We start from the raw sequence: 288,358 nt of genomic DNA, 5'->3' as shown, positions 1-288,358 counted from the left end.
AATCCCCCGTGTGGAGTCCAGACACTGGTGGTGCTGGTGGCTGATGAGGCTGATTGAATGATGAGTTGATGAAGCTGATGAATCTGTGGAGATGGGGAAGTGGAGGGTTGCATAACAGCAGCATGAATGTACTGAAGGTAGAGAGACAATTATATTTAAAAAGAGACAGCAGCAAGGTGATAGGCTAACGATGTCCTTGTTGTTGTGCTATTGGATAAAGGAGACCAGCTGATCTATACAGCTGATGATTGACAGCCCTAAACAATGAGAGCAAGGAAATAATGAGTGATGTGAGTAGTGATTGTCAGATGTATGAGAAATAAACTACGGGTTTAGGCATGAAAGAGTATAATCTTCCTGACTGAACTTACGCTAGAGCTTCATCTGGTGGAGGTTAACAACCATGAGGCTGTGATTCTAGTTTTATTGCCAAAAAAATCCCCTCCAGTGTTTCATTTATTCATTCATTTATTCATTTGTGTTTTTGGCTGAGTTAGATCAGAGACTCTCCAGTTAAAACAGATCCTCATGGCTGGAAGTGATGTGCCATGAATGTTGTACGTTAACGTTAGATCCAATGCTTTTATGTGAACTGAGCACTGTCAGACTCTGTTTAAAAAATGGTTTTTAAATGCTATATTTTTTCTTAGCAACTGGTCATATGGTGACTATGGCGGCCATTTGTCCTTGTGTGCTCTAATTTTGTTTTAATGAAAACTCAACTCCTGGCATTTGCTCCTGGTGTTCTCCACCACTGGTTTGGAAGAAGGCAGTAACAGGAGAAACAGGAGAACCAGCTTCGAGCTGACTTATTGTGGATCTGATTAATGCCAGCGTGAAGAATGCTTCATGTGGATTTCAAAGAGTGACTGATAAATCTGTGGAAAAGTAAGCCACAGCAGTCCGCCTAGAGGACACACACTCCCCAGACACTGAGCTCTGTTCAAAAGAACAGACTTCTGGGGACACACTGTATATAGGGAGGGTTCCTTTATAATATATGTGTTCATTAGCTGTAGCTCTGCTTTCATCAGGGAAGTAAACTGAATGTGTCTTTGTAGCAACATAAGATACTCTGCCTCGAACATATTCCTATTAAGTTGTCTATCATAACTATTATTCATCCAGACAAGCTGTCTAAGAGCAAATTCTTATTTATTTATTTCCTGTAGTAACTGCCGCAGGGAATGGTAGTCGAGGGACAGGGAGAGGTTCCACACACACACACACACACACACACACTCACACACACACGGGCTGATTTGACAGGTGAAGAACAGTACATTTTCCGCACTGGTGACGCTGCAGCTACAGGGCTGTATGCAGCAAACCGCTCACAAATATCAGAGGTAACAAGGTTTGACTTTGGTTGCATACATTACAGATTGTGTTCTCTTGTTTCAGGGAATGTGTGGAGAAAACCATTTTCCGGGTACATTCTCATACTTCTCTATTGAAGCTTGGCTTTGTGACCTCTCTGATACTTTCCCGCCTCACTTCACATTGTCACAGTTGTGTCTGTATTCTCAGCTGAGACAAATCATTAAGTCTGCTGTCCATCACGGTTAAATGCCCATGAATCTGAGTGAAATAATAGAAACAAGATGCTCCTCATGTGTTTAAGTTGTCTTCAGTATCAAAGTACTCAAGTGATCCGTGTCTGTACATCCAAACATGAACTGCTTACAGCTAATAATATATATAGCAAAAACAACACAATTATTCTATTTATTACCATTAATAAACATGTGACTATCACTTTGCTGTTGTTTCAGAATTATGGACAACGCTGTTGCTGCGTGTGTGTGTGTGTGTGTGTGGGGTTGTAAATAGAACTTTCTGGCCTATCATCATCTCCACTAACGGGACAGTCAACAGGAGAGAGGGACAGAGAGGGACGGGGGTGGGGGTTGGGAGGCATGGTGATGTTTTCATGCACATTAAGGAGATTGATTGAAAGCACACATTTCATTCAACAGTAATATTGATGGTATGATTTTTATACCAAAATAGGACCTATATCACGATCTATTGGGAGAAACCAAGCAGTTCTAAGTAAAATCAGCCATTCAGCATCCCCATATAACCCCAACGGAAGGATTCTTTGTTCCATAACCACATTTACTTGATGGTTCGACTGTGAGATAGAATCAGGCTCCTTATATTTAATTGTGAATAGTCAATTATAGTCAACTATTCCGGGTCACCCCTTGGCCATATTCAACAAGTGATTACCAGAGTTGCACATCTCTATAGAGACCCCCAAAACATAGTCTAACTTCAGCCAATGGTTGGCAGTGTAGTGGACAATGGTCTTCCAATCTGCACAATCACAAATCACCACAATACCTAACAGAACTGTTTAAGTCCCGGATGGTTGCATAAGGCCAGCACCAAAAGCTTTGGAGAGGTTGGATTCACATCACCTGGAAATCCTGCAGCTAAAAATGCTGTGTTCAAGAGTGCTGTGTGCAGTATCATGGTGCCACCACCTGAAATGAGATTTACAAACTAACAAACTGGTCTCCAGAAAAGCAGAAACAACTAGAAAAAGAGTGAAACCTAAACAACTTTTTACTTTGTTCCATTAACGAGTAAATGTAATTTGTTACTTCTTCCTACAAATTGACTTGCATCTTATTTTTTGCTGATCTTTAACATGTTTGTACTTTAGTGAATTAAAAAGTACAACATTCCCCCTGAAATGTAGTGGAGTAGAAAGTAGAATTGCACTTCAGTACAATACTTGAGAAAATGTACTTAATTACTTTCTACCAGTGATTAATACCATACTCTCCCAAAAAAAGAGTGCGACCATATCATGTGCTGGTGTAACCAACTGAGAAAATGGAAAAAGTAAGTTTATTTCATTTATTTATTTAAAAGGGACCATGTACAGTTAAAACATAAATGTCACTATTCGATGCACTGTACCAGATTGTAGCTTAAGCTAATTTGCATCTGCAGTCCCTTGGCAGGTCAAACAAGGACAAGACGATAACACAGTAAAAAGAAAAGACATAATACAAAGATATACCATAAAAAACATACAAGACACTCAATACAACACTACACACAAATAACATAAAAAAATAATGTTTGTCAATAAAATCAAGTCAGAAAGTGTGTGCAGTGTTTGGATTTAAAAGTGCTAATAGAGCTGCAGCTCCTCACACTTTCAGGCAGGGTGTTCCACTGATGTGTTGCTTTTACAGAGAAGGCAGATTGTCCAAAAGTAGTGCGGCGAAATGGTATTTTACAGTCTCGTGTAGAGGATATTCTTGATGATCGAATGGAAGTTACTGAGCGAGTGTATACAAAGTCACGGAGTGGAGGAGGGGCCAAACCATTTAAAAGTCTATAGACCAGGCACACATTTGAGAACAATCTAAAATTGTCAAAGCTCAGTAGATTGTGCTTCTTCAATACCCTACAATGGTGAAAGTTCAACGGCCTTTTGTCCAGGATTTTTATTGTTTGCTTATATAATGACTCGAGAGGTCTTATGGCCGTTTCACCAGCCTGCCCCCAACATGTAATGCAGTAGGACATATGGGAAAGCATCATGGCATGCATGAATATCTTGGCTGCATTTAGAGAGAGACAGTTTCTGATGCGTCTACAACTTGCTAGGTTGTATTTTATGGTTTTAACCATTTTCTTTACATGTTTCTTAAATGTCAAATTTGATCTATTATCACACCAAGATATTTAAAATCAGTGACTATTTCAAGCCTTTCTCCGTCGATGAGAATGTCAGCATCAGGAGGTTGTCTGATGGTTTTGGAAACAAACATCATTGATCGAGCCAGTGTGTGATCCTTTCCAACGCAAGTGTTAGCTTGGCAGCTGCTAACTCAGCTGTTTTTGCATGTGTATATACAACAGTGTTATCCGCATACATTTGCAGTTCTACGTCATGACACTGTTGCAGGAGATCATTAATATATAGACTAAATAACAGGGGAGCTAACACTGACCCTTGTGGAACACCCATTGTGCATTTCATGTTGCTGGACAGTGCGTCACCAATTTGAACACATTGCTTCCTATTTGATAGATATGAAGACATCCATGCCAGCGCTCTAGGTGAAAAGTTGAATGTAGAGAGTTTCGATATTAACACGTCGTGATTGACTATCAAAAGCTTTGCGTAGATTTAAAAATACAGCACCAACTACTCCTCCTTTATTGAGCAGTGATTTAATTTGCTCTATTAAGTGCAAGGTAGCAGCTTCTGTGGAATGATTTGTTCTAAAGCCAAACTGCATATGATGTAGACCACAAGTGCTTGTGTTAAGAAAAGTTGTAAGTTGTTCAATGACAACTTTCTCTGCAATCTTTGACAATACTGGCAGTATACTTATCGGTCTATAGTTACTGGCTTCAAGGCGGTCTCCAGATTTAAAAATAGGTGTGACAATGGCACATTTCCAGTCGTGCCATTGTGGAACAAGCTGTGTTTAAAAGACAAGTTAATTAAATGAGCAATGGGGGGAGTTAAAATATCATTGTGAGATTTCACAAACATGCTATCAAATTGAAAAGCATTTCTGCAATTGGAGTTTTTTAAGGAGCTTATGATTTTGTTCACTTGTATGTTGTTAGTCTGTAACACCTTGAAAACCTGGCCTGTAGCATCCGTAGGAACGATGTCCAATTTCCTTTTTGTAAACTTTTTTCCTAGCTCATATACAGACTCGAGAAAAAAATGATTAAAGACAGAAGCAACCGCAAGATGATCATCAATTAATTCACCTTGTACTTTGAGTTTAAAATCTCCTAAAAATGTTGGGTCCCTCCTTGTGAGATTATCGATATTTTTCAAGATCAATTTGCTGTTGCCTTTTGCCTCATTCAAAATATTGAGATAAAAGCGAGATTTAGCCAATCTTAGCTCTTAGCTATCTTAGTCTGGAGCTCTGGTTATTTCTTTTCTTTCTGTGACATTGATACGTCACTTCTTTCCAATATGGTGGAGCCCTAGTGGGCGACTCACACTACCGCCGAGCTGTTGGTAGTGCCACCATCTACTCTACACCTTACAACACAAAGCACATACACACACTTTAAATAGGCAGCCAGACAGTCCCATATTTCATGAAAATACACACACACACACGCACACACACACTCTCTCTCAAACATACAGACATATAATTCACCGATACTCACTGCCTATTTTTCATTGAGAATAATAGTTTCTATTGAGAAATGTGAAACTTTACTTCACACACACACACACACACTCTGTGCTGCCTGTTATCAGGTCTTAGGCAGCCTGTGAATCAGTGTGTGTGCTTGCAGGCTTGGCAGAGCGACCCACAGAATCTGTCTCTGCGGTATTCTGTTATCTCGCCAAGCTGGAAATTGGCATAAATCTCACCTAAAATGTATTCTAACTTTTCACTTTGTGATACCAGTTTCATCTTTCACTCCTTCAGCTGGTCTTAAGTTATCCCCAACACAAACTCCCACTTTATCAGCTGCTAATGTCTCTCACACAGACCTCTGTGTCGTTCAGCTGGCAGGGATCTCAAGAACACCTTGTGAAGAAGAAATGAAAGTCTCTTCAGCAACATTGTCTTTACAATGTTGCTGAAGAGACTTTCATTTCTTCTTATAACCTATGTTGAGGTTGAATAAGGGTCTCTGCATAGATCTTTTGCCGGTTGTTCACAAGATGCAAAGGCAATAATGTAGTTCAATTTAATTCCATTCTAATTTATTTGTTTAGCCCAAAATCACAAATTTGTCTCAGAGGTCTTTAGAATCTGTAGCTCATACGACATCCTCTGTCCTTGGAACCTTGCATCGGAAAAGGAAAAAGAAACATAAGAAAAACATACAGATACTGCTCAGACCTCCTGAAACATTGAAGTCCACGGTAGCACTGTAAAGTAATGAAATAATAACAGGTACTTTTAAAGTACAGTACTTAAGTAAACACTTCCCACCACTCATGTCTCTCTAGAGGAAAAAAAACAATCATTTCAATACAAAACCAGTTGCCAAACCAGGCAAAAGAGGGTTAGACTACTTAATAAAGTGCGAAAAATGTTGCTTTACATCAGCTCACTTCTACTGACATATGATGAAGAGAATATAACACATCTAATACACTACACAACTTAATACACACTTATGAATGATTCAGAGCCTTTAATCCAGGGGTGTCCAAACTATGGCCCGCTGGCCAATTGCGGTCCATTTTTAATTGTCCCGCAGCAAATTCTAAAATCATAATGGAATATGGCCCACACTTGAAACTTGCGCTTGACTGTATTGTACTTCTTAGTTTCACCACTAGGTGGAGTTACTGTGTTGAACAAGGCAGCTTCTCCACAAAATAAGAGCAATCAAAGAAATGTTTTGCCACGGATGATGATACCAGTGCTACACTGGTGCCGAGCGACAACAGAAAGTCAAGCAAATGGCAGCTAGCCAGCTCGCTCAACAACAGTATTTTTTCCGTACTAACAAAACACAAGAAAAAGCTACAATAGCAGCTACGAGGTAGGTCAACTCATCGTCCGCCACAGGAAACCTCTCTTTCTCAGATGGAGCCTCACTAAAGTCCCAGGTATAATGTCCCCGGAAAAAATTCAGGAATTCAACAAAGTAAGCATGTCCAGAAACACAGTTGTGTGGTGAATCAAAGACTCGTCAGCTAACCTAAAACATCAAGTGGCAGATAAAGCTTGTGCTTTTGATTTTGACTCCATTGCATGTGATGAGAGCACAGATGCCACAGACACCGCACAGCTTTTTTGCGGGGAGTTGACGATCATTTTTGCATTACGGAGGAGCTGCTTGATCTTAGGAGTCTAAAGAGCACAACAACGGGTAAGGACACGTTTGAAGCTGTGTGGAGTTATAACAAATAGGCTCCAGCTATGAAAGGCGAGCGCAAAGGAATGGCCTCCATGGCGTGCGCCAAGGTGCAAGAGAGCAGAGGTGAGGCTGTTAAAATGCACCGTATCATCCAGCAAGAAGCCCTCTGTGCTAACACAGTCCAGCTTGGCGATGTGATGAACACTGTTGAGAAAACTGTCAACATAATTCGAGCACGAGGGCACAACTACGCAACTTCAATGTTGCGCACTTCCCCACGCAGTCCGAAGTCAAATGTGCTTTTCCAAAGGCCAACCTTTCTGCTAAAAAGGGGAAATATGTGTCCGCGATAACGTCTCTCATGACAGAACTCAGTCAGCGATTTCAATATTTTTCTCTCATTGAGAAAGACACCGAGCTGTTCTCGACTCCCTTCTTCTTGAATGATGAGTCTGTTCGGCTCAACATACATACAGTATGTGAGCAAACATTTTCTCTGTTAAATCTGCACAAAAGCACATTGCTCACTTTAACACACTAGGGGTGAGGCGATATATCGGACCTCTATGAGTGGCCCAGCCCTTGGTATATTGTTCTGTATGTGGCCCTCAGTGAAAAAAGTTTGGACACCCCTGTTTTAATCACATTCTCAGTCTTCATTCAGTGAATGGTGCAGTCCATCATTATACAGGAGAATGTCATGAGATGACATGCAGTTAAAGGTTCCCACCTTTGAGCTTAGATTCTCTCCAGAATATGTGCAGATCTTAACATTTTGGTCATGAAACCATGATCAGCTACAAATGTTCTTTTACATTCTTCGTTGTCTTGAGAATATTACAGCAATCGGCTGTTCTTAGTGGCTGTTGTCCCTCTCTGATATGAAGTGTGCTTGTGTGTGAGAAGGAAAGGGATCAATAAAGGAAACACAATTGGAGGCTGGCTAGCAGAGGAGCTCGCCTTGAGTTGGCCTCAGCAGCCAGCCCAAATAGTTTTCATCAAGTCCTTCGTCAAAGAAGTTGTGTTTTATGAGGTTGGTCCACAGAGGAAGCTAATGTGGAGGCAGTCTGCTTAACGAGGCTCAGAAAGACAAGGTAACAGGTGTAGGCTCGCTCTCAACAGAGTCGACCAATTCCCATAAAACACGAGCACTCAATACAGCTGGGCCTCTCGGTTACTTCATAAGCCCCGCCCACCAGCAGACTGTTTTCAGTGTCTTTTTGAATGCTTTTGTGTGCAACAGTGAAAGTATTGCATTGACTTTGTTGAAACCTGTTGCCTATGTCCTTTATAAAAAAATTAATAATAATAGTACCACACTATCGTGCTGGAGAAAGCAACATTTCTGACAAAGACTGATACATTTGACTTCTCTGACTACATACATGCCATGTTTATTCTATCAATTTTAAAGTGTATGATTCAACTTTTTCCCATGGTCTAGTGTAAAAAAAAGTGAACAGATATTGCAATAATCGTAATATTGAATCATAATGCTCGTAGAATTGAAATACTCTAAAAATATCAACACATAAAGAATCTGCACCCAAGTTGTGAAAGTATCCAATCAGGAGATAATCTCTGTCCCAGCCTTCGTGAACATGATTGAGAACTGCTGTTTCCTCACAATATACTGACTCTACATAGACTCATATATATATATATATATATATATATATATATATATAGTATAGTATAGTATATATACATATATGTCACATGTGTAACTCATAACTGCAGTACTAAAAGGCAAAGCTTCAAACATAACAAACTACGTATTATTAATCAGCCACACAGGATCATTACACACCTGTTCAATAAAATGTTTAGTTTGGCTTGACTAAACAAAAACTGTATGAATTATGACTTATATGTCATTGGTTAGCTTGTTTTGTTTTAATTACTCCAACATCCCTATAGATGTTTGTATGTTTGCAAAAATATCTACACAATTTGTTTGTGGATAAGCATAAATAATTCTACATGGAGAATAAAGAACTGTGTCAAATCCATTGCTAAATGTAGTATTATTATTATTATTTTCTAGCTTTTTACTGTGATCTATATGGAAACTCTTATAAATATATGTTTTGAGGATTACATGACATTCTGCTGTAGTTATTTTGGATGACAAGAGGAATTGATATCATCAACATGTGTATGTGAGGGTTTAATGACTCAAACACTGACAGCATCCATGTTTACAGCTTTACATGAGAGGAAACAGATGAAGCAACAGCCACATGCTAAGCAAGCTCAGTGTATAAGAAGAGAGAAAAGAGACACACACACACACACACACAGATCCTGGAGAGTGTAGAGTTAGTGGCATCTCTACAACCACTACATTGATTTTCATGTCAGCTGGTAAAATATCCTGCAGCATTACTCTTCTGCCTGTCCTCTGCCTGAAACAGGCCGCTCTGTCACAGCTGCTTCCTGTCGGGCCCAGTTTACACATCTGACACCTTTCAGGTACAGAATGAAACAGATCATTTTTGACAATATTTGGTCATAATGGTTGAGACTATATTACAAAACTTGCAGAAGTATATATATATAAACTTCTAATTCAAGTCAAATGCCTTGATGTAAATGTGAGTGTACCAGCGATCGTCACAGTGCTGGAACCAAAACACAGACTAGACAGCAGATTGTGCAGTAAGGGATTTAATAATGAATGACTCACATTCAGAAAGTCCAAAAATAGGAAGGACCAATAGGCAGCACATAAACTAATCAGCCCACATACACAGGTGGGCAGACACAAGGGCGGGATGAAATCTGATTGGTAAACAAAGGGAACAAAGCAAGTCTTTTTCTCCGTGTGAGGCGCCTCAAATGTTAACGTGTAGTCCCTTATAATGGAACTCTGTCGCCTGTTGTTTGGGCAGTTGTGAACTCAGTCCTCGTAGACCATGCAGCTCTCACAAGCGGTTTCAGATTCTTGTTTCCTCGACGACCCTCGAGCAGTTCGAGTGCAGTGAGAACATAATTTGAACCTTTTGCAGGAAGTGAACCCAAAGGCAGGCTTCCTGTGGGGACTGTAGTTCACATGGACACAGGTAAGGACAGGTCAACATGAGTACAGAGGACTGACTGGATGAGAACAGACAGAATATGCTGACTGAAGTTGATCAAGTCATTGGAGATGACCTGGAGTCAGAAGGCTTGGTGTGCTCAGTAGATCAGTGCAGAGTAAAAAAAAACCCGTCCTCCCTGATAATTACGTTATGTGGTCCACTTTAATCAGAGCCCTGTGAAACCCAACCAGACTGAATATGAACACATTTCACTGTGACTTGGACGAGCCGAATGGACTATGTCTTTGGAAAGCGCCCTGAGCGCCACTTCTCCCGGTTTCAGGTTATAACACTTTTATAAGCACTATGCTCATTTGATCAGACTGCTCAATGCCTGTGTGCCAGTCACTGAGTCTGATGTTTAGCTTATTTTACCTACATATTAATTGATCAATATCATATGTTTTATGTATTTCATTACGTTTTGTGTATTTGATCATAGCAACAGTCAAGTTATTTTAGACCAGTAAGAATATCAATATTTGAGAGAGTTATCAGTTTTTTGGGAATTTTGAAAACGGCTCTCTTCTCTGCTGCTGTGAGTTGTCAATGCAATATATGAAATGATGCGACCCTCTTCCACCCCCTTCATCGCATCCAGTCATCCCATCATTGGATGTTCACCACCACCACCAGTGTTTAGACTCCAGGGGGAATCTTCTTGATCTAATTACAAGCTATATTCAAGCTTAAACAGATCAATGAGCAAGAGAAAAAAACGTTCATCACAGTCAAATCGACAGTGTCAATGTAACACTTAAAGAGTACATTTTAACACTAAGTCAGTGAACATATGGTCCCTATCTACAGAGTGTTAAAGTGACACTGGACATAGTGTTACATTTTCAGAGTCAATTTAACTCTGGTTAGAGTTCATATTTTACACTACACTGAGGAGTGTTACTCAAATCAAAATGAACTCTAATTAAGTTACTCTTCATGAGTGTTAGACCTACTTGACACTAAGTGTTGATCAAATCCTGCCAGTGTTCAAAAATATTTCCTCTTGTATTTCCTCCCTTAGTGTAATTCTTACCCAACACCTTATTTTTAATTGACTCCTTTTTAACTCTTCAACCGAACACTTTTAAGAGTTTTGCATTTTCTGTCCAGCTAACACTTGTTTGAAAAATGTTTGCAGGGGGAAAAACAACAAACACCATTATATCATATCTTAATAACAATTTATTAAAAATAAAAACATTTAGTTTGCATACAATTTTTCATTATCAGTTTTGAGACGCAAGTGTAACTCCCATTTGTGCTACATTGTGCACTTTCAGTTTCAAAGATGAAAAAAATAAAAAATAAATCTCAACAATGTCTGTAAACACTGAACAATGTGTGTTTCCAGTGCATTTAGAGGATACACACATCCGATTACAACTCAAGCCATTTTCACATTAGAACAAACTTCGCTATCATCAAAAATCGAGCAAGCAATTCAAACAACAATGGAATTGGCCACTGAAAGAGTTCTGACTATCTGCTGCCTCCAGACATTGTACTGCTGCTGGGAAAACTGGGAAAAACTAAATTCATATGGTTGTCATTTTTTATTTGAAATACTAATTCTGTAACAATATGTTATATCAAATTTGACTGCAGTTAGATTTAATATTGGATTTTTGATTTTCTTCAGGTGGAATCTTTTTAATGTCATTAGGAGCACTGAGAGGAGGCAGAGGAACCTGACTGTCAGCCTCATGGATGAGACAGGATGTAGTGACAGTTTGATCGAATATGAAAAAGTTGATTTTATTAAAGTTACCAGTTGTAGCTTTAATAGCATGATGGGAGGGACTAGAATGGAAAAGAAATGTACCAGCGTTACACTGATATCAAGTAGAAATGATTGTATTAATGCTGCTGTGTGTGCAGTAGTGAATCTGGGGTTAAAGCAGGATGCTCCTCTCCCAGGATCAGAGCGCTCTGATTGGGCGAGAATGACTCACAGACATGTTTCCTAATCAGCTGACAGGCTACATCAGTGCTGTGTGTGTATACAAGCATATGTAGTCATGCCAATATGTGCACATGTCTCCTGCCACCTAAAATGTGAGTGTATATGTGAGTGCGTCTGGCCGTGTGCATGAGTGATCGCCCCTCAGGGCCAGCAGAGTATTGAGGCCAGTTGAAACAGGACGACATCAGAGATATGCAGATCACATACACCAGCAAGGCACTCTCTCTTCTCTTTCTAACATTTGAATTTCATGACAACCTTCATGGAAAGATTTCTTCCTGGTTGTGCCCAGCTCTCCCTCTTCATTATAAATACATGATGGTCGACTGGTGAACTGCACTGCTGGATATATATATGTGTGTATATATATATATGGAACCAGTCCCACGCTTATAGAACATGTTCTCACATGTCAGCTATGTATTTTTGAGAAAAACATCTTTTATCCACATATAACCACAGCAGCACGGTAGCGTTCACGTCTCAGTCAGACATGTTTGTGTTGTTATTCTGTGGGCTAATAAGCCATTCTACATGGTAATTGATGTGTTTTCATTAGTATTGAATTGAAGACATTCATACACTATAATTCTTTCAAAGCTTTTGCATACTCCAGTGATAATGTTCTGCTGTATGATTGCTAGCGTTGTGCAGCTGTGGTGCCCTCCTGCATAGACAAACTGAACACATTTACTGACGATGGAAGTACGGATGTTTACGTTATGTGAGATGACAGTATTTGGGAAAATTAAGACACAACACTCTACAATTAGAGCTTGAAGACTGGGTGCTGTATCCTTTATGATACAAAAGAAAAGATTAGGTCAGCACTGACCCTTTATGTATATATCATTGACACACAACAGTGTTTGGAAAAATCAATACCAAAAGTCTAAAACGTTTTTCTCCAAAATGGGAGGTACCGAGGGTCAGGGCTCGAGATTAACGGCTTCAGGAAGGCAGAACATTTCCCTATCAATGCTACATCAATGCCACATCAATGCTACATCAATGCTACATCAATGCTATATGCTACATCAATGCTACATCAATGCCACATCAATGCTACATCAATGCCATATCAATGCTACATCAATGCTACATCAATGCTATATGCTACATCAATGCTACATTGTGAAGTACAAATCTGGGAGGAGAGCTAGCTAATCTGTTAGCTGTTAGCCACCAGTGGGCAGAATATATCTGCTTGGCTAAATAACAGAGCAAATGTCAAAAGAGGTTCCAAGGAGTTACATTGTGACAAGTTCAAGCTCAATTCAGTAAACATGTGTATACGTTATTATGAGTGCTCAATTGTAACGTTGAGCATTAGGGATTAATAATAAATAAAGGAATGTGTGTTGAAGTTTTTTTCTTTATCTTAACCATGATATTGAATGGGGTATGGAGAATCCTGGGACTTCACTGCACTGAGTTCACGGCCCCAGGAGTAAGTCCTGTGAGTGCTGTAAGTCCGACCCAGCTGGAGCCGCTTCTCTTTCTCTTTGCGAGCCAAACTTGAGCCTTTGTGGAGGAATATGGTGGGCATGCTGCCACAGTCAAGGAAATAATAATTGTAGTATAGATACATTTGAGTGGAACATCGTGGTGACGTAAACAAGGTCGATCTGTTCCGACTGAAAGCCTTCAGTCAGTCGGGACTTCCTCCAGCATCTCGTCCTGTTTCTGCTGTTTCACCTTGAAACTCTTCAGGTTCATCAATCCAGCCACTCACACTGATAATCGTCATGTTGGCACCTTGCCTGATATGCACGAGGCCTTAAAGCAACAATCCCCCATCTCCAAAAACAAAGTCTCAAAGACACTACAGGAGGTTCACAGGGAATCAAGCCTGTCACTCTTCTGACCGACGAAAAAGATTCCTAAAATGTTCCTATGAAATGATTATGCAACAGAGAGTTGCTCGTTGCCATTGTTGTCGTTGTGTGTGTGTGTGCGTGTGTGTGTGTGTGTGCAGGTGAGAGAGAGAGAGAGATTTACAGACAGAATCCTCTCCTTGCAATGCTCACTCGCCCTCTGTGAGCCTCAACCTGTGTGTGTGTGTGTGTGTCTGAAGCTTTGTGGGCACTTGGATGTTCACATCTTTTGGTGTGTGTGTGAGAGAGAGAGAGAGAGATACAGGAGAACTGAGACCAGGTCTGAATGATAATGAGCTGTGAGGTGTTGGGCTCTACCTTACACACACACACACACACACACACACACAGAGTGACAAAGCTGCATTATCCTTTCCTTCCTCTTTTGCATTTCTTCTTCATCCCTCGTCTGTTGTCTTCTTTCTCTTTCCCTCTTGTTTTTTTAGATTTGCTCTTATCGTTTCTGTCTCGGAGCGCAGCCCTTTCTTATCTTCAGTCAAGCATGAAACACACACAAACACACACACACATTTATATAGTATAAACACATGCATACATTTCTCTTGGATGCACACACTGCTCACCATGTTTGTGTGTGTGCGTGCGTGCGTGTGCGTGTGTGTGCGCATGTTCTCCTGTCAGATTGGCCTACTCTACATTTGCTGTGTGCCCAAACCAGATACTGTACACAGTCCACCTCTCTCTGTCATTCAGTCCTTATCTCTGCCTCTACTTACAGTTTTTATTTGTCTGTGTGTGTGTGTGTGTGTGGTGGTGGTGGTGGTGTGGGGGGGGGGGGGGGGGGGGGGGTAGAATAGGAGTGAAGGGGGGGATAAAGATGGAGACAGAAAGAAAGGAGGAAGGAGAGGAAAGAGGTAGCCAGCGGGGCAGGATGGATATTTGTGTGTTTGTGTGTGTGTGTTTGTGTGTGTGTGTGTGTGTGTGTGTGTGTGTGTGCGGTGGGAGTGTGAGGAAGTGCAGCCAAGTGTAAAGAAATAATCTTGACAAAGCCTGGAAATGCTGCAGCTCAGCAGTGGCCAGAGCCAACACACAGCTCCACTGTTTGTATCTCAGTGGCTTAATGAATGTGCTCGGCATAGTTTGATTTCTTAGTTCTTATCAGATAACAACAAAGAATAACGTTAATCGTCATGTTTTATCCACCGTGCTCTCAAACTTGCTCGCTTGTGCTTCAGCTGATAAACTTTGATGCTACCAGCAGCCATTTTCTCTAGACTGTCCGACCTAGTGAGACGGCTCAAGTTTCAAGTTCAGGCTCAGACCTCATCTAAATACAACACAGGTGTACCAACGTGGTTGAAAAACAGTTGTTAAACAGAAAAATAGAAGGCTCAGTTCTTACCTACTCCCATCATCGGCTCCGGCATTTTTTTAACTTGCTCTGGGCAAGCGGGATCCTCATTGTTGAGCGCTGCCTTGTGTTGAATTATAAACCACAATGCCAGGAAGACATCTTCTCCTGAGTCAGACCTAGATATTTTCACAAAAAAGTTCAGAAATTTGCCCCAAAATGTCAAAAGGCATGGGTGAGCTCAAAGCTATTGTACAAGTTGTTGTATGTGTACTTACAGAAGTTAACTTGTCTAGTTATCTGTAAACAAGAAAACACATATTGTGTATCCCTGAGGTCTAACAAACACTGCCTGCAGTTCTTCTTTGCAAATCTGATTTTTTAAAACATCTCAAATTGTGCATTATTGATATCCTTTTTCACCAGGTCGCTGCCTCGGTTGGCACGATGCTGCGTTTCTTCACCTTTTTTCCACCTGTTCAGCCGCATAACGTGACTCCAATGGCAGGAATGTGCACTGTATTGACCAGATGCTTGGAAGCATACAAACAATACCTCCAAAAGCACCGCTCCATAGCAACAAAGACAAAGAAAATGTTTATTTTAACAAACAATTGACTCTTTTGATCTGCTGAAAAATAGAAATGTATGATTTTTGATCTTGTAAACATTGCATCATTTAAATGTGCCCTGTTTACAGTAGTATCTAACAATTGATTGGACATTGCTTTCCCTTTTTTTTCGTTGAATACAATGTCAAATCGCACCTGCACTACTTCCAATAGTGGAATGGAGAATGAGATATGTGTCAGTGTGAGTGTGTATGTGCATCAGTGTGTGTGTATGTGCGTCATGTGTGAGAGTGTATGTGCATCAGTGTGAGTGTGTATGTGCATCAGTGTGAGTGTGTATGTGCATCAGTGTGAGTGTGTATGTGCATCAGTGTGAGTGTGTTTTTGCGTCATGTGTGAGAGTGTATGTGCATCAGTGTGAGTGTGTATGTGCATCAGTGTGAGTGTGTATGTGCATCAGTGTGAGTGTGTATGTGCATCAGTGTGAGTGTGTATGTGCATCAGTGTGAGTGTGTATGTGCATCAGTGTGAGTGTGTATGTGTGTCATGTGTGAGAGTGTATGTGCATCAGTGTGAGTGTGTATGTGCATCAGTGTGAGAGTGTATGTGCATCAGTGTGAGTGTGTATGTGCATCAGTGTGAGTGTGTATGTGCATCAGTGTGAGTGTGTATGTGCATCAGTGTGAGTGTGTATGTGCATCAGTGTGAGTGTGTATGTGCATCAGTGTGAGTGTGTATGTGCATCAGTGTGAGTGTGTATGTGCATCAGTGTGAGTGTGTATGTGCATCAGTGTGAGTGTGTATGTGCATCAGTGTGCACTCCTCACATTAAGTGACAGGACTGCTCTGACTGTCACTCTTCATTTCACTCTTTAATTAGACTCATGCAAGTTACACACTAAAGAAATATAGACTGACTTATTTTAAGCCTAAAAATTCCATATTTCCATGGTAACAATCAGTAATATCGTCTAACCAGTGTTTCCATGGTAACAATCAGTGACACCAGTGACCGACGGCACCAAATGACACAAAAAGCAATGGCATGGAAGTCATGGCTCATAATTGGTTTGTTAACAACGTTGTGCAGCCAGTGTTGAGAAGGTAAAGAGTTTTAAAGAGAGCAGTTTAACAGATACAATTATACAGCAGATTCTTCCTCACCTCTCCTTCCTATTGTCATAACTTCTCGCCCCTTTCCCCCCTTCCATTTCTCCTCTTCTTTTTCTTGATTACACCTGTCATCTTTCTTTCTCCTCTTATTTCTTACATTTCCTACCCTGACATTTTCACATTTTGTCTGCTCCACTGTCCTCAGTTTGTCAGGATGACCAGACGTTGTCGTGGTTGACCTCTTACCAAGATAGGTAGGTGTGTTTGGTTTTTGTACCTTCCCACTATCCCCGTGTAATCCCTGTGTAAAACAAATATACCGTAGTGAGGAGATGGTCAGTCGTTTACCCAGAGTAACTATCCTGAGTCAACACATCCTCTCTCCCAACTGGTCAAATACAGACGCTTTGTAGGTCAGTTATCCTACACTCCAAACTATGACGCTCCCTCTAGTCCGTGTGGACGTGTCTGGGACAACATGTCAGTATTCACGCCAAAATCTGCATGAGCAGAGGCATATCCACAAAAACAGGACTATTAATTTGCAACTTGTATTTGAGACATGGCATTGTTTTTCCAGTTTTAATGAACTATATTTTATAATGTTTTATAGGAAGATGCCCCTGTTGTAATATGCTGTTGATGCAAACTCAACACTCTCTACATGTTTACCTGTATCATATAGACTTGTTCACAGTTCCACGTGTCCCAGTTGATTTCCTGTTGCAGTGGGTCATTACATCACTGAACTCACATTGGTGCCAAGATGGTAATATTGTAATAGAGCATCTTTGTTGTCAATTACTAACCAACTATCAAACTGTTAATGATATTTCCTAATATTCAGGAGGGCTATTGTTAGTCATCTCTCTCGATTGTGTTTCCTCATATTATCTGGAGGTGGCGCTCATCCCCAAACTGCAAGGCGTTAGCATACAGGCACGTCTCTGACTGACCATACCATTGTGTCAGGGATGACGTGTCAGTATTCACAGGAACTTTGGGTTGAAGCAACGAAAGCACTTAGTCAGGTTTAGGAAAGAAAAATGGTTCAGACGTTTACCCTTGACTGACTCACGTGACTCACAGGACTAATGAAACAACTTGACGAAGTTGACCTGGTTTTACTCGGGACATGAACAGCGGTCTCATTGCTGAAAGTCCTGTTGGTGGGTGTACATTGGTTAGGTGAAAGGCCGCTTCGTCTAGTACAGACACTAAAGGGTGGGTCAATATCAAACACAGAGGGGCACTGACCAAGCGTGGGTATCTGACGAGTTGCTAGTGAGAACGGGTTGGCTGATTCAGACTGATGAGTTAACAGAAGTACCCCACTCCGCTACAGGTTGACATTTTGAGTTCTCTTTGTGAAACTGTCCCCAAATGTTATAGACTGGGTTTGAAACTAAGTCGTTCGTACAAAGTGTTGTCCAACCACGTTTGCACCTGTTTGAAATGTGTTTTCCGTCTGAAGTCTGTTTGTAGTCTGAGCTGTACTGACGTATGAGCAGGCTTCGGTTGCATCCAGGTGAACAGTGTGTGCAGAGCAGAAGAGGAAGAACACATTGCACTCTGGGAACCCACCAGCTATCGTCTGACGATGATTTAGCGTCTTATTGGTTTAAAGTGGTTACTTGAGGAACAATCCGGTCGTAGACGTCGTCGCTCAATTCCAACTTCAGTCACATCTGAAGTTGCTAATCGAACTGCAACAATAACTGGTGCACAGATATCTGCTGCACCAGAACCCGAGAAATAGATCCTCTTGTCCACTGAGGCTTATCCGTCAGACTGATAGCAGATTGGTTCAGAGATTACATGAAAAGTGACAGAAGTAGCTGTGGGACGTGGCTGTGGTTTGCAGATTTGCAAAAATTGCTGACACAGCCTCCCCAATAGACCTTTTTAACAGCAGACATTTTGAATCGTCAGAGCAGGAAAAGCACAGGTGAGACTGATCACAGTAACAATGGCTCAATTCCATTAAGTCTCTCACTAAGCTATTAAAGTGAGCAAGCATGCACGATGCCAGGGGCCTCCACGAAGTGGAATGCTGCCATCATTAAAGATGTTAAATACACCTGTACATTAAGATCTGTTTTAATGTGGGAAAGAGGTGGGATGGAGGTTCAGGTGCTGTGAACAAGCTCACCAGGAAGACGTAGTATGCAATGCAAAGAACAGGTACTTGAATGGGGAGAAATCCGACTAGTCGGTATGGAGCACCGGCCCAGTTCAAGCACTGATCCAGAGTCTGCTGTCAAACCACCACCCATGTGTAAAAGAAGGAGCTACCACAGAGTGGTTCAAACTGGCTGCAGGCTGCACAGTGGAAATGAACAACAGAGTCCACGAAGTAGCGCTGGAGAGAGAGTGAGAGACAGAGAGAGAGAGCCTGGAGAGGAGAGAGCGAGAGGGGGGATGATGATCTTTCTCATAGAGGAAGGAGAGATGAGGGGAATGACAGAGCAAGCAACGTGATTAGATGTTTGTAGACGGAGAGAGGAGGGAAGAGAGAGAGAAAATGATGTGCTGTTATGTGAGAGCACATCACACTAAATAGGCCTCAGAAAAATACTAAGCTTCTGTGTGTGTGTGTGTGTGTGTGTGTGATGGGCATGTAGGACAGAAATGCCTGTCCTCTTTTTTTACCCTCACACGCTCGTCTCCCTCTTGTTATTTCCTGTCTCTTCAGCTTCTCCTTCTCTTTTTGTGCTCTTCCTCACCTCTCCCTCTTATTGTCGTAACTACTCGCCCCTTTCCCTCCTTCCATTTCTCCTCTACTTTTTCTTGATTACACCTGTCATCATTCATTCTCCTCTTATTTCCTACATTTTCTACCCTGACATTTTCACATTTTGTCTGCTCTCCTGTCCTCAGTGTGTCAGGATGACCAGACGTTGTGGTTGTGGTAGGTAGTGTTTGGTTTTTGTACCTTCCCACTATCCCTGTGTTAAGATTATTCTGAAGTAATCAGATCATACCACAGGCAAAATCAAACAAATATACAGCAGTGAGGAGATGGTCAGTCGTTTGGTTTACCCAGAGCAGTGGTCGGCTCTTCAGCCCCTCTGCTGCGGCTCCCTGAGTCTACATCCACACTCATACGTTTTCACACTAAGCGATCTCCGTCCACACGGCGTTTCAGCATCGTTTTCAAAATGATCTCCGTCCAGACTAACACGCCTGAAAATGAATATCACGTGACATACACTGGGCATGATGGTCGATGTAAACAGGAAGTAGATTGGTTGGTGATAAAGTAGTCTTTAATAATGAAAGGTCGCGCTTGATACTTAAGTAAATCTTCCTCTATGAACTCAAACAGACACATTTCGTGGAAAGTTTTTTTTTCAGACTGAGTTACAGCGCTGTCTCTCTCTCTCACATCACATGTACTTTAAAATGAACACTTACACATAAAAGTTTACTAGATAATGGATCAATAAATGAGGTCAACACACATCTCTCACTCGTAGCTCTGCTGGTGACTGAAGTCTCTGTCGTTCTGGAGAGTAACCAATGTGTAGCTCCTTTATAGTGTATATGTGTGGACTTCACAATAGTTAAGAAACAATAATAAGAAAAGGAAAGTCCTCCGTTTTGTGTCCGTCCTCCTAAAATCCGTTAACCGTGACTTCAGAAGGCCGCTCCGTAGGGCTGGTAACACCGCTGGACACGCCGCCAAAATAACAAATGTTTTAATAGTTTGTCAACTAAAATGTGCGTCACATCCTATTACGTCGCTGTCAAGCGCCTTTCCCTGCAGATGGCTAATTATGATTTTCAGACCCCCGCCCTCGGTAAACTATTGTAAGATATTATGTTGAGCACGTTAAGAGCTCTCTAGGAAGCAGAGTTCCTGTGTCTGTGTTTGGTGCTTTTATTGTGGAGGATGAGACGGAAAGAGAAAAAGAGGTTCAGGTGAAGTGTGGGAGAAGTGAATAAAGTTGCTGCCGTCTTGGCGCAGATTACGGAGCCCCGTGTTTATTATTTTATTATCATTATAAAGTACAGGCGCAACATTAACCCTCTACTACACTATCAATGGATAAAAGTCACAGAGGAAAACAGAGAGTAGAATTCTGCGTGGACGTATTCATTTGCTTTCACTGCCAACGATGCTGGCTTACCTGTATGCTTGAAATGTTGCGAGAAATTAGCAAACAACAAAACATGTAATGTTGAAAGACGCTTCCAGAACAAACACACAGCATTTGCTGAAAGGTATCACGATGGAGATGAGCGATGAAGAGCGATTCCTCAACTGCTGCAGCAAACTCTCCTCTTCATCAGAGTTTGATATTGTTAGAACACGTAAAATAGCAATAACATGTGAAGAATTGTTTTTATACTTGTTCTATAATTTCATATATAGGCCTACAACAAACTATATACAAAAACAGGACTCAACTCAACAATCAGCACTTACAAAAAAATATCGTTGATTAATTTGCAACTTGTATTTGAGACATGGCATTGTTTTTCCAATATCATTTTCAATAGAAACATGGATTGTTTCAGGGTTTTTTTCATTCATTTGGTCTTCTTCTGTTCCCCCAAGTTAATCTATTTTGCCAATATGGTAAAAAAAAGAAAACTCTTGAAATGAGTAGTTCAGATGCAGAGATTGGTGGCAGACAGCGGCTCAGGTCACACAGAAAGTAGTGCTCTGATGTTGGACGTTACATTGATACATTTGAATGCAGATCTCAATGTTTTGATTAACATTCTACTTTTCAGGATAGTGTTCACTGCTTTATCTACGGTGGTCCTCATTCATTCATGAGTTGCCTGCTGCTGTATTCATTGATTGATCATGGCATTTATTCATTGATTTGTGTGTTGGGTAGAAGTATTAGAGTCACTGTTGACGAGCCAGGAACCTGCGTCACCTCTCGATTATTTTGGTGACTCTGACGTGGCACTAGCTACACATTCATGTCTTCACGCTACATCAGTCTTTCACATTATCTTTTGGTTACAATGGTTCTTATTTTCATTGTGAAACATTCAAATTGTATTTCTTTTAACGGGACTTTTGCCAACTACCAACTTGGTGTCATATTTTGTATTAGCATTTATTGACAACTTACAGTAGTTAAGAGACTGTAGTGATAATGTATTAGCTCTGGTATTGTTTGTAGGAAGTTTGAGCGTAAGGTGAATGTATCATTACTGGGATGCAAACTACATGACTTCAAACCTAAAATACTACAAGCCATTTACAAACATGTTAGTGACAGCAATGTTTGCTTGCATGTCTACTGAAGACTATCTAAATTGTCAATTAATTGTCAATAACTGCACAAAAAACAAAGGGAGTCATTCAATGGCAAACTTTCTTTCTCTCTCCAGAGGTCTTTCCCACCACTCGCTGGTCCTCTTCACAGTGTGTCAGCCTGCATGTGTGTGTGAACGCTCATGTACATAATCGTTCCACTCGGCTGTTTCTCCTAAACTAGACAAACACAGATAAGACCTGAAACAAACACACACTCGGTTCAGTGCGCCGGAGGCTTGTGCGTCTATTTCTCTCTTCCTCCAGAACCCTTGATGTGTTTTCTTGTCCTCTCTCTTTCATCCCTTCTTCTATCCATCATTCCCCGCTTTTTTACGTTAACTCTGCTGTCTCCAACCCTCTCATCCAGCTCTTCTCTCCTTATCATCCTCCTCTCCCTCCCTTCCTCCACCCCTTACCTCCCTTGTTTTCTCCTTTCTCACTTGCTTTAATCTGTAACCTTCATCACCACACAGCTCTCTTTCTGTACTGTTCACTTTTTAATCTTTCTAGTGAAAGACTAATTGAAAAAACAAGACAGTGGGAGAAACCATGGGAGGGGAAAATCGAAAGTATGTGCAGTAGTATACGTTTTATATTCCATATACAGAGAGAAACAACTGAAAGATATACAAAAAAAGCTTCTGGCATAAGTCAAAACGTCTGGTGTCAGTGTGGAGGAAGGAGATGGAGGTGAAGTGTGACAAAAGACAAGAGCAGATTAACTGGGAGGAAGATAGATGAAGAGATCAAAAAGAGGAAAGGAGAGAGAGGAGCCGAGACAAATGGAGAGAGGATCAGAGTCATTGTGTTCAGTAAAGCAAACCAAGCATTAAACCTGCAGTGAGGGGGAGAGAGGGAGAGAGGGAGAGAATGAGAGGAGGAGGAGATGAGTCACAGGACCCGAGTGTTCCTGAAAGTACCTTTAGAACAGTAATTTGGTCCTAGCCCAGTAAGTGATATAGACCAGCATGGCAATGGGTTTTGAAGTTGGCGGGGCATCCAGTTTTGGATGATGTCATACAGTGTTCCCCACAGGATTGAGGAAGGCTGTGGTGGGTGTACCTTGTGCTCCCCCAGAAGACATTCTTCAAGTTAAATGCCTCAATCTGGTGTTCTTTGAGAGCAAAACTGAGAGGCTAGCTCTATGAACCACGTTGTGCTCTAGTAAACAATTTAACCATAAGCACGTACAGTGTATATGAATGGTGATGACACAAAGCCTGTAAACAAGACAGGGCCCGTGTCAGGACAGGTCGTGGGTTTGTCACAGGCGCTGACACACTGAGGACTGTCCACACCGGTTGACAGTCTTTCAGTCTGAGATCAACGGATGGATCATCTAGACCAGGGGTGTCAAACATACGGCCCGCGGGCCGGATCCGGCCCGCCACGTCATTTTATGTGGCCCGCGAATCCGCCAGCAAAAAAAAAAAATGTAAAAGTCGGACAATTTACAAATATCCGTTGTATCGCGCACGGCGGAGCTCCTCCCCGATCCGCACGCGCCGCGCACACCTCCACCAGCGTATGTGGCAGCAGCAGCAGCAGCAGCAGCCACCCTCCCCGCCGACGAAGAAGTAGCAGCACCACCCCCCCCCCCCCCCCGACAACCGGCCCTTTGGGGGCAACCATGATGCTGATGTGGCCCCAGAGCGACAATGAGTTTGACACCCCTGATCTAGACCATGTTAGGACAGGTGTTACTCTGGCTATATTATTGAGACGATAAAAGGCTTATGCTTCACAGCAACAGGTAGAACATATCATCTGAGTCCTCATCAGAATCAGAAGCGTTTATTGCCATGGTATGTTGCACATACTAGGAATTTGACATGACGGGAGGTGCGTAACATTTAACAATCAACACAGTGCAGAGTAGAAACATTTTAAAATGTACAGTAAAATATCAAATAAAGTGAAATGCCCTTCAAAATACAAAGAACAAAACATCTCAACACCTTCACATGGCTTTGCCTAAGGCTGGGTATTGTTTAAAAAATTGCAATACCAGTACAAATACCAGTACTTTTAAAGTGATACCTGTGCTAAGTGAGCACGTCATTACCCGTCATGTGAGCTGAAGCTGTGTGTGTGTGTTCCACTGGCTACCTCATTGCCGGTCTGCACCGCGCTCGTACGGTATTAGTGCTGATACCGTTATTATGGAGCTTGCACCCACCCTCCAGTTCCCCCCTCAGGTTAACCCTGTTAGCCACATGTCAGCCATGTTCCTGCTAGAAATGGCATAATGTCGGAATGGGTGGAGTCCATACCTGATATGGGTGGGGCTCAAAAAGGAAGGGTTTTTTTTAAGACTAAAATTGTTAGGGCCTTGCTGATGTAGTTAAACTAAGGAGTAAGACCATAAAAATGATTTCATCCAAACCAAACCTTAATCATAGTGGTGGCAGATTTGGGTTTAGAATGACATCCTGTCCATGTGGGCGCCAGATCAGAAAGCGCTTAGGAAGGTGACAAACCAACATGGAGGGCATTTTGGAAATTTTTTGGAAATTTTGTCGTGTGTTTTCAAAGATTTACAGCACCAAAAGGAAGCAGCGGGTTTAGAGAGAGAAGTCAGAAGTATTAAGAGATTAAGAACTCTATACGTAGAACAGCAGCAGTCGTAACCCTTTCACTTCCTCATTGGTGGCTGGTATTGTGGTGGAAGAGATACAACTCCAGTGGGGACAATCATGAATGCTCCTGCTTTTGTAAACCATGACGGCTTTACCTCCTCCTGCAGTGATCATGAAGGTTGTGTTTTTCATTGATGAGGCCTTCATCCTGACTCTCTGCCTCCTGCTATGTATGTAAGGCAGAGCTGAACCTGGACATTTAGCTATGCACTGTAGGTGATCTGAAAGTCATCCACCGACGGGCCATCCAACTCGCTGTATGTGGTCTGTGTGTGCGTGCGTGTGTGTGTGTGTGTGTGTGTGTGTGTGTGACTGCATGGATTGCCCTGTGTGGGTGTTGGCAGAGAGCAGACCACACATGGTGTATAAGTGTAATTGTAACAGGCATGTAAAAGAGAGAAAGAAGAATGTCAAAAGCAATGAAGACCATGAGTGAGGGATGACGGAAAAGTCAAAGAGACCCAAACAGAGAAAGCGAATGATGAGCAGAGACAGAGACAGATGGAAAAGAACCAGGCTGAGGGAACAGGGTGAGATGGAGGGATAAGGGGAGATGAGACATGACAGTAAGAGACGGGACAGTGGAGAGGTGGAGGGGCAGTTTGCTGTCTCTAATATTAGTCATGAGTTAAGATAGTTGCTGCTCAGACTCAAACGTCTGGCCATTAATCATCACAGATGGAAGTCTAGGGAATCAAATGATTATCATTTCTAAAGTATTACAATGAATTCTGAAATATAACCGGTATTCTAATAATGGAAGAAGGCCGTGAACATTGAGTGGAAAGAGTAAATTCAGAACGATGTATATATATTACAAGTCATGTCATAATCACAGATCTGCTGATTGTTTTCACAGAAATACATATTGTTTTCATTCAATAATTAATTCTAATAACTTCTACTTCTCTGTTTCCTTGTTCAGTCATAAGTTGCTGCCAATGAAACTCAAACAGAAAAAAAATGTTTCACATTAAAAGCCAACTAATGGGAGTGATTATGTCCTTTGAGAAATTAGATTGAGTTTGATGGAATATACTGTATGCTGCGCAAATGATTGTGAACATGAAAGCAGTTCAACAGCAAATAAAAACATGAGCAGGTCAGAAAACAACAAATACATGTTTTACTGAAAAGTGATTCAATTAATGAAAAAAGAAAAATCTGACCGAAAAGTTTGAAATAAAGGCCCGGCCCTCTGTACCGAGGTTAATAAAGGCCCAAGCAAACATTTGAGAAGTTACAGTTACCTTGACGTCTTCGTCTTGAAAGCCAGTATGAACAGGAGGAATGATTACAGCAAACACAGCCTGTGTCAGTGTTCATGTGGGCACCTGACCAAGGTTTGAAGACCGGCCGGGCTTCACTGCATGAGTGAGTAGTTCATGATGGTGGTGTCTGCCCTTCTTTCTCCTTTCAGTTCACCTTTCATCATGACCACAATGGTTCATTTCCTTTCATTATAAATCAGTCATTTATATTTATCTGAGACAGAAATAGCTTTCAGAGGATGTGTGCTGATTTGTAAATAATCCACAATAAAAGCTGGTACTAATTCATGGAGCCGTGCAAGTCACTGCATCTTCCACAATATTGTCCTGCTTCAGAATAAAAGCCTTGTGTTGACAATTAAAGGGATTTTGTTCACAGAAAGACGCTAGAGGTCTTTATTTAAAAAGAGAAAACAATAGGAAGTGTTTTCTCCCTTTGACATGTTCTGTAGATACAGACATTGAAACTCTAGTAATGTTGCTGGTATGATGTCAATATACTGTCAATATTTCACTGTCAATGTTTGCTGTGAACCGACAAATAGAGGCGATCTGAAATCTCTCAAAGATGAGCTGACACATGTAATTAGATTCATATTAATTAGACAATAGCACTTGAGATGAGTAATCCATAAGAAAAAATAGTTTAAAATAGCATTTTTATATTGTTTAATTTGTTAAATGAAAGCAGTCCTTCTCACATGTGGCTTTGACTTACAACTGAACATTTAGGCCACTCCATAGAAAACACAGAGATATTATGGTGTATGGCCATTCCGCGTAAACATGCAGAGATACGTCCACAAAGCCCCACTGACCCCCTTCTGTTGCTCTACATGCAGAACACGCTACCTCCTGCATTGACACAAATATAAACCTGCAGGTAAATCATGCAGAATCATCCAATATGGACGTCATTCTATTGGATACTGGGCGAGAAATGACATGTGGTCTCTTGCACCAGCTGCCCAGGGGCCCCCTAAACTAAAGGGACCTGCCAAGATGTCCACGTTGGCCCCTTCTCCACTTTCATCCTGCAGTGCGAATGCAGTATGAGATTGGTTGACAAGAAAAAATACAATAATATCAAAGCCTTTAAATCCTGTATTCACACTCACATTGCACGTGTTTAGCGCTTTGTGACATGTAAAACACTTCCTTTGATCATTTATTATGCAACACAGGGATGCAGTGATAGTCCAGTTATGCTACAAAATAAATTGGATTTGAACGTGTGTAACTTATAATCACATTATAATGCATTATAACTGTGATTTTAATGCATTCTAAAAATATGAAATTGTATTAACACTATGGGACTTATAGTACACTACAATCCTGGCAAATGAAATGTCAATGAATGAGCAGCAATAATGAAGTATTATGAGACTTATGGTATAAAGAGAGTGCTACTGTGATTCTATAGAAACTGGCAGAGAGCAGCTTATTTGCATTTTGTTTGACAGAAAACAGGTTCTTGTCTGCCGTCCATGGAGTCTAATGTATTGTATTAGTTTTCCGCTGTTGTGTCATTTATCAGTTTATCTCTGCAGGAACGCCATAAAAACACACTCCTCCATATTTATGAAAATCATCAAAAAATCACCACATTCATTTCATATCTTCAGTTGTCACCAAGACAGCGGGGCTGCGGTTGCATTCTGACTTGTTTGATTGGACATCATGACAGCGGAGAGGTTTGATGAGAACTGGGACAGAAGTTGCTGAGAAAATTGGTGTTTTTTTTCTGGTGCATCAGTCGTCCCTCTCCCTCTCTTTTCTTCTCTATCTTTCCCTGCAGCGCTAATAGCGCCGGATTATCCGTAGTGAAGATGAAAAGGGTTTCATTTCCCTCTGAGCTTCCTCTGTGTGTGTGTGTGTGTGTGTGTGTGTGTGTGTGTGTGTGTGTGTGTGTGTGTGTGTGTGTGTGTGTGTTAGGAAGGGTTATTGTGGTACATTGTTGTAGATGAAAATAGCAGCCAGACAAAGTGAGTAATTATCTGCTCGCTCTCTCTCTCTGTCTTGCTGTCTGTCTGGTTTCTATCTCTCTTCATCTTCTTATTTCCCTCTCATGTCTCTCTTCCTTTTTTATATATTTTTCTGTCTCACCTACGTTGTCCCTTCTCTCTTTTTTCAGACACACGCGACGCATTTAGCAGTCTCATTTGAAAACTGTTAACATGTCAAAATGACGTGCTGTCAAACGAAGGAAGAAGTCCATCCACACTAAACGTCCTGGACTTTACTTCTTCTTTGTCCTCTTTCGGCTGGCAAACTGCAAAACTGTGCCTCTTAGCCAACATTTGATAAGGAATTGGAACGGATACGAGGATAGTTGTTCCCACACACATCTTGATGACAGGCATTCATCACGCGTGCAGTAATTCCAAGAGATGGTCAGTGAAGAAGCAGCTATACTGCTTACCTAGCACTTTTTGAGACAGAGACAAACCTGGTCCTAAACACAAAGCTGTTGCCCTTTCTGGGTTCTGTTTCTTTTGCCAGTGAAACGACTGGGTAAATATTGGGTATCTCTTCTGTCTTTTAATAGAATAAAGATGATAAAAAAGAGATGATCCTTGGGGACTGCATAGTTCTCTGAAATGAATCAGTTTTATTAATTCAAACACATTGACCTTACACACAGTTCCCACCTTATGAGGTCCATCCAGCTAAAACTAATCCAGACTGATTCAACAGTCCTGCAATAAATCCTCCCTCATGAAGTTTGTAATGTATTTTGTTTGTTTCTCTTTTAGAGTTTGCCGTTTGTGGCTAGGATTTCATCAGACCATCTCACAGAGTACAACATGCATTGATCACTGTCATGGTCAGTGTGTAGGGGCCCTTAGTGCCGACATCCTTTCTTTATCTTTTGGTTATTGCTTGCTTGCTTGTCTCTCACTTATTTTCTCACTTTGTTTCTCACTCTGTCAATACCTTTGTCTCTCGCTGGGGCTGCTGTCTGTATTCAGACAGGCTGAGGCTGTGCTTGACCTTTCACGTGTTCTTCTGCAGATAGGTGTTAATGGGATTCCCCATTCTCCTCAGTGATCAGTCGGCCTCAGAAAATCCCACAGACTCACCCATACACGTGACTTCACCCACTGATTTGTGTACTACTGTTTCCAGGACTGTTGGCCGTCGCATCTTGTTTTTTGTACCATGTGACCATAATTGGACAAAAGGGGGGAGCTGGGGAAGAGCAGGGCCTGGCGGGGCCAAGTACCTTTAGAAGCTAACGCTTCACCCGTGATTAAGTTTAGCTGCGTTTTTAATTGGGATGCTAATTTTGGCTAGTGGAAAACAAAGGCTTGTTTGTAATGTAGTAACTGAATTAAATTAACAGCCAACTCCTTAAAGTGTCTTTAGTTCAACCGAACACTGAACAACCGCTTAATAACGAATCTGCCCTTCTTTGCATGACCTGCACTGCAGCATTGTTCTTGACAAAAAAACGATCTATAGTTTTCTTCACTTAGCAAAAGCAGAGTGTTTTTAGGTTGTGACTGTGCTAAAGTAGAAGTACAGGGCGGTTTCACCAGTGGTGGGCCGTCAGGGCCAGCAAGGCCTTCTCTGCTGACCTAATTGTTGATTGTTGATTGTCATAGTCTTCAACCAATCAGATCTTTAGTTTGACAGTTGGGCGTATTCTTTGACATGCCAGAGCTTTCTATCTGGCCTACAAGTACGTCAGCATTAACGTGCGGCGTGATTGGTCAGTGGGCTAGCGTGACTGTTGTGAAACTAGCTAGCAGAACTTTGTAGTAGTATGAATTCAAGTTTAAAGAAATGTAAGACGTTTTTACGTGACATTACATTGTTTGCGCTTTGGCATGTTGGGCGGTGACAATGCCAATATCTGCTGCCTCTGTGGAGCGGACATTTTCAGCCCTCAAACGCATTCAAAAGTATTCAAGAAATACAACTGAGGAGGCTCGACTGTCTTCACTGGCGTTACTGTACAACTGTAACCGTGGTATTGAACTCTTTATTAACAAAGAAAGGAGGATGGACTTTATCTTGAAATAGTGAACTGCAGCTTTGGTAAGTGAACTGCTTTTGTTTTTACATCTCCAGTAGTGTTGCTACTGTGTTAATTTGTCTATGGTGTCATTTTTATGATATGGTTAATATTGTTCCCTCTGATGTGAATAATATTTGATTTGTGCTCTTGAGCGTGTTATTTGGGTTTTATGTTATTCTACCTGCTTTGTTGTCATATGAATATATGTGACTGGTTCTTGTGAGTTTGTTCTTGTTATTGTGTTAATTACATTAATTGATGATGAAGCATCCCCTCATGCTGGCGTCATAATGAGGTTATTAGGAGGTGGTTCAACTGTAGTAGGACAGCACTGAAGGCCCAGGTATAACATACACGGCCCGCCACTGGGTTTCACACATACACACATGCATTACTATGCTACACACACACTGACCTGTGTGTCTGTGTGTTACGTAGCCAGTAGTCTGGTATTGGCAGACCTATCTCCAGAAAGACACTTTGTGAGGCCACAGCGTGCGGACTGAGATGCATCTGTAGAATCCTATTGGAATCACATTTCATACCACCTGCAAATGTGGTTTGGATCCAATTTGTAATATCTGAACGCATCATAACTCAATCGTGTTGATTTCAACATGGATGTCTTGTTGCCATAAAAGTTGACCTCTGTGTAAATAGTCTTTTGTCTTGTGAAATGCTGTTGCAGAGAATTCCTGTATTTTTATTGGTAACCAGTTCCTAAACAAAGCCTCATCTTCTACTCCTCTTCATAAACAGAAGCACTTTTTCTTCTTCAGTATTACACTGATAGCATCCCCATCGTCCTAATGGCCTCATCAGTCATCATAACAGTCTCCCGTCTGCTCCTTATCATCGGCTAACGATTAGCTAACTTCCCCTCCGGCTGTTTTCATTGATTAACCTGAACGACCATTAGCTTTTAATTAAAGGCATATTTCCAGTGGCAGTTAACACTAGTGGTTGGCATTTTGAAATGGTTAGAGACTTTTGTACATTTACAATTCTTTCACATGTGTTTGATGAGTGTTCTCTCAACTCTGTTGAATCATGTGCTAAATAATAATGCTGCAACACAAATACTGTCTGGTTATACAATTATTAAATTAAGAAGTAATTAACTAATCTAGCTTTAAAGCAAATAATCTGGACTCAAGGACGCTGTGTTGAATTTGGTGCAATTTGGACACGAGAAACATTTAAAATGAATAAACAAGCGACCGCGCTCTGTGCAGCAGCAGGGGGCGGGGCTTGTCGTGGACCAAAGGGATGTTGAAGTGGAGACTTTGGCCTGGTGGTGGTGCTAAAGGAAAATAAAAGGTTTATTATTATCATGACTCAGCATCTTATAGTTATGAGATCCATAACCATATGATGATGATGACTTTGTATCTTATAGTTACAAGAAAATATCTCATAATAAAGGAGATCTGTGTCTCAGAACTGAAACCGTCTCATCCTTGATCTTGTAATTATCACATCCAAATCTTGTAATTACGTATGGTTACATATCGAGAGATTTGTGTCTCGCACTTGAGAGATGTCGTAATAATAGAATCTGTAACCATAGAAACAAGACTGTCTTCCCAAGAACAACGACAACATCAGTCATTTCAGAAAATGCCCCAAAAGTGACAAAGCCTTTTAGCAGCTGTAGTATTAAGGTGACGTTGTCATGGGGATGAAGTCTGCATGGGGAGGGGCTTAAACACCCGAGAGGCTGCTGCTTCTTTCACGTTACTAAAACAACCAACTACATCACTTCTTATGGCTCGATTACATAGTCCAATGATATAACAAGCGCTGTCAAAATACGAAAGATAAGCTCTGCAACAGACTTCAAGCAAAGTTTGACATGATATTAATTATTACAAGAGCTACTTCAAACATCGTCATTACTAACGATGAGCTTGACGTGATCAGCCAGCTCAGCGATCAGACGACCTGTCAATGATGTCTCAGGGGGCACGGGAACACAGCCTTACACCTCTTACAGGGATTGGGTGGGTGGGATGACGAAGCTACTTCACTCTTCTTCACTTCACATCCATACAGTTACACTCATCTGGTAGAGACGTGTGGTACACTGGTGAAATCTTTCTTGCGTTCTGTCGGAGCCCCTCCCCTGTCTTATTTCCAAAGCTAAAGGTTACTATTTTACAGAAAGTCTGCTGTGGAAGCTGGTCATTTTCTTTTGTACATCACAGGAAGGAACTCAAGCAGGAAGTGTATTTAAATCGCTGCCGTCATAGGATAACAACACACTGAAGGCCCATCATCTTAGAAAGGCCAGTCATTGCTTTAGTGCTGGGAGAAGGGACATGGAGTGTGAAATGTTACATTACATATTACAAAAGGCTGATTTGTACCATAAAACCATTCAACTTTAAAGATGTTTATTACAGTGAAATAATAAATGTGTGCAATGTTAAGTTGTTTTTCTTTCTTCTTCTTTTTAACAGGAGGGCATCACTGTGAGGGACAGCAAAATAAAGGCAGGTGACCTGGTTGCACATTACAAATAGCTTGTTTACTGTATATTTACAGTATATTACCTCTACACTGTGTTTGTGTATTCCCATAACAATCTATTTAATATTCCCATACCACGTCTGGAGTTCTGTCAGAATGAACTCCGGGGATTTACAGCTGCTAGTTGTTTTCTGAAGCTTCAAATGTTTTGCACATTACAGAAACAAATGATGAATGTATGGGAGAAACATGCTTCCTTTTTAAATCAGCCAATGCAAAACAAAGTCTAGCTATATCAATAAAAATAATGAGTTGTAACTCAGTCTAAAACAACAGTTGTTCAGTAAATCCTCCCTTGATGGAGGCTCTGATGTTCAGTTTGTGTCAGAATAGTTTGAAGCAACGTATCCTCATACAACGGTTTGTATCTCTCAATAAAAGTTACTGATACAATTTTTTTTTAATTTTCCTACAAAAGTCCAGCAACACGTGTCCGTTTCTGCTCGTTACATGAATACAGTCTTTTCAAAATACAGAGGACACAACTAAGTTAGGTTTAGACAACAAAATAACTACGGAAGTGCCGTTACTGAAGTACACAAGTCACATGACCAATAAACCCGCCCACCTCCCCTCCTTTCCTGTGTGGGCTGTTGTGGTCTTTAAACTTCCTCGTTCATAATTAAGTGGATAACATATAAAATGAGTGGGATATCTATGACTTACAGCGCATTATTTTCTTTGGTATGAACACTGGATGAGACCAGCCCGTTTAGAGACGCGTAGTTTGTGGTGCTTTAGACCTACTTTCAGAGCAGGCTTATACAACCGGGCTCGGATGGGAGATTATGGCATATTTTTTGCGGCTCGAGAGGTTCCATGTTCGGCTGTTGTCTTGATAAATCAGTGTAACATACATTTCCACTGCATGATTCCATCAGTTCAGCAACAGCCTTGTCACCAATCTACTGCCCTCGCTTTCTCTTTGAACAGAAATAGTGTTTTCCATCACTTATTAATTCCAGTCGCTTCACAGTTTTTATCACAGTCAATGAAACTCAACACTTCCTGCTCAGATTTCTAACAAAAAGCCTTCTTACTGTCCACACAATCCATATTTACAGGACGGCTTTTATTGGAAAAGTCTGCGTCATTTTCAGAGTCTTTTGCTTTCGTCATCAGGTCACTTTTTTACTGGAGTTATGTGAAGTTGAATTATTATTATTATAAGTGACCTTTGGAGGAGCCGGTAGGTTGACGTTGTTGTCTTTGGACAGATCCAGTCTTTATGCTGAGTAAAATATATTCAAAAATATTCACAGGCATTTAATATATTGGAAGCTGCAAGGCTGAAGTCGTAGAGCAGCCTCTTTCCTGCGCCTGGATCCTAATGAGTTTATCTATAATCCGCTTTCATTGCTATATTCACCAAGTGGTGTTTAATTGGTGGGACAAGTTGCCCTGAGGTTGCAGCTGCAGGAGGAGGGTTTTGATGTAGACATTCCTATTGATGTGAGCGATGATAGTTCCTCCTGCAGAGGATCTGAAGTCTGCTGGGAGAGACTGGCTGTCTGCACTGATATGCACGCACACACACGCACACACACACACACACACACACACACATGTAAATGCACACACACACACACACACACACACACATGCAAACACACACGGTAAACAGTAAACAGGATGCACCCTGTGGTAAGTTCAATTTAACCATCCGTAAAAGCAGGGCAGTTTCTTAGTGTTTATGGAGAGTTTTAATAGACTCCTAATTAACTTACTGAATATTAGACTTTTAGTGTGTGTGTGTGTGTGTGTGTGTGTGTGTGCCTTTCCTTGCAGTGTAGATGTACCTCAGAATTACATTTATGGGCCCTCTCCCCCTAAGGGGGGGGCGTTTGGAGGCCGATGTCTTCACGCATTAGGCACCGCCTCTTGTGCCCGGCTGCAAGCCTGTAATTCGTGCATGAATGGGACCACTTCAATTTTTACTCACACACTCAAAAAATGGTCACATATACAGTCTGGAGCCCTGACCTCATTTGCCCTTTGACCTCATTCTTTTCTTCCAACCTACTTCTCACTTTCTCTTTGTACAATCCTCCAGTCTTCTGTTTCATCCCTTTTCCTTACATCATCCCTTTCTCGCCTCCTTCTGTCCTTTCTTACACTCCATGATTCAGCTTGATGACTGCACTTTTGTTTGAATTAAAGGAATCTTGAGGTTTCACCTTATTCTCATCTCTATTGCTCTGTAGTGAGTAATGCGTCCCCGTGGAGACAAATGTCCCTCAAGTCATGGTTTAGTCATGGTTATGGCTTTACTTTAAAGATCTCTGCTGGAGTTTCTAAGGCTGAGCAGACCAACAATAGCACTGTGTTGGGGTTTTACTACAGGTACTGACTCCATGAGTTTGAAGGCTTATCAGACAGCACTGCTTATAATACTGGGGCAGTAATGTAGAGACAATCATTACAATCTTACCAGTTGCAAATCACTAGGCGTGTCCTCACTGAGAATTTGCATTGGTTAACTTTTATCTATTGGCGACTGATCGTCGAAACGTGTCTGTTTTTTCTTGCTCATTGATCTGTTTGATCATCTATGTATCTATAGAACATTAGTAAAAACAACTAAATCGCTTAGCTGTCATTTGAGAATAATGGACAGTGCTGTTTGTTGTGTGTGTGTGTGTGTGTGTGTGTGTGTGTGTGTGTGTGGTACTTAAACGATGTGGAAGTCAATAGAGACACGGTTTCTTATCCTGCTGCTTTTGGATCTTAATCATTGTAGCTTTCCACAGGCAGAAGGACAGAACAGGGAAGAGAAGGGACAGTCAGCTGGAGAGAGACAAAGCTACAAACAGCTGATTCTATGTGATGTTGTATGCTATGTGAGTGCTCTGATTAATAAAGGAAGCCTTTTCTTTGATTTAGAAATAGCCAATGTGGTTATTTACGTATGAACCTTTGTTCCATCTCCACGTTTTCCCGTCACTGCGACTGTTCAACTGTGAGATTGGCAGTTGAATCAGACTCCGTAGATCGAATGGTTGACTATTCGGGAGCACCCCTACAAATCATTTTTGGAAAATGAATGTGTTATGGTTATGGTTAAGGTTTGGTTCACTCTGTGATGAAATGACTCATGGGGGAAGGAGAAGGAATTATACGGGAGAGTCTTCTTTTCTTCACCGTACCTTTGACGTTATTTCCCTGCTACCATCTTTTAGTTTCCCTCCAGTAATTCCCTCATCTCTTTAATCCTTTACATGACATTCATTTGGCCGACGCTTATCCTAAGCAATTTACAATAAGTGTGCAGCATAACTATCCTTCCATTATATTTTTCATGTTGTTCCCATTGACTTTCTTCTGTCAATGTCTCTTCTCTGTCTGGATTTCTCTTGTCAAATTCTCGATCTGTTCCTCTCTCATGTACCTTCTGCTTCATACCGCCGTGTCTTGCTGACATTTAATCAGACTGATATTTTGCTGCCCTTAATATTTCAGCCATATTTATGATGAAGACTGTTTCCATCTGTCAGGAAAATCTCTCAGCATGAATATTTTCCCTCCTGATGGAAAATGAAAGAGGCTGGCCTTGTGCTGAGAAACGCCGCCCCGCGACCTGAAACTGTCACAGGTTTGATCCTCTTAAGACACTCCATCCTGCCAGGAGTGTTGTTGAGCAAAAACACAGGCCAGGCTATCATTTCTGGCTCATCATCTCATTCTTATCTCCCAAACTAGCAAGTTGCCATGAGAGTTTGAAAACGGCATGTTGTTGAGTTCTAATGAGTTCTTTAGTCATGGATGAAACATGCTACTGTACTGCCTATTATTTAAAAAGGACCACCCAGTTGATATGACACTTACAATTTATTAACATGCAACATACAATACAATAGAATGTAATCGATCATTATTGTCCCACCATGAGCACATTTGTATTTGGCCCCATTTGGATGAGATTACCATCACAGAGGAGGTGCTTCATACATCTTCAGTTTACTTCAGTATCAAAGATCTCTAGTGAATAGATCACAAACAGATACTGCTCATAGCTAATTCAGCATACTTTGACTAGCAATATGTAAACCAAAACCATTATGTGCCATAGACAAGAGGCTCAAAGAGAATATCAGCAGCTACCTGTCGCTGACATTACAACAGGCCATTTGGTGAACTTGTATTTGGTCTTGTTCTGCTGATGGCTTATTGGTTCACAAATAGGCCTTCATGTTAACATGCTCCCATGTGTATAAGCAAAGTCATTTTTGACTCTATTTTGATACAGAAGTCATATAAGTAGAATAACAAGCAGCTCTTCCCATGTAACAAAATCTCAGAGATCTACTTTAAAATAGAAGGCGGTCGCTCTGGACAGGATTTAAATCACAGGCCAGTTCAGAAAAACAGCAGATAATTGCAGCTGTCGTTATTACCGGGTGGGGGTGAAACATGACCCACATACATGCTCTGAAAAGGATTCAAATCAATGACCAGCACAGCTGACGTTACCACACGTCCCCAGAGAAATACAGCTTTAATCTCACTACAACAATAACAACAACACATTAAACACTAAGTTGTTCTTCACAGATGCAGACTTCATAGATTACTGTAGAAACAGAAAAGTTGCGAGTATGAATGGCTTTCCAAAGCATTATACCATTAATGAAGCTATTAGTGACATCATACAAACCAACCCTGTCTCTAAATGTTCTCATATGTTCCCATTAAACTAAAATGCTTTTTCAAAATCATTTCTGATGACACAGCCGTCCACTCCAACCTCCCTGGGCGACATCGATTAGACACATAAATGTGATGAATCAAGGAGGTTCCCTCAAAACTTAATTGACAGTTTCGATGCAGTTTTGCAGACCAGGCTGTACGAACCCTTTACAAATGTAAAAGTGGTACTAAAAAAATGGATGAATACATTTAGGTTTAATGAAAAATGTAATATTCATTGTGAACAAAACTAAAGTTGTTTAAACATTGAGGTCAAAAGTCCTTTGTTGATCCATATCAGTTGTGATGCAGAAAAGGTAGAATAGTATCTGCCATCTTCAATAACAATCTTAACATGCGGAGCAAATTATTATCATTATTAGTAGGATTATTATTATTATTGCTTGGTTGCATGGGTCGTGTTTACTTGTGTGAGTGAGTGAGTGTGAGCCCAGTCATAGCCCATCATGGCTGCATGCTTAAGGACCTGTTATGGTTGAAACACCTTTTATTGCCTGTTATAGCCGGTAACAGTTTGTGGGGTGTTTGGCTGGTCGCTAACAGCTAACGGAACTCCCAGCACACACACTGCTGTGCCGCTCCACCACTCAGCCACTACGTGTTTTTGAGCATAAATGAAGTGTTTTAGGACGCTTTACATCCCATTAGTGTCTAGGTATTTGGTCATAAATTGATAGTTTTATTAAATTGATCACAATTCATCCTGAGGGGAACATGAATGGGTTTACCATATTTCAAGGCACTTGTTGAGACATTTCAGACTTCAAGCCACTCCACTTGTAATTTGTGAAGCATGGTTCATTTATTACATCCAGGAGGGCGTTTAAAGTGACTTACTAGACAATTGGACATTCAAAACATAATAAATAAAGATATGCGCAGCATATATTGTTATTAAGCAGCTTTGTAGGTGTTTTAACTTTTGCACAAGTTCCTTTTTAACACAGGAGACGTTGTATGAGCAGCACGTTAGCAAAGCAGCGGCTTCAGTCCTCTGCCGCGGTCTACACACGATGCATTCAGGAGCAGTATACTGAGTGTGTGAGTCACCTGTGTTTTGGTAGCACTCAGAAGTTGTCAGAAAATATGTTATCTGAAAATATATACCTATTTCACACATAAATAGCTCTATAGATATATATATTTATATATTTTTCCCTCCTATTTCTGTCAGAAAAACTAAAATGCCAGAAATTTAGAATTATAGTATATATTATAGTGTTTTGTGTAAGTGTGTTTTTGCTTGCAGGTGTGTAAATGCATTGTTCTCAGTGGGGCTTACAATGTCGTCTGATTCACTGCAGTATGTTGACAGCCGTCTCACCAGCACACACACACACACCTGAGCACATTTTCATGGAAACAGAACTTCACAAATGCTGCACATTACGAAACAAACCACACAAACACAACAACACAGTGAGGACTGTACACAGCCAAGTGAAATACTGCAATAGGGCTGATTGTGTGCGTGTGTGTGTGTGTGTGTGTGTGCATTTCAAAGGCAGACTGTCATTTGACTTTGAAGCCTGTGCAGATGACTCACACAAACAAACACTAGGTGTAATGGGTCGTCACGATAGAGCTGACGGGGTCAATGACAAGTGACAAGTCAAATCTCTCACTGTCTGCTTTTCCTCCTCTCTGTTGGCTTCCCTCCTGTCTGATCAAATTGGACTCTGCTGAGTGTGTGTGTGTGTGTGTGTGTGTGTGTGTGTGTGTGCTCCTGTGGGTCTTATGAGAGGCAGAACAGAACAGAGAGATATTTTGACCTTGAAGAAAGAAGAGAGGAAGTAAGCTTTGTTAATTGCTGGCTGAAATAAATTGTCCCTGTCTGAAAGAAAACATCGATCTACCAACTGCTGGTTATTCAGATCTCAGGCAGGTAAGAGTCATAGTATTCCTGAAGAGGGAGCAGAGATAGTGTTGCTTTTCGTATCGCACCATGATGCAACATTGCTTTGCTCTCGGTTGTTTTAGCTCCACTCATCGGTATATCAGTATAACAATGTACTCACACAATTCTGAGAGATCTCGAAAACATGACGACTTCAGGTAACTTCCCATATAATTACTTATTAAGATTAAAACAAGATTCTTTAAAAATGGTCACATATGGCCTGACTTGCATATTTTTTATTTTAAAGCACTCCAATTTATCTAAAAAATGTTGAACAGACATTTACACATACCTGCAGTATCTTTTGATGGGAGTCTGATGCTGGAGGTGGTAGGGTAGCGCATCCACATCAGGGGTTAGATAAAAAGAGCACCTGATTGGGCTAAATAAAGAACACACTTATTTGTGATTAGCTGCTTTGTGGGCAAAGAGAGAAAGTGAGAGAAATCATCTTGAAATGTCAACAAACTGGATGGTTGTTGAGCATATTCCTATGTGAGTAGCAAAGCCATGTTGAGTGGCCTGTGCCTGTGTGCACTGAGGTGCTGTTGTGCGCATGCGCAGAATAAAACGGTCAGAGTGTGAGTTCCCAGACCAAAGAGACGATGGTCATCTGTTCTTTTTCTCCCGTGAGTGCTAGCTACTAGGAGCTACTAGCTAACCACTTTGGTGACTGTAATAACGAAGATAGCTGCAGGAATGTCTAACGCTACAGGTTATGGGCCCAGTCAATCAGGCCAAAGGTGGTTCAGACTTTTATTCGACGGTGATGAGAAAAATTACGAGCTCTGGGAAACAAGGTTCCTCACGCACATGGAGTTACGTCGTCTCAGAGAAGTTATCTCGGAAGACCCGGAGATCGCTGAGGATGACGAAGAAGCTCTCGCGGAAGACGGGGAAAAGAACGGTGAGGCATATGCAGAACTAGTGCAATGTCTGGACAACAAGAGCTTGTCATTGGTAATGAGGGACGCGAAACGTGACGGAAGAAAAGCACTGAATATTCTTCGCGAGCACTATGCCGGAAAGGACAAACCCCGCGTTGTGAGTTTGTATTGTGAACTTTCCGCGCTCCATAAGGCCAGCAATGAAACGGTCATGGACTATATTATTCGAGCAGAGACTATATTCACGTCATTGAGAAGAGCAGAGGAGCATATTAGTGATGGGCTTCAGATGGCTATGGTAGTAAAAGGACTACCTGATTCATACAAGCCATTCATTGTGTACATCACTCAGACAAGTGACACTGTAACGTTCGGCGAGTTTAAAACAAAACTGCGAAGTTACGAGAGTACTGAAAAATATGGTAAAAGTGACGTGAGTGCTGAAGAAGACAACGTGATGAAGACTAGCGGGGCAACGAGGTCCCGAGGAAGAGGAAGAGGGAAGAAAATGGACCTGGCTGATGTCGAGTGTTACACGTGCGGTAAAAAGGGACGCATGGCCAGGGCATGTCCTCACGGTTACCAGGTGAGAAGAGAGGAACGAAAATGGGAAACACCACAGCGAGGAAGGGGACGCGGCCGAGGACAAGGCCGTGACCATGTAAAGAAAGCTGATGGAGAGACAGAGGCAGAGCATACATCCTTCTGTTTCAGGATGAATGATTGTCCTGCACAAAGAGGAAACAAAAAGGGTCTCATGGTCGATTGCGGCGCCACAACACACATGATCAACGACGCCACAAAGTTCAAAACAGTTGACAAGAGCTTCAGACCCGAGGACCACATGATCGAGCTCGCTGACGGATCCAAGGTGAGCGGGATGGCAAAGATGAGGGGAGACGCCGAAGTCTACTTGCTGGACAGCGAGGGACGACAGGTGAAAACGAGGCTCAAGCAAGCGCTCTACATCCCATCGTTTCCACAAAACATCTTTTCAGTCAAAGCAGCGACAGCCAACGGAGCTGAGGTCCGCTTCAAGGACGGTAATGACTGGCTGGTTCACAAGGATGGTACCATATTCAAAATGGACGTGTATGGTAGGTTGTATTACCTTAGCACTGTAGAGGATGAAAATGTTGATGAAGTGTATGGTTGTCATGACATTCAAACGTGGCATAGGATTCTTGGTCATTGTAATTTTGATGATGTTGCAAAATTAGAAAAGGTGGTTGAAGGGATGTCTATAAAAGGGAAACATGACAAGTCCAACCAAAACTGTGAAATATGCACACAGGGCAAGTTTACACAAAGCAGAAACAGACAGGCAGACGCTAAAGCTACAACCGTATTAGAGCTAGTACACACAGACCTATGCGGTCCGATAGAACCAGCAGATAAAGATGGATACAGATATGCAATAGCATTTACTGATGATTTCAGTGGAATGATTTTTCCATACTTTATTAAAGCAAAGAGTGACACGACAAAAGCTACAGAAAAATTCATAGCAGATGTAGCTCCATATGGAAAGATAAAGTGCATAAGGTCTGATAACGGAACAGAGTTTACCGGGCAGGAGTTCCAGTCTTTACTTAGGAGTAACTTGATAAGGCATGAGAAGAGTGCATCCTACTCACCTCATCAGAATGGAACTGCCGAAAGAGGTTGGAGAACCTTATTCGAGATGTCTCGATGCATGCTATTGGAGAGTAACCTCCCAAAGCAATTATGGACATATGCTGTACAGACAGCAGCTCAAATCCGCAACAGGTGCTACAGTAAGCGGCTAGAGCAGACACCTTACCGTGTTTTCACAGGAAAAACACCTAACCTATCTAACATGAAGATATTTGGTTCTGAATGCTACGTATATCAGCAGGATAAGAAAAAGCTGGATTCTAGATGCAAAAAGGGGATCCTTGTAGGCTATGACAAATATAGTCCAGCATATAATGTTTTATTATCCCGAGACAGGAAAAGTCCTCAAACATAGGCTGGTGAAATTCCTCACCAAAGGTAGCGCAGATAGCCAGACTCAGACAGATTGTTACATGGGGGAAGATATTGAGAAAAGAGGTACACCACCGAAGATAGTCAACCAGGGTCAGGGACAGCCTAAGGAGAGTAAAGAGTCAAATGTTGAGGAGACTGCTGAGGCAGGTCCGACCCAGACAGATAGTACTGTAGGTGCTGTTGTGCGCTTCCGCAGAATAAAAACGGTCAGAGTGTGAGTTCCCAGACCAAAGAGACGATGGTCGTCTGTTCTTTTTCTCCCGTGAGTGCTAGCTACTAGGAGCTACTAGCTAACCACTTTGGTGACTGTAATAACGAAGATAGCAGGAATGTCTAACGCTACAATGGTAGAAGAAAGCAAGCTTACAGCTGTAACTGGGGGAACTGAAGAAAGTGTTTGGGAACCACTGGTCTATAATCATGACAGGGGGGAAACTGTGAAGGCAGTCCATCAGGCAAACAAATCCAAAGGGGCAGGCTGGAAATCCAGAAGTCTAAAATCAGGCAGAAGGTCGGACATGCAGATACAGGTTCCAGGAATCAGTTCGAAAACAAATTTGACGGTTTGGCAGGGGATGAATGGAAGTGGTCTGGTAAATGAACTGAAGGAATGAGATGGGGTGAGTGAGAAAGTTCAAGTGACTGCAGAGCAGATGAGGGAAGTAGGACAATGTGTGTAGATGAGTGTGTCACTCAGGTGATGGGGAGAGGAGTCCATGGGCTTCTGGTGGATGGAAGGCAAATAGCAGTGGAGGAGCCTGGAGAATAGGGAATGGAGCTGGAGAGGAGAGACAGAGAGAGACTGTGACATTTTGTAATTGTAGTCCCGAGGCTCAGCCAAGGAGTAGACAATCTTTCTGTAACCTCTTGATGACAGTTGGATTTATCAACCAGCGACTTCCAGCGTGCACTTGCTGGTTTGCAGCTGACTGGGGAGCAATGGATGAGCGTTACCAACTCAAAGTCAAAGGCAATGTGACTTTGACTGAAAACCGGCTTGCCTTGGAGGGTTTGGATGTTACTTGCGGATAGAGATTGGTAGAAAGATGCCAAAGTATCAGTACTATCAAGATATGTCTTGTTTTGACTATCAATATTAACATCAATAGGGCAAAAAGCCAAGAGTGTGACTCTACATCACATTCTGCATAGATGAAGTGATCACCTCATTAGTTCAAAGGCAACGTGTTTAGTTGTAGTAAGAGTATCAAAAATGTTCCATCCAATACTTCACTTCATTTCTGTGTGGGACAAAGTGTCAGAGCAAAGGACCAACCGACATGGTCAATGAGCTCTTGGTAGTTGCAGAACAACTGAGATTTTGGAAACAAGCTTCCTTCATAGGAGATCTGGCTCAAACTTGGGGACATTGTGAGGGATGCAGATGTTTGTCCGAAGCTTTGAGTAGAACCGCTGCTCCGTTGCATTAAAAGGAACCAGTTGAGGTGCTTTGGGGTTTTGATTAGGATGCCTCCTTGACTCATTTCCCCTGGAGGTTTTCAAGGTATGTCCAACTGGAGGGAAAACCCAGAGAAGACTCACAACATACTGGAAGTATTATATTTTCCATTTTGCCTGGGAATGCTTGAGGATCCCCCAAAGAGTGTTTGGTGTTGTGGCAAGGATGAAGGACTTCTGGGCTACTCCAATTAGTCGGCTGCCACTATGGCCAAGACACAAATGTAAGTGGTAAAAACGGAAGATATTCAGACATTTCTACTTCCTTCTTTTTGGGCGAAAAATGTAACTTCCTTTGCAGAATGTATGGGTTGCGGGACCATTGCAGTAGTCCCTTTCTCTTTCTCCTTTTCATTTTCCCTGTCACGGTTGGGCGTTGTGTGTGTGTGTGTGTGTGTGTGTGTGTGTGGATGTGTGTCTCTCTCTCCTGATCATGCTCATCATCTCCACCTGTGCCCAATCACCTGCCCCTGGTTTTTCCCTCTGCCAACCCCACTCATTTCTACTCACCTGCCGGCAATCCGCTCATCACCCATCACCTACTTATACTCCCCTGCTGGCCCTTTTCCAGTTGCCGGATTATCCCTTGTTCCCTTTCCTCCTCGTGGACTCTTCGCATCTCCAGTGATTATTCCCTCGTGGCGATCCTCTGCGTCCCACGGTTTGTGACCAAGCCCTTTTGTGATTTTGCCTTTTATTTTAATTTTGGACTTTTTGCCGCTCCTGGTTGGAGTTGTTTTTGTTTTCTGTTTTTCTGTATGCTTAAGTGCCCAGTAAAGAGCCTTGCATTTCACCTAACCTTGTGTCCTGTGTCTAAGTCCGCGCCTGAGTCTCTGCTCCACACGGTAAACTGCAAACCGTCACAGTATAATCCGGCCATGAAGGATTCAGCAGACCACCGTTTGGAGTGGTATGAACAGTATATGGGAAACCGCCTTGTCCAGAAGGCGAACCGGGACGTGTTGGACTCAGCGGACCAACGTTTTGAGCGCTTTTCCGCTGAGTGGTATGAACAGTTTGCGGGCCTTGGGAGGGCCTCGGAGTGTCTAGAAGGCAAATCGTGACCAGATGGGCTGCCCTTTCAACCCTCGTAGACGCAGCGATTTCCCGTTTCCGCTGGGCAGCAGCTAACTCCAGCTCCCCGTGTCCTGTCGGCGGTCCGCCTCCGAGCAGCAGCGGCCGCCGCCGCCGCCTCCGAGCAGCAGCGACCTCATCTTCTTTCACTTCATCATCAGCTCAGTTGTTGTTCATTCAGCTCACTTTTCTTTCACCTTTCTCTTCATATATTCTCATTTTCTTCAGCTTAAATTTCCTCTCTCTTCCATGCACTCTGCTTTGCAGAGTTTAAACACCATTGGGGAAACGCTCCAACATCCATCGACAAAACTTTCAATGACGTTTTAACTCCACATGTATCCTACAGAGTCTGCTCAGTTATAATTAGGCAGGGACTCCCAACAAACATATGGAGGCACAGAGCAATTTACACCACACTGACTGCTCAGGAAGCCATGCAGATGTCTGCTATGGAAGGTTGGCTGTTTAAATTAGGTGAAGAGGAAGGTGCTTGGAAGAAACATTAAAGGTTTTGTGAATGCAAGTACAGCTTATAGTTGTGAAAGTGAGGTCCAGGGACATTTTCTCCAGAAACGCTTTTTTTTTATGCCTCGGTTGTCTGTCCGTCGGTACATCGCATTCTCGTAAAGCCGATATTTCAGGAAATCCTGAAGGGAATTTCTTCAAATTTGGCACAAACATCCCCTTGGACTCAAAGATGAACTGATTAGATTTTGGAGGTCAAAGGTCAATGTTATTGTAACCTCACAAGGCACATTTTGACCATAACTCAATATTTCACATGGTAATTATGACCATTTCACACAAATGTCTAATATGATAAAGGAATTCATTTTTTTGGACAGACATGGATGTAAATTGACACATCTGCCAACACATCCATCCTGCTAAACAGACATATTCTATATATTAATTTAAAGTTTAACTGTACTACTGTCAAAAACCAGTGATGTTAGTTGCTGTCCACTTGACAGATTATCAAGTAAAACCCACATAATAAAACTTTACGGTGTACTCAAGTTAACAGGTCATTTTCTAACTATGACAATTTCATGGAAAATGAAGTGAAGACATTTTGGTCAGAGATGGATGTAATCTGATGCTGTCCAAAGGAAATGAGGTATTCTCAAATTGCGAGAAAACTGATTCAGAAATCTTCAGGAACTAGCTAGAATGAAAATATGTGGAGGTAATTGGGCTCAACCTTTTTCCTGGTGTAGGTTCATATCAGTAGTCATCAAAACAGCTGCTGTCATCATCGTTGCTAATGAGTAGCTTTCTTTCTGCAGCCTACTTCTATTGATTAAACAAAAGAGGTCAGTGTTAATTGAATCAGCTGTATTTATACTGTTGAAGGCAGCTGCTGCTGTGTCCCACAGGCACAGCATGTGTTGTAATTGAGAGTATTGATTTTATGTGGACCGATGGTGTTTTTAGATAAGGTACATCCACGACACTGGGGAGATATGAAGACACATTAAAGCTACCGAGCAAACACACGCACTTTACACTGTCCACTGGTGTAATGCTGAGCCTTTCCTGAGCTGGATGTGGTGATGAGTGAAGGGAGGGGGGGGTGTACATTTCACACACACACACATACAAAGCCAGCAACATGTGGTAATTTCCACTCATTACATGCATACAGTCATTTCAAAATAAACATTTGTCTTCACAGGGAGCAACTCAATTCGGTTTAGGCAACAAAACAACTTAGTTAGGTTTAGGAAAAGATCGTGGTTTGAGTTCAGATAACTACAGAAGCGCTGTTACTGAGGTACGCAAGGTACGCGACAAATAAATCAAATATTTGCTGTTTTTATACTTCCTTGTTCAGTAATACATGGATAACATACAAAATGATTTTTGGGGATATCTACGAATTACCGCGCATTCTTTTTTGTAGGTATAGCTACGGACACTGGATGAGACCAGCCTGTCACATGACATCTGTTGCACTTGTGTACATCCTGGTGGGAGGGCTCTGCTGCTCTCACTGAGGTTTCTTTCTTTTTGCTGATAAAGGTTTTTTTTGGAGGAGTTTTTCCTGTTCTGATGTGAGGGTCTAGGGACAGAGGATGTTGTATGTGTACAGATTGTAAAGCCCTCTGGGGCAAAGTTGTGAGTTTGTAATCATTTGGATAAATTCTGACTTTTTGATAGTACAATGTTTGAAAGAGTTACTTTTTTGATGAGACCAGGACCACAACTGTATACAAGAGCAGTAAGCATTTATTGTCATGTCATTCCCATTTTGTGCACAAAAAACGTGTTTTGTTAGTAATGATTCAGCTGTCTTGAATATTTTTGGGATTAGCAGCCGGAGAAATTTAAACTAGAAATAGGTAAATTGGGTAAAATTGAACCGCTGTGGCTGTAGCTAAAATATTGTTCTTCAATACCTACTGCCAATACGAAAATACTAATCAATCAGCTAAAAATACAAGGTAGGTATTAGGTTTATACATAATATGTACATTTGTCTTGTAAAATCTTGCTCCAGTACCACTGGCCAGTGCATATATAACTTCTTTTGTTAAGTATTAAAAAATTCAAAAAAGATTCCTTCTAAATTAAGCTGCTGTTCGTGTTTGAAATGGTAGACAGAATATTAACATTTTACTGAAAGAGAGATAATATAAAATCTGGACACGACGAATGTTGAGCTGTTAATGTTATGTTTGATTGTGTCAAGACTGATTTGTATTTTAAATCGTTTAATCACTGGTTTGATGTCTCCAAAAAAAAGTCATGAGTCAACTAACCCCATACATGTTATACCCGTTCAGTATAATGTACATCTCATGTACATTATACTGACTCATGTCACGTGTTAACAGCAGACAAGCTGCCGTCATCAGAAAGACCATGACCCTGGCTTCTCCTGGTAACATGTCGGTCTACAGCGGACTGACGTGTACCAACCCATCTTGATCTGATCTTGATCTGAGCTTGACTGGTGGATGTGCTGTACTTGAGTGTAGCAATATCTCATGTGCATTCTCATAAGCACAAACACTTCATCTTTATCTGAGCGTTAGTGTGAATTCCCAGCAGGCAGTTGGGTCTGTGAAGGGCTCCTGGCAGGGAAGATGAGACACTGTGACCTTTCACCAGCCATGGCCTCTGGGAGTTAGATAAAGGTGCTCTCTGGAGTTTTACATGCTTCACAACATTGACATTTGTGTATCTTGCTGCTGCTCCCCAGGCAGTTTTTGGCTTTATGGAAAGAAATGATTTCTTATCACATCAGCAATAAATGCAGAGAGGGTGTTTACAACCTATACTAATGAAAATGGTATTCAGTAAAAAAAACAAACGTGTACTTTGAGAAGAATGAAAAGATCACCAACATGAATGTGGACTCATTAGAGATGTGGTGGACATCAGAATCAGAATCAGCTTTATTGGCCATGTACGCTTACGCATACAAGGAATTTGACTCAGTTTTTTCGTTGCTCTTTACGTACATACACAGAATTTACAATAAACAGGAAAGATGTAAGAATAAACATTTAACGACTATGTACGATATAAATATATATTCAAAAGTGTGTATATACTGTATAAATTGAACATAACTCTATGCAACAATGCAACAACAGTGTCAATGGAATTAAGGTAATAGTGCAAACAGAGATAATAGTGCAGTATGTCTGATTAAGTGTTCATCAGAGTGACGGCCAGCAGAAACAAGCTGTTCCTGTGTCTGGTGGTTTTGGCGTACAGAGCTCTCTAGCGCCTACCAGAGGGGAGGAGTTGGAACAGCTTGTGTCCAGGGTGTGGAGGGTCTGCAGTGATCTTTCCTGATGGTGTCGATGTTGGAGGTCCACTTCAGGTCCTGGGAGATTGTGGATCCCAGAAACCTGAAGGTCTCCACAGCAGACACAGTGTTGTTGAGTATGTTCAGTGTTGGGGGGGCTCCTCCTGAAGTCCACTGTCATCTCCACAGTTTTGAGCTTGTTCAGCTCCAGGTTGTTCTGACCACACCAGAGGACCAGCTGTTCAACCTCCCGTCTGTACGCAGACTCGTCACCGTCCCTGATGAGGCCGATGACCGTCGTGTCGTCTGCGAACTTCAGGAGTTTAACAGACGGGTCCTCTGAGGTGCAGTCGTTGGTCTAGAGGGAGAAGAGCAGTAAGGAGAGCACACACCCTTGGGGGGGCGCCAGTACTGATAGGCTGTGACTGAAGGCTCATAAGTTTGATCCATGCAAAAGCAAATGTTCCTCTGACTGACCCCTCTGATGAACTGTGCAGTGGTGTATTTCGGAGGAATGTGAGACTAACTAATTCCTTAACATGCTTTGCAGAATATGGTGATTAAAGCCTTAATCCTGCAGAGAGGATTAGTTGAATCTTGTAAGCAATCCTGTTTGCAAACCTAATGTGTCCCCTCTTGCTCCGCAGGTCAGAGGTCAGTGAAGGCAGTGGTACCAGTGGGTGGAGATGATGTCCATGCAAAGTAAGTGCTCTGTCACCACGGCAGCCAGCTCTTTTCTGTCTGCTGATGTCTGCTGTTTACATCTCCAGCACATAAACACAGTCACAAATGTAAAACGTTCAATGTTCATTTACTCCCAAACTGCCCACTGTGTTAAGTGAAGGTGATAGTGATTGGTTGAGCGGCCCATCTTTTGGCTGACTGAGGGTGTTGATGCTGCGGCACCTGATTGATCCTCACACAACTCTGATAAACAATAACGAGTTTGAAAGTAGAAATCCTCATGACCCTACAGACACCATATGGTTTCTTTGGCACTCATTTGCATCGGCAGTTTTCTGACAGTTTGTCATTTTTGTGTGGTTTAAGTAGATATAGCTATTTTACAGACATATCTGGTTTTGACGCCCCATAATATTCTTACTGAATGTCCTAGTACCCTGACAAACATTAGAAAAATACATAAACAGTGTAGAAGGCTGCTCAACTTTAGTGTTGTCCTCACTATACTTGAAACAGGAGGTGTTCAGCCTTGAGGCTATTGTATTTAAAAGCCGACCAGGTAGCTACGAGCATAATATATCTAATCAAAAGTAAAATACAAAAACAAACAGCAAGCAAAAAAAAGGTGTGTTTTTGCCTTTGGTTCAATATCATTACTATTAGTCACATTTCTATTACTATGACTGTTACTTTTACTGCTTTTATTATCATCAACACTCTATTATATCCACTACTGCTGTTATTATTAGTGGCCATTGTCTAATATTATTTCTGGTATTATTAATGTTTCAGCTGCTATTACTACTCATTATATGTGTCATTTTGGTCATATGAATTGACTGTGTTGTATTGTTATGATGTCGTTCATTCTGTACTGTGCCTGCAGTGAGCGAGGCGGACAGCGTGGTGAAGGTGGCAGAATGGCAGCAGACCTACTACGCCTCAGACTCTGGAATCCAATCAGGAGCCACCACAGTCCTGGACGACGAGAGCAGCACTGAGTACAGCGGCTGTAAGAAGTACATTGGTAGCACTGCAACCAGTACAACCACTGTCCCTGCTACTGCCACCACTGTGGGAGGAGGGAACACAGCGGCTGGTGGACTAGAGAGCCCCACAGGTGAGACTTTATACAGTACTTTATCTGAGAGAGGACAATAATCATTTGGTTTATTTGATTTGATTTGATCATTTCTTCTTTCTTCTCTCCCTTTATCTTTGGTTCTTTTGCTAGCACAGAGTTTCATCATCACATTCTTCCTCTCTGTTCATCATCAGATGCGTAGTCTGTATTGTTGTGCATCTATGTTGCTCTTTCTTCTGTATTCATGGCTCAAGTTTTTTGCTAGAATAAATGAACTGTTTTGACATCATATGTTGTCGACACTATAAGTCCATTTGCCTGTACATTAATGTTTTATTATTTTTGTTCATCAATCTGTCTGACAGACGATTTCCCAGACACAACACAAATGGATTTGTATGAATATATTCATTTGATCCAGTGTTTATTTAAGATGTGTTTGAAATATTGATCATTATCTAACATAGTGAACACCTTTAGCTTGTTGTGAGTAAATGCAGGTAAGATTACTTGTTTTGCTCCATCAGAAGAAGCAATTTTTCTGACATTCATCTGTCTTTAATATAACACCAACTTCCACGGTGTGAGATAATCTATCACAGTAAATAGGAAGAAACGTTGTTCTATCCTCATTCACTCGGTTACACTCTGCTTCTCACCAATCACCTGACACTCATGGGAAGAAATAAAAAAGTCTCCTGTAGGAAATAAGCCCTGACAAACACGTTGCCTTACAAATGAACTCTCCCACTTGGGCTGTTAGTTGAGACAGCTGGCTGTTTCAGGCTCAGTTGACACAGTGGTGCTGGCACTTTCAAAGCAAATGCATATGCAAAATACAAATATATTATGCATGGTGTAGATAAAAAAACGTCAACTGAATGTAAACCGTAATATGTGGGCTGTAAAAGCTATGGGCCATAATTGTCACATCTTAGGTCAGGGGTGGGCAATTATTTTTTCCAAGGGGCCACATGAGAAACAGGGACTGTTATTCCACCTCTTTATATAAAGCAGTACATTTTATGGTTTTGATAAGCTGCGAGTGGTAAGAGTGAATATTATGATCAGTGGTGGAATGTAACTAAGTCTATTTGCTTAAGTGCTGTACTTAAGTACAAATTCAAGGTACTTTACTTGAGTATTTCCATTTTATTCAACTTTGTACTTCCACTCCACTACATCTCAGAGGGAAATATTGTACTTTTTACTCCACTACATTTGTCTGGCAGCTTTAGTTACTAGTTACTTTGACCATTATCATTTTTCAAACCATTCCTAACTACCCAAACTGAACAACAGAGTACAAAGGAGTTCAAATGAGCTCCACCTTAAAGATCTGCAGTAGGAATAATGATCCAAACAAATGCAAATGTAATATTCATATATAATTAATGATAATTAAAACACTGACAGGGATCATGATTCTGCAAAATTAGTACTTTTATTACTATTGTTTGTAGTCCAATTACCTCATTTTCTGTTTTTCCATTCGGTGGAGAACTCTAGTCTGTGTTGGGCTTGAACGAGTGCTCTGAAGTCAGGTTGAATGTGTGAGGTGAGATGTGAAGCTGACAGGTGATCGTCAGAGAGAGAGAGGATCTGGATCTGGATTTGTTAAACTTCATCAAGGAGAATGTTTGTTCACATGTGTAGGGAGATCCAAAGAGAACCACCATCTTCTGAGCATGTTGCTTTAGCAGCAGCTAGCACAGCCTCAGATGTCCGTGCTGCTCTGCATCAGTTAAGTTTTAGTATTTCTCGTGCGTTTCGTCTCGTAATGGAGATTGAAATTGTAATCCTTAAACACTATGATCTGTTCTCCACAAACTAAGCACAACTTTACCTTTGACTTCAGTAAATAAATACTTAGAAGTCCATGTTTTGTTAAAAACTCTACACTCTGTGTCAATCTTTCTTTTTTTAACATAGGCTGACATTTTTTAAGGGGTTAACAGCTAACTCACATCTCCTGTAAACTCAGTTCACCAACACATTGCTGTGACGCTGCTGCTCGCACACATTCACCAACGTACTAACGTACGTGAAATGAGAAAGAAACAGCAACAGTCTCCTTCAAAATAAAAGCAAAGCAGCTGTATTCCATGCATGATGTACACTTATTTCAATTTTATTCCTAATCTCCCATTGACGTCCCACCCAGATCTGTCTTAGGTGGTACTTTCCTTCCCTAGTAAACTGCCACAATGGTGGAAACGTTAAGATGTTGTAAGCTATAAGCACAGACGGAGCCCTCTAATGGACTGTATGGGTAATACTCTCCTCCAACCAAGAGCATTACTTTAGCATAGCCTAAGTGAGTGCCGTGTCGGTGAGCAAACAGATCCACTTCTGCTTACCCGGTAATGTCGATCAACGCCATAAACGTTAAACACTGCAGCTGTTCCAGACTGCGGCATCCATCTGTGATCCAACAGAGGGGCCCGCGGCCTGCATATGTCAGGCATAATCCCCAGAAACTCTACTTGTAAATGTAAATGGACTGTTTCTAGTCTTTCCGACCACTCAAAGCGCTTTCACACTACTTGTCATCATCCACCCATTCACGCACTGATGGAAGGGGCTACCATGCCACCTGCCTATCAGACTATCACATTCACACACCGAAGGCACACAGCTGCGGATCGAACCGCCGATCCTCTGATTGAAGCACGACCCTGCTCTCCACTTAGCCACAGTCGCCCCAACTTGTTGGTGTTCCTGTTGAACATGAACCCCAACTTAATTAGTTGTAAGATCAACTGGGCTGTGTGGAACATGACCCATTCTCTAGATTTAGCCATGACGATGAGGTCTTAGAGATAAAAGAAGACTCTCATGACTTACTCTCACAGCTGCTGGAGCACACATCTGCAGAAGGTGCGGGGGGCCAGGGCGTAGCCGAACAAAAGTCTGTGTACTCGCAGGCTCCTGTTTTGAAGCCACCTCGATCTGAAAGTATGAACCTTTAAGTAGACAGTGGTGAACCAATCACCCAGCTGAACCAGTTATTGTAACTGCTTGATGGTTAACATTCAGAACATCTTGCAGGCAATGCAATGGTTTTAGAATGCAAAGATCCAATGCGGGTCTGAACAATCCGACAAAACTTGATGTCTGCAGACAGCCTGTTTCTGTAGCAATTCTGCCGAGGGGTAATCCATCCACTTCTGATGCCCTTGAACGTAGCAGGAATGCTGTAGAGCTAGAGAAAATAACCCAATCTCAGATTCCTGTCCATCCATACAATTAACACTCAGTCGCGTCACCACTTTTCCTAAAACTATGTCAGAGGGTAAGGGAAGAGCTTTGGGACAGCAGGTAAAACGCTGCAATATACTGGCTCAGACCTCAGAGCCGCCAGACATTCTATAAATAGAAGGATAGCTCACGAGAGACCGACATGGGTAAATCAAAGCTGGAGAAGAGATATCTCAACACACAATAGGTTCGAAAGCTGTAGCAAACATCACGGTGGTGTGTGACAGCCACATGTGCAAAGTGTCCACCCCAGGGGCGCGTTGCCCTCCCTGTGCTCAGCTCAATCCATTCATCTCAGGGTCTCACTGTCACACAGCTAAGGAGGTATTGGCTGTCTGACCAGCCGTCTTACTATGGAAGCAGGTGGGCCGAGAGGCCATCTTCGAGAAAGGGAATGCCAGGATGTCTCCTTGCGACCCTGCACCCTGAGGAAGTCCATAGCGGGGCTATCGTCTTCAGTGGCTGCTGCCAAGATGCTTGACACTGCCAGATGTCTGGTAGAGGGGGCAAAACTAAAGCCGCTTGGGCTGGGTGAGTCGGGGTTTAAAAAGCATGGTGGAGACAGCTCACTGCCCTGGGTGGAAGCGGGATGGGGGTCATTGGTAGCCCAACACACCCCACTGCAGTAGTCATCACAAGATGGAAGTCGAGGTGAAGTGATGGTGGTGGTGAGCTTCTGCGGGAGGCTTATGTACCGGACACTGGTGAGATATTGTCAGCATCATCGCCGCCATCCCGACCCCATTCTCTCAGCAGGGATGACCAGAGGCAACATTGAGGAGGTTCTTGAAGCGGTGACAATGAGAAAATAAGATAATGGGAAAAATATTGTTATAAATTATAATACATGTAGTGTATTTAAGAAAAAGTATTAAATTATAAAATAGCTATAGCTTTGTGATTCTGTTTAAGCCAGCAGAGAAGGCCTTGCTGGCCCTGACGGCCCACCACTGAACAAACGCCAGTCTGAACAGGTGTGTCTTGAGCTGATTCTGGAAAGAATTCACGGAATCAGTGAAACTTAGCGAAGGCAGAGCATTCCACAGCCTTGGTGCTACTGCCTCAAAGGCTCGGTCACCACGGGTCTTAAGGCGAGTGTGTTGGACAGACAGATAACCTAACATGTTCGATCTGAGAGCGCGGGCGGGTGAATATGGGTGAAGTAGTTCAGTCACATATGTAGGAGCCTGACCGTGTTGTGCTCTGTAAGTGAGGGTGAGAATTTAATTAAAGTGGATCCTAAATGCTACAGGGAGCCAGTGAAGAGATCGGACTATGGGGGTGATGTGAGACCGTCTGTTTGTCCTAGTGACAAAGCTAAAGAAGCTAAAGAACGGTAGCTAACATTAGCAGAACTGAATAATGTGTAAACAGCTGTTGGATTTATCGAGACGTTGCGAAGGAGAGCGAGAGCTGAGGGCTTAAACACAACTGGCAGAAGTTTAAATATACAGCAATTAGTCGCTTGCAATGAAGACTGTCACACAATTAACTGGGTTTAGCTGGAGCTGCGAAAATATGCTATCAGAAAAAACCAGATACGCTGGCAACTGGAAGTGAGACAATACGCTTACGGTAGCACGTCAGTTGATGGTCAATGGTCATTTTGTATTACTTAAACAGAGAAACAATTATGTGTTATGCATACTGCCACATTAGTGATATTTCGAGGGAGAAGCAGTTTTTTATATGTTAATACATTATTCAAGTGTCACTTCTTAAATATTACTTGGGACAATTCTATTAAAAAGTGCTGTAGTAAGTAGTCATTTACTTAGATTATAGATACACTCCAGTAACACATTCACTCTTTTAGTGACTGCTGAGAGAAATGCTGAATGAGAGATTGCGCTAGGGGAACAGAAGCTATTAAACTCCCTCATATGATCAAACCCAGAGGACAATAGAGAGCAAACATGCATGTTGGGAAAACCATAATGTGAAGTTGGTATTGGGTCTTGCTCACACCGGCATTATCATGTGATGATATTGTATGTTTTTGAAGAGATTTCCTTTTGGTGGTCTTTATTTTGAAAGTGTATCGAGATGATCTGAAACCAATTGCTGCCTGGTGTAACTTAATATGTTAAGCCTGTAGAAAATATAACACTTGAGAAGTATAAGCTCCTTATAGTTAATGTGCTTAAAGCTGCATTATGGTGGTCCAGTCATATCTACACACTGCCAATATACGGCAACCATAAAAAAGATCATGTTTATCCTGTTTTACATGCAATTAATGAGCATTTCCATGTCAGTGCTGCATTATGTTACACTCTGCTTCCAGTCGATTACCTGACACACAAAGAAAATAATGCGTCAACCTAAAAGATAATCTCACAACAATATATGATGTTTTGGACTGAATTATCACCTTTTTTCCTTTGTGTTTGAAATGTCTTTGTTCGCCAGCAGGACCGTTTATTCCAAGCTGTGCTTGACACTTTAAAAATATGTATTTATAAATTGCCTCCTCAATCACCAAATGTCCTTTCTCAGCTCTCCGTTTTGTTTTTTAAAGCTTTCACTATCAAGCTGCAACACATTAACTTGATGTTTGGAATGGGGAACTTTTACTGAAGCTATTAGGCACTAAATCAAGTACATTTTACATGCATGCAAACGGATTGTGATACATATAGACCAGATGTAAAATAAAATGATGGTGCGTTTTATAAGAATTCAATTATAGATATTCTAATAGAACTTGTCTTAATAGAACCACACCAGTAATTTTGCACATGTCAACCCTTTTATCCCTTTTATCGATACTTTAGTGTTTTAAATGTTTAAATGAATTTTTACTATTAATTATCTTGTTATTGCAGTTTGTGTTCCATTTCATTCCAGAGGTGTTGGGCGGGGTTGACCTCAGGCATCTTGCAGGACAGTAAAAAGGCTTTTTATACCCTAGTACGGAACAACAGGTTTACTTTTTCTTGGAGTGAAGATGCAGGTTCTGTCCCAACAAACATGTTTTATCTGGCCAACCACACCATTTTCTATGCAATACTGTTCAGTTTGTAGTACTATTAGAAATTGTGCTGTAAGGAAAAGGAATATTTCTCCTCACATGGGAACTGAACAGATTCCCATACAAGTTTACAAATTGGTTGCTCTGAATTTTGATTCAGATTTAAGTCCCGGTGGGATTATCCATCATATCAAGGCTTTGCTGTGCCTCTTATCCGTCATTGTTGAATCCAACATACTTGCTGGTGAGGCAACATACTACATTTCCACCACTGCCATCATGGAGGATCTTCCAATCCCTTAAATGCACCTCTAGGAAACACCATTGTATCCTTAGCGGAATTTTATTCAGCATGAAAGAGGCACAGCTGCTGACGTCAAATTATTATATCAATAAGTACATTCTCTTGCATTCAGCACACATTTTCTGTATTTCATGTTGTCATGTTGATTGGCAATGCAGTTGTGACACACGTCATATTTCATTGACATCTCTCTCAAATTAAGGCCCGACAACAATGTCTCGTTTTTTCTCTAGGAAAGGAATTGAGGACACATGTTGAAAAGCACCCTGTTTGCTTCTCTTCTTAGACACTTTGTAGTCATTGTTTCCCCCTGAACAACCTGTTGCTCAACGTCATTAAAAGCAGGACAGAAGGGCTTTACAGCGGGTGATTAACACTGCCGAAAACATCCTTGGTACCAATCTACAGAGCTACCTGCGAGGGGTACAAAGAATACTAAAAGACAAAACCCACCCCAGCCACAGCATGTTCACTGTGCTGCAATCTGGCAAGAGATACAGAAGTATCAGCTGCCGAACCGCCAGACTTCAGAACGGCTACTTTTCTATTCATCCTCCACCCTCCATATATAATATAGTTTGTTTATGTAGCAAAATGGGAATGCAAACTGAATTTCGTTGCGCAAGCCTGTTATTAAAAGTGATCCGCCTTTAGAATACAACATGTTGCTTCATATGGATTCAGTGTTTTAGAAAGCTTTGTTTCCCCCATCACTAATTCAGAAAGCTTTGTTTCTTTTCAACGGAACAGTCTTGATGAAATAAAGAAGGGTTATCAAAGGCACCGGATATAGTAAAAGAAAATGTAAATGACATATTTCTTCTTTTTGCATAAAGAATAAAGTCTATAAGATTCAGACCGAACATGTTCACCTTATTTGGTTTCAGAGAGGATCTGATAGGGGTAACAATGTTCTGGGGTGGAGTCTGTATGTATCTCGTGAGTTCGCTATCTGCTCGAGCTCTCTTATGTTTGGACGCAGAGGTGGTTGTCCGTGACTTCAGCAGGTGGTAGCATCTCTTTGATGAGTGCTTATGTTTGTCTCCTCCGTGTCATCGGTGTGATTCACATTATATCTACGGTCCAGCAAGCAGGCATTTGCCAAAAGTTTGTGCTCGGCAGCAAGGTTGTACTTTTCCTCCAGAATGCTGCACATCTTTCACTTGATGTTTGATGTCCAGGTTGTCTCCTGGTCATGATTGTTTCAGAACATCCCCTGGCAGGATTTTCAGGACCAGCTTGACCTATACACGGTGACATGATTTTCATCAACAGCAGATCTGTAAACTCCGCTGCGGGTTCCACGGCCAAGTTCACAGTTTCAAGGACAGAGATGTCCTTGAAGCTAGGAAAAGTCTAAAAGTCATTGAGGTTACAGGCTGCAACATTTGTTTTGTCAGGTTAGGCCTATATTGATGAATCTGAATGCAGCCTAAAAAGGGATGTCAGGCATGACTACAAAATATCTCTAATGATGATAGAACCTGAGGCTCAACAGGAAATAACATTTTACCACCCAGTTGGTGTACACAATAATCATCCTCAGGTTCAACAGCAGATGGTTCTATTCTGCTCAGTTAATCTTGGCAATTATCTCACTGCTTCATTTTGTAAATCATAAATATATGAATGCATACTTATCACCCTAATTAACTACATCAAGTTCTGCATTCAAAAGGTTCAAATACTGTTTGGAACTCACATCAGGTGAGTGATTAGTGGGTTTCCAGAAGAAGGTTCCTCAAATATCTATTTTGAAATGAAACTGAAAAAGTGTTACCAACAATAGCAGCATGGCAATGTATGTAGGCTTAACTACCTCCACACAAATTAAATGGATTGCCATTGAATTCCAATATATTCTAAGAATGGTGGTGATCCTCGGATTTTTGTGCTACCCTCGGGTTAACATTTTTGGTTCAGAGTGAAGTATCTCTCCAACTATTGGATGGATAACCATGAAAACGTATAGACATTCATGTTCCCCTCAGGATGACTTTGGTAACCTCCCAAGTTTCAGTTGTCCAATACTTGGTTTATAACCAAATACATAAACAAATAATGGCTTTCAGATAAGCCTCAGCTGTACTTTATGTGTATTGCTAATCAGCAAATGTCACTATGCTAAAGCAATGAACTCAGTATATTTGCATGTTATGCTGAGTGTATATTATGTAGCATGCTGACATTAGCACTTAGCTCAAAGCCGCAGGTTTACCGAGCTGCTAACATGGTGCTGCTTGAAGTGACCCTACTGATCAGTCACCTTCTATTAACCAAGGATGGATTGTAACCAGGGTCTCCAACAAGGGGCTCGCTTAGGGGCTTATTTGTACACACACACACACACACACACACACACACACACACACACACACACACACACACACACACACACACACAAACTGGCGGCCTCATGTTCTTTCTCTATCTCCCTTTGACAGATATAGACAATCAGTACTCACTAACCCGGGCTCAGCGTGTCAGGGCCGCCATGTTCCCAGAGACTCTGGTGGAGGGGGAGGAGGCCATGCCCGTCCAATCAGATCCTTCACAGCAGAGCAACGTACAACGTCTGGCTGAACCCTCCCAGCTGCTAAAGACGGCTATAGTTCACCTGATAAACTACCAGGACGACGCAGAGCTGGCCACCAGGGCGGTACCAGAGCTCACCAAGCTGCTGGCGGACGAAGATCCGGTATGTTGCTGTCAAACTGAATAATTGAAAATTCACTAAATGAGCTTTCAGACACACTCACATTCTATTTTCTCTACTCTCTAGATTGTGGTGAACAAGGCGGCCATGATAGTTAATCAGCTGACCCGTAAAGAGGCCAGTCGCCGGGTGCTGGTGCAATCTCCAACAATGGTGGGAGCCGTGGTGCGCGCCATGACGGCGGCAGTTGACATGGAGACAGCCCGTTGTGCGGCCAGCGTGCTGCACAGCCTGTCACACCAAAAGGAGGGCCTGTTGGCGATATTCAAGTCTGGAGGAATACCAGCCCTGGTCCGCATGCTAAGGTAGAAATACGTACGATCTGAACATGCTGTTATTAAATTGAAAATAGATGATCATGTCCTTGGGAGTATAAATATGTCTCAGTAAACGATCTGTCATGAAGAGGAGCAAGTGGATCCAAACGCAGAAAATTCCTCCATTATTGTTATTTAAAAGCTTTTATTTTGAAGCAGCCAAATCAGGAAATTGTATTCATTCATCAGCAGTAAGGTAACAGGGCTCAGATAGCAGGTCTGAGCTGGGCTCCAGCCCTGCTTTTCCCCCTCTCTTCTCTTTGCTGTCCTCAGGAGGGAAACTCCCATGTGGGTGGAAGATGATGGCGATCTTTGTTTGAGAAATTCCTATTCCAATGCGGGCAACATCTCTTTTCGGGGTATACAAACTTGATAGTGTGTGTCTTAGATTTTAAGCACCAAATGCAGACCTTTCCAACCCCCAAGCAGGGCTGCAGAGTTAATCTCTTACACTGAGGCTTAACAGAGGAGGATACTTCACACTCATAATTGATTTGGATAATTCAGAAGTTAAATGAAAGAAAAGTGAATAAAGAATCAGAACTAACAGAGCTTCACAGAGAGCAGCCCGTTTGGTGTGTGACTTCCATTCATGCCATCAATATTCAGCATGTCTCTTTCCGTCCCTCTTCACTTCTGCCTGATTCTACACACTCTCACACACCAGTTAGGTACTGGACAGTAATCTAGTTAGACACAGGCAATAGGCATTATTATCAGATATTTCCTATTTTTCCATATCTGCTCTTTTCTTCCCTCATTTTGTTAACTGTCTTTGAATGTATTTCTACATGTCTGATGCTTAATACATTCTCTTTCATATCTAATTTGTATATACAGTATACACAAGTGCAAACCATCCATCCATATCATTTTAGAGTAAGGCTTCCAAAGAGCAGCCAATAACAGCACTAAGCACAAACATCTATGAAAATTGCATTCCAACCATCCGTCATTATCTTGTTCAGGGTTGCGGGGGGGCTGGAACCGATCCCAGCTCATCCAAAGGCAGAGCTCATCCTGGAAAGATCGCCAGATTATCACAGGGCTAAATAGAGAGAACCAATCACACTCACATTCACACCTACGAGCAATTTAGAGACATCAATTGGGGAAGAGGAAGACGGAGGACCCCAAGAGAACCTGTCACGGGGAGAACAACTCCAAGGATTGAACCTTGGCCTCTTGCTGTGAGGTGACAGTGCTACCACGCCACCGAGCAGAGCCCTAAATGCAATCCATACAACATATTAATACAGCACATACACAAACAAACCAACCCTGTCTCCTACAAAATGATGTTCTCAATCAGCTACACGTTAAGACAGGATTTAAAAGCAGTAACAGTATCACCGCATCACATCCACAGCAGGGATCTGGGAGTCCAAAAAAATAAATAAAATAAAATGCTTTTTTGTAAATTCTATCAGTGTTGTCATCAAAGGTCAGCTCCTCACCGTGGATGGTACTGCTGGAATGCAGTCACAGACTCCCCTTTAGTTATGGTAGGAGGATGAGAAAAAAGTGTCCTGCGAAAGTCAATCATCATATATTCTTCCTCTATAAACTCAAAAAGACAGATTTCGTGGAAAGAAAAACAAGTTCTATTTTTCTTAGTTACAAGGCAGCAGGTCTTGCTCTATCTCTCTCACACACATCACATCTACTTCAAAATGAACACTTTCAAATCAAAGTTATCTAGATTATTAACTCACGTCTGTTCTCACTCGTAGCGCTGCTGGTGACTGAAGTCTCTGTCGTACTGGAGAGCAGTTGTGCTTTTGTTCATTTACAGTGTCTTTGTGAACTTCACAATAGTTGTGCGGAACAAAACAAGCATTAATAAGAAAAGCAGCAAACTGTGACTTCAGACCTTAGGTCTGATAATGCCGCTGGACCCGCCGCTCACTAATCGCTCCAATAACAGCTTGCCCCCTGTCGGCAGTAGTAGCATTATAAAATGTAGAATTTAATTTAATTCAGAGAATCAGAGAATTCAAGTCATTACAATTCAACCTCATCGGAACATGAATGTCTGGCTCAAATGTCATGGCAGTCAATCAAATAGATCTTCTAACAGATATTTCAGTCTGGACCCACCAAAGAGTGGAGGACTGAACATCTACAGATGTCCTACTGAAATAAAACAGCATTGCATTAGCTATAGCTAAAACACGATTTGTACATTAACCCTATTAATCAAATCACACCCCTTTCTCTCAGAGTCTTTTGACTTGCCTTGCTGTAGTGAAAATGCCCAATGCCTGTAAGTAAAGGAAGTGTTAACTGAGCAAAAACAGCCAAGGGTTCAAAGGGTTAAAAGACTGGAATGTTTTCTTAATTGGATAAATTACAGGTATAATATATTTCTGACATTTCCAAGTTCTCAAACAGAGCTCTCTCTCTCTCTCTCTCTCTCTCTCTCTCTCTCACTCTCTCTCTCTCTCTCACTCTCTCACTCTCTGTCTCACTCACTCACTCACTCACTCACTCACTCACTGCCTTCTCAACTGCTCAATGATGGAGGGCGGTGTTGTGAGCAAGCATACAGAAGCCTTTTCACTTCATGTCCTACAAACCTGTGTAAAATGATATATTGGTGGCTGATATATCTCAGTAAAAGGTCAAAGATTACTTAATACCCCTTGAAATGAATGAATCTCATGAAATCTCTAAATCTTCTAAATTTCTTCTGTCTTCCTCTGTTTCCTAATGCAGTTCACCAGTAGAATCAGTCTTATTTTATGCCATCACAACCCTCCACAACCTGCTGCTGCACCAAGAGGGGGCCAAGATGGCGGTGCGTCTTGCTGATGGCCTGCAGAGGATGGTTCCCTTACTGAAAAAGAGTAACCCCAAGTTTCTGGCCATCACCACTGATTGTCTGCAGCTCCTGTCCTACGGCAACCAGGAGAGCAAGGTGAGGAGAGGACCATAACATTGGAGGTGATCCCATTTTTGTCCACTTGTTTATTACATAATTACACCTCCTACTTCCTGTTTCTTCTCAGCTGATCATCCTAGCCAATGGGGGCCCAGAGGGTCTGGTGTTCATCACGAGGAACTATAACTATGAGAAGCTGCTGTGGACCACCAGTCGTGTTCTCAAAGTGCTGTCTGTCTGTCCTAGTAACAAGCCAGCAATAGTAGAGGCTGGTATGTCTACATCACCAACCCGTTACCCTTACTCACGCTAGACGGGTACCTAGAGCGTCATAGTTTGAACCTTAGGGCCACATACCAAGCGATGTTTATATACATCTGTTTATATCTGTGTCCAGGTGGTATGCAGGCTTTGGGCCAACATCTTACAGGTTCTAGTCAACGTCTTATCCAGAACTGTCTGTGGACGCTCCGCAATCTGTCAGATGCTGCAACCAAACAGGTACGTATATATTGAATATATAATAATATATATATATATTACTGCTACTACTTCTTCTTTACGGATGGCTGTTGCTCAGAGGTAGAGAGGGACGTCTTCCAATCTGAAGATCAAAGGTTGACCATTTGAGCTAGTTTATTGACACCTGGTTTCTTTCAAAAGAATCAGAGGAAGACACAACTTATGAATTTGTCAACTTATAGTAACAGCAAAAGTCCATTTTTATTTAGCGTGGAGAGCATGACAGGACATTATGTAAACTGAGAGGGTTTCTTTGGCTGCGAGGAATATAGTAGTCTCAAGCAGACACAAGTTTGTATTTGTACAAAAAGTACCTTCTTGATCTTAGATACCCAGTAGTAATGAATACGGCTAGAAAGGCCCAGTCCACCTTCCTCACAAGCTCTATGGAGAATATACTTTTAATCCTTGGCACCTTGTTTCCCAATTTAATGAGGTTATACATGGGTTAACTGAATTAAAATGACTTGGATAAGAACACTGGCAAGCACCGAAACACGTTTAGTCATCTTCATTGATTGTATTCTCCCAGCTATAGTAACAGGTAGAGAACACCATCTCTCAAAATAAGCCTTCTCATTTATTATTAATGGGAAAGCATTTGCTTTTTCGGAGGTAAAAAGGAAAGAGGTCGTCGACACGTAGAGAAACACAGTGTTCCATGCCCACTCTCCAAATGCTTTGGATATCAAGGTTGAGTTAAGTGCAATTGACAGAGGCTCAATTGTAATTGTGAAACAAAGCAGGGAAAGTGGACAGCCTTGGTGAGCAGGATATGTTAACTAGAAGTAATTAGACAGGGAATAATTTGTCTGTATACTGGGTGAATAAACCGCCAAAAAAAGTTGGAAAAGAGAGAAAACCATTTTTTTTGCATCGATGATTGTATGTTGCAGTTTTTTGTCATGAAGAAAAGAAAAAAAAAGAAAAGCAACGATTGCACCGCACTCTTGCACTTTCTCCACCAGACTTTTCACCTGCTTCTCCCAGTCTTATGATTCAGCAGAGAATCTAGCAGCTGGCTGGTTTGACAGTTTAGAGCAAACGGAGAGCGGAACGGCAGCCGACTCTGGAGAGCTGGTCAGCAGGGAAGGAGCTGCTCTGGTGCCCGTCTCATTCACTATTTAATGATGGTGACGTCATGATATAAAGAATTTGACAGAATTGATATTGGTCACTTTTATTGTCGTATACGTACCAAAAATGCATAAATATGATAATGTTCAGCCCGGTGACACCGTTAATAGAGATCCAAAACATTCTGGTTCCTAAGACAGAGTGGAAATGCATGTCAGAGCAAATGCCTCATTACTTCAAAGTTCAGGTTATGTGCCCCCTGTGGACAAAAAGCAGTAGCGTTTCCATGAACACCACAGCCTCGCTGCCATACTCCCTTTGGAAAACCTCTCAATTTACTGCAGCAGGGTTCTCACAGTCTGTCCCACTCAGTCCTGGTTCTGGTTCTCCCGTGCCTCCCTTCCCCTCCAGCAGGAATACAGCCTGAGCTTTCAGCAGCGTGGAATCTTCACTGGCCTAGCAAAGTACATAGACATTACAAGACAAAACATAAATCCTTCTGTAGCACATTAGAATTGTGCTGAATTCTAAACGTTTTTACATAACAGCTCTAAGACAGAGCACTAAATGCATATGGCATTTTACACTGGATATATGAGCCTCGTGGGTGTCACTGCATCTCTAGACAGAACAACATTGCAGTTGAGTTTCAGTCTGCATACATATTTTTTTCAGCGCAACATTGATGACAACAGAGCAGCTAATATTGGTAGCGAGAGCAACACGCTAACAGACTGCAGAGCTCCATCTCTTTGCTCTGAGAACACAGTGTCTGTACTGTGTAAGCTCCGCCTCCGGTAAAACACAGAGATCAGAGCAGAGAAACAGACAGTAAATGACAGCAAAACGCAGTAAACACTTGCACTAAAACTGAAATGAAGCCAAACTCCAGATTATGCTCTGTCATACACATCCACATTGCAATGCATCTTTGAATCAAGAAACTCCCACTCTAGTAGTGTGAGTTCCAGGTGCTGAAGCTGCTGGAACCACTGCTGCCCCGCTGCAGCCTCTCTCCGGCCGCCTTCTCGCCAAAGTTGACATACAGGTCATTCTGGCGAAAGATCCTCCCGACCACCACCTCGTCTTTGGCCCGGTCCCATCTTGATCAGTGGGGACCGGCGGAGCACTGAGGCGAAGCCCTGAGGCGAAGCCCTGAGGCGAAGCCCTGAGGCGAAGCCCTGCTCCTGGCGGGAGGAGGAGCCACTGCCGGCGGGTGCGGAGCTTTCCAACTGCAGGCCGAAGGCAACAGCAAAACCCAGGTCTGTCTACGAAGGACTGGCTGCTGCAGGGGCCCTGCTGGATTCTGAGCTGAAGGAGAACCTGGTGAACCTGAACCTGCAAATCGTTTTGCCTGATGTCAGGGGGAATCAGAACCAATGGCAGGCATTAAGAACTATATTGAAATGACCAATCTTCTCGCTGATGGTCTCGTTTACATATGTAGCTTCGTGTAGCGGCATCAGCACTCCAACACTGCAGTGAGGCTATCACTGATTTGTTCTCTCTCTGTCTGTTTGCTCCCCTGGTCTCTCTGAATAGGATGGATTAGATGGTCTGCTGCAGATATTGGTCACCCAGCTGGGCTCAGATGATGTCAACATGTTGACATGCGCAACTGGCATCCTGTCCAACCTCACCTGTAATAACTCACGCAACAAGGTAAGCATTGAGCAATGGAAAGTTTCTGCTCTATGTGACCAAACCAAACCATTGGTTATAGTCTGCTGCCATAACAGCTTTCACTCTTCTGTCAATCCTGAGTGATACCTAGTCTCACAATCTCACAACCTCATTTTTCAAAATCAGTTCAGATCTTAATTTGTCCCCCACAGTGCAGTCATCAGTATGAGATACTAGATCAAGGTTTTTACTTTCTATGACATGATTGTGAGATTTAATAATAAGGCCACTCACACAACAATCACGCACCAACAACGCCCTACAACAGAATCCACACAACACACTCATCTCTCTGTCTTTAACCTGAAGCTCACACTCTGACCGACACTAACCGACACACAGACCTTGGCTCTGCCTCTTCTCGTCGCAGATTGCTTGATCTGAGCTACCCGTGTTATAATTCTTTATTAGTTTTGTATTTTCAGTCCATACATCTCAATTTGAATATCGAGAAGAAAAAAAGCACCACTGCTCGTGGTGTTTTAGGTCTCTTTCACAACTGCAGTCCTGCATTTGGCCTGGACTGAGGAAAAAATATCCACCATTGCCTTTTATTGATGATTAATAATAATGAATGTGTTGATAAAGCTCCAGTCCAGTTTGGACAGGTAACTAATTAATTGTACAGTTTAGGTTGATTCATCCTGCATCATCAGTACCATACAGGTGCATGGAAGACAATCTAATTCTGACAGCAGGTCCACAGTGAGCTCATGTTTCATACATGACAGACAAAGAAGACGAGATGTCTTGTGCTGTAATAAATATAATTAAAATTGTGTGGTGGCAACATCTTTCTTTACTTTACTGTCTGCACCAACAGCTTTCAGACCGGCCCAGACAAAGTGCACTAACCAGACAAAGTCCCCAGAGTTAAGGTCTTTGCACACCGGGGCTGTGACCAATACACTACACTAAAATGTGAAATGACGTATATTCTGCCTGAAGGTAAGGTAAGAACGGAAGGAGTGGATCTGGTCTGTGCTGCCTTTGTCAACGTTGTAAGCTATGGTTGTAAGGAGTAATAAAGTTTGCCGTCTCGGTTTGGACTACATGTGTCGTTGTGTAAAATGACAAAAGCAGCAGTTCCACAAAATAAAAGTGCCCCTGATGTGTAAAGGCATTTCATCTGAACCAAAACGTTTAGGTGAAACTAGCCTTAGCCCTGTTTGACTCCCATGGACTTTATCAACACAACATTTTTTTTACATTATAAACTAATTTATGAACGTATATTTATGCATGATGCATACAAAGTCCTGAATTAGAGGTTCTGAGTGCCATGCAGAGCTTTAAAGCCGGTCACAAGTTGAAGTCTTCCTGCGTCTTCTTGTCAGCTCATTAAAAATGTGTTTTTGCTCCAGTGTTTAGTTACACTCTTCATCTCACGCAAACTGCGGTTTGCACTCCGATATTTACAATTGTCTCGTTGCTTTCAAGCCTGGACTCATTAACGCTCACACAGTCTGTACATCTCATTAATTTATCGTTCCGCTCCATCTTTTAAATGACGCCGTAGGGCACACCTGCATTCTAGATGAGCTATTCTATTCTATTGTCTTCTACCTGAAATCCCTCAGACTCTGGTGACTCAGTATGGCGGAGTGGAAGCGCTGATCCACGCCGTGCTTCGTGCCGGGGAAAAGGAGGATGTTGCTGAGCCGGCAGTCTGCGCCCTGCGTCACCTCACCTCTCGCCACCAGGATGCCGAGCTGGCCCAGAATGCTGTGCGGCTGCACTACGGTATCCCAGCTGTCGCCAAGTTGCTGGGGCAGCCGCACTACTGGCCTGTCGTGAAGGTGAATGGAGGCAGTGGTTTGTATACTATTGACATGCAATGGAAGCGTTATTATGAATCACACTGCTCTTCTTGACAAAACTGCGTAGCTGGTTGAGGCAGAGATGATTGGTTAAGGTTCGGTATTAACCTCGAGAAGTTAGGGTCAGGACAGCCCATTGGTCAGGGCATAGGACCTGAACAAATCAGGTTACCAGTACCTCTCTCTCCTCTGGCCAGTCCTAGCGCTTCAATGCTGCACAGGACGGGTTTCGCTGAGAGGAGCAGTTGGTTTCATAATAATGCACAAATGGAACGAGTAATAGGCATTTGATACTCGCACATTGCAGATTAGAATGTTTAATTTAGTGTCGCAGCCATGACAGTGAGCTAGCGTCCACAGCACCAGGGCTCTGGCCCACTGAAATGGAACAGAGCCATAATTAATCAATACCACCTGTGTTTTCCCTGCAATAACTTGCTGCCGTGAAATGTGCCTATTGAAACAGCCTCAGTGGGACAGGATGAAAGACGATGAAAGTAAAGTGAAGGGGAACGCAGTAAAGGACGTTAATGGCATTGATGGTGTTTATATGTCAGCTAGTCTGAAGGCAGATGATGATACAGACAGCACTTCAGTTGTACCACTGCTGCACTGAGACTAAAGTACAAGACACACACACACACACACACACGTATATAGAATAAACAGCCAGAGCAGCACCCACAAACAAGCAAACGCAGACACTATGACACACATTTCCCATCATGCTTCACTTCCAAACACTTCGGCTGTGACAACACCTGCTGGTGTGCAGTGTCCCTTGAGAGACAGAGAAAGAGGGAGAGAGACACTGAGAGCTCCAGAGACAAAAGCTGCTTGTTTAGTTTCACACAGAGACTGAGCGTCACTTAGAAAGCAAGAGAGAGAAAAGACTGAAAGCTAAATTAACAAAGCCTACGGTCGAAATCATGCAAGCAAGTGTTGGAGGACATGACTAACATACTGACAATACAGCTAATTCTAGAACCTTACTATGGAGAGTGCCAATAGCATCATTAGAGATACTAATTATAGACTGTTAACATTTGCCAACATTTTTATTATTACATTTACATTATAATAACTGAATGAATGTTTCTTCGGCTGTCAGACGCATCAGATATGCTTCATTATCAATCAATACAGCTGTCTACACTGACCATGTACCAGCTCACATTATCTTGTTAAAAAAAATAGAAGTGTCCCTACCTTTGCCTGTTTAGTTTTCTCCACTTTTCCTTTTTCAGTATGCCAAATACAAAATGTGGATTTTAAGAGAATAAAGAGAGGTGTTGGTCAGTATGCCAGTTGCTGTAAATCCTTGTGGGTCGTAAAATGTTTTCTTGGAGCTAGATCAAATGATTGATGTGTAATTGATAAGTTATCAATTACACATCAATCAATCATCAATAACCTAATTTTCATACAAGTAATATGCATACCCCCCCCCCGTTCCTTGTGGGTGTCAGTGCCTGCTTGGTTGTTGCTGTTTGGCTTTGCCTCTAGGTATGATCGATCCATCTCCACTTCCTCCTCTTCAGCTCTGCTTCTATTGGTGCATTCCCACAGGTTGACGTTGATTGTGTTTGGTCAGTAGTTTCCTAGAAGGCATCATAGACAGTGATTGGTAAATGACTGCAGCTTGTTGATGATGTTAATGGTGGTCTTCTGAGTTTTTGATCCATACAGCAGCATTGGTCTTAACGTTGGAGTTGAGTGAAATATCTTTGGATTTCCAGTTTAAAATGTTAAATGCTGTTTTTGCTTTCCCAGTTTTTGCCTTTACATCTTCCTCTGCTGCTCCATCCACAGCTATAACACTTCTTAGGTAAGTGAATTCAGTGACCTCTTCAAGTGTCTGATTCTCAATGGTTATAGGATTACTGCTTTTGCTGTTGATCCACATGCTTTTGGTTTTTTGATCCATTTATTTTGAGCCCAAGTCTAACAGCTGAGACGTGTTCTGCATCTGTGGATGGGTATGTGAGGGTAGTGTGATGTCATCAGCAATGGTGAGTTCTTCGTCTGTCAAGCTCCACTATATGCCGGTCTGATTATTGTTGGTGGTTTGGTTCATGATCCAGTCGATACATAAGAGGAAGAGGAAAGGAGAGAGTGAGCACTTCAACCTTTTCTTGTGCTCATCCCTGGTGGAGCACTTGGCACCGCATCCCCTGATAGGTGTTCTTGATGATGCTGATGTATTTTGGGGGGGGGGAAACCATAGTGTGCCATGAATTTCCATAGCAACTCATGGCCTATGCTATGAAAAGCCTTTTCAAAATCAATGTAATTAACATGGAGGATGGATCCATTCTTTGTATTGCTCAACGATGATCTTGAGGGTAGTAATTTGGTCTCTGCATGATCTTCCATGGCTGAAGCCTGTCTGGTTTTCCCTCAGTTTTCTATCCACTCGCTTCACAGTCTTTCCAAGATAATGTGATTGAACACTACCTGGTGTTGACAGCAAAATGAACCCTCGGTAGTTATTCCAATCCCTGAGTTCTTTCTTGATTATGATAGCAATGAGTTGTCTCCCCAGTCCGTTGGTATGTTTCCTTCCATGAAAATATTTTTGATCAGCTGGTATAACATGGTGGTTGAAGTTTAAACCTTCTTCACTTCAGATCTGGTTTGGTGGGTCACAGATGATCTCAAGCATGGAAGTGGCTGGTGGGATCGCTACCATCTGAACAGGTCTTTTGAGGAGCTCTCGAAAGTCCACCTTTGATGTTCTTCTCATTAGACAAAGTTGTCCCTGTACATCACTGATCTTTGTGTACAAAGGCAGAAGCCTTTTAGATTATGAAGCAGCAAACAAGGAGGTGAAGAAAAGTGACAACCGTAACAAAGGGAAATACATTGAGGACTTGGCACAACAAGCTGAAGAAGCAGCTAGGAACAACAACTTGAAGGAACTCTACCTAACCACCAACAACTAGCTTTCAAATTTAGACGGACAAACACACAGATCCATGAGTTCAGGGATTGAAGCAATTGAAAGCCTGGGCTATGTTGTCATACTGCCTGACACTCAGCCGGTAGCATCTTTTCCAGAGTGTCATCTGAGTGCAGAGTGAAATTGTTCTTGCAGCTAATTCAGGCCCCAGTCATTTTCTCCTATAGATGACTCCTCCACACAGTCTCTGGACACACACGCACACACACACACACACACACACAGATCTGCACGCAACCAGACTTGCTTTTATAGTCTGAATTTATTCCAGTTGCATTAAAACGCTTCACTATGTGTGTGTATATGTGTGTGTGTGTGTGTGTGTGTGTGTGTGTGTGTGTGTGTGTGTGTGTGTGTCTCAATTGCAGAACTGCTGATCCATAAGACACTAAAAGTCTCTTCACTCTAAGTCTAACATGACTCAAAATTTGGCATTCAGATGTACAAATTAAACTTTCACACTTCATCTGCTCTGTGCACCGCTGCCCCCTGCTGGGTCAGTCTGGCAGGAAAAGCCACATGTTGTGTGGGGGGAGTTGTGCTCTGATGCTGACAAGCATTTTGTCTGAACAAAACGCCATGACAAGACCAAAGCCAAGAGCCCATTTGACCATATATGCATACATGTTCACTAGTGTGTATGTGGTGCGTCTCGGCCATCCTGCTCTAATGTGTGCGCTTTAAACTTGGGGAACTTTGACCAGTATACTTTGTGAGCACAACAATGGCTGAAGGCTACTCCTTGTGCTGCAATTGAAGATGGATTCTAGACGTGTGACCATACAATAACAAATCATTCATAATGAAGGGATGAATCCTAAAGACTTTTCATCTTGGGCCAATATGAGCATCTTTGGTTTTGAGTGAAATATATTACCAACTGTCAGGAGGGTTGCTATGAAATTCAAGATCACCAGAGGATGAAATTGAATCACTTTGCTGATCTTTTCTTCTTCTTGCATCATCATCAGGACAAAATAAGAATACACCCAATGTTTTGATTTGTTATGCCTGCTGATGAACCTGCTAAACATCAGTATGTTAGCATGCTGATTAATTCATCATTGAGCTCAAATCCCAGTTGTGTAGTACAACCTCACAGCGCTGCTAGTCGGGCTGAAGACTGTTAGTCCTGTTCCATTATAATTTGAATATGACCTTATTGACCTCTACTACAAAGTCTGTGGCTCTCAGACCCAAGCTCACTGGTTTCTTCTCAAGGCATACATTTTGAAAACCACTCCACAAATATTTAGTTTCATTTAAAAAAAGGCTCAGTGATTTCCTTTAAAAGCTGTCCACTGTAGTTCTTTTCATCAAATGTTACTCAAACATGAGGAAATAGAGCATTTTGGGGGACAACATTCTGCAGTCCAAATCCAGATTTGTTCCTTCATTACCATGAACACAGTGCGGCTCACTCATGTGCTTTTAATTGTTTTTGGACAACAATGGTGCTGGATGGCTCAGAGAAAGAAGATATATCAGGCGTGAACACACAAACAATACTCGTTAGTACGTGTTGGTGTGGGTCAGAATGCATCATTTTAAAAAATGACAAAACAATTGTACTAGCACTCATACTTTTACATCTGTGCCCATCTCTCTCTCTGTCACTCCTTGTAGAGTGAAATGGGCTCTTTCCATTTTGTCCATCTCTCACTTGCACGAGCACACTCACACACACACACACACACACACACACACACACACACACACACACACACACACACACACACACTTGCTCTCGTCTCTCAGTCGGACAGCTCTGCCAACTCAGTCAGATTATATTAATGAAGTGTTGGAGTTTAATGATGTGGAATAGAGAAATGGACCGTGTGACTTCATAAGGACGCTTTACAGATCTGGAGTTGGTGAGAGGCAGAGAGAGAGAGGGAGGAAGAGAAGCAATGAGGGTCAAGTTGTGCTACTTCTAATTGTTTAAAATGATTTGATATCATGATACTAAACCGTTGTGTTCTCTCTGTCTATTTGTCTTTGATGTAGATGAAGGTTTTGTTCAGATGCCAAAATTATACTTCTCTAATAGACCAACAGATTGATGTAACGGCACCACCATTACTGCAGTAGCAGAGTACAGCTGAACACATTTACATTGACAGTGCGAGATGTTTGACTTTTAATGTTTTTATACCTTCACTTGAATAGAAATTAAATTGACTATATTTTGACATATTTTGTTGCAAAACCAGTTCAGAAGTCAAATTATTTTCATACATTACAGCATTTTTGCAAGATTAAAAGTGAGTGATCGGTGTATATTTTAAAACAGTTATTAAATAATTGATTCCCTCTTCCATGCTGCCTGTTACTGCTGTAAAAACCATCTGCAGGCCCAGTTCACCATCTGTGCTGCTCATGGAGAAATTACAATGACTCATTGCACACAAAGTAGCTGCTCCACTGGAACCCTGCAAGAAGGTGCGGCTCCACCATTCAGTTACTGTCGGTCCTTGAGACACATATACCTGACACTGAACAGCTAGGCTGTGGTACAAAACCCTGTTACTCTTGCAATGTCCCCACAGGCCTGGCCCCCTGGTACCAGCCAGGTCAGGTCTGAGGGCTTGTTTGCATCCACCTACAACCTGACTTATCTTATTCACTTACTTGACTTTGAGAAATGTACATATGTATGATATAGCTGGCAGTCGGACCAGCTGTCTCCTCAGCACTGAGCGAGAGGACCGTCCAACAATCCTTTTCATCTCATCCCTGTGGTTTGCTTTGATATGATGCAGTTTGCAGAAGTTCATTTGGAGACATCACATGTATACAGTTGCCTTTCAAGCTGACCCAAATACATCCTGGAGCGTCCTGTTGAGAGCGATTTCTGACCTCCGTCCTCTCAGGCTACAGTTGGTCTGATCCGGAACCTGGCGCTGTGCCCGGCCAATCAGGCGCCACTGAGGGAGGCGGGTGCCATCCCACGATTGGTCAACCTCCTGCTGAAGGCTCACCAGGACACACAGAGACATGCCTCCTCCGCACAGCAGACATACCAGGTCTGGACCATACACACACACACACACAGAAGCGATGTGTGCCTGAACATGTATTGTACTAATGGAAAGCACTCAGGATGTCCTCACACACAGCTTAAACAGCGGATCAATCGTGTCTTTGTCTTAATCAGCCGCTCAGTAATGGGCTTCAGTGTGTGCTTTAACCTTAAACACAGTTCTGCCTGGTGTGTCATTAGCAACCACAGCTGGTACAGCAGTCAGCAGTGGTTTGATTGAATGAATACAAGCTTTGACACCTCTCTGCTTCTGTCTCTGTTCCCAGGATGGTGTTCGTATGGAGGAAATAGTAGAGGGCTGCACGGGAGCACTTCACATTTTGGCCAGAGACCCCATGAACAGAGGAGAGATTGCCAGCATGCAGACCATACCACTGTTTGTACAGGTATACTCTCATCAGGCTGCACAAACTACAGAAACAGACAACATCATATCAGCATCATAAACCTGATTGGTTCAATTGTATTCTTTCATGTTTGTCCTTAACAGTTTGCAGTGGATACTGACAGTTGTTTGAGGGATAGAGAAGGAGACAGAAAGCTCCCATTGGTGGAAATCAATCTGGCTTGAAAACATTCATCAGATTCCAGACCTGAGATTTGTGATGGATTAGAAGACAATCAATAAGCAAAGTTGATGAAGAAGATGATGAATGTTTGCATTGACATGTCTGAACAATGATCCCAAATCAGCCAAACACTTTACGCCGTCAATTTAAATAAATACATATAAATACAATTATAATAGTTGGTTATATTGGGCAAATATTCTGCAATGTTTGAAATGTTTACACTACAGATATAACCTCTTCACACCACCATTAACCCGTCACTGTTCAGACTCTACTACTGTTGCCAGAGCTGCAGCGGGTTGCCAGATTGCCGTGTATTCCCCATATCTTGCATTTTCATTTTCATAAAAAAAAAAAAGTTTTTGCAGAAAACACACAAACCTGGCATGCAGGTCTTACCAACAGCACTGTGTGGAGTTTAAAGGACAAGATCATTTGAGATCAGTAAGAACTATTCAGCAGCACTTTGATGTTATTAAGGACATGACGATCCCGTCTGTTATTTTAAAGACAATGAAGCAGCTGATCAACAGCACCCTTACTGAGGAAAATAAAATAATGACAGCTAGACAATATTGCACAGCCACACCTATAGACATATTAAAGTCTCCATGTAGGTTCATCTGTGAAGTGAGAACACACCGGCCATACAAATCCAAACTTAAGTGGAAGTACCAAATGTTTTGACAGAAAACTAACTTTGTGTGTGTGTGTGTCCAGCTGCTCTACTCGTACGTAGAGAACGTGAAGCGAGTATCAGCGGGCGTCCTGTGTGAGCTGGCCCTGGACAAACAGTCTGCAGAGCTCATCGATGCAGAGGGAGCCTCAGCACCGCTCATGGAGCTGCTGCACTCCAACAACGAGGGAATAGGTGAGTCTCTCTCCTCTCCTGCTTCACAGGCTCAATGTGCTGCTCTATGCAAAGCTAGTTAAGACTAATGCATGTTTATATCTGCTGTAATATAACTGTAATGGATGGAGTTAACCTTTTCTAAAACACTGAGTGTGTTTCCACTAACCTGTCCAATGGAGACAGACTTAGCAAACACATCATGACCTTCATGAAGCAGGTGACTTAAACCTCCATCGGAGCGTTTGCTCCACTGGAGAGACTAAAAGAAGAGGCAGTGTTAAGAAGGCTTTAAATAATTAGATTGTGATCGCTGTGGAGCATTGGTAAGGATTCACATGGACCTGGTTTACTGACTCTTTATTACAAATGACGCTCTAGCATCAGTCCAGTCAGGAGGACTATCCTCTTGTATGCTTAGGCTGTACTTTATTTCTATCTGCAGAAATCTGAAGAAAAAAGATTCCGTTTGCAAATTCACGGAGGAAGTTCATATTTATGCGTTGGGTGAAATGAGTGCTTTAGTGCATCAGAGAGGACGGATGAGTGCCTGGCCTTTTCCTGTTAATCAGTTTATAAATGACTGTGTTGTTGCCGTCTCTCCAGCCACCTACGCCGCAGCAGTGCTTTTCCGAATTTCGGAGGACAAGAGTTCAGACTACAGGAAGAGAGTGTCAGTGGAGCTCACACACTCACTCTTCAAACACGACCCTGCTGCCTGGGAGATGGTAAGAACCTGTGTGTGGATGAAGAGATGCTGTCATGACACAAAGGTTTAATCAACGCCAACCAGAGAACACACTGCTAAGAATTACATTTGGTTTACATTAGTAAACTATTTATTAACAGTTTAGTGTTACACACATTCTAATATTTTATATTATATGTTAATGATTACCAAATGAGCTGTAAAACTTCAAGAAATCTTTTTGCAAAACATCTTTCCACATTATATATGGACCATAAAATTAACTATTAACAAAGTATTATGGATCCAAATAATGTTTATAAATGATTAACAGTATTTATTAACCATTCAACAAATGATTAGAATCATTGGTTGCAACTTGAAAATAGCCAAACAAATAATATTTAAACAGTTTACAAACCAATTATTAACATCATTAAAGTCATCATCAAGACATTTTCTTAATTGAATTTGATAATTAATAAATATAATTTAATTACTGTTTTTTAACAGTAAAATAATGATGATGTCTGATTTACCATCAATTTTGCATCGGTCATTATGAAGTTTGATGTTTCATGTTTGGTCTAAATATTATAATAATTATAATTATTTGTCTATGATTCAGCATTTTCAAAGCTATAAACTGTCTTTGATTTCACTTTTTCATCCACTGGTGTTTTACGATGTGAGCAATTAGAATTCATTGGACTGATGTTGGCGAAGAATTGTTTTCTATTCTATTTGGTCAGTAGAATTGGTTGGCAAGGTTGGCCTGTGTGTGTCTGTGTGTGTTGCGTATAGGTGTGTGTGTTTTGTGTGTGTGTGTGTGTGTGTGTGTGTCTGTGTGTGTCTCCACCTCCTAAATACTTTATTGACCCGTCTGCTTTAGACACAAACAGCGGTGTAAAAAAACATTGATTATTTTGTGCATCTCTGTCTCTATCTGTTCCTCTCCAGGCCCACACTGCAGTTCCTTTGGAGCACACATACCTAGCTGATGGTAAGTGCTTTGAGTTACATGGAAATACAAATACACATATTTCATATTTAAGTGATTGTTTTAGGATCATAGGACATACATGACTGGTGTGGTGCAATCCTTTCTCCGTCCCTCCACATCAAGTAACACGGCTTGGTCAGTGCTGTGTGGTGTTGACAGCAACGCTCATATACACACACACACACCCCCCGCCACTACGGTCAGAGCAACGGATGGAGTATGTCGTATATCGACAGAAGGTGAGAGAGGTGGATGGGTCAACCATCACAGGACTTTGGTTCAGGAGACCGCTGTTTGTGTCTCGTGCGAATCCTAAAGTAAAGTTGACATTTTGACAAGTTTTTATTCATTCAAGTTAAAGTCAACCACGCTCTTTTCTTCAACCTAACAAAGCAGTTTTGATGCCTAAACCTTCGTGTGAACACAGAAGTCTATTTTGAATTATTTAGAAATCTTACTGAAGGACTTCAAAATGACGCCTCATGGTAACAAAGATGGCGACTGCCAGTGACTCCTCTCACAATGCTCGTCATTGGATTTGCAGCAAAAGCAGCATGCAACAGTACAAGAACAGGCCTTTCCACAGGGATACGGAGCGGCCAGCCAAAAAGTAGCCAGCACATTTAAATCATCTACACTGATCTCAATTATTGCATTAATGAGTTTGCCTGCCTGGTATATAGCTAATAATATATAAAACTATGCCTCTCCTTGACTGATCAGAACTTCCGTCAATAATTCCTAGACTGTATTTATCATTTATGATGTATTTATTGACATCCTCACTCCCTTTTCTTCTCTATTGATATACTCCACACATATAGGCAGCTATGCTTTAAGAGTGAACATCCACTTTGTGACATCCAAAGGAGAAAATGAGAGGAAAACCAAAAATGTAAAGCAAGGATAAATGCTCATTTTCTATTTTAAAAACATGATTTGGGGCGTCTGACATTGCTTTGTATAATTTGAAAGTGTAAAATGAAAGTGTGAGGCTCCTTTCCTCATATGACCTAGGCCTGTTACTTTGTTACTGTACCTTACAACCTTTCCTGTTGTAGTGTGATTGAAATGTGTCTTAGAGATGCCTCTGCTGTAAAAAGCCCAATTTAAATAAAGATAAATGTTCATTAAGTCCATAAATGTCGGCGTGGTGCAGCAGCTGCCACCAGAGTTCTCTGAAGTAGACGTCTAATGAGGACAGTCAATGTAAAACTCAATGTGTTTGTCATCGATGATGTGGCTGAAGATGACTCTCTCTACTCAGCAGCACACAACGTCTCAGTGGAGGACATATAGAGGGGGGGGGGGGGGGGGGGGCTGATAGCAACTTGTGAATCTAAACTATTTTATTAAAGCAAAAGTGTAATAAAGCTGCCAACTTGAATGAGTGGTCACCATGTTTTATACAGGTACGGAAAAAAAAAAGAAACAAATTCACTGTGCCCTTTGGTCTACCACGTGAGGTCAAACACTGTACTCACCAAAGTGATGCTGATATTGGAGAACACAGAAACACTGCAACTGATACAAATCCAGTGGGGCAAGAAACAACAGCCGGGCAGTCTTACATTTCATATGTGTGACGAGAAACTGAACGTGAGCACAACTAAAATGTGGTCTTGGTCTTGTTGTACGTCAAACACCCACAGCTCACCTGCAGATTGACATTACAGTCACCGTGCTCCTCAGGAATGTAACATGTTCAACATGGGTAAGCACAGACTCAAAACAACACAGTGATTTGGTCCCATCATGCCACATTCCCACTCCATTTGGATAGTACCTGGTCCTTATGTTTGAGGCTCCAAGTGAACTGAGCCAAGAAGGTGGAGTCAAAACACTGCAGACCACTGATTGGTCAGAGAGAATCGTCACTGGCACGACACTGGACATCCTGCACAAACCTGTCATGTGTAGATAGCTAAGCTACTGTCACCAGCAACCGCAATTCTTTTTTTCACTTGACCAAGTTTTTTTTATAAATGGCTTCCAGCAAAACTCCATCACACACAGTCGACAGAGAGGCGTTCCTCTGTGTGGTGGCCGATGAAAGGATTCAGTGAGTGTTGTGCTGAAGATGATGTCACGGTAGTTTCACGCTGCATCGCTACGACGATCAGCTGAGAATCCTGTTTCCACGAGGAGGCAAAGAAAAACAGGAGCTTTTACCAAAGAGTGAGTCGAGCAGAGCGGCAGCAGTGGAAGTGAGGCATTTGTGTTGTGCATCAAACACCTCAAGGCTTCACAATAGGTGGAGAGAGCCCCAAACAAACCACGCTGGCTCATTAGACAGGAGTCCCAGGGGGACACTGAGCGGTCCGCTCAGCAGCAGACAACAAACACAACAACACTATGTTAAAATAGATCTGGACATCGACATGCACAACAATCCCCTGCTCACATACAGGGAGATAATATTAGTATTCTTGTCATCTACCTCCTCAACAGCAGGGCAGAACACACACACACACACACACACACACACACACACACGTCATGAGGCAATCATGCAGGTAGGCTCCCTGCTGTTGACAGAATAGACGTGGGCCATGAAGTTGTGTGCGTGTGTGTGTGTCTGTGTGCGCGTGTGTGTGTGTGTGCGTGTGTGTGTGTGTGTGTGTGTGTGTGTGTGTGCGTGTGTGTGTGTGTGTGTGTGTGTGTGTGTGTGTGAGAGACAGAGAGAAAGCCATTATGGAATAGAAGCAGGAGGGATGGATGGTTAGCTGTACTGAAAGAAAGAGAGAAATCAACATTAGAAGAATGTCTATTTTGCCATTCCTCCCACTGCGTCTTTCATTTCACAATGTTACTGACAGTGTTGTCACCAGTGTCCATTCAGACTGCAGCTCATCACTTGCTAGTACAGGTCTTAACTCTACTGGGAGGTATGTGTCTGAAACTCTGGACAGGATCAGGATCATAGCCGTGGAAAACTTCAGAGAGACAACAGCAACACTGGCAGCAGCATCACTAACCACCAATAAATGAGAAAATGGTGTATTTGAATATTTCTGCTTCCTGGGGTCCCTAAACAGTGTTGAGTTGCATACATTGGGTACGACTGGAGGGCTGAGACTCTTCAATGAGCTTAACTGTGTTCATGTGTTGTTCATATACTTGTATCATAATGTTTTAAGCCCTTTTACATTCTAAACTTGTAACATTTGAATAGGTGCCTAAAACAAAACACAATGTGTATTACAGGTTTATGACTATAGAGCAACGTGTTGCCACATATTTGAGAAAATTCAATGTGGAAGTAGCAAATATCAATGTGACATCTGCATCAGGACCAATAGCAGCAGATTTGAATGGATAGGCACACATAAAGCAGAATGGGACATTGTCTTTACTGCGATTTATCGTCTCATCTTCATATCATCTCAATCATTTAACTTTACAAAACTCATATTTTGAACCAGGACCATCAGAAGCCTGTGAAAAATACAGTGTGTCAGATGAGGCAGGCAACAGCTTTTATTTTGATGTCAGATACATATCTAATCAATATTTAGGTAAATGTATTATCCAATCAGACTCAGTATCAGCAGAATATTAAAGGACTCAGATCGGATCGGATTGAGACGTCCGTAGTATTTACTTCATGTTTAAACTACTAAATATATGCTTGTGTGTACTGACTGTACAGCAGGATACATCAACAATGTGTTATATCAAAACAATGCAATAGCTCCAATGAAGAAAGTGACACAATACATTGCATTGATATTTATAGCAGGCTATAAATCACCAACCCCAATTCAAAACCTGTATTAGGTAAAAAAGCAGAAAACATACTGGAGGTCTGTGCAGGAGGAAGTGAGGGGTAAGGAGAGACAGAGGGATAGAGGAGAGGAGAGGAAGAAGACAGGGAAGGAGAGGAGGAGATACTGAAAAAGGATGCAAGCACGGAGAAAAGAACAGAGAGGAAGGAGAAGGAACAAACGCCCCATCACTAAATGGTTCTTCTCTCATTTCCTCTGTGTAAAATCCCTCCATCTATAATTAATGCATAATCCTGTGTGTGTGTGTGTGTGTGTGTGTGTGTGTGTGTGTGTGTGTGTGTGTGTGTGTGTGTGTGTGTGTGTGTGTGTGTGTGTGTGTGTGTGTGTGTGTGTGTGCATGATTGAATTGAATACCCTCGTATTGGTCCTATTTAAAGCTGGTGTTCCTCTTTCCAGACGCTTAAACCACCACACACACACACACACACACACACACACACACACAGCTGTCAGTAGTTGTAGGGGGAGGCCAGTTGAAGGTGCTGGTTGCATAGTGTCGTTGTCGGAGCCAAATGAACTCATTTATTCAGTATTCTAATGTGTCTGAGTTACACCTTATGAAAACCTCCATTCGTGCTCCACTCATTCATCCTTCGGCCGATGATTTTTACATCTTGTGTTTAAGTGCCTCCAGAATTCTACACAATGAAGGCAATAATTAGGGTTCACCAGTAGGCAACTTATGGTCCTGAAAAGTGAAGTCAATGCTGAAGTGCCTTAAACCTGGCATCAGGTTAGGGTTATCTACATTTATAATAACAAGCACGGACTCAGAAAACCTTCATTAAATGAGAAGATACTCAGTATTTTGTATTTGTCACAGCTGGTGATGTCCTGCAGGCCCCTCCACACTGAGTCCTTTTATAGAGTAGCTGCTCTTCGCTCCTCTGATCTCCTTTGTGTTCACTTGCACCATCTTTTATGTCATAACTTAACTAAGCTCACTGTAAACATGTAAACATTTCATCCTGTGCAGCATCAGGATCATTTAGCAGAGAACACCTCTGTTATCCTATATCTTAATAATACTTCAACTCACTGTATTGATGGTTCAGTCTGCAGCAGTCAACACCATCACAGTTACAAGCACATTTCTGTTATAAGAAACCAGGTGGTGACACAGACAATTCCCATCTCCTGTGAATGCAGCGTTTTTAGGGAGTGAAAGATTTAGTTGCGGCACATATCACATCTTCATCACATTCATTTTTAATAAAACATGGAAGATATGCATGTCACCAGGATGTTCTGGGACGTGCATTGTAAAATCGGTTTGTCTGATCAGTCTGTGCTCTCCTGCGTCTGTGTTTCAGAGTTAGATGGCTGTTACCCCCCCTATGGCTACACTGACCTGCCTCTGGACAGCATGCCACTGGATCCTGACCTCCACGAGCCCTACATTCCTGACATGACCTATGACCCAAGACAGGCCTACCCTGAACCACTCTAACAGGTAAACACACACACACACACACACACACACTTACAGCACTGTGTTGGAATTTTGACTTTTAGAAGTTTTCACTTCTTTTTTGTGAAAGATGTATGTCAAATGTTGCACTTTTGACAAGTTTCCTGCCAAACCAACTTTATTCTTAAGAATCCCCTGTGATATCATATAATAATACAAATACTACTAATAAAAATACTATTACTACTGCTACTACTTCTAGAATACTATAAATAATATTTATAATACCGGTGACGATAATAAAAATAAAAATAATATATATGATAACAATAACGATAATATTAATAATGTATATTTATACTTGTCAAATACGATAATATACTAAATCAAGTGAACACAGTGACATTTTTAGATTTGAACACATTATAATTAGGTTTTTGTCAGTGCAGGCTCATAGAACAGGTTTATGAGAGGTAAGAATAAGAATATAACACCATGTTACCATGTCATTTTGTCACTTTATCACTGTTGTGGTTTCTCAGTGAGTCACCCACTAGAATTTGTGTGCTGATACTGTTCATTCAAAGTTGTGTATGTTTCTGGATCTATAATGTTATTTTATGTGTGCATCATATGAACACGAACAATCTGCAGACATCCAAGAATGATCCAGTGACCTGACAGTTGCCCTCTACACCCCATCTTCTTGTTTTGGGCTCGGCGCTGCAGTCCCCTGTTTTTCATTCAGACATAAAGGCTCTGTGAAGCGCTCTTGGTCTGGCCATTCATTGGGGCCACTTTGGCTTGGGAGCCTTTACCAGGAGCCCTTCCCCCTCCATCACAGCTCCCAGGGTCCACAGGGACACGAACCCCTCCACCATTAAGGTGCTGAGTGAAAAAACATGTCAGTGCTCATTAGAATAACACAATGTTGGTCAACACAATGTAGTAATTGTTTGCTGCTGTGAGAAGCAGCTTCTGGAAATGGGCAGCAGTATAGTTTATCTCCATGTGTGTCACTATGTTCAGACTATATTGATGTCAAGCCTCTGTTCAGAAAAGCCTCTTCCGCTCTGACAGACTGACTGCTGGGAAGTCACAAGCATTTAGCTGACAGAACACAAAACAACCATGTGGCCTGACGTGACCCATGTGTGACATCGACCGCTCTGTGTGAACTCCCCTGCAGAGGTTAAATGTCTGTGGCTCCCCAAGACACATGAAATATGTTCTTTATGAAAGGTGAATTGTTCTCAAGAAATCTACAGCAAAGCCGCCTTTCACCCAGCACGTTAAAATGTCCTCACATTTTATATTTATATGAATCATTTTGAATCCAGTTGAAGTTGAAGATCATGCTTTAAGAATATTTGCTGTTTTTTTGTTGCAGGATGAGACAGAGATGCTGAAAAAAAAACCAGAGAATGAGCAAATCACAGGAAAAGAGACTGGAGGAATGGATGGAGGAAGAAAGATTGGAGTTTTTAATCACAAAGGGAACCAGCCCTTTCCAATGGGTGGGAGGAAATCCCATTTGGCAATCATGAACTATCAAAAGAGGTTGCTTATTAAAAAGAGATTTATTGTTGCTGTAAATGAAATATGTAACTTTGTTATAATGTTTTCTGTGGGGGTGCGGTGTCTGAAGTTTTGAGGCATTGTTACACAGGTAACTTTTTGAAGCAATGAAAATAGACAAGAATGCATCACATTAACAGTTTAAGGACGTACGGCAAGCAGGAAGGGCTCCATCAAAGTCAGCTGATAATCCTGATCACATGTTTTATCATTTCATCTGTAAAGGATGTATTAGTTAGAGAGCATTTGAATTTACTAAAATGTTACGACATTAAAGTTAAAGTATGATGTCATTGATGCAATGGCAATTTTAGTTTTGATATTCAGAGATTTGTTTCCCCACATGTGGGTACCTCATTGGAAACACCCACATTAGAGTGTAAGACGTTCCTTTACATTAACTTAACTATAACTCCTAGTTCAACCAAAACTTTACTGACATCACAGAAACATTCACTACTAAATGATGAACCACTCGAAGATCCTTTCTTGCAAAAACACGCACGTTTGACAGGAATAGATTTTGCATTGGCATCACTGATCACCATTGCTATCAAATGCTACCCGTGTAACCTCTAGCTGCTGTCTTTTAGATGTCTCCTCTGTGTATTTGAACAGTACACATGTCCCAGGGTGTCCATGTGTGTTTTTTGCATGGTAGTATTGTGTACTCATTGAAATATTCGTCACCTTTACATACTGAGAAAAAAAAGACATCCAGGTTTTACAAGTCAATTTAGATTGCACCGGCCATTTGGAGGATGAGGAACTGGACTACAAATCCCACCATGTCCCAGCCTCACTTTCACCGAGTGAGAATTCTGTTCAAATGTCCACAGGAAATGGACTACAAATCCCTTTGGCATCTTTGGGATCGGACTACGAATCCCGTGATTTCCCAGCCATACCCAGTCGGACTCACACGTCTCCAGTGGAAATGGACCACAGCCCTCTAATCAGCTTGTGCACACCGATGTGGATACCACGGAGTACACTGCAGAGTACATTTACAACAGTACTTACACATACAGTAATGGAAAATTACTTTTGTACTCGGGTGGGTTGAACATAGAAATGTGTTGATGACTGTATGTCCCTGTCAGTAGAGGGGGGGGGGGGGGCTAGCTCTAATAAAAGATAAAGAAACTTGCTGCTGCTGTCAGGTTGAATTAAATATGCTTTTTTTTCTACCTAACCATCACATCATAATACGGTCTACATGGTCAGCATGCCGGTTGCTGCGGTTGGAATGTGGACATCGCGCTCTTTGCACCGTGTTTGTACAGCACCCAGCTGCTGCACCATCAACAGCAGCCTGAGCCCGAAGCGTCAAGAAAGCACAACTACAATGACTTGTCAATTGCTTAGAGGCAATGTAGCAGAACTATACTGATCACCATTACATGTTCTTATTTTCAACTGTTTTGGTACACATGTATTCTGCTCGCATAGTAGACCATCCTAATCTGTGGAAGCATTACGTTTGTCAAAATCAAATGAAAAATTGTAAATGTAATCATTTTCACGATGAAAAACAAGATATCAAAGACAGAAAGCCAAATAAATGAAATTCTTCCACAGTAAGTGGACATTGGCCTTTAGCTGAGGACATTGTTTCTTCTGTTTAAGAGAACATATCGAGGAACGTGGCAACGTCACTAAACTATACTGTTGGTTCAATGGGGTCAGAAACATGAATGACTCATCATCTGGCTGCTCATGTTTGTTGCCCCATTGGACTTCACTTTAGTGTTGTTGCTGTATTACCAGATCTTAGCAACTACTTTCAATAGAACTGATTGCCAGAGCAACTTGAATTAAAGTGAATGTCGCCTTTCACCGCTGTCATAGAGCCATGTGCTGTAGAGAATGGGACGGTGTTGGGCCTGTCACAGCAGAGCGTTGGGCTCAGACTGTTGTTAACCCGTTTAGCCTGGAACTCTCACTCAGTTAATTAGTTAAAGTGTTGGATACAGACAACAGCTTACTAAATCCACTCCAGGGTCATCCTCTAATCACCTATAAGCTTGTTAAAGCCACTTTTCACTGCAGGAGCTTTTAGTTCTAGGTTGTTGCTCATATTTGTACTCACAAACCAGAATATTTCAGATGAATGTTATTAACATGTTATACAACACACCTACAGGTCTGTAGGTGTGTTGTATGTGAAATAACTTGAAAGCGTTTTGGTTTACAGGCACTGTGACTGCTTGATTAGTCACAGTCAACAGCACTACAGCCAACCCCTAAAAATAGCTGAACTTGAGTTAAGTGTCACCTCATGATCCACAGAGACCGTCCAGAAAGAGACGCTATGCTACGATTCACAATCAGGGAGGTAGCAGATACACATTCTGACTTCTGGTTCTTGATTTCAGGGTATACAATTTGACACGAGGTATGGACCGAATATCCATCTGACATTTGAAGTTTTCCTGACCAACAACACGAAGAAAGTGACTTTGTCGATCCATGACGAAGAGAGGAACGCAGTCTGGAAGCGTCTCGTATCACTGGAAGGTAAAGACTATCAGACACCCAGTGATGGACGAGAGTAGAACAGATGTGTGCGGCTCTCGTGAACATTCAGGGAGCTCCACATCTCATATCATTCTTTATTTAGGCTGCAGTCTTTATGCTCCGTATATCTAGAACAAAATGCAGGACAGCTGCAACTCTCTTCTGTCAAATGAAGGCTGAAGACTTTCCTGTTTATTAAACACTGTGCTGTAACTTTAATTAGTGTATTTTATACCCGTTTTATGCTATTTTAGCTTGATTTTATTTTGGCTCTTTAATGTATTCAAATGTATTTTTATAATGTCTATTTTGCATTTTGGGCTTTTGATGTTTTATGTGAAGTGCTTTGAATTCTTGCTGAAATGAGCTCAATGAATGAACTTGCCTTGCCTTACATGTACGGGTGCAACGGATCATAAAGCTCACGGTTCAGATCGGAGTCACGGATCTGATCAGTGCAACAGAAGAAAGGAGCAAATATAACGTTTAGAGATCCCTGATCACATTTATCTGCTGCTGATTACCGATCATAGATGATCCATGTTGGCAGATAGGTTTTTGTTGTGTTGTTTTGTTTTGTTATAGCAGCTGGTCTACAAGACTCCACCGTCCAAATACATCTATTCAACCGCTCTGAAGTCAGAGTAAACATTAACATGTTTCAATTTGATCCTTTCACACAATTCAAATGATTAGGAAATACAGACTACATTTGAACACATCACGAACACATCATCATTCTACCTGAACAGAGCCTGAAGGCATCATAATGTAACTGAATGGAACCTCCGTACGTTAGCCGTTAGCGGTGCGGCTAACGTTACTAGCTCTCCTCATTTCAATTTCAACATGGATTTGTTGTTTACATGTAACATTACCAGAGAACATAAAGCATAAATGCTGATGTCCTGATTGTATATTTCTACAGATTGACAATGGTCCTTTACACCACTACTGACATGGAACACGACTGGGAACAATAATATATATATTAGTGCTCGGCAACGATTACAATTTTTAATCTCATAATTTTTTTGCGATTATCAATAATGAATTCAAAAGTAGTGTATTGAGCACTTTTATTTTAAAAGTACTGCTACATGAACTAAAGTGCAATAACATTTGGTTTGCAAACACTTTAAATTCTCTAAAAGCGTTATGTTTTCAGTCGACTGTGGTCTGTCTCGTTTAGAGGTCAATGTAATATGTGGGCTCACGTTTAGTAGTGTTGTTTAGCTAATTTAGAGAAACAAATCAATTGTCATAAACATTTCTAACATATCATTCTTGTTCTGATTGATTTTCAAAGCAATACATGCATTCAGTGTGTCTTTGCAGAGATTTGTCTTCAGCTGGTTCTTGTGTACCATCTTGTGGACATAGAAGTACATCACATGGACTTGCAAGTTGTCCATAGATTAGACATCCGGTTGTCTCACTGAAGCCTTTGAAGTTAAATGTATCAGCTGACTCACTTTGAATACACACAGACGGCCAGGACTGCAGACCAGACTTAGTTTAGATAGAGTTGTAGAGTTGGCATAGTGATCCGAGGGCGGTCCTACAGGAAAGATCATGGAGTGTCTGGATTAGTACAGACCATGTGGTAGCATGGTCCAGCTCTGACCAGGGTCCACAGACTCTCATCAATGGTTTTAGATGTTCTTCATGTTCAGGCTGGTTTTGAAGCTATAGTCCAAAATATGGATTCATAATGCTGTCATTTAGTATTTTGGTCATTACTGCTCACAGTGGCATAACTCACATCCATAACTCACATCCATAACTCACATCTACAGCCCAGTTTATCTTGTTCTCCTTTTTGTCATGTTTTTTTTCTCATCTATTAAACGTGTGAAAACCCCTCTTAGCACATCATTAACTAGCGTTAGCACTTCTATGCTACAATAGTTACTGAAGGTCTATTGAAGGTAAACATATTCAGATTTTGCTTTTGAATGATTGTAACAGTGAATAAAGACCGACCCGGCTTTACAGAAGCAGTGTTGCTCTTTAACTGTATTGTCTTCTATCTTGACCATCAGGTGATGTTGTGGTTCACTTTTACACTGTGATCTGTAGCTTTTGCTTTTTAGCTGTTTTCCCTGCTGAGTCAGTTTGACATGAGAGGATTCAAAGATTCAAGGATAATGTATGTTAGTATGCAACAAAGGGATGCACAAAAAACATGCAGTTGTAGCCCATTAGCTAGACAAAAAGAAGAAAAATAGTAGTGCATTCCTGTAGTGCATTTATGAACTTATATCAGGAGGAACGACGTCCTTGATATTTCCTTCTCACGCTTATTGACGACCCTTCTGTCTGCTGCTCTCTGAAATCCCTTCATTGCTGTTTATTCAGTGAGTGTAGTTAGTGACAGTGTGGGCTCCATGCTAGCTCTGACAGCAACAGTGGCTAAAAACAAAGGGAAGGATCAATTGTGGCAACATTGTCACGATTAGGCTTTGCCTCTGTGTTCTGTGTGTCTGTGTCACTCCACTCTACCTGTCAGTCACTCCCTCAGCCTAATTCCCTTCACCTGCCTCTGATCACTAATCAAGCACTTCCCCCTCATCAGCACAACTCTTCTCACCTGTTCTCCCCTCTACTTAAACTCCTGCCCCTCAGTCACTCCTTGCCTGATCCTTGTAATGTCTACCCGCCCGTTCGGCTTGTCCTGTTCCCGGTTTTCCCAGTCTCTCTTCCCTGTCTCATTCCTGCTGGATTTCCCCCCCTCGTCTCTTGTGTGTTCTGTGGATTCACTGCCGAGTCCTGTAAAGTCTGCTGTGGATTATTTTGTTCATTAAATTACCTTTTTCATGCTACTCTGCCTGGTCTGCGTTTGAGTCCTCCATCATGCCCCGTGACAAAAATATGGAATTAGTCAATCAGAATCAGCCTCTGGGTACCATGAAAATGTCCTAACAATATACTCTGCAGTGTTCAATATGTTTCTGATAAACAGATGCATGTCTATAGTCTATAGTCCTCACTTTAGATGGGGTCACACAAAATACTTAACTAATGACTAGTAACTACCTGAATTAATCATGAATTGCAGTATTAAAAAGCATTTATATAGCATATATTAACATAGACCCTAATCAGCATATCTAAACCATAAATGCATGAAAAATAATAACACTGGGTGCATGATTGGTAATACTCTGTTCAACCATATTATGTATGCTGATGATCTGGTGATTTTTAGTCTTCAGCAGCTCCTCACTATGTGCACTGTGTACGGTGTGGAACATGACATCAAATACAACACCAGTAAGAGTATCTTGATCTGTAGAACCAAAGAGGACAAATATCTTGGTCATGACCGATGATGAAGACATTTCTAGGCAATGTCGTAGGATGTCTGCACAAGCAAACTCTCTCACGTTAGTCTGGTCTGTGTACAGATGGAGTGAAGATGTCTCTGTTCAGAGCATATTGTACACCACTCCACTCACACACTTGTGGTCAAACTACAATAAAACAGCCTTACAGAGACTTCAAGTAGCTCATAATGTTGCCATGAGAATATTACTAAAGAGACGGAGGTGGAGTATTGCCAGTGAAATGTTCTGCAGGAGTCAATACTTTCCAAACTGTTTTAAGAAATCTTATGTATGAATTCATTTGTCGGCTTAATGACTCTGATAATGTCATGGTCTTGGTTTTAACCACCATAAGGTTCAGTAGCACACGCTACCAGTCTGTGGAGACGTTGGTACAGCTGTCTCTTTGTGCGGCATTGCTCGGCTGATGTACTTGTATTGTATGTAATGTTATGTATTTGTCTTATGTGGACCCTGAGTCTGAAATAAAGTTTGTTTGATTGATTGAATGATGTACATCTAAATAAGTTCTTAATCAATTACTTACACTTTATAAATGATGTTATTAATCATCTCCAACTCCTTAATTGGTTTGTAATATATATAATACAAATGGGGAATCCATCATTTATAAAGTATGAAAACACAATCATGAAACATACAATAGACGAGATTATTAATCGAGAATAAAACATTTATGACTGTTGTTATGAATTGCATACTAATAAGTGTTAATGTAGGAACAATGCTTTATAAATGATGAATTAAGTGTTCACTCACAAATAACTAATGCTTCACAGTTTGTAGTTATTATAAAGTGTACCGATTGTTTTTAGTAACAATGTATATTATTATTAAAGACATATTTTAGTTTAATTGTCCCACCATATCTGTTCTGCTTGATTGATCAGCTGGCTGATGGCTGATTCAGACAGCGTGTTTAGAATGGACTTTTTCCAGACGGTGACTGTGGCCGGTCTTGCTCTGCCGTGTAGCAATTGCTGCTCGCTTTGAAACAACCTGATCACCACAGCGTTGCACATTGCACTGTTGTACATTATAGTCGAGTGTGTACAAGTACACCACACACCCAACTGGGATGATGGGTGTGGTCAGAGAGTGTTTAACGTCTAGATTATCAGGAGGACAAGCCACAGTGCTTCAGTTTGTTACGTGTTGGCTTGAACATGTTTGCTGGTTTTACAATATGTTCACCCCTGGAAGAACCTGAAGGGGACCAGATGCCCAGACGTCAGTCAGCCGCTGAACGTCAGCCTTCAGTGTGACTACAAGGGACTACATTATTAAGATAATTAAGAAGCCTGAATCTCTAAAGCCAGACGGTGAAAGTTAGCGTTTTACCATATAGTTCAATATATGTCACATCTAAATGAATGATGGAAGTGATTTGATATAAAAATGCAACCCTCACATTTGATAGTTTACGGTGCAATAACGTACATAGGAGTTTAATTTACATATACAATCAATATTCTGTATCAATTATAAGTAGTGCATTGTGATGATTTTGTGATATTGCAAATGAAGTTCAGTTCATGCCAATAGATTGTCATCCAGCAGAAGAAGGTGAGTGAACAGAACCAGCTGAAACTCCTGCTGCACTCTAATTAGCTTCACCTTCTCCTCCAAGCAGTTACATCATCAACTGTTGTTCAAGTACCACTCAAACACACACTCATATGTAGTGTACCAAAAAAAGAGCAGCAAATGATAATGTCATGGTGGTAAAGACACAGTCGTTTAGTTTAGTTTAGTTTATTAATGAAATAACAATTAGTAATGCGGTTTTCTTTCAAGAGTTGCCAAACTTAAGGTCTGACTAATGGATCTGATGTTAGCAATACAGGACCAGAATCACAGATATTGATACAATACTTTATATAACTATAAGCGGCTTAGGCATTTGTACTTCCTTGTCGCTTTCCACTGTTGATTACTTAAAGCTGCTACAAGAAACTTTCATTTTGGAGGTTCATGGACAAAAGTGTTTCAGAGCCCCAAACATTTGTTTCTGGTTCTCCTGTGCCCCCCTGCCCTCCTAGAGGCCCAGTAATACGTCTCCACCAGCGTGGTGTCGGCTCCCAGCGTGGACTAATGGAGCAGCGAGGAGAGGCTCTGGAGGAGGAGGAGACACTGCTGCTGGGCGCTGAGCTCTCCTCCCCCCCAAAGGGCTCTGTCTGCAGGTCCAAGGCTGCAGAGAAGCCGGATCTGGGTCTGTCCACAGTGGACCGGTCTCTGCTGGAGGATCTGGGTCTGTCCACGGTGGACCGGTCTCTACTGAGACCGACCCAGTGGCTCCGATGACGAGCATTAAGAATAACTATAGAAATAGACCATCTTCTCTCTGATGGTTTACTGATGGAGGTCTGATAGAGGATCAGGATTAAACAGACTGTTTCACAACCAGTTCAAAGTTCCTCACTGTCACTTTAATCGCATGTATTTTAAAACACAGGACCGCTTTTGAAGGCAAATAACAAAAATGTTGTATTATTGTAAGTTGAATGTGCAAACATGAAAATTAAACAAAGTACAAACATTTATTTGTGGAGAACAATAATTGTTTCAAAACGTTTTGTGCAACATGCCCGTTTCGTTCGGCCTCATGTGTGGGCCGGAGTAACTGGACGTGTGCTGCGGTGTGTTGTTTGAATGCACACAACGCGACACCAGCAGTGAGAAGCAAAGAGTGCAACAGACGCCTCTACTCCTTGATGAAATACTAATGCCTGTTGAGGACGGAAACGTATCCCCTTCTGACGCTAGAATCGAGGTGTCCACAGTATTGATATTTCCGCCCACCTCTACTGACTAACCTTCAGATGTGTCGCCAGTTTGAACCCAGAAAGAAAGATATTTGCATACAACTTTGCGCATTCATGAATCTTACAAATCTAAAATTGTTAGTCCAAAACAAGAGGATGGTTCCTAACAGGGGTGCAGTGGATGCACAGTATAGATACTTTGGCTATGAAGGATGCTTGCTTCTCAGGAACCCGTAAGGACTCTATCCAACTCCAAGTCATTTAGTTGGAAATATTGAGGTACATCTTCCTCCCTGTGCTGGGCCAACCTAAATCCTGTTGAGAATGCAGGAACTCATATCAGTAGAGACCGGACCAAACTATGTGTGTGTAAACCATATGGTACAAACAATGAGGCCACTAGGCTGCTAGCGTAATGCTGCGGTTCACACCAAACACGATTCGCGCCGCGTTAATCGCGCCGCCGGTCTCGCCGGGGGACTATTTGTGTTCATTCGCGTGAATCGGTGAATCGCGCTGGACACGCCGGTGAGGGAGCGCGGCTTATCGCCCTGATAGCCGTTCAACTGTCCGCCGTCAACTGTGGAAAAAATAACCTCTATTTCTGCTTAGTATGTGTTGTGGAAGTCCCAGATATCACGGGGAACCAAACGCCGTCATGTCTGGTTCATAACATAGTCCGGAGGAGCTCCGTGGATTTCATCGAACTGTATTCACTGTGTCTAGCGAGCCACACGTCGGCTGTTTACTACAGCTGTATGAACACAACATAAACTGATTTGGCTATGATTTAACGGCAATAAACCAACAAAAAGGAACTCCGAAATAACATTTATACACATAGTTTGGTCCGGTCTCTACTGATATGAGGTATCGTAGAGCTCTGGGTGAACACAGACGGCTACAATATGTATTTCCTGATTCAACACAGCTGACAGTCTCGTGGGGAGGGGTGGGGGAAGCTGCGCTCATGTGATTGGTTGAAAATGAGGCTGACATCTGATTGGCTACAGACAGGTCTATGTTGAAAAAAACGCATTTGTGAATCCAGCGACGGCAGAGGAGTCTCAAAAATCCGTAAATGAATGTGAAGCGATTTGCAAATAAATGCAGTGTGATCCACAAATAAATACATACAAATCCACAAACAAATACTTACAAATGCAGAAATATATTTGTGATTTCTTTTTTACATTTATATAAATCATAATTTATTTATTTGTGCATTGGAATGTATTTGTGAATTGTTCTGCGTGCATTTGTAAATCGAATATATTTGTAAATCCTTCTGTCTGCATTTGTAAATCGATTATATTTGCGAATTGTTCTGTGCGCTTTTGTGAATCTTTCTGTTTGCATTTGCGAGTCTTTCTGTGTGCATTTGCAATTATTGAGACTGATCTGACCCCATAGAGCACTGCTCCTCCAAGACCCGTTTGAGAGCAGAAGTTTCGCGGAGATTCTGCAGTTAAAGAGCTGATCCCAGATCAGCCTGACCTCACAATCAGACAGCAGACTAGCGGGAAAGGGAAGCAGAACATGAAGCTTCTCTACTAGCTGCACCAGACAGGTTTGGCTAGCTCAGGGGTCGGCAACCTTTACTATCCAAAGAGCCATTTTGCCCTATTTTCCACCAAATAAAATGTTTCTGGAGCCGCAAAAGCTATTTGATGTCAAATTTCTCGCCACATATCAAGCATTCAGGTAAGCCAGCATCGTTGGCAGTGAAAGCAAATTAATACGTCCACGCAGAATTAAACTCTATTTTCCTCCGTGACTTTTCTTCTTTTGGATTTATCCATCGATAGTTTACCAAGGGTGGAGGTCTGCAAATGATCAATGACTTACAAGAAAATGCACGTTACAATGTAAGATGCAAGTGGTGGATTGCGTAGCGCGGCCGTTTTTGAATCTATTACTATTTTGCTGGACAGGTTCGAATCCAGGTTGATGCGATCTTTCCATAAATATATTTTCTTCAATGTATTTCTTTATACGTGGCTGTGATGTAGTGCTCACTTATACAATCGTAATCAACACAATATATATGAGATGTGGCTTTTAGATCTCCAGCAATATGTTTGTGAATGTCATGCTAACAACTTATTTAGCTCCCAGTGAGCATTTTTCCGTTGAAAAGACGTTGAAAAGACGTCTACGCCCACCGTTGAAAAGACGTTCAGAATTGGTTCAAAAGTGAAAGTTTTTTCGCCGACTATTCATAGACGGTGATTGAACGTTCACGCGTAGACCAGATTTCAACGGGATTTGCAATACTACAATTTTTCGTCCTCTACATTGTGCTAATAATAGTATATCCTCATTTTAGATGCTCACTAAGGAACCACATCCACATTTATCAGTTGAAAGCCAGTATCGCAAATCCCGTTGAAATCTGGTCTAAACCTGAACGTTTAAACAACGACTATATATAGTCGTCTAAAAAACGTTCACTTTTAACCGTGTTTTAAATGCCAAAATGCATACAGTACTTCTGGGTATAGGATGACAACTAGACAACCCACAGCACATTACAAGTTACATACTTATGTAACAGAGTTAATGATTCCACTTGCCATCACTGGCCATTTTGCCAGTTACTGTATTATTTAAGTTATTACTAATCCATATCATTTCGTATTATTTCCTCTATTTCTGTAAATATAATTTATGACTTATCATTAGTTTCCACGGAGACAAGTGTGTTGTTTCACATTAGCGCCCTCTGCTGGCCGCCGGCAGACTTTAGTGGTGCGCCCTACTTTGCTTATTCACTCTGAAGAGAGATGTCTCCGTGGTAGGTTGATCTGTGACAAGCTCCGTTGTGATATCTGTATAAGTCCCTTTTTGTTTGTAGAACTGTTTTAATTTATAATTTTTAGAGCAAATGCTTTTATACTGATAAGTTTATTCAGCATTTTATTTAGTTACATGTTACTGTTAGTAACATGCTAACAGCTAGCTAAGCATTGTTTCTTTACTTGGCAGTTCCCGGAGTTTGTGAGCACGAGGTCGGCTGTGAGACACATATACATCTGTTTGTTACCAGGTATTTGGAATTGAAATGTCTTTTTATTTATATGTATATCCACTCTGAAGAGAGATGTCTCCGTGTTCCCGGAGTTTGTGAGCACGAGGTCGGCTGTGAGACACATATATACATCTGTTTGTTACCAGGTCTGACGAATAAACGACTGCTTGGAGAACAAGAAACACAACGTGTGGCTGAATAAAACACAACGCAAATAGAGAGAGTACACAACTGCTACACTTAGTCATAATACATTAACATTTTTCACTTAAAAGGACAACACAATGCTTTTGATGCATTTAGATTTATTAACAAACAATGCATGAACAATATAACACAAAGTATTTTTATTAAGCAAAATGAAATGGAACAATATAACAATAACATGAATTACATTTATTAAATAAAAGCACAATAAAATGGAACAAAAATATAACAAAAATAAAGCTAAATAATCATAATATATTAACATTTGGATCTATTAATGAACAATATAAAAATAACAAGAATTATATTTATTAAATAAAAGCACAATAACATATTAAAGCTGAACAACTATGGAAATAAAACTATTTTCTGCTGAAATCAGCTAGCTCCCAGCTCCCAGTGTGGAGCTAGCAGTGTGGAGGGTAAACATAACGTTTTTTTTTCTTCAAAAGCCACCCTCACCGGACCTCCCAGGAGCCCGTTTGAGATGGTCTGCCATGGCTCTGTCAACTGCTGACTCTGTGGCACTTTGGTCGGACCGTATGACAGCCTCTATAAAATTAGGAGAATAGCATTATTGAATATAGTAGATCATGAAATGAGAGACTTTGACTGTACAACCATTCATTAAATGTATTTTGCATATTAGAACATATATTACCTTTAACAACGGCGTAGACTTCAGTTTCCCTGAAGGCCCTCTTTTTCTTCTGACCACCTCCTTTCATGTTGAAAGTGGCCATTCATTTGTTTGTGAAAAGTCTGTGAATAAGAAAACGCATAGTGTCACTTAAGCAGTTTCAACTGTCAGTAATGCTCACCTGTTTAGAATGGCTCCATGATGTCCACGCCATATACATTTTATTTCCACTTCTTTAGTTGTCAGATATTACCGTGTTGGTATGACGTTCATACCTGTCCATGATTTTATTTGTGGCATCTTTGATATTCTTCCCCCTCACTTTGGCCAGCAGATGAACCTGTTTAAAAATAAAGGCGTACAATCTATTGCTCTGTGCTCTTAGAAACCGACTTCAGTTTTTTCATAAATGTTTAAAGCTTAAAAAGAAATTATCTTTAAAAATCTTTTCTTTTTTTACCAACAATGCCCGCTGCTCAGCATTTTGCAGCTTGCCCTCCAGCTCATCCAGCTCCTCGTTGTTTCTTAATGTTGGCACCTGTCTCTCAAGTCCTTTGTTCTCTACCCCTCTCCCAATTCTTTTCACTTCCTCAATGAGGTCCACCAATTTTCCCAGCACCACCCTCTGGAATTCTTTAAAAAAAAACATTGCATGGTCATTGATGTAGCTATTATAGACAAATCCCTCAGTCTAAAAGCTATTACTTACTTGCTGTGGACATCGGAAACAGACTTTTCTTGTTGCCTGGCGAAATTGATGGACAGATGGAAAAGGAATGTTATGATACTGTGTTGAACATATCAGTGAAGTATTTTGTTGAGTCATACGAAGTTGAAAGTCAAAGAAATTAGGAGATACTTTCAGGTCTTTATTACAGGGCAGAATGTAGTACTTTGTTAGTCGTTAAGCCTCACCTCTTTGTGTTTGTGTCTGCGGACTTCTGTGCCAATGGTCTGACAGTGCTGGCCTCTAGGTGAGTGCGTACAGAACCTAACAAGAGTAAAATCATGATACATTAGCATGAACGGTGTGGAATGTCAACGAAAAATGTTATTAACTTCAGAAAAAGACAGTGTGTAGAACACCCCTCGAGTGCAGACATGGACAAGTCCTCTCGTAGAGATGTGTTGGAACCCTCATTAACAACTGTGTCGGATTCCACGTGTGCAAAAGATCCCTCCTGTCCACCATCAGTTGTGTTGGAAGTAGCTAAAGCATCAATTTTGGCTTTTCGTACCCTCCATTCTTTCAAATAATTGTAATCCATTATTGTTTGAGCAGACGTTTAATTACTGTAATGTAAAATGTAGTTGTGTTAGATTCAGCTTGTGCGGAGAATTGACAAATTCAAGTACATTTCATGTAGACAACTTACGTTGTCCATGTTGTCCATGTGGGTGTTTGACAGGGAAGATGCCTGTAAATAAAAATATTGTTACAATTAGTACATTGTTAGGTAGAATTACATTACCAAATAAATATAATTGGAATGAGTTACAGTTACCGAGAAAAATACATGCAATTAACTAACAGTTTCTTATCAAAATGTTGGTGATTACAAAGGGGTTACACCCAAATTGACTTTTGTTAAAAGGCTTAGGCTAGAATATATGTAGAAAAGATCAATCATTATAGTAGCCCTTTATAATTTTAAATCAAGTTATATTGAAGAACTTTAATACAAGTTGGATAGTATTAAATGTTGATCAGTGTTGTGAGGTTTACACTGCCTATTTATGGTGCTCTTTTAAAAACTTTTCAGCATTATTGTCCAGTTAAAAAAAGTTATACAAAAAATAATGAGAATGTACTCACATGTAATAAGTAACGTGTCATTAATAAAGTAAATACAGCTTACTTATTACACTATTAACAAGATAAATATGACTAGCTATTACATTTATAGAGTAACATTCTCAACATTGTGCATTACACTGTATTATACTGTACATTTTTTGCTGTTTAGCATGCAGCAACATACAATGTTTTGGCCGTATTGGTTGCAAAACAGGCCTTGTTGTTTACTCCCCCATCCAATCTGTAATTAGCCCCTCGCGTTCTGCAGTGTATTTCCGATGCGAAATGGGCTTTAAAAGTACTTTATAGGTAACGACAGTCCACGAAGCCAAATGCATTAGTAACACCAAACATACACATACTGTACATTAAAGTCTGGGAGACTATTTAAGTTTACTTTTTACGTTTAATTTGTATCGTCGCTGCAGCACGTGCTAAGTTGGCATGCTAACGTTACAAGCTAGCACAAGCTAGCATGCCAGAACGAGCAGCCCATCCAGTATCGTGTGGGCAGCATAAAGTGAAAGAAATGGTTATAATTTAAGGTTTAAAATAGTCAATGTACTTACAAAGTATGTGGAGCGTTAAGCCTTGGGTTTAGTAGCCCGTTTCTCGATGCTCTGGAGCCGCAACGTGTCTGCTGCTGTTCGTCTCTGGCGGTGCAGTCGAAGCTCCAGACTGTGGCGTAGAGGACTTGCGCATGCGCGTTACAGCTGTAAGCAAACTGTCTGATTTAAAAGTAATGTATTTAACGGACCAGATGATGATGTCCTGGGAGCTTCTTGTTGACAGCACAGAGTCTATAGTTCCATATTATCCAGACGTTTTATATGAAACATTAAATGCGTTGAAATCGCGTCTTCGTATAGACCACATATCAACGGCCAGCATAATATCATTTTGGAGAAATAAGTTTAAAGTAACCAAAATCGCGTCTCTTTCAACCTACAACTGAACACACCATCAATATTTTAAAAGAAATTGGTGTTTTGTGACACGTTGATATTGTAACCGTAATTTAGCCGGTTGAAATGAGGGTGAAAATAGGTCTAAGACGTTCAGACCCGATTTCACCACGATTTAAACCAAATATCAACGTTGAAATCCGGGTTAGTGCTCACTGGGGCTTTTTAAAACAACGGGGACAGATCCAGCACGGACAGTTAGGGAGTGAGGGATGAGGAGGTAAGGAAACATGAGAACAGCAATGTAGGGAGTGAGGGATGAGATGGTAAGGAAACATGAGAACACCAGGGTAGGGAGTGAGGGATAAGGAGGTAAGGAGACAGACACCTCACAGACTGCCTCAGACTGGCTGTCTGTGCTTATGAGCCGAACTACAAGGCACTCACAGACGGTGTTCAGTCACAGCATCACACTTGAGTCACATGACTTCTGATGGCATTGTGATGGGACACAGAGCTGAACTGCACTTACATTAGTTGCACTGACTGAGAATTGTTGTCAGTGTTGTGTTGTAACATCAGTTGATAAATACAACAGTTAATATTGGTAGTTCATCCAGCCTGCTCATTGCAAATGTGTTTTTTCTTATTCATATTGTGTGCGGTTAACAAATAATTTCCTTTTTATGTTGCACTGAAATGAAGTCATTTAGTGTGTTCTTGGTCACATCAATTTGAAAGCTGGACCAAAGTGTTTGATTTCATTCAATTACAATTAGGCCAAATTAAAAGGCTCAAGTTGTAAGTACAGTCTGGACAGTCTTTTTCTCTCAACGCCTCAATAAGTAGATCTTGCCGGTCACCAAGGCAGAGGTCAGGGATCTTGGGCTTAAAAGGGTTGGTGACCACTGCTGTAGAGGATTGACTCTCTCGTTGACTGGACTTGTGTGATATGAGAAACTAACGTGTCATGCCCGGGCAACTCAACTCAAGCCTCAGGCAACTCCAGCAACTCAAGCCTCAGGCAACTCAGCCCAGTTGCCCAGGCAGCTCAGCCCGGGCAACTCTACTCAAGCCTCAGGCAACTCAAGCCTCAAGCAAGTCAAGCAACTCAAGCCTCAGGCAACTCCAGCAAGTCAAGCAACTCAAGCCTCAGGCAACTCAGCCCAGGCAATGCAACTCAACTCAAGCCCGGGCAACCCAACTCATGCCCGGGCAACTCAACTCAAGCCCGGGCAACTCAACTCATGCCCGGGCAACTCAACTCATGCCTCAGGCAACTCAAGCCTCAGGCAACTCAGCCCAGGCAATGCAAACGAGCTGAGGGCCCCTATCAAAGCAACCTGGGCTTCCATAACACCTCAGCAGTGCCACAGTCACATCGTCTCCGTGCCACGCTGCATTGATGCAGTAATTCCTGCAAAAGGAGCCCCGACCAAGTTATGAGTGCATACTGTCCATGGACCTACTTTTCAGTAGGGCAACATTTCTGTATCAGAAATCGTTTTTTAAATTGGTCTTATGTAATATTCAAATGTTCTGAGATACTAAAGTTTAGGTTTTAATTAGCTGTAAGCTATAAACATCGAAATTAAAAAAATAAACACTTGGAATATATCACCTTGTGTGTAATGAATCTACATAATATACAAGTTTATCTTTTTGAATTGAATTACTGAAATAAATTAACTTTTCGATGATATTTTAATTCATTGAGATGCACCTGTAATTGAGTGACTTAAGAAAAAAATGTTTTTTTACAGTGGTTTCCCACACGTAGGCTAATTCGAATCAAATAAATAATCCAAATTAAGTTGACTGTATTGGCTTTTCTGAATGAATATATGCAGCATAAATACATATCTTTGGTGTTTTGGTGAATGTAAAGTAGAAGTGCTGGTATCTTTTAAATTGTGATTTAAACTACACTGAAGCTGATCATTAAGCAAACAAAGTTACAAATGTGTTAAAAATGGTGTTTTAGGTCCTGGTTAATAAGGTGCTGATTGGCTAATAAACAATAATGACAAACAGGTGACAATCATCCCTAACAGGCGTATGAATATCTTTAATAGTAAACATTTTTCACTGGTAATTATTTAGCTGTCATTTAATAATAAACAGACAGTTGTAAACTACTTTAACATCTTTTCTTTCTAAATGTGAATCACTGATATAGCTTGAAGTGGGCCGGTACTTTCCAGAACGCAGTACCACTTGTACATTTTACTCTTTGGCACAAAGTGACTTTTTACTTGAGCACAGACACTTGTCACTAGGTGTCGGTGCTCCTTTCTGCCCTCTACATATCAGGTTCTCTGGATGATTCAAGATCAAACGTTGAAGCAACAGTGTTTTATTGTGAACCTCAACATTATTTTATTATTTAGTTTTCTGAATCTTTTAAATTAAACAATTATGGTACAAATTTCATCAGAATAATTAAATGTTTAGATGAAGGATGTTAATTCCAGCTGCGTGCGCGTTGAAATCATGACGAGAAAACGACTGTGCACCTGTAATTGAAGCCGCTCCTTGTCAAGTGGATTGATAGTGCCTGGTCACATAATGTCCCCAAAGTGAAACTCTGCCACTGCAGCGTGGGCAGCACTTCCAGACGAACGATGCCCCCCCCCCCCCCCCCCTTGAAAATACTTTGGCCAAGTGGAACAAGTGTCCATTTAGAGAGCAGCTGCAAAACTCTGAGCTGCTCTGCTTTTGTTCACTGAGCAAAAATACTGATGTACTTAGTAACTCCCATTACTGCAGTCCTGTCACATAGAATGTATCTTTGTAAAAGTAAAAGACAATATAAGATTACAGTCGGTAAAGAATGCTGACAAATCACAGAAAGTAATGAGTGGTCTTGTCTCTAAACAAATGCCAGCATTTACAGATTTATATTTAATTTGGCATGAATGCTGACGATGGAATATTTATCCCCTCATATAGACTACACACATTTTAATAAAAAATATATTTTAGATGTAACTTATCCCTAATGTCTGTTTACCAACTTAGAGAGCTGAAACTTATTTTAAAAATAGATTCTTCATAGTTTAAGCAAAACGTTCTTATTGTACCTTCGAACATGACAAAATACTGCTTTTCTCTGTTTTTATATAATTGTAAAATGGAATATCTTGATGGTATGTTGTTAATGTATAACACATTCACTTTTATTAAATCTAGACAGAGTGTTAGCATTTAAAATATATGTTTACTATCTGGAGCCTATTCTCAAGCGTCAGATAGCTTCTCAGGGTCTCCCATTTCACATGTCTCCTATATGTCTTATGATAGTACTTGTATTTGGTTTTGATAGGGGGTCCTGGAGGGATCCTCCGCTTGGCAAATTAAGTATTTGAATGCTGTTAAATGTTGATCCTCCAGATAGTCTGCATCTTGTCCAAAGTATCCAGGCGTGTCTTCGTCCCTTGTACCTAAAAGTACAACTTTGCCTCCTCGTCCGTCCTTCACAACATCGTTGCGGTGGGAGCCGGTTTCTGTGACGGTCTGGGCTTCGGAGACAACACGAAGGCAGCAGTGATCCGGTTAGGCCTGATGGAGATGATTGCATTCGCCCGCATTTTCTGCACTGCCGGCCCCGTGTCCTCTGCAACCTTTCTGGAGAGCTGCGGCATGGCCGACCTCATCACAACCTGCTACGGCGGCCGCAACCGCAAAGTAGCAGAGGCCTTTGTGAAGACGAGGAAGGTGAGCGCTTAGATTAGAGCAAATGCATTTACCGCTTTTTGGAAAATTAAATGTTTTTTTAATATTGTCTAGAGCAGGGGTCTCAAACTCATCTTCACTCTGGGCCACATCAGCATCACGGTCGCCCTCAAAGGGCCGGTTGTAAATGTCAGACTGTGTAAATGTAACTACTCCTAACATATTGGTAAATAACTGTCTCTGCATTTGATTATTGTTTATTCAAGTGTTAAAATATTGTACATGCAGTTGTATAAATGTAAAAATATATTTAAGCACATTTCTGTTATTATAACTTAAATCCTTTTAATTTAGGGTTAATAAACCCACATTACTCTATCAAAGATCAAACTTTTAAAGAAAATATCAAACACAAGTTATTACAATAACTTTGTTCAAAGCTTAAAATCCTTTCAAGGGTGCATTTGCACAATCCATGTGAGGTATTTCATGTGTTGTAAAGCCACGTTTAAAGTCGTCTTCAATGTGCTCACAATACATTTATATGTCAAATGTAGAGTGACCAGCCAAAGAGCTGCTTCTATGACTGTGTGTTTAAGTATCTCATAACTTTGACTTTCTATCATAATTATGACTTTCTATCTCAGAATTTCGACTATGGGGATATTTATATTCTCAAGTCTAACTTTACATTTTTTTTTTTTTATTTAACTTTTTTTAAACTTTTTTTTTTTTTTTTTGCTGGCGGATTCGTGGGCCACATAGAATGACGTGGTGGGCCCACAGGCCTTGAGTTTGAGACCCTTGAGAGTCAAAGTTAGACAAAGACAGACTACAAAAGCAAAAGAGGACAAAAGCAAACTACAAGGTTAGACTGATGGGTAGAAGAGTCAAAAACAGGTTTTTAGAAACAGTCAGATTCAGCAGTCAAAGTCAAATAAATAGATAAAATAAATATTTAAAATTAGTAGTAAAAGAGCACACCACACTTCTGTAGGTGCGTGACCATTGTGAACACACTAAACAAGCTAAGAAGGAAAACTCTTTAAGCCAAAATCGAGGTATTGCGTGATACTTAACCTGACTGAAATGTTGGAGTTGAAAGCTCAGTGTTTGTAATGAGCCACTGGATGGAGCTACAACACAAACGGGGCCAACCAGCAGCATTAGCACCGGCTCTGAATGCCTCTACAGCCTGAAGGCATGAACATGAGTGAAGGATGTAGCACAGTGTGAACATGACATCATAACCTGAAGATGGACCAAATGATGACACATCTCTATCACAGGCTGTAAATTCCTCAGGAGGTTTATTCAATTCCATTTTCTAATAACTTCCTTCGAAGTGTCTTGGACTGAAATGTGTAATGTATTACTATTTATATAGAAAGTGGAGGCAAACCTCTGGGTTATTTGCATTTGGTTGTTTTCAGTTTAGTAGATAGATTTTGAAAGAGCTTCTTCATGTCAACTCAAGTAAATGTCCCTTTATTAACGTTATGGTCCCAAGTATGTCGAATGTAAATGTTGGGCACGTTCATGTGACCCTCTGTGAAAAGACTGAGACTCATGAGTCCCCTCTTCACTGTCCGATAAAGAAGACCAGATACCAAAATGAAAGAATTGTTTCAGTTAATGGGTTAATGGTGATTTCCCGTCATGAAAGACTGAAGGCACTTTGAAAGCTATCTCCACACTGCCAGGAATACAACTCTGGGGATTACATGTTGAAAGCTGTATTTAGTGATTGTACTGGTGGCCTGCATGGAGACACATAAACAGATTGAGTCTAACAATACTGGAATCAGCTGATGAAGAACCTACAATGTGAAGGTATTTCATTGTAGAATGAAAACTTACCCCAGGTTGCTAAAGCAAAGAAAACAAAGCACATCACTAATGCTAGAAATGAATTATAATTGATTAATTACATTTCCTTAAAGCATCTCATATTGGCATTATAATGTCTGTTGACGATAGCGCCCCCTGGTGGTTATGTTAGGGTAAACGCTCGGGCACACAGGGAGCATCTGGGCATCACAAAGGTTGATAAAAGTGCCATAGTGTAATATTACGCACCGGTTTGTGTTGTCTGTGAGCCAATCAACTTGATGTAAAATAGTCTGAAAAGAGTCAAAATAAGAAAGATGAACAGTCATAAAACATTCCAGGATATATATATTAAGGTGTAGTATATACTCAAATGACCCCTGTCTGCAGGTGGTTACTATCAATTATTTATTACGATTATTATTATTTGATAAATATCTGTCACCTCTTTCCGTGTTTAGGTATGAGGAAGCAGTACTCGTCATAACACCGGCTTTCCACGCTGCCGTTGGTGAAGAGCTTTGCTTCACAGAGCTGTGCTGCAGGCACCTGCTGCTGACGGGCTCCAGCACATCAAACATGTTTTGAATTCTCCATATTGGGGCTGAAGCCATAATTCCCATCATCCCCGCTTGAAAGATTTATGACACAAATGGCATTGGGCCTCACAGTCATGCCGGGGCTTGACTCCAGTAGACGGTACACTGACGTATACAGTACCTGTAGTAACATCCAAGTCATACCAAGCAGAGTAAATAGTGTTACACACACAAAAATACCTGTATACATTTGAAAGCTATTTATGACTCACGGTAATTATCTAATCCTACGAAAGGACAACGATTTAGGGCTTTTGTAAACAAATTTCAATATGTTTTAAAGGAAATTCAATCGTTTTAAGGCCTTATGTATCTGAGAAGTATTAGTTGCTGTTAGTCAATGCTTGTTTTAACCCTACATATGCACTAAAACATATCTTTACTCTGGTCACTACAGTAGTTTTCTGCTGCCGCCTCACTTGAGTTAGTAGTTAGTAGTAAGAGTTCAAGTTGAAAGATATGTCAGAAGTTATGATATTGACATGACATTTTTAGCGTTTTGCTTGGTGTAGCTTTGTTTTTTTTAACACTCAATCAATGGCTGAAGGAGGAGAAACGGATTTGGGAGTTAATGGCAATGCCTTTCTGGAGAATCTGTGGGACTGCAGAGCATTTCATTTCCCCACACACTCACACACACACAGATTATGCTGTGTATTGTGTAAACGCATAAAAAGCTATAATAAAGTTGCAAAATGAATAAGCAGTTTGAATGATATCACATGACCTGCTATACATTAATTATTGATCACCTGTTTCTAAGCTAGCGAGACATAATGACCATCTGTAATGTCAACCCTTTATCACCTTTAACATTAATATTGTTCATCTTTCTGCCTGAACCCCCGGCTACAGTTTTCGAATGACACTAATCAAATTCTGTCGCAGAGTAATTCTTCTCTTTGCTTCAGTTAGAAAGCAGGGATGACATGCAGACTTCACTTGATCCCAAAGTACTTCACTGCCAACGAGGTGACATGATGAATAACGGGCGGAGTCCCTCCTTCGTTTGTCTGACGCTGTACTGCAGGTTGAAAAAGCATTTGCTCAATAAATAGATCCACATTTATTTCTGAAACGCATCTGAAATAGCCTAACCCTGATGTTTGAAGAAGACAAAACATATAAGGACAAAGTGATTCACACAGCCTCATGTGAAATGTAAAACATGTGAAATGTAGTGTGACCCCAAAACTAAATCAGTGAATTTCTGTTACAACCTCAGACATTTAAGATCTTAACATCATCACATACTTAAATACACAGTGAAGAAAGCTTTATTAAACAAAAACAGAAAGAAGAAAAGAAGAAAAATGAATTCATAAAAAAAGAAACATTCTTTGCAAAGATACTGAGGACCTCAAATCCAGTCCTCAGCGGTACCCACAGCTCTGTAGGTACAGCGGCTCGATGGGTTTACAAGACTAGTTCAAACAGGAGAGACAAGTCAGATGAAGAACAGATCATTAATTATAACGGATGATGTGTGATGATAAAGTCTTTGGCGCTTGGACTCTATAGGGAGATTTGTGATGGAGGGCGTCTGCCCTGAGCAGCAGCAAGATAAATCCCCAAAAAAGAAAAAACGAACAACATTTCCCCCAAAACAATGTTTAATTACCAAGCAGGGAATGAAACTGGTTACAAATGTCCGATGAAGATGACATAAGCCGCTAACAGAAGAAGCATAACAAGGAGCATGACAGGAATTTGAGGTAAAGAGAATCAACGACTTGAATGAATAGACAGGAACAAAACACTGACCAGGCCGGCACTCACCAGAGCATCTACGGGTTCTTGAGCTTAGCCTGCAATGGCTTGAGGACAGCAATGCTCTGCTCAATGTATAGGCTTTAGCCAGCAATGGCTAATGGTCAGCAGCGACCTGAATAGCAACAGTTTGAGCGTGCTGGATTAACAGGCATGAAACGATATAGATTTGGCTCAGTGGTAAGTCTCCGTTACATTCCACATCTAATGAATCATACGTCACTCATAGAACATTGAATGGATTTAACCAGAAGAGGTCAGCAGCGACCTGAGAATTAGCAATGCGATGCATCCGACCCACTTGGATATACGACGTCCATGACGTCACTTATTAGAGACCATGATTGTGAGCAATTGCAGATGCAGTGAAAATATAGCAGTTAACCTCTTCAACATGATGAGAATACAGGAATGTGAACCACTTGTGATCAAACAGAATGGATAGGGCGCTAATTACAAGGTGCTATGATACAACACCTCTCACCCGAAATCACATATCAGACAATATGTTTATTACAACATGATGAAAATGAATGGCAGAATGCACATAAATAGCTATTAGTGAAATACAATGAATATAAGTAATTGGCAAGATAGATGAATATGTAGTAATAGTAGAATACCTGGATGTAAAGAATTAGTTGAATAGGTGAATATTAGTAATTAGCTGAATTACATATTAATCAGATCTGATGAGTTATCTATGAATGGAAATAAAAAACAAATAAAAAGGAAACAGTGAACAGCAAAATAGACGCCACCACCAGTTATATGCATGTATTGAGAATGTGGGCAGATAATAGCAGATTATGAAAACAGTAGCGGTAACAAAAGCTCCGACACATGTCTTACGAGGGATTTAAGGCAAACTTAAAGCGGTATGGGCAGAGCATGAACAATCATTGTATCTACTGTATAGAGCAAGTTAAGACGGAACTCGTTATGGACCTGCAGTGAGATTCCCCCACGATGCTGCTGCTGCTATTAATGTGAGACCACATGTCAGAATAAAGTTACAAGCATGTGAGGTCACAAGAACTATGATGCAATGACTCGGGTTACGATGTGTCAAAATACAATATATGTAAATAACCTTTATTTAACTAGGGAGACAGAGATGTAGGCCTAGTCAAGACAGGGTCACATAGCAGCATCCAACACAGGACAGGACTACAGTATGTGGACACATTAGACCATGATGCATACCCACTTAGTATGACAGATAGGAGGAATTGACAGAAAGCTTATTATAGGTATCTAAAAGCACACAGTGAATAACAAATGAATGAATAAGTAGAATACATCACCAGGAGGCCATCCTGCAATAGAATCACACCGCTACAACGCTAATCAGTGGGCTGTGCTAATCACCCATTCACCACTTCTTATCACCTACTCCAGGTGATCCTACTGTACACCTGAGAATATTCATGACTGCAGCTATTGTGACAACATTACTGTGACAAATCTGACTTCAGACAGACAAGCAACTGGAAAAGTACTAAAGACCGCTTCTGTGGTAGTTCATACAGAAGAAGAACATTTATTCCATCATTTCACACAAGGTGAAACCAATACCAAGGCGACTGGAGCCAAGATATAAATAAGTATATTATTTTAAAAAAAAGCTTTGATGATCTGAATGATTGTGACCAGAAAGACATGACTGTAATGTGGAAAGACAGAAAAGCAGGTTATCAGAGAGGACAGTGAGCGCAAAGTAACTGTGAATCAAAAACTCCACCACAACTTCTATGCATATGTGACAGAATCAGAGCGAGGCACCTTTACGGAGCGAGCGCTTTCACCGCCATGTGAGAAAGAAGAGTGGATCCATCCAAATGGGATTGGACAGAGAGAAACTCCCAGACCCTAGAGGAGCGAACATTCATTTCTTCCCTGGTTGACCTGCGTAATCGACTCGTGCCAGCGGAGGAGAGAAGCTGAGGGGCAAGAACCTGCTCTCTCCTGTGGGATGATGTGGTATTCCAATCACTCTGCTGCAGTCACAGCATCCCAGGATGTCAGAACTATTTCTGCCTCCATAGTCCCCCCCCTCCTAAAGCAAAGGAGTGTTTCTCTGCGTGGAGGTGGAAGGTGATGAGCACCATCCACATGACCAGAAGCTCGTACTGGACGCCATGAATGCGGAAGCGTGGAGACACTTCTCCTGGAGACTGGGTTGGATTAAACATTCCAGAAGATTCTTCCCAAGATGCATTTCAAGAGAAGTCATAAGATGTGGTGTTGGTACTGTATCCTGCTGCCTCATTAGACTGCACATGTTGTTGATGTTTCTGGATTTTCAGGAAGTTAGTTTTTGTTTCAACTTTTTATTTTGCAAGTACATTACTAAGTGCAAGGATATAAAAAAAATAAGGATATTGAAGCAAATGATTCTTGTTATATATACTTTAGCACAGTCAATACAGTGAACAGGTTCTTATTCTTATTCTATGATGAAATACTGATTTATGTGGAAGTTCATAATGGATGTGATGCTCCCTGTTGTTCCTGTTTTTTAAGTCAGTGTGTTACGGGGGACATTGTTTCCTCTCTGAGTGGGAATTGTTGTCCGTGTTTTGGTAGAACGAGCTGATTTTGAGACACGTATGAAGTGTTTTGGATGCATGTTGGTAATGCAGACTGTAAGAGTTTTGGAAAAAGTGGCTTCAGTATTGACCGATGCTTGTTGCTAATTGCAAACAACTGTAAATGATCCGCTAGATTAAAAGGTTTGTACCGAAGCCCTGAGAGGCAAGTGAGAAGAGAGAAACTGGTGATCCCTGTTCTAAATGCTTGTATAAGCTGTAATATGCCTTTTGGCCACAAGAGGCCGACATGGACCACACTGTTGCACTATGTGGCATGTTTCATCATTACATGAACACACACTGCAGTTCATTTGGACTATTATGGATCACATTTAGAGCATGTATTGTATTAATGAGCAGCTGAAAACACAACACTATTCTCACCTGTGTGAGTAGCGTTTGCTGAAAACTACGATGACCAGCTGTTTTAGAAAGTTACTGACCGTTTTTAGAAAAGAAACTATATATTTGTAAGTTGTTTGTCATTATTTATGTTGCCAGAAGGAACCAATGGGCCGAGAGCCACAGACAGTCAGGAAGTACTGAGAGACGGACACACAGCAATAAGAAGACATAAAACACACAGTACAGTAGAGCAACAACACAACGCTCAGACCAAATGCAATGTGGCTCGAACAGACGAGAACTTCTTGAGAAAACCAAACTTTATTGATGGTTATTGATTAGTGGAAGAACCATAGTGCATGCACATACAATGACTGAGTAGGAAGCCTTGTTTTGAACCACAACACCTACTGGAAGCAGAGCTTGTATAAAGTAGTTCGGAGTCACACATTCAGCATAGTGAGGACTACGAGTCGTCCCGTTTCTGAGCCCAGCAGCCCCGATGCTCTTACTGGTGCCTTTGTCTATAATGTAATGCATCTGAGAGGTTTTCCTATCTAATCTTGTTATAAATACAAAAAGGGAGATATGTAACAACACCACTAATTGGGAATAGTTGTAAACAGAATGTGGCACAGGAAGCGGGCCGTCGGCTAGCTTGCAATGCAGCCGTAGCAGAGCTCCTGTTGACCATGTAGTGCTTTTCAAATACACTGCAGATTTATACCATTCACTTCTATTTACATCATACTGTAGATTAGCCTGTTTATTTCTCATATTCATTTAGTATTATAATATTCAAACAGTTCATTTTCAAGAGTAAAGTTTGAGTTCTAGGAAATAACAGAAATGATAACACGTTAAGAAGAACATGAGAGGAAAGAGAACCAGAAAGGTTGATATACGTCTCAGGTTTATCTGCAGACAAGTTACATGTGCAAAAGGGTCCAGCTGACCGAAAGAAACACATCAAATCAAAGGATGAGAGTATGTACATTGTGATTACATTATTTGTAAAGAGTTAATACAAATCAGAACAATGGATAGAAAATAGAAAGCTCGCCCTAACAACTGATCTACTCTGCTAAGTCTAACACATCGTACCATTGTGTATTTCATATGAGAGCACATCTTCACCGCACAGTTGAATTATTATACATTGTTGGATTATTACAGCGTACTTTACCTTCCTTCAATTTCAAGAGTGAAAGAAAAACAAAATAAGTGAATACTAAATGAACAAAGAGATAAAATAGACACAGGGGCTTTGACCACTGCTATACATATATATATATACATATAAATATATATATGTATATATATGCATATATATATATTTGTTTTTTCTTTATAGCTCCTGTATATAAAAATCATCAATTGTACCAATGAATATATTGGAAGTTTATATAAAAAGATGACGTCGGTACAGAAGAGGACATTTAACCTTCACATTCAACGTCATTACATTTTGACCTTCTTCGTGACTTTTCCTTCACAATTTTTCAAATTCATCCGATTCGTCTCAACACATCTCTGTTCTTACTCACTTGACCCTCATTTTTTTTAAATATCACAGCATGTGGGCTAAGCAATTAAATGGTTGAGCGGTTCCGGTTGCTATGGCAATTCTTTTTTCTCATGTCATAATTTGTATCCGTGTAGAATCCGCACTGTACACATAAACACCTCAGATACGTCCATCAGAACCTTTGGCTTGGAAGAGATGTGAGATATGAGCAGATTACTCAGTCAGGACAGGGCTGACCCTCCCTAAAGAGGGAGCTGAGCTACACCTGGACATCTGTGGAAGCTGAGAGCAGCTGTCACTGCTAAGAACTTGTGTTTTCCTTTTCATTACCTTATGACAAAGCAGAAATGCCCTTATTAGAGACTATAGAAACATCAAACAATGTTGTTATTATGAAACACATCATTCACCAAAGGAGACAAAAAACTGTGCAGAGCTCATCGTGTGGTTCTGACTTAGTATCTCATGATCATCAGAGGTTTACCGCGTCATCATGAGTAGTTATTGTTAGCCTGTATGTCATTATGAGTAGTTATTGTTAGCCTGTATGTCATCATGAGTAGTTATTGTTAGCCTGTATGTCATCATGAGTAGTTATTGTTAGCCTGTATGTCATTATGAGTAGTTATTGTTAGCCTGTATGTCATTATGAGTAGTTATTGTTAGCCTGTATGTCATCATGAGTAGTTATTGTTAGCCTGTATGTCATCATGAGTAGTTATTGTTAGCCTGTATGTCATTATGAGTAGTTATTGTTAGCCTGTATGTCATTATGAGTAGTTATTGTTAGCCTGTATGTCATCATGAGTAGTTATTGTTAGCCTGTATGTCATCATGAGTAGTTATTGTTAGCCTGTATGTCATCATGAGTAGTTATTGTTAGCCTGTATGTCATTATGAGTAGTTATTGTTAGCCTGTATGTCATCATGAGTAGTTATTGTTAGCCTGTATGTCATCATGAGTAGTTATTGTTAGCCTGTATGTCATCATGAGTAGTTATTGTTAGCCTGTATGACATCATGAGTAGTTATTGTTAGCCTGTATGTCATCATGAGTAGTTATTGTTAGCCTGTATGACATCATGAGTAGTTATTGTTAGCCTGTATGTCATCATGAGTAGTTATTGTTAGCCTGTATGACATCATGAGTAGTTATTGTTAGCCTGTCTAATCAATCATGTGCTGATGATGTGGGTTAAAGGATAGCTGGACTCTACCTCCTCATGTTTCTGTGTCTCAGTGACCGATGAGGACATCACTTCATGGACCAGGTCCAGCATTGAGGGAGACTGTGATGTCATCTCATCCTCACCGTCCATGTACGTCCAGCAAAAGAGCTTGTTGTCGCCACTGACGGCTCACATAGCTGTTGGACGTGTCTGATAATATTGTGGCAATAAAAGCTTTTTCTTGATCCAGCTTTTTATTCCGTCTCGTTCTGAAATCAGCTAAATATTCAGCCATGACTTGAACATCTTTTAGATAACAATAAGCTGTACTTTCTGTACTCCAACACAACAAACCGTGACAACACCTCCTCTCTCACGTTCCCACCGTTGTCTCCTGGGCAACAAGTCACATGACACAATAACAAAACAGGAAGAGTTGAATTATTTCCACAATGTTTCTAAGAACTGTGTGAGCCGTCAGTGGCAACAACGAGCTCTTTTGCTGGACGTACATGGACGGTGAGGATGAGATGACATCACAGTCTCCCTCAATGCTGGACCTGGTCCATGAAGTGATGTCCTCATCGGTCACTGAGACACAGAAACATGAGGAGGTAGAGTCCAGGTTGAACGTACCTTTTATGAAGGTTTTTATATCATGTTAACGGCTATGTTTTGGTGTTGAGTGTAATATCTGTTCGGTGAGATGTTAAGGAGGAACATCTGTGATGCTGCGTCAGTCAAAACACGACCTGTGGCTGGGATCATTGGATTGCACTGCTATAGAAACCGCTTGGGTCCAAGTTCAGTCGTTGTCAGCTGCTGATCCTAAATTCCCACCAAATCAGATGGACTGCTCATAGCTACATGTGCAGCATGTATTTTCAGTCTAAAGCTCATGCACATGCTAATCTGATTGGGCCCAGACGTTGAAGTTTGGTGGATGATGATTATATTTGACATATGTTAGAGATGGGATTTGGTAATTATGAGATAGAAAGTCAAACTTACATGGAGATGTTCTTTCTTTTTCAATGTAATGCAATGTTGAAAGTTACAAAACAAGCCTCCTCATGTAGCATTAAATGATATTGGGCTACAATACATGCAGTTTTCATGACTATGGAGACACTACATGGGATTTTGTCTCTTAAAAGAATAATTATCTTGGTTTGGCAAAATAAATCTGAGTAAATGACAGAAAGGTTGCAGCCACAAGTAAACGACGTGTTCTCATGGTAGATCTCAAGATGATGGACTTCATAATAGCAACAATGGCTGTTCTCAGCTTCTTTTGCTCGCAAAGGTTCAGAGAAGAACTTTTGGTCTATGTCCATGTTTTCAAAAGGCTCCTTGACTTCCTCAAAAGATTGCATTGCTAAACTGACAGAGGAGGTGCCAAAGAAAGCTGACACAAGTAACACAACACTTGACTAGCATAGTCACCATAACACTCTTACAAACAGAACAACCCAATGTGTGACTATGACCTATGTTACATAGTTGGAGTTTTATACAAGCCCTAACAACTTGAATCTGATAAATGTGTCATTTTTGTCCTAGTCAGCGCTCTAGCAGCTCTCTAATAATAGTACCATGGACAAAACTACAGCTGATAATCTAGGTTGAAATCTTTAGAAATTAAAAAACCACAATATCAAAATACACAGCACAAAATATCTGAGGTATAAGAGGAAAAATATCAGCTGTCATTTTATTCTTTTTTTTGTACTTCTCACTTAGGAGAAGCTGAAATGATGCACAAACTGCATGTATTGCATTACCCAGGCCTCCGTAACTCGTTCTCCCTGTAAGGGTTAGGGTTCATTCACTCACACACTCGCGCTCACACACACTTTCTTTCCGTCCTGTTGGAAGGTTGAGTATACGTTGGAGGTGTCGCTAATAGGGTGCGAAGCGGCTGTAGCCTCCCCGGTATATACTAGCCTGGAGAGAGGACAGCACTAGCCCCACGTCGTCCGCATGGCTCCGAGTTTTCGCATCTGTCAGCGGAGTGAACGCGTTCTGAAACAGACACACACACGCACGGACAAACACAGTGGTTCACCCGCACACACACACACAGGCACAACACACACAGGAGAGGAATGCACAAACACATTTTCATAGAAACACACACACAAACAAACACACACACACACACACACACACACACACAAGCCCTCATTAGCCTCTTTAGTCCTGCACACACTACAACTAGCGTTTCAACATTACATTACCGTTATTCCAGTGCAAACCCATGGGGGGGGGGGATGAAAAGACCAATGACCGGAGCAACCGTCATGCAGCAAGCACAGCGAGACGCTTCATGCCAGGGGTGCATGCCAACTGCTATGTGAAAGAAATCCAGTCAATACAACTGTGAACAAGTGCAGTAAAAGATCAAAGAAATCAAGTCTAAAGGTGATTTGAAGCAGAATGGGAACCAGGAGGGGCTTAATCTTGATGATGGATCGTGCTGGTTTTCACTGGGTGGAGGTGATGGAGATGTTGAGGCAGTTGCAGTATTTAGCAGCAGTCATTTTAGATGTATTAGGAAATGTGATTCATTTCTGTGAAATTCAGTTGAAAGAGAATGTTGAAAACAGTTCCCGCTGTATGTGTCCAGATGAAATTGCATTTATGAATCTCTTTACAAAGCTGTTCATCAGAGAAGGAGTGATGTTCTAACTGGCCAGACATTCTCAGTGATAGATGCTCCTACTTTTACAATGAATCCTGTGCGAATCGGCTCGTCTCTAATGTGTCAGGTAAAAGTTCCACCTCAAATTACCGACCATATGTCCTCAAAACTCAGAAGGTATGTGATAATATCAGTGCCTTGCAGGGGGAAAAGTATATTGAAGTTCTTGCCATTACTTCTACCTCAACCTTCATCACTTCATGTTGTTCTCCTTCATTCATCCCGAAACACACACGTTTTAACACCATATGGTGTAGAAGGACATTAGAAACACTTCATGCTAATTATTTTTCAAAAGGTGTTCATGAGTTTAAGTCGTAACTTGGAAACAACATGGATGAATGCCTCATCCCACAATGCTAACAAATAAACGGATCACATTACCTCCTTATCCGAGCGAACTAACTGTATGTTACTGACCTAATGTGTCAGCAGATGTGTTTTCTTGTTGAAATGTGAAAATCACGATGGTTCTTGTATGGAGGTTCTGGCAGGCAGCTGCTGTCTTCCTGGCACTGCGTACCAGCACTGGATCTTGCAGTGGTACGGAGTACCGGACCGTACGGGCCGTACTTTAACCCCTGCCACCGAGACAATCAGCACAATGGGGATTTTGGGTCATGTTTATTGTTTTCTCCGTGACTTATTTTCTGTAAAGAAGGAGGGTTCGCTGGCAGTAATCAATGGAAGTTATGACATCATTTTGGTTGCAGATTCCCAAGGCTCATCTTGCTCCGCAGCATGGAGGGACGTTTGCATGGGCACCAGAGGAAACGGTCTTTGTGAATATTATAAGACAAGTAGGCTGACATAACATAATGATATTTCTAATGCTACATATAAATATTTTGTGGTATGATATGTTTAATATGTTACTCTAGTCTTAAACGGGGGTAATGAATGAATGGCAGTTTAGCTGCCTAGAGCACAATCACGACTGTTCTGTTCCTACATCCTTTGATTTGCGACCATCCCGGATTTCCAAGCAGTTTCGCAATCACCTGCCACAATCTATCTTTCAATTCCGCATCTATGTATTCTTTCATTTTTCATCGAAAAGTGCTTTGTGCTGGGAGAGGAATGAAGTGAATCAGTTTATCAGATGTTAACGTGGCTCTGTGTGGTCAAAACAAGTCTCAACAAGACAAATGCAAAGAAACACAAAAACTCACAAACACAACCTGTCTGCTTCCAGACAGGGTGTTGATTTGGTGGTTATTTGTAGGATTAGTGGAACTAGATATCAACTGAGGGTGACTAGACCACTCAGCGGGCAGTGGCATTCAGACGAAACATCCCATCATGCTAGTTGGGACAGCTGAGTGTCTGCTCTTTGCATGGGTGAGGGTTGGATTCAGGGGCAGCTGAAAGGTGCATTAGTTCAAAGAATGGTGTCAGAAAGTTTTCATACCGGATGGGTCGGATAATTAGTGGCTATTTGTAAGACTAATGGAAGAAGAAAAACAAAACAAAGTACATCCCAAATGAGTATATTAATATACAGTATATATTCCTTAATTGCATCCAGGTTTGCCTCCCTCTTTTCTCTGCATCGTAGTCTCTATTTCTACGCATAGCAACACGTTTTTTTTATTTTACAATTATATGCATTTATTGATATTCTGTTTGTAAATAAAATGATTCATGAACAATGATTTTACTAGAATATCTTATAATGTGTAGAAATAATATATTAACCCAAATGTAGGTAAAGCGGAGAATAAGTCTTCCATTAAACGACATTTCTACCCAACGTACACGGATCCTCAGCCTCACATGTAACTGAATGGAAATGATGATATATAACTAAAATGTTTTTTTTGTTATATATCATCTCTCCTCTTCTCCCTAACAAAATGAAGAGAAACAGATTATTAAGAGAGAATATATGAAGAAGGTTGTGTATGCTTCTTTTGTTGAAATTGGAACATCCTTCAATGGAGCTAACTGGAACTATTTCCAGGACAAACAAGGAGCAGGAAGCAATTGGAATTGGGAAAATGTAATATTTCAGGACCTAATGATAGCTCAAATATCATTTAACAATAGTAATGGGCTTGAAAAGAAAAGGGAACCCAATTTGCGGTATGTTTAATATTGATATGCTAGCGATGTAGCCATACATAAAAACATAACTTATATATCTTTATTTGTCACACAACTTGCGTACTTCAGTAACGGCACTCCTGTGGTTATTTGAACCCAAACCACGATATTTTCCTAAACCTAACTAAGTTGTTTTGTTGCCTAAACTGAACTACGGCTTTTGTAGGAAAACATAAGAAAATGAGGAGGAACATTTTGTAAGATATTATACAAGAATGAGGAATATTAGGTGTAGCATCTTCGCTAAAGTCATTGGTGTATTGTATGGACACTTTAAACCTTATTTGAAGCCAAAACACAATGAGCGGTTCTGTTTGCCAGTAACTTTAAACAATCTTTCCCTCCAGTCCACTCAGCTTTCCTCACTTCTTTTCTGCTTCACCTCTTCCAGGAGGCCGCTGCTTCACGAGGGATTTAATTATCAAAATGACTAATTATTTCATTACCAGGGAGTGCAGGGTGAGGTGGTATCCACCAAATTAGAAATATAATAACTAACATGGACTGGGCTGCCAAAGCATGAAGGCATTCATCACCTTTTACAGGCGGGATTAATGTGTCATTTGGACAGCCGTTAGCAGCACAGACAATTCAATTAAGTTTAAGTGAGGAGATGTCAGCGCTGCAGAAAAGCTTATGCACAGCAACTGAAGAAGAGAATGGGGTGGGAGAGGGGGGGGGGGGGGGGCAGTATGGAGGCAACGAAGTGTGTGTGGAGATTGTGGAGTGCAGTTGGTGGAATTAAATATATAGCCAACAATGCAATTGTATATGTACGGATATGAACCAATGGACTAGAGAAGGCCTATTGATTGGACACACAGACACACAGTCAGCTCTGGTCTGCTCTGCCTTTTGTCAAAAACATCCGAACGGCAGACAAATCTTAATGACTTCTAATTACTTGATCTTTAATGCTGGCTGTTGGCATGTTTGGTGAGCTAAGGTACTACAACCCTGCACGTGATGAAAGTCAACTTCTTATGGGCTTGATTGGCACAGCTGTTGAAGGATAGGTTTAGATTTGTTCAAGTCCGTCTCAATACAAGGGCATCATTTCCACTGTCCCCCTAACGTCCCCCTCCTCACTCACCTTACAATAAAAACCTCTCTGAGCATGTCCTCTTACTGTCTAGCTGCCAGAAGGAGGATCTGAGTTGCTAAAAGTTTTGATTCACTCACCTGAGTCAACTTCAGTTAATATTGTACACATATCGCAGTGGGGAGTGGTGTGGTGAGGACTTAGCAGATATTTCGGCCTGGCTTTAGCCTTTCAGGCTACAAAAAAAGCTACCTCAGCGTATTTGTAAAGGTTGTCAGGGCTGTATGCTGCGCAAAAGGAGTATCTGCAGACACTATTCATGGCCCAAAATGCACTGACCACTTTGTCTCTCATGTGCGATCTTTCCTACAGTAAATTTTCTCCTAAAAAGAGGGTGGAATTGATCATCAGTCAGAGACCAAAGCACAGAGCTACAAATGGGTGTACCGGCCAGACGGCAAAGGGCCAACGGGTTATTCATTTTCGGAAGAGTGGAGGAGATTCTCACTCCCAACTTGTCAAATACCGCAGCTTGCTTGTTGGCCCTACACTTTAAAACTATGACGCTCTGCTGTCAGTTCTGGACGTGTCAGGGACTGCGTGTTATATCTGTTATCGATAACTTGAAAATGTTTGGATTTGTGGGTTGGGGGTTTGATAAACAGATTCATGACTGGAGGATTCCATGCAATTTTATTGATCCCCGCTCTTAAGGACGGATTAACTTAACGAGCCTTCCGGGCACAGGCCAAGGGGTTACTACCTGTTGGAAAGTCAGGGAGCTCAGTTGAAAGCACTGACTGCAGTGCTTCTCCAAGTGTCAGGATACCACAAAGAGAGTTGGAAAACACCGTCTGTTAGTCAGATCTCAGTTTCAGAAGTGGCGATGTAAATTCCATCCCGGTCGTGGAGCAGTGGATCAGCTCTTTACTTACAAGGCTACTGGAGGGGAGTTTGCCTAGTCCGGTCTGAGCTCATAGTGCTCTGTAGCCTTGAAGAAGGCCATGTCTCCCAGAGTTCTTTGGAAGTATGGGGTGCCAGTACCATTGCTACGTGGTTTGTATAACACTGTGACGATATTCTCTGCATAGATTGTACAATTTCAGTTTGAGATTGGATCTCTGCTTTTTTTCCAGATAATATAGTTGTGATGGCTTCGTCAGTCGTCAGTCTTGGAGTCTTGTTCACGTGTGAGGGTAAGATGGAACACAATTAATGCAGACGCTGTACCACACTGCTGTTCAGTTTGAAGGTGAACCTTTCAATTTACCAGCCAATCCAAATCTCACCTATTGTAATTATAAGAACACAGATACAAGGCAAACTCATTTTCCTTGAAGAGGTCAAACCCCAACACTTGAATTATATGGAATAACTTAATTGCTTAATGGTGCAACATAGCGGACTCTAAGTTAGAGTCCGCTATGTTGCACCATTATGTTTCTACAGAAGCCCAGAATGGACGTACCAAACACTGACTCTAGAGAGACTTTCACGTTGTTACGTAGTCTGAAGGCCATTGTAGTTCTCCAACACGCTTGGTACGGGAGGAGTGGGGAGTTCAGTTGGTGGCAATCTGCAGCCTGACCACTAGATGCCACCAAATCCTACATACAGGTGCTTTAAGACCTACAATATCCTACTAGAGTCAAGCATCAAGCAGTACTGTATCAAGGTTAATTTAGTTCTAAAAATGTGTTGTTTACCTTGGCATATGCAACAGTTTGTATATCTTGGGAAAAGTAATTCCTAATTTTTCTATGAAAGTCAGCACGTGTGCATTTCCGCCCATTACATGCATCTTTTCAAAATAAACTCTGTCTTCACAGGAAACTACTCAGTGTAGGCAACAAAGCTATATGGTTATAGTTTTAGAAAATAATCATGAAATATTTAGGTTTAGGCAACAAAACTAAATAACTACGGAAGTGCTGAAAATATATTACGTAAACTACGTGAGAAATAAATCAACGTTGACTTCACATCGAGAACGACCTGCAGTCTCCTGGCTGAAGGATGCTGCCCTGTGTGGCCTTTTGCATAAAATGGATGCAAGCTAACTTTATGAAACTCAACAACCACAAATCTGAAATCCTCATCATTGGCCCCAAATCACTAAACAAATCCCACCACAACTTCTCCCTCTGCATCGATGGCACCACTGGTCCTGCTTCCACACATTTCCGTAATCTTGGTATCATTTTTGATCAAACTCTCTCCTTTGAACGTCATGTCAGTCACATCACAAAAAAACGGCTTCTTTCATCTCAAAAACACCGCCCGTCCACGCCCCTCCCTCTCCTCCTCAGCCACTCAAACATTCATCCACGCCTTCATCCCCTCTCGACTGGACTACTGCAACAGCATCCTGTACGGTTCATCCACCAAAATCATCACCAAACTACAAGACATCCAGAACTCAGCTGCCCGTCTGCTCTCCCACTCCACCAGAGACCACATCACCCCAGTCCTTCAGAACCTCCACTGGCTCCCCATACAGCAAAGAATCCAGTTCAAGTTCTCCTCATCACATACAAAGCCCTTCATAACCTCGCCCCTTCATACCTTTAGACCTCCTGCATCGACACGCTCCCAACCGCAACCTCAGATCCGCCAACGCCAACCTCCTTACCCCCCCTACTCTTTTAAATTGTATGATATCTAAGAATTATGGCCAATATTTGGCTAAGGCCACAAAAACCTTATCAGGCTTATGTTGACGATACAACCCTGCACGTGAAACACCAAATGCAATGATTGGTCAGTTAGTCTCACTCCACTCACGCCTGTGCACCAGGTGCAGCTCTAAACAATGTAAATACAAGCAGGTGACGTGCAAGACATGTAAGCTTCATTTGAAAGTGTATTTTGGAGAAACATTGTATTTCATAATGTGGGATAATGCACGATGTGAAGAGGACCAGAGATGGAACAAATATGCGTTGCAGGCACGATAGTCTTACCATGGCACCAACGCTGTATGTGGCTGCTGGAGTGAGTGTGTGGTTGTAGGGGTCGGCAGCATATACCCGTCCGTAACTGTAGAAATACATGAGATAGTAAAGGATGGTTAACTAAAATTCCGTCTTGGCAGTCTAGCACAGACTTAAAATGAGTTCACATTAGTTATGTCTTGTTTATTTACTAATTATCTGGGATATACATATAAATATAAAGGCTGGTTACACTTTATTTGTACAGATACATGTAATTATTGAACTATCGCACCGACAAAAAGTCACTAGGATTTATGATTATTAAAATCATAATGACGATCAAAGTCACTGAGAATTAGCACATACTGTACATCTGCAGCTCTAAGCTTTATATGTACAGTATATATTTGATCTCATTGTTCTGCACATTGAGACTCATTGATAATTACACATGATAATTATACCTCCCAGTACAAAAGTGGTGGTTTTGCTATTCTTCATATGGAAGTCCATGTCGATTGTGAAAAGTAAGAAAACAACATCAGAAATACAAACCTGGAAATTAATGAAAAGTTTGGAAGAGTCCCAGTTAGATAAGTGAAATTTCTAACAACCTGAAATAAGGGGATAGTGACCCATCCTAAATGAAACATATGACTGCATTCCCCCTTTATTTGTAACTTTTTTATTTGTTTGCGTCATTGCTAACCCAAAAAAGGAACACAGACAAAAAACAGGTTCAGACAATATCGGTGGATCATTTCAGAGGTAGAGGGTAAATGTTGCTAACAGTTTAGCCTTCTACTAAAGCTAGCAGGAGGCTAGCACATGGCAATTAGCAACAATTTATCTCCATATGTAAAAGGTTTCGCCGATATTGTAGCTAGTTCGAGCCCGAAATCACAGTGTGACATCTCAAAGAGCTTTTCAAAGAATAAGGAAGGGTAATTCTATGTTACGTCATCGGAATTAAAAAAAACAATCAGGATGATGTTTGTAATGAATGACTAGTACTAGTACAGGTTACTGTATGAAGGATGGTGTTAAATGAATGACTAGTACTAGTACTGGTTTACGTATGAAGGACAATGTATGAAATGAATGACTAGTACTAGTACTGGTTTACGTATGAAGGATAATGTATGAAATGAATGACTAGTACTAGTACTGGTTACTGTGTGAAGGCTGATGTTTGTAATGAACGATAGTACTAGTACTATCCACTTTACTTGTTACAGGTTACTGTATGAAGGATGGTGTTAAATGAATGACTAGTACTAGTACTGGTTTACGTATGAAGGACAATGTATGAAATGAATGACTAGTACTAGTACTGGTTACTGTGTGAAGGCTGATGTTTGTAATGAACGATAGTACTAGTACTATCCACTTTACTTGTTACAGGTTACTGTATGAAGGATGGTGTTAAATGAATGACTAGTACTAGTACTGGTTTACGTATGAAGGATAATGTATGAAATGAATGACTAGTACTAGTACTGGTTACTGTATGAAGGATGATGTTAAATGAATGACTAGTACTAGTACTGGTTTACGTATGAAGGATAATGTATGAAATGAATGACTAGTACTAGTACTGGTTACTGTGTGAAGGCTGATGTTTGTAATGAACGATAGTACTAGTACTATCCACTTTACTTGTTACAGGTTACTGTATGAAGGATGGTGTTAAATGAATGACTAGTACTAGTACTGGTTTACGTATGAAGGACAATGTATGAAATGAATGACTAGTACTAGTACTGGTTACTGTATGAAGGATGATGTTAAATGAATGACTAGTACTAGTACAGGTTACTGTGTGAAGGCTGTTGTTTGTAATGAACGATAGTACTAGTACTATCCACTTTACTTGTTACTGGTTACTGAATGAAGGATGATGTGTTCATATATAATATTCACATATAATATTGTAAAATGTAGTTCATGGCATGAAACCGTATCAATACATACATCACCTTTTTATTTAAATTGTGTGCTTTCATCAGGGAAAAAATGTGATTGGAGGTGACAACATGGTGTGATGATGGAGGTCCTATAGTATCACAATGCATAAAAGCTAGGTGTGGTCACAATTACAACAGACAAGACCATTATGAATTTAAAAAAAGACATCTGGGGAGAATGAATGTCCTCAGAATTTTATGCCACAATTAGCCATTTTGCTTATGAGTTTCAAGAAATAGGTAATAGGAAATTCCACCTATCATCAAACATGTGAATGGTTCACCCTCTGGGGAACATGAACATATTAGGTAATTCTTATGGCAATCTGCAAGTTAAGATGTGATATTTCCTCTGTGTACATATATTCTCTTTGGCCTGATAGTGGAAGAAAGCCCAGGAAATCATTCAAATAATCCTTTTAGAACATTTTCCAACGCTAACTCCATGGCAGTCTGGGCAGTTGTTGTGGACATAATGTGGACCAGAGCTTTGAGCGAACCAACATTTGACTTGTCATTTTGTGTCCACCTCATTTGTACAGACCCAGACAATTTAGTAATCCCGAGGGTTGTGATTCAGTCTGAGGAACAGTCAGAGGAGTAGAGCTCACACGATGCAGAGAAAGAATTAAAAACAACAGAGCATGACGAAAGTAGACCAAATAAATAAAACAATACAAGAATAGAGGATCAATGAATGTTATACTTTTAGAAAGATAGAGAGAAGCAGTGTTTATTCTAAGTGAGCAGCCATGCTTTAGCCAACCAGTCCTCCCCCTTTTCCCTTCCTCCCCTCTGTGTAGTAGTGCAGTCATGATAAGGGCCAATCAGGGGCCAGAGCCTGTGCCCATAATTGAACTGATTTGCATAGCGACCCAGTGGTTGAAGCGATTAGAAGTTAATCCCGATTAGTTTTGGACATTGCTATTCACCATGCAGCCCCCCCAACACTCACACTCAGCCCAGCACTGCATTTGACCTATCTTATCTCACAGCACAGAGCCCTAACCCATCAGCAGTGTGTGTGTGTGTGTGTGTGTGTGTGTGTGTGTGTGTGTGTGTGTGTGTGTGTGAGTGTGTGTGTGACAGTGTGAATTTGAGAGAGTGTGTGGTAAGCTGCAAGTACAACACAAATTCAAATGCAATTTGAGTCAAATGCATTTTTTAAATGACCCTGAGGTGAGAAGATAAACCTGGAAACAACATTTTCAACAGGTCTACAAAATGGTTGGGAGCCTGTTCAAATGCACAAGGTGTTCCAATTGAGTGAAGAAAGAAATGTTTCAAAAATGTACACAGTTATGCAACTATAATATTAACTGATGACCTAAAACTGCATTTTTCTTGGCCATTTTGCTGAATAATAAACTATATGCTTTTATTCTGAAGGAATTTCTTCTTCCTGAAACGAGAGGATCTTCCATTTCTTAGCAGTTCTGAGGGACTGAACTTAGGCACAATGATGCTTTGAGCCCACATGCTCGCCATGACAATGTTAGCACGCTGATGTTGTACAGGGATAATGTTTACCATGTTCATCATCTACTACTATCTAATTTGATAATTTGCACAAAAGTACAGCTGAGGCTAATGGGTCATTTAATCCAGTTCTCATTCCCACGGCATCAAATACACGGTCTTTGTCACGCCCCTCGGCCTCTGATACAGACGCTCAAAGCATCCTTTAGTGTCTGTACAGACACATCACGCTTTCAACTAACTCCAATGTAAATCCATCCATGTAGCGATCGACTACCAGGTTAATTCAACATAGACAACTGATTACAGGCGATGCTGACCTTGTTGTCTTTACTTGCAGCTGTTGTGCTGTTAAAGTCTGCATTATTACAGAGGAAGCAGCTGTTATTGGAGCGATTAGTGAGCAGCGTGTCCAGCGGTGTTATCAGACCTACGGAGCGGACGTCTGAAGTCACGGTTAGCGGCTTTAGGGAGGGTGATGGACACAAAACGGAGGACTTTCCTGTCCTTATTAATGCTTATCTTGTTCTGCACAAATATTGTGAAGTCTGCAGATAAAATGTAAAGGAACAAAAGCAGTAAATGCTCTCCAGTAGGACAGAGACTTCAGACACCAGCAGACAATGAAACTGAGGAAACGAGTGAGAGACGTGTGCTGACCACATTTATGGATCATAATCTAGTAAACGTGTATGTGTAAGTGTTGATTTTAAAGTAAATTTGATGTGAGAGAGATATAGAGCAAGACCTGCAGCGCTGTAACTAACGTTAAGTCTGAAAAATTAAACTTCTAAAACTTTCCACGAAATGTGTCTGTTTGAGTTCACAGAGGATCAAACACGACCTTTCATTATTAAAGACTACTTTATTTTATTGTCGTATTTTGTTTATCTAAGCAACCAATCTACTTCCTGTTTACATCGACCATCATGCCCAGTGTACGGGAATAGTCACGTGATATTCATTTTCAGGCGTTTTAGTCTGGACGGAGATCATTTCGAAAACGATGCTGAAACGCTGTGTGGACGGAGATCGTTTTAGTTTTAAAACGAAGTTTAACTCCCTTAAACTGGATGAGTTTTATGCTTCACGAAGTGAAGTTAAGTTTCCAAACATTAGGAGGATGGCACAGAGGATGCTGGTGTTGTTTGACTCTACCTATGTGTGTGAGCAGACGTTCAGCGTGATGAACATCAACAAATCACGTCACAGATCCCAGTTAACTGATGAAAATGGTGGATTGCGCTCTCTGGGTTGGGAGGGAGTCACTGCCCCAAGCGAGGGAGTTCAAATATGTCAGCTTTTGATTTACCAGTTCATCTACATTCCGACCCTTTAGGTAATGAGATCGCGGATGCAAGCAGCCGAAATGAGCTTTCTTCGTAGGGTGGCTGGGCTCAGCCTTAGAGATGGGGTGAGGAGCCAAGACATCCAAAGGGAGATCGGAGGCCACTGATCCTTTGCATCGAAAGGGGCCAGCTGAAGTGGTTTGGGCGTCTGATCAGGATGCGTCCTGGACGCCTCCCTTTCAAAGTTTTCCAGGCACTTCCAACTGGTAGGAGGCCCTAGGATAGACCCAAAACCGGCTGAAGAGATTACATATCTCGTCTGGGAACGCCTCAGGGTTCCCCAGCAGGAGTTGGAAAGCATTGCTGGGGTGAGGGACGCCTGGAACAACCTCCTAAGCCTGTTGCCCCCGTGACCCGGCCATGGATAAACAGAAGCTAATGGATGGATCAACGCTAATGTGCTAACACACACAGACTGTTCCCTCACTGTTGCTGCCGTTTAAAGTGTGAAGAATAAAGATAATCCCAAAGCTCTCCTCCTGCCAGTAAACAATTCCAAAATCTCCGGCTCACATCGTTGCTGTCAAACTTTAAAAAAATGTTTTCCTCTCTGCTGCTGTCAGTTGTCATTTCAGCTTAAATCAGATGCGACCCTCCTCCACCCCAGTCACCTCCAGTCAGCATCACAGTCAAGCTCATTCATCAGCTGATTGCAGCAACTCCCTTCACCACCACCACCAGCACCAGTGACTGGACTCCAGGGGGATTCTGCCTTATCTGACCTCAGAATCACTACCCCTCTGTTATCCTACTTCAGACTTTGCACTGTTCAAACTCTATGCATGTGTAATGAATTATTGTTCAATTATAATGAAGTCTCTCCTGATGGAAGTGACCTTATTACAAAAACAGAAGAAAAAAAATTGAAATATAGTATTTTAAGCAACTTTCATTTTTTGCTGATTTTGGCAGTCCCTTTGGACCAAAGTGGTAGTTTTTCAGAGCACCAGAATCCAAAACAAAAAAATGTACTGCAGCAGGGGACTGACAGTTTGCTCCATGCAGTCCTGGTTCTGGTTTTTTCATGCCTCCCTTCCCTCCAGCGGGCCTGGGTCTCCTTCATTTCAATGAAGCCGGCGTCGCCGATGACAAGCTTTTAGAATAATTATATAGAAATAACCAATCTTCTCGCTGATGGTCTCGTTTAATGATGTAGGTCATATAGAGGCATCAAATTCATTTGAGAATGTTTCATAACCAGTTAAACGTCCCTCACAGTAACTTTAATTTCAGGGTACTGGAAAGTCTCTGTTCTAGTTAAGGGCCAATAAGTCTGTGCTCGACCATTTGCATGTGTCTAGTAATTTGTGAATGCTCACAATGTGCTTGCATGAGCATATCTGCATGCATCTGAGTGACTGCATTGCATGTGTATTGGTTTGTACATCACATGAGCCAGACTGGGTCTAGTCTAGGCCAGAAAGCAGCTGTTGGTGCTTCCCATCTGTGACCCTTGTTGCATGAACATGACCAACATGGTGCCAGTGTGGCCCCACACAGATGGGTACATCAGAGCCACACAGCTACACAAGCAAGCCCTCAATGCCACACCATACCTGGGTGGAACATCAGAACAGTGCTGAGGGCCTCTTTAAAGCTCCATTAATTGATTGTTTTGCTACTTGGGGGCGGCAGAATCTGATTTATTAGCAACTTCTAAAATAATCGGCTCCACAGGCTAAACAGCTCTGCAGAGCTATTTAGCCTCTTTTAAGGTTTGTGAGCAACTTCATACAATGATCATCACATGCTCATTGATTGATGGTCAGAGGTGAGCTCTGCTGCAGCTGTTAACCCCAACCTAACTTCAGGAAATGCCTCTCTAGTTATTGCTTATTACTTAGTATTCTTCATGTCATTTAGATTGATGTCCTTATAATTGTGTGACATAAACGGCGTTAAGAAGAGACGATCGGTGGTATAACCTTGTTTTATGCCCATGCATCAGTTTTCCATGTCTCTTCTGAATACAAGTAGTGAGGCAGTGGAATAAATCTTCTCCACTTCTAATCTTGGCTCCTCTTTAAGCCTGCCTTGGCTAATAAAGCCAGTGTCATCCCTTATAAGCATGATAGCTTATTTTCAAGTGAAACTACTATGTACCTCCTTCGTCTGCTAACATATTAGCTGCTCTATTGTCTAGAGCCCCAGCCCTCTCTGTAATCATTTTACATCACGCCTCCTGAATCAGATGGATGGTATTTCTGCCATCCCAGATTATTAATTCTAACCAAGCCTGCAAAAAAAAACTGAAGTGAGGCAGAAGATGAATAATGAATGTTCTCTGCAATTATAAACTCAAATTTCACACCAGTGCTTACTAATTTAACACAAATTATTCATTGTGTTATGAATAAATCTATTCTTAGTAAATTGGGGCGGGACATATGGGAGATAAACCACTATTTCAACCCCAGGCCCTTTCCAAATGTTCATGGAGCATATCTTCACAACCACATGTCTCTATGTGTTCATTCATCTTTTATACGGTGAAGGCTCAGAGAAAGGAAATCCTGCAGTGCAATCCAAAGGAACGGTATCAAACTATGTGAGGATTCTAAACTTCGTTTTCTTGGAGAGTTTCTCAGGGATTGATACAATGATTCGACTCCATGGTCTCCATGAGTTTTGAGCCAGTGGTGCTGTTGCACTTGGTACTACTATTATGAGGTGGAACTGCTGTAACTGTACAGATACATGTGAACGGCTCCCTAAATAACCAGTGTTTGTACCTAACCCCATGACCAAAAAAGTATAGACCCTTATGATGCAGACCTTTGTTTGATAGTGAGGCGTAGCTAAAGAGCCTGCAGCTAGTTATAGTTGTCTTTTCTTGAGATTAAGATCTATTTCACAACTCGTTGGGATTTTAAAACTCCCGTCCCAGCTTTGTGAACCCCTTTTGTTGCCTAGCTATGTAAACAGCAGGAATTCTGGGACCCCGGATCAATATGTCATCAATCATCATATTGCAAATCAAGACCTGCTTGTTATATCTTACTGTTTTATGTTATTGTCTGTATATTTTGTTACACATATGGTCATCTAAAGGCACGGTCACACATGCGCAAATGCAGGTGAAAGCTCATCGACTGGCGAGGCTATATTCACGTTCATGTTCACTAAAGTTGAACTCCATGCTAACTTGCTCCTCCACCGAAGGTCCTGCACCTCTATGGAAACAGCACCTCTCCTGTTTACCGCCTGCACTTTAGTCCAAGTTTCTTGGAGATTTTGTCACGTGACTGTTGGTCTCAGCTGATTTCCTGTCAATCATGGATTCAGTTGTGCTGAGGATCTCAGGATTTATTGTTTTTCTCAAGATCTGGATCAAGCAAACAGTTTATTTTGGGATGAATTTGAAATTACTAGTAGAATAAAGTGATTTTTATGAAAAAAAGAAATCACTGTTTTAAGCTTTGATTTGGTTGCTTTTCATGACAGAAGCGTTCGTCACACATGATGTGTTCAAGGACAATTGGAGAGTTGAAAACCTGACAGTAATGTCTGTTTTCACAGCTTCTTGCTATGATATCTCTGGTTTGATGTCTCTGTTGTATAAATGTAATTAAACTAGTTTTTAAATAACGTTTTGCTGTGGCTCGGATGTAGTTGACTTCATTTATTTGTGAAGTGTTTCTCGGACTTTTCCTTTTCTGAGTTTTTGATTTAACTTTTAATTTAAATAAATAAGTTGCATTCCAAAGGTAACTGCTGTGCAACTAGAGCCAGTGTAGCCTTGTTTAAATTAAACTATAGTGTTCCCATTTATGAGGGATGATACCTTGAATTTAAAACATAATAATAATGAGTATTCCTATATCTTACCTGTCACTGTATGCAGCAGCTGTGGCAGCAGTAGGCTGGGCATATCTGTAGGCAGCGTAACCACCCTGGAAACACACACACACACACACACACATACCAAAATACAAAGAAGATTAAGAATTGAGTTTTGAATATTCTTCTGTATAACAGTTCTCTTTTGTACTGGCACACTTTGACACTGACACAATGAGACAGACATATACAAAAACCTTTAAGGTGCAGTTGGAAACTTAGTCCATTAAACAATCTGTGAAACAATCAGGTTCCTCTGCCTCCTCTCAGAGCTCCTAATGACATTAGAAAGATTCCACCTGAAGAAAAACAACCAATCAGAGCTGAGGAGTCTCTAAGGCAGCTGCGTAACGTTACTTTTTCTTTCACATGGGACATGAGCGTGCGAAACCTGACTTCCTCCTTTGCTCCCGCCATAACTACGGCCATGTACAGCGTCATAGTTTAACAGAGGCCCACTGACCAGGTTGGGAGGGACAATGTGCGTTTCTGTGTCCTTATGCTGTCTATGTGTCGATTAATCGATGAATTTGCCGTACACTAAACTTTCTCTGCCACCACAGGTAAGACTTCAAGAATAGCAACATCTGTTTATTGTTTCCATCCAGCTCTTTTGTGTTGTGGTGGAGTTTTGGTCTTGTTTTACTTGTTGTTTTATTGAGATATTGGCTGTTATATTACAGCTGTTGGCTGTAAAAAGAACATGGCTGAGAACTCCTGCCTTAATTTATCATAAAACAAAAGCAATGTTTCTCTCTTCAGGGCTCGGTGACAACTCCAGCACCTCTCACATCATTTCCCCTTCCACCCTTCTGTGCCCTACATCTGAGACCGTGTGTCTGTCCTGACATGAACAATGGATTATGACCACTACCAACTGAGGAGGCGAGTAAGTGACACTTAGTGTGTGTTGATGGGCCGTGGCAGAAAGATGAACAGGTTGGCCTGTGTTAGTCACCAGCCACTGTGGACTGTCATCCTGACTGAGTGACTAATGGCAACCCTACAGCTCTGTATGCAGGCAATAGTTGGTGTGTGTGTGTGTGTGTGTGTGTGTGTGTGTGTGTGTGTGTGTGTGTGTGTGTGCCACACACATAATCTCACAGAGTGGACATTTCAATCCATCACAATTGCTGATTCACTGAAGGAAGACGGGCCAGTGAGGTCTGTCCATTTGCTACTCAAATGATGGAGTCTTTCTTTAAGTCCGATGTGAAATCATCGGGAATGCTTCAGACAGACCAAACTGCACCTCCCACGTTGTGAAAGTGAAAATGAAAGTTAACACTGTGGATTGAAAAAAATACACTTCGTGCAAGAAAACTACTTGCTTAGCTTTAGAAAAGATACACATTTATGTAAGAAAAGAACAGTAAAATAAGAGTTAAACTATTGGATTCTTGTATTCTTATCTGTGAATATATATTTTTGTTGATATATATTTGTTTAACATTTTTTTAAGGGGTTAACAGCTAACTCACATCTCCCTAAACTCAGTTCACCAACACATTGCTGTGACGCTGCTGCTCGCACACATTCACCAACGTACTAACGTATGGAAATTGAGAAAAAAAACAGCAACAGCCTCCTTCAAAATAAAACCAAAGCAGTTGTATTCCGTGCATGATGTACACTTATTTACGTTTTATTCCTAATTTCCCATGATTTACACTTTGCTATTTTTTACCATCGCTGTTAAACCACCATCAAGAAAACGTAAGACTTCCTGCAGACGTTTCTCCTTATGCATGAAACATATTTGAGTTTGTATTCTCCAAGGAGCAGGAATTAGAAATAAAAGTCTGTCAGCAATGTAAGCTTGTTTCAGACTATTACAGAATTTGCGGTGTTTCTATTTTCCAATGCTGTGAACCTCTCTGGAATGGCTGAGCTCTTCTTCTCTCTTATTTATCTTATCTACCACATTGTCAGCAAACAGAAGCACAGGGTCAGGGCTCTGGACCTCTTTGCTAATGAATATTAAATGTTCTGACTGCAGCATGGCAGTCAGTCCTTGTGGCAGGGGCATGGGGCTAATGGGTGGGCAGGGAGCTATCTAAGGACCTCCTCCTCTCACACACACACACACACACACACACACACACACACACACACACTAACTATGTCTGTGCTTGTGCTTCTATTGTTCAAGATGTTCACAGCTTTGGCGCTGCAGAATAAGGCTAAAATATTGTCACACACCATAAAAATACATCTTTACAACACATTCATTGAACAGAATACACACTTGTATTTACAGTCACCATGATTAAATCTATTTATCTAAAGATTCACACAGTCTGTGGTTTCTTGCCAGCTGTCCTTTCTGTATTTGTCAGTTTAAACTGTTACTTTCATCCTGAATTATGTGTGTGACTTCTTCGTACTTATCTAACATAATAGTTTTCTCTTTGTTTGTAAAATATGCCGCTCAGCTAACAGCACACTGGTCCATGTTTGTGAAGGCCCTCACAGACCCTGGTTGATTTAACAAGTTGATAACCAGCTTCTTAGAAGTGCTTAGCAGGAACGTGGTTGTCAGGGTTAGTTAAGCTAGATGCCCTAACGATACCCGGGGTGTGTTGAGTTGTCTTTGTAGGACCCTGGAGACAGGAGCAGGTTAATTTTAAGGACCAGCTTTAGACCCAATGATTTGGTTATAAGTTTCATGTTCAGGTTATTTTATTTGTAGCCGTAGGTAGACTTGGTTTGCAGTAGAAGGTGAGGCCTCGCCTTTTATAATAAAACTTGGCCATTATATTTTGGTCTGAAATATCAAACCTTATGCATAAAGTGACAAAAATGATGCTTCAGAGAAGGCTTTGTTTATTAGTTGTGGTTCTAAAATTAGTCATAATGGGAAAATAAATACTAGTGTGAAAATAAACTGATTGTAGCTGTGAAGCAATTCAACTGTGTTGCTATTTTGTCAAAGCGAGTTCAAAGGTTGTTTTAATTTGTTTCTTAAATGTCTGTAAATGATCCTAAAACTAATCCTATCCATTTCATGTATGCAGTAATATTAAATTATTATATTTATTTATTATATACCAGTAATTCAGTGCACGATCAACATGAGAGAGGATTTGGCACATTGAAAATGGAGTCTGAACATTTTCTCTCGTTCTATTCATTTAATAATCAAGAATTGATTCTGAATCAAATCAAGGCACCAAAAATCAATATCAAATCAAATTGTGAGATTCCTACAGAAGATATTTTTGCACTTTTAAAGTCTCATCATGTTCTCCCTTTGTTGGTAGCTGCACCCGTAGAAACAGCTTGGTTTGACTCTTGGTCAGAGTGCAGTTGTGCCTTGCTCACAGAGCCTGTAGCTGTTCGTCGTCTCGTTCCTCGGGCCATGATCTGAAGTGCAGGCTAAGTCCAGCTAGCTGCTCCCCAGCTGAAGGTGAAGCCATGTATGTATGGAGGGTTGGAGGCTTGCATGTGTGCATGTGTGCAGCAACAGGGCAGAAACCAGGGAGGTGGCAGTGTAGCATGCAATGTCATACCAGTAAATAATACTTACATAAATATCTGCACCATAAAATCCATCCTGGTAAACAACACTGCAGAGGATGCAAACACAAACAAACAGACAAACAAACACACAATAAAACAAAAACATCCAATATTAGTGCATGTTGACATGCAGGCGCTGGACTACCAACCAACCTCCATCTCCACAATCAGTCCAAAAACAACCCAAAATAAAGACATCGGAGGGAAACAGCAGGCAGCCCTCTCTGCTCTCTAATGGCTGGGTAAGGAGGCTGGGAAGGTCCAAAAACATTCTCTCACAAGGGTTCACTGATATTATACAATAAGTTCCAATCAGCAGCATCACATTTGTCCTGATGTTTGTATCTAAACATTGATATAAAGATTTTTTTCTAGCACGATCACAACTGCATGCAAGGCACTGGAGAGGAATAGCAAAACAAATATTTCTACATACCAATTTATATTTCACCTTACATCTTTATAACTCATCTACAAAAGCATTTGGCTTTCATGTATTTGTTAACACTGTATTTAGTCCATTTAGTTAAGTTAGTTTAACTGCTAGTTTAAAATACGTCTAGTCCATTTTGCTTATGATATGTACATTTTTCAGGGATTATATATTAAAGTACATCAAGAGTACAGACCTTTTTTAATGCAGAATACGCAAAGCTTGAACTAGTGTTATTGAGTCTGTTATTGAGTTTGGGACAATTGGGACAACAGTGTTTTTTGCTGACATCAGCAGTTCATCTGGGACCTGTAGGCTGTTCTCATACACTCTTCAGAGCTTTACCTACAAAAGCCATGAAATCAATTTGTAAGTAATCCAAATAATTGTGAGCCATCCAGGTGACGTAGCAAAGTTTGCAAAGTAAGGAGGTTGTGGTGAACGGGTGGGTCTAAAAACACAGGACTTTGATCCAGGAGACCGCTGAACGTTAATAAACGTTAACATTGACTTATTTCTGACGGTAATTCTGTACTTAGGTAACGCCACTTCTGAGTTATTTTAACCAAATTGTTGACTTATTTATTATTGGGGTTATGAGGGTTACTTTAAAAGTATTTCGATATAATTACTTGTTACCTATAATATAGAAATAAATCATTAATCATAAAAGTAATGTCGTCTGATTACCTTTCGTTACTTTTGGATGAGCTCAATAGAGTACTGCATGTATCACATATTTTCTATTCATTAGATTTTGGATTATTATAGAACATAATCTCTTTGGCAAACAAACATTTATGATACTTACACGTTTTGTTCTGTAATATATTCTTCACAAAGGAATAACAACAAACTATTTTTTAATATGTCTAATTTATACACTTGATAGCAAACCCCCTTTTTTAAGACACTTAAAAGCTTAAATCCACTAGAGGGGTGTTTACTGACGTATTTTATTTTGTAGAACAAAACTTTGAAGTTTCTTCAGCTTGTGTTAAAAACAGACCTTATTCAGACATCTAAACAAAAGCACGTTAACAAATCCACAGATTTCGAGACAAGGGGTTTTAGTTTTTTCTGGGTTTTAGGACTCATTCCTTCAGCACCCTCCAACAAAAACCTTGCAAATATAGACAAATGCTTCTTTATTATTTTGTATATAAAGCAGTCAACAGCACAGGGCAAGTTGAACTTGGAGCAGCAGCAGTACCAATATAAACTATATGATGTATGTCATATTTTATGATGTCATCACTCTTTAAAAGGAAAAAATATGATTTTGTGTTATTGTGGTTATATAAATATTAGAGCTGTGAAAAATAACGCGTTAACACGTTATGATTAAATTACAGGATTAATTAGTTGTTTTTTTTTAACGCATTTAGCGTATGCCAGAATGAGCTTCCAATATACCCACAATTGACCGTTCGCCCCCTTAGTTACTGTTGCTACGTCGACAAAACTCCAAGGACTGTCAACCCAAAAGCATGGCGAGGACGGGGACCAGCGCTACATCTGTCAGTGTCAGTGATACTTTTTGGAGTAATATCTCCGCGATATTCTCCGGATCAAGGCAAAAGGGACTGCAATATGCAGTGGAAGGATATATCCAAAACATTAAGATCACGAAGGTGACACAACAATAATCGAAGCAAAAGCATACAGGTCTCAATCCAAACATCTCTAATGCAGTCAGACGTTAGCTGCTATCCAAACAAACACATGTAACAGACTGTCTCATGTTTGTCCTTTCTGGTGTTGAAGATATGTCCCATCAGCGTTGCCGTAGAGAGGGGGCAATTCCCGCCTCTAGGAAAAGGGGCGTAAACGTAAACGGGAAGACGTTATCGTTTCACCGTAGCACTACCAGCCTAAAGTACCATCTCTACGAGACGCATGTGTTGGTCGGTGAGGGGAGTTTAAGTGGAATGCGCCAAACCACCCTCACTGAACAACGTAGTTCCCTCACTAAGTCTGCCTGTGACAAATTGACTAGCACAGTTGCCAAATGGATTGCAAAAAGCTGTAGACCGATTAATATTGTTGAGGACGAGGGGAAGTTTTGCAAGTGGTAACGGGGGACTCGAGCATCAAAGCACCGCAAAGACGCACAATAATGACAAAAATCGGTAATATGTGATTAATCATGATTAATCGACAGAAACCTGTGATTAATTTGATTAAAATTTGTAATCATTTCACAGCCCTAATAAATATAATATATGGCGTCACTAGATTGCTGTTAGACTGCACTGTTAATAAAGGGGCAGGCCTCCCCCATTGTGTTTTTGACCGCAGTGTAAATTGTGTTTTTGAAAAGCTAACAAATATGGATTGAAGCAGAATATTTTGGTAGATAAAGAAAATGTATCATTTTCAATAGATGTTGACTTTTGGACTGAGACATTTACAGAGACGAGGAGCCGCATCGCTTACTGTGAGAAAGAGAAAGAGAAGATGGAAGTTGGACTTTGCATTCAATGTTTTTGAAAGTTATTAATAATAACAATTTCACCATCAACATTACAAATGTAGTTTGAACCATTTGGTACAGATGTACAAATTCCCCAGTTTGTCCAGTGTGTTTGTGCGGTACAAGGCATTTCAGACAGTTCTCTCATTTCTTATGAACTGTCTTTTCACACTGGGATGCCTGACAAAGTTATCCTCTTCAGAATCCTCACTTCAACTCCACAAAGTCTTTTGTTCGACCCTTCTTGTCACCTCGCCTTGAAGGCTGCTATACAAGATGCATCAGGATCTTAATCATTCACACAGTTACATCACACACTCACACCAGAGTAATTTGGGATTCAGTATCTTGCCCGAGGAGACTTTAAATTCACACTTCGACATTGAACCACCGATCTTCCGATTAGTGGATGACCCACTCTACCTCCTGAGCCGATTAAATCCCTATGACATCAACAGTGTAGTTCTCTAAGACTTGCCCCATTCCACCAGACCCAGAGAAGATATTCACTGTTACTTTGTTTAACAGGCCGCTTGGTTACGCTCCATCACAGTTATGAACATCCCCATGCCCTCAAGTGTTGTTCTTGAGAAGCTGCAGCATTTATTCATGGAGAAACTGAAACCTACAGTGGACATTTACTACCACTGAATACGTTTTCAGTTTCCCTGAATAAGGAACTGAATCTGGACTGGAGTCGCATGCTAGGAGGAAAATCGGCCCAGGAAGCGGCAAACATCTTGGAGCAAGTATAATGGAAACAGTTGCGAGGCATACCCCATCTAGAACAACTAAGCTTAATATAACTAAGACAAAAGCTCCATGGATGAACTACAATGCACTTCGAAAAGCCTGAAGGAAATACCATGCATGGATACGTTACTTAAACACGAAAGACGGTCAACACTACCAAGAATACATTCGAGCACGGAACAAGGCCACCCATCCCACTAGAACGGCCAGAAAAGACTTTGAAACAAAACTCGCAAAAGAAGCCCGCTCTAACAACAAAGCTTTTTGGAGCTACATCAACAGCAGGAGAGCCACCAGGCTCAATATTGCAAACCTCCGCAATACAGACGGACAATTCATTAGCGACGACATGGGCAAGGCCGAAATCCTAAATCAGCAGTATGCAAATACATTCACATTCGAGAATGTGACCGCCATTCCTCAACCTGACCCAAAACTACTACACTCCAAGCTTAATCTTTCCATCACACAGGAATTGGTTCTGAAGAAGCTGCGCTCACTTCGACCTGACAAATCAGCAGGCCCAGACCAGATCCATCCCCAGGTCCTGAACGGGCTGGCAGATACCATAGCTCTCCCACTAAGCATTATATACAGTTACCGGGAAGCTCTCAAACTGGACTGAAGTAACTAGCGGTGTCCCACAGGGTTACGTCCTGGGCCCGCTGTTCACCCTCTTCGTCAATGACATTCCCAGTCTCCTCAGCAACTTCATATCCATGTTTGCCGACGATACAAAAATCTACAAAGCCATATTGGACGCCCACAAAACTCAATACACAAGTCTTCAAACTGATCTAGATCTACTCCAGGCCTGGTCAGTTCTGATGCAAATGCACTTCCACCCCGAGAAATGCAAAGTCTTGCACCTCGGACACAACAACCCCATTCTGACCTACACAATGATCAGTGCAGACGGAGTTACACATACCCTCATATCAACAGAAGCAGAGAAAGATCTTGGTGTAGTGATCGACCATAAACTGAGCTTCCAAAAAAACACATTCAAACTCAAGTGAGCAAGGCCAACCGCACACTGGGTGCCATCAAACACACCTTCAAAGCGATGGACAAGACATAATTTTTACACCTCTACAAGGGACTCGTCTGCCCTCATATGGAGTACGCTTCAGTCATATGGTCACCTAAATTCAAACGGGAGAAGGATGCAATTGAACAAGTCCAGCGCCGGGCCACGAGACTGGTACAAGGCACTTCCGATAAGTCCTACCCAGAGTGACTAGTACACCTAGGCCTACCCACACTGGAATACCGCCGACAACAAACAGACATAATCCATTGCTTTAAAATCCTACAGGGCTACAACAGCGTTACATGCAACGGACCATGCTCCACTTGCGGAAATTCCATGCTACGGCCATCACTATCAACCACAACCCGAGGCCACAGTCAGAAACTACAAATACAACATCAAACTGGCATCAGGACACATTTGTTCACAGCCAGAATCAGCATGGCATGGAATACCTTAAAGAAGGACACAGTCGACAGCCCTTCCTTAAATACATTTAAGTCTAGGCTAGTAGCAGATTGGAAGCAGCATCCTCACTTACACTATTACACCTTCTCCTACTCAACGCTGAATCCCCGACTCCCACGTATAGTCTAACAGATATTCAATCGTGACTCATCTTGAAGAGGATCGATTTAAAAACTTGGCACCGGTCTCATTACCCTAATCGGTATACCTATTGACCATACTAAAGATTGGACTAAAGATTGGAACCTTGACTTAGGTGGTACCAAGAAGTTTCCAGGTACTATCCACAACTTTTGCTCATGGAAAAAGAAAATAACCGTTCTAACATGTAATGAAGTGAAGTGAACTGAACCGGTCTGCTTATATCAGGCATGTCCAAAGTCCGGCCCGCGGGCCAATCACGGCCCGAGGTCAGATTTTATACGGCCCGCGCCTTCTGTCTTAAAATGCATTATTTATGGCCCGCCAGCACAGTCAAAACGGAATGAATAAATCATACAAATTCAACATGCAATTCCTCTTTTCACCTCATGGTGGCAGCACCACTCTGTAACTGTCTGGCTTTTTTTAATTGTCTCTGACCCTTCAACTGTCATGGCTACGGCAAGTAAAATAAGGAAAGTCGATACCGAGGGCCGCCGCTTTCATATTTTTTCACCGAAAACCGAAACAACTGTGTCTGCCTTGTTTGTCATGAGACTGTTGCCTTGTTTAAATGATAGAATGTAAAGAGACACTACGAGAAAAAACATGCTAATACTTCAACAAGCTATCAGAGAGCGACCGTGCTAGAAAAGCGAAGCAACTCCAAGATAACTTGGCCACACAGCAGCGGTCTTTTTCGCGGGCCCACGAGTCAAATGCATACCTGCAAACTTGTTGCTTTTCAGCGAAATTAGCCGTTTTGAATGAAAATATATCATCCACGTGATCCGTGATAGATGTTTTCTCTTTAGGGGGGGGGTCATCTGGCCAGCCAGCGTTTCTCAGATTGGATTGAGACGAGGAAAAAAGGTGATGACGTGATCTTCGCAATAAAACATCTTTGACGTGTCGAGTCTTGGCCAATCAGCGTTAAGATGTCTACACCGTCTTTCCCTCCGTTACAGTTCAGACTTGCTCGGTTAAGGATAACGTCCACTGCATGCGGAGCTTTGTTTGTTAACATTCGTCATTATCGCGATTTAGGAGGAAAAAAAACGTAACGTGATGAAACATGCCCGGTTCAGTTCACGCGGTCACTCGTTAACGTTAAACCGGAACACCGGCGGATCTGCTGGCAGGTTGTTTTTTTTAACTCAAAGTAGAATGAGGATGATTTCGTGGTGACAATAACTTTTAAGACCACGATGATGAGGTCCAGATACTGATGAGATGATGAGGTCAAAGAGCTTCAGGGAGAGGACGCTGTTTGTGTAGCGCAGCTTGATGCAGGGCTGAGATGTGAAGGAGCTGGGCCTGGATAAAGGTGGAGCTGGGCCTGGATAAAGGTGGAGGTCTACTCTAAACAGACGTGAGTACAGCTTCCTGCTGTCGCAGTGTTTTAGAAATATTGATAAGGCAGGGTATGCTAAATGCTGCCTCTGCTTACAAGGAGATGAACTACAGTAACAAGGGCTCACGTGCCCTCTCATCACACTCCCAGACACTGTTCACTGTGATGACCACAGCCAGGGTACTTCCGGTCCCAACAGGGCCCTGAAGTAATGATGGAGAGGGTTAAGGTGCCTGTATCTTCATTTCAGCGGGTTGCTAATGCAGAGGTGTGTATAGATCACAGCTATTACTTTACTCTTCATTCTAATTTAAATAATTGAACTGGATTGAATATATTGAGCATATTATTTGCAAAATAGAAGATAGGCCACAATTCTAACAGCTTTACAGTAACAGTGGAAGTTAATACAGTAACGGGGTTCAATGAAAACTAATCACTTTATTTGTACAGTCGATGGTTCTCGCTACTCTTGCTATCTTTGTTTTTAAATGACAAACTTTTGAAAATAAGACCTCGTTCTCAATGGATTTTGTCTACATAAAAGGTTAATAATAATAATAGATTGAAAAAAACTATCCAGCAGTTCAACCAGAGCTGAAATACTGATTAATAACTGAATAATACATTTGTTTTTTGCTTAAAGTAAATGTCTTATCACTTAATTTTCTTCTCAGAGTACACCAGAATGCTACATTTTAAAGATCATATTTAAAATAAAATTATCCTTGCTGTGTCATTGAAAATATAATTATTAAATAATAGTGTATGTATAGGCAACTTGTATTGTTTAAAATAATGTCAGCAGGGACTGTTGGCCCTTGGGCATCTTCACATTATCAAATCTGGCCCTCTTTGAAAAAAGTTTGGACACCCCTGGCTTATATCATTGTGTGTGTTTCTCTATTATTGTCTCCTGATCTGCAGAATCCCTTGTCTAATAATATGAAATCACTGGATGACCATTAGTGCTGAGATTAAACACCTCCCTCTATGTGCACTGTATGCAAGTTTGTGCGTGTGTGTGAGAGAGAAAGCATTCCTCATCGAGCCTCTAATAAAAAGAGCAGGACGCTGCTGTCAGCACTGCATTATGAAAGAGTTCCATTTAACAAGAAGAGCTCCTCAGAGGAACAAGCTTCCCAATTCACCAACCAATAGTCTGCTTTCACTCGTTTGTGCTATCTCTGATAATCAATAACTTCTCAAATGTCAAGGAGGCCCAGAGAGCAGGTTCACTAATTAAAATGTATTGTGTGGAACTGCAGCACAGCTTATAGACTGTCATGTCAGGCCGCCTTAAAGACATGAAGGAACAGTTAATGAACACACACACACAGCACACTAGGTTTCCTTGCAGTGTCACAGCTCTTCGCCACTCGAGACAGTTTTAATAAAAATACATCACGGTCTACATTAATAATTCATCATTCGCCTGCCACTGGGGCAATTAAGCGGTGCTGCAGCGCTAATGAAAGTACAATCTGTAGCACATATCTCTTCATCAAGACCCTGCTCGATTGTTCACCCAAACACCTATCGTCCTCATTCTATGTGACGTTTCCTCACAGTGAGAGTGTTGTTGTGGGTGAAGGTATTATTTATACCCTCCAACAGAAAACCTTTTTCAGAAGCACCTGCACATCTGCTTTAATCTACCTGTGTTGGAAGGAGGGTGTTTTCTATTGGGTTATTTCCATTTCATAAAGCAATAAATAATTGACCATGTGTTCTCAGATAGCAGCCCTCTACTGGCTAGAGAAGCCTTTATTTGAAGCAGGACACATTAGAGACAGGCCTTTATTTCCAGTTAACCCCTGTTTTACGAGAAACGTTTATATTTTACGAAGAAGCTGCTCTTGTTTTAATTTGCTGTTGATTCTGTTTGATGTTAATACAAACTTAACTGTTACTCCATGTTGCCTTTAATTCAGTATAATCAGGCAACAACCTTAGCTTCTTATAAGTAAAGCCAATGTGGAGGTGCCTTAAACATGAACTAACTATATTTAAAAGTGCAGAAGAATAGGGGGATAAATATCCAACTGAATGTACTTCTTCAATTTGCACATTTAAAAAACTAAAACTAAACTAAATATTGTAAAAAAGGTTTTTATTTACGCTCGGCTGAGGTGGAAAAAATGGTATATTGATAAAACAAAATGTGACAAAGTGCAATGGAAGCAGATTTTATGAATTAATAAGTTATAATTAATTAATAATGTTAAATATCACTGAAGCTGAGAGCTGAGAACATGAGTTGTGCTTGGAGCGATGATGAGACCTTATCCTTCCTCACATTATTACATAAAACCAACAGAAATGTCATATTTTCATTATGTTCCATAAATGGAGGTTTGACTGGAGCTCTTTTAAGTAAGTCTTTCTGTTGTGCCCTCTCTTTCAAAAATGGTTTAATAGCACCTGTTTATCTCCATGAACCGAATATTTAGAATAGTGCCTGGAAATTCACATTATATCACGTTTATTTGAGCAATTTTATGAAAATCGGCATTACAATTGAATTTGTAAATCTGTTCCCATCCTTAAATAGACTCTCAGCCAGCCTCCTTAGTGTCCATTTGCTTGCAGTCATAAAGAGCAAAATGAATAAAAAAAGAACCAACAGAATAAATCAAATCAGATCTGACTGCCCACAATACACAGCTATGCATGGCTTGTCTCCAGAGCATTCCGCCATGGAGGATCAGCCAGAGCTGCAGCTTGGGCTGGAAGATGCTTATTGTACTTTGCTTTCTTCTTTATTTATTTTTTGGGGGCAACTGGGTAAATCCCGAAAGTGGTCACAAAGTGGAAGATCTCCCACCATGAAAACAGCCTCTCTCAATGCCACCACAGTGCAAGGCCAAATTGACAATAATGTGCCACGAGTCTGTGCAGAGGCACATGTCTTGAAGCATGCCAGTTGGCTGATTTAGCATGCTGTGGAAGTGGGGGAGTGTGTTATCGCTGTGAGGCGAGGCTGAAATGCACTGCTCCACTGACTCTGAGCTCAGAGATTCAGGACTTGCCATTGGATAAAGGAACAAGAGAAGGAGAGGCCAAAGAGGAAGAAATGACAAGAGGACAAGAGCAATAAAGAATGCTCACCCTCCGTAAGCTGGGATGTGTGGAGGCGGGGCAGCTGCCCTGAATGTGTTGTATACTGTCCGTCCTCGACCTCTTAGGTGGGCTCCTCTGTATGCTGCTGCTGCACTGGCTGTTGGGTAGGGAAAACCTGGTACTGGAGACATAGAACAGAAAAATGATTCACACCTTACCTGATCCATAAAAAGAACACACAATTTCCTTGTAAGGCAGGTTGTTTCAGTCGGTGCATGGTGGAACATGAATAGCTGTACACCTGCAGCGTTGAATTTGAATCTGAATTATGGACAAAAAGTGTTTAGTTTAAAGAGAGTGGCAGTGGAGTGGAGCTATTGCAGTGGTATTGTTATTAACTTATCATTAATCTTAATTGAGGCCGACTGACTCAAAGCTTAATTTGAGAGCTGGGGTGAGTGAAGGTTGAGAAGGAGATCCTGGTGCCATATTCAACCCTAATTATACATCTCTTCAAAAAGGAGATCTAATAAAATGCTAATAGAAACAGTGAATCATTCATGGACCTGATGAAAAATGGAAGGTTTGAGCCAAAGGATAAGAGTTTGTCAAAGAGAGACAAGGAGAGGAGTGAGGCTGGTAATTGTTCCTATTCATCTTCTGTCACCTTGATTCTAGGAGCGAGTGGCCTGGCTACTCTGAAAGTCACATTGATGACTGTTCCAACGCTGCTCCACTCTGCTGTTCATATGGCCTAAATGAAAAGGAGTGGTATATGAAAATACAGAACAACTACTCATAATAACTTAAGAATACTGAGCAATACTGCTGAACTCATTGACAATGTAAACAAATGACTAATCTGTCTGCTACATCAGCAGCAGGGACAGCGCCATGGATTCATCAGTACACAGCACGGTGAGGCGACTGCTATTACAGAGCCATGGACCGGCTCATTCTAACTGGCACACCCCTCAGTCAGATAAAGGATCAATGAGTCAGGCAGACTAGACTAGACTAGACCCTTCTAAATGCCAACTGACTACAGCAATGCATGTTGTAAAAAAACAACTCCAAGTCATGCTTTCAGTCTGATTGTACAAGTTGCTTCCTGGCGCTTTACAGCAGCCCACTGCTCCTAATGCTTGGGATGGATTAAATTCTTAGCTCGAATTTCACGTATGCACCTGTATGACCAAGTTTTAGTCAAGTCGCAAGGCTTCATTGGCAAATTGCAAGTCAATGTATGCTGGGTTTGTACTTCTTCCTTAAGCTATCTCCTATCATTCCTCACACAACTACTTTCCTCTCTTTTCACATGCAGTAGTACACCTTGAATGCCGTTGAGAGACTGAATGTGTGCACAATCATCAGCATTATGGTTCATTGCATGCCTCCTCTGTGTCGCCTTCAAATGTGTCTGTTCAGAACTTCAGACATGCTCGGACTTCACTTCACATCTGGATACTGAGACCGTTAAAATGACCTCTTTCTCAGAAGAAAAGTATTGTGAGGTTAATGATCTTCTAACTTCGACACTAGAAACCACTGTTCACATCCCGTCTCAGCCCAAGTTAGTTCTTCCAACTGTAACTAGAACATCATTTCAATACTAGAATTGGTTTTTAATTTACTACCAATTTTCAACTCCCAAATGTGGGCAAAACCATGACTGTGTGCAAAATCCCACACTAACATGCTATCTAGTACGCTAAAACGGTATGTGAGAGTTTTAGTATGTCTGTAACGTTAGTATGCACCCAATAGTACGATAAATGCATACTATTTCCACTGAAATGTTACAGTAGGCAAACAGTGGAAACTAGGTAATACATAAATATCCCACAATGCAATGTGGTAGTGAGGACAACGTTCAAAACAGGAAGTGGCAGACAGCTCTGTAACATAAAATTAGTTCAGACTTTAGGACTCTCACAAATTATTGTTTGGTCACATGAGATTTCCAACTGGCAAGTAGGCTCTCAGGAAGGGACATGGTAATAACCGCTTAGTGCGTCAGAAAAGAAAATACATATAACCACTGGTGGGCCATCAGGGCCAGCAAAGCCTTATCTGCTGGCCTAAACAGAATCACAAAGTTATAGCTACTTTATAATTTAATCATTTTTCATAAATCCACTACATGTATTCTATTTATTTGACTGTCTTCCTCAGTTGCTCTGCTTCCAGTGCAGCTTGTTTTAAGTAGATTTTATCCAATCAGATTTCACCTCTATGTCTCTAAGTAAGAAGAGAGGCCCGAGGCCTGCTAGGAAGCCTTTGCAGTTTAAGTAAATGGGGACGATATTGTTGATTGTCATAGTCTTCAACCAATCAGATTTTTAGTTTGACATGTTGGGCGTATTCTTTGACGTGTCAAATCTGTATAGGTGGCCTACAAGTACATCAGCATCAACATGCGGCTGGCTCAGCATTAACGTGCGGCGTGATTGGTCAGTGGGCTAGCGTGACTGTTTTGACGCTGAAGCTAGCTAGCAGAAGTTAGTAGTTAGTAGTAAGAGTTCAAGTTGAAAGATATGTAAGAAGTTATGACATTGACATGACATTTTTAGCGTTTTGCTAGGTGTAGCTTTGTTTTTTTAACACTCAATGGCTGAAGGAGGAGGAGAAACGGATTTGGGAGTTACTGGCAATGCCTTTCTGGAGAAGGACATTTCCAGAAAAGCTGGACATCGTAAGAAAGGGTCGGCCAACGTTGACCGACTGGTTCTTGTGAATTTCTTCTTGTCATTGTGTTAATTACATTGATTTTGACTATATGCATTGTCCGTTAGCATCCTGTCATGCGCGTACTCATGTATCTGTTTTCTTTTACAGAGCAAGAATTATGGTCTGGAGAAATGGGGATTGTGTGGCGATTGCTTTAGCCCCGTTTGAATCAGTAGGGAACAGCTAAACGCTACGGGGAGAGTTTGTAGCGTGTTCTGTGACGTTGGGTGGGTTGCCAGTTAGAGCACAGTGGCTCCACCGAAACAACATTATATTTCCCACAATTTAAGCTTTTCCAAATGCACTAGTATTATTCAAATGTGTTGTTCGGTAAGCCTCGTACCGAACGGACCTAATACGAATACGTGTATTGCTACACCCCTAGAACCAAATAATAACCGTAGCTGTGGCGTCATAATGAGGTTATTAGGAGGTGGTTCAACTGTATTAGGACAGCACTGAAGGCCCAGGTATAAAATGCAGGTCCTCCACTGCCTACCACTGTTTATTCACAGAACACGTTGAGTATGTAGTGCATAGTATGCTATTTGCGAGGCAGCCCATGTATTTCTAGACTGAGTTGAGCAGTGGTAGTATTAAGAGTTAGCATAGCCACTGTATCATATCCCATTCCTCTCGAGCACTTTTAAATGTCTGCATCCTGAGAGGCAGACCCTTTTCAGGAGGAAGGTTCATAAAAGTTAGCAAACAAAATCTGACTTTTCTTTTTTTTGTCTGGGAAGGTTGACAAAGAGCTTTGCTGTTGTAATTTGGTGGGTCCTCAACACTGCTTCTCCTCTGCTATCAACACATCCCAACCAATTAACCAACAGGTCCTGGCCTCCATCCTGAATGGCTGCAATCATAACCTATTAATATAACATAATAGCACAAACGATTCAGGAGAAAAGCTTGTACACTCATCAAACATGTGCACATCCATACAAACACACACAGACACACACAGACACATACCCCAATGGCATTTTGGGAATTGGAAAGGTGAAACAAAGGTAAATCAATACAAAGACATTTTGTAATTAAAAGAATGTGGGGGTGAATTAGGCAAACGACAGTCTGGAGGAATAGAAAATATTGATTTTAATTTACAAAATATATTTCACACCTTTTAATGTCCTTGCAGAAATGGACAAATTGATTTCCTTCTCTCTTGTCCTTTGCTTTCCTTCACTCCTCCTCTCCTCTGCCACACTCTTTTATCTGTCTCTCTTCCCCTTATCTCAAAACCCAGGTATTTTTCACCTTAATGGCCGTGGTTAATGACAGGGTGGGGGTGGGCAGTGTGTAAGGTTTGGGGGAGGTGAATGCAGGGATAGTCAAGATTGAAGATGGCATCTGGGTGGCAGTGTGGGTTGCAGAATGTGCGTTTGTTTTGCAGCAGCAATGACAGTCTGTTGTTGCGTTTGTGCGAGTCAGCATAGTTCTCAAGCTATAAACACTCTTTTACTGGCTGCATGTTGCATGGAAGGAAAACAGAGGAGGGAGAGGTGACAAAGGTTAAAATGAAGGGAGTGAGGGCTGGGAGGCGAGGGAGGCAAGGGAGAAAATGAAGATGTCGAAGAAACTGAGGAAAAAAATAAATGAGGAGGAGGAAGATAACGACAAAGGAGATGGTGACAGATGGAGAAGGGCATGTCCTCCTACCTGCATAGAATTCTGGGCTGTAGACAGCGCTGACCACTGGATTTAACTTCCAGCCTGAAACAAAGACAGACAGCAAGAAAGAGAAATAGACAGAGAGGAAGAGACAGAACACGGAGCAGTGGTTTAGTGTGCTTAGTTTATATGAACCTGTAGGTTCTGACTGAACTTTAATCAACCTGGGAATGTATTTACATATTTAGAACACAGTCAGTCACATCAAGATTGAGGCAAAAGATTAAACCGTTTTACTTTTGAGTTCACATCTCCTTGACATGTCAGTTGACTTCTTATATTGTCTGGTACAAACACATTGAGTTACTGTAGCTCATTTTCAATTGCTGATTTGTTTGCCTGGATTACATTTTTTAAAGACGTAACAACAAAACATATCTGGATCATTTCCCCTGGCAGCACAGAATGTTCATTTTGAATATATCATAACATAACATAACATATAAGTCGAGGCATCTCAAAGCTCTTGGTTGACGGGGTACAAAGTATGAAATGAAATGAAGTAGCCTATGACCACAAGGCTATGTGGGACTGGAGATCCAAGCACAAGCCCTAGGAGCAGTGTGTAGGATTAAGGGAGATTCATTTGCAGAAATCAAACATAATTCATAACTATGTTTTCATCAGTGTATCATCACCTAAAAACTAAGAATCGTCGGGTTTTCCTTACCTTAGAATGAGCCGTTTATATCTACATATGGAGTGGGTCATGTTGCACCGCCATGTTTCTACAGCAGCTGAGAACGGACAAACTACAAACGGGCTCTAGAGAGAGAGCCTTTGACGTTTTTACGTTAACTGAAGGCCACCGTTGTTTTCCGACAAGCTTGGAAAGGGAGGAGTGAGCGGAGGGGTATTCAGTTGGATGAAATACAATGTGCAACTCACCATTAGATGCCACTAAATCTGAAACACTGCTCCTTTAATCTGCATTCTCTCTCTTCCATCAGGGGGCGACTCCTCATTGTATAGAAGTCTATGAGAAAATGACTCTACTTCTCTCTTGATTTATTACCTCAGTAAACATTGTAAACATGAGTTTATGGTCTCAATCTCTAGTTTCAAGTCTTCTTCAATACAGCATGATGTTCATTTAGTAAATGATGGTCCATTTAGAGTCAAATAGACCATAAAGCAGGGGACGCTTTAGGGCGGGGCTACACGGTGATTGACAGGTCTCAACCATAGCATTGGAGTTGACCGTGTTTTTGTCTTACAACGGCTTACAACCCTTTCACAGTGTGTTTTCACTTCATGAAAGTTAATTGTAACATTTTGGTCGCTTACATGCAGCGTTCAGTTATACTCAGCTCATCCCCCTCGTGTGATGGTAAATGGTAAATGAGCTGGCGTTTGTAAAGCCCCTTTTAGTCTTCCAACCACTCAAAGCGCTGTACACCTCATGTCATTCACCCACAAACACACATTCATACACTGATGGTAGTGTAACACCTCGTCAAGTTACCTGAGCTATGTTTTCCTTGTTTTCATGTCATGTCATTTTGGGGTTTCCTGTTTTATTTTGTCATTCACCTCTCTCCCTCTGGTTTCAGATAACTTCACTTCTTGCCGTTGTGTTTCCCGCCGGTGTGATTACCTTCCCCTGTTCCCAATTACCCCTCCTCTTCCCTAGAGTATTTAGTCTGTGTGCTCCCTTTGTCTGTGCCAATTCGTCTTCGTACTTCTGTGTCTAGCGTTCCAGCATGTTCTCCTTGGGATCTGATCCCTGACTGCATTTTGCCTCGCCCAGAGATGGGCAGTATTCCTATTACTTGTATTTGAAATACATATTTCAATTACTTTTGAGTATTTTGTAATTTGTATTTGATAGGGCCGATTAAAAATCGAACGTAATTTGTAACAAAATACTTTAGAGTGGAGTAATTTTGTATTTAAAATACTCAAAATACTTTCTCCAAGTTCAACGGATTGTCTGTCAAGGTAAATATTTTATCTGAGTGTGACAGATGTCAACTAGCTTGGTGTATAATTTATGCTGGGTCTGGCTACATAGCCTATTGTATTTACATGCTGATGGTTATAATAACAAGCTAGTGATCAATGCTAACATGCTAATGACGCTAGCATGCTGTCTAGGCTAGTGCATAGTCAGTGTTTAGCAAGTTAACTTATCAGTCGAGTAGCTAGCTATAGGAAGAGGGAGATTGGGAGCTTGTATGTCATATGTGATGAATATGTTCTTGTTGATACAAAACAAAGTTTATGGGCTGTTAAGTCCCATTAATCAAAATATATATATATATATATATATATATATATACATTAATCAATATATATATATACATTAATCAATCAAGTTGTTGTCTTTTTATAGCTTTGCTTAGTTACACTGACATTCCGTGACTGTTCTTCCTTTTTGTTCGGTTCACCAGAGCTTTGTGTACATTATAGCCCAAACCTGAATGCTCTGCTATACCAAATTGTGAGAAAACGGAAAATCCAGAAAAAAAGTATTTCCTATATTTTAAATACAAAATACATGTATTTTGTTACATTTTCTGGCACCAGTATTTTGTATTTTGTTGTAATACATTTATTTGGGGGTATTTTGTATTTTTTATCAAAATACATTTTTATGTATTTTTGCCCATCTCTGGCCTCGCCCCTATTTTGGATTTGTTTGCCAGAACTGACTGCTTGCCTGTGTACCGAACCTCTATTAAGTAGATACTGTGTTTTTTGGAAGTGTCCTGTCTTGAGTTGTGCTTTTGAGTCCTTGCTTCAGTGGTGAGTTTGGCCTTAACAGGCAGGGGCAACCTGACTGAGCTCATTCACATTCACACCCACTCATACACTAATAGCACAACAATCAGGAGCAATTTGGGGTTCAGTGTCTTGCCCAAGGACACTTCGGCATGGAATAGGTGCCAATATTCCGATGGGAAGACACCCTGCTCTACCACCGAGCCACAGCCGCACTGGTTTGTCACTTCTGGTTCCAAAAAAACAAGATGCTCACAGCCAAAGGCAAAGATAGCGATGGCCAAGTCGCCAATCTCAAGGCCTCACATCCGTGGTCCTCAAACCCATGGGTCACGTCACGGTGACTACGTCCACTTCTGATATACAGTCCATGGACTGCACTTCGGTAGAGCCGTGTTTTGAGCTAAATGTTAATGCTAGTATGGCAGCACACTTACAATGACAATGCTAACATGCATGTTTTAGGTAGGTGTAATGTTCACCATGTACAGGTTTCCCATCTTAGTTTTGCATATTAGCATAATAACATTTGTGAATTAGCAGTGAAACTAAGTACAGCTTAATATTGATAGGAAATTCATTAGTTTTGCAGCTATTATAATTAACATTCCAACAAACTATTTAAGAAATGTAAAGTGTGACCCAATGGTGCGGGATCAAAAGTTGAATGATCAAGAAAAGCCATTGACATTCATCCTGAGGGGACTATGAATGTCTGAACCAATTTCATGGCAATCAATCTATAGCTGTTGAGACACTTCCCTCAAAACCATAAATGTGAACCTCGTGGTTGCGCTAGTCTCACCTAAGTTCAATGGCAATACGTCCAGTAGAAGTCGAGATTTCTCAGTCTTGACCAAAGTAGATGACTAATCGTAAGACTGACATTATCACACCACTAGCTTGACTAAAACCCCTTCACTTCCCACAATGCAACACAATGACCTCTTTTGTTAGACCTTCCTTGCCTGGTAAATGACCAGGCTTTTAAACTCCATGTCCCGAGTTTGGAGCATTAGACAGTATGCAAACGGCTGGATCTGGTTGCAAAGAAATATGAATGTCACACTACTTTCTGCACCAGAATAAACCACCCGAGCAGCAGAAGAAATGTTGGCATAGTAAGTTTCTGCAAACCATGGGATACGTTGAATGTCGATGTTCGTGAACCAACAATATGCTATGTAAATACGTATCATATCAGCCTTGTACCACGCTTGTAGAAACACCCATCCACCACACCCCATTTTAGACGTACTGTTAAAAATGCCAGCAGTTTTTCCTGGCAAACCTTCCAAAAAGACATAATCTGGGCAAGGAGACAATGTTGAAGAAAACTAGACAACTAGACAAAGTATTAAAAATTAAAAAATGGAAATATATTCATGCAACCTTCTGTTTAATAGTTTTGATGTCATTACAAAGGAAATGCAACGAGAACAACTCGTTAAATTACAAGCAGGTGCTGCTCATTTATCTGACTGATAACTACTCAGTCACTGCCCAGCCAGCAGCCCAAAAGTGAGGCTACAATAAAACATGCTAGCTGCTGGTTTTCTCACTTCCCCTCCTCATCTTCTTACCATTTGCTACATAAACGTTTGTGTGTGACAATCAGCCTGGATTACCTGACTGAATTTTGTCTCCACTTGAAAACCCAGTTGGACATAGTTGCTTGTTGCCTTGTGGCCATGTTTCTGTCACTAGTTATCTGATTCTGGCTCAGAAAGATGATGTTGCTGTCAAATCTGGGTCAGCACTGGCTTTATTTTGAATGTAAGAGATACAGGTTTCCAAAAATTGGATACAACATTAGATGTTAGATTCCACTTGGTTTATCACACAAATTAGCATTTTCTTATTCCAATCGCTATTTTCCTCGCTACATACATCCTTTATTTTATTCGAATTGTGTGCATAGTAACAACACTTTTAATTTCTCCACCTGTCTTATTGTGGTCTTATTCTGTGTATCTTCCATGTTTTTGTGTTTGTATGCTACTTTGTTGCAATAAAGATCTGATCCAAACTGAACTGTGATAAAGAGGGCTGGAACCAGGCTACAGTAAAATAAAATCCAGGCTTTTAATGTTCAGAGACGTCACAGATGTAACATCCATCTTTTACTATGGTTCATAGTGATATGGGTGAATGGGTTTCAATAGGCCTGAGGTCAGCAGGTGGAAGCTAACAGCTTATGTAATCATCATCAACCCCCTGGAAGTCTTCATGTTTTACTTCCGATAGGGATGTCAAATTATATCAACATGTGACCTCTCAAATCTATATTAAATCAAAGCAGAGGCTTTTTTTCCACACAGATCAAAAGAAAATGTGAAAACAGACCTCTATAAAGTCTAAACTGAATACAAATATTTTAAAAAACACGTTTTCTTCAGTCAGTATTTAGTAGATGCACCTTTGCCTGATAGTGGACAGGTTTTTTATCAGCTATGCACATCTAAACACTGCACATTTTAATCATTTTTCTCTGTCAGGTTGCATTGTGAGGTCAAGATTTTTTAAATGCGCGAGTGATAGTTTGGGTGCATCCTATTGGAGAGGGTGAATACTTCTGATCTGATCTGATGATCAGTGTCAAAAATGCCATGTTATATCAAGTTCATTCAATGATTCAAATAAAACATGAAAATTGACAATTTGGTGAACACTTTTCATGCACTGTACACATTAACTTGTTCTTACCATTTGCATATGGGTTGACAGTCTTCTTATTTGTCATTACTCGGGCTGTTGCATTGTTGACCTGCAGCAGATGAAGAGAGCTCCATGAGTTGTGACACTTTTACATTAGTAGTAAGAGCTTTACTTGTTCGAGTGAATGTGCATGCATAGTTTCCGAATGTTGTAAACAAAGAAAGCAATACACTTTATCACGCCAAACACCCATGTCATTTGTGTGTTTTCAGAATAGCATTCATAAACATTTAAAAACACATCCAAGACAAATCAGTTTTCTTTCTCATTTGCATATTTTCTATCCTCTGACGTTTCCCTGCATGCTCTCCCCAATTATCGTGACATTTCAATAACATACAGACAAAAGAAAAGAAACAACAGATGCACATGGCAAAATGATGTTTTGTATATGTATAGATGCATGCGGTGGTGGTTGGGAGGCGGGAGAAGGAGAAAAAACAGTCAAAGGAAATGTCATTGGGGGAAGGGGAGAAGACAATATTTTGGGAGCAATATGCAACATTCAGTCAACCTTATAACGTGAGAAGAACTGTTGTGACGAAAGCAACACGAAGCATTCACACTCAGACAACAGTCTCTCTAAGTCATTGCAATAATCATTATTAAGATTTTAAAAAAGAAGATAGATCTACTAAAATAAACCAACCAAGTCAATCAATCAATCAACCAATCAAATCATTCCAAATTCAAACAACAGCTGACAGGGTAAATCAAAATCAGGGTGCATTGTCTTCCAAAGTAAAATAAAATAAATTGATAAATGGGTTTTCAACAATCTCAGATAGATGTGCAAACAAATTCAAATCTCAGTCAGTATCGCTCACACACGCAGCTAGAGAACACTTAGTGAATGGGCACGCACGCCGACACGCAAGAAAAATATGTATGTCAATATACAGCATCAACTCAACCACAATTCAAAAAGAAATGTCACGTGAGTTTTAGCGTTGCAAACGTTCCAAAGAGAGAGGAAGAGAGAGAGGAAATGCTGGCAGAATGGCTTGTTTGCCCACACTTACCATTCCCAAACCTCTTGGCCCCGCAAACTTGTTTGTGTACTGTTACCGTTGTAACTGTGTTGGATGGGGCCCTAAACAAGCTACCGTTGGAAGGATGGTGGGGGAGGAGGGGATGAGAAAGGAATAAGCAGCATCTTACTCAGCTGGCCAAGAAAACTTTGCAATCATTCCACTGCACAAACGCTCGGTCAGCTATCTCTTTACAAGCAATTAGGTGTTTTCTTAAAGCATAACTCCGACCAGTTTGTCTGAACAAGCTGTCTTCATCCATCATACGGATTGATTTGGCTCCATAAATAAGTGTAAAATCCAGATCATGGTATCAATTGAGAGTGAATTTTAAGATAAACCATAAAGATGAAAGCTCTCTCATTGCAGAGAGTTGAGCTGGTGGATGGTGGCTGAGGGCAGTTGATGTTGATGAAGGATTATTTTAGTTTTTCAATCTTTAAACTAGTTAGTAGTTAGATTGCATAAAATGACTAAACTTTGTTGATCTAGAAGGATTATTTTGTTATTGCAAATGAAAGGGCACAAGGCAGAATATGGCTTTGTGGGTTTGTATCAAAGATGCTTAGTATGGCAGCTGAAGCAACAACAATCCAGAAAGAAAGTTGGAAGGCTTCTCCTCGCTTCACTTCAAAACACGAGATCCTGCAATAGTCCTTTGACGGAATAGCTTGAGCTGAAAGAGTGTACCCCATTTCCCCCTGGTATGAGCATGTGGGCTGTATCTTGCTCCGGTAATACAAACAGGTTTTTCAGGCTAAACAATTTAACCTGGATCAAGTTTTGCAGGATTTTAATGTGAAAGATCAAATAATTGTTGCCGTGGTAAGTTTCCACATGATCCCTGTATAAGCCCACATGGCTTTTGTTAAAACGGCTGATGACGAAGCAGTTTTCGTAGAGAGCCTAGAGGTCTGGAACTATTGCTGTTGTGGACCTCTAAGCCCCCTTGAGACATTATCTGTGATATTTGGGTTAACCTTGAAAAGTGTGGATCAAAGATTTGAAAGCTGTGTAAGATTTAATTAGTCTAGAAAAATAAAAACATTTTAAAGTGAGGATGTGGTCATGGTGGAGGAGTACAAGTTCCTGGGTGTCTCCATCGACAACATCAACGCTGTGTACAAGAAGGGGATGAGTCGACTCTTTTTCTTCAGGAAACAATCCCTCAACAAGATGTTGGAGATGTTCTACCAATCTGTTGTGGCCAATGCACTGTACTTCTGATGAGCTACAATCCAGACTCTCACTTCATGTTAGACTAGTTTGATCTTTTGATCAAGAGGTGCTGAGGCTGGATGGCAATATATTGGATTACCTGTGTCTGGGGATAACTTTGTCATTACATGTAGTGTAGAGGACTCCAGGCTCGAATGGTAGACGTGGTGTCGGCCTACAAGCAGTTGGGTGCAGGGTATATCTAGCAGGGACTGCTGGTTGTATGATGTATTCTGCTTGAGATTACTGCTTCCCAATGATCCAGTACAAGTGCGGGAAGGTATGGTGGAATCTTTGACTGCAATTTGTTAGCTTCATAAATATGGCTGGAGCCACAAATATCTAATGTTCTTGATAACAAGGGAATGTCAAATGGAAAGAGAAAAATATACTGATGGATTAATCCTGCATCTGTAAATGCAGATGCTGTACCAGACTCTCATGGCTAAGCCTGAAGGCCATGCTCTCTATTTACCACTCAATCTACATCCCAAGCCTCACCTATGGTCATGAGTTTTGGGTAATGACCAAAAGAATGAGTTTCCTTTGCAGGGTGGCTGGGCTCACCCTTAGACACAGAGTGAGAAAGTCAGCAGGGATTTTGGAGAGGAGCAGATTCTCTGTTGCATCAAAAGGAACTAGTTGAGGTTGTTTGGGGTTTTGTTTAGGATTTCTCCTGGCCTTCCTTCTTTAATGTGTAGATGATCAGAGGAGGTCCACTGGAAGGAGACCCTCGCGAAGACCTAGAACACGCTGGAGGGATTATATAACCCATCTGGATCCTCCAGGAAGGGCTGGAAGAAGGGGCATCTGGGCCACCAGATAAGTGATTGAAAGTGGCAGAATGGATGGAAGAGACTTGCTATGGTGTCAGGGTATTCTAGCCATTGTCAGGTACACCCATAGAGATACATGATATTATGTCTGTAGGTAAAACACATGTAGACATTGCCTGGTTTGAAGGATTGGCAATGGGAGATTGCAACTGCGATAAATAATAAATGGTAAGAGTTATGCTTCAAGGCTGGTGGTGAAATACTGCTGTCATGCTACTGAATCAGGTTAGTTTTGAACTTTGCATTTCACTTTCCTAAGTAGTTTTTCTGGCCATGGATGAGCACGATTTTAGTTATTTTTCTGGGGTAAAACTCTTTCCTTGTTTAAACATACATAACAACAAGTTTGATTTTGAACATTTATGGCCAAAGTCCAAAGCAATCTTTGCACCTCCTAAATATGTCTATCTTATAATGCTGCGTAGTATGGATTTTCACTTTTAAACCTTGGAAAGGCCAAACTTGACAGTACAAAATAAAATAAAACAGGAAAAAGGAAGAAGTAAACAAGCAAAAAACAAAACAATCAAAGTCTTTCACATACAACAATTACTACTAATATGGGGACATTGATTTGTGTTTGGATTAATGACACTGCCCAAGGAAAGGGAAATGATGAGGCTTGGATGTCTTGACAGTTTAATGTCATGAGAAAGATGGAAAAGTGGGATGTGGAGAACACTGTCAAACGATCACACACACACAAATACACAACCACACATACACACATAAGGAGGAAAGGAGGACAGGAAGAATGAAGAAGTATTTTAGAACATGCACCTCTATTTTACGGCCTTCTACCACGGTGCCGTGTAATTTCTCTCTGGCCCTGTCGGCGTCCACGCTATGCTCGAACGTTACGAACCCAAAACCCTGCATGCAGGACGGAAAGAGGCAAGAACAACGTGCACATTATTTTTCACACATCATACTCAACATTACAGTGAACAATGGCTTGGGTCAGCAAGAGCAAAGTAGATAACACAATTCTCTGCTTCTACTTCAGTATCCTATGTTAACCAATATCCAATGATATTACTATAAATTAGTCTGGAAAAGAGAGGAAAATGACCCTTCACAAAGCCCTGCCCCCTTCTTTACTGTTACTATGCCTGTCAAGCTTTCCTTTCTCGCATGGCACATGTTCAGTTGCAATGTAAAGGCTGCAAACACTCAAAAATGGACTACATGGTTGCACACACAGTTCTGTTTATACTGCACTCGGTGCTTGCTTAGGAAGATTGCAGACAGATGTAGACAAAATCAGGCTTCTCAGTCTTGGTCAGTGAACATTGATTTTGCTGGCCCGTTTAACTTTGTGAGATGCTTTAAAACTCTGTCTTTGGCTGCCTCTTTTTGAAATGGGAACTCTGCTAATTGGTCTTCAATATGCACCAGAGGGCATGATAAAAGACCGGGACCAAAGCTGCATGTTCCAGGCAAAACATCGAGTTTTGCTCGGGTTCTTGGGGATTACATAATCGGCAGCAGGACAGAGCTCCTAAAGTTAGCCTGTACTCTGATATAGCAGAATCCAGAACCAGCTCCCATGCAGTGGATGTTCCAGTACTGAATGGGGGTTTTACCCTGTAACCTCATAAAATATTGTAGGTATTTAATGATGTGTTCCTTGGCAGACTGCAGGTAGTAAGCTAGTTAGCCAGACATGCTAATGTTAGTGGCTTATGTTAGAACAGACAAACACCCCATATATTCTATTCCTTATATTTTTGCTCTTTAGTTTTATGGTTTTAAAAGGTGAATAAAAGAAACCACTCAATAAGTATTGCTCTACTAGCGCCCCATGTCCACTGCTAATTCAGAAATACAAAGCTTGACAGGCGTGTCGCCCCTTGTTACGGTTGCTAAGCAATGATAGGATAATCGCTGTTTGGGGGAAGGGTTTGGTGAATGGTCATTTTAATTCATATAGAACATCAATTAACTAAAGGTGAATTAAAGCTTTTCATATGAACAATGGAAACATTTCAATAATGCTTGAAAGACATTTTATTCACAACTGTTATTTATTGGAATTGAAGCCTCCCGCTCTTTTCTCCCATTCATTACGGACACTGCCCCAGTGAAGTCAGGTCTCCAGGGTTAATAGCATGTCTTCATAATACATGTCTGCTTTTATAGCAGGGGTTTATGACAAGTGCCTACAATGTAGTTAGACATAAATCATCCACTGCAAAATTCCCATATTGCAAGGTGGTAACACAAATTGATTCCTCTTCAGTCATAAAAGATTAGATTAAATCTACCAAAAGAACAAAGGAAAGATTAACTTCTTGATGGCATGGTGTCAGTAATAAGAAGAAAACAAATACAGTAATATCCAAAAGCAAAGCACATCAGACAAAACTAGGAATACAAAAACAGCAAATACTCTCATTTTCAAACATCTCAAAGGAGTTTAAGGAATTCAAAAGGAACTCCATCTTTGACAGAAGGTCTAGCTCAGCATAAAAGAAGGATGTTGTTTTAAGAAGGGTATTTTAATACACCAGTACTCATCAGCCACAACTCTCTGGCTCGGACACGGTTCAGAATCTGCATTTAGCCATGTAGCCGTGCTCTAGCTTTGCCCAGTAAATCTTTACGACGTGACTTGTGTAAACGTTGCTATCCTGGTTACCATACATGGCCGAGAACATCAAAATACTTAAATGTTAACATTTTTGGAAATGTTTTTTGTTTTTTAACTATTTAGAATTCAGCCTATTCATCAAAAGTATGTCTTCAGAGGTGTGAAGGCCTGCAGAAGGACAAGGCCGGTTGGTTATCTCTGATGCTGGCGTTCTAGATGAAGTCTGGTGTTTAATATAATGTTGGTGTTACTGAAAATATAAATTGCAGTGATGATAATGTCTGTACAGCTAAGTTGAAATGAAATCACCTGAGCCTAGCTGGTGATGTAGAGCAACCATCCATCGAACACAAAGAAGCCGTTCCTTTCATTTAAACTTGTGTGCTGATTGATTGTTCTCGACCAGAAACAATTACTACTAAAGTCAAATATAAATTAGTTAAATGAATTCAATTTAAAGACACGCTTATAAAAAACCACAAACACCATGTACCTTAGAACCACGCTCGTTGAAGATGATTTCCACATCTAAGATTTTGCCAAATTGCTGTAAAGACAAAGAAAAGAGGAAACGATCAGTGATTGATTTTTCTTCTTGTTATCAATTTAACAGAAAGTTAAAACCCAAACATTTGAACTTTTTGTTGATCCAAATGTCTTGTCAAACATCATCCTGGAGCATCTCAAATTTCAGAAATCACAATCAGAATCAGTACGTTACACATACAAGGGATTTGACTTTGTGAATGGTGCATAACAATAAACAATGAGCACAATGCAATGATCAAGACATCATTTAAAAATAGAAACATATTCAAATTTACAATAAAATATGGTAGACAAACAAACAGATAACAGTACTTTAAAACATGTCATGTACATCAGATATTGTACTTACGCCAAACATTTGCCTGAGGTCCGGGTCTCTAAACCTGAAGGGGATGTTGGACACATGAAGTCTCTTGGGTTGGGTCTTGCTGTCTGTGCTTTCCGGTACTGTCTGTGTTGGTGGCTGACTGTCTGTCTGGGCGGCATCATCTGTCTGCTGGAAAACAGAACAAAGGCCACTGAAACAAATGAAAGATGTACAATGGCCCTCCCAGCAACTATGAATACAGCTTTACAAAACCTGCAATTACAAATATACTCGGAACTTCAGTTGTGTATATATGGTGATTGACCTCCATTGTCATTCATTTGTCTTTTAACTTCATGTCAGTGGAAATGTGACCAATTTTGTAGATGGATATCTACTGCCTGTGATCGCCTTTTCATAGACATTTTCAGAATTCATTGAACCATACTTACATATGTAACTCCTATTCCAAGAGATTTGAATGCATTCTATGAATATGTGAAGAGAACATGTTCAAGATAAAAAATGGCTGTTTAGTTTCTCTTTAATATCAGATTAGTTCTCACATTAATAACTCATGTTATTGGGAGAATGCAGTATCAGACCTCAGGTCAGTTATAAAGGATGTACGAGCAAAAAGAAGTTTGAACTGGAAAAAGTTAAATATGCAAACACAGACATAATAGATGGTCATGCCACATATAAAGAGTACCAGCAGCAGCCAGTGTTTGTCCTTTACCTCTCAGTGTGAGTGAGATCAATGGCTGCTCCACACAGGAGAGGACTTCACAGCTTCCTTTTACATTGCAAGCGTGTGTTTGTTACAAAAGCTGTTGGTGTGTCTCTAGCTGGCTTAGAACCAATATATTTCAAGTCTCGTTCAGAAATGAATAACCCCCACATGAAGACAAGGGAGGATAACATATTGGATATATTGCAATTTAATACAAAACATCCAAAACTGGCCTCATAAATAACATTTGTACTGAAACAACACCCGTCTGGTTCTAGTGATTGTGTTCCCATGGATCTTAGGTTGACTAATAACACGTAACGTATTAAAATCATCGTCATACATTAAAGAGAATGGTTTCCATTTTCCATTCTACTCTTTCTTTTGCTCACCAACAGTTCCAGGCTTCAAGTCAGCTAAAAATACAGCCTTTGTGTATGTGTGTGTGTAATTGTGTGGGTGTGTGAGCTTGAAAAGAAGCAACATAAGGCCAGCAGACTGCATGTCTTCCGTGCAACGCCTAGGTATATACTGGCACATATGGAAAGAGAGTGTACACACACACACACACAGCAGCAATTGCCATCTGTGCAGAGCTCCTTGTTGGTGGCGTCATCCGCCTACACTCGCAGTGAAGAAATACAACAAACAAACAAGCAGTGATACAAAGCATCTCATCCCATCCCTGCTGGCATCAGAAACTGATATGTGAGACAAGGCCAGGCTGAAGAGAGCGTGGCTTCAGACATATGGGAGATATAAAACAGAGATGATTCCTTACATCGGGTTTCAGAGGAGCGACTATGAAATGTAAACTGGAGTAAATATGTCTGACTGTTAAAAGAAACATGTATTTTATCTCAGAAATCTGTTGATAAGAAAAGGAGAAAACATTGAGTCAAACGCCTGGCTGGAGCTGCAATGTTCTTTACATGCTTCACAAGTACAATATTTTAGCATATTGGACAGATTTTATGTCAAACATTGATATCTTTCAGAATTCCTAGAGGCCTACTGTACCTGTACAGTAAATAAATGGCAATGCCCTAAGAGCTATGGTTGTAGAATAATTGGAATTAAAATAGTTTATCCTATTAGTAGCTCGAATGTTTTCAGGTAATGTCATGGTAAACTGCTTATTCAATAGTGAAGTATCATGTGTCTAACACGCTGGCAGTATTGGAAAGTGGAAATTATGAGAGGTGATCATTAGTATTCATCTTCTGGGGACCGTGAATGTCCAAACAAATGTTGTGCCAATCCATTCAGGAGTGTGAACATCATGAGGATGTATCTTTAGGTGACAATGAATACCTCAGTCCTAGAGGGACTACAGATGTGTGTTCTTCGGGTGCCGTCGGAGTTGAAGTCATACAACTCAGATGGTTTCATCTCCTATGAAGTTGGAAGGTTTACAGCAAATTCATTGGAAATCTGCATATTAAATCATGATATATCTTGTGCTAAAAGTTGACATTTTTGGTCCAACATCAAAAACAAAAAAATAATTTCCACTAGCTCCCAGTCCGCAACCCAGTCAGCTAGCCTCCAAACTGTTGGTTCTCAGTCGGTTTGCCTCCCACCTGCAAGCTTCCAGCCTGCTGATCCCCAGTTGGCTAGTCTCCAGCCAGCTAGCCACCAGCCAGGGAGGGCCTCGTAGTTCCCAGTCAGCTAGCCACAAGCTGATAAGCCTCCTGTCCATCCCAAGAAGGATGCATAGGAAAAGGACACGTCAATCCCCCAAGCCGCTCAGCGATATCTTGTCTCCACTGCCCAGCAACATGGCAGATGTCTCTCCAGTTCCTGCAACGGGGGCCACAGAACACTCCTGTTTCTGTTCCTGCTGGGCTCCAGCAACCTCCCATCTCTGTTCCTAGTGGGGCGCACCAACATCCTGTTGTTGAGTCCAGTCCGGATATCCAGTCTTCAGAGACCCAGTTTTGCCTTTTAGTTTTCCTCCGGAGAGGTTTCGTCTTCAATGGCGGCATCCAGAAGGGTCCTGCTCTTCAGTCCTGCTTCCTGGTGGAGTGGTCCTGCCTCCGTTGCCGTCCTCCAGATGTGCTCCGCCTACCTGGTCGTCTTCCTGCCCATCCTCCGGAATGGTTTTGCCCGTTTGTTTGCTGTTTGATTCCCCTTTAGTCCCCTGCCTCTTGCGGCCTGTGTTTCTTTGACTTCCTGTCTTTCCCTCCTTTTTCTGTGTATCCCCTGTGTGGGATTAGTCTCACCAGCCTTGCTCTGTTGCCTTTGTTTCTTCCACCAATCATCTTTAGCCTGCCCTCATGTCCGACCATGTTTTCCTGTCTCCTGCCTCTTGCAGTTGTGACAACTTTTAGGTGTCCTCTGTAAACAGTTTCTGTTGTTGTGTAGTGCTATTTTAGGCATGTTTCTGTATTCTGTTGTGTTTTCTCTATTTGCAGTGTTTTTTCAACACGCCACGCATGTGTTTGTTTGCAATGCTTTGAGCTCTCAGGTACAGGGCACCACGCCTCTCGGCGAAGGGTAGACACACGCTGAGCCACTCAGTGTGGCGCGCGTGCAGCCCTGGACATCTCAGGGCATCACAGACCTGTTATTGCTCAATCTCGTGTGGCTGAACGCCACTTGTCCCTCTAAGAAGCTGGACGCCGACCGCACGGGGCCGCGTAACTAGTTAGCATGCCGGAGTCTCGTTCGTTATCAGAATTAACCAGACAAACCGCTCCATCAACTAAGAACGGCCATGCACCACCACCCACAGAATCCAGAAACAGCATCAATCTGTCAATCCTTTCCGTGTCCGTGCCGGGTGAGGTTTCCCCGGCCGTCCCTCTTAATCATGGCCCCAGTTCAGAGAAAAACCCACAAAATAGAACCGGAGTCCTATTCCATTATTCCTAGTTGCGGTATTCAGGCGACCGGGCCTGCTTTTGAACACTCAAACGTCTCCGCGACATATTGAGTGGCGTAATAATCGCGCGACACAACGCATCGATAATGAAATTTGTTGCCAACTCTTTTAATAATTGATTTTTAAAGATTTTATCGATTCGTTATTGCAGCCCTAATCAGATGGTGATATGATGTATGCGTATGTCTTACTCAAGTAAAACCAAAAAGCTGGCAGCACACAGATCTTTTGAAATTGTAGGGACAGAATTTACTGAACTTTACTGAGCTAATAAAAAATAGTTAGATTAATAAATATTTATTCAGTATTTTCAGTTACAGGTATCATACTAGCATTCAAGAAATAATGATAAAATTGATTATAGTGTTTTGTTGAATCTAAATTCATAGGCATCCTTATTTACATGCTAAAAGACAATGTTAAAACCCTGTCTTGATTTAATGCTGTGGTAGAAATACTATGTTAGCTGATACAGTTTACAGGTACTCACTGACAATAGGTTGCTAAATTGGAAAATCACTTTTCCATCTGTCCATTTCATCTTTCAAAATGTTCCTAATCTGCCTTATCAGAAATGCAGGTTTCTGTCTATGTACTGGGTGCTGAGAGTCTTGTGTGACGATTTATTTTCCACAACCCTGCATGTTGGCAGTCTCATCAGTTCTCCCTCTTAGTTATCCGTCTGCTGCCTTCCCTCCCCCATCATCATCAAACCTTCCACTCACTGCTTTATTGTCCTCTTCCTCATCTTTTCAGCGACATCTATTGTGTGTGTCTCTCTGTCTTTCTCTCAGTCCTTCATGTGTCAGCTGTTTGCCCCTATGGTGAATATAATCAATAAATGACCATGGAAGCAGGAATGACATAAGACACTAAGAACAGCTATTAGATTTGATGATTTAACAATGTACTTATTTGACCTGGGACACAACAAATAGACGTTGCAATTTCACAAGCGTAAGCCTCAGAGGGATGACCCTTTAGGGTGTGTTCTCTAGTCGAACTATACAGCTAAAAAAAAACACAACTGTATAGTACTGTAAGTACAGTATTTTGTTTCCATTAAATCAAACTTTAAAGTTCATCTGGTAACAATGTTGTCTTGGGTAATTATGACCATGAAGGTTACTGTGAGTAACTGGTTTTGAAACAGTCTCAATGTAATGATGGTGCTTCTATATTACCTCCATAAGGAAACAAGACTATCAGAGAGAAGTTTAGCTATTTCTATAATTATTTTTAATGCATGTCATCAGTGCCACCGGGTCAGGCTCTGTGCCAAATGAAAATGACTAATGACCTTCTAATTGCATCAGACGTCTCAGTATTTGTCTTGTTGAACCTTAGTGCTGCATTTGACACTATTGATCATTACATCCTATTACAGAGATTATAACATTTAATTGGCAAAAAAGTGACCGCAAGATGGTTTGTATCAGATTTATCATTTTAGTGTATGTAAACGATGAAACATCCAAGCACACCAACGTTAGTCATGGAGTTCCACAAGGTTCTCTGCTTGGTCCAATTATATTTACCTTTTATATGCTTCCTTTCGGCAATATTATCAGAAAACACTCCATACACTGTCATTGTTATGCAGATTAGTGCTGGGCGGTATGACCAAAGATGTGTATCACGGTATTTTTTAAGATTCTGGCAGTTTCACGGTATATCACGGTATTTTATTTTTGTCCTTGACTGTGTTTTTATATCGGTTTATAGTGGCTTACTCTACTGTCAGGAGTACATAGAATATAAAAACATTTTAATGTCATCATGTATCAAGGCTTTGCTTACTATGATTAGATATATTTCTATTAATGCTTCTATTACTGCCTTTATTATCATTATCATTGTTTTGTATCCACTGCTGCTGTTATTTTAATAGTAATAATGTTCTATTATTGTTTCCACTGTTATTTGTGCTACTACTGCTATTACTACTGTCATTATATTTATCATATATTTCATATGGATTGACTTTGTTGAAATTCTATTATGTTGTTCATTCTGTACACATGGCATATATTCCTCTTCTGTCCACCCTGGCGGAGGGATCCCTTCTCAGTTGCTCTCCCTTGTTTCTTCCCTTTTCCCTATATTATATATATATATATATATATATATATATATATATATATATATATATATATATATATATGGAGGGGTTTTCAGGGGGGGTGGGGGCTTTTTCTATAAGAGGGTCCAAGAACAAAGGATGTTGTAAAGCCCTTTGAAGCAAATTTGTAAAACATGATATTAGGCAATACAAATATAATTGAATTGAATGCAAAATTATGTATAAAAAAGGCTTTTGATGTTATGAGAAAACTGTCTGGCAGTTTGTTATAAAATATATCCTGAAGGAACTTCAAGCAATCACAAGATGGATATAAAATAACCAAAATCTCTTTGTGTTTATAAAACCAGTTCTAGAATCACATATCTCCAGATCTCCAGATCCTGATCCTGTCCTTCAATGATGTACTTCCAGGTCATGGTTCAGTTCAACAGCCCCAGTCATGTTCCAGTCCTACAAGGCCCTACTTCCAGAGCACGAACAAGTCCAACAACCATCTGGCCATTACCAAGTCTTACACCCCTAAACCTGCAGGTTGTTGTTCAGGCTTCCATTCTTACAGCCCCTATTTAAGACATCTGCAAACACGAAAATGAAGACAAAAGTTCATTTACACAAAGCAGCCAAAGAAAATGTCTAACTGGACGGACATCGACATTATGGAACTTCTGTCAGTAAGGGCAAATGCCGAAATTATCAGACAAATTCACAAGACGGCGTTGTTTATGACCAAGTTACAAACGGGCTACGTGACCACGGTGCAATCCGCGTCATGCCCTGCCTCCAGCACAGTCTTATCAGGCCTCCCGTTGCCTAAAACAAACCAGTATTTTCAGTCGGTGAGAATGAGTCTGACGGGGACACTATCCTGATGTGTGCCACATGTGTGCATATGAGAACAGTCTTTTACCAATGTTTGCTTGCCTTTCAAAACACACCACTACTAAGAAGGGCGAAACCCTTACAAAAACCTGCGCCTATCTGCAGGATATGAAAAATAATAGTAGTAGTAGTAGTAGTAGTAGTAGTAGTAGTAGTAGTAGTAGTAGCAGTAGTAGTAGTAGTAGTAGTAGTAGTAGTAGTTTCATATTAAATGTTGGAACTCATGAAGGAAATATGTTATACACAGACACAGTGGTTTTAATGCTGGAAAGAAATGCAACACTAGATATGTATAGTATGATAGTATACTGTTAAGGGGATTTGATTTAAATGGTAACCTTACCATGAGGACAGGACTTCTGAGATACTAGTTGACGTTACTGCATCCAGTGACTACCACTACTACCAGCCCTCCCTTTCCTTTTTTGCCCGCCTTGTGGATGTCTTCTATAGGATGACCTGTGATGGGGTCCGGGCAGGATGGGAGGGAAGGGTTGGTAAATAGCACTGAAGTATGGAAATGGTTTTGTTTTGCTACTGTATGTTTTTATGGGAGCGGCCTTTTGCTTTCTATCTTATTTGAAAGATGGTGTACAATTATCTTATTTCATTTTGAAATAATCTCGGTATGCAAAACTACAAAAGCAAAAGCAACAAACTGCTCCTAAACTAGAATGTTTCTTTTATGTAATATATTTCTCTGTTGCATGTTACAAGATATATATAGCTCAGGTTGTTTAAAATTAATAATAATGAAAAACATGGTACAGTACAGAAACAATATACTATGTAACCCAGCCAACTTAAACACCAGCTTCTCCCATGATGCCTTACTGTGGCTGTGCCGGTGACCGTCTGACTGCCGGACTCTGACCCGATCTGCTCACTGTGGCTCTGTGAGGACTGGTACATGTTGAGTGGATGCTCACTGACGGAGGCCTGGACACCGGTGTAGTCCTGTGGTGCTGCTGGGTGCTGGTGGGGATGTGGGTGGGGGTGTGGATGTGGATGTTGATGTGGGTGTGAAGCTGTGAACTCAGCTGGAATGCTGTTCTGGGAAGGGGGGGCAAACTGGGCTGATGGGTAAGCCTGGGTCATGGATGGGTCTGGGGGTGCCGGTGTGTCCTGGTTACCCTGCATGGACAAAGAGATTCACTTTTTAATTTGGAGGACCATTTTAACATTCCATCATAATATATTTTGTTCACTTCCTGGAATGCTTTTTAAAAAATCTATTATTGTATTGTTTTTGGCCATGCTAGTGGCAGGGCTGTATAGGGCAATGTCGGTCAGTCGGTCGGCCACTTTGGTCCGGACGGAAATATCACCACGTTTGGACAGATGACCATATTTCCAGACATTTATGATAGAGGATGAATCACAGGGATCTTGGTGATCCCCTGATTTTTCATAGCCAGTTGGCATTTTTCATTCAGGGTGAATGTCTCAACAACTATTGGATGGATTGCTCTTAGAGACGAACTCGTGAGCAGGTTCTTCCTCCAGCAGCCTAGTGAGTGAGATGAGGTCATCAGGGAGATTCAGTCCAGCTGCTGGCTGAAGGTTATCTAAGGCCATGTCCACACTACTCCGTTTCCATTTCAAAACGCATATTTTTTGCTACGTTTACACTAAGCGTCCACACTACACCAGATTATGGACGGTGTGAACACATACGTTTGGAAAGATGACGTAGAAACTCGCGTTTGCTACTTGATTGGTTCTTAGCAGTCACGACGTGTCCTTCCCTGATTCGTCACTCCCCTATCACGTGACCCTTTCCCGGAAAATCACAAACAACAGCCTTGACTATCGATCGACTACCAGGTTAATTTAACATGGACAACTGATTACAGGCGATGCTGACCTTGCTGTCTTTACTAGCAGCTGTTATTCAGTTAAAGCAGGGGTCTCAAACTCATCTTCACTCTGGGCCACATCAGCATCACGGTCGCCCTCAAAGGGCCGGATGTAAATGTCAGACTGTGTAAATGTAACTACTCCTAACATATTGGTAAATAACTGTCTCTGCATTTGATTATTGTTCATTCAAGTGTTTTTATAATATTGTACATGCAGTTATATAAATGTAAATATATTTAAGCACATTTCTGTTGTTATAACTTAAATCCTTTTAATTTAGGGTTAATAAACCCACATTACTCTATCAAAGATCAAACTTTTAAAGAAAATAGCAAAGACAAATATCAAACACAAGTTATTACAATAACTTTGTTCAATGCTTAAAATCCTTTCAAGGGTGCGTTTGTAGAATTCCACGTGAAGTATTTCATGTGTTGTAAAGCGACGTTTAAAGTCGTCTTCAATGTACTCACAATACATTTCCATGTCAAATGTAACCTATGATGAGCTGCTTCTATGACTGTGTGTTTAAGTATCTCATCATTATGACTTTCTATCTCATAACTTTGACTTTCTATCTCATCATTTCGACTATGGGGATATTTTTATTCTCAAGTCTAACTTTTAATTATTTATTTTTTTAACTTTTTCTAAACTTTTTTTTTTTTTTTTTTGCGGTCGGATTCGCGGGCCACATATAATGACGTGGCAGGCCGGATTCGGTCCGCGGGCCTTGAGTTTGAGACCCCTGAGTTAAAGTCTGCATTTCTGCAGAGGAAGCAGCTGTTATTGGAACGATTAGTGAGCGGCGTGTCCAGCGACGTTATCAGACCTACGGAGCGGACGTCTGGAGTCACAATTTGAGACTTTGAGGAGGACGACGGACACAAAACGGAGGACTTTCCTGTCCTTATTAATGCTTAGTTTGTTCTGCACAACTATTGCGAAGTGAACGCACATAAACTATAAAGGAACTAAACATGAATTGCTCTCCAGTAGGACAGAGACTTCAGCCACCAGCAGAGCTACGAGTGAGAACAGACGACAACGAAACTGAGGAAACGAGTGAGAGACGGGTGTTGACCACATTTATGGATCATAATCTAGTAAACCTTTATGTGTAAGTGTTGATTTTAAAATAAATTTGATATGTGAGAGAGATATAGAGCAAGACCTGCAGCGCTGTAACTAAGTCTGAAAAAAAAGTTATAGAGGAAGATTTTAGAGGAAGATCTTAAGTATCAAACACAACCTTTCATTATTAAAGACTACTTTATTACTCTGTTGTATTTTTTTTAACTAAGCAACCAATCAACCTTCTGTTTACACCGGCACCCACCATCATGCCCAGTGTACGTGAAGAGTCACGTGATATTCGTTTTCAGGCGTTTTAGTCTGGACGGAGATCATTTCAAAAACGGTGCTGAAACGCTGTGTGGACGTATTGGTGTGGACGTATTGGTGTGGACGTATTGGTGTGGACGTATTAGTGTGGACGTATTGGTGTGGACGTATTGGTGTGGACGTATTAGTGTGGACGTATTGGTGTGGATGTAGCCTAAGCTGGGGACGGTCATTCTCTCCCTCTGGCTTCCACCCTATCTGCTTTTGTAACATTTAGATAATTAGACTAATTTCCCTTACTTTTGTGAAACAAACGTTTTAGTTACAACTCATGCGTGGTCTCCCCTCCTTTGCCAAACCTTGAGCCCGGTTCTCATATATTGTGGGCTTGTTCAGAAATAAATCAATCGTTTTGGTAAGATGGAGGGCTTTGAGGACATTTGGCCCGTTTGGTTTATGTTGCTACCTCCTGTGACAAAGGGGCTTTGTTAACGTGAATGTAGGCATTTGGGGCTTTAGTCAACATTGTAGACTATGCCTACTTTATTGTATTACCTACTAAGTGCATATGTGGGGAGTATTAAGCATTTCTTTTATGTGGGAGAGCAATATTCTAGTCCTTTGTCATTTTGTCAAGTGTTAGTCAATTGTGCATTTGTGATTTAAGGTTACTGGAGTTTGCTGTCATTTAGTTATGTGAGGTAATGCCATATCTTCCACATACACACATTCATATAACAAAGATGATGTGCAACCAGATGTTTACGGCACATCCCACTACAGCTGGATACATCAACCATACATACGTATATTTACAAATCAAAAAAATGAACGCTTTAGAATATTAGTCCATTGTAACTCAAAAAAGTCTTGTTGTACTCAGTGTCATCTATCCATGCTCATTTACAGTCTCTTACTTCTGAGTGTAATAAGACTCAACAACTCAACTGATTAGTCCAACGAATCACCGCCTGCACACACACAAGTCACTCCATGTAGAGAAAACGTATGAAAGCTGCCCTGTCTAATAAGAGAGTTTATGCATCATTGAGAGAGTGGGGTTATCCACATACACACACACACACACACACACACACACACGAACACTGTCTGTACTTGGCATACAGAGGAAAACACTCAAGTTGTCCCAGGTCATTAACATGACTAACTGCGAATGTACAATAAATACTCTTTGTTGAACTATCTCTTGGCCAGACTCCATTTCAGGTATTATATATTTGTATACATGTATTTAAAAGTAAAATAGCCAACAAATATAATAGTAATACATATTTTGCTTTGGTCTATAGGAATTGTTGGCATAACTTTTGTGGATATGGAAGACGCACCACATATGGATGTGGTCTGGCTCACATTTGAACCTGCTATAAGCAAGCGAGAAAAACATCCAACCAGCAAGTTGAAAGATGATCTTACTTAACGTCTTATTGTTCTTTTAAATCGTTCATCCAAAAGCTGAAGACACGCTCTTCATCTGCAAAGGAAAAAGGAACAGCCCCATTAAGAGACTCATGGACCTGAGCCAATGCTAGGTAGGATGGATTCATCTGTCTTTGTGAGCCATGTGACCCATGTCTTTCATGTTTTAGCTGTCCCACATCTGCTGGCAAACATGTTGCCAAAGCCCGATCTCATTATCCGGATACAAATCCGATCACTATAACTAGGTGGAAATGGTGTCCTGGAAGCTGTCTGGGTGGCATTGTGGTCTGATCTCCAACAGGTGTAACTTACTCTGTATAGTTTGGCCACTTTCCATTCATAAAGACAAGTTGAAAGGTCATCTTACTCTGCCTCTCTGGTTCTCACATGAGGAGCCCATACACAGCATCACTTCCCTTCACATGGGACACATGTGAACGTGCAGAACTGTGATTAGATGTCATCAACCATGTACACATTACAAGTTTCATTCTAGTGACTTGGTGTGTCAGGGACTCAGGAGAAATCCGCACATCAATGATTTTCCTCTCTTTTCAGATACAAAGGCCCTGAACTAAAAGAACAACCCGTTCTCACTCCCAACTTGTCAAATGTCGACACTTGGTCAGTGACATCTGATACAACACAGCCAGGCACTGAATTAGTGTCTGAATGAGCCACACCGGGCTTTCTACGAACATTAATGTAAATCCATCCACATCATTATCAGACGCTCAGAGTAGCTAACATGACTGTTTAGCTCAAAACAAAAAGACACAAGTCTCAGTGAGATACAAGAGTTTTAGAAATGTGGCTTCACAGAAAAATAGTGAAGACATCGATGGAAAGAAAATCAACATGCCCCAAAAACACTTTGTGTGGTTTGTGTATGTGAGAGAGGTTACTCCTGTGGGATATTTATATCCCAGCCATTACAGAGAGAGAGAGAGAGAGAGAGAGAGAGAGAGAGAGAGAGAGAGAGAGAGAGAGAGAGAGAGGTGCAGCCATATGTAGGAAAAAGTAAGAGGGAGAGAGTGAGAGAAAAAAGGATGCAGACAGTGAGTCTTGGCTAAATGCTCTGCTGTGTAATGAGAACCACATTTAGAACGCTGAAATATGCTTTACGTGGCAGAGCACTGCACACACACATATACACACACACACACACACACACACACATGCACAGGCAACTGGAGGAATACAATTAAATTGCAGAATAAACCCACAGAGAGGAAAGGAATTTCTCTTCTTCAGAGTAAAACTCGTCACTTGGTATTCTTCCCTGTATGTTACTCTGCTCCAAAACTGTCTCACTATTTCTCAAAAGACAATGTGTGCCTTGTGTTTTACATTTTATTGATTATATTTCTTACTTCTGAAAACACGATGACTTGACTTCTGGAAGATACTGTACTGTAGTCTTTTGTGGAACTGCATTTGTCCAGTCAGCATAATGTGAAAGTCAGTGTCACACTTTACCAGGTGCCAGAAAGAAAGAAGCAGTTCGATGATCAGACGTTCTGAACTGAAACCTTCTTAATTATCCCTCATAGCACAGTAAAGGCTGACTTTCTGTCACAATGCAAATATTACGCAGTGAAAAGCAACGTCATTTCATTTCATTGTACAAGCTTGGTCTTAGCTTTCACATTGCTTTCACAGTGCGTCAACCAATCTCGTTGACATATTTAAAACGTGCACTATGGTGTATAACGACACGGAGGCTTCCTAGTCCGAACCCAGACGACAAACTTTATTAGTCCCTTTGGCCTTGATAAAGGCAGCACAGACCAGATCCACTCCTTCAGTTCTTACCTTTCACAATAAAAGCAGACATATTCTCTGCAGAACTGTTTACCAGAAGGAAGTCAAATTCACTCAGAGCATTTTACTAAAAGGAAACTCAATAAAACAGCTTACTTCGGCTAAAGAACAATTTAGCTCAGACAGACAGTCAGACGCTGCTCTGGGTCAATAGGATCCCGGTAGTTGTCCAATTTGCATTGCAGCAGTATTTCACATTTAAAATGTTTGTTTTCAACCAGTGTGATCATCTGGTCGCCCGTGTCTCTCCCTCTGTCTGACCTGTTGCAGGTCATGTTTCTGTCCTCTCAGATCTACAATGTGAAACCCGAGTTGATATGAACTGTAGTTCAAAGATTGAAAAATTGGCTAAAAGCTTGCCAACCACTGACTCTGCCTCCTGGCATTGCAGACACCTTTTGATTTTTTTCATGCTCTTCTTGTTGATATAGAGAGCTGCAGGGATGACGTATTCTTGTATCCAGCAGGAAGTTGGCCTCACACTGGTTCCCTCCACAAAAAGCGAATGGGATTCTTCCATTTGGATTATTGCACAAAATATTCTCTGTGGCAAATACACTTTTATGATACTTATACGTTTTGTTCAGCAAGATAATCTTCACTAGTGAACACCTTTTTCTGTGATTTTAAAGTGTGAATACAATCTGCAGATGTAAAAAGCTAATGTTATAAGACTATGAACAAACTACTCCATGCTCGGTCATGAGTGTCACGTTTCTAGTCTCATTTAGACCTTTGTTAGCAACCAACTCTTTTAAGACGCCTAAAAGTCCCAAATTCACTAATTTACTGACCTATATTATACTGTAAAACAAAACGTTAAAATCTCTTTAGCTTGTGTTAACCACAGACCTTTTTTCAGGCATCTAACAAAAACCCATTCAACAAACACACTGACCTCCAGATCAGGAAGTGCGTAAATGCTGACTCATTTATGGGTTTTAGGACTTATTCCTGCAGAACTATAATGTGCAGTATACATTGGACTAGTCTACCTGGCCTAATGTATCCCACAATGCAAAGTGCTAGAAATTCAAAGTTAATGGTCACGACAACAGTGACCGAAGCAATTTATAACTATTTTTAACTATTTTTGCGTGCTATTTTATTTTTAAATTCATTTTGGAGAATTTCTGTGGCTCACAGAGTGGCTACAGAGCAGCCGGCAGTGGTGAGGAAAGAGCAACGTCTGAAGGGGGAAAGAGACAACCTGACCCTTGTTAACATTAGATGAAACTTACTAGAGCTAATACACACTAGTATGTGGAGGGATATCATTCCACTGTTGTGTTGCTGTAACTAAAAAAGTAGTTTGAGCTCATCTTGTTTGACTATGTCTTATATTTACAGTCTCCCTTCATCTTATTTCACTATGAGCTACTAGAATAAATGAATGATGTGGGGGAGCTAAACCATGAAGTATCTTGTAAAGTCAAAAAGTCCAGAGTTTAAAAAGCTTGTGCGAAGACTAAAACCTGGCCGAGCATACTGCAAAATGAATGGATTCACCAGTGTCATACTGCATACCACTGATATGTACTGTATACTACATACTGCCACCGTAAGTAGCATGTCTTAGAGGTCATTCTCAGGTCCTTTTAGGAATTGTTTTTCTAGGGAGGGCACTCTCAATATGTGTCGTCATCCTGGCCTTCATTTATTGCTGGTGGCATGTCAAAGTCTGCTTCCCGACGAATTGTGATTCCCATAGAACTTAAGGTTAAGCTGTGATCAGAAGTCACAGAAATGAATGGTTGGTATAAGGGCTCATTGGGTTCAGGTCAAGGTAAGGGGAAGAGCAAATCAATAAAGAAACGCTTCATCATAACCAACTGTACTGCTGTTTAGCAAGGGCACCGTCTAAGGGACACACAGAGAATTTCTCACTGAAAGAAGTGTAGCATTAGAAGATACCCACAGTATTAACGGCAAACCATGGATTAAACCAGAGGAAAAGAAAAAAACACTGATAGTGTTTTCAGTTTGAGCAATGTGCTCTGATTGGTTAATCGAGGTATCGTTCAGCCCCACTTGCGGTAATTGGTCGTAGGTAAAGGAGAGGGCGGGGCTAAGAGAAAAGAAGCGGGAAGAAAAGAGGAGTGCAAAGGAAGGAGGAGAGAGAAGAGAGGGGTATAGATAAAGAACGGGAGAAATGCGAGTTTAGATAGTTTTGTTTTAAACTGTTTAGCTGTTTAGACAGTTTACGGTACCTTGCTTGTTAATCTCAGTAGAGTTTTCGGAGAGTTTGTAGAAGTTTTGCTCTGTAAAGTACAAGTTGCTTCAGAGAGAATGATGTTAGACATCTGCGGAAACGGGTCTCAGAAGCACAGCCAAATCAAGATTCTCCTACTAACCACAGATGGGAAAGAGCCTCGCCTCAAAGAGACTCAGGTGACTTTTTCTGCTACCGTTGTGGTGAGGACGGGCATGTTGCTACTAAATGTAGTACTCCAGAAAACTACCAAAGAGTGATACAGAAACTAATCCTTGCTCAGCGACAACTGAGAGTAAGTCAGAGAGAAAGAAATGCTTCTACAACTGCAGGGAACACCCATAACGTCAATGTGAGGAGAAGTGCTGTAAATGTCCAGGCTAACCAGCTACCAGAAGGACTCATAGAGCCACCGCCTGTGTAAAGGGAAATGGAAAACCCTGCACTGCTCGCCTTGATAGTGGATCACAATCTGTTCCACTAGCTTCTGTAAATCAATACATTCAGATTCACATTTCTGGAGTTTACTTTCTATATTCTCTGACAAATCAGTATCAGTAGAGGCAGTTGCTGGACACTGGGCGAAGGCAGGGTTCACCCAGGACGGGGCTCCAGACTATCACAGGGCTGGATAGAGAAAAGCAATCACACTCACATCCACACCTACGGGCAATTTAGAGTCATCAATGAACCTAAGCTGCGTGGCTTTGAAGCTGGAGAACCCGAAGAGAACCAAAGCTGACACGGTGAGAACATTCAACCAGAAGGCCCCCCAGCCCGGGATCAAACTTAGCGCCAGTTGTTGTGAGGCGACAGTGCTGAAAACATGAATATCATATTCACTGTCTGATAATAGATCCCACTATGATGCACATTGGTCCTTAAAAGAAAAAATAGATATTGAATAAACAACGATATAACATTCCTTATCTAGCTACATGAAGTAAGACACACTACATAGTGTTGAGGAAGGTTTGGTTCTGTATTTGTAGTTATTAGTGCATGTCAATAGATAGGGAATGCACATTTTCTTACTTCTGGAACAGAACCTGGATGTTCTGGATTCACTCCGCCTGAACTTTGATGATTACAGGAATACGTCTCTCTCAACATACGTACAACATATGAGTATGGTAATACATCTTATTAAACCAACACCAAGTAATAACATATATGTTTCATTCAGTACATGTTCCCTGACAAATAAAATGAAATAAATAGTTATATTTATCTACATCCTTCCTTCATATTGACTTACTCTCTAATCCACTAACTGCTCAACAAACAACCTTTTCAGATCGCAGGGTTTCAAGGTTTCTTTTAAAAACAAAGCTACAGCTTCTCTCCCACTTCTCTCTCTCTCTCTCTCTCTCTCTCTCTCTCTCTCGCTCTCGTTCTCTCCCTCTCTCGAATGCGTACATTTGTCGACTCTCTCTAGGTAGAATTAAATAGATCAAATCTACTTATGGGTACAAATAAAGTAACTAGACATACACCACCACACCACACAGATGAGCCCTGCAAACCCACAAGCACCGCATACTGTAGAGACACACACACACACACACACACACACACACACACACACACACACACACACACACACTCTCATAAGCATAAAGACAACACACAAAAGAAACATGCAGCATGCTTCCTTCTGCAGTCACAGCACAAACAGTGCGTAGTGAGCGAGCGGGTGTGGAGATCGACAATCAGCAGAGAGACAGAGAGAGAGAGAGAGACAGAGAGAGAGAGAGAGAGATGGAGGAAAAACAGTGTATTCTCAGTAGTACCTGCTCTACCATCTTGCCTTTGCCTTCCTCCGTGCACATCCAGCTGCGCTGTAAAGTCCAGCCTGCTAGTGACTGCCTACAGCTAGCATCAATTATGGATGGCTGTATGTGTGTGTGTGGGTGTGTGTGTGTGTGTAGTGGGGGAATGAGCAGGAGGAGGAGGAGGAGGAGGTGCCACTGTGAATGAAAGTAGCATTCCCCAAAACTGTTTTCACCACGCTCTGGTTGTTCCTCTCACAATCCTTCCCCCCACCTTCATTTATTCTATTTGTCACCCTGTTTGCTCAATTTCGTTCTTTGCACTATGCAACTATATGATGAAAAGTATCTTTATCTCCAAGGAAGAGACATGTTAATGCTGCAGCATATAATGATATTCTAGAGGCAGATTCCTGCTCTACACCATCAGGAGGATTCGCCCCTTCCTCACTGAGGAGACTGCGCAGGTGCTCATCCAGGCTCTTGTCATCTCCCGCCTGGACTACTGTAACTCTCTACTTGCCGGAGCCACGGCGTCGGCCATCAGACCGCTGGAGCTTGTCCAGAAAGCTGCAGCTCATCTGGTGTTCAATCGCCCCAAGTTCTCCCACACAACTTCCCTTCTCCGTGCTCTACACTGGCTCCCTGTAAGAGCTCGCATCCAGTCTAAGACTCTGGTGCTAGCCTACAGGGCAGTGAAAGGAACAGCTCCTTCCTATCTCCAGGCCATGGTCAAGCCCTACACCCCCGCCCGACCACTTCGCTCTGCTGCATCAGGGCGATTGGTTCCCCCGTCGCTCAGAGGTCCCTGCGGCCGATCAACCCGGTCACGGCTGTTTCCTGTCCTGGCCCCACAGTGGTGGAATGAACTTCCCACTGACGTCAGGACAGCGGAGTCGCTGCCCATCTTTCATCAGGATGAAAACTCACCTCTTCAAGAAGTACTACCCTGAGCCTTCCACTTAGCACTTATTTTATTCATATTAGTTTGTTGCACTTATTGTATTGGTTTGTTTCTGCACTGTACGTTTGCTCTGGTTTATGCTCTTAGACACTTGTGTAAACAAGGAGATGCACTTCTGACTTCTGGTGACTAGTAGTTCTCTTGAATACCGATGTTGAATACACTTATTGTAAGTCGCTTTGGATAAACGCGTCTGCTAAATCAGTGGGCCGTGAGAGAAAACGTCCAATTTCACTTAATGAGTCAAAAAAATATATTATTATTTAGTTTAAAACAGTAGAATTAAATGACGCGCGGGAGAGGTTGCAGTGACAAGACGAACAGCGATGGAGAAATATTTGAAAAGGAAAAATGCAGACTCTGAACACAATAACCCAGATGAAAAGCCTCGTAAGGATCAACACATTGAGAGACTTGTCATTAAATTGTCAGCATATATCCGGCCCTCGGTACAACGGCCCGCCAGAACATATCATTGTTCATCATAACTGGCCGCCACACCACAGAGCTCCGGGACGAAACGTGGCGATGTGAGCTGGCTTTATGTGCAACATAACGAAGCATCTCACTGCGCTAAACCTCCAGCTTCAGGGACGTGTGATCACAGACGTGTGTGATGCAGTAAAAGTCTCCACCGCTGTGTTCCCGACTGCGCATTTTGCTGATAAACTGGGCGTGCTTGGCACAGAGTTCACTCGGTGATTTGCCGACTTTGCATCTCAGAAATTTAAATTTGAACTGCTCAGCAATCCGTTTGCAGTTGAAGTGGAAAGAGCACTGTCGTAGAATATTTTATGTCCATCGGGAGAAGAGAGTGATATTCGCAAATCAAAATAATCCAAGTCTCCAAATCATTCAAAGTTGTCCTGTTCCATTTATTCTCTTGCAAGAGGGAGAATCTCCAACACAGCTCTTCACACAGAGTCTGCTGGAAGCATTCTTCAACATCAGTTCAAACCTTCACATACTATATACTACAGCAGGAACAGTCTCCGCCTTTAGATCAGTCTTCCATTTTCCCTTGATCTCATTGTCAGATACATTTACGTGATCCTTAACATCCCCAGGAGAGGAAGAAACCCGCAGTGTGACCTTTTGCTCACCTTCCTGTGTCTCTCTTTACGACCCTCAAAAGTAAAACAGTAACACTCAGTATGTGGTCTGGTCGTAAACCATGTTTGGACGAGCCTAAATGTCTCTACCTCTGTTCTTCTAATCCGTAAAATGTTTCTAAACCATTTCATGATACTGATATATATTTTTTACCATTACAATCCACTCTTTTGATTACATTATAATCACACAATATTACAAAAATATATATCAAGGACATTTCAAAAACATCAAATGTATTTTCCCAAAACATAGTTTCAAACATCATCATGTGAGACGTCCAAAAAAAAAGGTGTTTCTTTGAGATAAAAGATATCTGTGATGTAGCAAACTAGATATGTGTGGATGATTAAAATACCGAACACAACTGTTGTTGTGGCTGTGTATAACCCCCATTAATAGAACACACATACAAATGATACAAAATAAACAATAAATACGTTTTACACCATTGTCATCTTATTCTGTTTCCGAGTTAGAGTCTGAGTCTGATGAAGTACCCTCCATGTAATCGAAGTCATCTCTGCTGTCATCTGATCTAACACCATGCGATTCTGCATAATCATTAGACGCATCGATGTCAATCCTTAGTTATTCCCTGCATTTGCAACATGCTTTGCATAGCGCCAGCACATATTGGATGAAAAAAATGTGTTGTACGTCAGATAACCACAATGGTTGTGTTTCAACAATGCTGCGTCTATGTCGACTAGAGTCGTGGGGTGATGTCGTCTGTGTCCGTCACGTCGATGGAATCGGACAGAGTGATGTTACTGGCATAGTATTTACGCGCTGCTTCAATCTCCCATAATACAAAAAGAAAAAATAACCATTAATGCAAACAGAGATCTTATACAGAAAAAAAACTTGTGTCCTCCTACTCTCTGTAGAGGACTCCATGGTCTGCATACATCCCCCTCTCACTGATTTGTATTACTTTATGGCGGTGTCATAAATTCTCTGGTTTCTCTCACAGTGCACAATACATTCAGTAACTCCCCTTAGTTTAAACCTTCTACAAGTAAACATATTGTAACACATAATAACCATGCTAGGAGTGCTTTAAAACTTAAATTCCTCACAATTCCCCCCTTTCTCACTGTTCACAGTGAGAATATTAAACAGTTGTATCCATCAATGCATCATCTACTCATAACTGGTTGCTCTGTATATCTGTTTCACTAATTGTCGATCAATCTCTGCAGGAATCCACTTGAACATCTGCATTAACAATTCTTGAGGCTAATACATTCAAAAGCATTTCTAACAGTTCTCGTGTAGCATTTCTAAAATAAGTACAAGCTGTGTAGGGAAAAGGATCATTCTTTACACATAGGTGTCATCATGATGTGTAAGCAGAATAGGTGTTACAATTGACATGGTAAAAACAGTAGACAACACATTGTGCCTCTAAGGCCACATAGTTCCAGGTGTTTCATCGTCGTCCAACGGTGGTGAATTTGCTTTTCACCCGTGTCAATTTAGTCATACATCAAGATTATAACCTGCATAGTATAGTTATCAAAGTAAAAGTATAAGATTCAATCTCCTTCCATGTCCTATCTTCTATATTCCTGAAGTCCTATCACTGAGTTAGAAGACTTGGATTTTGGCCGTATCTTTTACAAAGGTTGCGATTTTTCATGACATTACTAAATACAAAATGTGGATCTATCTTTACAACAAAATCAAAAATTACAGACAAAATTCCAAAATGACATTACATATACCCTTTTTGCCACGCTATCTCTGCTGTAAACTAATTTAGCACAACAATGAAAGCGATCACATGTCAATTGTCTAGGCTTATTCATTCATAATTTTATAATAATTGAATATCACACGTAAGGAATATTTCTGCAGGCACACTTAAGGCACAATTCTACAGGCATCAGCTGCAGAAATTCCTGTTCATGAGAAACAAATCTGTTATGCATCTCTCCATCTTTATTACTGTAGTTTATCAGGATCCTTTGTGCTTCTGATTGAATCTGACTTGCTGCCAGTCAGACATGTTCTTTCACAGCATTCCTGGGCCTCGTAACAGAACATCTCCCCCTTTACAACTCAGATTGTGTGGGAGACAGAGAAACAGAGACAGCAGCAGTACTTTTTGTCCAATAAACTCATTATAACATTATAACATAACCTTTCCACTTCTCTAAGTCATACTTCCTCTAACCTTCCTCTAGTTCACGTAACATATGTGCTGTGCAGTGAAGTGAATCAGCCTGCATGTGACATTCCTAACATCTATACCTTAATAGTTAACGTGACTTTGTTTTAACTTTCCAAATCCTTAAATTTCATTCGAATACATCTGCTGTGAGTGTTGTTTGTCTAGTTTCTAATGTGTGTATTAAATGTACGAGTTTGTCATCTAAAGAATCTAAAGTTAACTCACCCTCTTTGTTGTATTGCGTGCATCACTAGGGTCCAGTCCATCACTAGGGGTCCACTCCGCTTGCCTGCCGCCCCTCCCCAGTCTGATTGCTGATTGTCGATCCCTTCACCCACTCCTTGTTCATGGAGGATGAGCAGTCTCTTCTTTGATGTTCAAGCTGCCACTTTTATGGCACCCAAAGTCTTCAGTTGGTGTGTGTCAAAGTCTCAAAGTCTCCGCCCCGTCTTTCAGCTTCCTCTCATGGCCTGATACCTTATCAGCTGAGCATCCTTGCATCTGTGCTGATGAAACTTCTCTGTCCATGTCACACAATTCTCTTGTGTGATGTTTTCCAGGCTCATGGATGGCGGAAAGTCTTTTTTCAGGGCTGACACTGTAGATCTTGAATGAGTCTCGTTCATCTTCATCCTCGGCATGTTGAGTGGTGTCGTTCATGTTGTGGGTGAGGAGCATACGGCAGCGAAGTGGAATCCCCAGATCTGGATTCACTCGACCATGTACCTCGACTAAAAACAAACAAAACAAAAACTACCCAAAATTCAGCAGTAAATGTTAGAATACATCTTCGCTAATCTGTAGTTGGCTACAATGTTAAGAGATTGAATTTAAAAGTGACAATCCAATTCTTAGATTTCTGTTTGTGTGTGTGTGTTTGAGACCCCCCTTTCTGCTGCTGCGAGCATGGTGTCTCTCTCTCTGTGTGTGTGTGTGTGTGTGTGTGTCTCACCACTGCATTTGTCTCTCTCCACCTATGCTTTCCAGTCTGCTTTAACGGTTTACATTTCTTTCTTTCCCTCTTGGACATCAATTTACTTCTATCTGCTTCACCTTTTTCTCTGCTCCAAGCACACTCCAAGTTGATCCAATTTTTCGTAGGCAAAAACTGCCTTTTCAAGGAACCCCAATTTGATCCATCCTTCCAATTGTTTGTCTGATTATCAAAACATTATTATGAATATTACCAAAAATATTCTATATCCCGATTCAGTGCACTTTTAAATCCCAATTTGACTCAAAAAACAAACAAACAAAATCAAAAAACAAAACCCAAAATAAACTAAACCCAAAATAAACTAAACCCAAAATAAACAAAACCCAAAATAAACTAAACCCAAAACAAAGAAAACCCAAAACAAACAAACCAATTTTTTCAGTCAATTTTCAAAATTTCAGTATCTCACCAGATGTTTAAAAGTGTAATACCGAAACAAGATACATTGAGGAAAGATGTTTGCCTATTCGCTACAGTCATTCATCACTGTGGTACCACATTCCTCACATTCCAAACAGTGTTTCCTTTTTAACCACTTTTTCACACAGCTCACACTTTTTCACGCACAGACCATTGTCTCTCCTCACACAACACTTATCCGACGTCTTCAAACTTACACCAATTATTCCAAATATAAACTAGTCCGGGCCGTACCCGATATTTTCTTAATAATCTCCTCTTTTATCTATTTATTTCAAGGTAAGCACTGGAGCAGGCCTTTAGCTCCCAGCTTCAAACAATTCATTCACACCGTACGTTACGCTTTCGTACAACACAAACTTTCAAAAATGCGACAACGTTTATCATAAAATACAACAGTTAATACAATGTACTATTATCCCTTTATTTCTTATTTATCCACCCCAGATTATAATCCTCTATCAGTATTCGTTTGCTGCGGTCTCTCCCTTTTTCCCAGGCTTTCAGAGATGCTGACCACTCGATACCTTCACTAAGTTTTCGTATAAACTAACTACACAGATTTTATTAAAAAGGTTCTGTTTACCTGTTTGTCTTTGGGCCCAGTAGGTATCTAGTGTCAACAAACTCGTCCAGTCCGTGTTCGAGGTCCAATATCATGTCCTTTCACATTCACATTCCTTTTCCCATTGAACCAGACATTTCTGATTTTTCTCTATTTTTCCTAATTCTGTGACTTTGACTATTTTATGAAACCCAAACCTTTTTTTTTTTTTTTTCTTTTCCATAACGAGAGATATTTTCTAGAATTATCTCCTTATTTCTGTGTCATAGCATCCACCATGGGTCCAGAGGGACCTTCGTCTTTACTTTTACTCTGTCTTCCACCCATCTTTTATGCGTGGTAAGTCGGTCAAGGATTTCTTGATAAATACGAACACAGAGGGTGTCGCAGCTCTCAATCCTATCTTCCTGTTCTTCGGTCAAGGATTTATTGATACCTACGAAAACAGAGTATTTCGTAGCTCGCAACCCTATCTTCCTTAGTAAAGACTCATAATCATGCCATGAACAGAAATATGTTATCTCTAATGCAAAATAACCTTAATTCAAAATAAAACCCCATAAAAATAGAAAAAGACAACTTATCATACAAGATGACCAGGGCCCTATTCCTCGTACGTGGCTAACTGAGTTAGCCGGATAATTTTCAGGATGAGATTACATAAGTGAGGCTTTTCGGTTCCTCGAAGCAAGTTTGGAAAAATCACCATAGCAACACATCCATAAGCCTGAACCTGCTCCAGAACAGGCTTGAGCTAGATCCGCTGGATAAGCTGCCACTCCCCCGGAAACAAGTGTCAGCTCCCTTCCTCAGAGATCCATCGATGAGGAAGCGATATTAGTCAGATTAGCGTTTTATAGGGAGAGAGTTCTTCGAGATCGCCAAGATCCGTTATCACATCATGATGACTTCCTGTACGAGCGCTATCGATTCTGCCGACAAGGAATCATTTATTTAAAGACCTTCTCGAGCCGTACATTGAACACCACACGCCATCTACTGTCTCACAGACTGTATCACAGCCTCGCGCTGTGTAGCGAGTGGTTCATGTTTGTACAGTGTCGGTGACGCGGAGAACATCAGGAAAGTCGCTGCATGCCGTGTTGTTCATAAAGTTTATTTGGCGCTTAAGAAACTAATGGATGTGTTCATTACATCACCATGGCACATGTTGTATTGACTCACCATTCTGAATAATGTTTGTGTGCTTAGTGTTTACTTGCTCCCGTGTCCTCTTGATGGCTGGTTGAACTACATGATGGTTGAAAGCACTCATAATGATATGACAGTATTATTAGTACACCATAGATATCATTGTTGTAGAACATGATTAAGGTGGACTCATGATAAGAATAGAGAGAATTACACACAATTTATTTTCACCGCTTATTATGAATAATACACACACACTGATCCGCCCATACACAGATTCACACATATATTCAAACTCCTATTCTATATGGTAATCTACACATACATGTATATACACACATATATATATATATATATGTATATATATATACATGATACATAAGCGCATACAGTACATATATCCTCATAAGTATCTATTAATTCGTATCAGTTAGATCCTCTTTGGGCTTGTTTTTATCTACTTATTCTGAAAGAGTTGATATCATTATTTTCGCTATAAGATCTCATTGGATGATACATTTCATTAAGCCTACTTAAAGAAATATCATCTGATTGATTGGGGTGATGAGGCACTTAAAATTATTAACCTATATATTTCACCATGCTTCTCGTCTAGCCCTCGCAGCGTTAGATTTCGTCATGATTATGGTCTTGAATTCTTCGTATGTGTTCATGATCATCTCCTGCTCGTCAGCGGAGTAAAAAGAGGCTCTTTCTTTGCGTTTATTTGCCGTTGTACTGTTAGAAAATCATGGTTTCGGTGATCGACGCTTCCCCCTTTTGAAGTAGGACGGACACGCGCAACGATCCTGTTGTCTGACATCTGGCTCGAATTAACGAGACTGTTTGAGCGCAGATCAGCCTTTGAGGAACCGAGATAGCCTGATGTCAATCATCGAGTTAATTTAAGCTGGATAATAGGACATTTGATCGACTTAGTTGAACCACGTACGAGGAATAGGGCCCTGGTGTATAAAAAACTCTTATTTAGATTTGCAGTTTGTTTTACAATATTCTGTAAATTAGGAGTTAAGTCTGATAGACTCACACCGTTTTCTATAAAATCAATGATTAAATTTGGAAATTCAACTTCTTACCCGATGTGAAAAAATTATCTCTTTGTCTGGAATCGTAGTGAAGCCAATCAGAACCTCCTCCGAACGCCTGGACCCCTCTCTCCTTGTAACGAGGTATAGGGCAGAATCACTTCTTCTCTCTCTTTTTTTTTTTTTGTGGATTCTGTAGCGGCCGCTACCCTGGCGTTCCTCGGAGTCCTGACGGAACTTCAAACGATCCTGTTCGTGACGCCAAATTGTCGTAGAATATTTCTATGTTAATCGGGAGAAGAGAGTGATATTCGCAAATCAAAATAATCCAAGTCTCCAAATCATTCAAAGTTGTCCTGTTCCATTTATTCTCTTGCAAGAGGGAGAATCTCCAACACAGCTCTTCACACAGAGTCTGCTGGAAGCATTCTTCAACATCAGTTCAAACCTTCACATACTATATACTACAGCAGGAACAGTCTCCGCCTTTAGATCAGTCTTCCATTTTCCCTTGATCTCATTGTCAGATACATTTACGTGATCCTTAACATCCCCAGGAGAGGAAGAAACCCGCAGTGTGACCTTTTGCTCACCTTCCTGTGTCTCTCTTTACGACCCTCAAAAGTAAGACAGTAACACTCAGGATGTGGTCTGGTCGTAAACCCATGTTTGGACAAGCCTAAATGTCTCTACCTCTGTTCTTCTAATCCGTAAAATGTTTCCAAACCATTTCATGATACTGATATATATTTTTTACCATTACAGCACCTGTGCACATCCACATGGAGCTGATAGACCTCCAGTGTAATGACACTCAAGGCAAAGTGTGACTCTGTGGGCGCTGCAGTTTCCAAGCTTCATCCCCGAAACGATGCCTTAACTCCGCCTACTGTACATGCTGCTCAAACGCTCTGCATGTTTGGAAGCACATACCTGTGTGAGCAGCTTTTCTCTGTGATGAAGATGAACAAAAACCCACACAGGAGTCACTGATGCACAACTTCACTCCATCTTGAGGGTTTCCACAGAACCTAACCCCAGATATTAATGAACTGGCAGCCAAGAGAAGATGCCAAACATCTGGCTCTGGTACGTATGCATAAAATAATGTAGCTACCTAAACATGTATTCTCTTTGCACTTTCTCCAATATCCCTTCTATCCCGATGTTTATTAAATGGTGACTATTTGGCCCTCAACGTAGTCCCAATTTTTAGTTTTGTCTCTCTCTGTGATTGAGATAGACACCATGGCATATATGCTGTGTTATGCTAAAAGGTGTCATTTTGTAACGTTTTTGGTTGTTGGTGTGCCGCGGGATCTTTTTAATGTAAAATGTGTGCCGCAGCTCAGAAAAGGTTGAAAAACACTGTGCTAAATGACTGTAATGTAATGTAATATATTGCACAGGTATATGAAACTAGATGATATAATGAATCTACCCCCCATGCCATGTCGGGGGCTCAATAACGCTTCAAAGTTAGGTTACATTTGTTAGGTTACATTTTGGCAAGGGAAAAATTGCTATGCCAGTTTTTCACTTGGGTGTGCCTTGACCTCTCACCTCAGGAAAGGTGAAAGACCTCTTTATGATAATCACATGCCCTTTTGGGCAAAATCCATGCAGTTTTTTTGCATGTAGTATAAATGTGTTATTTTCGCCCATTATAAAATAGTGTATTTGAATATTTCTGCTTACTGGGGTCCCTAAACAATGTTGAATTGCATACATTGGGTACGACTGGAGGGCTGAGACTCTTCAATGAGCTTAACTGTGTTCATGTGTGATGATGTCAGTCTCCATAGTAACCATTTCAGTGTAGTGAGACCATTTTGTGCGACGTTGTATAAAATGACCTGTAGTGACCTCTATGATAATCACAGCCTCATGAAACTACAAACTACTACAGGCCAGAGAACGAGGACATTCAGAGGATGGCTTACCTACTGTAGGTGTGTGGACAATAAGGAGCTTTCTGAGCAGTTTACACAACAGAAGCACTTGCCACCCAATCGCAACCACTTCTATGTTGCATCTACTATTGACCTGCTACTAAAGATCCACTGTCCCCCTAGAAAAATACTAAACTGGGTCTATGTGGGACTCTTACAGTTAAAAGTATACCTTAGTGGAACATACTTTTTTCCAGGTCAAAAGAAAAGTTTTGACATTTCAGAGATACGGTCCCAGACTGCATAGATAGATGCAGTCTGGGACAAATGGTGTTCATTGGAGGGTGTATGTACACCTTTCCAGCATATGTCTTGAGGTTTTGGTCATTCAGATTAAAGGCTTTCCAGATGATGCTCTCATGTGGTCTACCTGTATTTGGGGTTCTACTTTAACCAAAACCCAATGTTAGGCCAAATCTTCCACCTACTTCCACCTAATGTTTGTGCCATATTGCTCCTGTGGGTGTATTTTCATTTCAATAAACAAGACTTTAAACTAGGTATAAATTGTTCCAATATATCACTGACAACCCTTACATTTCAAAAATAATATTCATAATACACAATAAAAGCACTTGTGATGATTAGAGACATCGTCTGTATTCGTTTTAAAAGACTGCGACCAGCCTTTGCAGTGCCGTGGTGACGTGCTGATACAAATGGGGGAAGCAGGTGTCAGCATTAACATTCATGCTAAAATGTTATATTCAAAGTATGAGTGATGTTGAACTTGTTCCACAGTATCTGCAGATCCTCCTGCGCAAACTATTTGTTGGGAAAGAAAAGGAACTAAAAGTTTGTTCCCTCGGTCAAGCTAACCGACCGAGAGCTCCACTTCCACCACTTCAGCTTGTGGTTGATGTACAAATGCATCGCCGCTGCATGAACAGTGCTACATGACAGTCTGGATCACCTTGGGTTTGGCTGTTCATATTCAGAGGTACAGATGTATCAAAGAGTTGCTCCATAGAGGTTATTGCCTGCATCAACCTTAAAATCAAACAAGCTTCAGTCGCTCCACAAATCAAGGTGACAGCAAAGGACCGAGCAGATGTTGGACATATTAACACTGTTCCATATGTGCAGAAGTCTGAGGGCCTCAAGGTTTCAGTGTGTGTGCTGACATGCACCATGGTTTTCATGGACAAACTATTAGGTGCAGTCAATGGTTTCGATGGACTTAAGTAATTCTAGGTAAGGGTCCTTCCAAAGTGCACATATCCAAATGATATGAACTGAAAATAGCATGTTCAGAAGCAAAGATATGCACTTTGTTGTGTGACGCTGGGACATGAAGGCCCCAAATTTCACCTCCTGAATTGACCTCAATCCACTAAGCATGTAACGCTATACTTTTAATATGTCATATTCATGGCCCTGGGGATCACTTAAAACCTTCAATAATGACTTTATTTCTCTTGCCCCCTCCCCAATAACATCAGTCCCCAGCAGCAACAAAGGTGTCTGTATGCTTTAAAAAAAAGAGCTTGTGGTATCAGCAAACAAGTCTGATGTAGAGTTTGTTTCAAGCATAATGTGAGAAATTCATAAAATTCATAGAAAATGATGCCCTCCACCCGTCTTATGTACTGTCCCTCTCTTTGTGAAGTAATACACCTGTCTCAGCCTCTCTGTGGCTAGTGGCTTTCAAATCACAGCGCAGAGAAGGAAATGACACACAGACACACACACACACACACACACACACACACACACACACACACACACACACTCAGCCTCCCAACTGACCGCCCAGGCATACAGAGAGACAGGAAGTGTGTGAGGACGGAGAGGCTGGCGGGATGTGGACAGGCGAGTTCTGGCCAGGTGTGTGTGAGTGAGTGTGTGTGTGTGGGTGTGTGGGTGTGTGTGTCCTGGTCACAGATGGTTTGTGATGTGAGCCAGGGTGGGACCATAGCAACACCAGACAGGATGAGCACACACCCACACACACACACACACACACACACACACACACAGCCACTGGGCCGGCTGGTCTAGTCCTCAGTCAAGACCGGAGGCCAGAAATTCATTCGCTTGTTCCTTCATTCATTCATTGAGACAGAATTCCTTCTCAGTCATAAGTCAGCCAGGCTCCCACTAGCAGTCTGAACAAGCTCCGATTTGTGATTGTTGTGTACTGATACCCACGATGGAAACTATTCTTACGGTCCGATCAGATATTTGCATTTCAAGAACCATGATATATTTGTGGAATCACAGCAGAGGAGCGACTTCGCCCCAGTCGCCCCGCAGTCACTGACAGCGTTTACCAGCTTGCTCAGGTCAAAAAGTAGATGCTAAGTGGGGAGCACAACATAGAGAAGAACAGCAGGCAGAGGGACAGTAGCAAACTGTGCAAAAACAGAAACTGATAGAGAACAATTAGTATTCATGTGTTGCATTGGTTTGAATTGCATTGCGAGGACAACTTCATGAGCTGTATTGTCATTTCAGTCAGTGAAAATCTTTGATTTGACCAAACGTATTAGTGTGTAAGTTAAAAACATGAATTGTTGTACCTTGGTTCAGTAAAGTGTCTAAAAACCCTTATGTTGTCTCTGCCTGAGCAAAGAGAGTTCTGTGTTTAATTTACTAGATCTGGAATAAATTATTTCAAAATGTTATATTTAGGGGTGTTGCCAACTAAGAATGTACAGAGTCGAATCTGATCTGAAGTGTGCTTGTTGTTTGCTCACTGATCCATATATACATTTGTGATATTCGCTTCCATTTTTTTTCCATATCAGGCAAAACAGCAAAAACACCAAATAAAACTGTCTTCTTGACTTGGCATAAGAATTTATTTTATAATAAGTTCCGTTTCCTGCGGGCCCAGCTCCACGAGGCCACAGCCTGTTGGTGTGGCGCTGTCCTCAGTGCTGAAACTGAGCGTGGGTCCATACACGGACTGACTGCTTTTCGTGGTGTACATATAACTTTCAGCCTCAATTCCATTCGTACAAATATTAGAAAGTAATACAAAAATTGGCTGAGGTAGAAAAGGTGGTGTATTGATAAAAACAAAATGCAACAGAAATGAATAAATGATGACATACATGACAAGCATGCAACTTAATCATCCACGGCAGCTTCGGCTCCACTCGACAGATAATAGCTGCAGACAAACGCATCCGACCCACATGGAGCGATGAGGAGACGGTAACCTTCCTCAAATTAAGACATGAAACAAACAGAAATGTCCTATTTCTATGTTTTCCACATTGTTTTCCATCGTGTGAGCTCGGACTGGAGCTCTTTTAGTTCCGTCATCTCGTTTAGCCCTTTCCTTCTGCAAAGGTTAAATGGCACTGCACTGGACTGCTGCCCCTGATACCCAGCAGAGGATGGAAACATTCAGTTACATTCTAAAGAGACATCAACACATTTATTTTCCCATTATATGGTCTACAATTCTCATACTTAAGCAGCATTAAATAAATCATATTTCAGTCCTGGTGATTTGTAACCCGTGGTTAATGGTGGTAATGGCAGGTGTGTTTAAGTTTTTCCTATTCCAGGTTATAAATGAAAGGACATTTAGAATGAAGTTCCCAGCTGCAACAGTGTAACACTTTATCAATCCAGTCAAGCTTTCTCCAATAACTGCAGGCTATAATAAAGACGTAATGAGTGTGTTTGTGTGTCAGAAGAAGAATATTTGTAATTCTTCACTTGTGTATTTGTGTGTGTGTGTGTGTGTGTGTGTGTGTGTGTGTGTGTGTGTGTGTGTGTGTGTGTGTGTGTGTGTGTGTGTGTGTGTCTTTGTAACTTTGGAGGACTGGTGTCTGTCACTGTTACAGCCACTTCTCTTTTCTGGTGTGTAAAACTTGTTCATTTGCTTAACAAGCACAGCTGTTGCTCTGTTGTCAGGATCAATGTTTGCACTTTGTAGTAAGTGAAAGTCATTACACTGTTACAGCGAGCTGAGAGAGAGCGAGTGCTTGTGAAAACACAGATGTGATATAGACCCATCTGTTGGCTGTTGTCCTTGTGAGAGTGAACAGTCCTGATAAATCATCTCATGTGTAGATAAACACAGTTATGAACTCATCACATTTCCTTTGGACAAAGGGGGGTGTTGTTGAAGCTTTATTTCTTGATCTCAACAAGGCATTTGACAACATCCACATGTATGCAGATGACACTGTAGCAAAATGATAGAAGTTGCAAATGAACTCACTAACTCCATGGTCCATGTAACAATGGTTAAAGCAATGCTGTTTACAACTAAATGTCTTTGTTTTACCCAAACAAACTCTGGTAGTGTAGAGCCGGATGTCTTTGACTACAGGTCGTACCTGAATACAAGTTTCTCAGAGTACTTTTTGATTCCAAATTATCCTTCAAGTCTGTAACCGGGTCAAATTAAACTTTTACATTTTAGATTACATGTCAACAGAAGCAGCTAAGACATACATGCTTGCTATGGTTGTTTCCCATATCACTTACTGTTTAACAGCCTGGTCCCAGGCTAGCACCACTACTCTGACTCCACTACAGTCTTTGTATAAACGAACACTCAAAATCCTTGATAAAGAATCTGTTCTTTCTCATCATCACCCAATATTAAAAATATATAACTTGTTCAGTTTGGAAAACATAATTAAATATGTGAATGTCTGTCTCATGTATAAGATTATACATGCCTTGACCTCTCCTCAAACAGTTGTTATCACAAGAACAAGGTGCAGCAACACGGGATTGCATTATCCCATGCTTTCAGTCTGTCTGCATTTTCTGTAAAAGCTGCACTAGAATGGAACTCCATCCCAGCGACCATTAGAGAACTACAGACATACAGTTCATTTAAAGCTCATTTAAAGAAATGGTTAGTTAGTACCCAGCTCTGTCAGCACTAGAATGTAACTGCTCCTTACTCTCCTCAATCTGTCCATGATGTCTGACTGTCTTGAAACTGCCAGTCGACCCTCATCTACCTGCATGTCTCTTATTGTGGTTTAGCTGTGTCAGACTGATTTATATAGTTTATTTACTGCTGAGTGCTTCTGACATCTATGTTTTTAGTGTCTAACAATGCAACATAATCTTATCCCGAGTCCATGTTTCTATTTAACATAATTATCCCTTATTTATTGGCTTCGTATGTGCTGTTTTGTGAGCCTCTGTGTTGCATGTCTTGTTAGCACTTGACAATGTAGTATAAGAGTGTCCTGAATAATGTGTCGACCAATATTAATATTATCTCATCTTTCATTGTTTCTGCATCCTTTGTAGTGGGAAAATAATGCATAACTTTGTCATTTTATTCTTATGTTCTGTTTTTAGGGTGACTTTGTAACATCTGCCCTGGGACTACAGATGGAACAATAGCCTCTTGGCTAACGCATTTACAGGAATGTTTTATTAATGTGCACTGTCCCTTCCAAATACATATCGATACATATATTGCTAAAGCGATTTGCTTTTGTAACATTTTGTCTTTTATGATTAAAATTTTGTTCAAGTAATACTACATTTTAATTCCCATCACTTTATAAAGACGTCATTCAGAGATATATAGACTCCAAGTCCAAATAACAATACAATTAAACTCAATTAAATTTATTTTGTACGGCCCTAAATTACAAATCACAAATTTGCCTCAGAGGGCTTTACAATCTGTACACATACGACATGTGTACAGATTGACTGTCCCGGGACCCTCACATCAGAACAGGAAGAAATCCCCCAAAAAACCCTTTAACGAGGAGAAAAAAAGGATGAAATCTTTGTGAGAGCAACAGAGGAGGGATTCCTCTATCAGGATGGACAGAAGTGCAATAGATGTCCTTTGTACGCTTGCCATTGCCTTCCATACCGACCCATATGAGTATTTTGAAAAAACAAAAGATATATAAATCAAGATATGCATAGATCGCTAGATAGATGTATATATCGCTTTATATATACATTATAAATGTTGATACAGTATGTTATAGATGTTTGGTAGTGTGGGTCATTTGGGAAAGGTGTGCCACTTCAAGCCAAGAGAGTTATTATGATGATGACGATCCTGCCACGCAGGATGCACCGGCTCCAAAACAAAGGGGGTACAGTGGAAACAAAAGCCTTGGGTTCTCGCATTGTTCTTGGGGTGCGTTTATTTCCATCATTTATCATCATAAACGCAGCCATGACGCGGTTTAGATAGAGTCAGAGGTACCTTAAGTTTATTTCCTTACTTTGGTTAGGTAAGGTAAGGGATTCCTCAAGTATAAGACCAAGATAAGAAGAAAACCTTAAATACCAAAGTGAACATGTTTCAGTGTGTTTTGTGCAACCAATTTCATTTTAAGGAAACCTTAACTCAAACTTGTTTAGTGCAAGCAGCTCCTGGTCTTCACTGTTGTTTAAACATTGTGCTACAGAGCAGCTTTGGAACTGGATTAAGGGTTCGTTCACGTGGCGTCAATGTTGACGGATGGGAGCCGCACTCCAAAGCAGGAGTGGCGGCTGCGCTCTGAGATAAAAACAGTTTTACTTTTGGAATGCTGCAGTACGCACCGCATGTCATGTGACAAGGAACAACCAATCACATCTATCCTTTTCCCCTTAAATAATAGACTACTGTAAGAAATATGAAAAAGTTAATCATTTAAGTGCAGAACTATGCAGAGCTTCACAATCCGTCCCAAATGAATATTCTACCTGCTTCACCCTTTCTGTCCAATGATGTCATAGCATCTGGTTGACAAGTCAAACTGAAGATGACAAAAAATGTGCAGTGCTGGAAATCCATTTATTTATTTGAGTTTGGGCATTGAGGCTAAATTACTACAAATGTATCATCATCATCATCATTATTTTCATCATCATCGTCATCATCATCATCATCATCATCATCATCATCATCATCATCATCATCGTCGTCGTCGTCGTCCCAGCACGCAGGTTTTGGTTGCTTAGTAACGGCAGGCACAACAGTAGCACAGCGCCCCAAACTCCGTGGATAAAAGGATGAAAGCGGTACACACCCATATTTAAACACAGCATGTGAACTATCATGGCTTTTGCAACACACTATAGATATTTATATTGAGCCATTCTCTTAGTCTAGTATGAGTAACAATATATAAACAGTTCGGCGGTATTGACCACTCGTGGTCGACATGTTTTCCTCTAATACCTGTTCAGAATGGTTGAGCATTTTGTTCAAGGTTCATTTCACCAGTTTGAAATTTGATGTCTAACACTGAGCCCTGCCATGAAGTGTGACGTGGCCTTGGCTGACTGCAGCAAGCACCATGCACATGAGTCTGAACACTCCCGCACACATTTTGGACAATAGCCTCTCCGGGTTGTGTTATGTATCTTTGAGACCGAATGCCCATGGTATTTTACTGAGGTTTTTAACCCATCAAATCTAAGCACTATTTCATTCTCCAGACCCACAGACTGGCATTCTTTATTGCAGTCAAACTGATTTCTGTTGTGTTTCTCTGTGTGTGTGTATGACAACTCAGCCAGCATGTAAACAGACTTGCACTGCCAACTGTAACAGACAGTGTTTTGTTAGGAGTATAGGCTGTAATTCAGACAAGCTGGAAGTACTGCCAACTCAACTCATCTATCAGTCAGGTTTGCTGCCAAATGTCCCCACATTTTGTGAGATGTTCCCACAAAAACTACAATACCCAAAACAGCACATTCATTTAAAGAATGCCAAACTGTAAAGCAACATCCCTACTATGGTAATCACATAAGAAAGATAATGTGAAACCTATCCCATTACCGTGAATACAAAAAGATTACGTTGGTAATCCAGGAACTGCACATTTGTTTTAAACAAACTAGATCTGCTTTCAGGTTAATGGCAGGTCCCTCTGTCAGATCGTGCCTCAGAGACTTCTGCCTTGGTGAAAATTTCCTCTAGTATATACGGTTATGGTGTTTGGCACGTGTAATGTCTAAGTAGCTAGTAAATACTCACTCAGCTTGCATGACAAATTGCTATACCTCTTTAGATGACTTAATCATGTATAATCTCACCTGGTCTGAATACATACAACTCTGAACTGAGGTGTTCGGCCGTATCACTGAAGATTCTCTTACTCTCAACATAGCCAAGTGGGAATTTGGGAAGGGGACACTGTCCTATTTAGGGAGACAAATTGGACAGGGTCAAGTGATGATGCCCACCACTAGCCGAGCCCTGAGATGGTTCCTCCTACTGGAGCTACTGCCAAAATGTTTCCAGTATTGTCCACTTTCTCAACAATTGGTCCCAAGGTGGAATATAGATGGTCCCCCAAATGTCAGCCTACATTTAAGCGTATAAGGGCACTTTCAAAAGCCATAGTCCGTTTGTCTAGTTTGTCTTTTGGTTCGTTTAGTATTTAGTCTGGTTGAGTTTTACAGTGCAATTAAAGCGGACCAAATAACATAAATAGCTGAGGAGCATGTACGAAGTAGAAGGGAGGTTTTATCACTTTGACTCGGCACTGATCTCACACAAGCACACAATCCTTTATTTTGTACCAAACCACAATCTTTTCCTGCACCTTGCTAAGCAGTTTTGTTCCCTAAACCTAATGAAGTTGTTTCTTGTAAAGTTTACTTTGAAAAGACTGTCCGCATGTAATGTACGGAAATCGACATGTTTTGCTGGACATTCACAGGAAATCACACAAAAGATACCATACAAACCGTTGTATGAGGATACTTGAGTTATTTCACCTCTAAATTTAACAAACACTAGGTCAGATATTCTACTGTTGAGGATGAGACTCGAGCGATGCAGTAGTTTTTGTAGATCAGAAGTGAATGTTTATCCTACGTAGTGCACACGGACCACAACCCTCTAATTTTTCTTTCATGCATGTGCAACCACAAGCAAAGACTCCTGCATTGGTCACTGTTGGCACAAGAGGTTAACCTAGAGATAAAACCCAAAACTTCCTCCTCAGATTGGTCCGCCTCTATGTGGAGTACACTGCATTGATTGGCCCGACAGACCCTCTCCATCGGGTCTCATCCCCGGCCTCGTCCACCAGTCCAATGGCTACTGGCTTGAAGTACGTAAGTGATAAAAGTGCACTGACACTGTTAACCGTGTAGCCTAGTTGACCTTGAAGATGGCTTTAGATTGTGAATGTACTGAATTGTTGTGAACTGTGAGAGGCACTCACTTAGCACTTTTAAACACATTCCATTATGCACCCACATAGTCACAAATTCTTACTGAATAATGCACTATAAGGGGACCCCATCGTAAAACCTAGAAATATAGAATATACAGTACATATCTCCCTTTGGGAGAGGCAGCAGGAGAATGAAAATTCACAATTCAAACAACTATGAGAGAAGGAGTTGAGCAGAAAGAATTGCAGCGAAAACTCAAACAGGACTTCCTGGACCAGCGAGCTAGTGTGGGGAAATCAGGGAATTTAGGGGAAGTCAACAAATGGGCTTACAGGAACGGAATGGAATGGATTTACAGGGACACGTCTAAGTGTATTTATATATGTGTTCACTACACTAGTTGTTTTTCAGAGGGTACACTACAGATGTTCTTTATCCAACCCACAGAACTCACAGCACACACTAAAAAATAGGCCATTGCAATTTCATAGGGCAGTACATGCTGATACATCCGATACTCTCTTATGTTTACCCACTAACATGCTAAAAAAAACAACTTTGATGTGGGTCTTAATGTCCTCTGCATTAGCATTTTCATGTTCAAGTAGATACCAGAACTACTGTCATAATGATTCACCTTTAAGCTTAAACAGAATTCATGTAATGACCCAAAGCTCTGCAAACAATTGATGGAAAGTGTTTAATGTTCATGATAATCTGTTAGTAAAAAATCTAAGAGAAATAAATTGTGGCATTTTGGCTCTACACTAAATTCAACTGCTCAAACTGCTAGCCTCCAGCCTGCACCCCATCCTGCTAGCCTCCAGCCTGCTAGCATCCAGCTTGCACCCCATCCTGCTAGCCTCCAGCCTGCTAGCCTCCAGCCTGCACCCCATCCTGCTAGCCTCCAGCCTGCTAGCATCCAGCTTGCACCCCATCCTGCTAGCCTCCAGCCTGCTAGCCTCCAGCCTGCACCCCATCCTGCTAGCCTCCAGCCTGCTAGCATCCAGCTTGCACCCCATCCTGCTAGCCTCCAGCCTGCTAGCCTCCAGCCTGCACCCCATCCTGCTAGCCTCCAGCCTGCTAGCCTCCAGCCTGCACCCCATCCTGCTAGCCTCCAGCCTGCTAGCATCCAGCTTGCACCCCATCCTGCTAGCCTCCAGCCTGCTAGCCTCCAGCCTGCACCCCATCCTGCTAGCCTCCAGCCTGCTAGCCTCCAGCCTGCACCCCAGCCTGGTAGCCTCCAGCCTGCTAGGCTACCGGTTTATCCAAAGACGAGGATTGTAACCAATTAGGTGTAGAGATACAATGGAGACTGGGTCCGCCCACTTACTGTCAAAAAGAAAAACTACTCGCAAGCGAGCAGGTAAAAGACTCGCGAGCGAGCATAATAAAGTTTCGCGAGCGAGCAAGTTAAAGCTTCGCGAGCGACTTTCGCTCGTGCAAGAGTGAATGTTGCTCGCGGAGTGATGTAAAAGTGCTCACACGGCTGTTTGATTTTCGCGCGAGCATGGATCTCATTTGCACTCTCGGATTTTGACAGTGATTAACTCAGGATATACTCTCTACAGACGGGTTCGTCTCACACATCAGTCGTGTGTGGTTTCGTAAACTGTGTAACCTTTAGGGGCTGCTGGCATGGAGCCAATCCTTAAAACACAGAGAGTACATTTTAGTAACACTTGACACACATGCATACACACACACACACACACACACCATATCACACACACACACACACACATACACACAGTTGAAAAGCAAGGGCCTATAATCTGTGAATAAATCACTGTAAAATGTGACGAAGGTGATTAGGGGACAATACACACTCTTTGTGTGTGTGAGTGTGTGTGTTGGGGGTTGTCCTACAGTACAATATGCTAATTCTACATCAGAAATTGACTTCATTTCCATCACATCTGCTGCAGGCATTAATTCTAATACTTGGCTTTGGGGCTTGTAATTGCATGATTTGCATTCTCCTTTATACATAATCCATGCTATACACACACACACACACACACACACACACAGGTAACTGTATTGCTTCATTTTGACATTCTGCGATGCCTTGATCTGCTGTTTTCATTATCTTAACACCACACGCACACAATGTACACAATCATACAAACAGGCGGAGATACATATGCAAGCAACCAGGAATATTTGTATTTGTTCACATGCACTGACACACACTGTTTTTGAGCTAAAATAGACACACACACACACGAAGAAAGCTGACATTCTGGCACACAGTCAGCTAGCCACTGTGTAACCAGGGACTTGTTTCATTGGGAACTGCTTTGTCAACACACCACAGCTTGTCTGCAGCAGCAACACACACACGCACACACACATACACACACACACCTACGCACACAAACACAGAGACTTCATCTCCATGCAGTCATTTCCATAATCTACAAAAACAGGCTTTTCTCTCCACAGCAGCAGCTCTCATGCAAACGAGGGATATTCCCTCACTGGAACACAGAATGTGTATGTAACCCAGAGTCTGTGTTTGTGTGGTTGTTGAGTGCTGTGGCCTTTGTATTGTTAACCCTTTATGACTTGTAACAACTGTGGCTCAGTGGTAGAGCAGAGTCGTCCTTCAATCAGAAGATCTTTGGTTGGATCCCGGCTCTGCTAGTCCATGTCGATGTGTCCTTGAGCAAGACACTTAACCTCAAATTGTTCGGTGTATGAATGTGTAGCTTGAAGTATGAATGATTAGATAGTCCTGATGGGCAGGTCTCACCTTACATGGTAGCCCCATCAGTCTTTGAATGGGTGTGAATGGGTGAATGAGACAGGCCCCTGAATACAAGTTAATATACGGAGATTTTACTAACCAACATCAACACCTACGTATCGACTGGAATAGTCTATCAAGTAAAAAGATCTATACAAAGATCAACGATTTTAAACATAGTGGACTTGTTAAAGATAAAAATGTTACCAATGTCGAGGGTGAGGAGGTAATAAATATATTGAAGGATAAGAACCTCTCAGAGAGCATCAGAGACGTCCGATGGCTCATGTCAGTGAACAGACTGTTCATGGACTGTTACAGAGCACAAGAGGTCTGGGCCTCACTTCAAGGCCTCGGCCTAGTCTTCAATGTGAACTATAGATCTGTAATGTTTGCTATGTTCTATGAGAAAAAAGATCTTTACCAGCTCATTGTCAGCATCACAAGTTTTAAATTATGGAAAACCAGATGTATAATGATGAATACGACAGACGACAGACCTCCAATCTTCTTCTTTTACGAGTGGAGTAGAAAACAACTCAGAGCTTCCTTTCCACAGCAGTGTTTGTATAACACATCTATAATGTCTCAATTCAATAAAATAGTTCAGCCTTTTGTGTTTGAATACTGCTGTCAGTGTGAACATCATTTGAGTTGGAAAAATCTAACTTTTTGTCTTTTTCAACATGTTCAATACAGAAGCTTGGTCAGTGTTCCTACGCTTCAGTCTAAGACGCTCTATGTACGCCTCTGGTGTCAGTTTGGGACTCAGGGAAGGAGCGTCAGCTTTCAGCTCGTTACACGTGTCTTGTGTCTACATTAGTTAGTCCGGTGTGTCTCATAAAGGGTGCTTCGGTGTGTCGGGCACTGACCCAGCTGTGGTAATTGATGAATTAGGAGTGAGAACTCGATCGGTTAAATCAGTGGTTCTGTCACGCCCCACTTTGGAGGAAGAAAAATGTTCATGTTCCATCGCCCCAACAAAATCGGAACAAAATCGGTCCATGTTGAACTTTTATTGAAATAACATTTTGTGAGTCCTCCGTCTGTGCTTTTTCAAATAGAATAAAGAAAATTGCAATCACTTTCAAGTAAACCAGATTGCTCCATCAGACAAAAACAGATACAATGTGCAATAACTTTGTTAGAACAATGCAAATAAAGTTCCATCTGTGCAAATAATAACTCATATTTGGCAAAAAATAGCTTATTGTGGCTGCAATTAACCTGTTTTACACTGAATATCTTTTCAAGATAATAACAATAAAGTGCAACCTGTGAAAAACTAAACAAAACAAGTTCAAATATTTGGCAATAAAGAGTTTTACGTTGCATATTTTTTCAAAACATAACGTGCAACCTGTGCAAAACAAAATTAGTGCAGATACCAGGAGCATTTTATTTTAAATAAATAATTGATTCTGGTGTACTCTGAGAAGAAGAGAGCCCTTGTTGCTGTAGTTCATCTCCTTGGAGCAGAGAGCATACTCTGCCTTATCAATGTGTTTAAAACACTGTGACAGCAGGAATCTGTACTCACGTCTGTTTAGACCTCCACCTTTATCCAGACCCAGCTCCACCTTTATCCAGACCCAGCTCCACCTTTATCCAGGCCCAGCTCCACCTTTATCCAGACCCAGCTCCACCTTTATCCAGACCCAGCTCCACCTTTATCCAGACCCAGCTCCACCTTTATCCAGGCCCAGCTCCACCTTTATCCAGACCCAGCTCCACCTTTATCCAGGCCCAGCTCCACCTTTATCCAGACCCAGCTCCACCTTTATCCAGACCCAGCTCCACCTTTATCCAGGCCCAGCTCCACCTTTATCCAGGCCCAGCTCCACCTTTATCCAGACCCAGCTCCACCTTTATCCAGGCCCAGCTCCACCTTTATCCAGACCCAGCTCCACCTTTATCCAGGCCCAGCTCCACCTTTATCCAGACCCAGCTCCACCTTTATCCAGGCCCAGCTCCACCTTTATCCAGGCTCAGCTCCTTCACATCTCAGCCCTTCATCAAGCTGCGCTACACAAACAGCGTCCTCTCCCTGAAGCTCTTTGACCTCATCATCTCATCAGTATCTGGGCCTCATCATCGTGGTCATGAAAGTTATATGACCACGAATTCATCCTCATTCTACTTTGAGTTAAAACTAACAATCTGCAACCAGATCCGCCGGTGTTCGGGTTTAACGTTAATGAGTGACCGCGTGAACTGAACCGGAACATGTTTCATCACGTTACGTTTTTTCCTCCTAAATCACAATAATGACGAACGTTAACAGTCCACAAAGTTCCGCATGCAGTGGACGTTAACTTAACCCAGGAACTTAAACTGACATCTGAACGTTGATTGGCCAAGACTCGACACGTCAAATCAAAGATGTTTTATTGTGAAGATCACGACATCACCTTTTCTCCTCGTCTCACTCCAATCTGAGAAACGGCGGTTGGCCAGTTGCCCCCCCCCCCCCCCAAACAAAAAAACTCTATGGATCTACACGATTCACGTGGATGATATATTTTGGCGAATTTCGCCAAAGAACGACAAGTTTGCAAGTATGAATAACGTTCTTGAAATAAAATAATTCTGCATTTCACCCGCGCCCCAACTGCAATACCGCTGCGCCCCACTAGAGGGGCGCGCCCCACAGTTTGAGAACCACTGGGTTATATTACAGTGTGAAATGAAACATCGCTAACATACATCCAACGGGGGAAGAAACACAACCAACTTTGAGATGTGCTGACCTTCAGTTCTACCTTTAAAATAGATCACAACCTGTTGGACCTTATTTTAGCATGTTGCTATTACTTTGATGAGTACAATGTTGATAATGACAGATATAGCTGATGGCCAGAGCTATAAAAGTACATAAGGGCCGACTGAATAATAAAGGCTTAAGGGAAGTCGTTGGTGTGTGAGTTTTCTTCTAATGGGTGACACAGAAGCATGTATATTATAGTATACTTCCAACCCCAGTAGGATAAATCACACCATCATATTAGTAAAACCATACCAACTATCCACATGATCTGTGCTGTTGTTGTTTGCTGAAGAGGTGCATTTACAATGCAAATGTCATTATCATCATTAGAGCCAGTCATCAATGCAAGCAAGCGGACAGAAACAGCAACAAGAACTCTCAGGCTTCTCCAATTAGCAGTCATTAAGTCCAGCATCCGCTTGCAATACCCCCCCCCCCCCCACACACACACACACACACACACACACACAAACATAAACACACATGTATGTGGGGAGAAGCAGCAAATGGTCACGTTTTCGAAGCAGACGTCCCGTATGGGCTGCAGGAGGAGCTAATACAGCAATAACTTGACAGTTGTTGTTAACGTGCGTGTTACAGAGATGTGACAGCACAGAGCATGAGGCTACTGACCAGCTACTTTCTGGCTACAGACCATGTCCAACCAAAGCACAACACACCTTGGCCATGCCCAGCTGAGAGTCAGCTTTCTCTGCTACATGACTTATACGATGTACGGGTCCTGGCTCACCAGCGTGCCCAAGATTCAAATTCCGGGCAGGATAGTCACAGGCCCATTTCTCTGTCTGGAACAGGAAGTGCTGTTAACAAGAAGATAAATAAAGAGAAATGGGGCAGCTATTTATCTGATTCAGAAGATTCTGTCTCGTTTTCTTTTACTTGAAAGTTTAGGCCTCATTGTGTTGGGGCTAGTTGGGTTTATGGTAAAGATAGATATTTGTTTTCCATGCAAGCTTAATGTGTCTGAATGTTAATGTTGAAAATTGACCATATTGTAAAACATGGAAATGCATGTTGTTGATATTATTTCTTAGACTTAAAGCCAGTATTTCAGTGTCAGAGAAGCATCTGTCATTTTATTAGTATTATACTTTGTAAATTTGATTCCAGTGGAGGCTGTAGGATTGTTTCAGACTTGTGGTCCAACCATTTTCCAAAAAAAATTCAGTAAACAAAGATGTTTTAAGGATGTTATCAATTTCAAAATGTTTTAATTTAATGAAATATTCTGCTTCAATCCACATTTGTTAGCCTTTAGTAAGTGCTGACGCTAGTTAACTGCTAGCGTGGTCTGGTTTGTAACAGGCTGCTGATGGAGCTTCAAATATACGCCACAGATTCCTCGGTATAAAACATGATCATAAAGTTAGGGTCATATTTTATTCCTGCTGCGTGCTTCATGTGTCGTTTAATGCGATGATGTGGACACTTCGCTGCAGTGCTGAATTGTACTTCAGATTTAACTATAGAGAGATTTAACAATCGTAAACGTACATAACACCTGTCAGTTGTTTTATATTAAAATGTATTACGCGCATGTGTGTAACTTGTCCCGCAATGGATCACCCTCGCTGTAAAACATGCTGTGTGTATGTATGAGTGTTTGTGTGTGTGCAGGAGTGTGTATGTGAGTGTGTGTGTGATGTGTAACATCAGCCTCTACTGGCCACATTATCCTTCAGGGAATCTGTCACTTTCCATTTTGTTTAACGCAACGCTGAGGAGCGTTTTCACACACACACACACACACACACACACACTCACACACACAGTGAACAAGTCAGCAAGTCAGTCAGTGTGTTACTACATTAGAGGTGTGGTAAATGTGCCGTACTAGTTTCCCAGCCCTCCATGATATGATATTACATTGTAATCCTTCTTCTCTATCAGTCTCGGTCGTATTGTGCTCTGTCACTTGATGAAATAGGAGAAAAGATCATTTGTTCTGACAGCGGTACCACACCAGACATCAGAGCCAGTGTCTAGTAATGACGAGTGATAGGCCGATCAATCTGTCGTCCTATTAATGCCATAATTGTCATATGCTGACGTCTGCGCCCTGCAGGCAGTTTTCTGTGGCTGCTGTGGGACACGTTGGCCATAACCATGAGGCCACCTGTTTATTTTGTATTTACCTTTTCGTTCTGCTAAGGCTATCTGCTGACAAATGCTGTTGTTAAGTGCACTAAACTATTTACTTTTCATACAGACATTTATTTAGTGGATACATTTTTTGTTAATCAAGAGCAACCTAGTACTGGGTCCACTACTTCAACACTCTTACAAAAGGTTGCGATGAAAGATGGTTTATTTATTGAGGATATGAATGTGATACTGTTACTAAAACATGAGGTCTTCAACTTTGTCAATCCACAAACCCATGTTGTCCAAACTATGTTTCATTCCAAAGTATTTTAACAATAAAGTTGTCCAAATCCAACCTTCTTAACTATTCAAGTCATTTATGTTGAAAAGATCATTCTCTCGCCAGTCTTTAATAACATGCTTGAGATGGCTGGAAACTAGAAATTGAGAGCTTTCTAATGCACCTAAACGCAGTGAGGTACTGGGATCAGGAAGAACTACAGAGTGCTGCTGTCAGGCCGATGCTGCTCAAAAATATCCTTGTTCATGTCACTTGTGTTGTGTTTTCCAACAGTAAAAATGGCATCCCAAAATATATGAGTGGAGAGGATTTTAATCAATATTTTGCAATTTCCAGACATGTTAACGTTTCCTCATTATGTTGATAGAAAATGTAATCCACGTACGTTACATTTCCCCCAAAATCTATTGAGTGTAGCACATATCACAACTGGAGGCTGCCCAGTAGAACCAGAATCTGATCTGTGGGCCACAGGAGCATTTGGGGGTAATAGGGTCTTGCTCAAAGGTACCTCAGCAGTGGATTGATACTGCTGGTTCTTGAATCTGCAACCTTTCTTTGGGAGACCCACTCATGTATCCTCTGCTATCCTAATATAATATAATCATGTTTACTCAGTGGCAGGACGTGCATTTTATACCTGGGCCTTCACTGCTTAAATACCACCTTATAACCTCATGATGGCGCCACAGCTAGGGTTATTATTCGTTTCTTGGGCTGTAACTATATAACGTTAGGTATTCGTATTAAACCGTTCGGTACGAGGCCTACAAACCGAACAATACGTTTGAATAATACTAGTGCATTTGGAAAATACAGAAGCTTAAATTGTAGGAAATATAATGTTTTCTGCACTCACTAGGAGACAACGGTCTGTGTGACCTCTGAACCGGAAAAAAAACAGCTGAGGCGCCGCAAGTGTTCTGGGGAGGCTAGGCTAACTAGCTTAACGGAAAAATAACAGCAGTAACACGCATTCTACTACACACTCAAGGGCCATTCAGATATTAGATGTAAAAAAACCAACCAGTTGACTTACCAAATGCTGATCACATCCTCCTTTCTTTGTTGTCAAAGAGTTTAATCCCACGATTAAATCACAAATCCATTTCTCTTCCAATTTCAGCCATTGAGTGTTAAAAAACAAAGCTAGGTAAAAAAAATAAAAATCTACACCAAGCAAAATGCAAAATTAAAAAATATAATTTCATCCATATCTTTCAATTTGAACTCTTATTACTCTGACTAAGCCTCTGCTGTAAGTTTCGTTTCACAATAGTCACATGCTCGCCCACTGACCAATCACAGCACACGCTGAATCTCACTGCAGCCTGTTGCTGCAAACAGAGCTGCACGTAATGCTGACGTAGTTGTAGGCCAGCTAGCCGCTCTGGCGCGTCTAAGAATGTCAATCTAAAGATCTGATTGGTTGAAGACTATGACAATCAACAATATCGTCCCCATTCACTTAAATTGCAAAGGGATGCACTTGTGAGTCTGCAGGCCTGGGGCCTCTCTTCTACCTAGAGACAGAGGTGAAATCTGATTGGATAAAAGCTCTACTTAAAACAAGCTGCACTGGAAGCAGAGCAACTGAGGCTGTGCAATGAGAAAATAAGATGATGGGAAAAATATTTGTATAAATTATGGTACATGTAGTGTATTTAAGAAAAATTATTAAATTATAAAATAGCTATAACTTTGTGTTATTCTTTGTGTAATTCTGTTTAGGCCAGCAGAGAAGGCTTTGCAGGCCCTGACGGCCCGCCACTGCGTTTACTATATATAAGTCATACACAAACAGAATTATAAACAGAAAGATGGAGTTCTCCAGAGTTGATGGTTGAAATATTAAAGCGGTTATTTTCTAACTTCAATCCCAGCTCTGGAACCAATCAGTCAGTCTGATAGTGTATCAGTAACCAGTCACACAATCAATATATCAGACAAAGGGAAACCCCAGTGGTGACGTGATGTGAGATAGACAGAGGGAAAAGGGAAGTAGAAATGGTTTTGCTCTTACCTTTATGAAGCACAATGTGTCCATGATGTCCAGCAGGGAGGAAACAAATACACTCAGCATTAATCGTTCACAGTCCTGCTCTTTTTCACCAACAACAACATGCTCTTGAATGTAACATTCACTTCAACTGTTATGATATTCAGGTAGCATGTAGATGATGTAGATGATGTGAATGTCCAAGTTCAAAAACACAGATGTTAGATGTGATGTTAAAGTGGATAATGTCTGCTTCACGGGAACTAAAGCTTTTCAAAGATCTATTGTTGGCTATAGTTTCACTTCAGTGCTGAACGAGGCCTTTCCCAGCCTGCTTCGTCTTTGAGGTAGTTGGTGTGGACAGTCAGGGACTCAGTCAGACATTCTTTTATTCTATTTTTTGATTTAGTAAAAGCTCACTAAATCCCATGAACAGACCTGCACCAACAATGTGCTGTCTGTCTGCCAATACTGTCTGACTTCCTGACTCTGTGGCTCTCAGCTTCCTACTCAAAATGGAAATATTAAATGAAAAGAATCCTTAAACAGCTGGTCACTGTAGTTTTTATCAAACCTTACTGCCACTATGGGACTATTTCCAGGGGCAGATTAATCCACATTTGGTGCTCTAGATTAGATTGGATAGGAACTTTATTATTCCTGCAAAGGGGAGTTTCTTTTGCTACAGCAGCATTTATAGGTACAAGTAAAGCAAAGCAATACAAATAACAGAGTATAAAATGTTTTAAATAAAAATGCACAAAATATGCAATAAAATAGAATAATATTAAATGAACTAACTAAACAATAGTGCAAAGATTTAACAAACAATAACAGTGTAATGGTGAAACAACAGTGTAACAGTGTTATAGTTGTGGGATTGATTTGGCCAGAGGTGATTTATTGTAAAGTCTTATTGCAGAGGGCAGGAATGTTCTCCTGTATCTGTCCTTGTAACAGCGGAGCTGGATCAGTCTGTTGGAGAAAGTGCTCCGCTGTCCCTGCAGTAGGTGGTGCAGAGGGTGGTCCGGGTTATCCAATATGGACAATAGTTTCTTCAGTGTCATCCTCTCCACCACCTGTTCCAGATAGTCTTGTTTGCAGCCAATGATGGAGCCGGCCTTCTTAACCAGTTTGTTAAGTTTGTTGGTGTCTCCGGCTCCAATGCTGCTCCCCCAGCAGACTACAGACTGGTAGAACATCTCCAACATCTTGCTGCACACGTTGAAGGATCGAAGTTTCCTCAAGAAAAAGAGTCGACTCAACCCCTTCTTGTACACAGCGTTGATGTTGGTCTTCCAGTTCAGGCTGTTGTCGATGGAGACACCCAGGAACTTGTACTCCTCCACCATGCCCACGTCCTCTCCCAGAACTCTCAGCGGTTGTGGAGCCGTCATCATCCTGAAGTCGACCACCATCTCTCTGGTCTTGGCCACGTTCAGAAGCAGGTGATTTCTACCGGCCCACTCCACAAAGTCATCCACTACTGCCCTGTACTCCTCCTCCCGCCCATCCTTTATACACCCGACCACTGCAGAGGCATCAGAGAACTTCTGCAGATGGCATGACCCGAATTGTCCTGGAAGTCAGTGGTGTACAAGATGAACAAAAAAAGAGACAGAATAGTTCCCTGTGGAGCTCCAGTACCACTGACCACCGTATCAGACAGCACACGGCCCAGTTGGACAAACTGTGGTCTGCCTGTGAGGTAGTCAGTGATCCAGGAGACGGTGGATGCGTTAACCCCCACCACCCACAGCTTCTCATCAGCAGCAGTGGTTGGATGGTGTTGAATGCAGCACTGGAGAAATGAAAGAAAGTGACTTTCACAGAGCCACCGGTTCCATCCAGGTGCGACTGAGCACGTTGCAGCAGGTAGATGATGGCGTCGTCCACTCACACATGAGGCTGGTATGCAAATTGCAGAGGGTCCAGTGAGGATTTCACCTGCGGTCGGAGGTGGGCCAAGACCAGCCTCTCCAGTACCTTCATGACATGAAATGTGAGGGCAACCGGTCGTTGAGGCCAGATGGAGTTGTCTTCTTTGGAACAGGAACCAGGCACAAGGTCTTCCACAGCACCGGGACTTCCTCCTGCTTCAGGCTCAGGTTGTAGAGGTGTTGTAGGACATCAGACAGCTGGATGCCGCAGGTCTTCAGGACCCTGTGGCTGATGCCATCAGGTCCTGTCTCATAACCTGGCCAGTCGTCACAGAGAGGGGGGAGTGGTCATGGCGTCATGTTGAGGGCTCTGTATTCATGCAGCTCACCAGGGGGGGGGGGGGGCAGAGGGGGGAGGCAGCAGAGGTGTTTGTGAGGTGTGGTATGTGGAGGAGACAGATGAGGGCTGTGAACTAAACCTGTTGAAGAAACAGTTTAGCTTGTTTGCCTTCTCCAGGGAGCCCCGGTTGTCTCCCTCCAACCTTGAAGCCGGTTATCTGCTTCATCCCCGTCCACACCTCCCTCACGCTGTTCTGCTGCAGTTTGGCCTCCAGCTTCCTCCTGTTGGAGTCCTTACACACCTGAAGGCTGCTTTCTTCTTATTAAGAAGAGCTTTCAGGTCACTGGTGATCCATGGCTTGTTGTTGGGGAAGCAGTGTACAGTCCGGGATGGTATGGTGGTGTGTTCACATTTAGTGTATTCAGTGATACAGTCCGTCATGCTGTTGATGTCTTCCCCATGTTGTCCACACAGCACATCCCAGTCCGTCGACTCAAAGCAGTCCTGCAGGGCGTCATTAGCCTCCTATGACCACCTCCTCACAGTCCTGGTGGTTACAGGCTGCCTCTGCACCAGAGGAACATACTTTGGGGTTAACAGGACCAGGTTGTGATCAGACCTACCAAGGACAGCAGCACTGTATGCATCCTTGGCTTTAGCATTCAGTAGGTCAGCTGATAGCAGGAGTAAACAATGCCCCCAGTCCACTGTGCATGGCTCTCCGTTACAAACAGAAAAGCCACTAGTAAAGTTGAAAAAAAGTTACGGTCCATTGCCTGACCGTCACTTAAACAAAACGTTAAAGGAAAAACAAGACAGAAGGGAGGAAAAAAGTGAAAAAAGACTAAAAATGAAAACACACAGAGAGCTGCTTTAGAGAATATTCCTGGCAGCAGGATGCTGTCTGTGGGATTGAGTCAAAATGAACTACAGTCTGTGTGTTTCATGGGGATGTCTTTAGTTAAGATTAGATCAAATACCACCAGATTCATCCTTTAGCCTGCTGGAACATGTGTTTATTGAATCTAGGAAATTAGCATCAAGTTATACAGCCGATGTGTGTTCTTATCTTTTATTGAGCGGATGAACTGGATTCTAATCATCTAAAATCAGTGTAACGATACAGAAAGTAAGGTGTTCTCAGTCCCTCTCTTTCTCTGTGTCAGTGTATAGTAATGTCCTAAATCTACCGCTGTGTGATCACACACCCTGATAGTGTGAGTGTGTGTGTGTGTGTGTGTGAGCTTTCAGAATGACACATGATAGATTGCACAGATTATAGAAAATACTAAATTAAGAAGTAATTATGAATGTAAATATGTAAATTGTTTTATTCTAATATATTGCTTGATTGAAGCAAATTCTCACAATGTCACTGCTGCCACATATACAGACCAACCAATCAGAAAACGACATAAAATGACCCAAAATATACTGCTGAATCTCAACACTAATACAAAAATCCTCGTAATGAACTGAAAGCAGCCATTGGCTAGAAATCTAGTTAAACTGCAATAATAGTCAGTAAATTGTGAAAGTCCACCTGATTGTTGTTGACGAGCTACAGCTTGTTTGGTCTTGGTCCTTCCTTGAGAACTGCTAAATCTTCATTGGTTACTCAGGTATACACTGTGTTAAGAAAAGATTGAAGGTTAAATGCTAAGGGAAGTTTGAGTTTCGGTCATTTACTTTATGGTCCTCACATTCCATCATTTTGTATCCATACAGTGGTCAAATACATTGATAGAGTGAACTCCACTCTGAAGGCAGAGGCTGAAAATGAATTAAGAAACTGTAAAACTGTTAAAATAGAGCTAAAATCATGAACCAAATAAGATGGATGAGGACACAGACACACTGAATGTTTAACAATGTAAAGCTTATGGCTTAATGTGTGTCTTAATGTGTACATATACTTGTAGGGTATTTAGCATATTGTGGTGCAAGCAGCCAGCAAATTAGTCACATCTGAAACAGTCTAATTAACCCAGAGGAGCTTAACCCACTTATCAGAGTGAGCAGAGAGCGAGAGACATAGACAGACACTTAGAGAGAGAGAGAGGCTATCTCCTTCACTGATTGATTCCTCTCATCAAGGCTGCATATGTGTGCATTTACTTTCTACAGTCTGATTGATTGGCTTGTTCAAAGCCAACCCTTCCTTGTCCATACATTACCAAAACACACACATGGAAACACACACAAGGAAATAACACTGTTTCTTGACACAAGCTTTGGTAATATTTGCTTTCATTTTGTCTCCACGCATGTACATTATAAAATAATAATTTATATATGCAGTCAGAACTAATTAGCCAACCAGCTGGGTGTGAGTTCCCTACTGCACATGATCCAGCTCCTATGTGGACCACTGCATTGTCACCTGTCACCCATTCAGATCAATGTTCTCTCACCCATACACATCTTTCAATGGTCAGATGTATTTACATCTTTTCAGCATTTGGATAGAATGTCGGAGTTCAATCCCACTTAGATTCTTCTTGGATGCATTTACACTTTCATGAGATCCTATGAAGTTGCACTGTTTTGCATGCATTGTCTGCCACATGTAATCTCCACATTCCACTGCAGCAAACACTTGAACAATGAACTGAAAGTCTGCTGCTCTGTTTAGCACATTTGTGTATATTTGTTCTGGTATTGTTCTGGTATTCTCTTGGGTCCAGTATTGACGCATTTGGAATTAGCTGCAGACCTATGTCCTGTTTGGACAGGTATAGCCAATGACAGCAGTCTGCTATGAATAGAATATATACCTTTATCATGGCAGTCTGGCCTGTAGCTAAAGAGGGCTCTTGCTCCAAAATGCAGGACAGATGGACAGAGCAACATTGCCATTGTTTGGCCATGATAGCAGTGTGGCAAAACAGTGGAATTAACCACCATTGCTGATTAGTGCATGTAGACAAAGTCCCAGATATGTTGAAAAACCAAACGCTGTCGGGTCTAGGTTCAGAACATTATCCGGAGGCGTTTGGTAAATTTCACAGAGCTGCATTCACTGAATCTAGCAAGCCACACGTCAGCTGGTTTACTACAGCTGTATGAACCCAAAAGAAAGTTTAAATTCATGTTTTGTCAGGTCTGTCTGCAAGAGGATGATTGTTTACTGAACGAAGTTTGTATCAATCAGTGCTAGGCTATGCTCAGATTGCTGCTCTATGAACACTGAAAATAACATCCCATAGATTTAAAGAAGTGATTCCATCTGCATTTAATTCAATACCATGCCTCAATGTAACAGAGGACTCCTGTGATGACTTTAGTCCGTCCCAGGTTGACGATCTTGTCGATAGTGCTACAAGCTCACTGAGAATGATACTAGACTCTATTGCTCCTCTAAAAATGAAGATAGTAAAACAAGCGAGGTTCGCTCCATGGTGTAACCCTCAAACCTGCAAATTAAAGCAAACATCGTGGAAACTTGAAAGAACATTGCGTACCACCAATTTGGAAGAATCTCGGTTGGTCTGGCGAGACAATTAAGATGTATAAGAAGGCCCTCCATAACGCCAGAGCAGCCTATTACCCATCGTTAATAAAGAAAGATAAGAACAAGCCCAGGTTTCTCTTCAGCACTGTAGCCAGGCTCTGTTGAGCCGTGTATTCATATAGACCTCAGTAGTAATAAACGTCTTTATTCTAACTACTACTGCCCTCATCCAGTACCGATCTTTCCTCAAATAGAGTAACCTTAGAAACAGCTGTTAACCCTGATATATATTTAGATGGCTTTACTCCCGTCGACCTTCATCAATTGACTTCAACAATTTCTACGTCTAAACCTTCTATCTGTATTTTAGACCTCATCCTTATTAGGCTGCTTAAAGAAGTGTTACCGTTAGTTAGCACGTCTTTACTAGATATTATCAACCTGTCTTTACCATGTACCACCGTCCTTCAAAGTAGCTGTAATTAAACCTTTTCTGAAGAAGCCCACTCTTGATCCAGAGGTGTTTGCTAACTATAGACCGATCTCTAACCTTCCCTTCCTCTCTAAGATCTTTGAGAAAGCAGTCGTGAATCAGTTGTGCGACTTTCTACATAACAATAGTTTGAGGATTTTCAGTCAGGATTTAGAGAGCATCATAGCACAGAGATTACAGAGACTACAACATTTAATTGGCATTAAGGGAACCGCACTAGGCTGGTTTAAGTCCTATTTATCTGATCGATCTCAGTTTGTAAACGATGAAACCTCGATGAACACCAACGTTAGTCATGGAGTTCCACAAGGTTCTGTGCTTGAACTAATTTTATTCACCTTATATATGCTTCCTTTAGGCAATATTATCAGAAAACACTCCATAAACTTTCATTGTTGATGATGAATGATACTCAATTATTTCTATCAATCAAACCAGAAGAAACCAACCAGCTCACTAAACCTCAAGCATGTCTTAAGGACATAAAAACCTGGATGACCTGTAACTTCCTGATGTTAAACTCAGACAAACCTGAAGTTATTCTACTCGGCCCAGAACACCTCCGACATCAGTTATCTAATGATATAGTTTCTCTAGATGGCATCGCGCTGGCATCCAGCACCACCGTAAAGAATCTCGGAGTTACCTTTGTTCAGGATTTTGGGTCCCCCTCGTTACTAGAGGGTTAACTCCCAAATAAAACACATCTCAAGGGCTGCCTTTTTTCACCTACGTAACATTTTGAAAATCAGGCACATCCTGTCTCAAAGCGATGCATTTGTTACCTCTAGACTAGATTATTGCAATTCCTTATTATCAGGCTGCTCTAATAAGTCTCTAACATCTCTCCAGCTGATTCAGAGTGCTGCAGCACGTGCACCAACAAAAACTAAGAAAAGACATCATATTACTCCTGTATTAGCTTCTCTGCACTGGCTCTCTGTAAAATCTAGAATATCATTTAAAATTATTCTCCTCATCTACAAAGCCCTAATTGTTTTTTCGCATTTGCGTCTTTACGTTGAATTTGTGTTTAATCGCACCGCAGAAAAGTTTGCGTTTTGATTGTTGTGAACACTAAACCTGATGTTTCTGTTGATATCTGGAAATTGCTTGCTAATGTATCAAACTACACAACATCTGTGCTGAAAATATCTACTATATGTACTACATACGGACGATACATACCCCGTATAGTGACATGTATCTCGGCCAATCATTTTGTTGCTTTTTGTCTTATTTGACATGTTACATGAAGCTTAACGGCTTAATCAATATGGTTTGGCTTGTTAACGGCACATTTCTGTCTGTGGACTGAACAACCTTCTCTTTCATTATGCCTCCTTAATTTCTCTTGTCTCTTCCCTATGTATCACATACTCTTCTCATGATTCTTCCTCCAAACATAGTCTATATCTTCTGCTTCAGTCTGGTGCGACACAACGTTAACATCAGCACTTCAGCCCAGTGTGAGGGTCTCTCTCTCTCTCTCTCTCTCTCTCTCTCTCTCTCTCTCTCTCTCTCTCTCTCTCTCTCTCTCTCTCTCTCTCTCTCTCTCTCTCTCTGCTCACTGTAATAATCAATCATCAGCACACTCTCCCCCCTTCTTTTAGCTGACAGGTCCTATTTGTTATACTGCTTCCACAATTCTGGACTGCGGTATTCACTGGCACAGGAGAGCACACACACACCCACACACACAACAAACCCCTTGAGGTGTAGTCACATATAGGGTGGGGCTATAAAACACTGAGATTTTGCACACATTCTGTGTGAAAAGTTTACTATTAGTAATAAGATGTAGAGTTTATTTAAGTAAAATGTTGCAAACATTTTCAGATTTAAAAGATTTCCTTCACTTCTTTTCTTTCGTTCTCAGAAATACTGAAATACTTCAGTGCAATAAACATTCACGTAACACTTGAACTTGCATGAAACATTAAATGACAGCTGACACTGACGCTTGTATTCTAACAGGTTACAGGTGGTCACACCCCTGATTTCTGTATTGGTGGACTGCTCGGTGGAGCACTGTTTCACACGACATGCTCTTTCATTTAACTTACAAAACTCTGAAATAAATCTCATATTTGCATTGCTGATATTCTCTTACTCTTACACATTAATGATTCATCTGTGTCCCTGCTTCATACTTTGTTTTAACACTTTTGCTACAGAAACACAAGCACATCAGTGTGGGTGCATACTATTGGCGAGGTCAACTGAATGACGTCTTATCCAAGGGACCCCAAAGCTGCATGAGCCTTACTCATTGGAACCATGACTCAACCTCAACGGATCAGCAGAAACAAAAGGGAGCAAATATCACTTGAAGAGCTGCCCCGATTGCAGATCGTCAATGAGTCATAATGGCCGATGAACGCATCATAACGTAACTTAATGTGTCCTCTGTATCTTAGCTGTTAGCTGCAGTGCTGCTAACGTTAGCCTTCCTTCTGTCAATTTAAACTGATTTATTGTTCACAATGTAACATTATCAGGGATCAGCGACTTGAAAGCCATAATGCTGCTCTCCTAATTGCATATTCTTTGTTAATGTCACGATTAGGCTTTGCCTCTGTGTTCTGTGTTTGTCTACCCTCCTCACTCTACCTGTCAGTCACTCCCTCAGCTTATTCCCTTCACCTGCCTCTGATCACTAATCAAGCACTTCCCCCTCATCAGCACAACTCCTCTCACCTGTTCTTCCCTCTTCATAAGCTCCTGCCCATCAGTCACTCCTTGCCAGATTCTTGCAATGTCTACCCGCCTGTTCGGCTTGTCCTGTTACTGGTTTCCCTGTCTGCCTGCCCTGTTTTCTGTCCTGCTGGAGTTCCTCCCCTCTTCCCTTGTCTCTTCCGTGGATGCCCCATTGTGCCTGTAAGTCTGCTGTTGGATTTGAATTGTTCATTAAAACACCTTCTACACGCTACTCTGCCTGGTCTGCGCTTGAGTCCTCCACCATGCCGCGTGACAGTTAATATCGGCAATAAAACTTTATTTCGCACAATGATGGTTAAACGGATTAATCCGAGGTTCAAATACGTGCCAAACCGTGACGGTAGTCCGTTACACCATTACTTTACCTGCTGAAATATTATTACAGTTGCTATTTCAAATGAATGAATGATAAGAATCATACAGCAAAGTAATACAGAGTCCATGTCCAATAATATATGTATTAGAGTCCATAGAGTGGTGCAGCGATGACAAAGGCTAATGAGATGCTTCCATTGGCTTTTGAATTACTTCAGAAAATAGTCTCATGGGTCAAACAAACGTTTATGATAATGTTAATTAAAAAGCTAACTATGGCTAAAGCAACGACACCACGGTCACATGACTTCACGTCACCACAACCAAGCTAAAGGAGGACTAGTGTTTTAGTGAGGACGTTTAGTCGTCTTATTTAGACTCGTAAACGCTTCTAAAGTCACCAGAGTTATTCATTGAAATCTCTTCAGCTTGTGTTAACCACAGACCTTATTTCAGACATCGAACCAAAAACACATTCAGAAAACAAGTTAACTTACAGACAGGAAATGCAAACTTCAGTCTCTCTCTCTCTCTCTCATCATCGATCACACACTCGCTAACGTTAAGCACACAACCTACACTTCATGAGTTTACTACTTGTATAACACATTAACGTTAAACATCTTAAACATACATTTGTTTTATTTCCAGTGGTCATAGTCTAGAGAGGAACATGGAATCCTTCCAGGAGATCTGAAGCACGACAATCGCAGAACTTGAACACTTATACATTTTACCCAAAAAAGCAATGTGTAGAGCTGCATGCTATGATCTTAAATCCATATCATGATAATCAGACATTGATCTCCATTCCCTCAAATATTCCCTTTTAGAATTGTCTTGATTTCGTGTTTGTAAACTGCAATAAATCAGATTTTCTGGACATCTGGTCAGATTAGATGTCTTTCTTGTTCTCGTTATTCTCAGTTTTTGGGATCCAAATTATTTATTCATAAAATAAACTGTATGAGTAAATGAATGCCATGAAGATATTCACAATATGGGATAATATGAGAACCAATTTCAATCCTCGATACATGTCTTATTTCATATGGCACAAAGAGCCAATCAAATATGAATGATTGCAAATGAAACTTGATGTAACGTGCCCCATGTCAAAACAAAAGTATTAGATAAAAGTACCAAAAACAAGTTGAAAGGTGTTTACATATGGTTCCATCAAAATATCCAAAGCTGTTTATGACTGGAACTGCAGGAGGTAAATGTGGAGGCTAAAATGCTAATAAAGCCTTTTTTATATGAAATTGTGTTTCCAAATCTACATTTCTTTCTCATAAACAGGAATATTACTGTTGGAGTGCACACAGGAGCACTAAATGAATGAGTCAATGAGTAGATCCTACAGAGAGATGGGGATTATATACTGCAGACACTGCAGGGACAGAGAGTAATGCTGCAAAGAAAGAGGGAGGGGAAATGTAAAGGGAAAGAAAGAAGGCAAGAAATAATGATGAAAGAGGAGGCAGTGTAGGAGGAAAGGAAAGATGAGAAAATGACTGAAATACATTCATATGGAAATACAAACAGGCCTAGCAGTGCAACTGCATGACTGTGTGTGTGTGTGTGTGTGTGTGTGTGTGTGTGTGTGTGTGTGTGTGTGTGTGTGTGTGTGTGTGTGTGTGTGTGTGTGTGTGTGTGTGTGTGTGTGTGTGTGTGAGAGAGTGTAGTCTTGCCAACCTCAGCATTTTTCACCATTATTCTTGGTCATTTGATTTGAGAGGCTCTTAGGATGAACCTGCCGATGCAAGCAATTTTGCAACAGCACCACACACACACACTCACGCACGCACAAATCCTTATGAGACAGTCAATATTGCAGAAAAATGATCACAGTGTGTGCACACTGTGATGGCCACACACCTGATTGAAATGTCGGTACACACCTTAGTTTTCTTTCTAGTTTACACTTAAATCATAATACTACTGTCTGTATTGAGTTTGTTGACATTTTGACTTTATGTTCCATCAGCAAACAGCTAAAATGGTGACACATAGCTTTTGTTTCATATCATGCGGAAACCTTGTATCTCAAGGTTCAATCAATCAATCCTATTGGTCACCCTTTACCTCTGTCTGTTGGTTTTACAAATATTTCACCAATGAAAAGTATTAAAAAGAGCTTGTGATCTCGTAACTGCATCGGATCCTCAAACTGTTGGCAAAGCCTCATATCTCCACCTCCTCTCCTTGAATCAAATGTCGCTCACAGCAGAGCTGAAGGTAAACAGTGACGAATTTGTCTGACTTGTTCTCAGCCAGCGTTCCCCACCGTTTCATAAATTACCGAAAATATAGTTACACTTCTCCAATGCAGTGTGTCCAGGGGATTCAACTGGACACAACTCGCATGTGCGTGACAATATCAAAATACATATTATCATGTTTTTAAATAAACATATAAGCTCTTAACTTCAACTCTTTATTAGCATAACTTCCACATGCATGTGACTGCCACGGTACAGACTACAGGTTCATGCTTCACCTACATTCCCCTGGGTCCTAAGTCCCTCCATGTACAGCTTCTTATCACCCTCTATGTACCAACGTACATTTATAACAAATACCACACATATTACGCTAATCAGCGTTGCATCGTGTCTGACCAAAATACCAAAAAAAAAGAAAAAAAGAAATGATTCATTGATTAAATTATTTTTTTTGAGTTTTTACATTTTTTTTCTTTGGAATATGTATAATAAGTATATCATTTAGTTATCGCTATTGAGAATTTAACAAACATAAAAAACATGACGTCGATTTTAAGTATTAAACACATTGTTAGTACGATATACACATAATTAATATCACCCCTAGTGGTGGATAGTAAAGTGTCACGATATATTAAATGTCAACGTGTGTGGAATGTCACTAAATACTTGTGGAATGTATTATATGTTTACAGTATGTTTACTATAGAAGTGTTGAACCATAAAAGACAATCATTGAATGTATTGAACTAAAAGTATAGTTACATGTATACAGAGTGATTTAAGCCATGAGGCAGAAACAGGGTGAGACAGGCATTTCAGAGACGACTACGACCAGAGAAGGAAGTGCAAGCTGGGCCTAGCATAGAGACGACAACAGGAAGAGGAACGCGCTGGAAGACTAGAGGGACCGCTGGACATTTGACCAGGCCAATGGGTCAGAAGAGGACGCTCCGCTGGCCGAAGCCAGGAGGGGCCAGCTGGAATTCAGCCAATCACTGAGGCTGATACTGGACATTTGAACTTTCGGACAGAGACTTTTAAATATAAAAGTTTTGCTTCAGTTCGCTCCGTTATCACTCGATAGTTAACTAGCTGGGTGAGGCGTGTGAGGACTCAGCCCCGCGGGACTTATTTCCAACAATAAAGTAATTCAGTTTGCAACTGTTTTAGCTTTTCTTGTTTATTAAAACACTTTTTGATTGTAGACCGGATCCAGCTCATTTTTGTGGGACTTCGCTGCCGAAAGTTAGCAGCAGCGAAAGTCCAGCGGCCTTGCTCTCTCGTATGAGAAGATCTATCTCTGACAATAGGTTTGCAGTTTTCAAGGTGTATATTTCAAATTGCATCTCTTACACACATGAAGATAAAGTTATGAACACCGGCTGAATATCTATTATCAGAATCATAACTGTATTATAACTGCTACTGTGTAAAGAGAACACTGCTGTTAAAAAGAACCTTATTTGTTTAAAGTGTTTGCAAGCCAAATGTTATTGCCTGTTTGTTCATATAGCAGTACTTTTAAAATGAAAGTGCGCAATACACTACTTTTGAATTCATTATTGAATGTTGCGCATAACAATGTGATTAATCGCAAAAAAATCATGCGATTAATCGCGATAAAAAATTGTCATCGTTGCCCAGCACTAATATATCATTTATATATACAGTATATAGAAATGCTCTGTTTCAATTATTTGTATTGTCCTCACTCACTCTCCCCTCACACAGAACAGCCCTCTGCTCAGTTCACCCCACAGAAGATGCAGTGAACACTGCCTTTCACTTATGCAATGCACAGCAACATTTTTGGGTCCAGTTATACAACCTTAGTGTTCAGAGACAGAAACAGAGAGCAGAGGGCCTGGAGGAAAGCAAGAGAATCAACATGCACACTTCACTATGTGAATGAGGAGAGATTACTCTGAGGTCCACTGAACTTAATGTTACTCATATCAAACGTTATCAGCTAATTGAATGGGCGTTGTCAGGGACCAGAATATTTACAGATGTTCGAGTAGAGACTGGATCTTCATCAGCCCATCAGGGGGCGATACATTTGAAAAACTTACAAAGGGATGTGAGATCTTGGAATATATTATAGTTTCATAAAATATGTGTAAAATATTAAATTGAATCAAATTGGAACAGGTGATTTGGGTGAATTTATATGTATTTTGGTTAACTACAGCAGCACATTCTGACTCCCAACCTGTTCGACGTGGCAGCTTGGTCAGTAGCCCTACATTTAAAACTCGCTCAACGTTTCCCTCTAGTGTCACATTTGCACGTGCAGGGCTGCCTCTAGCGGTTGTAGCAATGAAGTCACATGACTTTCACACAGGAGACCTAAATGTTGAAAAATTACGCTAAAATGGTACCGGCTTCAAAAGGACAACAAGGGGTCCTGAGTGAGAACGTGTTAAGTAGTGGGGTACAGCAGTCTGTGTTGTTGTCATGGGTTGGTGCAGGCCAGGGCCCTATTCCTCGTACGTGGTTGAACTAAGTCGATCAAATGTCCTATTATCCAGCTTAAATTAACTCGATGATTGACATCAGGCTATCTCGGTTCCTCAAAGGCTGATCCGCGCTCAAACAGTCTCGTTAATTTGAACCAGATGTCAGAAAACAGGATCGTTGCGCGTGTCCGTCCTACTTCAAAAGGGGGAAGCGTCGATCACCGAAACCATGATTTTTTTACAGTACAACGGCAAATAAACTCAAAGAAAGAGACTCTTTTTACTCCGCTGACGAGCAGGAGATGATCATGAACACATACGAAGAATTCAAGACCATAATCATGGCGAAATCTAACGCTGCGAGGGCTAGACGAGAAGCATGGCAAAATATCACAGACGTCATTAAATGTGCAAGTGTTGGGAAAACGTATTGGTTAATTTTAAATGCCTCATCACCCCAATCAATCAGATGATATTTCTTTAAATGTGCTGCTGGCAGTAGGCTTAATGGAATGCATCATCCAATGAGATCTATAGCGAAAATAATTATATCAACTCTTTCAGAATAAGTAGATAAAAACAAGCCCAAAGAGAATCTAACTGATACGAATGAATAGATACTTATGAGGATATATGTACTGTATGCGCTTATGTATCATGTACTATATATATATGTGTATATACATGTATGTGTAGATTACCATATAGAATAGGAGTCTGAATATGTGTGTGTGAATCTGTGTATGGGCGGATCAGTGTGTATGTATTATTCATAATAAGCAGTGAAAATAAATTGTGTGTAATTCTCTCTATTCGTATCATGAGTCCACCTTAATCATGTTCTACAACAATGATATCTATGGTGTACTAATAATACTGTCATATCATTATGAGTGCTTTCAACCATCATGTAGTTCAACCAGCCATCAAGAGGACACGGGAGCAAGTAAACACTAAACACATGAACATTATTCAGAATGTATTCAATACAACATGTGCCATGGTGATGTAATGAACACATCCATAAGTTTCTTAAGCGCCAAATAAACTTTATGAACAGCACGGCATGCAGCGGCTTTCCCGATGTTCTCCGCATCACCGACACTGTACAAACATGAACCACTCGCAAAACAGCGCGAGGCTACATCAGTCTGTGAGACAGTAGATGGCGTGTGGTGTTCAATGTACGGCTCGAGAAGGTCTTTAAATAAATGATTCCTTGTCGGCAGAATCGATAGCGCTCGTACAGGAAGTCATCATGATGTGATAACGGATCTTGGCGATCTCGAAGAACTCTCTCCCTATAAAACGCTAATCTGACTAATATCGCTTCCTCATCGATGGATCTCTGAGGAAGGGAGCTGACACTGTTTTCCGGGGGAGTGGCAGCTTATCCAGCGGATCTAGCTCAAGCCTGCTCTGGAGCAGGTTCAGGCTTATGGATGTGTTGCTATGGTGATTTTTCCAAACTTGCTTCGAGGAACCGAAAAGCCTCACTTATGTAATCTCATCCTGAAAATTATCCGGCTAACTCAGTTAGCCACGTACGAGGAATAGGGCCCAGCACTTTAACATTAGCGTTTATATTCTGTCATATGTCAACACTGTTTGTTTTGTATTTTGTGTAAAGTTGTGTTATGTGATGCCACTGTCATTCTACAGTAGATGTGTCTATCTCAGACCTGGGCATTGTACGGCCCCCGGGCCACACCCGGGCCACACCCGGCCCTTTGGCTGTCGCCGACCGGCCCGCGGGACGTCAATGGGAGATTAGGAATAAAACGTAAATAAGTGTACATCATGCACGGAACACAGCTGCTTTGGTTGTATTTTGAAGGAGACTGTTGCTGTTTCTTTCTCATTTCACGTACGTTAGTACGTTGGTGAATGTGTGCGAGCAGCAGCGTCACAGCAATGTGTTGGTGAACTGAGTTTACAGGAGATGTGAGTTAGCTGTTAACCCCTTAAAAAATGTCAGAAAAAAACAGAAAATGAGGTAATTGGACTACAAACAATAATAAAAAAGTACTAATTTTGCAGAAACATGTCAGTCAACCCTGCCAGTGTTTTAATATTATATATGAATATTACATATGTATATTTGTTTGGATCATTATTCCTGCTGCAGATCTTTAAGGTGGAGCTCATTTGAAATCTGTTGTTCAGTTTGGGAATGGTTTGATTATAAAATGATAATGGTCAAAGTAACTAGTAACTAAAGCTGCCAGACAAATGTAGTGGAGTAAAAAGTACAATAATTCCCTCTGAGATGTAGTGGAGTGGAAGTACAAAGTTGAATAAAATATAAATACTCAAGTAAAGTACCTTAAATTTGTACTTAAGTACAGTACTTAAGTAAATATACTAGTTACATTCCACCACTGATCATAATATTCACTCTTACCACTCTCAGCTTATCAAAACCATAAAATGTACTGCTTTATATAAAGAGGTGGAATAACATTGAGCAGGATTGAGTTCTGTATTGGTTCGCCCTCCACAACAGTCCCATTTGTTACAATGACTTGAGTTTGTTTATATGTAAACTATATATTTGCAATGTGGGTATTGTGGGATGTTGTATGTATAAATTACTACTTTTGCCAATGGAGTGTAGGGGGGAGAACGATGGCTCTCTGCCAGAGAGGTAAAGCGACGGGAACAGTAGACAAACTATTTTAGCCACCTAAAAAAAGGCCCACCTAAGAAATTCAATATGCGTTGAAGTGTAGACTATATTTAGAATATTTTCTCCGCCTCCATTGACAAAGAGGGTAAATGGTAAATGGACTTTTGTAAATCACCTTTCCAGTCCTCCGACCACTCAAAGCGCATTACACCACATGTCATCTTTCACCCATTCACATCTATGCAAGGTGCCACCTGCCCATCAGGACTAAACCAATTCACATACACACCCATTCATACACCGGGAGCAATTTGAGGTTAATTGCCCAAAGGACACAGAGCTGGGGATCGAACCGCGATCTTCTATTGTTCTTTGGTAGCTATTCAAAATGTTGTGTAGCATATTACACAGGGTCAGCAAGAGTTTAAATTCAGGCTGCAACTTTATGAAACAGAGGAAAGGTTCAGGAGGTTTGCATACTGAAGGCACTGTACATCACATCTAGAGCAGACACCCCAGGTGTGTATGGCACTAGGACACACACACAAACAGTAAATACGATTGGAGAAATTACTAGCATCACTGTAGCAGAATGCCTACTTTATGGAATAAGTAACACCCCTCCCCACACACACAAACACACATACAATATGTTCTAACAAGTGTGTACAATAGCAGCAGGCTGTTAGGTGTGATATAGGGATTATAGTTCAATAACGTTGTTATATATAATATAGAAATATAAGATAATAATATAGAGTAGGACACTGTTGGCTGGGTACTATACTACCTCCCTCCTACTCTCATTCCCCTTGTGCATGTTAATGTGTGTGTAGGTAAGTGTGTGTGTGTGTGTGTGTGTGTGTGTGTGGGTGTGTGACAGGATGATCAGCACATAAAAGGAAGGGCCAGAACCATATGTTAATTATGTAAATGATTGGCTTTAATCAGGCTCAGCCATGTAGCAAGTTAGCGGGTAAAGAGAATGTGTAGATCCAGCACAATCCCAATTAGTATTCATCTGGATCTCTCTCTCTCTCTGTGTCTCTCTCTTTCTCTCTCTCTCTCTGTGTCTGTCTGTCTGTCTCTCTCTGTGTACTGAGTGAGGATGAATTAATAGTTTGATGAGGGATGAAAGAGCTGGAGTGGCTCGGTTCTGCTCCCCATCTGTCTTCACCTCAGTTGCCTTTGAACACACACACACACACACACACACACACACACACACACACACACACACACACACACAGCATAGAGAGGGTGTCCAGTGAGAGGTGAATATTACATATTTCAGCCAGACAAATTGGGTAAGTTGAATTTCAGCACATCTAAAGCCATGCGGGGAGCTCCTGGAGGAGACCCATGGAGGTTGTTGGCAACACTGATGTCTGTCCAGCTGCTCAATACATACAGAGAGACATGCAGACAAAACATACATACAGACACACAGATGAGTGAGGGACAAATGTGACGATGTGAAGATATAAAGTGTATGTATATATATATATATGTTTGTGTATGTGTATATTATTCTATACTTGTTTTTTTCTGAAACTTTCATGCCAATAAGGCCTCGATGAATTGAATTGAGAAAGAGAGAAAAACCTGTATTGTAATTCAATCAAACATTATCTCTTCTGTTATGTACATCTGCATTTAAAGGACTATCTGGTCAAGGAAAGGAAAGGAAACAAAACAACAGAAAACAAAAGCAAAGAAAAGGTATGGTGTGTTTGAAGAAAAAGAAAGAAGAAGAGGGGAAAGGAATAGAAAAGACAGGAAAGTAAACTGAAAAAAACAAGGGGAAAGACAAAAAAAATGAAGTATCAAAGAAGGCTGTAGGAAAGCAGCAGAGGATTTATGGCAGCCTCAGAAACATTATTGATAGTATTTTGTCATGTCAGCAGATTTGGCAGATATTGGTAATTGCCTTCTGTGTGTTTGCGTGTGAGAGAGACCGATAGGGAAAAGACAAAAGCACATGAATGGGGATAATATCTATTTGGTGACCTTGGAGCCGTCAGCTTCCACCTCCCTCGTGCTGTATTTCAACTTAACATTAGTGTTGAAAGTGCCCGTGGGCCTTGTGAGACAACGGTCAGCCTGCTAGCGGCTGATGGTAGGTAGTATTCTTCTTTTAGATTTGAATGACAAATCTGTGTGTCGAATCCTGTTCTTGCTTCCGGGTCAAACACAAACATTGGCCCTGAGCTTCATGGTAGTTAACTGGTGGTAACTGCCAGTAACAGGGTCTGGACCCGTATAGACCTACACACAGTTGTTAGATCAAATAATCCTTATTACTAGAAGTTATAACCATGTTATTATATGACAACTTTAAGCTAAAATAAAGTGGGATAGAATAATCGGGCATAAATACAAAGCAATACAGGTACATATCAGCATATATTAAGGGAACATTTTTAAATATTGTGTTCCGCGGTGTATCTTAAAAGTGTCTGTTGACTATGTCTGCCATATTATCTGACCAGAGAATTGTTTTTGTTGTTGTATAAAACACAGCACAGGAATGTACTACTTTTTAGTTTTGTTTGTCATGTGTTTGTTGTGTTGAAAATGGGCTACAACTGAATGCCGTTGTACATCCCATAAATGATCCTTGAATCCTTGAAACATAGAACACCAGCAAGAGTACGTTAGATTTTGAAATGATCCAACTGAAAAACCCACCTCAGTGTTTCCAACTCTTCTCCAATCAAAGTAGCTCGCTCCAAAAGTCTCTACATGTAGACAGTTTGTCCCTTTAGGCCACCATCCAAAGACAGTCCCCCAAAATGATCATTATCAACGTAAACAACAAACATGGCTGCTGTTAGTGCTCACAGCTGTTCAGATAGCTGGACAGAGTGCACGCAGGTAGACAGACAAGACAAGTAGGTGGACAGAGAGATAGGTAGACACACAGACAGGTGGTAGACAGACAGGTAGGTAGACAAGCTAGGTGACAGACTGACAGAGAGGTAGCTAGACCGTTCAGTCATTGCATTGGGGCTAAATCTTCAGCCTCAGTAGTCCGTTGATGGCCACATATACTGGAAGGTTTTATTTATAGATTTCTTTGATTTACAGCTTGTTAGCATGCTAGCATTGACTGATTAGCACTGAACACAAGGTACAGCAGAGGCTGCTCATAATGTCATTAGTTTTTGTTAACAAAAGCATTGGACAAATCCAATTTATGAGCTGGTGATGGCGGAAGATAACAAATCAGAGAATCACCAGTTATTACAATTCATGCTGAAGCTAGCTGTTTATCCAATAATTGTTCAAAAGTTTCAGTGTGCACCAAAGTGGTGAAGCAACCAGCTGACCAACACTGGATTCCCTCCGATAATGTGGCTGAAAACGTATCGCAGGATCAGTGACAGAAACAACAATGTAAACTTGCTGACCTTTATCTCTCGATATTACTGACAGCTATCAGAAAGAAAAACAAGTCTGTGAAACTGAGTCCAGACAGTTTGTGTGTTCATGCTAATGAAGAACCCAATGCAACAGTGTGGCTCACTCATGTGTTTTTAATGGCAAAAAAGAAGAAGTGATATCAGGCTTTGATATAATCAAAGTGAAAAAGACAAATCAGTGTGAACGAGTCTCTGTCTGACACCTAGAGAGAGATCAGCAGTATCACTATCATCTGAACATTAACATCACCAACTACAGTAAACATCAACAACGGTCATCAACTCAACAAAATGATTGTCAACAACACCATCAGCAGGTTTATATAACTGCTAAAATATAAAAAAAAACAGACACAGTGTGTCTGGTGTGTGTGTGAGAGAGATCATTTCCCCGTGCTCTATGGCTGACCCAGGTGAGGCCACAGATGGAATGTTAAACAGTTTTCAGATCGAAATCAGTGAACGCAACTCAACTGCGCCATTTGTTCAGCCGTGAGAGATGTCAATACACCCATGAGGGTCATCCGTCTCTGTGGTGTGTGTGTGAACTCTCACTCCATGGATATCACTCTCTCTTGTGAGGATCTGCACACACACCAACACACACCCTCAAATCACATTAAAATACTCTGCTCTGTCTCTGAGAACATTTCCAATTATTGCTTTAAGTGCTCTTCCGTCACTGAATGTCGAGTATCGAGTGTCACCCGACACACACACACACACACACATTGTGTGTGTGTGTGTGTGTGTAGATGGGGATGAGTGAAACTCTTTGTGCGTTGATCGATCTCGGAACACAGAAATTCAATTGAAAGCATGCTTCAGATCTCTGAATGCTTTTAAATATTATCAAGCAATGAGGTGATGCTGCATTGATTTTCTTTCTCTCACGAGGTCAAAGGTCACTCTGAGCCAACACAACAGAGGACTTACACTAAAGATGCATTTCAATACAATATGCTGAGCGCTGATTCTTATCCCGAGCAAAGGCACCAATGAATGCATGAAAACTATGAAATTAAACATTTTACCTCCAAAATGTCCTTACTGAACCAAAACTGTGTACTTATGTACTATCCAAATGTATTTCAGATTAAATAACACTAATGAATGTCATTTTAAAAAGTCAAAATTCTTCACTTTCAGATTAACATAATGCTGACACTGAAGATGTCAAAGACAGACAGTCCTCCTGCTGGGGACTGAGTTTGCCCACTGATAGCTTTGGTAAAATCATTTTATTATAAAAGTAAGGAACATTTCTAACACTTTATTATTACACTGTATCAAACACTGAACACAGACTTTTCCAAAAGGCATCAGATCAGGCTATGGAACTGAAAAGCATCTCTTATGCTGTTTCCAGGCATAGGGTAGTAGCCTATTTTATTTCGTCAAATAAAACATGGAGACACAGGGAGAGAGCTGTGTCACTTTTCTGATCAGCTTTAATGAGTGCTGGTCAATCAGCTGACTACCAGGGGTGCAGTGCTGTTTGTGCACTATGACGCGCACGCATGGTTATAGCTGTGGGTCGTTTCACATACATCAGTCAGCTGTAACTAACCAAACAAGCAAGTGTGCGAGAAGTTAATGATGGACTGATGTGGATAAACCTTCAGCCTCTGAGAAGTGCTGCGTGTGCCGTTACGCTCACTTCGTTAAATCACCTGAAACCACTCCAAGCTGCTACGGTAGAACCCAACACAGTCTCATGGCAGTTCGTGACTATTCCTCCCGTCTACATAAACACAAATTGTGTTTTCGTGTAATGATAGAGATAAGGCTGAGCAAATGTACATTATGACCATTATGAATTGAGTTTATTTCTGAGAAAGATATTGGTGGTAATCCACATTGGTTTCGTACAACTGCAGAACATAGTTGAGGTTTAAAAAACAGTATTTAAGTGTATATTTAAGTCTATATTTAAGTGTACCCTCAACAAATGTTTGTGTAGTCTCATCAGAATATACCACTGTAAGCTGCCACATTTCACCTTTGCACCATGCACACTGCGTTGAGCACGGTGTTGGCTTTTTCGGATCTTTGGAGAGGTACTTCATGTGTTTTTGTATTCCATCAGACGCTACTTGGCTCAACTTTTCCCTGCAACTAGACCAGAGCTAGTCTGCCCAGTATGAGGCGAACCTTTTGGAGCTTTTACAGTTCAAACACTTCAGTGGTTGTTTGAGTCACAGTGATGTAAACTGTACAAGTGGAAACCTCAGTCACGAACTTCTCCAACCTTTAAGCTCCGTTACCCCAGAATACGATAGCGCTGTCAAAAACGGCCAGAAATGTCTTGTTTTTGTTGTGTACTATGTCCACAGCACTGAGTCCTAACTGGCTGTGCGCGACGACGTCAATTTGAGCTGAACTTTCGTCAGATGCCCTGTTTCTATTTATTCCCTTTGATAGCGCAGCTATGGCCAAGGAGCAGCTGATAGGTGAAATGGAGGACTTATTGATACAATACCTCCTGATCTCACAGTGGAGCTCACCGCTGATAGGTACTAGTCTGTTTACCTGACGGAACGTACGGCTTGCTGTTGGGACACGGGGTCTCGCTGTCTGTTCTCTGCCATCATTACAGTTGTTGTTGGATTATTCCTCATTCAGATTGACCCATCCCAACTGAAAGCCTTTGTGGAAGCATTTTGACATCCATCATCTGCTCGTCTTATGAAGCAGACACAATTCCATTATATCAAATATATTATTCACACTGACGGTGATGCTGCCCCCTCTTGGATACAAATTGCACTTCATCCTCTGAAAGAAGAAACCTCAAGTGATTTTATTTATAGATTGAACTCCAAAACCATATCCAACAGGACAGACAATCCTATTTTGAAACATTTTATTAAAATATGGTATGAAGTTCACAGAACTCTTGGACTAAATATGAGACTATCACCAAAAACACCTCTAAGACAAAATGAACTTGTGCCCATGACTCTAAATAACAAGATTCTGGAGACTTGGCATGACAGAGGAATCCAGCATCTCGGAGATCGCTTTGATAAAGGACTTCTCGTGTCTTTTGAAGAACTGAAGAGAAAGTATGACTTGTCCAGTAGAACTTTCTTTTGTTACCTCCAGTTAAGATCTTTTTTGAGAACCAACCTGGGCCCTGGAATGACTCTACCTGTGTTAATGTGGAAAAATTGCTTCACCAGGGAAATGTGTACAAATGTATTTCTAAAATGTACTCCATGTTGCTGAATGAGGGCCCAAAACCAGGATTACACAGATCCAGGATGAGATGGGAATCAGACTTGAATATAACAATTGATGAACAACTCTGGTCAGATTTGTGCCAGAACAGTTTGTCAGCAACGGTTAATGCCCGGTACAGACTTGTTCATTATCATTTTCTTCATCAACTGTACCTCACCCCACAGAAGCTACATAAATCCAAACCTGAATGGTCAGAAATGTGTTTCAGATGTGGTAGAGAGGTCGGCTCCTTCCTACACTGTACCTGGCTTTGCACAAAGGTGAGGTCCTTTTGGTGTGACTTTTGTAATACAATAACTAAGATCACAGGGGTTACCTTTCCATTAGATCCTGAGCTGTTTACTGGGAAACTTCACAACTCTCAACAGGTCTTTAACGAAGCTCCAAATTAAACTTGCAGAAATGTATCGCAATGACGTGGAAGTCTGATTCCCCCACTCTCATCGACAAATGGTCTGTGGAAATGAACAGTTGTATTCCTCCTGAAAAGATTACATATAGTCTCATAAAAAGATGTCATTTCTTTTTGAAAATCTGGCAGCCTTATTTTTGAGTACATGGGTACAACGCTAACAGTACCATAGGACTCTAACTATTTGGAGTTTCAGTCATTGGAGTTTCTCTTTGTGCTGTGTCATTCAATGCACCAACCTTTTTTGTTTTTGTCTTGTTTGGGTGGGGGGAATTATTTATTTACTTTATTTATTCATTTACTTCATTTTATTTCATCTATTTGTGTATTTTTTCTTTCTTAACTTATGTAATTGTTTGTAATGTTTAATGTACTGTGTTCTGTACGCTCTGCACGTTCTCTTGCATTGTTAAAATACTTGGAAAAATAAAATATAAAAAAAAAAGCAATATGGATGCTTGTTTCTCGTACTCTCAGTATTCCCAATTGGTCCTCATCTCATTCAGTGACTGTACACAACATTTTCTATTTCAGAATTTCTTTTTTTCTGGACACTTGTAACAAATGCAACAAGCTAGCCAAGATATCTGTCTGTACAGAAGGTATGTGTCCGTGCTGAATTATCAAAGCGTTGCATGGAACACTATAGACCAGGACCACAGTTAACTGATAGTATAACTGATATTGCTGTATAAACGGACAAAAAGTAGTCATGTACAGACAATTCAGGATGCTGATCATTGAAATGCATCATGTGTCATGCATTCAAATCATTGACAAGTGAATCGTAGTCAAATTGAATCGTGAGGCCAGTGAAGATTCACAGCTCTACTCTCACTGCTAAGGGAAAAAAAGAAATATTATGAAAAATACTGTGTTTAATAGTTTGTCCTGTTGATCACAGGTGCACAATTTGCAATTCACCTCTTCATTAATCATAACAGCCATCTTTCCCTAGCCACAAACATAACATACTTACCACAAATGTCTGTAGAGAACTTTAAAATTGTTAGCAGTGGATGTAAATTAAGCCATAAATCTTGCCAAACTATGTAGAAAGCCCTCCCAGCTGAGTGGAGGAGGAATAACAGCAGAGTAATACTCTTGGTTCTGGAATGACATGTTCAACATGCGTGGGCGTAGCGTTCGGGTGTCCACATACTTTCCTCTGGTGTTCACGCACTTTGGGTCATGTAGTGAATATGAGACTGACAGTTAAAGTAAGACGGTTTGTTGTCCCCCTAAAGCTACTAAAAGGGAGAGCTGAATGTTAAGGGTTGACACTGAGAGCTTTTTTTCCACTCTTATCTGTAGTGCTAGACCAGTACTACCACCTACACAATATATACCGCCACCTCCTGCAGCACCACGCGTAACAGAGAGATGCTCACAAAAGGAATAACCGAGGAAACTAGCAGGCTGCCAGTGTGTGTGTGTGTGTGTGTGTGTGTGTGTGTATATTTCTTCAGCCTGGAAGGCACACTGTGACCCAGATAGCGTAAAGGATTTCACGCATTCGGGATCCCTCTAAATTAAAGACACTCACTTCTCTTTCTTCTCTCTCTTCTCCGTGATGGGGAGGGCAGGGAGGGATGTGCGAGCAGAGGATTGAAATGGTGTCATGGACAGAGGAGAGAACACATCTCCTCCTCCCCTCCTCCTCCATCTCCTCTTCTTACTAAATCATCAAAAGGAGTTAAAATGCCAACAGACATAATGAGGTTGTGGAGTCTCGCACTCACCCCACCCCCCCCTTTATTCATGTCTTCCTCAATCCACTCCTCCACTCTCTCTTTCCGACTCTCTTCTTCATGCATTTCCTTTTCAATGGCAGGTAGTATAGAAGGTTTAAGTATACGTTTGGTGATAATCTCTCTCTCTCTCGCTCTATATATATATATATATATATATATATATATATATATATACATACACAATATATATATACATATATTTTTGTACTTAATTAATAAATACATCCTACTTGCAGACCCACACAAAGAAGCTATCCTACTAACAACTATTGTGTGTGTATCCAAAGCCTTATGTATTGTATTCCACTGTGCCACTGAGCTCCATTGTTGACTACTACACTAAAGCAGTGCTCCAGTGATTAAGTTACATAAAGTTGGAGGATTTACAAGAGTCAGGTTAAAAAAGAGTGGTCAAAGTCAAAGCAGCACACCCAGATATCCTGACTTTTAGTCCCCAGTAAGATTCATGTAACTAAGAACACGTGTGTTGGTCTGCACAGTGAATGCCCACAGCTTCGTCCATGCTGCCAGGCTCTCTGTTTATGCAACTTTCATTTTGGTTGATTTAGGTGGTCCCTGTGGACAAAAGTGGTAGTATTTCTTAGCACCAGAGTCCATTTAGCAGGGTCTGACAGTCTGCCCCTCTCAGTCCTGGTTCTGGTTCTCCCGTGCCTCCCTTCCCTCCAGCAATGCATCCTGGGTCTCCAGTAGTGTGCTGACCGGTGTAGCAGAGAGGCAAAGCTCTGCTCCTGGCTGCTGCTGCTGGGAGCTGAGCTCACCTCCCCCCGACTACAGGTCAAAGGCTGGTCTGAGAAGGAGGAGTTTCTGCTGCATGATTTTATCTCATTTCACCAGAATCCGACCCGGTGGCACTGATGACAAGCTTTAAGAACAACTATATAGAAATAGACAGTCTTCTCTCTGATGGTCTTGGTTACTTATGTAGCTCATATTAAGTGAGACATGTCAAAATCAAGTTGAAAGTTCCTGTCACTGTAACTATGAGATAATAACGATGACATCACAATGACGCCATCAGAACTACAAAAGACATGACACAGCTGTTTTCACAGACTGATTACAGCTCAACATGATGAGCGGTGGAGTCCCCCTTTAAAAACACATCAATGAGGCACATGGTTGCAGTGAAATGTTCCTTTGTTACCATAAACACACACACACTGTAGTTTATTTTGTCCTTCTGCCAGAAATACTCAGCACCATATGTAGATGACTCTGCTGCTGAAAATAGTTAAATTAAAGTGTTTCTATTTAGAGTCCGAACACATGGCAGTAAGGAATGGAAATGTACCTGCTGGAACTGATGTATCACTGCAGACTGCACACTGTGTCTGAATTGTACCATCTTGGAATAATAAGTGTACAACACTTTTATCAAAAAGAGAGGTACTATGGGTAAAAGATAGCAAGAAAGAGAGCGAGAGAGAGACCTTTAAATATGTGTTGTATTGAACCGCTTCGGTCAGTAATAGTTGAGATGAGGAAAACAGTAATGAACACTGCAGCACATGAGATCAGTTCACAGGAGCTGTCTGTTCAGCACCACCACAACACCAAGCCATAGAACAGGCTGCTGTGTGTTTCCCACGGCCTCCTGTCTGAAGAGCTGTGATATGACTTTCTACAACACAGTTGCTCAACGAAATGCAGTTGTCGTCCATTTATGCTACACAACTTAACTATGAGAAAACAGACCAACACGGTGGAACATTCCTGTGGTGCATTTTTTGATTATGCATCAGGAGGAATGTAAACAGCAGCGAGAAAACAATTCTTATGCGCAGATGATTTGGCCGACATCTTAGCTAAATATTCAATATCAAGGAGACATTCTCCATCAACTTTGACTGTGTTTAAGAACATCTGGTGGTGTTCCCCTTTAAGACGTCAGGTGTATCTTTGAACTTTGGACAGAGCCGGGCCAGAGCCTAAAATACACTCCACACAGGTTTCTGAGACGTATACGTCAACAGGAAACTATCCCCCTCTCTGTCACACACACACACACACACACACACACACACACAAATGTATTGTTTTTTTTCCTTTAAAAAAAAAAAGAACTGATGTTATTACAGCATCTACGCTAACCTCTTAAGGAGCCGCCATTGTTGTTAAGAACAAACAAACAGTCTCCTCTCTGTGTTGTCTCACACACACTTAGGCCACGCCCCTAGCTGCCAGTAGCTCCTCACTGGTCGCTGATTGGTCCGTGCTCTGGTTTACCAGTCACAAGCACATTAGATAACGCCTGAAATTATGGATTTTTGTGTGATATGTGAATCCAGATGCACTGCAAGGTAAAGTCAGAGATGTCCTGACGTGAAGAGAGAACACCTCCTTATTTCCCTGCCAGCAGACATCAGACAGCCAGCAGCAGGCTGGGGAGTGGAGTAGCCCTAGGTCCTAGCTGGGTTAGCTTGGTTCCCATGAGTCCCCCTGGCTCTCCTCCCTCTCCTCCTGGGGGGACGACTCCGCTTTCAGTGGCGTCTGGTCTGAAGATGCTGTGGGGGGGTGATCATCTCAAGACTCCCAATATTTCTGTATTTTCTTTTAAGGATTTACGTGTTCAGTAGGAACCAATGGGCTTAGAGCTAAGAGCTTCAGACAGGGTGGGGACCAGGTAGCGAGTAGGGGTGAGGAAAAAATCCATTCCTTACATTCTTAAAACTGGGCGACTGTGGCTCAGTGGTAGAGCGGGTCGTCCCTCAATCAGAGGATCGGCAGTTCGATCCCCGGCTCCACTAGTCCATGTCGATGTGTCCTTGGGCAAGACACTTAACCCCAAACTGCTCCTGTAGCTGTGCCTGCTGTGTGTGAATGTTAGATAGTCCTGATGGACAGGTGGCACCTTGCATGGTAGTCCTGTCATCAGTGTATGAATGGGTGTGAATGGGTGAATGATGACATGTAGTGTTAAAGAGCTTTGAGTAGACGGAAGACTAGAAAAGAGAGAAACAAGTAAATTCCATTTACCGTTTAATGCTTGTCCCTTGTGAATGAAAAAGAAAATAGCAATAAATGATGGTGGAAATGTCTTCATTCCTTGATTTTTGTGTTCCTGACAATGGCAGATACATTTGAGTTGGGGACATGTCTGACTGCATACAGACACAAAATCAAGGATTTTACTTTATCAATTTGGAGGTATTCCAAAGTATAAGTCCCATATATGTACCTTGAAATAGCAACATTTCTCAGTGCTTGAGGTGCTGTAAGAACACATTGTCTTTCTGACTTCAGGACATCTCTGACTTTACCTTGCAGTGCAGCTGGATTCTGGATTCACATATCACACAAAAATCCATAATTTCAGGCGTTATCTAATGTGCTTGTGACCGGTAAACCAGAGCACGGACCAATCAGCGACCAGTGAGGAGCTACTGGCAGCTAGGGGCGTGGCCTAAGTGTGTGAGACAACACAGAGAGGAGACTGTTTGTTTGTTCTTAACAACAATGGCGGCTCCTTAAGAGGTTAGCGTAGATGCTGTAATAACATCAGTTCTTTTTTTTTTTAAAGGAAAAAAAATAATACATTTTTGTGTGTGTGTGTGTGTGACAGAGAGGGAGATAGTTTCCTGTTGACGTATACGTCTCAGAAACCTGTGTGGAGTGTATTTTAGGCTCTGGCCCGGCTCTGTCCAAAGTTCAAAGATACACCTGACGTCTTAAAGGGGAACACCACCAGATGTTTTATAATCACAAGTTTTGCCTTGAAGACTAAGTTTAAAATGAGTAAATCCAGATTTAAAATGAAACAGAGCTGTTACACTGGAGGTTCATTGTAGTTTTCAGTTTGACTCTGAATAAATGCTGCAGCTAATTACGAGCCAAGTAGAGTCCCCGTGTCTTGCTTCTCCACTTCTAGGTAAAGTGAAGGGGTTAGCCCTGAACTGAGCATCAACGTTCAGCCCTGGAGGCAAAACAAAGCCTCCCTGTGCTTCAGAGAATCATTTTTGTTTCTTATTTGTCCCAGGCTAAAGATTCACTGGATCAATTGAAATGAATTGATAGTATATTTGTCCATGTATGCGGCTGCTACAGTACCCTACAGTGTACAGTATAATTCCAACAGTGGATACAAAACACAGCAGTGTATGAGGTAGCTAAAACAAATGCAGTCTAACACAACAGTCCTGCAATAAATGCTACCGTCATGAATGTCCTAATGTTCACACTAACAGAGATGTAGATTCACTTTAGTGATGATTGAGGAGCTCAGAGTTGATGCTGAGAACTGAGCCATCAGAGCACTGTGGTCTCTTCTATGTTGTGCTACGTTCCTGCTAATGTACACATGAGGGCTGCACAATACTGACATCACCATTCTTTCTCTCTGCGATGTATGTTGTGACATGACATAATGCAGGCATATTCACCATACATTTTATAGGCTGTATTTTAAAGTTAAATGCATCAATCTGATGCACTATTAATGCAAAATGAAAAGGCTAGATTAACAATGTAGTTTAGATTAACAATTAATTGTGCAGCCCTTCAATTTGTCATGTAGAGTGTCTGTGAGTATGCTGACATCAGCATACAACAGGAAGCGTGTCCCCTGGATATTCCTACCTGCCTCTTAAACCCGTGGACATGAGTTTCTGAACGGAGAAGACTGAAGTTGGTTGCCTTTGGCCTACTTCTCATGTGCTCTCTCTTTTCTAATCCCTTTTCTTCATCCTTTCCTTTCACTGCTCTCTCTCTCTCTCTCTCTCTCTCTCTCTTTCCATCTCCCACTCTATTCATCCATGCAGCACTGGCATGTACATGAACACTGCCTCAGAGAGAGAGAGAGAGAGAGAGAGAGAGAGAGAGAGAGAGAGAGAGAGAGAAAGAGAGAGAGAACGAACAAGTGCAATGCTCAGTAAATGACACACAATTTCATCTGGAGGAATGAATCTCTAATTAAATATTGTAAGATTGCTTCATGCCATTTCAGATGTCTTTGTACAAAAACAACTCGTGTTCTTAAAAGGAACACTATGTGTTTTCCTCACAAGACTGTAAGCTGGTGTTCCCAAATGTAAATGTTAATGAAATGTAAATGTCCATGGGAGTGGAAATACAAATTGACAGAATTAAGGTAACAAAGTAGTTAGTTCCAGAAAGTTCTAAATATAGACGGATTTGAGAGGCCTGGCTCAAGCAGCTACTCCAGGAGCACTGGTGGACAAATATTTCTCCACAACCCCCAATTCCTGATATGAAGAAATGTGATGTGAATTTAAGGGTTGATTCCTCACCGTGACAGGAGTTCGTACACATGGAAAAGCGCTTGTGATGGGGACTGGGATCAAAGATTCAGGACACTGGAATATGTTGACACTCTTTAGATTAAACGGACACGCTCTATTATGCACACAATTTGGTAATTTTTTGCCAAATTATAACATATAATATTGTCCATGTCGATGTGTCTTTGGACAAGACACTAACCCCAAGGTGGGTGAATGAGTATGAATGTTAGTTAGTCCTGTCAGCAGTGCATGAATGGGTGTGAATGGGTGAATGATGATCTGCAAGAGCATGGAAGCATGTGTGTGTGTGTGTGTGTTGGTGTGTGTGTGTGTTTGACTTGACGGAAGACTAGAAAATAAATATACAGTCTATTTACCGTGTGTATGTAGTGTGTGCTGACTACAACAGAGAACGTTAATGTTAGCTTTTGCATAGTTTAACTGCTGGTATGTAACGTTTAGTGTTTAAGTCGGCCTATATAATGTTACCTTTGATTGATGGTTTGTTGTTTTTTGCTGGAAGGGAGAGAACAGACTGGCAAGGGAAGAGATAATCAGAATATTATATGTATTGGCCAAGTATGTGTGCACATACAAGGAATTTACTCAGGATCTCTCTTGATGTATTTGTAAATGTCCTCGCTGCGGGACTAATAAAGGATTACCTTATCTTATCTAAAGTAGGTGTTTACGTAAATCTTATATATACAAATAGATAGATAGATAGATGGATACTTTAATCATCCCCAAGGGGACATTTGTTTGTTTCAGCAGCAAAAAATATACTAAAGCAATTAAAGTAACAGAGTAAAAAATAAAAGTATTACATATAAAATATAAAAATTGTATACAATACTATACTAAATATTATACAATAAAAATAGCAGAGTAAAAATATACAAAATGTAAAAAATGCACAGTATATACGATGAAAGAGTATGGTGTTATTAACTAAGCTAAACTAACCAGTAGATTAACCACAGCAAACAAACCACAGTGTAGCAGTGTTATATGTTGTATGTCTAGTGGATGATTTATTAAAAAGTCTTATTGCAGTTGGCAGTTGGAAAAAAGCACCAATGACCACCAATATTATAAGATCTATGTCTTATAATAAACCGCAAAGAAGTAAATACTGAATGGATGTATATGGAGTGGATGATTATGTACAGTATGTATATAGATGTCTTGTCTATAGACAGTACAGTATGAGGGATTCAAATTGACAGAGACTTATAAAAACGTTTGTGGATTAAACATTTTAATTATAAAACAGCCTGCGGGAAGTACAGTTTCAGTTTTTATTGGTCAGTTTTCTTTTTGTTTTATATTTGTATTTCCATATTTATTAGTTGTATGTTGTAGCTTAGGTCAACAAAACAATAAAATGTGTTAGATAAGCCATAAGATATGGAATATTATATAGAAAAATAAAAATAAGATGAGAACGCAAAATAATCTTAGTTTTACATCAATCATAGCACTATTGGAATAAATATGCATTTACCTCAATGACACTGTAAAAAATGACTCTAAAGAGGTTTGTTTGTTCGAAAGAAGATTGAGGCATCTCCTGAAACTAGATATTCTGAGGATTCTATAAAAACTAATAATAGCTTCGTGGTCAAATCTAAGTGGCGCTGGGTGTCGTAATTTATTGCTCACTGTTTGTCAACAGGTAAGCCCATTGTTGTAACTACACATGTACATTTTGTCCTTAACATTACTTATGATAAGTCAATTTCAAATGAAATGTTGTGTTTGCAGTACACTACAGTGTTAGCCTCAGTCTGGCCTCAACCCGATCCCTCCTCTGTTGCTCTCCCTCAGGTTTCTCCCTCTTTTCTCCCATTAAAGAGGTTTTTTGGGGGAGTTCTTCCTGTTCTGATGTGAGGGTCCCGGGACAGAGGATAGGATTTGTACAGATTGTAAAGCCCTCTGAGGCAAATTTGTGATTTGTGATTTTGGGCTATACAAAATAAATTGAATTGAATTGAACTGAACCCCAGATAGTCTGGGTTCAGCCGGTCAGCAGCTCATATAGAATAGTCCACCCCTTCCCTGGTAGGCTTTTAATGTGAAACCTCAGCAGGAAGTGATGAGTTTCATTGGCAATAACTTAATGTGGAACAACGGGAAATACATCATTTCTGTTTACAAAAGAGTAGAAATGCTTCCTATCATTACGTTTTACCAATCATGCGAACATCAGTGCAGTTACTCTTATGACACCAACACTAATATTTCAGAAAGGTCACACTTCTTCTCTGCTCTTGGCTACGAGCATAATTGATTTACCCCAAAACACGTGAGCAGGAGACCATGATGTGTAAATGATTAAAGACTGACTGCATCGACTGTGTGTACATAGTGGATCCACCCTGATAGACTGTTGAGCTTTTTGGAAAAATGTGTTGAAAAAAAAGAGAAATAATTTCAGGGTGAATCACAATGTAGATCAGAAAATAATGAATGTGCGGTGCTGTGAAAATATATCTGCACACACAGAATCCCCAAAGGCCTTCAGATGTATTCAAAATGTCTTACATGGCTCGACTATATATAGCTTCAAAGACCCAGATTCCCTGTGTAGGCAAAGGCTCACACACACAAACACACACACACACACTCACGCACAATGCTCTGGCATAACATGCCAACACGTTAGCACAATCTGGAATACTCGAACATTGCAATCTGAAAACAAAGGCTTTCTCTCTCAAACACACACTCTCTCTCTCTCTCTCCCTCTCACAGCGTGTAGCAAGGGATGAAAGAGCTGGATAAAGGAATGAGACTAATGGAGGAAAGTTGCTTAATGACAAATTGTCAGATTGCAGAAGCCATTTTCCCTGCTCGTCATTTAGCTCTTTCATCCTGGAGCGCCGTTAAAATATTCCTCTGCTTCAGGCTTTTGCTCCGTCACACTTTCATTTTCTTCTTAGTTGCACTCTTTGCATTTTCTCTTTCTCTCTCTCCCTCAGACGCTCCAAAACTGGGTCATAAAAATACGCGGTGTGCCCCCCAACTCCTTACTTTCTGACTGCAAACAGTGTATAATAGAAATAGAACGTTGTGATGTTAACAGCAGCTTATAAAATCTATGTCACGTCAAGTATTTTTGCGTAACGCTTGTGTTTTTGTATTATCCATTACATTTTTTTAATGAGAAAGGGTTTTAAATAACATTAACATTCATCCTTTAAACAGTGCTCGTCTGATGAAAAGAGTGTGATGACGGTCATGGGCTGGATGTTCAGACAGGATCACAGGTGAAACATCAAAACGTAAAACTGAATTCAACCAGCAGCTCAGAGGCTGTTCACATCGACATTAACATGTGTCTTAGTTGATCCAATCACCAGGGGACAGCTCTAACCTTTCAGTTCATACCTGGTGCTAGAATGCGTCTCCAGTGACCACTTGTGATCTATAATGCGCTGCTGTTGACAATGTGGGACTAATAAAGTGTTTGCTGTTATTTTATTACCTTCATAAAATATAGGAGCAACATAACCCTCGAATACACACAAGCTGTTGTGATCCCGTCTCTCGAACAGATAAGAAATCGATTATTTATCGCAATCACGTTTTTGTCTAACCACAAGTAATGGCTCTGATCGCCTGTGATATTGACATTTAAAACACATGCTCCGCTTGTAGAAAACTTCATATAAAATCTAGCGCCTTCTAAATTAACGGCCAGCCACCAGCCGAAGAACCAGATGTTTTGGCTCTGCAGCTGTGCCTTGGCCATTCCGCTGCTCATGCAGCCTAAAGCAGCCGCCTGAGAGAAACTTTCCTGAATGTTATGACGGCAGTCCAGAGTCCATCTCTATCAAGATGGCTGCCTCGGTGTGTTGGTGTGCATTGTATATTATTGTTTTTATTGTAAAAATGTTCTGCTGTGATACCCGGAGCTCTTTTACCGAAGATGAGCTCATAAAATTCAGGGGAACAACTCCATCGGACTCACTTCCAACTTTTCTCTTCACATCCCTGGAATTACTGGACATTCTAGTCAACGGTTCACTCACCTTTACTCATGCAATGAAACACCATAGGAGAGGAAAAGAAGCATGGATTTCGCACACTGCTGCCGGGATATTTCTTTCAACGTGCGCAAACTGTCCAACAAACTGGACGAACTTCAGCTACCATTGGGGAAAAACTGACTTTTCTTCATCCTTTTGTGCTTCACCTGGCTCTGTGGATCGATACCAGGTTCTGCTCTCCAGCTGCCAGGCTTTCAGGTTTTCAGAGCGGATCATGAAGTGACCATATTGTGGTCCATCTGATTCCTGCCTACAGGCCAAAATGAAAGCTCTGTAACCCTCTTGTCAGGAAATCAAAGCAGTGGACCAGTGAAGCCATGGAGGATCTTCAGGCGTGTTTAGACTGTACAGAGTGGGACGTTTTCAGGACTGCTACCAACAGTCTGGATGAGTACACAGAGGCGTCATACATCAGCTTCTGTGAGGACAGCTGTGTTCCATCAAGCACCAGGGTCAGTTACAACGACAAACCCTGGTTTACAGCAGAACACAGACAGCTAAGGTTGCACAAGGAACAGGCGTTTAGGATTGGGGACAAGGACATTTTCAAGGAAAATACAGGTTTAGCAAGGCGGTGAGAGACGCTAAACGACTGCACTCTGAGAAACTGCAACACCAGCTCTCAGCAAGTGACTCTGCTTCTGTCTGGAGAGGTCTCAGGCAGATCACCAACTACAAGTCTGAAGCCCCCTACTCCATGAAGGACCTCCGCCTGGCAAACGAGCTGAACGAGTTCTACTGTCGCTTTGATGGACAATGGGATAGTCCTGAACCCATCCTCCATGACCCCATCCACCAGCTACAGACCACCAGGTCCTCCTCCCCCAGCTCAGCAGGGGCCTATGCCTCCCAACCACCCATCCCAGAACCCACCACAATGACAACTTTCTCTCTATTCTGACTTTTAAGCAGGCTGTTTAAAAGTCAGAACTGCCGCAAAGCAGCTGGCCTAGACTCTATCTCCCCCTCCACCCTGAAGCATTGTGCTGATCAGCTGTCTCCGGTGTTTACAGACATCTTCAACACCTCCCTGGAAACATGCCACATACCAGCCTGCTTAAAAGGCCTCCACCATCACCCCCGTCCCCGAAAAATCAAGGATCACAGGACTCAACTACTACAGGCCCTTCGCCCTGACCTCTGTGGTTATGAAGTCTTTTAAGCGCCTTGTCTTGTCCCACCTCAAAACCCTCACCGACCCACTCCTCAACCCCCTGCAGTTCGCCTACAGAGCCAACAGATCTATAGACATGGCCCATCCTCCAGCATCTGGATTCCTCAGGAACCTACGCCAGGATCCTCTTTGTAGACTTCAGCTCTGCTTTCAACACTATTGCCCCATCTCTGCTGCATGACAAGCTCTCCCTGGTGCACATCCTCGATACCACCTGCATGTGAATCACAGACTTCCTGTCTGACAGGAAGCTGCATGTGAAGCTAGAGAAACCCATCTCAGTCTCTCAGACCATCAGTACCGGTTCCCCCCAAAGCTGTGTTCTTTCTCCTTTGCTCTTCTCCCTGTACACCAACAGCTACACCTCCAGTCACCGGTCCGTCAAGCTCCTGATGTTCGGATGACACCACCCTCGTTGGACTCATCTCTGGTGTGGAAGAATCCGCCTCGGTGGGAATTGACCATCTGGTGACCTGGGATAGACTCAACAACGTAGAACTCAATGCTCTAAAGACAGAAGAGATGGTTGTGGAATTCTGGAGGAATGCAGCCCTACCTGCCCCTATCTCCCTGTGTGTATCCTTTGTCACCACTGTGGAGTCCTTCTTCCCTTCTGCTTCCTGGAATCATAACCCAGGACCTCAAATTGGAGCTGAACATCAGCTCCATCACAAAGAAGGCTCAGCAGAGGATGTACTTCCTGAGGCAGCTGAAGAAGTTCAACCTGCCAAAGACAATGATGGTGCACTTCTACACTGCCATCATTGTGTCCATCCTCTGCTCCTCAATCAGCGTCTGGTACGCTGCAGCCACTGCCAAGGACAAGGGCAGACTGCAGCTCATCATTTGCTCTGCTGAGAGGGTGATTGGCTCCAATCTGCCATCCCTCCATGACTTGTTCAACTCTAGGACCCTGATGTGAGCAAGAAAGATTGTAGCCGACCCCTCTCACCCTGGACATACACTCTTCGAGTCCTTTCCCTCTGGACAGGGGCTGCAGTCCATCAGGACCAAGACCTCACACCATAAAAACTTCCGATCTGCAGTTGGGCACATCAATAAAGCCCGGGACCCCCACTGACTCACATCCTCAGGACAATCTCTTCCAGTTACACAGCCTTGTACTATTTTCTCTATTAATATACACGTTACACTTTAATAACATACTTATTTTATTTTGTTTGTTTGTTCACCATATTGTATTGTAAACAAAATGTATTTTAAATGTTGCACTGTGTTTTACTGTTACGCACGGAATCACTGAGCCAAATTTCTTGTTTGAGTAACGTACTTGGCAATAAACAGTTTCTGATTCTGATTCTAAAAGACATTGGCAAAACAAAAATGCACTAAATTCAGGTGAAGAAGAACCTTAGTTTAAGTGTTATGTTGATGTAAAGATCTTTACATTTACAGCAATGTTGCACAACATGAAAGTGAAAGCAGTGCTTTGTTTATTTAAATGTGAGTGATATGAAAATGGTTCGTCTTCAAAATCAATACATATATTTGATGAATAATTGTGATCTCAATATTGATCAAAAACAAATGTGAATATATTTTTGGCCATAATGGTGCAGCTCTACCCACAGTGCACTTTCTGCAACAGAGTTCCCCATTTGCAGGTCTATAGTTTCTGCATTTAAGAATGGAAATAATGAATCAAGGGGTTTGCAACAGTTTTGTCTCTATTTATAAATATATAAATTACATGTTATTGTACAAAACAGTGCAAGTCATTATGGTGTAATTAAATCAGATCAGCAAAACAGTCTTCTGTAACATCACCTCTCTCCCAAACTGTAACTTCCTGCTGCAGACACTCAGTCATTCATGCTTTTATCAAATCTAGGCTCAATGGCAAATTTTATATTGACTACAAAATCCTCCTCACCACCTACTAGGCCCTGAAAAGCTTAGCTACTCTCTACAGTACCCGTCCAATCTCATCCACTTGTCCCAGACTAAGGTGGGCCCTTCCAGCTGCTACTCCCTCTCTCTGGAACTCTACCATCCCACATTTAGGACCCCAGCCCTCCCAGTACACTAACACTTTATTTTTTTATGCTCTCTATTAAATTGATAAAGCTTTGTTTACATTTCAATTTTATAATAGCAATTATTAGGTTTTATATATACTGTATATGTATATATATATATATATATATATATATATATATATATATATATACATATACAGTATATATAAAACCTAATAATTGCTATTATAAAATTAGAGCTGGGCAAGTTAACGCGTTATTATCGCGTTAACGCATTAATTAATTAACACCGACAATTATTTTATCATTGGAGACTACTGGACATCTCTGGGTAACCATCATCACCTCGGAGTTACAGCATTATAGTGATGAACAGTAGAGCTGCATTCACATGCTCTGACTGTCATGAAGACAGAAGACAGACATTTAGATGAAACGTGCTGAAACATTGTATTCATGTTGCACAGCAGTGGAACATTTCACATACAATCAGCACACTGAGCACAGATAGTGAAGAGATATAACTGCTACTGTGTAAAGAGAATACTGCTGTTAAAAAGCACCTTATTTATTTAAAGTGTTTGCAAACCAAATGTTATTGCACTTTTGTTCATATAGCAGTACTTTTAAAATAAAAGTGCACAATACACTGCTTTTGAATTCATTATTGAACTTATTGAAATTAATATATATATACATTTTTTTTTTCCTATCAGTCAAAGCCAAAATCTCTCTAAACTAAATTCTGTGAGTGGAAAGTAACATGAGCCCAAGATCTACGTCACGTCTTAATTATTTCTCATGACTTTCTCTCAGAATTTGGCTTGTATTGGACTCATTTTGATTCTTTTTCATTTACACCAGATAAAGAAATCAAATAACATATATTTAGTTTTTTGTCTCACTGCACTACATGCAATTACACTTCCTGGACAAAATGATTGTCACACTTCAAATTTCTATTTATTAGTGTACTTCAGTGGCAGGCCGTGTATTTTATACCTGGGCCTTCAGTGCTGTCCTACTACAGTTGAACCACCTCCTAATAACCTCATGATGACGCCACAGCTATGGTTATTATTTGTTTCTAGGGGTGTAGCAATACACGTATTCGTATTCCTTTAGATCCCGAGCGGAGCCCAATTGGGCTCTAGGGGGGGGCGAAGAGTGTACACATGTAGTACAAATCACTTTTGAGAACGAATTAAATGATATTTTAAAATATTTCAAAAACGTACATGACGAAGAGATTCTGATCAAATGGACCATGTAACCTATTTTAAGCACTCAAAAACATATATATATATATACACAAAGTACTTCAAGGTACTACGAGTACTACCACAATTTCACCTATTTCTCGCCAGGAGAAGGCGAGCAATGTTCTCCGTTATCGATCCCAGCCGCGATTAACGGCACTTTCACACACACACTTCATATCCAGGACCACGAGGAGAACAAACTGCATCGAACTATCGCCTCCAAATTATTCTACTTTAAACCATTATAAAGTTACTATTGATCTGCCCCAGATATCAACTCAGCTCATCATCATAAACATTGAAACGCTCCGTACCTTTTAGATGTTTCCTGGATGAAAATCGAAAAAAAAAGAAGAATAATCCATGCCGGCATATCGAAGCCGTCTCTCTCCTCTGCTGGTAAAAAAACTGAGTCTCTGACGAGCTTCTATGACGAATGAATAATAATTTCAGTTTTGGCCAATGGGTTTGACCCACGGGGGCGGATCACAGTTTTCTTCCGGGTTCAGAACTGTAAGAAGTGCGCAAATCGGCCAATCACAGGCTGTGTTAGGTTCAAATACATCCCGTAAAACTGAAATTCTGACGAAAATTAGCCATATTTTACAGGTTTTTATATAGCACAGGCTCTCAAAATGATGCCAAACTGCTGTATTAGATAGATTGAACACTATTAGTGATAAAAGAAGTGAAATAAATAGTTATATAGTATTTAAAAGTCCAATAAAAGAGCTATATTGGCTGCTTCTAAAATCAGAATTGACGTTGGCTGACCAAAGCTGACCTGTACACCAACATTGATTTCTCAGGCATACTTCACTCTATCAAAGCCAATTTCTTTTTTAAAAGGACAAAAGACATCTTGTGATATGATTTGAGAGAGTTTAAGCCTTGGACTGCATCATTTCAAATCAATAAAAGTGCTTTTCTTTTCAGGCGAACCTGAACATTTTTTATTTGAGCTGTGTGTTATATTCATTCAGCATTAACCAATAACATATACACTGATATGTACATATATTAAAAAACTATCACAAAGCCCCTTAGAGTGTGGGTATGAAATGTTCGAGCGGAGGACTCAAAATAGGCATAGTGGTTAAACCGTTCGCTACGAGGCTTACAAATCGAACAACACGTTTGAATAATACTAGTGCATTTGGAAAATCAAGAAGCTTAAATTGTGGGAAATATAATGTTTTCGTTGGACTTCGCTCAAACTGTCAACATGATGTCTGACACGCCCACAACATTGTACTCTGGTACGACACGTGTGTTCTGCTAAACTAGCTTAGCAGGAAAACCAACGGCAGCACACACGCTACAAACTCTCCCCGCAGCGTTTAGCTGTTCCATACTGATTCAAACATGGCTAAAGCAATCGCCACACAATCCCCATTTCTCCAGACCATAATTCTTGCTCTGTAAAAGAAAACAACAGCCCAAACAGAGAATCAAATGTCCGACCCTAACCCCGCGCATGACGGGATGCTTCGTCATTAACGGACAATGCATATAGTCAAAATCAATGTAATTACCACAATGACAAGAACAAACACACAAGAACCAGTCACATATATTTATATGACAACAAAGCAACTAATCAATCCAGCAACTCTGCAGCTCTAAAACACGTATTCATCCACACACTGAAGAGCACGAGCCATTCAAATATTATTCACATCAGAGGGAACAATATTAACCATATCATAAAAACGACACCATAGACAAATGAACACAGTAGTAACGCTACTGCAGATGTAAAAACAAAGCAGTTCACTTACCAAAGCTGCTGTTCACTTAAAGACAAAGTCCATCCTCCTTTCTTTGTTAACAAAGAGTTTAATGACGCGGTTATATACTTTAATCTGCAAAGTCTAGAGGGCATCGGGCCTCTCTTCTTACCTAGAGAGATGGGGGCGAAATCTGATTGGATAAAAGCTCTACTTAAAACAAGCTGTGCTGGAAGCAGAGCAACTGAGGAAGACAGTAGCTGTGCAATGTGAAGATAAGATGGGAAAAATAATTAGAATACATGTAGTGTATTTATGAAAAATTATAAAGTTATAAAATAGCTATAACTTTGTGATTCTGTTTAGGCCAGCAGAGAAAGCTTAGCTGGGCCTGACGGCCCACCACTGGTGTATTACTGTTCTGGCGGCTCTCCCTGCCCAAGCTCTGCAGATGCAAACAAGCTAATTTAGTGCAACTGTTTTTTATGTAGTAGGACATAGTCCCCGGTGCCGTATGGAACACACAGTGATGGATGTGTAACAGTGTAGCGCCATCTACTGGAAGTCATTCCAGCTGATGATTGATCCGTGGGTTGTGTAATGATGGAGGAACATGAGGACAGTGAACAGCAGCAGCAGCCTGCTGGCTGTAAACACTGCTCCCACAAAATGATCATGTTTCCATTCCACAGCGTCTTTATTCAGAGGAATGCTGCTTGTATAGCCATTATTCCACACACACACACACACACACACACCTTATATACATGAAGAGACAGTCAATTAAACTGAAAATCATGGTCATCATTCATCATTCTCTTCTTTGATGGAGTAAACAACAGCATTGTTTTTAAAAATCCTCAGTACGTAGTAAGTTTATCACTGTTTGAGCCTTCATCACTCATCACATGGGTTAAACACATTAGACCAGTCCTTTGTGTAACAGCAGAGTGAATATTGTCTTTAAGTATGGAACTAGTTCACAAAATGTAAGAAAAAACTCACATAGTCTGTCTGCAACAGTAGTTGAACTATTTTCCACTTGCAACAATGCTTCCATACATGTGACTGCTAAAACAAGCCTGATCTGAAAGGAAATTCATGCTCACATCAAAAAAGTACAATATTTAGATAACTAAATGATTGAAAACACAGAACAGCATGAACTGTGTGGAAGTTTGTAGTTGCCAATAATAAAATCAAACCCATAATTTCATTTGTATCATATTTGATACATCAGTTTCTGAGACCTCTATATCTTCAACAAAATCAATAATTACCTGACAGGTATGTGTTAACTGCCCTCTAGTGGATTATCAACGTGCATCGCTCATGCCACATTCCCACTCCATGGGCTCTTTCATGGTTTTCCATGAACCAAAGATTTGGATAGTACCTGGTACTTATGTTTGAGGCTCCAAGTGAACTGAGCCAATACTAGAAGGTGGAGTCAAAACACTGCAGACCACTGATTGGTCAGAGTGAATCGTCACTGGCACGACACTGGACATCCTGCACAAACCTGTCATTTGTAGATCGCTAAGCTACTGTCAGTAGCAACCGCAATTCTTTTTTTCACTCAGCCAGCAAAGCTAATTTTTACTACTAGACTACTGGACCAAAAACGTAAGCAAAACTGATATGAAAGAACTGACAGACATCTATAAATCACATTCAGTAAGCTATAGACGGATACAATAAGTAAAGGGTAGTAAAGAATAAGTAAAGAAACTATACAGTATAAAATGTATTCATCCAAATGGGTATTCCTTTATAAAAGTAGCGCCTTAGTCACCGTCCATAAATGTGTTCATTTGGATTACTTTATTATTTGAAAAAAAAAGGATTTCAACCAATTGTGCAGATTCGTCATACTACCAACAAAAACGTATCTCACTGTTATTTTACAAAAACTATAAATATATATATATTTTTTCCATTAATAATCATTACTAATCATATATACATAGTATTCAGAGCTTACACTCCGTTAACGTTGTACTAAACATGCTTTACAGAGTATCAGCAAAGTAGAATATAGAGCAGGCAGGTCCTGACCCATTGTCTCTCCTACTAACAGATGTCAACATCACTGAACCTTTCCTGGATGTGGACACCCCCCCGCCTGCCTCATCTTCAAAGAAGTGGAGGAGAGCCCATATCAGTTGTCCACAGTTCAGCATGATGGCAGAACGAGGAGGACTGATGCCTCTCAAACTGGTACAAACTGACACTACGCATTAACAGATGCTAGATATTCAAACACTCTTTGTGCTTCTCTTATTTTGCCCTGCAAGTAAGAGCCGCAGTCATTCTGTTCCACTCCACTTCCCATGTCCAGAAGCAGCAGACAAAGGCATGTGCACAAGATGAGGATTCATGTCCACAAACACACACAAACACACTTACCTGCTGTAAATACATGAAGGTGAGGGCTGCGCAGGACAGCTGAGGACAGGCGTCCACGTTGGGTAACGCCACGCATGTTCCTCCAGGATGCTGCATGTTCCCTCCTCTAGCTGACAACACAAACCCCGACTGTACACAACCCTGTTCTGAGCGGAGAGGGAGCAGCAGGATGAGCAGAGAGAGAGAGAAAGAAAAGAAAAGAAAAAAAAGAAAGAAAGAAAGAGAAAGACTGATTGGTAGAGAGTGAGCAGAGAGATGGAGCTTCAAAGGAAGCAGCAGCCGGTCCCGTACGATGGAGACCCGAGTGTTTTCTGCTCACAAGAAGGCGGGACGAGCGCGGGCTAAGAGAGAGAGAGAGGGGGGGGGGGGGGGGGCGTGGGCTGCTGCAGTGTGTGTGACTCAGAGTGTGTGTGAGAGTGAATAAGTGTGAGTCTGACTCAGTATGTATGCATGTGTGTGTGTCTGTATGTGTGTGGAAGCAAGCCAGCAGTCAGTGTGACTGCGATCGCTGGAGCGTGAGGGAGGCAGAAAATTGTCTGTGTGTTTCTAAGTGGTGTGTGCAAGAGAGAGAGAGAGAGAGAGAGAGAGAGAGAGAGAGAGAGAGAGAGAGAGAGAGAGAGAGAGAGAGAGAGAGAGGTCTAGGTGTATGCTTTTTTTTCTTGCACAAAATGCTGATCTCTCTCTCTCTTTCTCTTTCTCTCTCTCCTCTTGATGGATTGAAGTTCTCTGACATGTGTTACTGGAGGCGATCAAGGATGCTGACTACAGCCACAATAGAAGCCTCTAAGAAGAGTGCCATCATTTGCTGGCAAAACTTTTTGAGTCATGCAAAACACCAAACTGTAAAACAACAAAACAAAAAATGTGTCTGCATGATAAAAGCTTTTAATCACTTCATGTTTCTATAAAAAAATACAAAATTAAATATGAAATTTTATGAAAAAAATTAACAGACGGACTCCAGAAGGTTGATTTAACCCACATTTAGAATGGCGCACTGTTGCAGCGGCTCAGGTGTTTTTGTGTTTAAGCGTTCATATGAGTTTTTGTCTGGGTCTGCTAATTGTATTTACAGAGACAGCCCTGGCAGACACCCAACAGCTTGTGTTACACATCCACAGATCACCGTTTCCTACCATACAAGTGTCCTAATTGTAGAGATACAGTCACTCGGGCTGCTGCGCCAACGAGGCCCGGATACCACAGCCTCACCTACATCCACAGCTGGCGTGATGAGGCTCACCAGTAAAGGTTTTTTGGGGGGAATTTTTGTATGTTGGATGTTGTACAGATTGTAAAGTCCTTCTGGAGTACATTTTTGATTTGTGATTTTTGGCAGTACAAATAAATAGAATTCAAATTAAATAGAATAGAAGTCATAAGTGGTAAGCGCAATGGTATCCAGGCTAGACTCAAAGTTTGCCCCCAACAACCGGCTGTTCCGTCTATCCTACTGGCAAATGTACACTCACTGGATAAGCAACTGGATTTTCTGACACTACAGAGGACTACACAGCATTAGATGACAGACTGCTGTGTCTTTGTTTTTATGGCTGAACGAAAACTTCCCAGACACCGCTGTCCAGCTAGGTGGATTCTCTCGTCACAGAGTGGACAGAATAATAGCACTGTCTGGTAAGACCTGCGGGGGTGGCCTGTGTGTGCATAGCAACTAAACATGGTGCCGTAGTTGTGTCTAACAACTAGTGGAGTTCATGATTTTAAAGTAACGGCCATATATATTCCTCATATATAAGGTATCCCCCCGCCCCCATCTAGGCTCCTCAGACCTGCATACAGATCTGGCCACGAGTGTGGCCCGAAAGGAGGACATCAGCATAAGGACAGCATTGGGATAATAGGCTGAAGCATATTTAATGAGGCAGCAACCTATAACCACCACAGCCTCCAAGTACATTGACGACGGAACAGTCGCAGGGAAAATCACCGTGTGCTCCAACCCGAAACCATAGAGGACAGGGAAGGTCCGCTGCCTGCTGAGGACCCGAGATGCTGGTCTCAGGAAGGCAAGGATTAGTCCCTCCCATGGTATCAAGAGAACTAAAAAGCACACCCTGAATATCAATGGCCACTTCACAGATAACAGACAGACACAGCTCCTGTTGAAGGGAATCCAAGTCATTACAGACCACAATGCCTTACCATTATTGTGTGATAGTGACCTCTTCCTCCCAGACCAGTTAGATACATTTTATGCACGCCTTGAATGGCACACCTGCCATGATAGCCTTGCCATGACCCAAGAGCAGTCTCTGTGTTTCACCCCAGCCAGAGTGAGGAGAACCTCGTCCTGGACCAACCCCCAGAAGGATACAGGACCACACAACATACCTTGCCAATAACCTCCCCTTAAATGTGTGGAAGACCAAGGAGATGGTCATTGACTTTAGAAGAAGCCACAGTGAGCAACTCCCGCTGACCATCAATGAGATCAGAAGCAGAACCAAGTTCCTAGGCACACACATTGCGGACGACCTCACCTGGTCCACCAACACCCCAGCTCTCAGCAAGAGGGCTCAGCAGCAACAAGCCCACCTTCACTTCCTGCAGAGACGGAAGGTACACATCCCCTCACTCAGTATGACCATATTCTACAGAGGCATCTTTCAGAGCCTTTTTCCAAAAGTCTTAAAATGCAGGTCCCTGCATAGAATAGTGAAAACTGCAGAAAGGAAGGGCTTAACCATCCAGGACTACAGTGGGGAGACTGTCATGGAGTGTGGTGGCGAACCCAAACGCAGACGCAGACACAGACTAGGGAGTGTGAGAGTGTAAACATTTTATTTTCGGGAGGACACAAAACTGTCATGGAACAACGGGGAATCCGAGGAAGTGAGGGCGAGGGTGGAAACCGGGCAGGACAAGGCAGGGAAGGCAGACTGGGAGGATGATCCAAACTGCAGGCACAGGAAGACAAGGTAAGTACAAGGAGAAACACTTGGATAAACTCTGAATAAGAATTAAACAGAGCGGCCGAGAGCGAACAAAATACCACTGAGGTTGTAACAACAATCTGGCGAAGAGTGGATGAAGAACCAGGGTAGATATACTGTTGAGTGATGAGTTGATGAAAGGCAGCTAGGTTGACTGGGCAGGTGAGGTGAATCGTAATCAGGAGGAAGCTGGGAGCAGACCAGGTTGGAGCCACGCCCATACCACACACACACACACAGGACATGCAGAGAAGAACAGGAGGCACGGCCTGGCCGTGCCAGAGACTCCTAAAGCGTCTAACATGCTTCATGGAGTCCATGAAAGGCCCCAGCATTTGCTGACACTGTATGCGCGTATATTAAGTTATTTCAGGTCTGCCTCCCAACCAAAATCATCATAATGTACAATAACCATGAGCCCTGGTTCACAGCTCAGAGAACAGGCAGGCTGACAAGACAGAGCCTCAAGCAGGCCATTAAATGCCATGTTCACACAACATGACTTTAGCCCTGATTTTCCATTCACCGTTTTTGGAACTCCCGAACAAAAGTCCCAGATCAGTGGCAAATAGAGCGATATGTGTGAACTATTCAAAGGCACAAGCCGAGAGGCTGGCTGGTGCATCGCAGACCCATCTGTCAGGGACTCGGTCGGGTCGAGGGCCACAGCCAATGAGATCGCAAGACAGGTTCAGGAGAAACCTGGTGGAGTGGTTTTGTTGCCTGTAGCCTACTTGTGTGTGCAATGTGTTGCATTTGTAACATGGAACAAAGTTGTTGTTGCACCTAGGGTTTTGGATGTTTGCATGAATAAACATAACGCATAACATTGACTGATCCACATAGGGGAAAAAGTAAAGGTGTGTGAAAACAGGCAGAAGATCAGGAAGGCACCAGGCCTAAGGTGTGTCACCCTCCTGTCTAAAAGTCTGTGCTGACCAGCTGGCCCACATCTTCACGCAGATCTTCAACCGATCACTGGAGCTGTGTGAAGTCCCCTCCTGCTTCAAAAACTCCACGATCATCCCAGTCCCCAAGAAATCCTCCATCACAAGATTAAATGACTACAGGCCCATCGCCCTGACGTCTGTGGTCAAGAAATCCTTTGAGAGACTGGTGTTGAACCAACTGGAGAACATCACAGGGCCCCTGCTGGTCCAGCCCCTACCGGGCAAACAGGTCGGTGGATGATGCAGTCAACATGGGACTGCACTACATGCTGCAACACCTCAACCCCCCCAGGGACATACGCAAGGGTTCTGTTTGTGGACTTCAGCTCTGCGTTCAACACCATCATCCTGGAAATACTTCCACCTAAACTCTCCCAGCTCACTGTGCCATCCTCCAGATCTCCAGATCTCTCATCCGGCCTCAGGTTCGCCTCCATCAGCACCATGACCACCAGACGTCTGAGCAGTTATTTCCCTAAGCCATAACTCTCCTCAATAACTCCTCCTAGTCCCCCCATTTCCCCCCGACCGCCAGGTACGCATTGTCGCCTAATCCCCCACCTTCCCTCATCCCCCCACACGCGCTTGCCCTCACACACACACACTGTATGGTGTACAACCCTCTACTATGGACAGTACAATATGTACAACACTTGACATGATATAAACAGTTGAGTGTAGCATTTTATCATTCTTAACTGTGCATAATTATTGTATTTATTTTTCTTTACATTTTTAAGGTAACCTTTTAAACGTTTACCTTTTAATATCACGAGTCAAATTCCTGAGGACGTTGTACATGTGGTGAAGAAACCGTTTCTGATTCTGATTCCTCCTCAACATTCACTTAATCCTGGCGCATGGCTGGACTAAAAAAGTCTTCTGTAAGGTTACTCAATACATCAGTGATACAGCACTAGTTAATACAGGCAAATGTCTGGTTTACCCCCAAACCCCTCCACACCCCTTGAAATAAGGCCCACACTTGTGGAGATGCGTTCCGTGGTCCACCGATACTATACTTCCCATTATGTAACTCACTCATGAGTACCCCCCTACCTGGTAAACACCAACGTCTTCCAAACACCACCTCCAGAGCTCAGAAAGGATTAGTGTAAACTCTGAGTTAGTTAACCCTGAGATAAATTAAAATCTGGTTTTCCAGTTCCAGAAAGAGAGGTTACTTAAACTCTGGGTCAGTTGCCATAGTAACAGACTATGTGAACATAATCTGCTTGCTGGCAGGTTATCTTTACAAACCCTGAGTTTCTCTCTGTCTCCTCTTACAGGCACACTGTTTCATTTCCTCATTGACTCAGTCCATATCAAAGCGGTTTAATGTTACTAGATGTCAAAATCAGAATCCTAGGTTGATGTTAGTTTGTTAGCAAGTTACAGCTTTCATGTGCTGTCAGTCACTTATTTGAACAATGTTTTTTTTCCCTCTGCCCTTCACATTTGAATACTACACCGATTCAAGTCACGCTCAGCTCAGAATAAAACCCCTGCTTGTCCTTGTGCAAGTGTAAGGGATTTTTTAAATATAGTATAACGCCCTGACTTGCACGGACAGCTGTCAGTTGATATCAGCTGTCACTGATGGAACATAATTTGTATAGTATTGGAGATTATAAATTAATACAACTGCGTAAGCAGGATCGTGGTGTAGCTGTAGAATGTAGTTATAAAGTAAAGCTTTTTTAATATGCCCCTTATAGTCTGATATGTTTAGCAGCATTTCAATGTGTTTACTTTGACTACATTTGCTAAGTATAGCTGAAATTAAACCACTGAATGCTGTTGAGTCAAGATCCTTAAATATGTTGTTGGGACTTCACCATGTGGTTGAAACAAAGACATGGGGTGTACCTTGGATTTCAAAAGCCTAAACTGGTTTATACTTTGCCAACCCCCATCAGCCGTTAAAATCTCATCTATGTCTGAGATTTGGTTCACATCACAACTCTGGTGCTGCATTGGAGATGGCCACAAGAACCCCAGGAGTCCCTGTAATACGGCCATGAAGTCATCGGAAACTATAAACCTATTGCCTGCTCCATCCCATGTGATTCGATTTGTATGAAAGGAACAACGTTGGTGCTTTTAAGAAAAACACGAAGAATAGTTCTACATTCGCTGGTCGAACAGTGGATTGTTTTGACTCCCGAAGGAGGAGCGGATAACTTACCCCGTGCTCTCCACTTTATCTTCTTGACACTTATTAATCTTGACTGTTTTTCTTGGTGGAACTACAAATTGGAAAACAATCACTGAAACTAAAGTTAATAACTTTCATAAACTTATGATATGCCAAATCAGCATTGAATGAATACAAGACTCCAGATGTGATTCCTTCACTCAAAGAATTGGTTAAGATTTTATCAATCAAAGTCACTGACTTTTCTGTAACTCATGTGCTTTATGAATAAGAGGGAAAAAGTAGAGTAAAGAATATTGAGAAAATCCCCAGTAGGAGTATGTAGTCTATTTTTTAAAAGATTTATATTGAAATCTCCTAAAATGTAACAAAGTTTATTGTCATCGTCTATCAGGTCAAGATAACTGCACAGACTTTCATTGAAAACTTTGTTGGCAGTCAGGTGGGCGATAAATAGCACCAACAATAACATACTTTCCACCAGAGAGCTCTAAAAAACAGATTCCACCTCATCCCTATCTGACTTCAAAGTGAGATCATCCCTGATTTTTTATTCATAGTCACCCTGAATAAACAGAGATACTCCACCTCCAGATCTATTCTCTCTTACATAGTGAACTGAATTGTATTTTGGTATTTTAAAGATGTTTCTAGAGTCCTCAGTAAGCCATGTTTCTGATAGGGCAATTACTGAAAAGCAGTCACTGAGGGTATCAAAAGGCTTAAAGGTCTGTCCTTCCAAATCAGATTTGTTGTAGACCATAGTGTATGTAAAGAATCATGTATAGAGATGCATGGTAAAAAAAAAACATCTTAAAAAAAGTACTTAATTCATTCCTAATGATGGAGACTAAGGAGCCAGACTGAACATTTCTTTGTTGATGTGGGTTTCGGGTAGGGCTACACAATTAATCGAATTTTAATCGCGATCACGATTTTGGCTGCCACGATTAAATGAGCATGATCGTCTGCGATATTGACGTTTAAAATACGTGCTCTGCTACATATCAAATCAAGCGCTTCCTCAATTAACAGTCAGCCAACCACCAGGGGGGCGAACGAGATGAGAGCTGTCATGCGCGCACCCTTCAGCGGCAGTCTCAAAAAAAGTTCTGTCTGCAGTCGACTCAGTGGAAGAGTAGAGAGACAGACAACAGACAACAGAACAGAGAGCAGTGTGTGGGTGTCGTGTGAAAGGTCAATCAGATGTCAGGAGCAGAAGGCGAGGCCGAGGAGCTAGTCCCTCAAAAAGGATCATCATCCGTTGTCTGGAGGTTTTTTGGATTTAGGGCAAGTGATGTTGACCAGGAACAAATCATATGCACAAAGTGCGATAGAGTTGTGTCTGCGCCGCATAGCAATACAACCAACTTGTTCAATCACTTGAAAAATCACCACAAACCACAGTACGACGAATGCATGAAGGCCAAAGCTAACGTCAACGTCAACCCAGAAAACGATAACAGCGACCCTGCATAGCGCGACAGCATATCCATCCACCTCCCAAAGACACGCTGAAATAACAGATGCAATCGCATTTCATTTGGCCAAAGACATGTGTCCAATAAATACTGTGAGCAATGAAGGCTTCAGAAAAATGGTCAAGACACTAGACAAGAGATACGTCATCCCCTCGCGCAATTATTTCTCCAAACAGGCATTACCTGCAATGTATGAAAAACTTCGGGGGGAAATACAAAGGGATGTCACAGCTGTCGAGTATTTTGCGACTACGACTGACCTATGGTCAAGCAGAACAATGGAGCCGTACATGTCCCTGACAATTCACTACATCGACGGTAATTTTGCAATGAAGAGTCGATGCTTGCAGACGTCATTTTTCCCACAAGACCACACAGGAGAGTCGATTGCCCAGGGACTGAGGAAAGCGATGGCCTCTTGGAGCTTGCAGGAGGAGAGACTTGTCTGCATTACAACAGACAACGGAGCTAACGTCGTCAAGGCAGCTTCTCTGAATAAATGGACTAGGCTCCAGTGTTTTGGCCACAGGCTCCATCTAGCAATAGGTGAGTAAGATCAATAATAAAAAAGAAAACATCTTAAAAGAACACGTGAAAATAAAACATTAAAAAGGAAGAGTGTATATAAGGTTTTATTCTGTGTTTTAATTTTACATATGAATCTTTTTTAGAGAATGCAATGAGAGATCCTCGGATTGACCGTGCAGTGGGGATCTGCAAAAAGCTTGTGAGCAGTTTCTCCTACAGCTGGAAGCGTAAAAAGAAGCTAGCACGGGCACAAAAGGAGCTGAAGCTTCCAGAGCATGCACTGAAGACTGAGTGCCCCACAAGGTGGGGATCAAGGCAGGCAATGATAGCAAGAGTCCTGGAGCAGCAGAGGGCCATCTCTCAAGTCTTGTCCACTGTCAAAAAGGCCCGACACCTCATCCCAACATGGCAGGACACTGACGTACTGGAAGCCATCAACAAATCCCTCCGCCCTCTGGCTGAGTTTACTGATGCGCCTTCCAGTGAGAAGTATGTCAGTGTTTCCTTTGTCAAGCCAGTCCTCCACCTTTTCAGCTCCTCTATCCTGAAAGTGAACGATGATGATCCAGGCCTAACAACCACCATCAAGACCAAAATCCTGAGCTACCTGGATGAAAAATACAAGGATCCTGGGACACAAGAACTTCTTTTACATGGCCTCTGCTCTTGATCCACGGTTCAAGTTGAGATACGTTAGTGTAGACAGGGTTGGACCAATCCAAGCCAGACTTACTTTTGAGATGGCTGCGTCTGCGAGCATGGTTAGTAATTATTGTGATTACATACAGAATTTATTATAAATTAATGAAATGAAGTGGATTAAAATGTGCTATGAAATCAAGTGATTTAATGTGCTGTAATCTACTTTAAGGATATGGATGTTAAATATGTTTCATTAGATTACATTTGGCATTCATATTTTATTTACCATCCTCTTTTCAAGGAGATGGGCCCAACTGATCCCCACGTTGAGACTGCGGAGGATGCACCCAGCACTTCAAAGAAAAAGAAGACCTTGGGAGCTTCTTCAAGACCGCAGAGAGAACCACACCAAGATCCTCTCCCCACCAGGAACAACAAGCTGTAGCCTCTGAGCTACAGTCTTACATACAGTGTGCCAACCTTGACAGTGAGGAGGACCCGCTGGACTGGTGGAGGGAACACCAGAAACTCTACCCACGACTCTCAAAGCTGGCAAAAAAGTACTTGTGCATTCCGGCCACAAGTTCCCCCTCAGAGAGGGTCTTTAGCACTGGGGGAAATGTAGTGACCTGCCTTCGCTCACCTCTCAAGCCAGAAAATGTCGACAGGCTGGTGTTTCTTGCCAAAAACCTGTAGACCTTGTTATTGCCTTTTCTGCATATTGACAGATCATCAATCCTCCTGTTTGAAGAATCAACTATGATCTATACACGTTTTGTGCCGTGTTGTAGAAGTCTTTTTGATGGTCCAACAATTCACACACTTGAGCCATGGCGACATATTCCTCAGTGGCATTGTTAGACGCTTTGGGTGGCATGGTCCGGTCCTTAGGCTTCAAGGCCCAAAGATAAGCAGGATGAAGCCAGAAACCTCCACAAGATACCAATAATGTCCACAGTTTTGCTGTGGAGTGTTGGTTGGAGACTTCTTTGCTCAGTAGAGTACTGGGATTTTAGTTCTAGGTAGGACTCCTCAGATTATTGTTGGATAGAAAAGCCAACCACGAGATCCAGAGCAACACAGCAGCGGCAGCAGCCATCTGCATTGCAACAGTGAATCGTTATCATATAGATGTCTTCAGGGTCAGGATGTTATGACAAGAAGAATGAAAACACTGAACCACATGACCTCTCCACCATGGTGACTTGGAAATAAGACAGACTCTTTAGAGTCAGAGCTCAAGCCCACCATCACATACATAGAAGAAAAGAGGGCGAGACAGAGACAAGAACATAATGCACACAGGGCACAGAAAGAGACAAGAGGAGGGGTTAAATTTCCTGGAGGATGAAAATCCAGATCCAAACATTGAGTGAGACAGTGACAGTAGGGAGAGAGAAAGAGGTCCTAGAACGGCCAATGGTCCAGCACAGAGAAGCCTGAGTTAAGAGAAAAGACAAGGAGGAGACACTAGAGAGAGACAGAGTGGGGCACACAGATGTGCTTGTGGGACATAAATGAACAGAGGGTTAGAAAGATGCAGTGATTTTCAGAAGGTGTACAGTATTCTTGCTGGCAGGACAAACGTGGACTAAAGAACCAGATTGAAGATTCATTGAAACTGAGTCCGATCTGCCGGACAGATATTGGTAACCGGTACAAGCCTAAAGTAATGAACGAATGAGCAAATAACTGAAAATTAAGGTGAAAAGTTGAGTTTTAAGTTTGGATTTAAAGGCCTCAACAGGCAGACTGTGACATTAGAAAGAAGATTACTCCAGGGGAAGGGGACAGGATAAGAAAAGACCCGGCTGCCTGCTGACTTGTTTTTAACTCTGGGGACAGACAGGAGCCTTTTATTTTTTGAGTGGAGAGTCCTGATTGGAGTATAAGGTTTAAGAGATCAGAAAGGAAGGAAGTACCTTATCAAAAGCACCTTAAAGTCTGATCTGACGGATAGGGAGCCAGTTATCGCAAGTTAAAACTATTTGTATATATATAAATATTCTAGTTTTAGTTATGATTCCAGCTGCAGCGTTCTGACCCTTCAATTCAATTTATTTTTGTATAGCACACAATCAAAAATGTGCCTCAGAGGGTTTTACAATCTGTAGACATGCGACATCCTCTGTCTTGGGACCCGCACATCAGAACAGGAAGAACTCCCAGAGAAAAGAGGAAGAAACCTGTGGGAGAGCAACAGAGGAGGGATCCCTCTCCCAGGATGGACAAAAGTGCAATAGATGTCACGTGTACAGAATGAACAACCTCTTGCACCCGAGAGCCCCAATTGGGGGGCTGTGGGGGGGGGGGGCAAAGAGTACACACATGTAATACAAATCACTTCTGAGAACGAATGAAATATTTTAAAATATTTCAAAAAACTACATGACGAAGACACCAGTGTCTTCTAGTCCCTACACAAACAAACTGAGCTCCGTTTATACACCTTCACCCTCTAATTAGCCCAGACATACCATCTACAGGTAAGAGATATCAATAATAATTTACAAATAGTTACAATCCCTATAAATAGAGTAAATTATAAACATAATTTATCTAAATAAACAGAGCAACACATATCTTCACTTCCCCCCTACCCGCTTCCTGTAGTTGGTACTTCCCGGAACAATAAATGGGTACTTAATTAACCCCCAGGGAACTATTTTCCACATCTCAAACACTGTTCGCAGCATAGGTAACGGTGGTGCGTTGTTACACTAGTTATTCATAGCAGACAAGCAGGCCTCTAATTTATTAGTGTGAAGGACAATTCACCTTTATAGGCACATACAGCTGAGTATCATCAGCGTAGCAGTGGAAATGAATTCCATGACTGATGAGTATTTGGCCAAGAGCTGAAATATAAAGAGAGAAAAGCAGACAACCAAAAACAGATTTTACATCAGAAAATGTTTGTATTATTATATGAAATCTGCCGTGTTCAGAAAAGTCAAATTTTTACCACACGAGGGACACTAAATGGATTTTTCAGGATCTTGCACGATGCAGTGATCTATGGAGTCCCAAGCTGCCCGAGATCCAGTAATAGAAGCAGAAGTAGAACCATAGTATGCAGAAGAGCATTCATCTTTTTAGTGGAGTGGCAGGTTCTTAAAGCAGACTGACAGGTTTCAAATATTGTTAAATATATGGGCTGACAGTTGCTGAGACACAACGCTTTCTGCTACTTTAGGAAAGAATGGAAGGTTAGAGACTGGTCGATGATTACATGTAGACCATGGATCATGGTGTGCTTTCTTAAGCAGAGTTTTAACCACAGCAGTCTTAAAGCTAGTGGGGACAACCCTGAGTTCAGGAGACTAGAAGGAGCTGTGTTGGCGAACCAATGTGATGAGTAGTAAATACACAGGACAGGCTAGTGTTGCTTCAAATTTAATTAGAAAGTGATGTGATTTCTCAGGAGAGACACTTAGAGCAGACCTTTAACCCGCGTGATAGAATCAAGTCAGAAGTTCTACCACTGGAGTGAGGGGTACCATGTACAAGTTGAGTGAAACCAAAAACATCAAGGAGGGCCAAAGAGGCTCTGAGACCTTACTCAGGGTAATACTGAAACTACCAACAATTAAAATATATGTGTATGTGTGTGTTATTTACGCTGATGAGATTTTGTTTAATTAGGTCGCTGTGTTTAAGAAACATTTTAATTGTCCTCCACTGAACTCTGATCATTTCCCCAGCTTCGAGGTGCAATGAATTAAAGTTTAGCTGGCCAATCTCCTCGTAATTGCTCTTGTATATCGTCCACGGAAAATACATAAAGACTGTATCACTCAATTCATGGACTTCCTCTCAAATACTATACCCAACTTTAATTAACAGATTCTTGATGATTTTAATATTCATGTGTAGTGGACTCTTTATGGACTTAAAGACTCCATGTGACAAAAACTAAATTTGATCTGATAATTGGGCCAGATTAAAAGTTAACAGATAACAGAAGTCATTAATCGACTTTGGGACACTGGGAGACTGTGGCTCAATGATAGAGCAGGGTTGTCCTATCAGAGGATCGGGGGTTCGATCCCCGGCTCCAATAGTCAATGTCGATGTGTCTTTGGGCAAGACACTTAACCCCAAATTGCTCCCGGAGTTGTGCCTATGGTGTATCAATGGGTATGAATATTAGATAGGTGGCACCTGACATCAATGAATGAATGGATATGAATGACATGTAATGTTAAAGCGCTTTGAGTGCAGTTGGAAGACTAGAAAATCCATTTACCATTAGGAATCACCCACTGAAGACCATTAATGCCCATGGCCACATATTTAAGTCTGGCAAAAAAGAAAGAAAGTGGGGGAACATAGACATTCTTGGAGCCATGCTGCTAGCATGGCTAAAAACTTGACAAAGGCTTTACATCAGAATCAGAATCAGCTTTATGGATTACATATGAATTGAGTAAATAAAAATACTTCCTAGAATGCATTATGTCATCTCAAAATCACTTCAGAATCTTCTCTTAGGCCTTCATATGTGTTTAGTGGAATATTGGATGTAAGGTTTTGGTCACAAACTCACATACTCACAGAAATTAGCTGCATGTGTTTAGCTGACTCATGCGTTTAGTGTCAACCAGATGAATAACACTCTGCATGAATTGGCCAGCTTTCAGCTTTCTTTTCACTGCAGCACTCTCCCACATAGACCAACTCCTTGAAAAATAGGACTACACCTCAATAAGATAAGATAAAATAAGATAATCCTTTTAGTCCCGCAGTGGGGAAATTCACAGGATCACAGCAGCAAAGTGGACAGTGCACACAAGATACAGAGTAAAAAAAACAAGAGCAACAAGTAATATAAATAAGTAAATAAGTAATAAACAGTAAGAGAATAGGGTTTTGGTTCAAATAATCTCCCATACCCTTTATTCATACTGAATAATGTAGTAAGTGTTTATATAAGGACTGACCTGTATTTAAACATTCTAGCCTCTTCAACCTTTGTATATATGTGAGTATTTCAGAAACAAGGGGTCTCATGTAAGAACCTCACAGGTTTGTTCTTAAAGCTAGGGTGGGAAATGTACTTTAAAAAACTTTTCTTTTTATATTTGTTGAAATTCTCTTCACATCCTGGCAGCATTAAATAAATCAGATGCTTTGATAAAAAAACAAATAAAAAAAATCGGATATCTATGGCTGGTGCAGGGGTGTTGTTCCGACGGCCCATTATTCTAAAACCCCACTCGTTCCGAAACATTTCCCATTGGACTAAAAGGCCATCTGTCCAGCTTGTTATCCCTGAAAGCCCATTGCTGCAAAAATACAGTCTTTCTGCAACAAACAGAAGTACATGGCCAATTATTATGCAGAATTATGCAATTATGAAAGGCAAAAAATATCCTGGTGGTAATATTTCTTGCCCTTTAGGGCTTTCTGTCAGAAAGGGTCGATTTTAATCCAAGCCATGATCTTTTCCTTGACCTAACAAGAAGTTTTGTTGTCTTCACAATAATAGCGTACAGCCGCTACGGGTGCCTTACAACCGGCCTGGCCATCGCTTACAGCTACTACAAGAAACTTTCATTGGTTGTGGACAAAATCAGAAGTGTTTCCAAGAGTCCGCTGGCCTGGTTGTGGTTCTCCCATGCCTTCCTTCCTTTCAGCAGCCTGGGCCTCCAGCAGCATGGTGTTCGTGTTGACAACCAGCAGGGACAAAGCTCTGCTCCTGCAGGAGGAGCTGCTACTGGCTGGCGCAGAGCTCTCCTCCTCCCGTCGGAGCTCCCGACTGCAGGTTAAAATTGTTAGCAAAGCCGGATTTGGGTCTCTCCGCATTGGGCTGGTCTCTGCCGGTGGCCCTGCAGGAGTCTGAGCTGAAGGAGTTTTTGGTGAACCTGCATGATTTCATCTGATTTTGCATAGAATCCGACCCATTGGCACGGATGACAATCATTCAAAGTAACGATATAGAGAAAGACAATCTTTTTGCCGATGATCTTGTTTACTTATGAAGGTCATATAGAGTCATCACTATTATAATGAGACCGTTTGCTGAACAGTCTACTGGTAAAATCATGCTTCATTTGTTCATTTAATTGGCAGTATGCAGACTGGAAGTCACTGCATTTTCCACAACAATGTCCTGCAAATATGAATTAATAATAATTAATAGTTAATACAATACTTCGGTTAACAAATGAAGGGATTCTTCCCACATTTTTTTCAATGGAAAGAGGAGGTGTTATGTTAAAAATAAATATCAACTTTTCTTATGTCTGTGAAACTGTAGTAATGTTGCTGGTATGATCTAATGTGTACGTGTAATGTACAGTCAAGTTATACGTTTTCTTTGCTATCTTCTATCTTTGAGCTGCACGCGGAAAAAAATAGACAAGAACATGAACCTCTTGAATAGACAAAGCCGACATGCAGCTGCTCTGCGCCTGAGCCGCTCTGCTCATGATGGCCGTGTTGTTGCTGCTACCTGTATCCATGTGCTCATCCAACCCATCACAGGCACAGTGGAGGGATTTTCTTCATGTACACAATGCGAGTTGCTATATGGCAGAATGGTGCTTTTCCTGTAGGCTTTCTGCTCATGCTTGTTCATTCCAGAGAAGTAAAAAAAAGTGTGGTTGTAATCCAGCATTCATGTAGCATTAGCAGGCTATATATATCATCCAATGAGCCATTGTCCGCCCACTGCCAACAATATGCTGGACTGCAGAGCCCTGAAGCTCTGCCCCCGCCGCTGCACAGAGCGCTGTTGGCTTGCTTATTGAAAGTTTATCGATATTGAACGTGTGCCATTCTCAAATTGCACCAAATTTGACAAAGCACTCCCTCGGGTCTAAAGTCATACACCCGCCAAGTTTAAAGTAGATCAGATGAGTGGTTCTAGAGATATGTATAAAACACACAGACGGACAGTCTGGCAGACAGATTCCTTTTTTTAGATACAAATTTTCAAAGCTGTAACGATTTACATTTTTTTTAATTCAAAGATTTTATTGAGATTTTCCGAGTGAAGATTCAAATGTCTGTCATTATATTTTATGATATCATCACCCTAAAAAAAATGTCATATATATGATGTTGTGCTATTGTGGTTGTATGAATTGAATCTATGGTGAAACAAATATGGTTTAAGGAACGATATTTTGTCAGATAAAAAAATGTATTTGGAAATTATACCTTTTTTTCATACGTTTTGACCCTCAGCCTGAGGACTGACACAGGACTGAGACTCAGAGTTTGCCCTATGGCTCCTACTCAGGTACAGGTAGCATTCATGAAGTTAAAAAAAGTGATCGAAAGATGCTTGTGCAGTTAAATATTTTTGTTGAGTCAAAATTAAAACACTCATGCAAGCAAACTTCATAGGAAGAATGAGAGTTTTAGGATTAGAATATGAAAATGATATTGTATAGCATCCTGCAGCAGACCTTCAGCTGCCATGGACACACACATTCACTCACACAGTTACATGTTCATTAGAATGGGTTTGAAATAATTAATTGAAGGACTCGAGGTCTAGTAGTCTTTAATTCAGGTTTTAGTTGTATTTTTTGACCTTGTATTAAAAAAATGTTTAATCCTTTTCTTTAATGTTGTTATTATTGATATTATAATTAGTAGTAGCAGTACTTATTGTTAGTTGGTTTCATAAACAACACGGCCTGTATGTATTTTGCTTAATTATTTACTGATAAATCCCTCAGCAACATGCACTTAAAATGTAGAATACATGCAGTTATTCATGCTTCATGAAGTAAATAATCTTAAGGATAATGAAGCTTATACATAAGCTAGTATTGCCTGTTCCCATTAGAGTTTGGAAAGTCTAAATAAATTGTAGAAACTTCCTGAAAACTGTCTCCCCACTATGTAGCGCCAGCAAACATTTCAACCCAGCTATTCCAATTTACTCCCATAATTGGCTGTCTGTGCAGAGAGAAAGTGGTCATATCTCAGGGTTTTGCAGAGCAGGTAGAGTCTGTTCCTTCATTTAAACAGCAGGAATAAGGAATGCCGTCCTTGTGGGTGGAGACTAAAGGACAGAGAAGAAACCTCTGCTTCCTTCCCAGCTTTTAAATGTGATGCATGTTTTCAGATTTTTCAAGTAATCTACTTTTTCTAGATGACTCTGAGAGAGACACAAAGATGGGACAATCGACAACATCAGGAGCAGGATAAACCTCACCTCCAACTATGACATTTCCCATGACAGATTCCACACCAGCCAAAGGAAACCTGGAGCAGCCGGCCACTGGAAAGAAACCAGTCTAATCAACTTTGACAGTACATAAAAATGAAGAGGAGCGGGCACTAAACCCATTTTGATACCCATTACCACTGCACTCACATCATAACACTAGAGAGGATGAAAGACTGCAAGTCACCACTGTCACAACACTCTCACTGGGTACTGGTCTTCAGCCTTTCCTGTGAGAGACACAAATCCGTTAACGTTGAAAGGTTTAAAGCAATCATCAGACACTTTTGAAGTGGTGGACTGACCACCAATGAACACTGTTTTAATGAACCCCGCTCCCTTCTGCTGCTTTGGAGCTTTCAACTGCTGCTTCGAGGCTGTGCTGTCACCAATCAAATGAGCAGGATAATGACGATAGAAGTGGGGCACACCCAAAAATGTGACCACATTGATGTTAATGTATGATTTAATTTGTGATTGTTTATTTTTAACGATTTAATATGTAGAACATGATTTTAGGGATTGAAGTATTAATTGCAGAGTGTAATCTAAACATGTGGACCGTACAGAGGGACAGTAAAGAATTACAGCGCCTCAGGAGGAACTATTGACACCGGAGCAGTTGCGTGCAGGTTGCTTTAGGGCAGTGGTTCTCAAACTGTGGGGCGCGTGCCCCTCTAGTGGGGCGCAGCGGTATTGCATTATCTTATTTTCTCATTGCACAGCTACTGTCTTCCTCAGTTGCTCTGCATCCAGTGCAGCTTGTTTTAAGTAGAGCTTTTATCCAATCAGATTTCACCTCTGTGTCTCTAGGTAAGAAGAGAGGCCCCAGGCCTGCAGACTCACCAGTGCCTCCATGTGCAGTTTAAGTGAATGGGGACGATATTGTTGATTGTCATAGTGTTCAACCAATCAGATCTTTAGTTTGACATGTTGGCCGTATTCTTTGACATGTCAGAGCCTGCTAGCTGGCCTATAAGCACGTCAGGAGCAGCTCTACAGTGAGTTGCAGTATGTGCTGTGATTGGTCAGTGGGCGAGCACGGGACTATTGTGAAACGAAACTTACAGCAGAGGCTTAGTCGGAGTAGTAAGAGTTCAAATTGAAAGATATAGAAGAAATTATGATATTTTTTTAATTTTGCTTGGTGTAGATTTTTTCTTTTCTTTTACCTAGCTTTGTTTTTTAACACTAGCTGAAATTGGAGGAGAAACAGATTTGTGAGTTGGGATTTAACCGTGGGATTAAACTCTTTGTCAACAAAGAAAAGAGGATGTGATCAGCATTTGGTAAGTCACCTGGTTAGTTTTTTTACATCTAATATCTGAATGGCCCTTGAGTGTGTAACATAATGCGTGTTGCTGCTGTTTTCCCGTTAAGCTAGTTAGCGTAGCCTCCCAGAACACTTGCGGAGCCCCAGCTATTTATTGTTGTGGTTCTTTTTGTTCCGGTTCAGAGGTCACACAGACCGTTGTCTCCTAGTGAGCGCAGAAAACATTATATTTCCTACAATTTAAGCTTCTGCATTTTCCAAATGTACTAGAAGTGATGTACACGATGAATGGCTTGTATGAATCAGGTAGTCCTTTTACTACCATAGCCATCTGAAGCCCATCACTAATATGCTCCTCTGCTCTTCTCAATGACGTGAATATAGTCTCTGCTCGAATAATATAGTCCATGACCGTTTCATTGCTGGCCTTATGGAGCGCGGAAAGTTCACAATACAAACTCACAATGCGGGGTTTGTCCTTTCCGGCATAGTGCTCGCGAAGAATATTCAGTGCTTTTCTTCCGTCACGTTTCGCGTCCCTCATTACCAATGACAAGCTTGTGTTGTCCAGACATTGCACTAGTTCTGCATATGCCTCACCGTTCTTTTCCCCGTCTTCCGCGAGAGCTTCTTCGTCATCCTCAGCGATCTCCGGGTCTTCCGAGATAACTTCTCTGAGACGACGTAACTCCATGTGCGCGAGGAACCTTGTTTCCCAGAGCTCGTAATTTTTCTCATCACCGTTGAATAAAAGTCTGAACCACCTTTGGCCTGATTGACTGGGCCCATAACCTGTAGCGTTAGACATTCCTGCAGCTATCTTCGTTATTACAGTCACCAAAGTGGTTAGCTAGTAGCTCCTAGTAGCTAGCACTCACGGGAGAAAAAGAACAGACGACCATCGTCTCTTTGGTCTGGGAACTCACACTCTGACCGTTTTATTCTGCGCATGCGCACAACAGCACCTCAGTGCACACAGGCACAGGCCACTCAACATGGCTTTGCTACTCACATAGGAATATGCTCAACAGTAACGTTATATAGTTACAGCCCAAAAAACAAATAATAACCCTAGCTGTGGTGCGCCATCATGAGGTTATAAGGTGGTATTTCAGCAGTGAAGGCCCAGGTATAAAATGCACGTCCGGCCACTGGGTTAATGACAGTTTATAGAGCCTAAAGCTGCACATGCTGCTGTCTAAACGTTCTTTAGTGAACTTGTTTTGTATCTCTATGTGTGATATGCAGGTCCATCATAAGTGTCTCGGTCAAATCTATTTTCAGACAGTTTAATATAGCTTGTTAGAAATACAGTTGAGAATTGCTGTAAATTGCACTGTATCTTTACAGTTGCCCTAAATCATTCATGTACAGGTGATTAAGTGGACTTTTGTTGAGTATCGTGGAATACTGTGAGAAGTACACTGAATATGTATTGTGCTAGTTAAGGTGAATACATTTTTGTCAAGAATTGTAAGATAACCAGACTGTTTGACACTTGTACATTTCAGAGACAGTAGGAGACTGTAATAGAGACTGCTGCCACACACACACAGTGGTGTTACATTGAATGTTTTTTTTTAATTAAAGAATGAGATGTAATCTGGAAGAAGAACTGAACGGCTCGTGTCTTTAGTTCTGCTGAACTTTACCTGTGTTCTACAGGATATTCATTTTGTTGCTGTGGTACCATTCCTGGGACACCGACAAAGAAACATTGCCACATGAAACACGTGTGTCACCAGTTTGCTGGTCACGATGAGGAGAATCAGGCTTAGAAACAAACGCTTATGTATGTGAGAGCAAACTTATCCACTAGAGTGGCAGCCTGCTGCAGGGTGGTTGTTCTATGTTCATTTAAATAAATGACAGTTAGCTGAGCACACAGTTTTAAAATTCCACCAACATCATCAGCTCACACACTGAGGCTAGGTCTTCAGTCTTACATGCTTTACACCAACGGTCAAAAAGAATCCTCTTATCTCTATGCAAAGTCAACATGGTTCTGGTTGTGCGCCTTCTAAAGGCCACTTCAAACTGCTGTCTGTAAGCCTTTGGCCCCGACTCTTTGGCTTGCAGAATAGCGCCTTTAACATTATCATAGATGAGGCTTCCACAGAAAGTGAGCAAACCTCCTGAGCTTTACCAACCAACTACAAACTCAAGAATCTGTCACTCCTCCTTCTCTAACTGAAAACGAGCGAAGCACACTTTATACTCAAGCATCGGATCTAGACCCAGGAGATGACTCCACAGAAAATCTATTTCGAGTTTGGCAATGTGCACGACTTTGCTTCCGCTCCACCGCTCTGCACAGCCGCTGTAAAGCTAACAGAATGCTGCTTGGTTTCCTTCCTCACCGTAAAATCAGAGCGGCCTTGTTCAGAAATGCTGCTGCTACAGCCCAGGCCTCCAGGCCAGGAGACTTTACAGGTGCCAGTAAGTTGAGAATGCCTTTACCCCACAAACTACTCAACACAGACTACTAAATTAGCTAAACAGCGACAAACAATTCACATCTACCAAAGATAGACACAAATATTTTTGATACAGGGTGACACACGCATCAACGGTTAAGTGTAGTTTCACAACAACAAAGTTACCCAGATACTGCCTAACCAAAACTTTACTTTCCTATCTTCTGGAGCGTGCCGTGCGGATGAAAACCCGATACGCCTGCCCCCAGTGAGGACTTTTCTCCACCGAGCATTACTTTAACCTTTTAACCCCTAAGCCTATTTTGAGGTCGATACGTCTAAGAATGCGGAAATGCGTGCAGAATGCAGTGGGCTGGTCAGTCAGGTGATTGACAGACTTTTTAGCCACGAAAACTCCAAAAGACAGAGCGTAGAAATGATTCGCTGAAATGTAAAAGGCGGGCCATCTCGTCCTACATTCACGTATTCTCTCCATTTTACTTTCAAAACAAAGTGAGGGACCGGGTGCATGTAGCAAAAGGATTTAAGTGGATTTACAGAGTTTTTCGCACAGAAAATCAGCTCAAGGTACGCTGCGTTTCACATTTTTTGCTCTGTGGTTTCGTTGTGCTTGTGTGTGTTCCACGGTGTAACGTTTCAATGGTTTGAAGGAGAGAATTATGGAAGATATCTGCAGATTCAGGGTGGAATTCTCATGCTTGCTAAGCTATCGTTCAGCCATGACGGTCTCTTTTTTTGTGATGGTATCTGCATTCGGAGTGCGTAGCACGCTGTAGCTCGCCGAAAAATACGTGGTATTGTGCTGGAACTTGGTAGTTTATATATTACTTTGTGAGTAATTGTGTTTTGAGTGAGTAAAATTACTTTTTTGTATTTTTTCTCCGAATCTCGTCGTTAAGTAGGTATATATTATATTCGGTTCGGAAAAGTGATTTCTATGACGCTCTTCTTCGCAAAACACTCACGTCGCTCGGGATTAAAAGGTTAAAAAAAAGAAAGGCAAAATGTAAATGGGTGGAAGGAATTACTAATAAAGCCCAGCTGGACACTCACCTGTCTAGAAAGAGGAAGCTGTATATCATTACACTTAAAATAACAACTAGATAAAAGGCATCCCAATATCAATACTTAGCCATCTGAGAAAATCTCGACACAAAGACAACACACACTTATCAGATATCCAGTCAGGTCTTTCAATATTGGATGTGACCCCAGCTGTTATGTTCCCTGATTATGATCCTGCTGATGAGGGGAGTAACAATTAAATAAACCCAGGGAAAGAGAGTCAAGGGCACCGGTGAATAAACAAAAGTAGGTACGTGTAATATCAAATAATGTAACAAATGTCAAAAACTGTATCATAGGAAAACCTGCTATATTATGCTCACATGCACAGTACAGGACTGAATGGGTTAAATGTACTTAACACCCTAAAAGGACATATCAGCCACAGCTACGCTTCTACTGTAAATGAATTGCATCATGTAAGAGGAGGGCCTACATACGCAGCCTGCAAAAGAGGGTGGGGGCCTCCTGGTCCCCCTGCAGAAAGAGCTATAAAGAGGGCACACACTCTTTGCTTCAGAGCGCTTCCTCCGGCCAAGGCAAGGCGCTTGCTGCATTATATCTTTCAGGTACTCCCTCTTGAGAAACCCATAGCTAGATTCCTTTCACACAAACCAGTTGCTTGGGTGAATTCCATACAAACTGGTTGGCTGCGAGGAAATAGTGTTATACTATAGAGCCAACTTAAATGTGGAAATAGTGTGATACTTATAGAGTCCTTTCACACAGTAACTTTCCAACTTAAATGTGGAAATAGTGTTATATTGTAGAGAAGCAAATAGACTAGTGTTAGGTTCAGAACCTCTCAGAACTGTGGAAGGCCGCATGTTGAAAAGCAACCCAGAGGAGAAGAAGCCCCCCCCCTTGCTCCCATTCTGATGGAGGACAGGAATCGGCAGGTCCAGATCAAAATCACAAGATATTTAATAACCAACAGAAGCCAAAACAACTGCAAACTGAAGTACACCATGAATGATAAAACAAACATAATATTCCATGAAATATGAGACCCCGTTCAGGCCACCCAGCAAACTGGTGTGTTCACTGGATGGCCCCAAGGAAGTCTGACTCTTTCCTGCGATTCACAGCTCTTTGTCCCCCCAAAGACATATACATTCCTGAGCCCATCGATCAGCTCCCACGATTGGCTCATCCAATAAGCCCCTCCTGGGCAGATGACCCATTGTTCTGTTCTTCTCACCTAGGTCAGTGAGCTTCGTTCCAACCCCCGCTGGCAGACACCTCCTTACATTCTTTCAGTTCCTTTGTTTGATTCGCCACCCGCGAAAATCTGTGTAACAACCACGGATTTATAAAGAGAACAACAAACACAGGTTGAATTGCTGTTGATTTGGTCATATTTCCCTGTTTTTTTAGGATTGTTAAAGCTTAGATATTTAATCTTCAATATTTGTACGCAAAATAGAAGAAGAAGAGAAGTGTAGAAGAAGAGTAACGGCACTACAAGCATGAACCCGACCCGTGGGCTCTCGCGCGCCCCCTTCAGTGAGGCAGAGGTACTGTTTGCTCCCCTCTGTGCTTCTTCACTGCGGTTTCTGTCAGATCAGCAAGACTGAATATGTTCTACACACACGAGAAATACAATACATGACCTATTCTATGGAAAGAAAGGACTTATAATACAAGTGTCTACAAATATTACAGTGGTGACAAACAATGAGAAAGCAAAAGGTACACGCTCAACCCTGTTTGTTAGGGATTGGGCAATCTGAGGAGAGGCACAGCTCGTCGCTGCCTCACCTCGCGTGTCTCCTCTCTGTTTGAACAGGACATGAGCACATTCAGCGATTTTGACTATAAAAAGGAGGCTCAGCCTCACCTGACCGCATGTCCCTGGTCACTCAATAAGTCGCGGAGATGTTTGAGTGTTCACAGCAGGCCCAGTCGCCTGAATAACTCAGCTAGGAATAATGGAATAGGACTCCGGTTCTATTTAGTGGGTTTTTCTCTGAACTGGGTCCATGATTAAGAGGGACGGCCGGGGGAAAACTTACCCGGCCCGGACACGGAAAGGATTGACAGATTGATGCTCTTTCTCCATTCTGTGGGTGGTGGTGCATGGCCGTTCTTAGTTGGTGGAGCGATTTGTCTGGTTAATTCCGATAACGAACGAGACTCCGGCATGCTAACTAGTTACGCGGCCCCGTGCGGTCAACGTTCAACTTCTTAGAGGGACAAGTGGCGTTCAGCCGCACGAAATTGAGCAACAACAGGTCTGTAATGCCCTGAGATGTCCGGGGCTGCAGCGCCACACTGAGTGGATCAGCGTGTGTCTACCCTTCACCGAGAGGCGTGGGTAACCCGCTGAACCCCACTCCTGATATTAGTCTATTTATTTTTTGTGTTATTACTTTAACAGCTCTGGGATGTTCGAGCAACCTGTTTGTGCACTTTCTGAAGATTTCTTGCACTGTGAGTTCTGTTTTTGAATAAAGGGTTAGAAATTAATGCTATTTTGTTTTTTTATCCGATTCATCGATTAATCGAACAAATAATCGACAGATTAATCGATTATTAAAATAATCGTTAGTTGCAGCCCTAATGGAATTACCTCTGATGATGAAATTACTTCTTGGTCTAAACTCTTACAAGTAAACACACTGTAACATATAATATCAAGCACTAGGAATGCTCTAAAACTTAAATTCCTCACACAAGTACCAACTTAAATGTGGAAATAGTATTGTACTATAAGAGCCATCTTCAATGTGGAAATAGTGTTATATTGTAGAGAAGCAAATAGATTAGTACCAACTTGAATGTGGAAATAGTATTATGTTATAGCTTTCCTATAAAAGGAAATAGAATGAAAATTGTAACACACCTTTAAAACATATAAACTTTAGCCCACTTTATGTAGAGACCCTTCACACAGAGTTTTCCTATAAAAGGAAATATACGCTTTAGCATGTAAACTTGTACTAACTTGATTTTGGAAATAAAGACACTTGCTTTACCATAGTATTGCAAGAAACTCAGAACTAGAGTGTCCTTTCTTTCTTTCCTTCGTCGTACCAGGAGGGGCGCCTTCCGTCAGAGGTGGGTGTGAATTCTTATTTAGACTCGTGATTGGTCAAACCTTATAAAACGTCTCTAACAAAACCAAACAGAAGGTCGTTCACAGTGGGGTAAATCCACCCACAGGTTCTGCCGAAGTGTCATGGTAGTTAAGACGTCTGCCTAAATCCCACAAAGTGAACCTACAGAACCGGATTTGTAAGTTGTTCTAAAAACTAAAAATCCTCCTTGAAATCGTTACCCAACATTGGTAAACCGATAGGCTGTTTACAGAGATGGGCAAAAATACATCAAAATGTATTTTGATACAAAATACCCCTCAAATAAACATAAAATACTGGTGCCAGAAAATGTAACAAAATACAATACATGTATTTTGTATTTAAAATATAGGAAATACTTTTTTCTGGATTTTCCGTATATAACGTACACAGTAATTACAGTAATTGATATGGCATTATGACATTCACATTGAGAAGATACAGCATAACTTGTAATACAGTGCAAGATTAGATGGTCAGACGTCTCTTGATAAGGTTATCATGAACATACAAGCTCCCAATCTCCCTCTTCCTATAGCTAGCTACTCGACTGATAAGTTAACTTGCTAAACACTGGCTATGCACTAGCCTAGACAGCATGCTAACGCTAGTAATGCTAGCTTTATTAGCATGTTAGCATCGATCGCTAGCTTGATATTATAACCGTCCATCACCATGTTTATACAATAGGCTATGTAGCCAGACCCAGACATACATTGCTAGTGCAAGCTAGTTGACATCTGTCTCACTCAGATAAAATATTGACCTTGACAGACAATCCGTTGAACCTCAACATGAAGATCTGAAGACTGAACTCGTGAACTGTTTTTTGATTGGTGGAGAAAGTATTTTGAGTATTTGAAATACAAAATTACTCCACTCTAAAGTATTTTGTTACAAATTACGTTAGATTTTGTATCGGCCCTACCAAATACTAATTACAAAATACTCAAAAGTAATTGAAATACGTATTTCAAATACAAGTAATATAAATACTGCCCATCTCTGGCTGTTTACAGTAAGGAACCTAGGGGGTGGGAGGCGATAATTGCTATTGTGGGAGTAACTCTGGTGTCGAAATAGGAGCAAAGGGTTTGCTAAAACCGGCCTAGCCTCCCCGGAAGCCTGAGACACTGAGGGAAAATAACCAATAGTATATTGTTGAAGAGAGAAAACGCAACAGCACAATGAAACCAACTGAACACTAACTTCTAAAAGGAAAGCGGCACTGATTGACAAACGCAACAATTTAAGTCCTAGATCAAAAGATCACAGTATGAGACACTACTGACCAAAGAACATACGGCTGGAGCAGAGAAAACACCAAAACCAACACACAGCCTGAATGCTGCTACTTGGTGCTGAATGCTGTTACTTACTCCCTGCAGATGCAAGGCAGAGGAGGACACAGGAAAGAGCAGACAGAAAAAGACAAGGCATGTAACATTCACAAACAGCTGTTCAATGTCTGTTATGCCAACACTAGACTGGGCAAAGAATGTAACATTGCCTCCATGTCCCAGTCCCCATGGGGTGAAAGATAAATGCATTCAGCTACCTAAAAGGACTCCTTGGGAACAAGAGAAGGAACTTGTATGTGAGTAGCCCTGCCGTGGTCACCATGGAACAGCAAGCAACTGGGGTGCGCCAACAGGGTGGTTAGTTCACACACTGTCTTTGGTGCGGTCAGTGCAAGCAGCAAAGCTGTCTTGAAAGCGTCTTCAGAGAGGAGTACTCTAAAGGTGTTGCCTCCACACCCCTTGCAAGAACCGATTCACATGAGTGTGGCCAAAGACAAAACCTTCGAGGCAGGAATAAATGGCTGCTGCATACACTTTAAGACTGGTAGAGACAGCCCTCTATCCACTTAACACTGCAAAAAGAAGGGAATAGGAGCTTTCTTTTGACGCAGAGCCGTCTCAGTGTTCATTTGAACTAGTTCATCCCGGGCATGAGGAAGGGGACACTTCGGTGCCTATGCAGAGGCTGCCCGAGAAGAGGACGCAGCCTCAGGCATCAGTGCTCTTTCCCGCCAACACTCCCTAAATCTCTCCTTGTGGGTATGCTTCTCCTCAGCTTTACTCTAAGGGTGAGCGAGTGGCAAATGGCGGATGTGCTGTGATTCCTCCCTATCCAGACGATTAAAGTGCAGAGTGACAGATGAAATTGATCCAAAGAGCCCTTCCCTGGCGATGGGCACTCATCACTGTCCTTCCCCGGAAGTGGGGTTGCTCCCAGCCACACGTGGCGAGAACCTTCAATGGCTAGAGCCATTACACCACCCACGGCCATTGCAACTCTGAATCAGTTTATTCATTTGACTGATGTTACGGTGCGGCAGGGGTGTTTTATTTGAACTTGGATCGCCAGCTGCGATTTGGCCAGAGGCCGTCTTTGAAAAAATCCACAACACTAACTAGTTCAGGACAATGGACGTTTGTTTCCGGGATAGCAGGCTGTCGGACAAATGGGCTTCTGGTCCAATGGGACATTTTTGACATTGGGTTTTTGGAATAATGGGCCATCGGAACAGTGGGCTCTAGTGCACTGATTGTATGCAAATTGAAAAGCAACATATACATGACCTTGAAAATATCTATTGTGGGTATGGCTAGATTTCACTTGTGTCAGACTTTGATTCTAATTGTGCATAAGCAATTACACTTGTTACGAAACACTGAATACAGATAGAATTACTGTGACATAGGGATATTCTAAATACATAAATAACATTAAAAAGAAAAATATTTAGTATTATTTTTGTATGTAAACCCTGAACTCTGTCTCATTCATATGTTTGTTTGTTTTGCTACTTATTCCACTTTATTCCTATTTAGTTAGCCCCTTGTTGTGATGGTGTAAAGAAGTTTTGCAATGCCCTATAATGCCTATCTTGTTGTATTAATTACACTATTGTTTTATTTAAAAAGAAAAGCTGTACATATTTATTGGATAAGATTAGCCATAGCATATTGGTATTCAGTATTAAGTAAATATTAACCTAAAACAGGAAGTCTTAACTGTATTCAGGGAAATAAGAAAGATAATGCTGAGTGTCTTTTGTCCAAATCCAGTGAACATGCTGCAGCAGAAACGTGTAGAAATGATGAAGAAAATGTGCCTTTCAATTCATCTGATTACATACATTGTTGTGTATTAATGTAATTGTGAGGTGTAATGCAACACTACATACTCAAGGAACCACTTGAGAAGGCTTTTTGATAAATCTCTTCCTGCAGAACTTTTTTATTTACTTGGTTTAAGACCCTCTGTAGTTTCAGCAATCTACTGCAATGCAGAGATAATTGTATGCTTTTGGAATTCTCAAAAAAACTACAATACCAATCGAATTAGGTTGTGAATGAAACCAGAGTATGTTCTTTTCTCAGTCTTTATTTATTCAGGCCAACCATTTTAATTTTGGGATTTACAGTATTTGGTTTATCTTTAAGGTCCTTATTTATTTGCTGAAATGCTGACACAGTTTTTTTATTATTTGTGTGACAGACATCGACTTTCCTCTGCAGTGTAGTTTCAGGGGGACTGTGTCTAAATGTGTTTGTAGCATATTGAGTGTGAGTATACATCCATTTGTGGCTTTGTGGTCTTTTTCCTGCCACGCATGGTGGAGCAAGGCAATTGAACACCGGCGGCAATGGTCATTCAGTCTGCATGTGAAACTGAAATGTCAGCAGCAAAGGCTGAGACCTACAGCTATGAAATAATTTAAAAGCAGTGCGTTTGTTTGGCTGGGGAAATGTCCGCCACCAAATCGATGTTGAGAAAGCTTTTTGCCAGCAGACTTGGGCTTCAATGAGACCATCAAAAGCTACACTGCAACTTCCTTAGCTTACTTTTGCAATTTTAAAAGAATATTATGAAAAGATCTCATTAACTCGTTTCAGAAAATGAAAGTCCATTAGGTCAATCAGAACTCTGAAATGCTTTCTATAAGACTTTTGTGGACAGTGCCTTTATGCTGCAACAGCATTACCTCCTTGTTGTCAGCTGTAAGCTTAATTTAAATTGACATAGCGTCACATCAAGAAGTTATCTTGAGACCCTTTTCATGTGGAGCAGGTCTAGACCTACTCTATAGTTCACAGAGACCCAACATTCCCCCATCAGCAAGCAGTGAAACAACAGTGGCAAAAAAATCCCCTTTAACAGGTAGAAACCTTACAGAATCTGACTGGGTGCAGCCATTTGCTATGTCTGGATGGGGGGTCAATATAATAGGATGATATAATAATAATAAATAAGCAGTAATAATGATAGAAAAATACAAATTCTAATGATAATAGCAGTGATGGTAGCATTTATAGTCGTGGAAAAATGAACTATGAGCTGTCTTTTGTTACAGTCAGGTCTGACTGTCCAAATGGCATATGCATGACATGGCAATTTCCTAACTCATTTTGCATACTATCACAACACCATTCTTGCCTTGAGCGTTTCATTTCACATCCATATGTATATTCTACGCTCAGAGAAAGTGACATAAAATAACAAGCAAAGCTCAGAGCAAGTGAGAAAGAGCAAGGATGTGATTTAAAAAGACGGACAGACTACTCGGAGAAGTGGATGGGTCTAACTAATACAGGACTATCTCTCAGGAGACCAATGTTTGTGTCCCATGTGAAACCAGAAGTCTTTTTGGGATCATTTTGAAGTTACATTACTGACGTTTGTGACATGTTTTCCGTGCTTATATTACGTTGTTTCAGTACATATCTTACCTAGATAACACACTTATGTTAAGCCCAGCCATGTGTTTTTTCTGAACCTAACAGAGTTGTTTTTTTTGCTTACACCTAACTGCAAGTTTTGTTGTCTTAATATAATCGTAACCATTTCACGTTAACGACGTGACCTAAATGACATGCGAAAAGCCTGTTTCACAACGTGTATCATGACATGTGGAATGTCCTTAAAAGTGGCGTGCTATTTCTAAGTCTTCCTATGATCACGTTGTTTGTTATTTTACATCTTGTCTTGTTTCATTCAGAGTAGCTGAACAGCAGTCGAAAAACTCAACAGTAGGAATGAAATGTAAATGCATCTGGACTCCTCAGGAACCTACGCCAGGATCCTGTTTGTGGACTTCAGCTCTGCCTTCAACACCATCATCCCGTCTCTGCTGCATGACAAGCTCTCCCAGCTGCACGTGCCCGACTCCACCTGCAAGTGGATCACAGACTTCCTGTCTGACAGGAAGCAGTGCGTGAAGCTGGGAAAACACATCTCAGCGTCCCGGACCATCAGCACTGGTTCCCCCCAAGGCTGCGTTCTTTACCCTCTTCTCTTCTCCCTGTACACCAACAGCTGCACCTCCAGTCACCAGTCCGTCAAGCTCCTGAAGTTTGTGGATGACACCACCCTCATTGGACTCATCTCTGGTGGAGATGAGTCCGCCTACAGGTGGGAGACTGACCATCTGGTGACCTGGTGCGGTCTGAACAACCTAGAGCTCAACGCTCTAAAGGCAGTGGAGATGGTTGTGGATTTCAGGAAGAACGTAGCTCCACCATCCCCTATCACCCTGTGTGACTCCCCCATCGACGCTGTGGAGACCTTGCCCTTCCTGGGCTCCACCATAACCCAGGACCTCAAATGGGAGCTGAACATCAGCTCCATCACTAAGAAGGCTCAGCAGAGGATGTACTTCCTTAGGCAGCTGAAGAAATTCAACCTGCCAAAGATAATGATGGTGCACTTCTACACAGCCATCGTTGAGTCCATCCTCTACTCCTCCATCAGTCTGGTATGCTGCAGCTACTGCCAAGGACAAGGGCAGACTACAGCGCATCAAGGAGGTCACTTTTATTCTTAATTCACAATGATAATTATTTTGTTATGCCACCAGTTTTGAATCCATATGTGTATACAGGGGGGTTAGGTGCAAGGTGTGGAGCTGAGACATCTGGAAGGAGCTCAGAGTAAAGACGTGAAGAGTTGATTTTATGAGGATAACTCCTTTTGGAGGTAGCCCAGGCACATCAGTTTGCACTTTTACACAGTTTGCATAACATAGTGTCGACATTTAAGAAAAACTAAATTTACAGAGACAATGTAGTGTAAGGTTTTAAGGTATTTTCCTTTTTGCCCATGGATAATGGTATTGGAAAACATGTTAACATGCACTGCAGGGACTCTTCGGACTAATAGTCAGGAGATGGGTGGCCAACTGTCCCATTGAGTTCAGAAAGTGAAATGCTCTTTCTCTGTACTATTTCTAACTCGCGTGTCATTTCAGACCCTGCCACTCCCTCTGGCTCACCTGTTGACACTTACCTCATCAGCCCTGCAATGTATATATACTGTCCGTTCTGTCATCCACACCGCCATGAAATGAGATGCCAGTATGTGTGTGACCACTATGCTTAATTTACAAAAGACTGAGAAAGAATGCATTTGACAGGGGTTAGCTGTGCACTGAAAAGAAAAGCGGTCAAAGTATTAGTGCCAGAGGGAGGCATGGAAGAGAGCAGGTCAGATGGAGAGAGATGTAGTCAGTGGTGCTCGGTTAGAGATCCGATAAGACAGCAGCATCAGCATTCCCCATCCTCTGCCTCGACCATCACTCCATTTCAATCCAACCTCCACTCCATCTCTCTACCTCAGGGATGGGCAATTATTTTTCCCAAGGGGCCACATGAGAAACAGGAACTGTTGTGGAGGGCCGAACCAATAGACTGAACTCAATCCTACTCTATATTATTCCACCTCTTTATATAAAGCAGTGAATTGTATGGTTTTGATAAGCTGAGAGTGGTAAGAGTGAATATTATGATCAGTGGTGGAATGTAACTAAGTATATTTGCTTAAGTGCTGTACTTAAGTACAAATTCAAGGTACTTTACTTGAGTATTTCCATTTTATTCAACTTTGTACTTCCACTCCACTACATCTCAGAGGGAAATATTGTACTTTTTACTCCACTACATTTGTCTGGCAGCTTTAGTTACTAGTTACTTTGCACAATATCATTTTTCAAACCATTCCTAACTACCCAAACTGAACAACAGTGTACAAAGGAGTCACATCTCCTGTAAGCTCAGTTGACCAACACATTGCAGTGATCCTGCTGCTCGCACACATTCACAAACGTACTAACATATGTAAATTGAGAAAAAAAGCAACAGCCGCCTTCAAAATAAAAGCAATGCAGCGTATTTACATTTTATTCCTAATTTCCAATTGACCTCCTGGGGTATGGCCCGGGGGCCGTAAAATGCCCATGTCTGCTCTACCTGTATCAACCTGTTTTGGTTTTTTTTCTCTTGTGACATGAACACACACATACGCGTGCGTGGACAGCCCTCTCTCTGTAGTGAACTAGATGCTATTGATTGAATCTGAGGAGATGTCTGAGGAGGAGAGTACTGTTCAGGGCATGGGGAATAGACTACCCTCAGCTCTCAGCTAATAGATGGCACAGATTGCCTTGGCGTGTCTGTGTGAGAGTGTGTGTGTGTGTGTGTGTGTGTGTGTGTGTGTGTGTGTGTGTGTGTGTGTGTGTGTGTGTGTGTGTGTGTGTGTGTGTGTGTGTGTGTGTGTGTGTGTGTGTTTTCGTACAGATTGCCTGGTGCAAGCTGTTAGGCAGAGAAGCCTGTCTTTTCACAGGCTCCATTGACTGAAGCGCAGCGTGGAAACGCTTCTAGCTGGATGATAGGGCCGATAACAGGCCTGATGTGCCTGAATGAGCCCCGCCGGAGCCCAGCAAGCAGGGAAATACAATTTGGTAAATAGCGATGGTTACTTGTGTGAGACAAATAGCCCATTTGGTAATAATCAAGGCAGCTGCTGGCCAAAGGTCTGAGCCAAACTGGCAAAAGATGCACAAAGAGGTGGAAAAGCAAATGAAAGAACACATGCTTGTGGCAGATAGTGCAAATAATAAATGTGTTTTGTTTATCACAAAAAACAGGGTGAGGTCAGGTTTCTGGAAGATTAAAGTCCTCAGTCCCCTTCGAATGAACGAGATTGTACATCCTCTTGTCCGACCACTTCTAAAGACAAAATGTTTTTACCTGTTTACCTAAAGGCTTCACATGAAGGAGGGATGTAGAGCCTTTCCCTGGCTGCATCCTACTGCCTCCCTGATCTCTCTCTCCAACAACTCTGTCGTTTGCTTTTCTTTGTAGCTGCAAAGCAATGAATCACACAAATGGGAATGACAACACAGATAGTCTCTCCTTTATTTATTTAATCAAATTTATTTAAAAGGGACCATGTACAGTTTAAACATAAATGTCTCCATTCGATGCACTGTACCAGATTGTAGCTTAAGCTAATTTGCATCTGCAGTCCCTTGGCAGGTCAAACAAGGACAAGACAATAACACAGTAAAAAGAAAAGACATAATACAAAGATATACCATAAAAAACATACAAGACACTCAATACAACACTACACACAAATAACATAAAAAAATAATGTTTGTCAATAAAATCAAGTCAGAAAGTGTGTGCAGTGTTGTGCAGCTTTTAAAATACCTTTTAAGTTGGATTTAAAAGTGCTAATAGAGCTGCAGCTCCTCACACTTTCAGGCAGGGTGTTCCACTGATGTGTTGCTTTTACAGAGAAGGCAGATTGTCCAAAAGTAGTGCGGCGAAATGGTATTTTACAGTCTCGTGTAGAGGATATTCTTGATGATCGAATGGAAGTTACTGAGCGAGTGTATACAAAGTCACGGAGTGGAGGAGGGGCCAAACCATTTAAAAGTCTATAGACCAGGCACACATTTGAGAACAATCTAAAATTGTCAAAGCTCAGTAGATTGTGCTTCTTCAATACCCTACAATGGTGAAAGTTCAACGGCCTTTTGTCCAGGATTTTTATTGTTTGCTTATATAATGACTCGAGAGGTCTTATGGCCGTTTCACCAGCCTGCCCCCAACATGTAATGCAGTAGGACATATGGGAAAGCATCATGGCATGCATACATATCTTGGCTGCATTTAGAGAGAGACAGTTTCTGATGCGTCTACAATTTGCTAGGTTGTATTTTATGGTTTTAACCATTTTCTTTACATGTTTCTTAAATGTCAAATTTTGATCTAGTATCACACCAAGATATTTAAAATCAGTGACTATTTCAAGCCTTTCTCCGTTGATGAGGATCTCAACATCAGGAGGTTGTCTGATGGTTTTGGAGAAAAAGGAGAAAAACACCTTCAAGGTGTTAATAGTATTGGACTCAGTTGTTGGCATGAAAAGTTAAAGATGTAGTTGTGTGAAGAATGAAAAAAAGATCTGAGATCTGGATATGTTCCAACCCTACCCACTTTTACATCTCCACTCACCTGGCCAATCATTGAGGTAAAGTGTCAGCGAGTGTCAGAAAGTTACAGGAAGTTACGAAAGTTATCAGAAATCTTTAACTCTCTTCTACGTTCAGTTGCATTAATGAATAAATGTTACCATAGCTACATTAAAATGTCTTATAAACCATTCATTACATGTTGGCTTACTGCTTATGAATGCTAAAGGGGACTTGAAGTGGACTTAGGCACTGAAAGTTCCTCTTAGGCACTGTTAGAACTTGTAGGCACTCTTAGTCCTCAGGCACCGTAAGGCACGGTTAGTTCCTCTGAGGCACTGTAAGGCACTGTTAGAACTGTTAGTCACTGTTAGGAACAGTTAGTTACTCTCATGCACTGTTAGGCACTGTTAGTTACTCTCATGCACTGTTAGGCACTGTTAGTTACTCTCATGCACTGTTAGGCACTGTTAGAACTTTTAGGCACTCTTAGTCCTCTTCTAGCTCTGTAAGCACCACTACCTTTAAGCTGCCAGCTCAGCCGTCGCCATGTTTAGAGCCATAAGAAGGCAATCATTTTGGTCTGAATGGTTTTCAATGGTTTACACTTTCAGATCTGATTTGTATACATTTGTGTAGATGTTTTTATGTGATGTTTTTGTGAGGATGTTATTCGTATATCAGACACTGGTTTCATCAGAGTAACTTTCTAATAAACGTCTGTCTTTTATCAGGTTGTTCAGGAGGATGAAGCTGAAACAGAGCTTGAGGGGTGTACAATGGCAGTGGATATCATCGGGGAGGAGGATCCTCTCCAGCCACCATGTGACTTTGGGAGTGTTATTGATGGTGTGGAACTACGAGTTGCCATCAGTCGCACATGCATTTGCCATGTTATTTGGCATCATCTATGCTCTGAACTTCAGCTATCCAAGTAAGCTCAAATACACCTTTGATGCGCTGCAGAAAGTATTCATAGAGATGGAACCAAGGAAAATGACAAGTCTGCAGCCTGCGTGTCAAGCTCTAAATACTGGATTAATCAAAGAAAGACATTTGGATGGAGCATGTTTTTTGTCCTGTTTTGTCCATGATGAAAGGGATAATTGTAAAATTATGATGCATTTTTAACACTGTTATAAACTATGACATTTCTTAACAGCTGTTACATTATACATTTCTAGTTCTGAAGCAAATATGTACAAACAAGTTTTACATGTTAAGATATGTGTGTTAATCAAGGTTACGGAAGGGTTGCACAAAGTTAAAAAACACAAAAAGGCCAGTATTTACACAATGTTATACTTGTGTATTTTTCCTCAAGTGTTGATGTGTAAAACACATACTGGTAAGCTTTACTGCTTAAGTTGTAAAAAAGCTAAATATATTATATTGACCTGCATTAAGTTAAGTTTTGGCTTGTAACTAAAGAATATATATTGATTTAAGTATGATTTTATACAAGATATGTGCAATATGATTTATTGTTTGTACCGAGTCAGAAATGTAACTTGTGAAAAATGAATATAATTGCTTGTAACAAATTAGAGTAATTTAATCAGTTTATTTGAAAGTAAAAACTATACTTGGATGTGTGGATGTAAAGTTGTCTTTGGCCAAAGCAATATTTTTGATTTAAATCAAGTCTAAATTTGCAAAGCAATATTTTGATTTAGATCAAGTAAACATTTTTGCTTTCAACCAAATTGAAAATATAACTTGATAAAAACTGAAAGAAATTAAGTGTAACAAAATTAGAGTAATTGAATTACTTTATTTGAAAGTAAAAATTATACTTGGATGTAATAGTCAAATTTAGGTTTTTCTAAATAAAGAAATTGAGTTGTAACTAAGTGAAAAATAGTGTGTGGTCTTTTAAATAAATCGTCTTTTTACTTAGTGTGAATGTAAAGTTTTGTCTTTGGCCAAAGCAATATTTTTGATTTAAATAAAGTCAAAAATGTAGCTTTCAACCAAGTCAAATATCAAAATGCTAAATATAACTTGATTAAAAACAAAAAGAATTACATTTAACAAATTAGAGTAATTTTTTTAAGTTAGTCCAAAGTATCATTTTTGTCAGTGCAGGTTGAGATACCCTGGTCGATTTACCGAGGTGATGATCAGCCTCGTAGGGCCGTTTAGAGGGATCTGGTTGATAGGGTTAGTTAAGCCAGGTGACTCGCTTCGTAGAACAAGGACGATTCTCCAAAAAATGATGTTCCAATACATTGCATTTTGAGAGATTACATTTGTTTTTGAGGTTTCACAAACATGTTTTTTAAACGTTAGCAGAAGTCCACATAGGGAGGAGGCTGGAAAGAAGACATTGACTTATCTTAAGTTACGTAACGCACAGACCTATTACTTATTTACCTACTTGAGAACCATGTTTTACTTAGCCTCACCAAGGGGTTTTGTTGTGATTCACAACATTAGGAATGCGTTTAAAACTCCGACCGTAATCCAGGAGAAAATACATTCCCCTTCAAATTTAACTGAGAATGCAGTTTATTTTTTGGGAGGCCGAGTTGCCTCATGGGCTATTTTCTAAAGCTGTACCTGTGTCGCCATGTTCCCAGACTACATCAATGACACTGGTGAGTAAAATGTTATAAAGTGCTGCTACAAATGAATACAACAACTAAAAGACACAAGTCAGACTCGTACAGCATATTCACACACACACACAATGTGAGCACCTCATGGAAGTTGCAGGTCAGTGAATAGGCCTCTCCAAAACAACCCTGAATCAAATGCTTTGGCTCCATTTATTGTCAAAATGCTCTGCACTGATTTGTCCTCCTGTGAAAGACTCCCAGTGTATCCAAACTGTCTTTTTCCCTCCAGTATCAGCACAGCACTCTGTTCGCCTTGCTGCAGTGCCTGCCATTAATACCCGTCAGCCAGGCTTGCTCCCACATCATATTTCTGCTGTTCTGCTGGAATATATGGAGTGCTTGTTCAGCCAGCACTCAGGAAGCCCTGCATAATTCACTACAAAACAGGAAACACCATTTGGGTTCTGCACTGGCAGCCCTCTGAGCACAAACATAAGCCCAATCTACTCACACTATACGTTCTACTGATGTGAAGTCACAGTGACCTTGATTTTTGACCACCAAAATCTCATCAGTTTATCCTTATGTCCAGCTGGATGTTTGTGAAAAGATTCCCTCCAGGATCCCTGAGATATTGTATTCACAAGAATGGGATGGACAGAAAGTCTGAAGTTATTGTAGAGCAACAAGGTAAGGTAAGGTAAAGTAAGATAAAAGAATAAGGTAACGTTAACGGGTGTGGTAAGGACCCAGACGCAGTAAGACGGACACACGGAGTAGTTGGAACAAAACCTTATTCCAGGCAGAACACACAACAGGCAACAGTTTTGGCTCTGCACATGTGTAGAAATCCACTCTGTGGAAAGCCAAGCCGTCAGGGGAGAAAGCAGACAGAAACCAGAGGAAGCAGAGGCTGAATCTCCTGGTCGGGGACAGAAGGCGGAGTCTTTTACCGGGGCAGAGGCAAGGTGGAGAAGTCCAACCAGGCAGGGTCGGCAACTAGGAAACCGTCGGCGGGTAAACGCGGGAAAGTCTGGCATAATGCAGAGAACAATCTGGCAGTGAGTGTGTGTGTGTGACGTCTAAATAGTAAGTGCAGCAGAGTGAGTAGGTGAGAGTGATGAGCTGATGAGATGGGTGTGGCTAACAGGTGCACTGAATGAGCTTATTAGGTGAGCGAGAGAGTGACAGGAGAGAAGGGGCAGAGCTGTGACAGGTAAGGCAAGATAAAAGATAAGATAAGATAAAAGAATAGGTAAGGTATAATAAAAGATAAGATAAAAGAATAGGTAAGGTATAATAAAAGATAAGATAAAAGAATAGGTAAGGTAAGATAAAAGATAAGATAAGATAAATGACAAGGGAAGGTAAAATAAAAGATACGGTTAGATGTCTGTCTACCTATGTATCTGTCAGTCTGTCTATCTGTCAGTCTACCTGTCTACCTACCTTGCTGTCTGTCATTTTGGGGGAGTGTCTTTGGAGGGAGGCCTAAAGGGACAAACGGTCTACGGTGAGTGCTTCTTTGATTGGGGAAAAGTAGGCAACCAGTGTTGGGCAGTAATGCATTACTGTAATGTTATTACTTCCTCCAGTAACGAGTAGTGAGGGATTTCAATTTACAAAACTAATATATATATATATATATATATAAATATATATATATATATATATATATATATATATATATATATATAAGAGTTGTTATTCCAAGTAACACTGCTATACACTTATGACTATTGATAGTAATATTATTTCTTTTTGATGGTCTCTATGAGTTTGACTGTTCCATAAGCTGCTGTAAGCTTTGTTAGCACTCACTCGCTAATGTGAAGAACTACATCTTCCCTCAACATTACATCACGATTTATTAACTGTTATTCTTAACAAATAAAATGCTCCCCCATTGAAGAACTCGTGGCTTACATATTCTCATGACATTATTTGTTACATGTAGACAGGTGCAGATGTGGGTGGAGTTTCATTTTTTAAACTCTTATAGATGCAGAATCTTTTATTACATTTTGACAACTGATTTATTACACTGAGTTCTTTTAATGCCATTTATTCTATTCAGAGGCTTTTCCATTTCATTCCTGTCATTATGCAGCTGCTAAAACTGTTCTTCTGGATATTTTCTCTATAATGTCCTCAAATCAATATCAACAAATGCAAGTTGCCCTCCAGTGTATGTCACAGCTAAATCTTTTTGACATTTATATGAAGCGCAGCACCACATCACAAGCAGCAGCCTTCAAATTGAATATTGATTTTAATGATCTGTTCTTTGGGGCTGCAAGAGTTTGAATCTTAATAAATCGTAGAGAAATGTGGCGCATTCTCAATTTCAAGAAAACTTTATACAGAGCCCTTGGGAAATTCAATGGTAATGTGATAGATTTGTTGGGTTCCTCATTTATGAAACAGATTCCAATGAACTTTTTAAAGCGTGGGGAATCTTCCTGTAAATTTGTTTCGGTGTCTCTGGGGCAGCAGTCTATTTTATGGTGGGGCTGTAATCTCAATTAAATATGAACTCTTCAAATGAAGTGTACTGCTGCACAGAGGATAGGACTTACTGAAAAAAAGCATCCCGCCTTTCATTAAAGGTGGCCTAATATTTCTCAATTAACATATTCCCTTTGCCAAAGCCCTTGAGTCAGTAGGCACACAGAAATAATAAGACGTCTGAAGGGGAGAATTTCATTAATTATTTTTTTCTGAAATGTAATTATTATGTGCTGTTTTCATGATGGGTAGACTTCAGTATGATA

General features: G+C 41.2%; 2 protein-coding genes and 1 long non-coding RNA gene across 3 annotated transcripts; 1 reads left to right on the top strand and 2 right to left on the bottom strand.

The window, feature by feature from the left end:
- Nucleotides 1-49,001: 49,001 nt before the first annotated feature.
- On the top strand, nt 49,002-84,628 carry LOC306708985 (junction plakoglobin-like; the record flags this gene model as incomplete). The annotated part of the gene is made up of 16 exons (XM_079176978.1): nt 49,002-49,017; nt 49,886-50,119; nt 59,067-59,320; nt 59,405-59,643; nt 62,374-62,575; nt 62,667-62,811; nt 62,937-63,040; nt 65,681-65,800; nt 67,402-67,620; nt 73,477-73,629; nt 73,913-74,032; nt 74,939-75,089; nt 75,675-75,796; nt 76,717-76,759; nt 81,861-82,000; nt 83,349-84,628. The coding sequence occupies 15 exons, from the start codon at nt 49,002-49,004 to the stop codon at nt 81,995-81,997; spliced, it is 2,259 nt and encodes a 752-aa protein (XP_079033104.1). The 3' UTR covers nt 81,998-82,000; nt 83,349-84,628.
- A 12,572-nt stretch (nt 84,629-97,200) lies between these two features.
- On the bottom strand, nt 97,201-98,522 carry LOC306709101. The gene is made up of 3 exons (XR_013767471.1): nt 98,417-98,522; nt 97,426-97,467; nt 97,201-97,342 (listed from the first exon to the last, which is right to left on the bottom strand). It is a non-coding gene; the product is annotated as an uncharacterized lncRNA (long non-coding RNA).
- Nucleotides 98,523-114,164: 15,642 nt separating this feature from the next.
- rbfox1 (RNA binding fox-1 homolog 1) lies at nt 114,165-249,097 on the bottom strand (the record flags this gene model as incomplete). Its single annotated transcript, XM_079177368.1, has 12 exons — nt 114,165-114,287; nt 121,078-121,153; nt 129,674-129,738; nt 133,215-133,254; nt 142,977-143,109; nt 147,324-147,377; nt 152,766-152,826; nt 156,643-156,735; nt 158,949-159,002; nt 159,354-159,500; nt 166,731-167,030; nt 249,002-249,097. The coding sequence occupies 12 exons, from the start codon at nt 249,095-249,097 to the stop codon at nt 114,165-114,167; spliced, it is 1,242 nt and encodes a 413-aa protein (XP_079033494.1).
- Nucleotides 249,098-288,358: the final 39,261 nt, after the last annotated feature.

This window comes from Pholis gunnellus (assembly GCF_910591455.1).
Source record: "Pholis gunnellus genome assembly, chromosome: 17".
Taxonomy (NCBI): Eukaryota; Metazoa; Chordata; class Actinopteri; order Perciformes; family Pholidae; genus Pholis; species Pholis gunnellus.
This window is presented reverse-complemented; position numbering and strand designations above follow the sequence as displayed.